Source organism: Gorilla gorilla, chromosome 10 (genome assembly GCF_029281585.2).
Source record: "Gorilla gorilla gorilla isolate KB3781 chromosome 10, NHGRI_mGorGor1-v2.1_pri, whole genome shotgun sequence".
NCBI lineage: Eukaryota > Metazoa > Chordata > Mammalia > Primates > Hominidae > Gorilla > Gorilla gorilla.
In genome coordinates, this window is record NC_073234.2 from 67,364,285 (window position 1) to 67,652,642 (window position 288,358).

The following is a 288,358-nucleotide window of genomic DNA, read 5'->3' on the forward strand; positions in this document are numbered from 1 at the left end:
TATTTGCAAGCACACATACTAAAAGGGAGCTTGTCACTTGACTAAGGGACCAGTGACATTTAAGTTCTCTAGCTTTTAGTGTAATACATACATGAATAAAAGGAATACAAAATAATTTTTAAAAAGTTATTGAGGAAAAAGGAAATGCTCTGTTCTAGGCACCTCTTCGTAGAGGCACCTTTGGTGATGGTGTGGATAATAATGATGATGACGACAACAATGTCATTTGGGAAGATTCTTTCCGCTTCCTGTTTCCTTCCTGCAAATAATGCTCCATTGTTATGACCTAGGGTTCCCCTGCAGTCTTTATTCATTTTGCCTTTGGGGAGGTTGAATGACTTGTCATAAAGGCAAATTTAGGAAGATCTATTTCTTTAGCTACAGTCTCTTCTTCTTGAAAGGGGTTATAGCTGCAGAAGGCAGAGATTCCTTAATCCTCTTTATAATATAAGTTTCTGCAGGTGCCGCCTCATGTGGAAGCTACTTTGAGGTGGGAGTAGTGGCTTGTCAATCAGTTTAACTAGCGTTCAGGATGAGTTACTAAGCCCTCAGGCCAAAAGTTAGTAATAAAAACAATATTGTGTTCTCCATATTTACTTTTTGTTTCATTTACCTTTTTCATAATCTGTGGATAAAGGATTTTGTTTATTGGAAGCCCATTCAGAAATTTCAATACTAATGACATTAATAATAACAAAAAGAGTAGCTAATATGTATTGAATAGTTCTTACATGGCAAACATCACTTTAAAATGTTACAAAATTTAATAAAATATCCATAAATCCCTATTTTATAAAGATTATCCATTTTACACATGACAAAAAGCTCTGAGGCACAGAAAGATACAGTAACTTGTTCAGGGTAACACAGCTAACAAATACCAGAGCCAGGATTTAAATCCAAATAGTTTAGCTCCAGAACCTGTACCATTAATGACTGCATTGTACTTATATGTGTGCAATTTTTATCCTTTTTTTTTTTTTGCCAATGATGAAACAAAGCACAAAGAAGTTAAGTACTTTGATCACATTTGCACAGGAAATAAGAGATGGAGCTAATAATGAAACATAAACTGTTTACTCTGAACCCACTGTGTTCCTGCAGGTGTAGACTTGCGTTTCTGAGACCCAGAACAGACAGAGGGTGAGGTAAACTCTCCAAGGCTATTAATAATGGCTGTGCAGAAAAGGAAAATATGGCTCAGAAGAATTCTGCATGGGTTCACCCAGCTGTGTGAGAACTCTCACCAAGGCACTGATCCTATTTTTGCATTCTTGACATTATGTACAGTTGCTCTGCACATTAGAGGAGTCTATTTTGCCTTCATGTTCTTTCTCCTTAGGCTCACTTTCACATTCTTGAAGAGAATTTTTTATAGATTAAAGACCAGTTTAAATAAGGTTTTGCATTTCTATTTGTAGGAAACCAGGGAGTTATAATATTCAGAAATGATTAAATGTTTTGGTTTATATTTGAAGTTTATGTTTTTGCCTTTGAGAAAGAATAACCCACCACCTGCTTTGGTTGCACCACAGTGGTTAAAGATGCTTAATGGTAGCAGACTCATTGGAGCTACTGGCAAACATGTACCGCCAGCCCAGGAAGATTAACAGCATGCTTGCTAACCAGCTTTGCTTACCACCAGTTATTGAAAAGTAGCCAGCTGTTCTTTTACTTTAACTATTTGTATCTCTTGGCAAAGCTGACCAAACGTCTTCTGCTTTAGAAGGTATAAAAAATATCAAAGTGAAAATATGGAAAGAAAGGCATTATTCAGAGCAAATGTATCTCTTCTTAAAATGTGTATGTTTTTGTATATGAAGATATACAAAATACTGAATGAAGTACAATCAAAGAAATTCTATGGAATGACTGCTATAGAATTTGACAAAGAATTTATTGCTATTTTTGAGGAAGCAAGTGTTATGTGTGTTTCCAAACTTTTATCTGTTGTTTGATAGACACTGTGAAATGGTTCCTTTGGGAGTAGAAAATGTTTAAGAAGATTGATTTTCATCCATTTATTTCAGAGTCACAATATTCTATGGCTTCTCCTCTTTCTTCTTCTGTAGCCATTATAAGCTTCTGACTAGCATGCCCTCTTCCAAATCATAATTTTGAATAATCAAGTCAAAGCAGCATTTCATTTTTGGAAAAATCATGACTTGGTGCTCAAATCAGCAGGGGCTACTCATGTTTTGTTAAGATAATGAAAGAACAGTATTTTTCCTGAAATAACATCTTAGAACATCTTTTCAGCTGTTGCTGTCTTAATATGCCTTTGATTATGCAATCCTTGTTTTTAAGGAACTCAGTGTGCCTTACGATATTTTCATTATTCTTCTCAGGGTTTTGGTATTGAATTATAAATGGTATGCCATAAAACATTTTAAGTTATAGGAATAGCTGTTTCCTCCTATCGATCAACCACATCATATTTCATTTTCATTGTCTTAATTGAGAAACGAGTTATCCACATTCCCAATGGAGTTTCAACCTCTGTGCTAAATCAGCCATCAAATAATCCACTTGTATGTAAGTGGAAAAGGATCACTCATATTTCCACTCTTCAACATTGTAACTTTATGGTTAGTTGTTTTATTCTTTAAATAATGAAATCCCATAAGAAAAGATATTTATTGCGGGAGGCACCTGAGAGATTAGAAGGGGCTATATAGTAGGTGTAAACTTCTCCTGTTCGGTGGAATTCTCGATTTAATTTTTTAAATTAAACCCTACTTAAATAGCAAATGACCAAATTTTAAAACATGGTAAACTTTTATTAGTTACAGTAATTACTAAACAATCATTTTAATAATATGTGATTATTGTATATAGTATTTACTTAGTATATTATTATGTAAGTGTATATAAAAGGTACAACTGATAGATTGTTCACCAAAAACGTCCTGATACATTTGTAAAAAAACTTTTAATATGAAGTGACATAGGAATAATTGATTAAATGGCATAGTAACTAATGAAAAGTTAAGATCAAAGTGCACAATTGCACATATGCATTAACATATAGAAAGATAGAAATATATGGAATAAGTTACACATATAACTTAATAAGTTATAATGATACAACTTATTAAGTTATATTTTAAGTTAATTCTTTATATAAAGTTATATATATATATATGAAATAGATTCAAGAAGACTTCTCTGTACAGATTTAGATGATGTGTGGGACTGATTGCATGTGGAAAATCAAAAGCCTTTTTATTTATTCATATATTCAACTCATGGGCATCTACTCTGTTTCAGCCTTGTACTATATGCTAGGTATAGAATATATTTTTCTTTTTTATAATTTCTACTTTCATTTTAGATTCAGAGAATACACTTATAGACTTGTTACATGAGTATATTGGGTGATGCTGAGAATTTGGAGTATGAATGCCGCTATCACCCAGGTAGTGAACACAGTATCCAACAGTTAGTTTTTTAGTCCTTGTCCCCTGCCCTCTTTCCCCCTTCTGATAGAATGGAAAACCAAATACTGCATGTTCTCACTTATAAATGGGAGTTAAACATTGGATACTCATGAACATAAAGATGGCAACAATAGACACTGGGAATTATCACAGGTATAGATTATTAAAGAAAACACAGTTCCTTATCTGAATTATTATGTGTTGCTGAATGTAGACAAGCAACAAAAAGGTAGGATATGTTGTTATAAGTGCTACTATGGGAATAAGTAGGAAGGTCATTTAGTTCAGCAACCACTTTAGAAAGATCTTTAGTCTGTAGCGTTAAGAATAGTTTGTAGAGCTCATGAAGGTTACGGCAGTTGAGGGTAGATTAGATACAGAGCAATCAATTAGGAGGCCATCACTACTGTTTAGGCAATTGATGAAGATTTTCTGACATAAGGCATTAATAGTAAAAGAACTGGAAGGATTCCAGTGAAGACAAATAGATAGCCTACTAAATGATGCCTACCATAGTACAATGAAGATATTCATAACCAAAGTAAATATCATTGAAAAACAAAAGCTCAGTTTTCTGTCACCATAGAACACAGAGAGTAGACTCATAAACTCAAAAGAGTAACCATTTCTGTGAGTTTCTGTAAGGTGAAGAGAGAAATAATTTGTTTTTTGAATACAAACAGGATCATGTGCAGGCACAGTCTCTGTTTTGGAGGATGAAAATTGTATGTCAGATACAATTCTAGACCTTCATAATCTTTTGAGGGAGTAAGCACATATGAAAAAAAACCTCTTAATAAATAATTAACCTGACAAAATTATGTTAAAAAATCACTACAAGAACACGGAGTTTGAGACAATCAATTCTGATGGGTAAGAGATTTGAGAATAGTCAGATATAACTACAAAGAAGTCGGTATTTGTATTGCTACTTACAGGATGACAAGTTCATCAAATATAACTGCAGTCAAGAAAGAGGCAGGGGGGGAAGATGTAGATAGGTGGATGGTGAGAACAGCTTTCCAATATTCCCGTGAATTCCAGAATATGGTTCTGAAGGCATAGCTGCTTCTCTGTCTAATTTATATTCATATATTTATTATATACATATGTGGCCACTGAAAACAGAACTGGACTTGATATTACAGGTAAATAGTTTTATATTAGTGTTATGTAATTTACTCAAAATATTTTAGCTATAAGTGAACTGCTTGATAATGTTTTATGTATGGATATACATTGGAAATAGTCACCTGTGCTTAGATAAAGAATATTCCCATCACCCAGAAGGTTTTCTCATTCTCACTTTGCAGTCGATACCACTCTCAACCCACCGCAAATATCTATCACCACAAATTACGTCTACCAATTTTTGAACTTCATATTAATTGAATCGACAGGCTTCTTTCAATCAATGTATCTGTGTATTCTTTGTTTTGTAATATTCAAAATATTATATACTGTATTACGGGAATATGACTTAATTTATTCTTCTATTGTTGGATATTTATTTTGTAATAATACTGATATAAACATTTTGTAGCTAATGCTTATAATTTTATGTTGCCTTGGCATCCATTTTGAATAAAAGTTTCACTTTCTCATACCAGAGACAAAGCTTAGTCACCATTCCAGTTCTAACCACAAACAAATGGGCTCAAGCTGGTGGCTAAAGACCAAGAACTTAGACGCATCTCTCTTGCCTTGCATGTTGGGCTCCCCACTTTCCTGCCATTTAAAGGGACCATTCAGGCATTTGCCTGAGAACTTAAAATGATCCACACCCTATTCCCTTACATATACCACTGGTTCGTTCTGTCTCTCTCTGTCCCTCTGGCTCTCTCTCTTTGCTTGACTCTTCATTACTGCCTCACAGGCCCTACGGAGGGAAGACTACTCTCCCAACTTACAGCATCCTCCTTGCTCAGGATCTGTAAGTAAAATCTTTAAACTTGTTTTTATTGGGTTGGTCTATTTAATTTGTGCCTTCCATCTGAAGAATTAGGGGCTTCCCCAGGCCTGGTTTTCTTGAGGATGTGGGGAGAACACAAGGTCAGTCTCCCAGCTGCGGAGTGATGGTCTGACAGACATAAACTAGGCATGGGTCAGACAACCAGGCATTAGGCTGTCCGTCAGATAAAGCAAGTATCCTGAGAAACGCACACTGCAGACACACACATTCAGCCTCACTTGATTTCCCGTTAGGGCAAAGTTACTAGCTGCTCTGGTATTGGAACACCAGTTTAGCTGGAGGCTCTCAAAAAACATCTTCTGAATCATTTGCTTTGAAGTACTACAGCATAGACATTGTGATTTTTATATGTATTGTTAATGTTAGGCTAGCTACACCTTAGGTGTTGCCAATTGCTATAATCAGGGATTCACATTTTAGGGATTGTCACTTGCTCTTTATTCAGAAAAGCCTCATTTCAGGAGAAATACACATATTTCATTATTTTATTAATCATTATTTCTGGTCACATATTTTACAATTCAATTTTAGATACAGTGATTCACTGGTGAAATTAGTGTCTTGCTAATTAACATAATGAATATGGAAGTGAAGTCTCATGGCAAAACCAGCAATAATAAAAATAAGTAGATTAGCTGAAATATTTTAGGCATATTATAATTGTCTAAATGCACCACTGCACCATTAATTGAACAGACTGTATGCATCTAGCAAGTTCTGTAGCTTGCAAACTTGAGAGAACTGCTTTGGCCTTGATTTTTAAACAATCCTTTGTCCATCTATTGGCATGAAGGATTTTGATTGGCCGATGATAATTATATGTCATCTCTAAGGGTACAGACTCCTATATCTAGAATATTACCATACCTGACTCAAGTAAACTGCTCAAGCAACATCAGATCAGTACCAAAAAAAATGAGATAAGGAAATGAGAACTTATCCCACTGAAAGGAGAAGTTACATAAACTTTTCTTCCTTCTTCTAAAGAATATTTATTCACTAACTCTCAGTATGTATGGTAAAATTTGGCCTGATATTTGTTTTCATTACAACCTCTTAGTGTGGTTGTGGGAAATTAGCTTATGTCACCGTTATTTAATTATTGATGACAACCCTTATTTACTGTCTTCATTTGTTTTGTGTTGCCATAACATAATATCTAACACTGGGTAATTTATAAGAAAAGAGGTTTAGTTAACTCACAATTTCGGTGGCTGGAAAGTTCAAGAGTATGGTACAGGCAACGTTTGGCTTCTGGTGAGGGCCATGTGCTGCTTCAAGTTGTGGTAGACAAGTAGAAAGGCAAGCAGGCATGTGCAAAGAGATCAAACATAAGGAGGAACAACACACTCTCATGGTAACTAATCCACTGGAATGAGAACTCCACAAGATGGCATTAATCTATTCATGAAGGATCTGCTCCAATGACTCAAACCCCTTCCACTAGGCCCCACCTTCCAACATTGCCACATTGGGAGTCAAATTTCAACATGAGTTGTGGCAAATTACATCCAAAACATAGAATTCACCATTGGCTCCTTAGAATCATGCATGACCAATTTGGCTTAGGTATTGAATTGCTGGCAGTACTTCTTCACCCTTCCCCGTATCTAGGCCTTTGCTGTGCAATTTTGCATTTTCATGAATTTTATCTCCTATCATTCACTTTAGGCTCTTGAAGTGTTTGCTTTAGCTAGTGAGATGGCAGGAGAACTTATGAAAGCAGGAACTTTAATAATGCCTACCCCAAAATAGGACATATGCCCAAGCTAGCACATTGGTTACGAGTAAATGAACAATAGAAAGCAGAGACTTCTTGGTAATTCAATCTGAAGCAAAATTTCTCCAAATGACCAGCAGATCTGTGAGAATAAATGATTATAAATAAATAAGTTTTGTTTTTGTTGCTTCAAGGGGTCAGGATTACTGAGATACAGTGTTGTAGTAAATAAATTCACCCTTTTTGGGTATAGAGTTTTATGCATTTTGAGAAGTATGTACAGTTACATGATCACCATCACAATAAAGATTTAAAACATTTCTATCAACATTCAACATTCCCTTGTGCCCCATTACATACAGACAATTGCCTCCCCTCACTCTTAGTCCCTGGCAACTACTGATTGGTTTTCTGTACCTGGTAGTTTTCAATTTTCCAAACAATCAAAGTAATGGAATCATATAGTATGAAGGTTTTTTTTTAATTTGGCTTCTTTCATTTAGCATAACACATTTGAGATGTATCTATGTCTTTGCATGTATGTTCTTTTGATCTCTGAGTAGCACTTTATTATATGTATTTAACACAGTTGTGGTTTTATTTTTGTCATTGTTGTTGTTGTTTTTATTTTTTACCATTCACCAGCTGATAGACATTGGGGTTGTTTACATTTGGGGGATATTAAGAGTAAAGCTACTTAGCAATATTTACATGTGTGTTCTGGTGTGGGCATACCATTGTATTTCTTTTAGGTAAATACTGAGGAGTAGGATTGCTGAGTTGTTTGTCAAGTGTATGTTTGTAAGAAACTGCCAAGCTGTTTTATGGAGTGACTGAACCATATTACATTCTACCAACAATGTATGAGTGTTCAAATTACTCCGTACATTCAGTAGCTCTTGGTAATGTCAAATTTAGGGTGTTGGGGCTGTCCTTGTTTTGGTTTAGTAATTGCTGTAGGTGTAAAGTGGCATCTCATTAGGTTTTTCATTCAGATTTCTCTAAAAAGTAACAATGTAAAGCTTCTTTCATAAATTTATTTGCCATCCATATTTAAAGTTTTTAATCTTCTTTGACGAAGTATTTGTTAAAATCTGTTGCCTATTTTTAATTGATTGTTTCCTTATTATTGAGTTTTGTAAGGTTTTTATATATTCTGAATTCCAGCCTTTTATCAGATAAATGTTTTGCAAATATTTCCTCCTAACCTGTGACTTGTCTTTTGATTTTCTCATCAGTATCTTCCAAACAGCAGATGAAAAAAATTTTGATACAATTCAGTTTAATTATTTTCTTTTATGGTCTATAGTTTTGTGTCCCATCTATGAAACATTTTCCTACCCTAAAGTCACAAAGATATTCTATGATTTCTTCTAGATGATTTATAAGTATAGATCATACTTTTAGGTCAAAGACCCATTTCAAGTTAATTTTTATATATGATGTGAGGTAAAGTCAAGGTTATTTTTTTTATAAATCACTGAGTTTTGAGGTGGTTTCTTATATATCATTACTGTAACAGTAAGTTTTCAATATCCTATATTTACATATTACTGTGTCCCCTTATTTATCTTTCTCTCCTTGTATCTATAATTTCTATGTAGGCAGGAAAAGGCTTCCTGATGAAAAACTGTAATGATGATAATCGATTAGCACTTACGCCTCAGAATACATAAGTATGTGAGAACCATCAACTAGTCATCCTCTTTAGGCCATCTAGGGAAAATGGATCTGTAGCATGAGAAAAGGTCCATGTTTTATCTCCTTTCTTTCCATTTCAAAAACCTTATCGGTGCAGAGTGGCATGACACATTTAACTGCAGATGATCATAAGGTTCAGTTTGATATGCATGCTAAATGACACTTAGCAACAGCTCTCTTGTCAGCTATTGTTTCAAAGAGATGGCTTTCTCAAACATCATTTTTTTCCTGTCGCTTAGCAACACTGCTTATTTTGCTAGTGAGGTACCTGTGATGGATATTGACCTGAACAGAAACACACCCTTGCAAAACACAAATAGAAGAAGAGTCTTTGTTGTGGGGTTCCTAGTTTGGGTCCAGGACTAGCACAAGGCCCTTACTGTTGGTGCTATGAAGATACAAATTAATCATCTGGTTTCACTTTTGGTAACATGCTTTCTGTGTTTTGATACTGATTGTTTTGCTCCAGCACTGCAAGCCAGCATAATTTCATATGAAGAATCTCTCTATGCCTTTCCTCAAACTGCCTTTTAGAAAGGAAAATATTCTGTTATATATGTTAAAACACTTGATTCTACTGGAAATTTGGCTCTACTGGAAATATCCTTTTATTACAATCAAAATATTCAAGAGGAGCTGCTTAAAAAATTGTGAGTGTTCATAAACCTATAAAATTGAACATCCTGACTACTTTAGATGATATGACATGTTCAATAATATTCTGGAAAAATGTGCTACACACTGTTTGCTGTACGCTCTGTAGCCATTCTTCCCATCCCCAGGATTTCTTCCTTGCTGACTTAACTCCCATTAAAGAAGCTAAAAATACCATATAATCAGCTTTCTGGCTTTCATTGCACCAGGACGTCAGAATGTGACTCAGTCCTGGCCACAGGGGTCTGAGAGAGAAGTCTGACTCAGTCTCTGGGAAAGAATTTTTTCCCCAATAAAAATAAACACAGGAGGTACACTTCCTCTGCCCCTAAACATTGTCATTGCATACCCTGTTGGGGAATATGGAAACCATCTTGCAACTATAAAGTGATGATTTTCAATGAAAAAAGTAGCCTAAGTGACATATAGAATTACGAGATTTTATTCATCTGAAATAATCAGTGAGTATCTCAAGAATGGGTGACTCCCCAGATCAAAGTAAGATTGTAGCTGTATTGGCTAATGAAGAAGGGGAAAGTACGGGGTACTTTGGTTTGGATCAGGTTGCATTTTTCATCGGATTTGTTGGAGATTATTCTGGTTGTGTTTTTGCTTCTGTTGTTCACACCTCTTGCTCATCATCAGTGAAATCCCAGAAGAGTGTTTGGAGAGCTGTTTTTCTAAGCCTTGGAGTTTGTCTGTTAACAAAGCTTCAGGAGAGAGGAAGGGGGAAAATGGCATGGGAAAAGGGAAAAGAAATGAAGGAAACTGGATTACTCTGTTATCTGTCTTAATTCTTTTATAAGACTAAACCATTATTCCAAAGATGGTATAGTAGGAACATAGGTCCTCATGACATTGCTGAGCAGCTGCACCAGCACTGGAGCCATGAAGAACCTTAAAAGGACTCACCTGAGGCCCACTGAAGATCATCTCCCTATCTGAAAGATTAACTGATTTGGAACACTAACTATACCTTCAAAATTCCATCACAGCAGCAACTAGATTCCTGTTTGATTTGATAACTGATTAGATGATCATTGTATGCCAGAGGTGAGGAATCTTGAGAATATCTTAGAATTCTTCCTATTATATAAAGCAGTAAATTTTAGAAGAAATTATAGTATACTATATAGCAACCTAAGTATTGAGATAGATATATATATATATACATATATATATATTTTTTTTTTTTTTTGAGGCGTGGTCTTATTCTGTCACCAGGCTGGAGTGCAGTGGCGATCTTGGCTCACTGCAACCTCCAACTCCTGGGTTGAAGCAATTCTCCTGCCTCAGCCTCCCGAGTAGCTGGGATTACAGGTGCATGCCACCACGCCCGGCTGATTTTTTTTGTATTTTTAGTAGAGACGGAGTTTCACCGTGTTGGCCAGGATGGTCTTGATCTCCTGGCCTCGTGATCCTCCCGCCTCGGCCTCCCAAAGTGCTGGGATTACAGGCGTGAGCCACCGCACCCAGCCAGTATTGAGAGATATTTTAATTATAAAATTTATTCTCAAAAATTTCAAGCCTATGGCAAGGTTGAAAAAGTTTGCAGCAAACATTTAGATAACCACCACTTAGATCTAACATCAGTAGTTTATTTGTTTTATCAATATCTGTCTGCCTACCCATTCCTTTATCCATCCATCAGTTTATTTTATTTTCCATGCATTTCAAAGTTGACTGAAGAAATCAATAAATCTCATAAATATTCAGTATGCAAATTGTTAACTAGAGGTCAACATTCACTGGATTTTTCTTTTGATATAAAATTTGATATATAAAATTAGCCTTAATTGTACCATTTGCTAAGAGTTTTTTTCTGTTAGTCCCCCCACCCCAGGTTTATGGAGGTAGAATTTACATATAATGAAACCCACCCAATTGAAGCGTATAGTTTGATGGGTTTTGATGAATACATATGTTCATGTAACCCTTATAATAATTAAGATATAGAATATTTCCACCATCCCAAAAGATTTTCTCTTGATCCTCTGCAGCTAATCCTCTCTCCTCTCACCCTTCCCCCAGGCAATCATTAGGAAGATATTTTAACCAAAATATTAAATGTATAAATAATATAGTATGTCAAAAATCTTAAGATAAAAGTTAATAAACAACTTTTTAACATGCAAAAAAACCCACACTAACCAAAAAAAAGACAAACTGGACAGATATGATATTCACAAAAATATATAATCAAATGGGCAGAAGATGTTCAGACTTTTTTCTTTTTTTCTATTATTATTATTACACTTTAAGTTTTAGGGTACATGTGCACAACGTGCAGGTTTGTTACATATGTACACATGTAGTTGTGAAAATACAAATTTAAACGTAATGAAGTATCACTGTTTTCCTATTATACTGTAAACATGTAAAATAAGATGTAGTATTTCTAATGTTGAGAAGATGAAAAAATGGTGAAATGTGAATTATTATAGATCTTTGGTAAAATAATCTGGTCATAGCTGTTAAAATTAAAATTACTGACCAAGACAGGCTAAATATTTCCCTCAGCTTGATTAAACTCTGGATAGGTTTCTTTCTGTCTCTAGACCCCTGACCACCCTCTCACCCCGGCCCTTATGAAATCCAGATGCCATAACCACAGAGGTTCCCTCCCTCCCTTTTCTTAGAGCATTTACTTTTTTTATCTGGTTCTTTAAGCTATAATTTTTTCCCTTTTAAAAAAGATATTTGTTAATTTCTTATGTAATTCTAACAATTAAAAATATTTTCCCCAGCTTTAAGATATAATTAACAAAATTATATATGTTTAAAATGTACATTGTTATATTTTGATATATTTGTACATTATGAAATGAATCAAGCTAATTAACATATCGATCATCTCATATATTTGTCACTTCTGTGGTAAATGGGACAGTTTTGAAGTGAGTGTTAAAAACATGCTTGTATTGCCATAAATGGAGCATTAAGGGTGATTCTGTTGAGGCCTCAGAAGAAGAGAACTGTAGGGAAAGTATGAAACTTCTTAGAGATTACTGAATTGGTCATGACCAGAATGCTCATGGATATATAGACAGTGAAGACTACTCTGATAGTGTTAGAAAGAAATGAGGAAAAAAGTACTGGAAACTGGGGGAAAGGCCATCCTTGTTGTAAAGTGGCAAAGAACTAGGCTGAACTGTGTCCATGCCCAAGGGCTTTATAAAAGACGCAACTTAAGAGCAATAAACTAAGATATCTATTGGTACAAATATGCAAGCAGCAAAGCATTCAGGGTGCTCAGTGGCTTTTTGTAACTGCATATAGTAAAATTTGAGGGGAGAGCAATGATTTAAATACAGAATTTGTAATTAAAAGGGAAGCAGGATGGAAAGATTTACAAACTCTCAGGCTGCCATATAAAAAGCAAAAAAAAAGCATGTTCAGGAAATAATACCAAGGTTGTGACCAAGTGACTCTTTGCTGAAGAGATTAATATTGGGTAGATGGGAGCCAGATTCTATTTACCAAAAAAATGGAAAAAATGACCCAAAAGGCTTATTAGAGATATTTGAGGCAAGCTAAAACCTTGAGGGCAAAGTTTCCAGAGAGGTGTCTATGGGATCTTAGCATTTGCTGCCCAGTGTGGCCTTAAGTGTCTGTCCTTGAATTCTAGTGCAGCAATCCTGGACCATCCAAGCCCAAGGCTCAAGCCAGCCCAGGAGCAGTTCAGGCTACCACTCAGGAGGGCGGCACAATCAGTAAACTTTGACAAAGTTCAGGTGGTGCTAATTCTGCAGGCTCAGAGAGTATGAGTTGCAGAGGCATGGTTTCTTCCACTTAAATTTCAAAGGATGTCATAGACAAACTTGAGGCCCGGGCAGAGACTTGTCAGAGAGGCAGAGCTGCTGCACAGAGTCCCCACTAGAACAATGCCCGAAAGAACTGTGGGGTTAGGGTCACTTGCAGAGAACTCAGAATGGTCAAACTACCAGCATGCAACTCCAGTCTGGGAGAATTGCAGGCATGAGACCCCCAGTGCCTGAGACCAGTTGCATGGGCTAAGTTCAGCAAAACCATAGGGGTGAAACTGATGGAGGTCTTGGAGGGGGGGCGACCCCCACCCCAGTGTGCCCAGAAGTTGAGAGATTGATGCAAAGAAGAATATTCTCCAGCCTTGAAATTTGATGTTGTTTACCCAATTGGGTTTTGGACTTAATTGGGATCAGTTTCCCCTTTCTCCTTGCCTATGTCTCTCTTTTGGAATGAGAATGTCTATTCTACACCTGTCTCATTATTTTGGAAGCATGTAATTGTTTAATTTCACAGTTTGACAGCTAGAGGGAAATTTGCCTCAAGGTGAAATATGTCTTAAGTCTCACCCGTATCTGAGTTAGATGAAACTTTGGACTTTATTTGAGTTGATGCAGGAATTAGTTGACTTTTGGGCTATTGGCATGGAATGAATGTACTTTGCAAGTGAGAATGACATACATTTGGGGGGCTAGGGATGAGATGCTATGGTTTGAGTATGTCCCCCACAAAGCATTAGTTGGAAAATAAATCCTAATGCAACAGTTGTGGGAAGTGGGGCCTAATGGGAGACATTTAGGTCATGAGGGTTACTTGCTCACAAATGGATTAATGCTGATGATAAAAGAGTTTGAGGCTGTGGGTTTGATGTCATGGTCTCTCTGACTCTCTCTCACTCTCTCTTTGCCCTTTTGGCATGGGATGACACAGCAAAAAGGCCCTTGCCATATGTGGCCCCTAGATCTAAAACTTCCCAGCTTCCAGAACTGTAAGTCAATATATTTCTGTTTATTATAAATTATCCAATCTGTGTTATTTGGTTATGGCAGTACAAAACAGACTTAGACAATACTTTAAGTAAAAGACCATGAAATGAGACATAGAAGGTCATTATATATTGGTAAAGGGGTCAATTCATCAAGAGGATATAATAATTATATATATATAATATATATATCCAACATCAGAGCACCTAAATATACAAAGCAAATATTAATATTAATACATCTAAAGAGAGAGATAGATTGCAATATAGTAATAGTAGGGGACTTCAATACCTCACTTCCAGTAATGGACAGATCATCCAGAAAAAACAAATCAATACAGAAACATTAAACTTGGACTACACTTTAGAACAATTGGCCTTAACAAGACATATTCAGAACATTCCATCCAACAGAAGCAGAATATACATTCTTATCAAGTACACATGGAACATTCTCCACGATATTATAGGTTAGAAAACAAAACAAATCTTAAAATATATGAAAAGATTTAACTTATATCTAGCATTGTTTAAGACCATAATGGTATGAAACTAGAAATGAGTAACAGGAGAAATCTTGGAAAATTTTAAAAAACGTGAAATTTATACAACATGCTCATAAACAACTGATGGGCCAAAGAAGAAATTAAAAGGGAACTTCAAAAAATGTTTTGAGACAAAGGGAAATAGAAACACAACATACCAAAATGTATAGGATGCAGCAAAAGCAGTTCTAAGGGAACTTTATAGCAATTAATGCCTACACTGAAAAAATATATATATACCCTAATTAAACAACCTAACATTTTACCTCAAATAACTAGAAAAAGGATAACAAACTAAGTGCAAAGTTAGTAGAAGGAAGGAAATAAGAAATATCAGATGACAAATAAATAACATAGAGACTTAAAAAACAATAGAAAATATAAAAACAGGGTGTTTCTCTGAAAAAAAATATACAAACTTTTAGCTAGACTGAGAAAAAAGAGAGAAGTCTCATATAAGACTCTCATATCAGAAATGAAAAGGAAGACCTTACAACCGATACCATAGAAATACAAAGAATTATAGGACACTTCTCTGAACTTATACACAAACAAAATGGATAACCTATAGGAGATGGATAAATTTCTAAACACATATAATCTGCCAAGACTGATTCATGAAGAAATAGAAAATCTGAAAAAAACAATAATGAGTAAGAAGATGAAATCAGTAATGAAAGGTCTCTCCTCAAAGGAAAGCCTAGGACTGGATGGCTTCATGGCTGAATTCTACTAAACATTTAAAGAACTAGGAGTTTCAGCCAACAGGGCTGACAAGTTGGAGCCAGGAGGAACACCTGTCATTGAGAGACCAGAACATGGAGAAAACCAGCACACTCCAAGCAGATCTTCAGGGGGAAAGTATTGCGAGCAAAAACAGGAAGGGCACAGGCATCGGGCTGAAGCTGGGGGGGAGCTGGGAACTCCTCATGGGGATACCAAGCACCAGGACTCATTCCTGGCCCCTGGTGATTCTTGGGGAAGAGGTGAGTTGAACAAGGAAACATACATCTGTCCACATACGTCTGGAATCCTGGCAGCAAGGGACTCCACAACCCCCATGAACACTTGAGCTGGCAAAGAGACTTGCTTAGAGAGGTGATGGGGCAGGACTTCAGCCTGTGTGGAGTCTAGAGGATTTGGTGTGGGAATGTTTGCAGTGGAGCACAGCCAGGAGTGCCTATCCCCTAGTAGCACTGATATGGTTTCACTGTGTCTCCACCCAAATCTCACCTTGAATTGTAATAATCCCCATGTGTCAAGGGCAGCAGGGCCAGATGTAGATAATTGAATTCTGAGGGTCATTTCCCCCATACTGTTCTCATTGTAGTGAATGAGTCTCACAAGACCTGATGGTTTTATAAATGGGAGTTCCCCTGCACAAGGTCTTTTGCCTGCCACAATGTAAAACATGACTTTGCTCCTCATTTGCCTTCTGCCATGATTGTGAGGCCTTCCAAGCCATGTGGAACTGTAAGTCACTTAAACCTCTTACAAATTACCCTCTTGGGGAAAAGCTGAGTGTTGGGGGAAAAAAAGCTGAGGCAGGGCTTGCTTGTCTGACATAATGTCCAGGGTTCAGGGCACAAAACCCCTCGTGACCTCTGGAATGAGTCTAGATTTGCTGGCTCCTTGCTTCTAGCTTAAACTAGAAGAACATGCTCCCCATTGTCTCAAGTAGCAGAACATGCTCCATATGCCTCAAAGGAAATGCTAAACCGTCACAGCTGTAGATCAAGCACTTGCCCTTTCACCCCCACATTCTCACCACTTGTTTCTTTGTTTGATCAACAGTAGATAGTATCGGCTTCCAGAGCTCAGGACCTTCGCAGCCTCCATACTCGTGTTGGCCCCCTGGACCCACTTTCTCTCTCAAGCTGTCTTTTCTCATTCCTTTGACTCCGGTGGACTTCATTACCCCCACGACATGGTGTTGGGTCTGATCACCCCAACATTACCCGGTCTTGGGTATGTCTTTATTAGCAGAATGAGAACAGACTAATACATTCACCATGCTCCTCTAGAAGACTGCAGCATTGGGGTGACTGTTGGATGTGGACAGAGCAAGCGACTGCCCTCGATTATGAGTTGAGGCCAGTCCGATCTGAGCATTCCTCTGTCTGCTGGCCTCTCCTGGGGTCCTAGTCTGGCTACAGGGCAGCCTCAGATACCCAACCAGGGTGCTTCCCAGGGGCCCTCAGACTGTGTCAGAGAGCTCCATGAGCATTGCTTGCAACAGCCTACCTACACCCTCCCCAACTGTGACCTCTCTCATGCAGCTTTGCAGCATACACTAGCCCAGAAGCCACCCCCACTACTGATTTGCTGGCATGCACATGCTGATGGACCTTGCCTCCCCATCCCTGCTGGCCCACCCCTCGCCACCCACTGCTGCCAGGGTAAGATCGCCCCACCACCCACCTACCCACCTCCACAACCCTCTAACCCCCCATCCACTAGTGACATGCAGGGACCTGACCATGCCACCATTGCTGGCATTAATGTAGGCACAGAGGTCTGAGGCTCTGCATTCAATAATGCTCACCTCTGTTGCCACTGATGCCAGTGACGGTGCAAATACAGACACCATCAACCCTGCCCTTGCCAGCACCCTACCACCACCACGCCACCACCTGAGTGCAACTGCACACAGGAACGCAACAGCCCAACTCCCACCAGTACCCCTCCCCAACTGACACACAGGTACTCCACCACACTGCTGCAGCTGCTGGCACATGTGAGCAAGTACGGATCCCACTGCCACTGCCCCAGTGAAGCACTTTGGCTGGCTCCACCCATCAAAATGTTGTGGCCAGCAGATCAGGAATGCTTCAGCCCTTTAGTGCAGCAGGTTCTACAATAACCAAAACAGCATGGTACTGGTACAAAAACACACAGACAATTGGAACAGAATAGAGAGCCCAGAAATAGTGCCATACACCTATAACCATCTGATCTTTGACAAAGTTAACCAAAACAAGCAACTCGGAAAGGAATCTCTATTGAATAACTGGTCCTGGAATACCTGACTATCCATATGCAGAAGATTGAAACTGGACCTCTTCCTTATGCCATATACATGCATGTGTATGTTCATCGCCACACTATTCACAATAGCACACACATGGAATCAATGTAAATGCCCATCAGTGGTGGACTGGATGAAGAAAATGCAGTATATGTACACCATCGAGTACTACAGAGCCGTTAATAAAAATGAAATCATGTCATTTGCAGCAACGTGGATGGAGCTGGAGACCAATATCCTGAGGAAGCTAATGCAGAAATAGATAATGAAATAACACATGTTCTCACTTATAAGTGGGAGCTAAATGATCAGAAGAAATGGACACAAATAAGGAAAGTTGTTTGTATTTCTGTGGGTTCAGTGGTTATAACCCCCATATCACTTTTGATGGTATCTATTTGATTCTTCTCTTTTTTCTTCTTTATTAGTTTAGCTAGCAGTCTATTTTATTAATTTTTTAAAAAAAGAGCTGCTCCTGGATTCCTTTATTATTTTCTTGAAGAGTTTTTTGTGTCTTTATCTCCTTCAGTTCCACTCTGATCTTGGTTATTTCTGCTAGTTTGGGGTTTGTTTGCTCTTGGTTCTCTAGTTCTTTTAGTTGTGGTGTTAGGATGTCGATTTGAGATCTTTCTAGCTTTTTGAGGTGGGAATTTAGTGTATAAATTTCCCTCTTAACACAGCTTTAGCTGCATCCTAGAGATTCCGGTATATTATCTCTTTGTTCTCATTAGCTTCAAAGAACTTGATTTCTGCCTTAATTTGATGATTTACCCAGGAGTTATTCAGGAGCAGGTTGTTCAACACCATGTAATTGGGTGGTTTGGGTGTGTTTCTTAGTCTTGAGTTCTAATATGATTGCACTGTGTTCTGAGAGGTTGTTATAATTTCAGTCCTTTTCATTTGTTGAGGAAAATTTTACTTCCAATTGTGTAATCAATTTTAGAGTAAGTGCCATGTGGCAATGAGAAGAATGTATATTCTGTGGTTTCTGGGTGAAGAGTTCTATAGATACCTACCAGGTCCACTTGATTCAGAGCTGAATTCAGGTTCTGTTTATCTCTTTCCTTTGAAATTGCCATTCTATGCCAAACACTTAACTTATGGCCAGGAACTAGCAATGATTTGAGGACTACACTTTACAAAACACTGGTCTAGGGTTTAAGTTAGGTTTTATGTTTGTGAATTCCATTGTACAATCAATTTACTTTATTTATTCTTAGATAATGTGTGGTTAACAAATGTTTGTGGCAATTATGAAATTTAAAAACATGGAGCAAACACATCTAATAAAGGACAAAGCAGGCAATTTATTTATCATTTTTCTTATTTACTGGGACTGCAAACTGCCATCTGACACCCATTTGACAACCAAATATACAAAGTAAATTTTTGACTTTTTAAAAATTGACAAATTACATTGTATGGTTTTATCATGTACAACATAATGTTTTGAAGTGTATAGGCATTGTGGAATAGTTAAATCTAACTAATTACCAAATACATTGGATCACATGGCTATAATTTTTGTGGTGAGATCTTCAGCTTACAGTGCAGAGATTTTTTTCTTCAGTGCTTAAAAGATTTAAAATTGAACAACTTTAGATAGGGTCATATTCTTCTGATCTGCTATTTGCTTATTTCTTCCCTAGACCCAGTTTGGCTCTTCCATGAAGTATGTTACCATCTTGTACCTTAAAGTCATGGTTTGGGATCTCTGGTCTCTATTATGTGCATACATTATTTGTGAACATCAAAGTTTTGGATGTATCAGTAATGTGTGTGTATGTGTGTGTGTCTGTGTGTGTAGAGAGATGGAGAGACTAGAAATCATGTCAGCGCCCACATCTAAAATAACAAGCTTCTCTTTTATGCAAGCTGGCAACTACCACACCCTGAAAGAAAATATTTACTTTCTCAGTGATTTTCATCTTTAAAACAAAGTTGCAAAATCTCTGAACTACCTCAAAACAAAGCTTTTGTTGTTGTTTCTTATTTTTACTAAGAGACCGAGAAAGCCAGCTGGTACCATACAAATGCATGTAAATCAGTGAGAACTCGTTGTTTAAGGCTTTGTGGATATAAGTACTATCATATTCCTTTTTATTTCTTCATCTTAATGTCCAGTGAAGCTAGGAGTAACTGATATTTTAGGGCAGGCTGACAAGGCAAGGGAGAGTGTTGAAAGTTTTAGTCAAGCATGAGAATGGCTTCTAGTTTGAAGCCTGCTGGTAGGCAAAGCTGGTGAGCAACTCCAAATTAGAGTCCTAGTGGTGTAATCTAAAATGTAGGGAACAGGCAAGTAATTATTAACATGATACAAAGATTATGGAAAGAGAATCTGGCCACACCAAAGTACTCAGAGAACTAATCTATCTAGCCTTTTGTATAAGGTGCAATGCCATGACCAAAAAGTTTACCCAAAGGCATGCATAAGGGATGGTATAGATGAAGCTCCTTTTTTAATTCCTAACCTCACATGAAGTCATTATTCCTGCACTCTTGTATAAATCATCCTATTCAAGTTCAGATTAAGTCACTTAGTTATGCTCTCCTATATCCTTCAAAATTGCTATCATATAGAGACCCACTACAAAACCATATGCGTATTTGTATATACCAGTATGATTTGAAAGCCTGGGAACAGGAGGGTAGAGGAAGATCTTGAGGCTGGGATTTAGCTAGGAGCAAGGGCCTTCAGGATATTAGCACTAGACTGGTTGGAGTCTCTGGGTTTGAAACCTTGGTTCACAATGTTCATTTCATTTCTTTTTTTTTTTTTTTGAGACGGAAATTCGCTCTGTTACCCACGCTGGAAAGCAGTGGCACGATCTCAGCTCCCTGCAACCTCCGTCTCCTGGGTTCAAGTGATTCTCCTGCCTCAGCCTCCCGAGTAGCTGGGATTACAGGCACATGCCACCATGCCCAGTTAATTTTTGTATTTTTAGTAGAGACAGGGTTTCATTGTGTTAGCCAGGATGGTCTTGATCTCCTGACCTCGTGATCCACCCGCCTCAGCCTCCCAAAGTGCTGGGATTACAGGAGTGAGCCACCATGCCTGGCCCACAATGTTCATTTCTATCCTCAATTCCACCAACAGTTTGGCAGTTTTTTATTTATCTATACTCTAGGCTTATAATTCCATGACTCCTGAAGCATTTACCTCCCTTCTATCATAGCAAATTATGTTCATAGCCACACTCTGAACCTTGTCACTACTAGCAACTATTTTATTTTTTAAAGCAATGAACTAACCTTTTACTCACAGTCATAGTGCTTCCTTATTTCAGTTTTGAACCCAACATTACCTGTGATCCTATGTTTTCATAGCCAGTTGGAAAGGGAGATATTTGGGCATGTAGTGCTTCCTCAGAGGTCCTTCATGCTGGTAAATATGCATTTCTATAAAGATGCACTTTTTGAAAGTAGATGGAGAGTTATTTTTTCCCTCATCTGAGATTTTCCCGGAGAAGACTAACCTGTTTAGTCCTTTCGTATATTAAAGCTTCAGTTCCCTCCTTACTCCAGAGAACTATCTGTTTCTCAGAGTAGCACAATGATCTACCAGACCAGGAATCTTGCAGTAAACAATGTGTTATTGTGTTAGTTTATCTCCTATTCTTTATTTCTTATATATTCACTGTGCAAAGAGTGAGCCAATTTTCATCTTTCATTTCAATAACCACAGTTCATATGTAATCAGAATTAAAAGATAAAATTATCATACTCCTTTTGTTTGTTTGGTATCTAGTTTTGTGGCAAGAAAAGAAACATTTAAGAAAATGAAATAAAGGCGATTTATCTTTTTATTGGGCAAAGATATATTTCAAAGGGCTCAGTGGTTTAGTCAGACATATGGTGAATTGAATTCGTCAAACAATTGCTTCCAAACACAAAGTAGCAATAGTCATTTTGCAAGAACATGACCAAATACAAAGATAAATATTATTAAAATTAGAATCATTTTCTATAGTGGCAACAAGGATAAGCATGAAGAAGGGAGATAGAAGAAAATTAGGCAAGAGAGGGCACTTTCCCAATCTAAAGACAAATATGTGCCATGAACTGAGTATAATGAACTCAATTCTCTGTATTTAATCTTTAAAAAAATGAACAAATTAGAAAAAATAAGAAGTTGAGGTATGATTTAAATACCTTACTAAACTATTTCCAGAACATTCATAGAACATAATACAGTCAGAGACTTGTTTAGAAGTTCTCTATGTTGCATTTATGTGATCTGATTTCCCTACTCCTTTTTCTTTCTCAGATGGAGAGTTCTCTTCTACATTTACCATCTAGCTTCTGTTATTTTTTGCCAATTCAGGAAAGAAAGGTCCTTTCTTTCCCTTGTTTATAAGTTCTATGAAACCCTCTAGCAAGTAGAGCTGTTCTAATGATCAAGTTTGGAATTTGAACTACCCATAAATCTGCAACATTACATGAGCTAAAAAAAAGAAAAAAAGCCTACTCTCCAATGTGAATGCTCCTACTATTCTACATTTAAGTGGCCTCATAGAGAAGGCACTCTGTTACTGCAGCACTAATAAGCCAACAGACATTGCAATGATGCTATAATAAATCTGAAACGAAACTAGAAAATGTGGACTATTTGCTGAAACTAGCCTCCAACAACATATGTTGAATGACCAGTGCAGAGTTTGACAGACATCACAAGTACAAATGTGATTTCAATAAGCATAGATAGGAATGGGTCTGAAACAGGCAGTAAAAAATGTTTTCTGTGTCCACATGGACACAGGGAGGGGAACATCACACACCAGGGCCTGTCAGGGTCGGGGGCTAGGGGAGGGATAGCATTAGGAGAAATACCTAATGTAGATGACAGGTTGATGGGTGCAGCAAACCACCATGGCACATGTATACCTATGTAACAAACCTGCACGTTCTGTACATGTATCTCAGAACTTTAAGTATATGTATATATATGAATGCCTTCAGAAATGCTAGGAAATCAGTGATGCCTGGAGACAGGCAATTGGTGATAACATAGTTTCTAGAGATTTCCTTCTTATTCCTAATTTAACAAATCATTAAAGGTACATAGAACAAAATCCAGCCTCCGTTTTGTCTGCAAAGAGCTATGTAGAATATCAGAGCTCCAAGCAAATAGATCTGCTATTTGTGTAAGTTTTTGACTACTGCAAATAAAGCAGTCATGAACGTTTGTGTACAGACCTTTTTGTAGGCTTGGAATGGTTGGGTTCTATGTTAGGTGCCTGATTGTTCAATTTTTCAGTATTTGAGTTATTTAAAATATATTTTATTACTGATTTCTAATTTTAAAAATTATTTTGTAGTTAGAGAATATACTACTCTGTATGACTTCAATTCCTTTAGGTTTATTGAGATGTATTTTATGTCCTAGAATATGTTATATCTTCTTAAATATACCATATGCACTTGAAAAACATGTTTATTCTGCAGTTGTTGGATGTAGCGTGCTCTAGTGGTCAATTAGACCAAGGTGATTGAAGGTGTGGCTCAGATCTGTATTTACTGTTATATTTCCTATTTTGTCTGGTTTTTTAAATCAATTGATGAGAGGTAGGTGCCAAAATCTCCAACTGTAATTTTACAAATGTCCATTTTCCCCATCAATTTTGTCAACTTCTGCTTTATGTATATTAAGGATATATTATTTTGTGTATCTCATTTATAATTGTTACATTTTCCTGATGAATTATCTCTTTTTAAATTACAGAATATTCCTTTTATCTCTATTAATGCTCTTTTATTTGAAGTCTCTTATAACTAATTTAAAAATAGCCACTTCACCCATTTTATTTAGAAATATATACACTTTGGATATTAACTTTCAACTTAGTTTGATTATGTTCAAAGTTCATGGTTTGAATTATACCTTTTTTTAGAAATTTATTTTAAAATATTACAAGAGCAATATTTGTTTGTTGCATGATTTGGGGAAATATGGGGAAAAAAACAAAAAATTACATATGCACACAAACACAATGGAATCATTTTATATTCTGTTTTGTGGTCTGCTCTGCTCTCTTCAAAAATTGTAAGCCATTTTGCTTTTTATTTCTTTTTTAAAATTTCTTATTTTAATTTTTGTGGATACATAGTAGGTATATATATTTATAAGGTACATGAGATGTTTTGACACAGTCATGCAACGTGTAATGATCACGTCACATAAAATGGAGTATCCATCCCCTCAAACATTTATCCTTTGTGTTACAGACAATCCAATTATACTCTTTTAGTTATTTCAAAATGTACTATTAAATTATTATTGACTGTAGTCACCCTGTTGCACTATCAAATACTATGTCTTATTCATTCTTTCTAACTATTTTTTGTACCTATTAATCATCCCCACCTCTCCCTTATCTCTCCGCTACACTTCCCAGCCTCTGATAACCATATTTCTACCCTTATCTCCATTTTGATTTTTAGATTCCACAAACAAGTGAGAACATGTAATGTCTGTAATTTCTGAGACTTGCTTTATGGCTGATTTCAAGATCATATTGTTAGACACGTTTTTTATGTAATATATTACATTAAGCTTTGAATAGAATAATTCAAAACTTTTATGTATTTATTGAATTGTTGTTTATTGAACTTACTAAAATTAAGATCAATATATTGTAATTTTTCAATAAGATGGTGACTATGTCTGTATTTCCATCAAGTTTTTCTCCACATATTTTGGTACTGTTTTATTAGGGATATATACATTTTTAAACCGATATACATATACACAATCATTACCTATAATTACAAAATAACAAAGGCTCTGAAAATTGAAAGTTTTTTCAAAGGTTTGGCATCAAGACTCATTCAAACAAGACTGACCTGAATAATTTTCAGCCATCAGTATGTCTCATCTCTTCTATCAACACATAGACTTCTGCTGTTTGTGTACATTTTGTTGTTTTTAAAAATTTAGTGATGCTTCACTATAATTCCTCTGTAAAGACATTTTGGAAGTTAAATACTCTTATGGGTAAGAGTAAGTAGAAGATAGAGAAGTAATTGTTATATATAGCATGAAAATTGTAGTTGCTGCAGAATCTTCATGATGTTGTGTTTGTGGCATCTTACAAAAAAAATGCTATGTAAAGTGTGATGGTTAATACTGAGGGTCAACTTGATTGGATTGAAGGATTAACATTTGAGTCAGTGGACTGGGAAAGGCATACCCACCCTTAATTTTGGATATGTGCAATCTAATCAGCTGCCAGCATGGCTAGAATATCAGCAGGCAGAAAAATGTGAAAAGAGAGACTGGCCCAGCCTCCCAGCCTACATCTTTCTCCCATGCTGGTTGCTTCCTGCCCTCAAACACTGGATTCTGAATTATTCAGTTTTGGAACTTGGACTGGCTCTCCTTGCTCCTCAGCCTGCAGATGGCCTATTGTGGGACCTTGTGATCATTTGAGTTAATACTTAATAAACTCCCCTTTATATATATCTATTCCATTAGTTCTGTCCCTCTAGAGAACCCTGACTAATACAGAAAGTACATCAACCATATGTGAATTAAAGAAGAAAATTCATAATGTCCAGGTTTTTATTATCCAATGGAATTGTTTATTATTTCTTTTGTTCAGCCAACAAATTAGACTTTCTAGGAAATATCTGACACATTTCCTGCCTTGAGTTTCTTTTCCAGGAAAATACCAACATTGAAATGAGTACTACCATAAAATATGCTTGGATAAGTGCTATGATTAAAAAGCCTACACAAAGTAATTTCAAGGCTAGGAGTTTAATCTAGAACAACAGAAAAATGTTCTCAAGTAGATAAGTTTATCCTGGGTGCCTCTTCATGTCTCATTCTTATTCATGCTTTTTCCTTGTCATTATTTTTATTTGTTTTATTTGTGAATAGGAATATAATGCTGAATATGAGAGACATGGTCCCTCTCTTTATGGAGTTTATAATTCAAAGACTACGATACAGCTACCTTGTCTCAGAAGCAGTTTGTGTTGTTCTTGCTTTTTAAAAAGGTTTAAATGACAGTAATTAACCAGAACTAACAGAAATTTTTAAAAATATATATATTTCACTAGCCCAAAATGAAAATCGTACCATGTATTGAAAGAATAAATTTAACAAAGAATTAGTGAGTATATCCCTCATGGCAATTTGTTAGTCATGAAACAAGCTAAAATATACCTTATAGAACTGAACATTTTAGAAGAGTATAAATATTTGAAAGTCATGCCATAGAACTTTAGAAGGCATCATAGTGGAAAATATTTGAGAATCTGTGGTAGTAAATATTTTACTAATCATGAAGTATCTGAAAGTTTGACTTATGAATTTTCTAATAAAATATCTGATGAACAAATTGACATACTGATAAAACAGTTCTATATTGCTATAGTCCTGGAGAACAGCTCTATATTGGTGTTACATTGTGGGATGTGGGTGAAGCCAGGGATTAGGGTGGAAAAGTTGATAAAAGTTTGGGAAGCTGAACACACATTTACTGATTGGGTGGGCCAATCAGTACTATTTAAAAAAGAAATGAAGTTGGTAGTTATTGGATAAAACCAACACGTTAGAGCCATATAGTCCATGTATGTGATATCTTGCAAACAGCAAAGCACAGAAAACTAGATGAATATTTGCTTATTGGTTTAATAATCATTTAAGTTTTAGTTTGCCATTACAGGCAACCTGGATTGGAAGAGCAAAATTTTGCAAAATTTTATTGCTCTTGAAAAATTCTCTGATGTCCTTCCTGAACTTTTGTTGGAATATGACATATTCAGAATGTACTTTTTCCCTAGTATGATGTTGACTGCACAGCTTTATCAAAAGGAGTTTTACATTCTTATAAAGAACAAGTGGAAATGCTTCTTAAAAACAAAACAAAACTTTGGTCTGCAATAAAGAGCTCTGAAAAATTGAGGAGGAGAAACTCCTCCCTAACTCATTCAATGGGGCCACCAATTATGCTGATACCAACACCTGGCAGTGATTAAAAAAAAAAAAAAAGAAGAAGAAGAAAAGAAAACTTCAGGCCAATATCCTTGATGAACACTGGTGAAACAAATCCTTAACAAAATACTGGCAAACTAACTCTTGCAGCACATCAAAATGCTAATCCACAAAGATCAAGTAGGCTTTATCCTAGGGATGCAAGGTTGGTTCAACAAACACAAATCAATAAATGTGATTCATAACATAAACAGAAGTAAAGACAAAAACCACATGATTATCTCAATAGATGCAGAAAAGGCTTTTGATAAGTTTTATTACATCTCATGATAAAATTCTCAATAAACTAGGTATTGAAGGAACATAACTCAAAATAATGAGAGCCATCTGCAACAAACCCACAGCCAACATCATACTGACCAAGCATCAGCTGGAAGTATTCCCCTTGAAAATTGTTACAAGACAGGGATGTGCTCTCTCACGACTCCTATTTAACATAGTATTGGAAGTCCTAAACAGAGCAATCACACAAGAAAAAGAAATGAAGGGCATCCAAATAGGAAGAGAGGAAGTCAAATTATCCCTGTTTGCAGACAACATGATTCTATATCTAGAATACCCCATGATCCTGGCCTAAAAGCTCTTAAGCTGATGACCTCAGCAAAGTCTCAAGATACAAAATCAATGTACAAAAATGACTGGCATTCCTATGCACCAACAACCATCAAGCTGAGAGCCAAATCAAGAATGCAATCCCATTGGCAATTGCCATAAAAAGAATAAAATACCTAGGAATACAGCTAACCAGGAAGGTTAAATAACTCTACAATAAGAATTACAAAACACTGCTCAAAAAAACAGAGATGACACACACAAATCCGAAAACATTCCATGCTTATGGATAGGAAGAATCAATATCAGCAAAATGGCCACACTGCCCAAAGCAATTTATAGATTCAATGCTATTCCTATCAAACTACCAATGGTATTCTTCATAGAACTAGGAAAAACTACTTTAAAATTCATATGGAACCAAAAAAGAGCTCAAATAACCCAGACAATCCTAGGCAAAAAGAACAAACCTGGAGGAATCATGTTACCCAAATTCAAACTATCCTACAGGGCTAGAGTAAGCACAATAGCATGGTACTGATATAAAAACAGACACATAAAACGATGGAACAGAATAGAGAGCCCAGAAATAAGGCCACACACCTACAACCATATGATCTTCAACAAAGCTGACAAAAACAAGCAATAAGGGAAGAACGCCCTATTCAGTAAATAGTGCTGAGATAACTGGCTAGTCATATGCAGAAGATTGAAACTGGACTTCTTCCTTACACCATATACAAAAATTAACTCAAGATGGACGAAATACTTTAATGTAAAACCCCGAACCATACAAACTCTATAAGATAACCTGAGCAATACCATTCTGGACAAAGGAACTAGCAAAGATTTGGTGACCCAGAGGCCAAAGGCAAAAACTGACAAATGGGACCTAATTAAACTAAAGAGCATCTGCACAGAAAAAGGAAACTATCAATAAACAGATAATCTACAGAATGGGAGAAAATATTTGCAAACTGTGCATCTGACAAAGGTCTAATATCTAGCATCTATAAGGAACTTAAGCAAATTTACTAAAAAAAAAATTCATTAAGAAGCAGGCAAAGTACATAAACAGATATTTTTCAAAAGAAAACATACATGTGGCCAAGAAGCACATGAAAAAATGCTCAATATCACTGTTCATTAGAGAAATGGAAATCAAATCCACAATGACATACCACCTGATACCAGTCAGAATGCCTATTACTAGAAAGCCAAAAAATAACAGATGCTGGCAAGGTTGTGGTGAAAAAGGAATGCTTATACACTGTAGGTAGGAGTGTAAATTAGTTCAATCACAGTGGAAAGCCATGTGGTGATTTATCACAGGGGTAAACACAAAACTACTTATGATTCGATCCAGCAGTCCTATTAATGAGTATATACCCAAAGGAATATAAATCATTCTGTCACGAAAAACATGCAGGCATATGTTCATTGCAGCACTAGTCACAATAGCATGTTGATCAGCCTAATCAGCCTAAATGTCCATCAATGGTAGACTGAATAAAGAAAATGTGGTACATATACACTACAGAATACTATGCAGTCATTAAAAAAGAATGAGATCATGTCCTTTGCAGGAACATGGATGGAGCCGGAGGCCATTGTCCTTAGCAAACTAATGCAGAAGCAGAAAACTAAATACCATGTGTTCTCACTTATACATGGTAGCTGAATGATGAGAACACATGAACACATAGAGGAGAATAACAGACACTGGAGTCTACCAGAAGGTGGAGGGTGGGAGTAGGGAGAGGATTAGGAGAAATAACTAATGAGCACTAGGCCTAATACTTGGGTGATGAAATAATCAACAGACCCCCAGGACATGGGTTTACCTTTATAACAAAGCTGCACAAGTATCCCTGAACTTAAAAATTAAAAAAAAAAAAAAATTGAAAAATCTATACTTTTCACTAAAAAAAAAAACATTTGTCTGAATTTTGAAAGTATATGGACATGTTACAATCTATTTTCTAAACTAGTTTTATCTTTAAAATTTCACTTATGATTCCTGGGCAAGATGGCTGAATAGGAACAGCTCCGGTCTGGAGCTCCCAGTGACACTAACGCAGAAGGTGGTTGATTTCTGCATTTCCAACTGAGGTACCTGATTCATCTTATTGGGACTGGTTGGACAGTGGGTGTAGCCCAAGGAGGGCCAGCAGAAGCAGGGTAGGGCATCGCCTCACCCAGAAAGCACAAGGGGTCTGGGAACTCCCTCCCCTAGCCAAGGGGAGCCCTGAGGGACAGTGCCATGAGGGACGATGCTATCTGGCCCAGATACTACACTTTTTTCATGATCTTTGCAACCCGTAAACCAGGAGATTCCCTCAGGGGCCTACACAACAAGGGCCCTGTGTTTCAAGCACAAAACTGGGGGGCTCGTTTGGGCAGAAACCCAACTAGCTGCAGTTTCTTTTCATACCCAAGTGGTGCCTGGTATGCCAGTGAGACAGAACCGTTCACTCCCCTGGAAAGGGGGCTGAAGCAAGGGAGCTAAGTGGTCTAGCTCAGCAGATCCCACCCCCATGGAGTCCAGCAAGCTAAGATCCACTGGCTTGAAATTCTCACTGCCAACACAGCAGTCTGAAGTCAACCTGGGATGCTCAAGCTTGGTGGGGGTAGGGGCATCCAACATTACTGAGGCTTGAGTAGGCAGTTTTCCCCTTACAGTGTAAACAAAGCCTCCAAGAAGTTTGAACTTGGGGGAGCCCACTGCAGTGCTGCAAAGCTGCTGTAGACAGGTTGCCTCTCCAGATTCCTCCTCTCCGGGCAGGGCATCTCTGAAGGAAATGCAGCAGCCCCAGTCAGGGACTTAAAGATAAAACTCCCATCTCCCTGGGACAGAGCACCTGGGGGAAGGGGTCACTATTAGCACAGCTTCAGCAGACCTAAACATTCCTGCTGCTGGCTCTGAAGAGTGCAGCAGATCTCCCAGCACAGTGCTCAAGCTCTGCTAAAGAACAGACTGCCTCCTCAAGTGGATCTCTGACCCCTGTGCCTCCTGAAAGGGAGACACCTCCCAGCAGGGGTTGACAGACACTTCATACAGGAGAGCTCTGGCTGGCATCTGGCAGGTGCCCCTCTGGGAGAAAGCTTCCAGTGGAAGGAGCAGGCAGCAATCTTTGCTGTTCTGCAGCCTCTGCTGGTCTGGAGTGGACCCCCAGCAAACTCCAGCAGACCTGCAGAGAAGGGGCCTGTTAGAAGGAAAACTAACAAACAGAAAACAATAGCATCAACATCAAAAAAAGGATGACCGCACAAAGACTCCATCCGAAGGTCACCTAAACCAAAGACCAAAGGTAGATAAATCCACGAAGATGAGGAAAAACCAGTGCAAAAACGCTGAAAATTCCAAAACCCAGAATGCCTCTTCTCCTTCAAAGGATCACAACTCCTTGCCAGCAAGAGAACAAAACTGGATGGAGAAAGTTTGATGAATTGACAGAAGTAGGCTTCAGAAGGAGGGTAATAACAAACTCCTCCGAGCAAAAGAAGCATGTGCTAACCCAATGCAAGGAAGCTGAGAACCTTGATAAAAGGTTAGAGGAATTACTAACTAGAATACCCAGTTTAAAGAAGAATATAAATGACCTGATGGAGCTGAAAAACACAGCACAAGAACTTCATGAAGCATAAGTGGGAGATCTAACTTCATGAAGATCAAGTGGAAGAAAGGATATCAGAGATTAAAGATCAACTCAATGAAATAAAGCATGAAGACAGGATTAGGGAAAAAAAGAATGAAAAGGAATGAACAAAGCCTCCAAGAAATATAGGACTATGTGAAAAGACCAAACCTATGTTCGATTGGTGTACCTGAAAGTGACGGGGAGAATGGAACCCAGTTGGAAAACACACTTCAGGATATTATCGAAGAGAACTTCCCCAACCTAGCAAGACAGGCCAATATTCAAATTCAGGAAACACAGCGAACTCCACAAAGATACTCCTTGAGAATAGCAACCCCAAGACACATAATCATCAGATTCATCAGGGTTGAAATGACGGAAAAAATATCAAGGGCAGCCAGAGAGAATGGTTGGGTTACCCACAAAGGGAAGCCCATCAGACTAACAGCACATCTCTCTGCAGAAACCCTACAAGCCAGAAGAGAGTGGGGGCCAATATTCAACATTCTTAAAGAAAAGAATTTTCAACCCAGAATTTCATATCCAGCCAAACTAAGCTTCATAAGTGAAGGAGAAATAAAATCCTTTACAGACAAACAAATGCTGAAGGATTTTGTCACCAGCATGCCTGCCTTGCAAGAGCTCCTGAAGGAAGCACTAAATATGGAAAGGAAAAACTAACACCAGTCACTGCAAAATCAAACCAAAATATAAAGACCATGGACACTATGAAGAGACACTATCAACTAATGGGCAAAATAACCAGCTAGCATCATAATGACAGGATCAAATTCACACATAACTATTTAACCTTAAATGTAAACAGGCTCAATTCCACAACTAAAAGGCACAGACTGGCAATTTGGATAAAGAATCAAGACCCATCAGTGTGCTGTATTCAGAAGACCCATCTCACATGCAAAGACACATATAGGCTCAAAATAAAGGAATGGAGGAATATTTACCAAGCAAATGCAAAGCAAAAAAAAAAAAAAAAAAAAGCAGGGGATGAAATCCTAGTCTCTGATAAAACAGATTTTAAACCAACAAAGATCAAAAAAGACAAAAAAGGGCATTACATCATGGTAAAGGGATCAATGCAACAAGAAGACCTAACTATCCTAAATATATATGCACCCAATGCAGGAGCATCCAGGTTTGTAAAGCAAGTTCTGAGAGACCTACAAAGAGACTTAGACTCCCACAAAATAATAGTGGGAGACTTTAACACCCCACTGTCAATATTAGATCAATGAAACAGAAAATTAACAAGGATATTCAGGACTTGAACTCAGCTCTGGACCAAGTGAACCTAATAGATGTCTACAGAACTATCCACCCCAAATCAACAGAATATACATTCTTCTCAGTGCCACATAGCACTTATTCTAAAATTGGCCACATAATTGGAAGTAAAAAACTCCTCAGCCAATGCAAAAGAATGGAAATCATAACAGTCTCTCCGACCACAGGGCAATCAAATTACAACTCAGGATTAAGAAACTCACTCAAAACCACACAACTACATGGAAGCCTGCTCCTGAATGACTACTGGGCAAATAACAAAATTAAGGCAAAAATAAATAATTTCCTTGAAACCAATGAGAACAAAGACACAACATACCAGAATCTCTGGGACACAGCTACAGCAGTGTTTAAAGGGAAATTTATAACACTAAATGCCCACAGGAGAAAGGAGAAAAGATCTAAAATCAACATCCTAATATCACAATTAAAGGAACTACAGAAGCAAGAGCAAACAAATTCAAAAGCTAGCAGACGATAGGAAATAACTAAGATCAAAGCAGAACTGAAAGAGATAGGGATACAAAAAACCCTTCCAAAAATTAATGAATCCAGGAGCTGTTGTTTTTTTTTTTTGAAAACATTAACAAAATAGACCGCTAGCCAGGCTAATAAAGAAGAAAATAGAGAAGAATCAAAGGACATAATTAAAAGCGATAAAGGGGAGATGACCACTGATCCCAGAGAAATACAAACTACTATCAGAGAATACTATAAACACCTCTACGCAAATAAACTAGAAAATCTAGAAGAAATGGATAAATTCCTGGACACAAACACCCTTCCAAGACTAAACCAGGAAGAAGTCGAATCTCTGAATAGACCAATAACAAGTTCTGAAATTGAGACAGTAATTAGCCTACCAACGAAAAAAGGCCCAGGACCAGATGGATTCATAGCCGAATTTTACCAGAGGTACAAAGAGGAGCTGGTATCATTCCCTCTGAAACTATTCCAAACAATAGAATAAGAGAGACTCCTTCCTAACTTATTTTAGGCATCATCCTGATATCAAAACCTGGCAGATACACAACAAGAAAAAGAAAATTTCAGGCCAGTATCCCTGAAGAACATCAATGCAAAAATCCTCAATAAAATACTGGCAAACCGAATCCAGCAGCACATCAAAAAGCTTATCCACCATGATCAAGTCAGCTTCACTCCTGGCACGCAAGACTGGTTCAACATATGCAAATCAATAAACGTAATCCATCACATAAACAGAACCAATGACAAAAACCACATGATTATCTCAATAGATGCAGAAAAGTCCTTAAATAAAATTCAACACCCCATCATGTTAAAAACACTCAATAAATTAGGTACTGATGAAACAGATCTCAAAATAATAAGAGCTATTTCCAACAAATCCACAGCCAATCTCATACTGAATGGGCAAAAGTTGGAAGCATTTCTTTTGAAAACCAGCACAAGGCAAGGATGCCCTCTCTCACCACTCCTATTCAACATAGTACTGGAAGTTCTGGCCAGGGCAATTAGTCAAGAGAAAGAAATAAAGCATATTCAGTTAGGAAGAGACGAAGTCAAATTGTCTCTGTTTGCAGATGACATAATTTTATATTTAGAAAACCCCATCATCTCAGTCCAAAAATCCGTAAGCTGATAAGCAACTTCAGCAAAATCGCAGGATACAAAGTCAATGTGCAAAAATCACAAACATTCCTATACACCAATAATAGACAAACAGAGAGCCAAATCATGAGTAAACTCCCATTCACAATTGCTACAAAGAGAATAAAATACGTAGGAGTACAACTTCAAGGGATGTGAAGGACCTCTTCAAAGAGAACTACAAACCACTGCTCAAGAAAATAAGAGAGGACATAAACACATAGAAAAATATTTCATGCTCATTGATAGGAAGAATCGGTATCATGAAAATGGCCATATTGCCCCAAGTAATTCATAGATTCAATGCTATCCACATCAAGCTACCATTGACTTTCTTCACAGAATTAGAAAAAAACTACTTTAAATGTTATATGGAACCAAAAAAGAGCCTGCATATCCAAGACAATCCTAAGCAAAAAGAACAAAGCTGGAGGCATCACGCTACCTGACTTCAAACTAAATTACAAGGCTACAGTAACCAAAACAGCATGGTACTAGTACCAGAAAAGATATATAGACCACTGGAATAGAACAGAGGCCTCAGAAATAACACCACACATCTACAACCATCTGTTCTTTGACAAGCCTGACAAAAACAAGCAATGGGGAAAGGATTCCCTATTTGATAAATGGTCTTGGGAAAACTGGCTAGCCATATGCAGAAAACTGAAATTGTACCCCTTCCTTACACTGTATAAAAAAATTAACTCAAGATGGATTAACGATTTAAACATAAGACCTAAAACCATAAAATCCCTAAAAAAATACCCTTGGCAATATCATTCAGGACATAGGCATGGGCAAAGACTTCATGACTAAAACACCAAAAGCAATGGCAACCAAAAACAAAATTGACAAATGGGATTTCGTTAAACTGAAGACCTTCTGCACAGCAAAAGAAACTATCATCAGAGTGAACAGGCAACCAACAGAATGGAAGAAAATTTTTGCAATCTATCCATCTGAGAAAGGGCTAATATCTAGAATCTGCAAGTAACAAATTTACAAAAAAAAAAAAAACATAAAAAGTGGTGAAGTATACAGACAGACCCTTTTCAAAAGAAGACGTTTATGTGGCCAAAAATCAAATGAAAAAAGCTCATCACTGATCATTAGAGAAATGCAAATCAAAACCACAATGAGTTACCATCTCATGCCAGTTAGAATGACGATCATTAAAAAGTCAGAAAAAAACAGATGCTGGAGAGGATGTGGAGAAATAGGAACACTTTTACACTGTTGGTGGAAGTGTAAATTAGTTCAACCTTTGTGGAAGACAGTGTGGCAATTCCTCAAGGATCTAGAACCAGAAATACCATCTGACCCAGCAATTCCATTATTGGGTACATATCCAAAGGATTATAAATCACTGTACTATAGACTCATGCACACATGTGTTTATTGCAGAACTATTCACAATAGCAAAGCCTTGGAACCAACCTAAATGCCCATTAATCTTAGACTGGATAAAAAATTTGCTACATATACACCATGGAACACTTTGCAGCCATAAAAGAGAATGAGTTCATGTCGTTTGCAGGAACATGGATGAAGCTGGAAACCATCATTCTCAGCACACTAACACAGGAACAAAAAACCAAATACCACGTGTTCTCACTCATAATTGGGAGGTGAACAATGAGAACATATGGGCACAGGAAGGGAAACATCACACACTGGGGCCTGTCAGAGTTTGGGGGGCAAGGAAAGGGATAGCATTAGGAGAAATAGCTAATGTAGATGACGGGTTGATGGGGGGTGCAGCAAACCACCATGGCACATGTATACCTATGTAGCAAACCTGCAAGTTCTGCACATATATCCCAGAACTTAAAGTATAATTTAAAAAAAAAAAAGAAAGAAAAAGAAACGTCTTCTGCCAGATAACCTAAATCATCCCTCTCAAGTTCAAAGTTCCACATAGCTTTAGGGTGGTGGCAAAATGCTACCAGTCTCTTTGCTAAAGCATAAACTGGAACATCTTTGCTCCAGTTCCCAACAAGTTCCTCATCTCCATCTGAGACCACACCAGCCCTGACTCTATTGTCCATATGACTATCAGCATTTTGGTCAAAGCCATTCAACAAGTCTCTAGGAAGTTCCAAACTTTTCTGCATTTTCCTGTCTTCTCTGAGCCCCCCAAACTGTTCCAATCTCTGCCTGTTACCCAGTTCCAAAGTTGCTTCCACATTTTGGGGTGTCTTTACAGCAGCACCGTACTACCTGGTACCAATTTACTGTATTAGTCCATTCTCTTGCTGCTAATAAAGACATACCCAGTACTGGGTAATTTATAAAGGAAAGAGGTTTAATTCACTCACAGCTCTGCATGGCTAGGGAGGTCTCAGGAAACTCACAATCATGGTGGATGGGGAAGCAAACACAACCTTCTTCACATGGTGGCAACAAAGAGAAGTACAGAGAAAAAGAGGGGAAATCCCCCTTATAAAGCCATCAGATCTTGTGAGAAATCACTCACCATCATGACAACTGCATGAGCGTAACAGCCCCCATGATGAAATTATCTCCTACCAGGTCCCTCCTGTGACACATAGGTATTATGGGAACTATAATTTGAGGGGAGATTTGGGTGGGGATACAGAGCCAAACCATATCAACATATAAATGTAATCATACAGTATTTGTCTTTCTACATCTGGCTTATTCACTTAGTTCATCCATGTTGTCATAAATAGCAGGATTTCCTTCTATTTTTAAGGAAGAATAATATTCCATTGTGTGTGTGAGGATCAGTGGTGCCAATGTCAGGGACCCGATGTGTCTGTTGTGTTGGTATGGAAGGCCTGGTCAGTCACTCACAGAGGGGCCACAGTGTTGGGTTCTGGAGCACTGGCCCATGAGGAGCAATCACGGCTCTGTGGTTTAGGAGGTGGGCATAACCACTGCAGTGGTGACTGATGTCTGAGGCACTGGTAGGCGCCAGTTTCTGAGGTGCAGATGCTTGTGGAGTGCTCAGAGTCTAGACCACAGGCATGCACAGAGCATTTGTGGCATCAAGGCTCAAGCATGTATGTGGTTGCAGAGATTGGGGGAGTGGGAGTGGTAGCCCAGCCCAGGAGACACAGTTGCATTTACACCTGCTGCATGGCTAATACTGTTCTTAACCATGTCCAGGCATCTCGGCTACACTGATATCCACAGCAATCTGGATGGGATGAAACTGAAGCCAGTGTTTCAGGCAGTGCCCCCAAAAGTCTGGGGAAGCTGATCACTCACCCTGCCCTCCTTTTCCCTTCAAGGGTAATTCATGGTTCAGAAAGGTTCACCTCAGCCCTGAACTGTGCCTGCATTTTTTGCTCTCCTGTGTTGCTGCAGCCTCTTAACTACACTCCCAAGCTCTCCCAGAGCTATTTGTATTCCTGGAAAGCTATGTAATTGTTTTTATGGAAGGCCTAAGACTGGTATACCCTACTCTGCCATCTTGCTGGCATCACCCCCAACTTAGCTCTTTTTATATTTAAAGTTACCTGCTGGCACATTTGGAGGGGGGGTGCAAACAAAGCCTAGACTCTGTGAGTACATTCTATATTTTACTCTAATTAACATCTCAATTGGTTCTCAATTGGTTCTCAATTGGTTCTCAATTGCAAGTCTGGTTCTTAGACTTGCAGTGACTAAGAAGGTCATAGTCATATCTTCAGTTTGAAGCAAACCATTAGCTCTGTAGGCATTCATGCATGTGCCCCATGCTGTTTCTCTGACTACTTTTCTTATACACCTTTCCAACTTTGAACCCAAGAGGTTAGGACAAACCTCTAATTATACCATTAAGGGCAAGCTTTTTTCAAGGCAAAGACCAGGAGCTTTCGTTTTAGGTCAGTCCCCATGTGGCTACCTTTAAAGTTCATCTGAATTAACATTCAGCGATATTTTTGTCAGATGTGACTGCAAGCAACATTACTACAGTGGAATAATAATGCAAATAACTCTGCATAGCTCCATTAAATGCCACATTGTTCTATAATGGAAGTGACATTTCATTATTTCTCAAACATCAAATGCATCATGGCACTCATTGCCAGTTATACTTTAGGCATATTAATATTTGTGACAGATGTGATAACTCTAGGGAGACTAAAAAGAATAAAGATGACTGATAGGGGCATAACAGTTATCAGATATGCTTATGAGGCCCACTACAAATGAACCATGAATCGAGTATATAATTATCAGTGACCTTATCCACCCTACTGATAGTGCTAGTGAACCCATCATTCTGGCATCCAGAAATATGCACATCCAGATTCCTTTAATTGCCTAAAAGACTGCAAGTGAGTTGTCTTTTGTGTGATGATCTGGGCCTCTTTAAGTACTTTAAGAAACTCTCCTGCACAACATAAAGCAAGCATTCTCATTGTCAAAAACTGCTGGCTTTTAAAATAGAACTTTCAAGCATGAATATTTGAAACCACATGAAAAAAGTTTAAGTGCCACTATAAACTCCTGGAAATGAGGTGTAAAAATGAGATGATAAGCAAAAGAAAGATTTAGAAATGGTGTCATCCAATAGGATGAGGGAGAGACAGGTAGATTTGCCATTGTCTTCGCTTAGGGGAGTTTGACTTGATCATTTCTAATTCGAATAATCAGTTAAATACCTATCATGTAAATATGGGCAAGGTTTAAAAAGCAAATTTTCTTAGACTCATAGGCATAGTAAAAACACACAGCAAACATGGAGATTTACAGAGGTCTGGTCTTTTGACCAGAGATTAATTTTAGAATAAAAAATTATATGCACCAATGATATTGATCCTCTAAGTCCATTCAATTATAATGGATGCTAGGATTCTGCCAAAGGTGATCATCTCTTCCATTGACTCAACAAATTTGTAGTCTAATTTCAGGGAAAGATAAACGGGTTTTAGGTATGATTTCTATTTCACTATATGAGAGAGTGAGTTAGCGTGGAAGAAATAGTTCAGGTGAAAGGCCAGGTGAAAGATTCTCAGGAGGTAAAGAAGACTCAAACTAGCTGAGCACTTTGCAACTGGAAGAATATGACACAGAGGAGAAAGTGTAAAGGACTGTCTCCTTATTGGAGCTGCACAGCTGGTATGAGGTTCTCTCTGCAAGGAAGAAATGGATCTCTCAGAAACAAACCTAGGCATGCCTCACTTAATTATACCAATAATTCATCGGAGTTTGCAGGATCAAGAACTTGAGGTTCAAGAACTTCTTATCAAGTTCTTGATCCTGCAAACTCCCGTGAATTTAATTAGTTAAATTGAAAAAATATTTATTGTTCACTTAAAATTTACTCATTAGAATTACCATATGATTGAGCCATCTCACTTCTGGGTGTATATCCAAAATAATCGAAAACAGTATCTCAAAGGGATATTTGTACACCCATGTTTATTGCAGCATTATTCACAATAGCCAAGAGATCAAAGCAACCTAAATGTTCATCAGCAGATTACTGGATAAAGAAAATGTGATATATACACATGACGAAATACTATTCAGTTTTTCAAGAAGGAAATCCTGTCATATGGTACAATATGGTTGAACTTTGAGAACGTAATGCAATAAACCTGTCACAGAAGGAAAAATGCTGCATGATTCCTCATTTATGAGGTATCTAAAGTGGTCAAATTCATAGAAGCAGAAAGTAAAATGATGACTGCAAGGAGCTTGGCGGGGAGGGAGAAACAGGGAGTTGCTGTTCAGCGGATGTAGAGTTTCAGTCATACAAAATGAAAAATCCCTAGAGATCTGCTGTACGTAAAAGCACATATAATTAATACTGTAATGTATACTTAAAGATATAAGATAGATTTCATGTTATGCTTTAACAAAATTAAAAAGTTGTTAATGATTAAAACTTTATTCATTCTTTTTCATTTATTTATTAGAATTTTAGCATTTACTGTGCCAGCCTTATAATAAGAAATGCAACTAACTAGAAAAATAGCTATTTTTCTTTCTTCCAGTCTAGAATAGAGTTCACATTTCACATGTGTTTGAGGACATTTTAGCACTAAAACACACTGCGTTGGCCATTATGTAAGCTAGGTGGGGCTGTGCACAATGTAACATCATTTTAATTTAAATTGCCAACCAGCAGAGAGAAAGTGATCAACATGATTGTATCTGAAAATGAAAAGGTAGAAGCAAGGTAACTTAAATGGACCAGCAAGATGAACTGCCTCAAGGATGGGCTTTGGTCAAATCACAGATTTCTTGGGGCATAGGCATAGTGGTATGATACAAGATAATTTGACCTATAAGACTGTAAATTATAAGACATAGGCAGGGAGTAGAAGAAAAGGCCTTTAGGAAGCAGAGATAGTTACTCCTAGGAGAACTGCAGAGTAGAATGGTGTCAGATACTGTGAACAATCTATGTTTTTAGCCTGTTTGCAAGGCGACATGTTAGCCTGTCAGTTTCATAGGTCCTAGCAGAAAAATACAAGACTTCTAGGTCAGGGACATAGGCCTTTATTACTCACAGTGCTACAGGAAGCTTGACATTCATGTTTGCATCCATTCTCCTTGTTCCCAAGTCCCATAGGGGTGATACAGAGCAGCCCAGGCAGACATGATACACACTGGGAGTTCATCACAGCTGGGGAATCCCAAGCTTAGAGAACCTGGATCTGTTAAAATGGGCTGCCAGTAAACTTGCCCTACCTTTGTCTCAGAGGGAGACATTGTATTTATTATACTGAACAATAAACAAACCTGCCAACTGCTCCTGAAGGAGACACTATCTCTGTCTTCCAAGTTTGTTAGCTACACAAGTATACAAAATAAAAAATAGTCCAGAACAAAGGCTACCTGATATGGTTTGGCTGTGTCCCCACCCCAATCTCATCTTGAATTCTAGCTCCCATAATTCCCGCGTGCTGTGGGACGGACCCCGGGGGAGGTAATTGAATCACTGGGGTGTGTCTTTTCTGTGCTGTTCTCATGATAGTGAATAATTCTCATGACATCTGATGGTTTTATTAAGGGGAGATTCCCTACAAGAACTCTCTTTTATGCTGCTATGTAAGACGTGACTTTGCTCCTCATTCACCTTCAGCCATTATTGTGAGGCCTCCAAGCCATGTGGATCTGTGAGTCAATTAAACCTCTTTCCTTTATAAGCTACCCAGTCTCAGGTATGTTTTTATTAGCAGCATGAGAACAGATTACTATAGTAAAGTGATACCAGTAGATTGGGGTTCTGCTGCAAAGATACCCAAAAATGTGGAAGCAACTTTAGAACCAGGTAAGAGATGAAGGTTGGACAATTTGGAGGAATCAAAAAAAGATAGGAAAATATGGGAAAGTTTGGAACTTCCTAGATACTTGGAAAGTTCAGAAGACAGGAAGATGTGGGAAAGTTTGGAACTTCCTAGAGACTTGTGGACTGGCTTTGACCAAAACACTGATAGTGATATGAACAATGAAGTCCAAGTTAAGGTGGTCTCAGACGGAGATGAGGAACTTGTTGGGACCTGGAACAGAGGTGACTCTTCTTATGTTTTAGCAAAGAGACTGGCAGCATTTTTCCCCTGCTCTGGAGATTTGTGGAACTTTGAACTTGAGAGAGATAATTTAGGTCATCTGGTGGAAGAAATTTCTAAGCAACAAAGTGTTCAAGAGGAAGCAAAGCATAAAAGTTTAAAAAGTTTGTAGCCTGATGATGTAGTAGAAAATTTCTCCCCATTTTCTGGGGAGAAATTCCAGCTGGCTTCAGAAATTTGCAAAAGTAATGGGGAGCCAAATGTTAATCATCAAGACAATGGGGAAAATGTCTCTTCATCATGTCAGAGGCCTTCAGGGCAGCCCATCCCATCATGAGCCTGTAGGCCTAGGAGGAAAAAATGGCTTCCTGGGCTTGTCTCAGGGCCCCCCTGCTGTGTGCAGCCTTGGGACTTGGTGCCCTGCATCCCAGCCCCTCCAGCCATGGCTAAAAGGGGCCAAGGTACACTTTGGGCCATGGCTTCAGAGGGTGCAAGCCCCAAGACTTAGCAAGTTCCACGTGGTGTTGAGCCTGCAGGTGCACAGAAGTCAAGAATTGAGGTTTGGGAACCTCCACCTAGATTTCAGAGGATGTATGGAAATGCCTGGATGTCTAGGCAGAAGTCTGCTACAGGGGTGGAGTCCTCATGGAGAATCTCTACTAGGGCAATGGAGAAGGGAAATGTGGGGTAAAAGCCCCCAAAGAGAGTCCCCACTGGGGCACTGCCTAGTGGAGCTATGAGAAGAGGGCCACCATCCTCCAGACCCAAGAATGTTAGATCCACTGAGAGCTTGCACTGTGCACCTGGAAAAGCCACAGACACTCAGTGCCAGCCTGTGAAAGCAGCCAGAATGGGGGCTCTACCCTGCAAAGCTACAGGGGCAGTGCTGCCCAATGCTGTGACTGACCCCCTCTTGCAACAGCATGACTTGGATGTGAGACATGGAGTCAAAGGAGATCATTTCAGAGCTTTAAGATTTGACTGCACTGTTGGATTTTGGACTTGAATAGGGCCTGTAGCCCCTTTGTTTTGGCCAATTTCTCCCATTTGAAATGGGTGTATTTACCCAATGCCTATACCCCCATTGCATCTAGGAAGTAACTAGCTTGCTTTTGATTTTATAGGCTCATAGGTGGAAGGGACTTGGCTTATCTCAGATGAAACTTTGGACTGTGGACTTCTGAGTTAATGCTGAAATGAGTTAAGACTTTGGGGGGCTGTTGGGAAGGCATGATTAGTGTTGAAATGTGAGGACATAAGATTTGGGAGGGGCCAGAGGCAAAATGATATAATTTGGCTGTGTTCCACCCAAATCTCATCTTGAATTGTAGCTCCCATAATTCCCATATGTTGTGGGAGGGACCCAGTGGGAGGTAATTGAATCATGGGGGTGGGTCTTTCCCATGCTGTTTTTGTAATAGTGAATAAGTATCATGAGATATCATGGTTTTATGTAGGTGAGTTCGCCTACACAAGCTCTCTTGCCTGCTGCCATGTAAGATGTGATTTTGCTCTTCTTTCACCTTCAGCCATAATTATGAGGCCTCCCCAGCCATGTGAACCTGTGAGTCAATTAAACCTCTTGCTACCAAGCCACTACTCCTGCAGAAATGTGAAGGACCAATGGAGATCATCCCCAATAAGCAGGAGTTCCTTTAGTTTAGAGTGAGCTATTCTAAGCCAGGAGAGAGCGGAGCAGCGGTGGAAGGAGAACTTAATCTAGAATTCAAGACTCTTAATGACATCAGGTTACTAACATTTAAGCCAAGAACCAAGGAAAAGGACCAGTAAGTTAGTCACATAAGCATTAAGTTGGACATCTACAGCAAAATGCTTACAGAGGGAGTCAGGCTCAGGTGCTTCACTTTAGAGGGCAAAGGTTTTCTAAAATACTTCTGGGTCATCTTCTCAGTAGCTCAATAGCTAAGGCTGCAGGATTAGGTCCACTGGCAGTTTGGCATGGCCTGACATGCTCATGCAATGCTAAAGAGTTTTCTCCACTAGAGGCGTACACCACATCAACTAAAGAGCCAACAAGGAAATGGGTTTGCTGGTCATGTCTAACTAATTTGATATCTCTCACTTGCACTTATAAAACACAATTATTTCCATTGTATTCACTCATTCTTTACACCCAAGATAATATTTCCACTTACCATTTAATAACTATTTTTGTGCTATTATATTATATCTTCAATCAGGTTATAAGAAATCAGAGGTGCATATGAAATTTATTTTGCAGCTTGTAAATCATCCTAGCCTTATGAGCACAGTGCTGACTACACAGTACATTCCCCAAAATGCTTCTTGATTCATTTTTTGTGTAGTTTTTGAGAAACTCCAAGTCCCTGTGCCTCTTTAGAACAAGTCTGAAAGAATTTGGGGATTGTATAAACCTTTGAAATTTCTCTGGCCTAAACATTATGCTTGTGTGAATACTGCTTTTAAGTTACAGAAATTAAATATATGAACTGAAAGCAAAGTCAAACTTCATATTAAAGTGCCTGAGTTATCCTCACTTGCTTTGGAATATGTTGTACATTTCTCAAAAAAACGATTAGAGAGATTCTTGAGAAATGTAACTGAGCAAATAATATTTGTTTGATTTGGGATTCTGAGAGAAATTGTACCTGGTAAGCAACACAATATTTTCCTTTCCTCTGATTCTGGTAAGAGATCAGTTAGGGGATCCACAGCTTCAAGGTAACACAAGCACTGAAGGTTATAAAAAGTCAGTGCCAGCCATGGAGGTTATAAAAGGTCACTCTTCCTCCATAGAGGAGAGAATGAAGCCCATTATGTACAAAATGCAAGATAATAAGTAGGATAAAAACAAAATACTAGGCCGGGCATGGTGGCTCACACCTGTAATCCCAGCACTTTGGGAGGCTGAGGTGAATGGATCACCTGAGGTCAGGAGCGTGAGACCAGCCTGGCCAACATGGCGAAACCTCATCTCCACTAAAAATACAAAAATTAGCTGGGCATGGTGGTTTCTGCCTGTAATGCCGGCTACTCAGGAGGCTGAGACAGGAGAATCGCTTGAACCCCAGAGGCAGAGGTTGCAGTGAGCTGAGATCATGCCATTGCACTCCAGCCTGGGCAACAAGAGTGAGACTTCGTCTCAAAAAAGAAACAACAAAATATTAAACACTGGGGAAACGCTTCATGAAATTGGACTGGGCAAGATTTTTTTTTTTTTTAAGAAGACTTCAAAAGCACAAGCAACCAAAGCAGAAATAGACAAATGGGATTATCAAACTAAAAACCTTCAGCAAAGCAAAGGAAACAATCAATAGAGTGAAGAGAGAACTTTAAAAATGGGTGAAAGTGTTAATATTTGCAATCTATGCATCTGACAAGGGGTTAACATTCATAATATGTAAGGAAGTCAAACAACTCGACAGTAAAAACCAAATAGCACAATTAAAAAATAGGCAAAAACCTAAATAGACATTTCTTAAAAGAAGACCTACCAATGGCGAACAGGTATGTCAAAAAATGCCCCATATCTCTAATCATCAGGGAAATGCAAACCAATGCCACACTGAGATATTACCTCACCGCAGGCAAAATGGCTGTAAAGGATACAAAATAAATGCTGGCTAGAATGTGGAGAAAAGAGAATGCTTAATGCACTCTGGTAGGAATGTAAATTAGTAGAGCTGTTATGGAAAATAGTACGGAGGTTACAAAAAATTGAAAGTAGGACTACCACATTGCTCAATATGGTATTGATCCAGCAAACCCATTACTGGGTATATATCCAAAGGACATGAGATCAGTACTTCAAAGAGATATCTGCACTCCCATGTTTATTGCAGTACTGTTCACAATAGCCAAGATAAGTAATAAACCTAAGTACCTATCTACAGATAAATGGATAAAGAGAATGTGGAATAAATACACAATGAAATACTATATGACTATAAAACAGAATGAAAACCTGTCATTGTGGTAACATGGATGAACCTGGAAAACATTATGTTAAGTGAAATAAGCCAGGCACAAATTGACACTAAATGATCTCACTCATATGTGGAATCTAAAAATGTTATTTCATAGAAGTAGAGAGTAGAATAGTGGTTATCAGAAGCTGAATAGAGTAGGGAGGAAGGGAGTACTGGGAGAGGCTGGTTAATGGGTACAAAGTTACATTTAGACAAAAAGAATACGTTCTGATGTTCTGTTACACAGTAGGATGATTATAGCAATCTGCATATTTCAAGATAGCTAGAAGAGATTTTGAATGTTATCACCACAAAAAATGATAAATGTTTAAAGTGATAGGTATGGTAATTACCCTGATTTGATCATTTTACAATGTATACATGCATTGAAACATCACACTGTACCCCATAAATATGTGCAATTATGTGTCAAGTATAAATAAAAATCAATAAGAAAAAATAGAGCTAAATATATTTTTTGAAACAATGAATCTCATTTATTCAATACATATATAAAAGAGAATAAAGGGACATGTTAAAAAATGACAATAAGAAAAGACACTGTCTAACTTCAAGGACATCACAGTCTACTAGATGACATAGAAATTAATCAACTCTTTACACAAATGTAAAATTGCAACTTTGAGAAGAGCTATAAAGAATAGAACTATCATGTTATGAGAGTTTTGATGGGGGCTTTGGCTGAGTTTGACGATAGAATAGACTTAGATGGCTTGCCTCAGATAGTGATATTTGTGTTAACTTTGAAGAATGAGTAGAGATTAACTCAGCTGAGGAGAATGGTAACAGCCTTTCAAACCCCAGGGAACAGCCTTGTGCCAGAGTTTGTGATTGAAGGGATCAAGGTATTTCTGAGAGGCTGAAGGGCTAGTATTTCATGAGCAGGGAGAAGAGGGATTGCACCCAGTACTGGAGAGAATGGCCTTGCATAGTCATTATAACTCATAATAAGGGTTTTAATGTTTGCTATAATATCAATAGGAAGCCTTTGAAGGATTTTAAACAGGAGAGGGAATATTAAACTTGTCTTTCAAAGGATAATTTTACCTGCAGTGTGGATAATTAAAAAAAAATTGGAGTAGATGTGAGTAGAACATGTAGATGGAAGGTAAGCAGCCAGGGTTTCTGGTGTGCTCTGCCAGCAACCAGGAACCTGGAGTTCTGAACCCTTTCTCCCTACAGCCTCAATGATAGCCTATTTTAGAGTATGCTGACAGTTTGCTAAACACTTAACTCTGTTAATGTATAATTCTTATATTAACAGTGATTCGGAATGTACTGTAGATACACAATATCTAAAATTTGGGGCCAGATGTGTCTTGGGATTAAGAGTTTGAGGGATCTTAGAAAAGTAATGCAAGAGCCTGTGCCATATATTATGTAACACTATGTATACCTATGAGCAGGATGTGAAGCACAACCACCTAACAAAATACATTACTAATTCTGCAGTGAAATGTCTGCATATTAACACCAAGTGGCACAGGTAAAGCTTATAAATAGTCTCCCATCAGTTGAGGTTTGATTTTGTCAACAAATATGTTCACATAAATTTATTTTCTAATAACCATATTACAAAATGATTCTATTCTACAGAATATTTAACATTACAATTTCAAGGGGATTGTGTTGTGTGAAGACTCTCCTTTTTACAGAAAGAAAATTGAGACCAAAGTTATTAGATTAAGTGCTAACCCAGACATGTGTGTGGCAGAGAAATAATTTAAACTTAACCTATTTAACCCTAAAACCTTATCAAATATCTTTAATCGAATAAAATGGACTTTTTTGTTGTTGTTGTTAGAAAGAGGAATGTGAATAGGTGACTAAACTGGGCACCAGAGTCAAGACCAGATACAGAGTATTACCTTAGTATTACATTGATATGATGATTCTCTCAAATGGTTATGTTTTACTCAGTTTTCAAGATATATAATAGTCAAAACAAAGTCCTTGAATATACAAACTTGGCTTCTATAAAATAAATATAATTTTGGCCAGGCACAGTGGGTCATGCCTGCAATCCCAGCACTTTGGGAAGCCGAGGCAGGCAGATCACGAGGTCAGAAGATTGAGACCATCATGGCTAACACGGTGAAACCCTGTCTCTACTAAAAATACAAAAAATTAGCTGGGTATGGTGGCACCCACCTGTAGTCCCAACTACCCAAGAGGCTGAGGCAGGAGAATTGCTTGAACTCGGGAGGCAGATGTTGCAGTGAGCTGAGGTTGCACCACTGCACTCCAGCCTGGGTAATAGAGTGAGACTCTGTCTCAAAAAAAAAAAAAAAAAAGAAAACCAAAACACAAACAAAAACTATATAATTTTATCTTTTAAGCTAAACAGAATATTACAACAAAAACTATTTGTGGAAATATGGAACATGATATTTTGAAAAAAAAATTGGCTCCTGAATAAAAATGCTTATTCTTTGGAATTTTATTCATTTTATATAAAAAATTTAAATTTGATAGGAGTTCAGGTTTTAGGCTTTGAAATCTATGTCCCGTCAAACATCCATTTTTCTCTTTGAGCTTCCCAGCTAAGAAACACATACATACACACAATATCACACAAACACATGCATATACCCCAATAGCAAAAGGAAAACAATTTACTAAGTACATAGTAGCTAGTAAAGCATTCTATAATCTCAATGAAGAGCTCAGGTAAAGACTGTTCTAAGGTATAAAACTTAGTTTTAAAGCCTAAATGAGACTTTCAGTTTTATCCATAGATGTAGTGTGGTCAAGTCTACGAACTTTGCCCTGAATCGACTTACCTAGTCAGCCACATGGTTGAGAGTGACTTGTTTGCCTTTAACGGATGAATCTCACTTTCATCTTCTTACCACAAATAAACAAAAAGCGAAAGAGTATGTACACCTCACATAGTGCTTCTATTTTTATGGGCCAAGGTGGAAACATGGGCCAGTATTGCCCTCCTTAACAAAATCTTCACTAGGTTTGAGATAAACAGAACTCAAAGGTTTGACTGATGGGCCTCATGTTGTCAAAATCGTATAGGTAGCTAATCAGTTCTACTACACTGTCTAGATAATGTTTCTGAACAGAAAAATTCTCTGTATTATGTGGACTATAAAGACTAATATATGGACTTGTTCTATGTATTTTATAAAAGCATTGGTATACAAATTAAAGTAATAAATAATAACCAGCTTTACTTGATAAGAATAGTTGGATTCTTTTCATAATTCTACTTTCCAGAAGTTATCAAGAAAAAAGAAGCAAAGGGAGTCAAAGCAACACAATGCTTGAGCTTAACATTAACTGTCTAAAGGCTCTGTCTGAAGATGTGCCTATTGAACTTGAGTATTTCTAAACTACACTATATTATTTGCCCAGAATATTTTATGTTCTCCTAAGGCAAAGTATGATACTAGCCAAACATGACTCAATAACAGCTTATCAGAAATTTTAATGAGTAATAATTCTTGGTATTCTGTAGGCAAACATGACTCAATAACAGCTTTTCAGAAAATTTAATGAATAATCATTCTTGATATTCTATTTAATATGTCATATATGGCCCTTCCACATGATTATTATCTTGATAATACTATATTCTCTATAATATTACATTATAGAGTAGTAGGGATATAACTATATATGTAAAATTATATAATAGTTTACTTGTATAATATTTATAATATGAATTACATGATATATTCAATCTGATCTTTACAACTGTCTAGATTTTGTATGTGTGGTGTGTGTGTGTATATGTTCCATTTGATCATTGCAACTCTCAGAAGTAAGACCAGAATTGCACTGCTATTCTACAGATAACTATAAATTGCAGTTAAATAAGTAATTAGATTTTCTCAAAGATACTCACTGTAGTAAGTAGAGGAGTTGTTAGCAGACATGGCCACCACACCCAGCCTAGACTTAGTAAAAGCTCTCATTCCATAACTTATGTTCTTTGATTCCCAAAATGGAGGGATGAAACCATAAAAGTTGTTCATCTTAATTACAGTTTTTGTAACTTTTTCCTAAGTACCCATATCTGCGAAGACCAGCACTACAAGAATATCTTCTTATGGTTCACATATGCAGTTAGTTGTTTGTTTCCACTGTTGATCTGCTGGTGGGTTACCCAAGATCTTGCATATTTTGCTTATTTATACCATTACTTTACCTTCCTGACAAGTTAATAAAACAATTTTTCATTTAACTTCAGAGATAATTATGTGAATAATATCTCTGAAAATGTTTGCCATTTATCTCAATTCTTTGAGTGAAGATATGATTTTTCAGCCTTCATTTTAATGCTGTTGTATCTATATTGTTATTTTGCTGGTGGCTATCAATCATTTGCAAGTTTAGGAAGCTGGGCCAAGTTCCATTAGGCACTTAGCATTTGGCTGATCTTTTAAATCAAGAGAAAAATGCTTAATAAGTCACTAGAAGAGATTCTTTGCTAGAATTATTCTAATTTTCTCTGTCAGATGAGTTCCTCTCCCTGGATATTTCAATGACCTTACTTTGCTTATTGCAAGGTCATTTTAAAACTTTCATAGACTTGTATAAAATGAATTTCTGTTCCTCTAGCAAAAGTATTCACATTTCTCTTTTGTTAATTAAAACTCCTTTTTATGCAGGTCAGAGGTTGGTTAACCACTATTTAAGCCCATGGTTTTCACCTAATGTGCTTCACGTCAGGACTTAACTACTTTATTGATTAAACAAATATTTACTATCACTTATTATACAATTGTAACAGATATGAAAATCACAGACAACTCTACAGTATAAAAATGTAATGTGCTTTATTTTCTGAACAGAAGATTCACCTGGAGGTTTGATTTCATTTGACCTGAATTCTTAACATCAACAATTTTTGAAAAAAAAATCAATAATTTTGATGGAGGATTTTTCCTGGCCCTTTTACCAGACTCATGGCAGGGGCTCCCTCTCTACTTGGCCAGCTGCACTCAACCCCTGCGGGAGGGAACATGTGACCTCTCAGCAGAAAAGGTAGCTGGAGAGGGGATAAGAAGGGTAGGCCATCTTCCCTGAAGTCAGGTTGTCTCTTTCTTGAAGTCAGATCATCTCTTCCTCTACTGACTGCATCTGGAGTCTTTACAGGCACAGGATGGGGACTACATGCTGATTGACTTGAGAAGATGCAAAAAGTTCAAGCAAAGACACCACTCAAAGTGGGCATGACAGTGTAGAAAACCAATTAGGAATGGATAGGTATATGTAAAATAGGTGAAGGGTGAGAATCAATCAGAGGAAAGCATGCCAAACAAGAAGACAAGTTCTCAATCCAGTCTGAGGATTTAACTTGTAGCTTGGCTTTCAGGCTTTAAACCGTCTTCATCTTGGAGGTGGGGTTTCACTGGGTACCTGGCCCTATCTGCCTAGGCATTTGCCTGCTTCCTCCCACTATCAATTTTTTTTAGGAATTTTCAGTCATTTAAGATGAGATAAATATTTCTTATTAATACATCCTTATTCTTAACTATTATAAAATATTTGTACGTTTGTAATATATGTAATATTATGTAATAACTATTATGTAATATGTAATCTATAGACCAAAGAATATGCACAACACATATGTAAGTTATAAAGCTAACAATTAAACAATCTTTAACCTATATAAGCTATAGACACCTCAACAAAAACCTACAGAGGGCAAATAAGCATATGAAAAGATGCTCCACATCATATTTCAACAGGGAAATGCAAATTAAAATAACAATGAGTGATTAACACACATCAATTAAAGTGGCCAAAATCTGAAACACTGGTAATACCAAATGCTGGCAAGGATGTGAAGCAACGAGTTCTCATTTATTAGTGCTGGGAATGCAAAATGTACCAACCACTTTGAATATGGCTTAGTGGTTTCTTACAAAACTAAACATACTCTTACGGTATGATCCAGCAATCATGCTCCTTGGTATTTACTCAACGAACTTGAAAACTTATGTCCACACAAAAACCTACACATGGTTATTTATGGCAGCTTTATCCATAAATGCCAAAACTGGGAAGCAACCCAGATGTCCTTCAGTAGGTGAATGGATAAATAAACTGTGTTACCTCTGTACAATGGGTTATTATTCAAAACTAAAAGGAAATGAGCTATCGAGCCGTGAAAAGACATGAAGGAACATTAAATATATATTGCTAATGAAATTAGCCAATCTGAAAAGGCTACATACTGTATGATTCTAACTATATGATGTCCCAGAAGAGGCAAAACTGGAGAAACACTAAAAAAAAATCAGTGCTTTCCAGGCATTTTGGGAAGAGGGGGATGAATAGATGGACCATGGAGGTATTATAGGGCAGTGAAAAGACTCCATATGATAACTATAATGACAGATACATGTCATTATACATTTGTTCAAACTCATTGAATGTCCAGCACCAATAGTGAACTGTGTGTAAACTATGGACTTTGGGTAATTATGATATGTCAATATAGATTCATCAATTGTAACAAATTTACCACTCTGGTGGGAAATGTTGACAATGGGGGAAGCTATATATGTGTGGGGGCAGGGGATATATAGAAAATCTCTGTACTTTCCTCTATATTTGGATGTGAACCTAAAATTCTTCTAAAAATGAAGTCTGCAAAAAATATGCATGAGCTGAAGAAATATTTTACCTATGAGTTTTTACTGAGATATCTACTAGGAGCTAAACTTCATTCAACAAATAGACAATTAGAAAAATTACAGTCAAAAAAATGGATGCATTTAATAGCCTTAATTGTAAGAACTAAAACAAAAGCTGTGGTAAGAGTAAGAGAAAATAATATATAAATATTACATGTTCTGAAAAATAAAATAACATAATTTTGTCACATGTATAAGTTTTATCATATACGTAGATTTGCATGTCCATCACCACAGTCAAGACACAGAATGGCTCCATCACTAGAATCCCTTGTTCTGAGCTTTTATAGCCACAGTCACCCTTTTCTCCACACTGGCAAAAAATATTCTATTCGGACATCTTTAAAGCAATAATCAGAAAAAACAGGTATTGCCTTAAATATACATATATATTAGTAAATCTTTTTAATTCAGTTTCATAAGTTGGTACTAAAACCCATACAGGAAAATAAATCTGCAGGAATAGCTAGGAAATTCTAAAAATGAAAAGGAGTAAAGGAAGCAATTCTACTAGATATTTAAAAAGACCATACAGCCTCTATAATTAAAAATGTTTGGTATTAACACATGAATAAATGAACAGTTAAATGGAAAAGGATAGTTCAGAATACGGCAACTGAGTATATGGTAAAACTAGCATTTGAACTCACTACAGTAAAAGTGAACTTTTAAATGCATGCATCTCAGATTTGTCCATTTGAAAAATGAAAATTTAAATTCATACCTCATACCACATACAAAAATATATATGATAACATATAAGAATTGGGGAAGACAATATAAGTGTAAAAGAGGCTGTTTAATTAGATTTCATAATAAGAAAAGTTTGTTTGTTTTTATTATTATTATACTTTAAGTTTTATGGTACATGTGCACAACATGCAGGTTTGTTACATATGTGTGCATGTGCCATGTTGGTGTGCTGCACTCATTAACTCGTCATTTAGCATTAGGTATATCTCCTAATGCTATCCCTCCCCACTACCCCCACCCCTCAACAGTCCCCAGAGTGTGATGTTCCCCTTCCTGTGTCCATGTGTTCTCATTGTTCAATTCCCACCTATGACTGAGAATATGTGGTGTTTGGTTTTTTTAACTTGCGATAGTTTGCTGAGAATGATGGTGTCCAGCTTCATCCATGTCCCTACAAAGGACATGAACTCATCATTTTTTATGGCTGCGTAGTATTCCATGGTGTATATGTGCCACATTTTCTTAATCCAGTCTATCATTGTTGGACATTTGGGTTGGTTCCGAGTCTTTGCTATTGTGAATAGTGCCACAATAAACATACCTGTGCATGTGTCTTTATAGCAGCATGATTTATAATCCTTTGGGTATATACCCAGTAATGGGATGGCTGGGTCAAATGGTATTTCTAGTTCTAGATCCCTGAGGAATCACCACACCGACTTCCACAATGGTTGAACTAGTTTACAGTCCCACCAACAGTGTAAAAGTGTTCCTATTTCTCCACATCCTCTCCAGCACCTGTTGTTTCCTGACTTTTTAATGATTGCCATTCTAACTGGTGTGACATGGTATCTCATTGTGGTTTTGATTTGCATTTCTCTGATGGCCAGTGATGGTGAGCATTTTTTCATGTGTTTTTTGGCTGCATAAATGTCTTCTTTTGAGAAGTGTCTGTTCATATCCTTCGCCCACTTTTTGATGGGGTTGTTTTTTTCTTGTAAATTTGTTTGAGTTCATTGTAGATTCTGGATATTAGCCCTTTGTCAGATGAGTAGGTTGCAAAAATTTTCTCCCATTCTGTAGGTTGCCTGTTCACTCTGACGGTAGTTTCTTTTGCTGTGCAGAAGCTCTTTAGTTTAATTATATCCCATTTGTCAATTTTGGCTTTTGTTGCCATTGCTTTTGGTGTTTTAGACATGAAGTCCTTGCCCATGCCTATGTCCTGAATGGTATTGCCTAGGTTTTCTTCTAGGGTTTTTATGGTTTTAGGTCTCACATTTAAGTCTTTAATCCATCTTGAATTAATTTTTGTATGAGGTGTAAGGAAGGGATGCAGTTTCAGCTTCCTACATATGGCTAACCACTTTTCCCAGCACCATTTATTAAACAGGGAATCATTTCCACATTGCTTGTTTTTGTCAGGCTTGTCAAAGATCAGATGGTTGTAGATAAGCGGCATTATTTCTGAGGGCTCCGTTCTGTTCCATTGGTCTATATCTCTCTTTTGGTACCAGTACCATGCTGTTTTGATTACTGTAGCCTTGTAGTATTGTTTGAAGTCAGGTAGTGTGATGCCTCCAGCTTTGTTCTTTTGGCTTAGGATTGACTTGGTAATGCGGGCTCTTTTTTGGTTCCATATGAACTTTAAAGTAGTTTCTTCCAATTCTGTGAAGAAAGTCATGGGTAGCTTGATGGGGATGGCATTGAATCTATAAATTACCTTTGGCAGTATGGCCATTTTCACAATATTGATTCTTCCTACCCATGAGCACGGAATGTTCTTCCATTTGTTTGTATCCTCTTTTATTTCCTTGAGCAGTGGTTTGTAGTTCTCCTTGAAGAGGTCCTTCACATCCCTTGTAAGTTGGATTCTTAGGTATTTTATTCTCTTTGAAGCAATCGTGAATGGGAGTTCACTCATGATTTGGCTCTCTGTTTGTCTGTTATTGGTGTATAAGAATGCTTGCGATTTTTGCACATTGATTTTGTATCCTGAGACTTTGCTGAAGTTGCTTATCAGCTTAAGGAGATTTTGGGCTGAGATGATGGGGTTTTCTAGATATATAATCATGTCATCTGCAAACAGGGACAATTTGACTTCCTCTTTTCCTAATTGAATACCCTTTATTTCCTTCTCCTGCCTGATTGCCCTGGCCAGAACTTCCAACACTATGTTGAATAGGAGTGGTGAGAGAGGGCATCCCTGTCTTGTGCCAGTTTTCAAAGGGAATGCTTCCAGTTTTTGTCCATTCAGTATGATATTGGCTGTGGGTTTGTCATAGATAGCTCTTATTATTTTGAGATATGTTCCGTCAATACCTAATTTATTGAGAGTTTTTAGCATGAGGGGTTGTTGAATTTTGTCAAAGGCCTTTTCTGCATCTATTGAGACAATCGTGGTTTTTGTCTTTGGTTCTGTTTATATGCTGGATTACATTTATTGATTTGCGTATTTTGAACCAGCCTTGCATCCCAGGGATGAAGCCCACTTGATCATGGTGGATAAGCTTTTTGATGTGTTGCTGGATTTGGTTTGCCAGTATTTTAATGAGGATTTTTGCATCAATGTTCATCAAGGATATTTGTCTAAAATTCTCTTTTTTTGTTGTGTCTCTGCCAGACTTTGGTATCAGGATGATGCTGGCGTCATAAAATGAGTTAGGGAAGATTCCCTCTTTTTCTATTGATTGGAATAATTTCAGAAGGAATGGTATCAGCTCCTCCTTGTACCTCTGGTAGAATTCGGCTATGAATCCATCTGGTCCTGGACTTTTTTTGGTTGGTAAGCTATTAATTATTGCCTCAATTTCAGAGCCTGTTATTGGTCTATTCAGAGATTTGACTTCTTCCTGGTTTAGTCTTGGGAGGGTGTATGTGTCGAGGAATTTATCCATTTCTTCTAGATTTTCTAGTTTATTGGCATAGAGGTGTTTATAGTATTCTCTGATGGTAGTTTGTAATTCTGTGGGATCAGTGGTGATATCCCCTTTGTCATTTTTTATTGCGCCTATTTGATTCTTCTCTCTTTTCTTCTTTATTAGTCTTGCTAGCAGTCAATCAATTTTGTTGATATTCTCAAAAAACCAGCTCCTGGATTCATTGATTTTTTAAAGGGTTTTTTTGTTTCTCTATTTCCTTCAGTTCTGCTCTGATCTTACTTATTTCTTGCCTTCTGCTAGCTTTTGAATGTGTTTGCTCTTGCTTTTCTAGTTCTTTTAATTGTGATGTTAGGGTGTCAATTTTAGATCTTTCCTGCTTTCTCTTGTGGGCATTTAGTGCTATAAATTTCTGTCTACACACTGCTTTGAATGTGTCCCAGAGATTCTGGTATGTTATGTGTTTGTTCTCATTGGTTGCAAAGAACATCTTTATTTCTGCCTGCATTTTGTTATGTACCCAGTAGTCATTCAGGAGCAGGTTGTACAGTTTCCATGTAGTTGAGCGGTTTTGAGTGAGATTCTTAATCCTGAGTTCTAGTTTGATTGCACTGTGGTCTGAGAGACAGTTTGCTATAATTTCTGTTCTTTTACATTTGCTGAGGAGTGCTTTACTTCCAACTATGTGGTCAATTTTGGAATAGGTGTGGTGTGGTGCTGAAAAGAATGTATATTCTGTTGATTTGGGGTGGAGAGTTCTGTAGATGTCTACTAGGTCTGCTTGGTGTAGAGCTGAGTTCAATTCCTGGATATCCTTGTTAACTTTCTGTCTCGTTGATCTGTCTAATGTTGACAGTTGGGTGTTAAAGTCTCCCATTATTATTGTGTGGGAGTCCAAGTCTCTTTGTAGGTCACTAAGGACTTGCTTTATGAATCTGAGTGCTCCTGTATTGGGTGCATATATATTTAGGATAGTTAGCTCTTCTTGTTGAATTGATCCCTTTACCATTATGTAATGGCCTTCTTTGTCTCTTTTGATCTTTGTTGGTTTAAAGTCTGTTTTATCAGAGACTAGGATTGCAACCCCTGCCTTTTTTTGTTTTCCATTTGCTTGGTAGATCTTCCTCCATCCCTTTATTTTGAGCCTATGTGTGTCTCTGCACATGAGATGGGTTTCCTGAATACAGCACACTGATGGGTCTTGACTCTTTCTCCAATTTGCCAGTCTGTGTCTTTTAGTTGGAGCATTTAGCCCATTTACATTTAAAGTTAATATTGTTATGTGTGAATTTGATCCTGTCATTATGATGTTAGGTGGTTATTTTGCTTGTTAGTTGATGCAGTTTCTTCCTAGCCTTGATGGCCTTTACAATTTGGCATGTTTTTGCAGTGGCTGGTACCAGTTGTTCCTTTCCATGTTTACTGCTTCCTTCAGGAGCTCTTTTAGGGCAGGCCTGGTGGTGACAAAATCTCTCAGCATTTGCTTGTCTGTAAAGTATTTTATATCTCCTTCACTTATGAAGCTTAGTTTGGCTGGATATGAAATTTTGGATTGAAAATTCTTTTCTTTAAGAATGTTGAATATTGGCCCCCACTCTCTTCTGGCTTGTAGAGTTTCTGCAGAGAGATCTGCTGTTAGTCTGATGGGCTTCCCTTTGTGGGTAACCCGACCTTTCTCTCTGGCTGCCCTTAACATTTTTTCCTTCATTTCAACTTTGGTGAATCTGACAATTATGTGTCTTGGAGTTGCTCTTCTCAAGGAGTATCTTTGTGGTGTTCTCTGTATTTCCTGAATTTGAATGTTGGCCTGCATTGCTAGGTTGGGGAAGTTCTCCTGGATAATATCCAGCAGAGGGTTTTCCAACTTGGTTCCATTCTCCCCATCACTTTCAGGTACACCAATCAGATATAGATTTGGTCTTTTCACATAGTCCCATATTTCTTGAAGGCTTTGTTTGTTTCTTTTTATTCTTTTTCCTCTAAACTTCTCTTCATTCTTCATTTCATTCATTTCATCTTCCATCGCTGATACTCTTTCTTCCAGTTGATCGCATCATTTACTGAGGCTTGTGCATTCATCACGTAGTTCTCATGCTGTGGTTTTCAGCTCCATCAGGTCCTTTAAGGACTTCTCTGCATTTGTTATTCTAGCTATCCATTCATCTAATTGTTTTTCACAGTTTTTAACTTCTTTGCCATTGGTTCGAACTTCCTCCTTTAGCTTGGAGTAGTTTGATCTTCTGAAGCCTTCTTCTCTCAACTCGTCAAAGTCATTCTCCATCCAGCTTTGTTCCATTACTGGTGAGGAGCTGCATTCCTTTGGAGGAGGAGAGGCACTCTGATTTTTAGAGTTTCTGGTTTTCCTGCTCTGTTTTTTCCTCATCTTTGTGGTTTTATCTACCTTTGGTCTTTGATGATGGTGACGTACAGATGGGTTTTTGGTGTGGGTGTCCTTTCTGTTTGTTTGTTTTCCTTCTACCAGTCAGGACCCTCAGCTGCAGGTCTGTTGGAGTTTGCTGGAGGTCCACTCCTGACCCTGTTTGTCTGGGTATCAGCAGCAGTGGCGGCAGAACAGTTGATATTGGTGAACTGCAAATTCTGCTGCCTGATCGTTCCTCTGGAAGTTTTGTCTCAGAGGAATACCCAGCCGTGTGAGGTGTCAGTCCACCCCTACTGGGGGATGCCTCCTAGTTAGGCTACTCAGGGTTCAGGGCCCCACTTGAGGAGGCAGTCTGCCCATTCTCAGATCTCAAGCTGCATGCTGGGAGAACCACTACTATCTTCAAAGCTGTCAGACAGGGACATTTAAGTCTGCAGAGGTTACTGCTGCCTTTTGTTTGTCTGTGCCCTGCCCCCAAAGGTGGCGCCTACAGAGGCAGGCAGGCCTCCTTGAGCTGTGGTGGGCTCCACCTAGTTCGAGCTTCCTGGCTGCTTTGTTTACCTACTCAAGCCTGGGCAATGGCGGGGGCCCCTCCCCCAGCCTCGCTGCCACCTTGCAGTTTGATCTCAGACTGCTGTGCTAGCAATGAGGGAGGCTCCGTGGGTGTAGGACCCTCCAAGACAGGTGTGGGATATAATGTCCTGGTGTGCCATTTGTTAAACCTGTTGAAAAAGCACAGTATTAGGGTGGGAGTGACCCGATTTTCCAGGTGCCATCTGTCACCCCTTTCTTTGACTAGGAAAGGGAAATCCCTGACCCCTTGCACTTCCCGGGTGAGTCAATGCCTCACCCTGCTTCAGCTCATGCACAATGCGCTGCACCCACTGTTCTGCAACCACTGTCCGGCAGTCCCCAGTGAGATGAACCCACTACCTCAGTTGGAAATGCAGAAATCACCCATCTTCTGCGTCACTCAGGCTGGGAGCTGTAGACTGGAGCTGTTCCTATTCGGCCATCTTGGCTCCACCCCAAAAAGTTTGTTAAATATAATTACATTTATAATGACTTTTGCATAGCAAAAATACCACCATAAGAAAAGTAACAAAGCAAATGACAGACTGGGAGTAAATAATTGCAACATATAAAATGGGTAAAGGGCTGCTAGAACTAAGATGAAAGAACTCATAAAAATTCAGGGTAAGAAGAGTAGAGAATGAATCAAGAAATGGGTAAAAAGCAAAACAAAATCTAAACAATTCACAAAAATATATAAAATGAGACTCCATCTCAAAAAAAATAAAGAAATGCAAAAAAAGATGTTTGTTTATCCCAAATTTTTCAGAGATAAATTCCCTGGGTTTGTTCAATAGAGCTCTAGCTAGCTATAACATTTACTGAGATTAGAGACTCCCTTGAACAATGAAGACTGTTGTTTGTTGGTGTAAGGATTTTTTGTTTGCTGATTTGAAAAAAATATGATTCTAAAATCACCCCCCTAGGAGAATTGAAACATACTGTAATACTATGCAGTTAGAATAATAATGGAAGCAAGTTTTCAAGCTTCTCCTATTCCCTCTATAGGAGTAATTTATAAAGAAAATATATTCTCAATTGACCACAATCTTCACTTTTGAAAATACATTAAGGCAGATCTCAGACATTAACCTTTTAGAGTTAAGGAGAGATTCAATTAAGTCCATGGACTGAAACCGTTGTAGAGTCAGGGGAAGTCAGGAAATAGTTTCATAATTACACATGGTAGAAGAGAGTGAAGAGGATTAATTGGGGTTAAAGCACACGATATGATGTCCTTTTATGGAGTCTTTCCAATTGCCTCACTGTGATTTTTTTTTCTACATTGACTCTGAAACAATCCTTTTAAGAATTCTGATGAAGGCATAGTTCAGAGTCAGTGAGCATTCAGCTTCTTATTATTGAAGTGCACTTTACAAAATAGTAAGACATAACTAACCACAAATAAAAATTACATTAAATGTATTATAATTTGCATAATAGCAACACTATTAAGGATCATAAAATTAATAATCCTGTATTCACAGCAGTTTAAAAATTAGAATATAAATTTTTTTCAAGATAACTGTCATGGCCCAATCAAAATCTTTTTATCAACCCAGGATAAAGGGATATTTTGTTGGCTCCACTATCCTCCCTCCTTGCTAGTACCAAGCTTCAACAGCTTTCCTTCTATACAATCTACTGTTAATGTGGTAAGTGGCTTATTCTCCTTTACACACTGGAGCAGCCTCATATTGGAGCTGGATACAATGTGATTATTATTGTTAATAATAATGCATTTTGTTTTCAGTAGGAAATAAATCCATAACTTCTTTGACCATTAATCTAATTTAAATTTGATTCAGCTCAAACTGGGTTATTCCCTGAATACACAGACACCTGAAAAAAAATTAGAAACTCAGAATTGGTCTAATTCCTATTTCCATAGCAATTGAGAAAATTTGATTGAAGAGTTATGGCTTACACTGTGACCTGAAGGGCAAAGCTCTGGTGAATTTCAAAACACATGATAACATTCGTGCTTCTTCATGCCAATTCCACTACCTTTTGTTAGAAAAATCCCAAAACTATTTTACATATATATACCAAATTATGCATAAACATTTAAACCACCAACCAGATGCAGTGCTTGGCAGGTAGAATCATCACAATAATGATAAACTTCACTTTGAGTTAAAACTCAAATCTTAATAGTTGGAGAAGGAAGAAAAAAGCAGTTTTTCTCTTTTGCTCCTCTACAAATTATGCAAACAGAAGCATATACAAAAGTGATTTTTCTCACCACTGATCACTTTTGACACCTGCGTATCTCACTACGGATCACTTTTGACACCATATTTTAACAAGGATAAAAAAATTTTTGTGTGTGTATGTGTGTTTGTGTGTGCATGTTTCAATCTAACCACTTTTTAACAATTAAGTGACAATGTTTGTTTCTAAGGAATAGGTGAAGGGATTTTTATTAGCAGAAATCCAGTATGACTAACAACATGGCTCACCAAATCCAGCAGTAGCAATTGGTTCAGTGCCCAACTGTCAAGTAATGGGAAATGGTCACTGAACAATCAAGTTTAAAATAGCAAAAGAAAAGAAGAAGGATATAGTGTTTAGATTAATGCAAAATACATCCACCTCACCTTTTTCTCTGTTGCTATTTTAAAGTGTATCTTATTAGTTATATATAATTGTTTTTATCATTTCAATAATGTACTTTTATTTAAGTGTGGCTGGCAGGTATATGTGTGTTTTTTCTTATTTCCGTAGGTTTTTGGGAAACAGGTGGTGTTTGGTTACATGAATAAGTTCTTTAGTGGTGATTTCTGAGATTTTGGTGCACCAATCACCTGAGCAATATACAGTGTACCCAGTTTGTAGTCTTTTATCACTCACCCCTCTCCTATACTTTCCCTTGAGTCCCCAAAGTCCATTGTATCATTATTATGCCTTTGCATCCTCATAGCTTAACTCCTATTTATGAGTGAGAACATACAATGTTTGGTTTTCCATTCCTGCATTACTTCACTTAGAACAAAGGTCTACAATTTCATCCAGGTTGCTGTAAATGCCATTACTGTGTTCCTTTTTATGGCTTAGTAGTATTCCATTACATATATAAATTACATATATACGTGTGTGTGTGTGTATGTGTGTGTGTGTATATATATATATATATATATGTTTCCACTCCTTGATTGATGAGCATTTGAGCTGGTTGCATATTTTTTCAATTGAGAATTGTGCACTATGAACATGCATGTGCAAGTATCTTTTTCACATAACGACTTCTTTTCCTCTGGGTTGATACTCAGTATTGGGATTGCTGGATCAAATGGTAGTTCTACTTTTAGTTCTGTAAGGAATCTACACCCTGTTTTCCATAATGGTTGTAGTAGTCTGCATTCCCACTAGCAATGTAAAAGTGTTCCCTTTTCACCACATCCCTGCCAACATCTGTTATTTTTTGATTTTTTAATTATGGTCATTCTTGTAGGAGCAAGGTGGTATTGCATTGTGGCTTTGATTTTCATTCCCCCGATCATTAGCAATGTTGAGCATGTTTTCATAGGTTTTTTTGGCCATTTGTATATCTTCTTTTGAGAATTGTCTATTCATGTCCTTAGGCCACTTTTTGATGATTTTTTTTCTTATTAATTTGTTTGAGTTCCTTGTAGATTCCAGATATTAGTCTTTGTTGGAGGTAGAGGTTGTGAAGATTTTCTCCCACTCTGTGGGTTGTCTGTTTACTCTGCTGATTGTTTCTTTTGCTGTGAAGAACCTTTTTAGTTTAAGTCCCATCTATTTGTTTTTGTTGCATTTGCTTTGGGTTCTTGGTCATAAAGTCTTTGCCTAAGCCAATGTCTAGAAGGGTTTTTCCAATGTGGTCTTCTAAAATTTTTAGAATTCTAGAAGCTCTGGTGAATTTTGAAACACATTATAACATTCATGCTTCTTCATGCCAATTTTTCTACCTGTAGTTAGAAAAATCCCAAAACTATTTACATATATATATACCAAATGATGCATAAACATTTAAACCACCAACCAGACGGTGGTTTAGAATTTTAGAAATTTTAGAATTCAGGTATTAGACTTAAGACTTTGATGCATCTTGAGTTGTTTTTTGTATAAGGTGAGAGATGAGGATCCAGTTTCATTCTTCTATACGTGGCTTGCCAATTATCCCAGCACCATTTGTTGAATAGGGTGTCCTCTCCCAACTTTATGTTTTTGTTTGCTTTGGCAAAAATCAGTTGACCCTTAGTATTTGGCTTTATTTCTGGGTTCTGTATTCTGCTCCATTGGTCTATGTGCCTATTTTTTTACCAGTACCATGCTGTTTGGGTAATTATGGCCTTATGCTATAGTTTGAAGTCAGGTAATGTGATGCCTTCATATTTGTTCTATTTCCTTAGTCTTGGTTTGGCTATGCAGGCTCTTTTTTGGTTCCTATGAATTTTTGGATTGCTTTTCTAGTTCTATGAAGAGTAATGGTAGTATTTTGATGGCAATTGCATTGAATTTGTAGATTGCTTTCAGCAGTATGGTCATTTTCACAGTATTGATTCTACCCCTTCATGAGCTTGGGCTATGTTTCCATTTGTTTGTATCATCTGTGGTTGCTTTCAGCAGGGTTTTGTTGTTTTCCTTACAGAGGTCTTTCACCTGCTTGGTTAGGTATATTCTTAAGTATTTTATTGTACTTTTTGCAGCTATTGTAAAAAGGTTTGTGTTCTACTTTTCAGATGTGTAATTTACATTCAGTAAAAGTCACTCAAAAATGTATAGAGTTGCATGAAAATTTTAACAGCTTTATTGAATTGTAATTGACAAAAAGTAGCACATGTTTAAAGTAGACAATTTGATGTTTTGACGTATGTGTACATCCATAAAAGCATCACCACAATCAAGATAATGAACATGTATGTTATTCAACTGTCTTCTCATGCCTTTTTGTAATCTCATTCTCTTATCTATCCTTGCCCCCACTCCAGTCCTCAAGCATCCACCACACTATTTTATGTCATTATAATACTTACTTGTTAGAATTTTAGATAAATGGAATCACACAGTATGTAGTATTTCTTTGTATGGCACCTTTCACTTGGCATAATTATTTTGAGATTCATGCATGTTATTGCAGTTATTAATAGTCTTCCCTTCTAACTGCCTAATTGCTGAGTGATATTCCATTGCAAAGAAATATTATAATTAATGTATTCACTTACTGATGAAAAAATGTTTATAGAACTGCTAAGAACATTCATGTGTAAGTCTTTTAATGGACATTTGCTTTTATTTCTCTTAGTTATATATACTTATAAGTAAAATTTGAATTTTTCCTAATGAATAAAATATTGAGTATCATTTTATGTGCTTACTTGCTATTGATATATCTTTCTTCATCAAATATAAGTTCAAATAACTAGCCCTTTGTTGATTATGTTTTTATAACTGAGTTTTAAGTGTTGTCTATATATTTTGGATACAAGCCCTTTATCAAATACGTGAATTGCAAATATTTTCTTCTTGTCTGTGGCTTGTCTTTTAATTTTCCTAACAATGTCTACCAAAGAGCAGAAGTTTTTAATGCTCAATGAAGTCCAATTCATCAATTATTTTTTATGGATATGTTTTAGTTTGTTATCTAAACACTGCCCCCTTCTTTTTTGAGAGCAGCAGTTTTGTATTGATTAGACTACTGTATGTTATGTCATAAGAAATCTCACATATCAGAGGTTTATTAAATAAAAGCTCATTTTTTGACGACAATACAAGTAGAAAATGAAACACCAGAAATCTGCGCTCCCAACAATAGTGCACAGCAATGAAGACTTCATCTCAAAATGCAGTAGGAAGTGATAATGAGGAATTATGCCCCGTCATTCATAAGTGACACGTGTCACATCCACTTATTTTGAGTTGGCCAAAGCAAGTCATAGAGAAATCCATTCTGGCAATTAGAAGTCTTTCACACTTTAATTCTAAGTCAATCCTCAGGCTCTAGAATATACTCAAATATGCATTGCATGCTAAGACTGGACAGACCTCAGCAGAGGAATCTCTTCCAACATTCCTTTTAGGGCCAAACACAAAGGACAATGGATAAAGGAGAACCTACTAGGGGGCAAAACCTATGACCTCTAGGAAGACTGGCATTAATGCAATTGTTTCCTTATATGCCTGTCCAATAGCACAGCAAGCAATTTATTGAAGATATTCTGTACTTTTTTCATCACAAATTGTTGCAGATATCAGGAGTGGATAAATTGATTGTAGTATACTGACTATCCGGATCTTAAATCATGAAAACTCTATCTCCAAGATATCCTGGGTATGCTATGGTGGCTATAGTGGAGAGGAGAGTGGATTGATTTTCGTGTGTGTGTGCATTTTTTCTAATCTAAGGAAAGGTCATTTGTGAAATTCTGTGAATTGAAAGAAGAGTGGGAAACTAATGGGAGGGATGTAATTATAGATGCTTGCTTTTATATTCGTCCTTACTTTTGGTAATAGCCTACACCTTTATTTGGAGAAACTGTCCTTCCTCACTGCAGGCTTTGACTCCTTCATGACAGGGGATCATTTGTGTAATTAACGATTCTTTTCTTCTGCTCCCAGTGACTGAACCAGGAATAGTCCCGTGAATCATATCAAGTCCAACAGAAGCCTTCTGTGGAATTGTCTATGTAGGTGCTGAGAGGGAAATGTTATATTTTCTCTGGGACTGCTAAACCTGGCTGTCACATGTCTCCTGCTATCTGTACCTCCATTTGTCTTCAACAAAACTACATGAAGGAAGCCCATATGATTGTTTTAAAGCATAAAGAGAACACCTAGAAGGAAATATATCTAAGAAATGAAGAAAGAGAAGGAGGAATGGAAGGCAGAAGAAAGAGATAGAAACATCTGATGGTATTATTTGAGTTTATGGAGTCTCTGGGGTCACTTAGTATCTTGAGTTTTCTATTACTTGTTATAAGAGATGAGATCTCCCTCCCCAACACACACAAGCCTCATTTATTCTAGTTTACATATTTTATCACTGAAAGGAATCTGCCTAGCACACTAAGGTTGTCACAAGAAGAATAAAAGTTGTGTGTGTGTGTGTGTATACATGCATATACATGTATATATACACCCAGGTATACACACACACACACACACACAGCCTTTTTTGGTAATCATTATATTTAGTTAAAGCCATTAGCTTCTGTTCAGCTCTTATTCAATAAACAAATAATACATACACAAACCCATTCATGCAACACAATATCTTAAAACATTTTCCAAGTGGCAGAGTTAGAATAGTGCAAATTTAGCATGGTTATAAATGTATAAATGTGTATACACCATATATACTGTGCTAGACCTTCATCCTTCCCATTTGAAGGTGATTTTCAATGAACAAGCACTTGTTTCCGTTTTGATGACTATCAAATGAAGTCATCAAATGGTTGAAGATGGGTTAATTTCCATAAATGATTATCATCAATGCAGGTGGCAGAGCCAGGCTATGCCACAGGCAACGTTGAATTCCTGCCTGAATTGAGATATTCATCACTGTGTTCTGCCTGTTCATGTCTCTGTCAACAAATGAAGGTCATGATAGTCCCTCCAATTTGTACTAACAGAAAATGTGCATACAACAAGCAATCTGAAAGATAAATATGAAATGTGAGGAAACACGTCAGGTGCACTATTGCAGGATCGAAGTCTAATTCTGCCACTATTATCTCTGGTTAATTTATGGAAAAGAGAGTGAAGGGAAGGAAAGTGGTTGGAGACTCTCTTTCATTGAATACTTACTATGGCCAGATTCCTTAAATAATAATTTCACATATATTTTCTTACTAATTCATCACAACATCCCTTAAATAAGGCAATATTTTTTATAATGCAAGTGTTTTTTATTTCAATAGTTTTGGGGGTACAGGTGGTTTTCAGTTACATAGATAAGCTGTTTAGTGGTGATTTAGGAGATTTTAGTGCACCTGTCATGTAAGCAGTGTACCCTGTACCCATTATGTAATGTCTTATCCTCACCCCACTCCCTGCCTTCCTGTCTGAGTCCCCAAAGCCCATTGTATCATTCTTATGCTTTTGCATCCTCATAGCTTAACTCCTGCTTACAAGTGAGAATATACAATATTTGCATTTTCACTCCTGAGTTACTTCACTTAGAATAATGGCCTCTAGCTCCATCCAATTTGTTGCAAAAGACATTATTTCATTCCTTTTTAATAGCTGAGTAGTATTCCATGCAGTATATATACCACATTTTCTCTATCCACTCATTGGTTGATGGGCACTTAAGTTGGTCCATATCTTTGCAATTGTGAACTGCACTGCTATAAACATGCATATACATGTGTCTTTTTCATATAATGATTTCTTTTCCTTTGGAAAGATACCCAGTATTGGGATTGCTGGATCAAGTGGTAGTTCTACTTTTAGTTCTTTAGAAATCTCTATACTGTTTCCATAGTAGTTGTTAATTTACATTCCCACCAACAGTATAAAAGTGTTCCCTTTTCGGCTGCATAAATGTCTTCTTTTGAGAAGTGTCTGTTCATGTCCTTCGCCCACTTTTTGATGGGGTTGTTTGTTTTTTTCTTGTAAATTTGTTTGAGTTCATTGTAGATTCTGGATATTAGCCCTTTGTCAGATGAGTAGGTTGTGAAAATTTTCTCCCATTTTGTAGGTTGCCTGTTCACTCTGATGGTAGTTTCTTTTGCTGTGCAGAAGCTCTTTAGTTTAACTAGATCCCATTTGTCAATTTTGTCTTTTGTTGCCATTGCTTTTGGTGTTTTAGACATGAAGTCCTTGCCCATGCCTATGTCCTGAATGGTAATGCCTAGGTTTTCTTCTAGGGTTTTTATGGTTTTAGGTCTAACGTTTAAGTCTTTAATCCTTCTTGAATTGATTTTTGTATAAGGTGTAAGGAAGGGATCCAGTTTCAGCTTTCTACATATGCCAGTTTTCCCAGCACCATTTATTAAATAGGGAATCCTTTCAAAAAATGCTCATCATCACTGGCCATCAGAGAAATGCAAATCAAAACCACAATGAGATACCATCTCACACCAGTTAGAATGGCAATCATTAAAAAGTCAGGAAACAACAGGTGCTGGAGAGGATGTGGAGAAATAGGAACACTTTTACACTGCTGCTGGGACTGTAAACTAGTTCAACCATTGTGGAAGTCAGTGTGGCGATTCCTCAGGGATCTAGAACTAGAAATACCATTTGACCCAGCCATCCCATTACTGGGTATATACCCAAAGGACTATAAATCATGCTGCTATAAAGACACATGCACACGTATGTTTATTGCGGCATTATTCACAATAGCAAAGACTTGGAACCAACCCAAATGTCCAACAATGATAGACTGGATTAAGAAAATGTGGCACATACACACCATGGAATACTATGCAGCCATAAAAAATGATGAGTTCATGTCCTTTGTAGGGACATGGATGAAATTGGAAATCATCATTCTCAGTAAACTATCACAAGAACAAAAAACCAAACACCGCATATTCTCACTCATAGGTGGGAATTGAACAATGAGATCACATGGACACAGGAAGGGGAGCATCACACTCTGGGGACTGTTGTGCGGTAGGGGGAGGGGGGCGGGATAGCATTGGGAGATATACCTAATGCTAGATGACGAGTTAGTGGGTGCAGCGCACCAGCATGGCACATGTATACATATTTAACAAACCTGCACAATGTGCACATGTACCCTAAAACTTAAAGTATAATAATAAAAAAAAAATTGTTCCCTTTTCACTACATCCACACCAACATCTATTGTTTTTTGACGTTTTAATAATGGCCATTCCTGCAAGAGTAAGGTGGTATCTCACTGTGGTTTTAATTTGCATTTCCCTGATGATTCATGACGTTGAGCATTTTTTCATGTTTGTTGGTTGTTTGTATATCTTCTTTTGAGAAATATCTATTCATGTTCTTTGCCTAATTTTGATGGGATTATTTCTTTCTTGCTCACAGATTTCTTTGAGTTCCTTGTAGATTCTGGATATTAGTCATTTATTGGATGCATAGTTTATGAATATTTTCTCCCACTTTGTGGGTTGTCTGTTTACTCTGCTGATTATTTCTTTAGCTTTTTACTTTAATTAGGTCCTATTAGTTTACTTTTGTTTTGTTGCATTTACTTTTGAGGTAATATTAATGAATTCTTTGCCTAAGCCAATATCCTGAAGAGTTTTTTCCCATGTTATCTTCTAGAATGTGTATAGTGTCAAGTCTTATATTTAAATCTTTGATCTATATTGAGTTGATTTTTGTATAAGGTGAGAGATAGGGATCCAGTTTCATTCTTCTACATCTGGCTTGCCAGTCTTCCCAGCACCATTTGTTGAATAGGGTGTCCTTTTCCCAATTTATGTTTTTGTGTGCTTTGTCAAATGTCTGTTGACTGTAAGTATTTGGCTCTCTATTCTGTTCCATTGGTCTACATGCCCATTTTTATACCAGTACCATGTTGTTTTGGTAATTATAGCCTTGTAGTATAAGTTGAAGTTGGGAAATGCGATGCCTCCAGATTTCTTATTTTGGGTTAGAATTGCTTTAGCTATGTAGGTTCTTTTTTGGTTCCACATGAATTTTAGAATTTTTTCTAGTTCTGTGAAGAATGATGGTGGCATTTTGATGGGAATTGCTTTGAATTTATAGATTGCTTTTGGCAATATGATCATTTTCACAATACTGATTCTTATCATTAATGAGCATGAGATGTGTTTCCATTTGTTTGTGTCATCCATGGTTTCTTTCAGCAATGTTTTACAGTTCTATTTGTAGAGATCCTTCCCTTCCTTGGTTAAGTATATATTCCTAGGTATTTTATTTGATTTTATTTTGCAGCTGTTGTAAAAGGGATTGAGTTCTCAATTTCATTCTCAGCTTGGTCAATGTTGGTGTATAACAATGTTAGCATTTTTTGTACATTGATCTAATAACCTGAAACATTACTGAATTAGTTTATCAGAAAAAGGAGCTTTTTGGATGAATCTTTAGAGTTTTCAGGTATACAATCATCATTGGCAAACAGCGACAGTTTGACTTCCTCTTTTCCAATTTGGTTGCCCTTCCTTTCCTTCTTTTTTTTTTTTTAATTTTACTTTAAGTTTCAGGATATAGTGCAGAATGTGTGGTTTTGTTACACAGGTATACATGTGCCACAGTGGTTTGCTGCACCTATCAACCTGTCATCTAGGTTTTAAGCCCCAAATGCATGAACTGTTTGTCCTACTGCTCTCCCTCCCCTCACTCCTCACCCCCCGACTGGTCCAGGTGTGTGTTGTTCCCCTCCCTGTGTCCCTGTGTTCTCACTGTTCAACTCCCACTTATGAGTGAGAACATGCGGTGTTTGGTTTTCTGTTCCTGTGTAAGTTTGCTGAGGATGATGGCTTCCAGCTTTATCCATGTCCCTGCAAAGGACATGATCTCATTCCTTTTCATGTGGATACTTTTTATTTTTTTTCTCTTATCTAATTGCTCTTGCTAGGACTTCCAAAACTGTATTGATTAGAAGAGGTGGACATGAGCATCCTTGTCTTGTACCAGTTCTTAGGGGGAATGTTTTCAACTTTTCTACATTCAGTATGAGGTTGGCTGTGGGTTCGTCATATATGGCTTTTATTATCTTGAGGTAAGTTCCTTCTATGCCTATGTTGTTGAGGGTTTTATCACAAACGGATGCTGGATTTCATCAAATGCTTTTTCTGTATCTAATGAAATGACCATATGGCTTTTGTTTTTCATTCTGTTTCTGTGATGTATCACATTTATTGACCTGCTTAAGTTGAACCATCCATGCATCCCTGGGATAAAACCAACTTGATCATAATGTATTATCTTTTTGATGTGTTATTGGATTCAGTTGGCATTTTGTTGAGAATTTTTGCATCTATGTTCATCAGGGATATTGGTCTGTAGTTTTCCTTTTTCATATGTCCTTTCCTGGTTTTGTTATTAAGGTGATACTGGCTTCATAGAATTATTTAGGAAGGATCCTCTCTTTTTGGAATAGTTTCAGTGTGACTGGTACCAATTTTTCCTGAATGCCTGGTAGAATTCAGCTGTGAATACATCTGGTCCTAAGCTTTTTTTGTTTACTTTATTATTATTATTATTACTGATTCAATCTTGCTGTTTGTTATTAGTCTGTTCAGGGATGATAATTCTTCCTGTTTTAATCTAGGAGGGTTGTATATTTCCAGAAATTTATCCATTTCCTCTAGATGTTTCAGTTTGTTCATGTAAAGGTGTTACTAGTAGCCTCAAATGATCTGTTGTATTTCTGTGGTGTCAGTTGTAATATCTCCAGTTTTGTTTCTAATTTAGCTTATTTGGATCTTCTCTCTTCTTTTCTTTGTTAATCTCATGAATGGTCTATAAATTTTGTTTGTCTTTTCCAAAGAACCAGCTTTTTGTTTCATTTATCTTTTGTATTTTTTAATTTCAATTTTACTTAGTTCTATTCTGATCTTTGTTATTTCTTTTCTTCTGTTGGGTTTGAGTTTAGTTTGTTCTTCCTTTTCTAGTTTCTTGAGGTGTGACATTAGGTTGTCAATTTGTGCTCTTTCATACTTTTTGATGTCGGCATTTAATGCTATGAACTTTCCTCTTAGTACTGCTTCTTCTGTATCCCAGAGGTTTTGATAAGTTTTGTAACTATATTCCATGCAAATGGAAAAGCAAACAGAAGTAGCTATTCTAAGACAAAACAGACTTTAAAGCAACAAGAGTTTAAAAGATAAAGAAAGACATTGTATAATGATATAAGGATTAGTCCAACAAGAAGATATTACAATCCTAAATTTATATACATCTAACACTGGAGCGCCAAGATTTATAAAATGATTACTACTATACCTAAGAGATGAGGTAGACAGAGACACAATAGTAGTGGATACCTTCAATACTCCACTGACAGCACTAGACAGATAATCAAAACAGGAAGTCAACAAAGAAACAATGGACTTGAACTGTACTCTACAACAAATAGACTTGATAGATATTTACAAACATTCTTTCCAACAACTGCAGAATACACATTCTTCTCATCAGCACATGGAACATTCTCCAAGATAGATCATATAATAGGCCACAAAATCAGTCTCAATAAATTTAAGAAAATCAAAATTATATCAAATATCTCAGACCACAGTGGACTAAAACTGGAAATCAACTCCAAAAGCAACCGTCAATAGTACACGAACACATGAAAATTATATAATGTGCCCTTGAATGATTTTTAGGTTAACAATGAAATCAAGATGGAAATTACCTATTTTTTTGAAGAGAAAATAAGATGCACAGAAACAAGAAGGTATGAGAGAGCATTGCGTTATACCTTGTGCATTTTATTTTCATTTTTAGTTGAGTAATTGCAGGATGACCCATTTCATATAGCTGGTTTTAGCGCTGGGTAGCATGACTCTCTGAGACATCTGAGAAATTTCTTCTGTTCTACTTCCACTGCACTGCATTTATGTATCTATATAAAGTAAGCTGTATTATCCTGAAGAGTCTGAATGTGATATTGGTGCTGGAATGTACTGCGTCCTGCAACCATATTATCGACCTACTAATCAATCTTTGGACCTGATTGTATGTGCTCGACCATAGCCATTAAATTTGAAACATATTAAAGCATCAGACAATAACAAAACCTCAGTCTATAGTCAACATTCCAATTAAAGTATAAAGACAATCCAAGGAATATATTTCCTAAATTATTTGTTTTCTAATCAATGTATTCATTTATGATTCAGCACCTACTTCATATCTTGCCTATATTCTTTTTCTCAATAAATGCACAAACTACAACCAGAGGAAGAAGAAAATCTTTCTTTGATTAAGTATAACTTTATCTCAGGATTAACATTTTTCTGACCTGCTTTGAAGAGAGAGGAAGATGTGTGGCACATGATTTGGGAGATGATTTTTAAATGTCATATTTTCTCAAGTAAGACAGAGGAGGTGCTATGCATTTATCTGTGATTAGAGGTTCTCATTTGACCAAAAAATAATTTTGAAGAACTTAAAAACACTTGAAGCTACACAGCAGCATTGTTCACAGTGGCACATGATGAATAATGCTATGGCTTACTTCAGTCTGTCTTTGGCTTGCTTTGAATGACTAGAGTTGAATCTGCAAAAGAAAGTCAAACTTATGAAATTTCATGACAATGCAAATACCTTACTTTACTAAATCAAATAACTTAACATCCAGGTTTGCATAAACTACAAACAAGCAGATGATGATTACTTACAAAACATTTGTATTAAATATATCTTTAAGACAGTCATTCCCATTTTCCATTCATTCAGTTACAACTGTTCAAAAAGTAATTGTATTTTTTTAATCCTTCTGGACTCCACTCTATTATAAAGGCAGGCAACCATATAATTCAATGTACTAAAGTTTGGTGTTGAAAACAAGTGTATTTACCCTTTAAAGGCAAACTCATTTTGAGAGAGATAATTAGTAATTTTAGGAATAAAATTTCCCCTACTATAGTTACCAATGTGCGTTTAGAAGCACTTTTACAATTTGATAAGAAAAATGATTTACATCATCTTTCCTCAATTTTTCCCACAGAGGTATGTTCAGACAGTTTAGATGACATGTTTGCCTTTATTAAAGTATATTGTAGTAAATCCTAATCATATTATTTGTGTTATATGCAGAATATAATTACTTATTCATCAAGATGGCATGGATCTGACTCTTACAATTAAAAGCCTTTGGAGTCTCTTCAAGTTCTGCAATTTGTTTTCCTCTTTTAGTCTCTGAGAGGAGGTAAAACTTTTTGTGATATCAGAGCCCTGAAAGAGAAATAAGTAAATCATTTAGTCAAATTCCAGGTCCTTTAGAATGATCAAAGTTATTTTGCCATCAGTGGCTATATATTGGGCCTGGCTCTGGTTTTTGCTTCTTGTTTTTAGATGGCCAGAGCAGGAAAGTGGCCAGAGCCTCTTATTGCATGAAGAAAACCAGGATGCAGCTTTCTTGTTCTTTCTCTTCCACCTTGTTATAGGAGTGGCTAGCTGCTTAGGGCCTGTTCCTTGATAAAAGACAGAGAATATTCTCTCTTCTGTCCACAGAGAATGGCAAGATGCCAAGAAAAAACGCTGAACTTAGAAGGGAGGAAAGGGGCTGCTTGAGTCTATAATTGGCAGCATAATCTAGACTAGGTATATTGATTGAATCCTCTGAGAACCGGAGTAAAAAGTGCATAAGATTTATTGGGGGTAGTTTCAGTAACAGATAAAGAGGAAAAGGAACAGTACTGACAAGAAAAGCATTTATATTTGGATGCTGAAAGGAGAAAGGGAAGAAAAGAGAATCAGTTGGAAAAATCTCAGACCATATAGCAGTTCTGGGAAAGGCTCAGCCAGCCCAGTGAGATCTGGCACAAATATTGTCCATAGAAGAATCCTGCAAATAGGCAAAAATGGCCATGCTGGAGTGCCATCACTGTACTTTGTCATTTGTTGGAAGCTTCCTAGGGAAAGAGTGGCCTTCGTTCCAGTGGTGCAGCAGACCCTGAGGCACTGCAGCTGGAAGCTGTGAACCAACTGCATCCCTTGCAGCTAATTATTAAGTTCTTTCTGAAAGGGATATCTGAGCAGTCTGCCTGTATGGCTGACCGATCAACTTACCAGAATTCTCTGCTTTGGACTTGGGCACAATCCTAGTTAACAACAGCATTACTTTTAAAACAAAACAAACAAACAAAAAACCTTGTTTCTCGTTTTTATACTTCTTCAAGGACAGGATTCAGATACCCCTCTGTCTCTTTATCATATCTCAAAGCTCCTAAAACCCATCATGATTTCTAACGATTATGCGTTCTTATTTCTCATATCTCCCATAAGCTCCTTAAAATTTAATTAATAATACCTATCAGTTTACTTCATATGGAACACATTATGTAAAGTAATCAGGAAATTATATTATGCAATAGTGCAGATATTTTATTTTTCAATATTTTATGCCCTTTTGGACCATATTCTACTGAAAATACCCTGTGACCCATGTTATAAACACATGGATGGATGGACAGATAGATTTACCTGTATGTTTTTTTTGTGAAACCGTAATTAACTATTTAATATTTTCTGTTCATTCAGTTATTATTCTATGTTTTTAAAAAAAATCTAGCTATAACTTGGCATTATTTTAACTCATGGTTTGGTAAATAGTAACAATACTATAAAATATTCTTGAATGGGAAAATATTTATGAATACTTTAAAATGCTTTGGAGCTCTCTTTCTTCTACCTCTTTCTCTTTCTATTTTCTTGCTTCCTTTCTCTTTATTTCTCTTCCCTTTCCTAATATTTCATTCCTAAAGGCATCACGGAAGACAGAGCAAGGTAGATATCTACATGGGTAGAGGAGAGAGACAAGAACTGCGATCGCCCAGAGCAGAATGTCTGAGCCCAAGCATGGTGGACACTACTTAGGAATGCTCCCTAATAGAGGCTGTCAAAGGCTGAAAGAAGCAAGCAAAGCCCAAGTAAGGTGAACAAAATGTTTGCATAGGAGGACTCCCCAGTGTGAGGCTTCCAAGAACAAAGTATTGAGGAAGATGTTCACAAATGGGAGTGACCTCACTTGTGGTGTGAGAGCACTAGCAGATCAAAAAGGGAAAAACACAAGGGGACTCCCCAGTGGTATGAGAATGGTGTCACTGTGACAGGGCTGGCTTTGTGTGGTGTGGCAGAGCCCAAGGGGAAAGAGGAGGGCTTTCATAGGTTGGGATGGTTCAGCACGAGGTGTCAGAACTCAAACAGAGTGAGAAAGAAATCCATGCCGACACATAGCTTCCTATGAAGTGTTAAAGTCTGTGGGTTCATGAGGGCATCTCCTTGAAGAGGTAGTTTTCATATGGTGTCAGAGGCTTACAATGGTGCATTTGATATCTGTGCATCATGCAATGGAGTGGTAAAGTCTAAATAGGATGAGGTAAGTGTTCTTACATTGGGGTAGCCAAATACAAAAGGTCAGACTCCAAATGTAGTGAGGTATGGGTCTACACAAGCGAATTCTGGCATGAGTGTTGGAATAAGCAGGGCATTTATATGAAGGAATAGGTGGTAATGAAGATGGAAGATTTGTTCCTTACAAAGGAACTGATAAAATTAGTAAATATGATAAAGAGTTAAAAGAATATTAGTAAATATCATAAGTATAAACCGGGCTTCTCACTGTCAGACAAGAGAATTCAAATATAAAAAGGGAGAGAAACAGAATGAACCCTGTAGTGGTGGATTGTAATTGGAAGAATTAATGTAAAGTCATGGTTTTCACAAATATGAATGACTATAAAAGCCAATATAGATGTAAATATGTGTACACATACATATATTCATATATGTACATACATATTTTCCTAGCTTTATCTACTTGAAGGGCCTAGGAATGACAACACGCAATATCAATGAGCACACCTGGCACCTAGAGCTTGGTTCTGTATAGCATTCTTCACTAAAAGGAAGCAAGAATTCTTAAAGACATGGCCAATTCCAGGAGCGAGGCAGGGAAAGTACAAGATGAGCCAGAAATATCTCGTTATGTCAGACAGCAAGAAAATGCTAAAAGAATTATGACACTACAGCAGAAGGACAGAGAAGCTAGCTTGAATGGACTAGCTCTACTTAAACCAAGGTTAATTTTAGCATCAAAATATATAATGATAGTAATAGATTATAACTCACTGCATACACTAGGAAACCATGAGGTCACATATTTATAAATAAAAAAATAAAAGAAGAAATTTTCCTCTTGATGAGGAACAGGATATTTATTTAGTGTCAAGGTGTTTTACCCACCAGAAATTAATAATTTCAAAAGAAAAAACAGTGTAAAAGATTGGTAGACATTATGTTAATCAAGTGACAAAGTGAACGTCATCATTAATGGGACTAAATTTAAGTCCTATGCACCTGACAGAATTCAATGAGAACAGCATAGCATCACTTCTGTGATATTCCTGCCAGAGGTGAATATCTTAAATCAGATCCTGAAGAAATATCATATATACCCAAATTAAGAAACGTTTTGCAAAACTACTCATGAATATTCCTCAGAAGGATGAGGATCAAGGAAGTCAAGGGAAGAATAACTGCTCTGGACTGAAGGAGACTAAGGGGACATGTTGGGTCAATGCAATGCTTGATTCTGAACTGCAACTTATGCTTATAAAAGATATAATGAGGACAATTGGAGAAACATAAATGGAGTTTGATGATTAGATGGTAATACTCTATTGAGTTAATTTCCTAATTATGATTTCATTTTATTGGTCAAAGCACATCACATAGCCAAGCTATGTGGCATGGGAAAGTATAATCCTGCCACAAGTAGGCACTGAAAGTGTTACAGTGGTAGTGGAGATACATAATTTTTTAAGAAGCAAGACAGAATAATTTTAAAAATGAAAAATCTAGGTTGAGAAGGCACCACGTAGATCAGGATTTTGACCATGTAAAGCTTTGAAATGTCTATTGAATATTCAAAGGATATTTAACAAATTATTACTTGTTTTGTATTATATAATTTGATGAAGCTCTCTACAGTGTCTCTGTAGTGGTTGGCTCTATACCTTAGGGACCAAGCTTCTGTTTTGCAGTCAAAATCCAGAAAATCCCAACTCAGATGTTTAAACTTTGTCTAAAGCAAGCCATTTTGATTTCCTGATTCTGAACCATATGTTGAAAATAATGAACATCAAATAAATTGTTAAATTAACATGCTGTGACCTCTTAGCCATACTACAAGACATCTTTGTAGATGTACCAAAAGATCTACACATCTGGTTTGTGCCTGAATGCTTAGTCTGCTTTCTTCCATTGATGTGCCACCAGTAAGCCTATCAATTTCCTCTCTATTCAGGGCTCTTTAGGGCTCTCAGTCTCTTCAGCTTTTACACTCATCACTATCTAAGCTGGCCCACATAGCTGATCATTTCAGCTACATTCATACGAGCACCTTCATGTTCTTTCACTTGCATGACTCTAATATGTGTCCAGCTTCTTCCACACCAAGTAAGTTTGGATATGTTTCCTTTCACCTAGTCCTTCCAGATAATGATTTTTTTTTTCTTTTAGGAAAAATAAAGCATCGTACTTCCAACTAGGTCTATTAAAAATTTGTGTTATTCAAAATCAGGTAGGGCTAGATAAGATCCAGATTTATTTTTGAATCCTGGCTTGCCTTATAAGTATTCTGAGCCCTATAACTAAGATGGGAAAAAAGTAATCATTATTTGAGTAGAGTATTTTAGATTATTTGACACTTCTGAAAATATTTGAGAATATTGTCATCTGTTTGTTGGCCTTCAAATACACAGATGAATTGTAAATTAAAGGCTTTCTATACTTCAAATCACAAATATATTGCTTCTTGATTTATAAAATTCCTAGAGGTCTGTAGAACATGAGTCCCCACATTGTTCTAGATATTCAAATTTCTATCCCTAGAGTAGCATGGACCAATAGAAATCTGAGTATTTACAAATAGATCATCTTACATAAATTTTATTCACTATTTTTATTGGGCTTTGGCAAACTGTCCTCAGTTCTCATGGGTAAATGCTTTTAAAAACAACTTATGAAGACTACAATAATATATGTTTTAAGGATACATTTGAGGTTATGTTTATTATTTCACTTTTGCATATCTATATAAATCCTTAAGTGAGAAATATCTGTTAGAATGAGCTACCATGAATAGCTTCCCATGAGAAACTTGTATGTTTTCTCTTGATGAAGAGTAAGATCATGGAAATGACCATTTTAAAGCTTTTCATTTAAGTCATCAGGAGCTCATAGCCAAATTCTCAAATAAAATACTGCAATTATATAAGCCATTTTATGATCTTGGTTTTCTAATTTCCATATACAGAATTTATTTTGTGTACAAAATTTTATGTGGAAAGAGGTAAGATCAATTTATTAATTCATTAAATGTAGTTGAACTCTCACTGCTGCCAGATAACCCATTAACTTTCATTCATCCACTCAGCAGTTCTCCCCTTCTCCACTCTGGCGTTCATCTTTCCATCTGCCTTCTAAGGCTTAACAGATGGCTTGCCTCCTCTGCTCCTTCTCTGCAAATGACAGCTATAAACAAAATCTCTCTCAAGGTCATATCCAATTTACCTCTGACTTTCTCTATATGTTTGCCCAATCTATTCAATTATGGTACTAATTCTTAATATCCATAGAGTCTTCTTTTAGTTGAAATGTAACATACACACAGAAAAGGTTAGAAATCTTATACCTGTACAGCTCAAAAGGTTTTCATAAACTAAACACCCCTATATAACTAGCACAAAGAGTAAGAAGCATAACCTTACCAATATTTCAGATATCCTCATGCTCTGTTCCAGTTACTACCCCTCTGCCAAGGGTAATCATTATCTTGGCATCTGATAGTACAGACTTTCTCTGCTTGCTTTTTAATTTTATTCAAATGGCCTCAGATAGTATGTACTCTTGTTTTGTTTATTCTACATACCCAGAACTACTTTGACCCTGAATCTTTCTTGTGCCATTGGAGCACTGATGACTCAATATTCTCTTTCCATTCTATCATATATTTGCATTCTCTGATGGCTTTTCTTTCCCCTTCCCCAAAAGCTAATGCCTATTTTCTTCATCGTCAATTTTTTAAAGAGTTTTTCTCAATTGCCTATGTGTTATTTGGCCATCTGCAAAACTGCCTTTTTTCACCAGTTTCCAATTCTTCTGAAAATCTTGCTAAGCTTACTTGTGACTTTCCATTTGTCAAATCAGAAGGCCAGCTTATTTCTCTACAGCATTTGACACTATAGGACCTCATCTATTTCCTGAAAATTCTACCTGAATGAGAGCCATTTCCTCTTCATTTTCCCTTTTACTCTCTGACTCCCAGTTTTCTTTGCATACTTATACGTTATAAACTGGGATTGCAAAGTCTTTCCTTTTTGGTCTTTATACTTCTCACTTTACAGCCTCATCCATTGTAATCTCATCCATACTACTGCCTTTGTGCTATACATCCCATTTGATGCATAGCAGAGCTATAAATTTTGGTACCAGCACAATTCAGTTATGCAGAGAAATTTAATTTGATACTAATATACACCTCCTTTGTTATGATGCTGATTTTGTCTTTTTTGTAACCTTCAGCATACTGACCAAGAGAAAATATAAATAACACCGAAATTGTCTTTTTTCCTCTGTTTCTTACAATAAAATGACATCCCGGTACACAATAGAGACGTAAGGGCTACTCAAAGTTCTGGCTGAGGTCATGGAGGCCTCTGGTCCATTGTTGGTCCTTAAGTAGCATCTTCTACTTTCTAAGACAGTGTCTTTTTTATCTGCCTGATAGAGAACTTCTCTGCTAGCATATAATGCTATCATTCTCAGTTGACAGGACCAGGGAGCAGTCTGTCAGCTAAGCCAATAGTCATGGAGTATGTGGGTGTCATGTTTCCCCTGCTGACTCACATCCCTACAGATCTCACTGCTAGCTGACTCTTCAGTATCTGCCACGGCTTTAGCTCAGCCCTGTGACCAGATGGTCCTCTGCGTGGGGTTCACCTCTTTTCACTTTATCTTACCACTCTGATCTTCTTGGAAGACTGTTAAACAAATCTTAGTGTTCTTTTTAGGAGGAAGGTTTAGGAGTGTCAATTTGACTCTCTTCTTCTGACCACACTAGCTGGGCTGAGCAGTCTAGTATTGTGATGTCTCCTACACAGTGGGCTCCTCCTCTGCCAGAGGCCAAATGGGAAGTGGGGACAAGGTACTGCCTTCTATCCACAATGCTGTGTATAATTTATTTAACATTTCTGTGGCTGAAGCTCATAGAGGAGATCCCAGCACACACATCTAGAGCCAAACAGATATAGTTGTTCCTTCATTTCCTTTGCTTCATGTCCTCCACTTGCATTATTGAGTGTGCTGGATAAAATGGAAAGTTGGGCTGGGTTATCATCTCTACACTCTGGGGACAACTTTGTGATTCAAACATCTCCACAGTTCCATGATAACTAATGATGTTGAGTATCTTTCCATGGGCTTGTCATTCATGTATTTTCTTTAGTGAAGTGTCTCTTCAGATCCTTTGCCCATTTTTAATTGATATTTTATTTTCTTATTATTGAGTGGTGATGGTTCTTTATACTGTAATTATATATTTAATATGTATGTATTATATATAATATATAGTTATGATGCATTATACATAATTGTATATTTAATAAAATAAATATAAATATCAGACGTATAGATTTGTGTTGTTTAGTAAGAGTTTTCTTGCAAATTTTTATGTAATGAAACAAATGCAGACATTAAAACTTTTTGACAGTTATTTTGTTACTTTTTAAGGTACAAACATTTATTCAACTAAATCCCGTATTTTATCTTTATACCTATTTGATACTATTATGTTCACTTGTACACCACAGATAATATCACTTAAAATTCTTAGGACAACTTTTTCCTTCTTCCTTGATATTTCTGGAAACATTCATTTACTCTCTTGAAAGATACAGAAGGAGGCAGTTAAATCTTTGCTGCCTGAAGGCATTGGAAGTGAAAGACAGTTAATAAGGTATTTCTTGTGGGCTTATTTATTTTGGGAAATAATACTGACAGGAATGCAAGTTCTTTGGAAGGCAGAGAAAGGTAAAAATAATGGGTCCAGTTTCCTGGGTTCTTTCAAAGACCTGTTAAAGTCACTGGCAGTGTTATTATTTGGCAACACTTAAAAAGAAACATTTAATTTTAGAAATATCAGTATACTACAGATGAAATAGGTTCTGTGCAATTGATCTTAGATGGTCAAACATTACTTAGGAAACAGAACAGATGATCTTGTTTGAATGGCATTCTTGAATGTGGAAATTAACCACTCTGATTTTTCAGTTGGTTGGAGTTTTAAAGAGTCAGTCATAGTTACTGAGTTTTGTATATGATTACTTTGGCCACAAAGACTGGCCCATTTGATTTAAGTTTTATTGCCTCTGTGCTAATTTACCTTTAAAAGGCTTCAGTGTAAGTAGGATGACTTATGTGTGTGTAAGTTAATTACGATCTCAACGTACGGGAATGTTTGCTAGCATTTGGATATGTTGTATATTCCAGAGAAAGAAGTTTATTCTCCTAATATAGTCATCTAAATCTATATTTAAGTATTTAAGTATTATCAAAAGACACGGTAGAGGTAATTTTTGACTAGTAGAATGAGGAGTATTAAACACAGGTCATTGAGTATAAACACTAAATAGGCTCTACCTCCCTTGTATAAACAAGATATAGGATATTGAGTAAATATGGCAGCCTAATCCTGAGGAACAACATGAAAGGTATGGAGCTCGCTGGTCATGTGTCCCTCCAATTTACGGAGGGCTCTTTCACTCAAACCTGTTTTATGACTGGCTCTTCTTGCTGCTGCGACATGTTAAGGATAGCTCAGAGTGAACTTTTCATTGAAATTTCTAATTGAAGTGCCTGAGGACAGAAGGGAACATCTTCTAACAATAAGAGTAACTGATATGACCCCCATTTTGTGCCTCTCTGCTGGTAAATAACTGTATGTTTGACAAAATTTGTTCTAAGGCTAACTTCCATAGACACACCTTTGTTAAAGAACTCTTGAAAGAAGAAAGCATGGCCCCCACCTAACATATGGCTGAGGCCAGTTGTACTTACAAATAGTAGACATTTTTGAAAAGCAGGGTGGCTTAGCTCTGTTCACATAAATCCAAATGACCAAAGTATTTGGGTTTTATCCTAAAATTATGTGAGATATATAAAATCTATTAACTGAATGAGTGATCATCTTGAAATATTTAGCTTCTATTTGTCTAAATGTATCCATCCATAAAGAGTGAGCAAATATCCCCAACTCTTAATTTCAAGTTTGTGAAAAACAGCTAAACTAATGAGTGGCTGTGAGATGCCCTCAAGCACTTAGGTATAAGATATTCTATGAATTTGAATTTGCATGATTATCAATCATTATCCACTTAAATGTGTTTTTCTCTTTTTCCCTCCGTTCCCTCTATAACCTGAAAAAATATCTGGCTGATAACAATAGTTACTGAGAAAATATGCATCTTTACCTCCTTCCTTCACTCCTGAGTGCATCAGTTAAAAAACTTTTATTACATATTTGCTAAACTGGGCTCAAATACTCATTATAAAATATTGCAGGAAGCAATAAATGTGTCTCCTGTTTTTAGGTTTCTGTATCTGAAAAATTAAAAAATGAGATATGTGGCCGAGTCCATAAATATTGTTGTCTAGACGTATAAATAATCAATTTCAAAAAGCTAGAGCATAGGCTAAATTACTAGTGCAGTAATCAATTATGAATACTTTAGTAATTATAGTAATGAGAGAAATATTTTTTTAGAAGTGGACCAGTATTTTAGTAGGATAAATAAGATGTGGCCTTGTTTAAAAGAGGGAGATCTCATAGGCAAGATCTCAATATCAAAGCTTTATGTTTTCCTTGAAATTTTTAGTTTCTGACATGCTTTTTTACCTTAAAGCAAACAAACAAAACTCCCCAAATTTTTTTAAACATGACTCAATTAATGTCTAAGTACTTTTTTTTTTTTTGAGACCGCTCTGTCGCCAAGCTGGAGTGCAGTGGTGCAATCTCCGCTCACTGCAACCTCCGAATCCCTGCCTCAGCCTTTTACAGGCACGCGCCACCACGCCAAGCTAATTTTTGTATTTTTAGTAGAGACGGGGTTTCACCATGGGCCAGAATGGTCTTGATCTCCTGACCTTGTGATACGCCCTCCTTGTCCTCTCAAAGTGCTGGGATAACAGGTGTGAACCACTGCACCTGGCCATGTCTAAGTACTTTTTAAAACTCTAAAATCTTAATGGCTGAATATCTAAATATAGTATAAGCAGTAACAGGTAGGTGTGGACTGGAGATTATGTACTTATATGCTTCATAGGAATGTTGGTAAATAGGACTTGCTCTTCATGTCTATGGGCCAAACTGACCAAAAATCTCTTCAACTCTGACTTTACCAGATAACTATTTGAAAAAAAATACAGAACTTTTGTTCTCTATCCTAGTGGGACAATTTTGGCTTCTCTCCTGATTATACATGCATTCCCAGTTCTGCCATTCAGATATTCTAGATATTGTTTTTACTTTTTATTTGCATCTGTCAACTATTTCTCACTTATCTGTGTAGATACCCTCCATGCTATTTATTCCTCCATCTGCCCACTACTTTCTTACCCATCTGTGTAGATATTCCCCATGCTATTATGCTGGTTTATTTCTATTTGTATTGGCCGTCCATCACTCATCACTCAAGGCAGTAATGGAACACCTTCCACAACCTGATTTTTGTTTGTTGTTTGTTTGTTTAATAATGGAAGAGGTATTCCTCACTAGATGGCAGAAAGCAATGCTCATTGCTAACTCAGGTATTTTAGTTTTACTGCTCAAGTTATAGTGAATTGCTAATACAGAAAACAGAATAGAGTTTAAGTAAAGTATTTTATATGTATATTGGTATGTTGAAATCATTTTTTCATTCTTTCTTATTGATTGTAAACAGAGGCTCTCTCATTCTCTGAGCTTATAGATCCCCACAAGGGCTGAATTAGCATGTTCTGAAATACATTCTTACTCTGTACCTACAGCCGCTCCATCTATAGGCCCTTTTCCTCCCAATGAGAGTAGCTCACTCTGTTAGACAAATTTCTATGGCTGGAGACCCAACGTCATATTGATTAAGGTATGATCTCTATAGTCAGTAAAAATTACATGTTATATTTCATCTCTCACAATTTCAGTTTCTTCTTTTGAAGTCTCTAGAATATACTCCTTCAATTCAAATAAGGTAAAATAAAATAAAATGTAATCTCTAGAATATATAGAGTTTATATATAAACCTTGTTTCCAGAGTTGTGGGGAAGTTTTAAAAGACGCATACAAGATTAATTTTATTCTGGGAATTCTAGTTGCAAAGGCGAATAAGTACCGTGTTATTTCATTGAAATGATGTGTTTACCACACTCTGGTGCATAGACTACACTATGTAAAGTAATATGGATATAAAAAGTGAATTAGACACAGCCTCGTACAAAACAAGCACTCACTACATGTGAACTCTCATTCTGGTGATTGTCTCTCAAGGTATTTTGTCGTACCTTTTGTCAATCTGCCTTTCGTACAGTCACTTCATATTCCCCACCATTTGTCAGATATGCCTGTACATATATGTCGTCTCACTACAGGCAAACTTTCTTTCTTTTCTTTATGATATCTGGACCTCAGGAAAATCATCATAACAGTAGACAATGGCTTAGAAGAAAATAAAAATGTTTTCTAAAATAAATTCCAGTTGTTTTAATAATCTATAAGTGGAACAAAATTATGACTGAACTAGGAGATAATTTAGATTATTTGTAGAATCACAGGTCTTTCTTTAGAAAGAAACAAAACTCAGAGATCATAGAAAAAAAGATAGACATTTGGCTATTCAAGCACACACACAATGCACACACACAAAGACGAAGAGAGAGAAAGCCAGAGACAACTACAGCAAAGAGAGTAAGAACAAGAGAGAGAGAGTCTATATAATGTTATCCACTACAAAGTGAAAGGAAAATAACAGAAGGGAACTGCCAGTCCACTAGACACAGCTTTCAGCCATTATACGAAATAACTCTCCTGTTTAATAATAGGTAATTCGTCATTATGCATCAAAAATTCTTTTATAAATTAAAAAATAGACAACCTGTTAAAAAAAACATGGAAATAAAAAAATTACAATTCATATGGCCAATAAAATTCAAAAAGATGATCAAGCTGACCATCTTTTCTTTCATAAAAGAAGAGCCAATTTCAACAAAGCATAAAAGAAATACAGTGTTGATTAGAATATGAGGAAATTGGCATTTTATATAGTGATTATGGAAGGAGCAATTTGGTAGTATTATTCTACATCTAAAGAAGAATCTAGAGAATTCTACTTCTAGAGAAGTGGTCTAGAGAAATTATAGCATGAGTACATTAAAATAAGTAACAAAATGATAATTTGCAACATTATCAATATAAAAGGAATATATTAAAATAATAAAAATGCCTAGAAGATCAGTTTTAAATTTAAACTGGCATATAAAATATATTGGAATACTTAGAAGTGATTTAGAAGAATGAGATAAACACACACACACACTGACTCAGATACATGTTTTCAATAAGCTGTTAAATAAGAACAAGCAAGCTGAAGATTAATGGTTCAATTTTGGTAAAAGATAATACTTAACATTTGTGTTTACATGTGCATAGATATCAATATTTAAACAAAAAAATTGGGGAAAATATGCACTTTTTTTACATTTAATACACTTTAGAAGGGCACATGTATGAATGATGTTTCTGGGAATTCTAGTTGCATGGGTGAATAAGTACAGGGTTATTTTATTGAAAGGATACATTCACCACACTCTGGTACATAGACTGCACTACGTAAAGTCATATGGATATGAATGTTTCTAAAAGTCATAGTATTTGTTTGCATCAAGGTAATGTTATTTCACTAAAAGAATGTGTTCACTGCCCTGTTACATTTACTAAAGTTTCGTATTAATCTGTTCTCATGTTGCTATGAAGAACTACCTGAGACTGAGTAGTTTATGAAGAAAAGAGGTTTAATTGATTCACAGTTTCACAGGCTCTATAGGAGGCATGGCTGGGAGATGAAGGGGAATCAAGCACATCTTCACATAGCAACAGGAGAGAGAGAAAAGGGGGAAGTGCTACGCACATTTAAACAACTAGTTCTTGTGATAGCTTACTCACTATCATGAGAACAGCAAGGGAAAATCTGCCCCCATGATCCAATCACCTCCCACCAGGTCCCTTCCCCAACATTGGGAATTCCAATTCAACATGAGATTTGGGTGGGGTCAGAGAGTGAAATCATATTATTCTGCCCCTGGCCCTTCCAAGGTCTCATATCCTTCAATTCTGAAACAAATTCATGCATTTGCAACAGTCCCCAAAAGCCTTAACTCATTACAACATTAATTCAAACATCCAAGTCCAAAGTCTCACCTAAGACAAGGCAAGCCCCTTTCACCTATAAAATAAAAAACAAGTTAGTTACTTCCAAGATACAGTGGAGGTACAGGGTAAATACATTCCAAAAGGGAGAAATTGGCCAAAACAAAGGGGATACAGACCTCATGCAAGTCCGAAACCCAGTAGGGCAGTCATTAAATCTTGTAGTTCCAAAATAATCTCCTTTGACTCCATGTCTCATATCCAGGGCACACTGATGCAAGGAAGGGGCCCTGAATGCCTTGGGCAGCTCTGCCTCTGTGGCTCCGCAGGGTATAGCCCCCATGGCTGCTTTCACTCGTTGGCATTAAGTGTCTGCAGCTTTTCCAGGTGCATGATGCAAACTATAGGTGGATCTACCATTCTGGGGTCTGTATGATGGTGCCCCTCTTCTCACAGCTCCACTAGGCAGTGCCCCAATGGGGACTCTGTGTGAGGGTTGCAACCCCACATTTCTCTCCACACTGCCCTAGTAGAGGTTCTTCATGAGGGTTCCAAACCTTCAGGAGACTTCTGCCTCGACATCCAGGCATTTCCATACATCCTCTGAAATCTAGGTGGAGGCTGACAAGCCTCGACTCTTGCCTTCTGCACACCAGCAGGCCTAACACCATGTGGAAGCTGCCAAGGCTTAGGGCTTACACCCTCTGAACCAATGGCTGGAGCTGTACCTTGGCCCCTTTTAGCCACAGCTGGAGCTGGAGCAGCTGGGACACAGGGTGCCATGTCCTGAGGCTTCATAGAGCAGCAGAGCCCTAGGCCTGGCCCACAGAATCATTTTTCCCTCCTAGGCCTCCAGGTCTGTGATGGCAGGGGCTTCCGTGAGGGTCTCTGAAATGCCCTGGAGGCATTTTTTCCATTGTCTTGGCTATTAACATTTGGTGACTTTTTACTTATGCAAATTTCTGCACCCTGAATTTCTCCCCAGAAAATCAGTTTTTCTTTTCTACCACATGGTCAGGCTGCAAATTTTCCAAACTTACACTCTGCTTCCCTCTTATATATAAGTTCTCCTTCCTTAGGAAAATGAGCATAGGCTTTTTAGAAGCAGCCAGACCACATCTTGAACACTTTGCTGCTTAGACATTTCTTCTGCCAGATACCCTAAATCATCTATTTCAAGTTTAAGTTCCACAGATCTCTAGAGCAGGGGCACAAAGCCACCAGTCTCTTTGCTAAAGCATATCAAGAGGGACCTTTACTCCAGTTCCCAATAAATTTCTCATCTCCATTTGAGACCTCCTCAGCCTGGACTGTCCATATCACTATCAGCATTTTAGTCACAACCATTCAACAAGTCTCTAGGGACTTCCAAACTTTTCGCATCTTCCTGTCTTCTTCTGAGCCCTCCAAACTGTTCCAACCTCTGCCTTTTATCCAGTTTCAAAGTCACTTCTACATTTTCAGGTATTTTTATAGCAATGCTCCACTTCTCTGGTACCACTTTTCTGTATTAGTTTGTTCTCACATTGCTGTAAAGAGCTAACTGAGACTGGGTAGTTTATAAAGAAAAGAGGCTTAATTGACTCACAGTTCTGCAGGCTCTACAGAAGGCATAACTGGAGAGGCCTCAGGAAACTTACAATCATGGCAGAAGGTGAAGGGGAAGCAAGCATGTCTTCACATGGTGACAGGAGAAAGAGCAAAGGGAAAATGCTATACACTTTTAAACAACTCCATCTCATGAGAATTCACTCACTATCACAAGAATGGCAAAGGGGAAATCTGCCCTAACGATTCAATCACCTCCCACCGGGTCACTTCCCCAAAATTGGGAATTATAACTCAACATGAGATTTGAGTGGGGAAACAAAGCAAAACCATATCAACTTTAAAAAGGCACATGTGTAAAAGATGTTTCTAAGAATGGTGGTTGTATATGTGAATGAGTATAGTTCTATTTCAATGAATGAATGTGTTCACCTAACATTGCTGCATTTAATTCACTCTGTAGAGACACATGTATAAACGACAAGGTTTTATTTTTAAGTAGATCTTCAGATCTTATTTAACTGAAACGTTCTACCCTTTGACCAACATCTCCTCATTTCTACTTCCCTCAACTCCTGGAAACCACCATTCTATTCTCCGCTTCTATACGTTTGATGGAAACCACCTTTCTATTCTCTGCTTCTATACGTTTGATAGTATATTAACATATATTCTATATGTTTGATACCATATTTTAGATCTCACATGTAAGTAAAATCATGAGGAACTTATCTTTACAGAAGGACAAATAGAAAGACAAAGAGAAATATATTTTCAGAATCTGTCTATTTTTAAACTGAATTGTCACTTTTGTTTTTGTTTTTTGCTATTGAGTTCTAGGATTTCCTTATATAGTTGGATATTAATACCTTATCAGATGTATGATTTGTAAATATTCTCTCCCATTTCATAGGTTACCTTTTCATTTAGTTAATTGTTTCCTTGCTATGTAGAAGCATTTCAGTTTGATTTGTTCCCGCTTGTCTATTTTTGATTTTGTTGCCTGTGCTTTTGGTGTTATATCCAAGAAATCATTGCCCAGTCCTATGTCTAGAGGTCTTCCTATATGTTTTCTTCTAAGGGTTTTATTATTTCATGTTTTATATTTAATTCTTTAATCCTTTTTGAGTCTATTTTTCCATATGGTGTGAGATGAAAGTCCAATTTTATGTTATGTTATGTTATTTATTTATTTTTGAGACAGAGTCTCACTCTGTTGCCCAGGCTGGAGTGCAGTGGCACGATCTCGAGTCACTGCCACCTTCACCTCCTGGGCTTGAGCGATTCTCATGCCTCAGCCTCCAAAGTAGCTAGGATTCCAGGCATGCACCACCACACCCAGATAATTTCTTCTATTTTTAGTAGAGATGAGGTTTCACTGTGTTAGCCATGCTAGTCTCAAACTCCTGACCTCAAGTGATCAGCCCACTTTCAGCCTCCCAAAGTGCTGGACTTACAGGTGTGAGCCACCACATCTGGCCCAATTTTATTCTTTATCACGTAGACATGTAATTTTCGTAGACATGTAATTTTCTTAACACCATTTACTGAACAGACTATCTTTTCCCCATCTGTGGCTCCTTTGTCAAAGAACAGTTGACCATACATGTGTGAGTTTGTTCCTGGGCTCTTTATTTGATTCAATTCATCTGTATATTTGCTTTTATGCCAGGACAAGTCTTTTGATTAGTGTACCTTTGTAATATGTTTTAAAATCATAGAGTATAGAGTGTCATACTTTAAACTTTGCTCTTCTTGCTTAAAATTGCTTTGTCTATTCAGGGTATTTTGTAGTTCCTTATGAATTTTAGATTTTTTTCTATTTAAAGAATGTCATGGGTATTTTTATAGGAATTGTAATAAATCTACAAGTAGCTTTCAGTAGTGTTGACATCTTGCCAATATTAATTCTTCCAATCTGTTAACATGAGATGTCTTCCCATTTATTTGTATCTTTTTAAATTTTACCAGTGTTTTGTAGTTTTCAGTGTACATGTCTTTTACCACCTTGGTTAAGTTTGTTCCTAAGTGTTTTATTCTGTTTGATGCTTTTGTAAATCAAATTGCTTTCTCTAATTCTTATCAATTAGGCTATGGTTAATGAATACAAAAGCTACTGATTTTGTATGTTGATTTAGTATTTTGCAACTTTATTAAAGTTTTTTATTAATTCTTACTTTCGGGGTAGAGTCTTAAGTGTTTTCAGCATATAAGATCATGTCAACTGCACACAGAGATAGTTTGACTTCTTCCTTTCTAATTTATATGCTCTTCATTTATTTTTCTTCTTTAATTGCTCTGGCTAGCACCTTCAACACTATGTTTAATAGGAGAGGTGACAGTGAGCATTCTTGCCTTGCTTCAGATCATAGAAACTGTTCAGCTTTTCACCATTGAGTATAATCTAAGTTGTGAGCTTATCATATATGGCCTTTATTTTGTTGAGATAAGTTCCTTCTATGCCTAAATTGTTGAGAGTTTGTTATTATTAGGGGTGGTCGCAATTTGTCAAATGCCTTTTCTGTATCTATTGAAATGATTACATGATTTTTTTGTCCTTCATTCTATTAATGTGGCATATCACATTGATTGATTTTCATATGTTGAGCCATGCTTGCATTCGAAGGGTAAATCTTACCTACTTGGTCATGGTGTATGATTCTTTTATTTTCACATTGTATTTGACTTGCCAGTGTTTTGCTGAAAATTTTTGCATCTATGTTGATCAGAGATGTTGGCCTGTCATTTTCTTTTCTGGCAGTGCCTTTGTCTAGCTTTGGTAGCAGGCTGATACTGACCTCATAAAAGGAGTTTGGATGTGTTCCCTCTTTTTATGTGTTTTTGAAAAAGTTTTCAAATTTTGGTATTAATTATTATTTAAATGTTTGATGGATTCAGCAGTGAAGCCATCTAGTTCTTGGCTTTTCTTTATTATAATTATTACTTCTTCAATCACCTTACTGATTATTGTTCATTATTGCTTTTCTTTCTTTTTGATTCAGTCTTGGTAGGTTGTAAGTTTCTAAAAATTTGTTTTTTCTAGGTTGTCCAATTCACTCATGTAGTCCCTTATGATCCTTTGTATTTCTGTTGTTAAGTCCCCTCTTTCATATCTAATTTTATTTGACTCTTTCCCTTTTTTTTTAGTCTAGCTAATATTCTGTCAGTAAGATTTTGTGTATCTTTTTGAAAAATAAACTTAGGTTTGTTGGTTTTTCTTATTTGTTTTTCTAGCCTCTATTTCATTTATTTCTTCTAATATTTATTATTTCATTCTTTCTATTAACTTTGGGTTGAGTTTCTTCATCTTTTCTATTCCCTTGAAATGTAGTTATTTATTTGAACTCTCTCTTCCTTTTAACATAGGCATTCATTACTATAAACTAAACTTTACTCTTAGTACTGCTTTTGCTGCATTCAATATGTTTTGGTGCATTGTGTATTCATTTTGTTTGTTTCAACATATTTTCTAACTTCCTTTTTTATTTCTTCTTTGACCCAATAGTTGTTTAAAAGTTTGTTGTTTAATTTCTTTGAATTTGTTAATTTTCCCATTTTCTTTCTATTGTTATCTTTCAGTTTAATTCCATTATGATCAGAAAAGATACTGGTAATAATTTCAGTCTTCTAAATTATAAAGACTTGTTTTGTGATGTAGCATGTGATCTATCCTGGATGATGTTCTGAATGCACTTGAGTAGAATGAGTAATCTGTTGCTGTTGATTGGAATGTTCTGCATTTGGCTGTTAGATCCATTTGGTCTAGAGTGATATTCAAGTCAGCAGTTGAATTGTTTAGATGATCTATCTGTTATAGAGAGTGAGTATTGAAGTATCCTACTATTATTGTATTTTTGTCTGTTTCTACCTTCAGTTTGTCAATGTTTGCTTTATATATTTAGGTGCTTTGATGTTGGGTACATATATATTTAAAATTGTAACATGTTTTTGTTGAATTTATCCTTTCATTATGTAATGTCCTTCTTAATCTCTCGTAACAGTTTTTGACTTAATTTCTATTTTATCTAATATAAGTATAGCCATCCCTGTTCTCTTTTGATTGCCATTTGCATGGAATATCTTTCTTTACCTCCTCACCATTAGCCTAAGTGTGTCCTTAAATGTAAGGTGACACTTCTAGACAGCATATAGTTGGGTCATGCTTTTTAATCTATTCATCCACTCCAGGTCTTTTGATTGATTGATTGATTGATTTAGTCCATTTACATTTAAAGTAATTATTGATAGGTAAGAACTTACTATTGACATTTTGTTTTCTGTTTTGTAGGATTTTTTTCCTCTTTTCTCTTGTTATCTTTCTTTGTGGTTTGATTTTTTTGTTTTTTAATGGCATTCTTTACCCTTTTCTTCATCTTTTGTGTATCCATTGTACATTTGTATGTTTGTGTTGGTGTGTGGTTACCATGGGGGCTCAGATCAAACATGTTATATCAGTCTATTATAATATTGTAGTGACAATTTCAATTGCATACCGAAATTCTGTACTTACTCCCCAACATACTTAGTGTAATTTATGTCATATTTAACTTGTTTCTATGTTGTTTCCATTAAAATATTTTTATAGTTATAGTTATTGTTACTACTTTTGTCTTTTAATTTGTACACTAGTATTAAATGTGACTTACATGTCACCTTTACAGCATAACAATATTTTGTGGTTTGTGTTTATAGTTACTCTTTAAAAATGAGATTTATATTTTCACATGGTTTCATGTTGTTTAGCATCTTTTCATTTCAACTTGAATAACTCCCTTTAGCACATCACAGCTGGGGGAAGGGAAAAGAAACGCACAAAAACCATCACTACCCCTCATGGAAGTGCAGGGTCGTGTTTTGGGCCCAGCAGCTGGAGAGGAGCACTTGTGAAGGCTGCGCTTCCAAGAACCCAGAGCCAACGGAAAGTCTGTCTGAGGATAGGGTTCATCAGAACATCAGATAATTCCATCCCCCTCGTTCCTTTCTGTGACCAAGCTAATATCTTTAGAGTGAAAATAACAGCACAATATACCTGGGACGATAACAAGAGAGAGATTATTTCTGGGGCATTGTATAAAGGGCAGAATCAAATAAGTGGAGAGTAGAAATTGAGAAAATGCTCTCTGGCAAGCTACTACCCACAATAAAAACAAAATACCACCAGAGAAGTTTAAAACCTACGGTCAACTGGGGAACAGCAACAACAAACCCCAAACCACTACTACTTCTGACTTGATTAAAACAAACCCCATATTAAAGCTCTAGGAGAAGAAAAGGGCACATCACCCAGCATTAAAATATAATGCTTTGCAAAAATAATCCAAATTTCCATTGACAGATGAATGGATAAACAAAATGTTATATATATATATATATATATATATATATTTGTTTATATATAGTATATATATTTGTTATATATTGTTGTATATTTATTTGTTATATATTTGTTGTATATATATTTGTTATATATTGTTATATATATATATATATAAAATTCTGCCTTAAAAATGAAGGAAATTCTGCTGCATGCTATAACATGGATAAAAGCATTATACTAAGTGAAATAAGCCAGATATAAAAAAACAAACATTATGTAATCCAACTGACAGGACCTACCTAAAATCAGCAAATTCATAGAGTCAGAAAGTAGAGTAGAGGGCATCAGGCATTGGGGAAGGGGGGAATGGGGAGTTATTGTTTAATGAGTATAGAGTTTCAGTTTGGGATGATTAAAAGTTTCTAGAGATGGATGTTGGCATTGGTTGCACAAAAATTTGAATATGCTTAATGTCTCTGAATTGTACACTTAAAATGGCTTAAATGGAAAAGTTAATTTTGTGTATATTTTATCACAATAAAAAATATATCGGAATATACTGTTCTGACCAAGAAGTTTGATTTCCAGAAGGAAAAAATTAAGGCATACAAAAAATGACAAAAGATCACCACCAGGCTCAGATACAAAACAGCTTTTGGTATATCAGACTAGGAATTTGACATAACTATAATTAATCTGCTAAAGGTTCTAGTAGGTAAGTCAGAAAATATGCATGATCAGATGGGTAATTTCAGCAGAAAGCTATAAGAAAGAATCTAGAAATGCTAAAAATAAAAAAATATATAGCATGAAGATAAATAGTACCTTTGATAGGCTGATAGGCACATCAGTAGATTCAGAGAGATTCAGTGATCTTGAAGATAAGACAAGAGCAACTACAAACTGAAGCACACACACAGAAAAGAGAAAACTGTTAAGAACAGAGTATGCAAAATATATGGTACAATATTAATCATCTAATATATATATAATTGGAATCCCCTAAATGAGAATGGGACAGAAGAAATACTTAAGTAAGCAATAACAGAGAAATTCCCAATAGAGAAATTCTCAGATCCAAGAAGGTAACATAATATTTTCTGTAAACCTACCATTTTCTCTCGTCTATTCTGTCCTCTGTGAGATTCAGCTTTGCTGCAATCCTACCAAACATGTTAAAGATAGTTGCTTCTCAAAGCCTTTATGTAGCAAGAACTTGTAAGACCATTAACTCTAAATCTTTCTAGTAATGTGTACCTACGTGTCTGTTCCCTTCTATGCTTCTATGCCTTCAGTTTAATGTTGTATTATCATATTAACAACCATATATCACAGTGGCACTATATGTAATGATACCAAAATACAAATTGCTTTAAACATTTATTAAAATCTTAAATTCCATTTGTTAATCAGTCTACTGATAGATGAAGACATTTAAAAGAGACAGAAATATATTATAGAATAAAGTTAGATCAATAATAAAAATTTATGCTAAAGTGATTTATATATAGTTAGGGAAGGCTAGATGCTCAAGAAAAGACAAAGAATAAAGGGAAAAATACTTAACACCTTCTAAAATATATGTAAAGTGTTGATATTCTAATACAAATAAATCTTTGCAGTAAAAATTACAAAGTTTATTTCAGCTGAATATGCTTATTTTGAAAAAATTAAAACTGACTAAAAAGTTGTAAATATTTCCAACTGTTATTAAAATTTTGAGTCTTCATCTGTAGATTTTTTTATAAGGTGGATTGCCTAACCTTTGTAAATATATTGCTCATTGCAGCCAGGGGAATATGTTAGATTCATCCAATAAACATTTACTTAATGACTTTTCAAGGTTTTACAAGTCTTGTGATTCCAAAGTACCTTAGCATTTACTTTATGTGAACATTTTACAAGTGATGCACTCCAAATTTTCCAAGAAATTCTTCAGAGATATAAAAACATTCCTTGTCTCTTAAGTGAACAATAACTAAAATGTATGCCGTGGTGGTATGAGTATTTATAAAGTCCACCTAATTTCTCTGGTTATGGCAGATCTGTAGTTTTATTATTAAAATAATAAATGGTGTTCTAAAATAATATTCAGCAGTATCTCTAGGTCCTAGTACATAGTAGGTGCTTAATAAAACATGCAGCGGGAAGGAACCAAAAAAAAAAAAAAAAGAAGGTGAAGAAGAGGGGAGAGGGTAGTGAGAGAGGGAGAAACAAGGGGAGGAATCGATTTGCTTTCATTAACTTTATCGCTTAACCCGTGTGATCCAGTATTTTAGAGAGTTAACGTACCATATGTCCAAATTAAAATTGAATAACCTGAGGTTCTCTTGCAAATTTAGAGGTTAGAATTTATTTATTTATTTATTTAAAACATTATTTGTCTGCCTACTTTGTGTTAGGCCCTGTGCTTGGTGCTGGGATGTAAAGATGTGATGTATTTCTGCTCCAAGTAGCTTGTATTTTTATAAGAAAGTCACATATGAATAAATCATTGCAATACAGTGAAGGAACAAGTTCCTGGTAATACACAAAGTGAGATGTAATTACCTCAGGTCATTAATTTAAAGAGGGCTAAAAAGTGGATAATAATTTTCTGGTTAAAAAAGAAAAGAAAAGAAAAAAATAGCATGCCAGGCAGAAGGATTCAAATGCATGAAGGCTTAAATGTGTGACATAGCAAGACCCATTGAAGGAGCTGAAAGTAGTCTAATGTAGCAGAAGAATAATCTATCGATGGAAAAATCCTTCTAGAGTTAGTATGAGATTGGAGGCAGGGACATAGTAAGAGACTATGCCAGTGGTCCAAGCAGGAAATGGTGGACAATGAAAAGAAGGTTGGGGAGGAGAGGGTTGATTTTAGAGACATTTAAAAGGAAGAATAGTCAGGAACTTATTTGCATTAATTAGGAGGAATTGCAGAAATATCCCTAACAGTATAGCTGAAAATAACTAGTATATTTAAATGATAAAGAAAAGAGAAAGAATACATAGGAAAAACAGTGATTCGTATGTTCTATTTGCTCTTTGTGAAGTGTCTCTATGTATGTCATTCAAGAGGATATTCATTGTCTGTTAGATATAAATCTCCGAAGGTCAAGAAGATATATAAATAGGACATGATTTTGTGCAAGGATAGCTTCCTAGAGAAATATATAAGGTTTCTTTATCTTTTCTTTGACTTTTGTGGGGGTAACTGAAAATAAATATCCTGCATTTGTGGCAAGACTGTAACAAAGTTTTTAAATAGAGGAAATATGAATTACGTAATGAAAAGTTTAAGGCATATCAGTTTTAAACTGTATTTATATTATTTTCAAACCACATGAAGCTAGGTTGAAGGCTCACATTTAACCGAAAGAGTACAAGCAATAATTTCCTGGTAACAAGAATAAGTTTCTTAGCAAGAGGTGTCTGCTACCTTACATTAGGAATAGCTTCCTATCAAAATGTCACTTGGCATAAACGACAGATACCAAAAATAAACCTGTGTTCCATAGTTGCTGGGTTATATACAAGGCAAATTAAATAACTGCACACTGATTAAATCATTGATGCACAATTATTTTTAAATAGTTACTTAGGCTCCAAGGAACATCTAACCAATTGACACCAATCATGTGTATGTTTTCAATCTGGTACTGGTAAGTACCTTACACCAAGAAGCCTAAGACAGTTTCTACTCTTGTAAATCTGACACCTAATAGGATATAGAAGGCTGATGCTCTGACCCAATAGTTAAGAAAGTAATAGTAAGTAAGAATGTATAACATTGGCGGGTAAAGGCATTTGCCAGAGCCTGGTGTAGAAAGGAATTCTGAGTAAATAATTGCTTTATTGTAAGGGGATAGAGGGAAGAGAGGGTCATATTGACACTGGTGGTGTAGGTTGGCTCGGGATATTGAAGGAGTTCCATTTTGACACTGCTAGTTTCTTTGTGAAATAATAAGAAAAGAAAAAGGTAGAGAGCCCTCAGAAATTAGGAAGATTAAAAAAGGAATCATTTTACTTGTTTTATGTTGTAATTTCAAACAGGGGAAAGTTCTATCTGAGGATTATTTTCCACCTCTTTTGTTACATTTTCTTAATCAGCAAATTATTAAAATTTAGGATAAGAAAAGTTCTCTGCCCTTTGATAAATATAACAAAAGTGATCCATTTACAATATTAGGTTTATAGACAGCTTTCAATGTATCCAAAGGAAATCCTGAATCAAAGGTAACTTTGTTCTTATTTGGCATAATTTCTCTTCCAAATCAGTAAGGAGAGGAAAAAATGCTTAATAAAAGTGATACTCATTCTTTAAAAAAATCAATTTGTATTCATCTAAACTTATTTTGGTATAAAAAATACAGTAAAGACTAGAGCTGATTCTCTTTTTCTTTTTAAATAGCTAATCAATATTCCCATACTTTGATATTTCATAGTCCATGTTTCTCTCTATTCAATTAAATAACACCTTTATCTTATTTTATATGCCATTATAAGCATAGCTCTATTTCTTAATGCTATTCTGTTATTTAACTTCGTGCCTATTCTTGCACTAGCACATTGTAAACAATTATAGTGTTTGTTAGACTTAGATTCCATAAACATATCAGTGTAAATAAACTAAACACTTCATTAACAGGTTTTTAAAGGTATAAACACCAATGCTTGTTAGCATCTTTTACATTTAGCTGTTTCTAAATTCCATTTAAAAACTTTGTAAAAATAAATTTTAAATACCCTTCAGATACAGTTTTACTAATGTAAATCAACACACAAATGAATTTACATTTTGTCTTTGTACCCCTAAAGTGCCCAACTGGGTGAGAGCCTCCAACAGGGGTTGTCAGACACCTTATACAGGAGAGATCCTACTGGCATCAGGTTGGTACTCCTCGAGGTCTGAGGTCCCAGAAGAAGGAGCAGGCACCCATCTTTGCTGCTGTCCAGCCTCCTTGAGTGACATCTTCAGGCCGGGAGCGAATCTGATTACTGGAGCCTAATAAGTTCACCATGAAGTGAACACCCAGCAAACTACAGCAGCCATACAGAAGAAGGACCTGACTCTTGAAAGAAAAACAAACAAGCAGAAAGCAACAACAACAGCATCAACAACAACAAAAGGCCCCTGCAAAAACCCCATCCAAGGGTTAGCAACCTCAAAGACTGAAACTAGACAAAGTCACGAAGATGAGAAAGAATCAGTGAAAAAATGCTGAAAACCCGAAAGGCCAGAGTGCCTCTTCTCCTCCAAATGATTGCAACATCTCTCCATCAGGGCTCAGAACTGGGCAGATGATCAGGTGAACAAGTTGACAGAAGTAGGCTTCGGAAGACGGGTAATAAAAAACTACGATAAGCTAAAGGAGCATGTTCTAACCCAATGCAAAGACGCTAAGAACCTTGATAAAGGTTAGAATTGCTAACTAGAATAAGCAGTTTAGAGAACAACATGAATGACCTGATGGAGCTTAAAAACACTGCACAAGAACTTTGTGAAGCATACACAAGTATCCACAGCCAAATCAACCAAGCAGAAGAGAGCATATCAGAGTTTGAAGACCGCCTTACTGAAATAAGACATGCAGACAAGAATAGAGAAAAAAGAATGAAAAAGAATAAACAAAGCCTCCAATAAATAGGGGACTTCATAAAAAGACCAAACCTATGATTGATTGGAGTACCAGAAAGAGACAAGGGGAATGGAAACAAGGTGGAAAACACACTTCGGGATATTACCCAGGAGAACTTCCCCAACTTGGCAAGACACACCAACATGCAAATTCAGGAAATACAGAGAACACCATTAAGATACTCCATGAGAAGATCAACTCCAAGACACATAATCATCAGAGTCTCCAAGGTCAAAATGAAGGAAAAACTGTTAAGGGCAGCCAGAGGGAAAGGTCAGGTCACCAAAGAGAAGCCAATCAGACAACCAGCAGACCTCTCAGCTGAAATTCTACAAGCCAGAAGAGATTGGGGGCCAATGTTCAACATTCTTAAAGAAAAGAGTTTCCAACCCAGAATTTTATATCCAGCCAAACTAAGCTTCATAAGTGAAGGAGAAATAAAATCCTTTCCAACAAGCAAATGCTGAGGGATTTTGTTACCACCAGGCCTGCTCTGCAAGAGCTCCTGAAAGAAATGCTAAATATGGAAAGGAAAAACCAGTACCAGCCACTGCAAAAACACAGCAAAATATAAAACCAATGACACTACAAAGAAACCGCATCAATTAGTGTGCAAAATAACCAAACAGCAGCATAGTGACGGGATCAAATTTACACATAATAATGCTAACCTTAAATGTAAATGGGCTAAATGTCCCAGTTGAAAGACACATACTGGGAAATTGGATAAGGAGTCAAGACCCATGTGTGTGTTATATTCAGGAGACCTATCTTATGTGCAAAGACACACATAGGCTCAAAATAAAGGGATGGAGGAAAATTTGCCAAGCAAATGGAAAGCAAAAAAAAAAAAAAAAAACCAGGGCATGCAATCGTAGTCTCTGACAAAACAGATATTAAACTAACAAAGATCAAAAAGACAAAGAGGGGCATTACATAATGGTAAAGAGAAGAATTCAACAAGAAGAGCTAACTATTCTAAATATATGTACACCCAATACAGGAGCACCCAGATTCATAAAACAAGTTCTTAGATACCTACAAAGAAACCAAAACTCCTACACAATAATAGTGGGAGACGTTAACACCCCACTGTCAGTATTAGACAGATCAACAAGAGAGAAAATTAACAAGGATATTCAAGACTTGAACTCAGCTGTGGACCAAGCAGACCTAGTGAGAGGTGAAGCCATCTGGACTTCCTGGGTCTAGTGGGGATTTGGAGAACTTTTCTGTTTTACAAGAGAATTGCAAAATGCACCAATCAGCACTCTGTAGCTATGAAGAAGATTGTAAAATGTACCAATCAGCACTCTGTAAAAATGCACCAATCAGTGCTCTGTAAAACGCACCAATCAGCAGGAGTCTAAAAGTAGCCAATCACAGGGAGGATTGAAAAAAGGTCACTCTGATAGGACTCAAATGGAACATGGGAGGGGACAAATAGGGTAATAAAAGCTGGCCACCCCAGCCAGCAGTGGCAACCTGCTCACTTCCACACTGTGGAAGCTTTGTTCTTTTGCTCTTCACAATAAATCTCGCTGCTGCTCACATTTTGGGTCCATTCCATCTTTAAGAGCTGTAACACTCACCACGAAGGTCCGTGGCTCCATTCTTGAAGTCAACAAGACCATAAACCCACCAGAAGGAACCAACTCTGGACACACTACCAGACGTCTGAAGAACTCTCTACCCCAAATCAACAGAATATACATTCTTCTCATTGCCACATGGCATTTATTCTAAAATTGACCACGTAATTGAAAGTAAAACACTCCTCAGCAAATGCAAAAGAACTGAAATCATAACAAACAGTCTTGCAAACCATACTGCAGTCAAATTAGAAATCAGGATTAGGAAACTCACTCAAAACCACAAAATTTCATGGAAACTGAACAATCTGCTCCTGAATGACTCCTGAGTAAATAATGAAATTAAGGCAAAAATCAAGAAATTCTTTGAAACCAATGAGAACAAAGAGACCACATATCAGAATCTCTGGGACACAGCTAAAGCAGTGTTAAGCAGCTATAGCACTAAATGCTCACATCTAAAAGCTACGAATGTCTCAAATTGACACCCTAACATAACAATTAGAAGAACTAGGGAGGCAAGAGCAAACTAATCCAAAAGCTAGCAGAAGATAAGAAATAACTAAGATCAGAGAAGAATTGAAGGAGATAGAGACATGAAAAATCCTCCAAAAAATGAAGAATCCAGGAGCTGGCTTTTTGAAAAAATTAACAAAATAGATACACTGCTAGCTAGACTAATAAAGAAGAAGAGAGAGAAGAATCAAATAGACACAATAAAAAATGATAAAGGAGATATCACCACTGATCTCACAGAAATACAAACTACCCCCAGAGAATACTTCAAACACCTCTATGCAAATAAACTAGAAAATCTAGAAGAAATGGATACATTCCTGGATGCATACTCCCTACCAAGACTAAACCAGGAAGAAGTTGCATCCTTGAGTAGACCAATAACAAACTCTGAAATTCAGATGGTAATTAATAGCATACCAAACAAAAAAAAAAAAAAACTCCCAGGACCAGATGGATTCATAGCTGAATTCTACCAGAAATACAAAGAGGAGCTGGTACCATTCCTTCTAAAACTATTCCAAATAATTGAAAAGGAGGGACTCCTCCCTAAGTCATTTTATAAAGCCAGCATCATCTTGATACCAAAACTGGGAAGAGACACAGCAAAAAAGGAAAACTTCAGGCCAATATCACTGATGAACATTGATGCAAAAATCCTCAATAAAATAAAGACAAACTGAATCCAGCAGCACATCAAAAAACTTACCACAATCAAGTCGGTTTCATCCCGGGGAAGCAAGTCTGGTTCAAAATATGCAAATCAATAAATGTAATCCATCACATAAACAGGACCAAAGACAAAAACCACATGATTATCTCAATTGATGCAGAAAAGGCCTTTGATAAAATTCAACATGCTTTCATGCTAAAAACTCTCAATAAAATAGATATTGAGGGAATATATCTCAAAATAATAAGAGCTATTTATGGCAGACCCACAGTCAATATCATGTTGAATGGGCAAAAGCTGGAATCACTCCCTTTGAAAACTGGTACAAGACATAGATGCCCTCTCTCACCACTCCTATTCAACATACTATTGGAAGTTCTGGCCAGGGCAATCAGGCAAGAGACAGAAATAAAGTGTATTCAAATAGGAAGACAGGAAGTCAAGTTGTCTCTGTTTGCAGACAACATGATTTTATATTTGGAAAACCCCATTATCTCAGCCCAAAAGCTTCTTGAACTGATAAGCAACTTCAACAAAATCTCAGGATACAAAATCAATGTGCATAAATCACAAACATTCCTTTATACTAACAATAGGCAAGCAGAGAGCCAAATCTAGAATGAATTCCCATTCACAATCACTACAAAGAGAATAAAATACCTAGGAATACAGCTAACAAGGGATGTGAAGGACCTATTCAAAGAGAACTACAAACCACTGCTCAAGGAGATAAAGAAGACATAAGCAAATGGAAAAAGACTCCATCCTCATGAATAGGAAGAATCAATATCATGAAAATGGCCATACTGCCTAACGTAATTTATAGATTCAATGCTATTCACATCAAACTACCATTGACATTCTTCACAGAATTAGAAAAAAGTATTTTAAATTACATATGGAATCAAAGAATACCCCGTGTACCCAAGAAAATCCTAAGCAAATGGAACAAAGCTGAAGGCATCATGCTACCTGACTTCAAACTATACTACAAGATTGCAGTAACCAAAACAGCCTGGTACTGGTACCTAAACAGACATAGAACAATGGAGCAGAACAGAGACCTCAGAAATAACACCACACATCTACAACCATCTGATCTTTGACAAACCTGACAAAAACAAGCAATGGATTTCCTGTTCAGCAAATGGTGCTGGGAAAACTGGCTAGCCATATGCAGAAAACTGAAACTGGACCCCTTCCTTACACCTTATACAAAAATTAACTCAAAATGGGTTAAAGACTTAAATGTAAAACCCAAAACAATGAAAACCCTAGAAGAAAACCTAGGCAATACCATTCAGGGTATAGGCACAGGCAAAGAGTTCATGACAAAAATGCCAAAAGCAATTGCAACAAAAGCCAAAATTGACAAATGGGATCTAATTAAACTAAAGAGATTCTGCACAGCAAAAGAAACTATCATCAGAAAGAACAGGCAACGTATAGAATGGGAGAAAATTTTTGCAATCTACCCCTCTGACAAAGGTCTAATATCCAGAATTTACAAGGAACTTAAACATATTTACAAGAAAAAAAAAACAACCCCATCAAAAAGTTGGCAAAGGATGTGAACAGACACTTCTCAAAGGAAGACATTTACACAGCCAACAAACACATAAAAAAAAGCTCATCATCACTGAGCAGCAGAGAAATGCAAATCAAAACCACAATGAGATACCGTCTCACGCCAGTCAGAATGCTGATTATTGAAAATCAGGAAACAATAGATGCTGGCAAGTATGTGGAGAAATAGTAACACTTTTACACTGTTGAAGGGACTGTAAATTAGTTCAACCATTGTGGAAGATAGTATGGAGATTCCTCAAGGATCTAGAACCAGAAATACCACCTGACCCAGCAATCCTATCACTGAGAGTATATACCCAAAGGAATGTAAATCATTCTACTGTAAAGACACATGTACACATATATTTATTGCAGCACTATTTACAATGACAAAGACATGAAACCAACCCATATACCCATCAGTGATAGACTGGATAAATAAAATGAGATACATATACTCTATGGAATACTATGCAGCCATAAAAAGAAATAAGATCATGTCCTTTGTAGGGCATGGATGAAGCTGGAAGCCATCATCTTCAGCAAGCTAACACAGGAACAGAAAACCAAACACTGTATGTTCTCACTCATAAGTGGGAGTTGAACTTTGAGAACACATGGACACAGAGAGGGGAACAACACACACCAGGGCCTGATGGGGGGTGGGGGTGAGGGGAGGGAACTTAGAGGACCAGTCAATAGGTGCTGTGAACCATCACAGCACACGTATACCTGTGTAAAAAACCTGCACGTTCTGCACGTGAGTTCCATTTTTTATTTTAGAAGAAAGAAAAATGAAAAATTAAAAAAATAAGATGAAAATAGTCCCTTGTAGTTAAGATATGTATCATCTATTGAAATAATGGTATATTAGAAAATATTATAGGACTAGAATTTTTCTCACTTTGCTTAAATATAATTTTATATTGTTCTGCTCTAAGGGAAAATGCTTAGAGAGAAATCAAATGAAAGAAGGACTATTTTCTGCTTCACTATACAGCATGAATGAGGCTAGAGTATATATTCAGAAGAAATCTGCATTCAGCTATTCAGGGGACTTCAGAGATTCCAGTGATTGTGTGTGTGTATATGTGCGTGTGTGTGTATGTGAAACAACGATTCTTTGTTTTCTTTAGCTACAAATGGCATTATAAAACTATAGCTCAATGTAGGACTTTTTGTTGTTTTTATAATTATGCCTCATTCTGTAGAAATACACTTACCACTATACGTACCATCAATTTTGAAGGTTAACCAATGGTGAATAAATTCATAGTAAGACTAAATTTTCCCTTCAGTGATACATTCTTAAATATAGTTTCTATTATTCCCATGCATCACTGGCTTGAAGCAGTTCACAGCACTGTTTTTTTCTAGCCAAGTTTCATTCATTGGCTAGATTCACCCATCCTGGCAACAGAATACATAGAGCTGTCCTTTCTTCCAACTCTTGACTTTCTTTATCCCCACTCACCTCCCTGCTTTTACCTTCTCCGCCTACCATCTCCTGTCTGAATCTTATGTCTGCAAGCTCCTCCTGTGTTACCTTTAATAGTTAGGGAGCTATGCTTGAAGTTCCTCTTTGATTTCCTTGAGGTAAATATTTACTGAAATATTCGGTAAATATCTCCTATGTTTTATTTAATTGGTTGGCTTTGTTTTTGCTTAAGTTAGGCGAAGACAATTTATGTCACTTACAAGGAAAGAACCTTAACTACTATGAAAATCAATTTGTAACCCTCTTATAATATGGGAAAACAAAGCTTCCTTAGTTGCTCAGTGAATAAGGAATTGAAATTGTTTTGCTGAAAACGATGACATTCTCAGAATAATTAGATTCGAGCCAGAAATACTGCTGGGACAGCTGCTAAATTAACTGAACAAATCAGAGGGTAAACAAATCACCCTAGGACCACTTCCTTCCAAATGTCTGCCTTTGGAAATTTATTTCCTAAGTCTATCGGTTAGAAATTCCAGGTTGATTTTACCACAATGAACAAATATATCCCCAGTTTTCTCTGCTGTTGTTTTTTTCTTGTTTTTCTTTTTTGGTAACATTTATTATAATTACACCTTACTTTTCAATATAGTCTTTTTTAAAATAAAAACTCCTCAAGTATCTAGTTCTTATTATAATCTTCCAGTATACTTAGTACCTGATACAGTCCCTGAGAACATAGTAGACACTCAAGATAATTCTGTGAAATGAATAAATGAGAAAATGAATGGGTTATTTTAAAAAGATAACATCAATTTTCTCCTAATAGTGATTACTGTTCTCTTTGCATTCACCCTTTATATAATAACCGTGGCCCCTTCAGTTCAGAGAGAATCCATTTAATAATTCCACAAATATACAGCAAGTGTCTTTATGAGGCTCTGTAGGGACTCGGCTAGTAATAAATTCTATATTCCTCAAGAATCTTTTATCGTAGCTCAGTTTTTTCTCAGCCTTGACCCCTGGAAGGTCCATGGAGGGGCACTAGGAATTCACACATCTTTTCTACATGCCTAAGTACATTATTTTTCTGGGGAAAAATTTCAGAGCTTTCACCAGATTCTCACTAGGGGACAAAATTCAAGAAATATTGGACACAGTAATACCAACAAATACACTCACCAAATAGTTAATGGTTAAAGAAGCATTATATGTTACATAGCCAATGAATCAAGGAGACATTAGTGTTGCTAGAGTTGAAAGAAAGGAGTGATTGAAAGAGATAGCCTGAGGGTTGGGTGCTGTGGCTCATGCCTGTAATCCCAGCACTTTGGGAGGCCAAGGCAGGTGGATCACTTGAGGTCAGGAGTTCAAGACCAGCCTGGCCAACATGGTGAAACCTCGTCTCTACTAAAAATACAAAAATTGTCCAGACATGGTGGCACACACCTGTAATCCCAGCTACTAGGGAGGCTGAGGCAGGAAAATTGCTTGAACCCGGGAGGTGGAGGTTGCAGTGAGCCGAGTTCACACCACTGCTCTCCAGACTGGAAGGCAGAGTGAGATTCCATTGCAAAAAAATAAAAAATAAAAAATATCCTGTACTGGAGAGAATTTCACAGAAGTAGTAAAAGTTCGTAAGTGGGTTGGATTTAGACAGTTAAAGTGAAGGGAAGAGGGGATGTTTCCAGAAAATGAGACCTCTTAGGATGGAAAGAATATGTGTCTGAAGTAGGTACAGTTTGGATAGCTTCATTTCTATATTTAGCCAAGACTAAGGTATAAAGAGCTTCTCACTGCTCTTATTAGGAATACTTACTAAATAAAAAATACAAGAAAATACACAACACATTGGCTAGATGCTAAGGATGTTAGGATAGGAATATCTATAAAAGCATATTGGAGCTTAAGCTAATTGGTCAGAAATACTTTGTCACAAGATTAATCAGAAATGTCTCTGATCAATAAAATTTACACAAAAGGTGAGAGGTGAGATGTATAAAGAAAGTGAAAAGGTATTTTAGACACAAGAACTGAATGAAAGAAACTCTGAAAATGTAAAGCTGCCATTAGTGGAGTGTCTTGGCGGACAGATATGTGGAGGCAACAGACAAGGGAGAGAAATATCTTGAGTATAATGCTAAGGAGCTCTGATTTTATCTGGAAAGTCCACATTATGATGAGACATTAGTGGTCTCATTAGTGGACTTTGGAATGCCCTTCCTTTTTAAATCTTAATCAATTGGTTATTTTAGTTTAAAAACAAAAATCAGAAAACCTGCTTTTGTGTCAAAATTTAACAGAGTTTTTATTTAAATAACTGAAAAAGTTATTTGTGGATTGCCTATTTGGCTTCTGTGCTTAACTCTAAGATGAGAAAGAGTGTTTGAAACACAATATTGGCTTTAAGCCTTAGAAAGAATTAAGTGATCCCCATTAAAGGCCATCCTGAAAGGCTGATGAAGGATTTACAGAAGCTTGGTTTGACTGTGGGCCTAACTGGACATATTACCCTAACGGGGCATTTAACGTCTCTGGGCATCAGTTTAATCATCAGTAAAATTAAGGATTTCAGTAAGAACAATGATTTCAAGTGGTGTAGTTTGAACATAGCCCCCAAATTTCATGTGTTGGAAACATAATGCCAAATTTATATGTTAATGGTAACAAGAGGTGGGGCCTTTGGGAGGTAATTAGGATTAAATATGTCATCAGGATGAGACTGCTATAATGGGATTGTAGCTTTTAAGAACAGGAAGAGAGACCTGAGCTAGCACCCTTACTCTGCCTTGCCACGTGGTGCTTCCTGCCATGTCATGACACAGCAGGAAGACCCTCACCAGATGCTGTCACCATGCTCTTGGACTTCTCAGCCTCCAGAATTGTGAGCTAAGTAAACCTCTATTCTTTATAAATTACCCAGTCTACGGTGTACTTTTATTGCAACAGAAAACAAACTAAAACACAAAGTATTGTGGAATTCACAAACTTGTTCTTCAAAAAGAGAAACAACAGTTGGAAAGATTATGTAACATTTATAAATATTTTTATTTTATATAACAAAGAAATAAACAAGAAAATGGGCAAACAAAGCAGCATTAACAAATAAATGTTATTTATTATTATCAATATCTTCTGAAAGAAAGAATAATGTGACACCCACAATATGAATAAAATGTGTTTTATTGAAAAAGCCACTCCATTATCCTTATTTTTCTCAACATGTGGTATAGTGTCGAAACTTGATCTTTCACAGGCACCAGTCTGTTGACAGGTTTGAGAATCTCTGCCTTTCCCCATCCAAGCTGCTCATTAACATCACCTGGAGAGCTTTATAAACAAAACTAGCAATGTTCAGTGCTAGTCTTGACCAATAACAATGACTTTCTGTATACAAAACACAGACATCTGCATTTTTTCTTTCCCCTATATGATTCCAAGCCGCTCATTAACATCACCTGGGGAGCTTTATAAACAAAAGTACCAGTGCACACGCCTAGTCCAGTCTAATAACATTGACTTTCTGTATGTGAGACCCAAACATCTACATTTTTTCTTTCCCCTGTATGATAGCCAGAGTTGAGGAAACATTGTTCCTAACACTTCTAAAGTACCTTCAGGCAATAAGATTATGTAACATTTAACTTGTCCCAATCTTAGAACATTACACAATAGGAATTTTCTCTCCTTCATGGGAAACCTCAGAATTACTTTCACTGGTTTATTTAATCTCTGCTTATGGATAGGGAAATGAAATATTTTGGGTTCTAAATAACACTGAGTGTAAGTATTTCTCAGAACAAGATTTACATATTAAATCACAGTTCTTAATTTTCTGTAAGTGTCCAAATTCTTTGTTTCTGTTTGGTTAATAGCTTTGCCAAGATCTCCAAGAGTTGTAATTTATTTCATTAAAGTAATTTTGGCCAGTAAACACCTCATCCCAACAATCAAAGTTAATTACTATCATAAAGAGACTGCTGGAGGAAAAAGTCCAGGCTAGAATTCAAATATTGACTTCTTTTTCTAATTTAAACTGTGTAAAGTGAGGTCATAGGTGAGAGAAAAATCATTTTGCCCTATTGAATAAACCAGACAGCAATACATATTTCAAAGCCAGGTTTCTTTGTTCGGAATGACATGCTCTGTTTTCTTCAGACAGAAGTTTAGGGGATTCATAAGACAATTTTAATTAATGGGCTCACTCAACCATAAAATAAGTACATTTGTCTTGTAGTATAATAAAGTATATCAGGAATCTAAGAATTATGCCAATGCTTATTTTTATTAAAAGAAAATACCACTGTTATAGGAAAACTACTTTTAAAAAGGTGTGTTATTAATAGCAAAAATGTTGGCTAATATACATGATGGCTTTGAAATTTTCAGGGAGAAAAAAAGTGTAACTGTATTGACAACCGAAATTTAATCTAAATAAATCTATGCTTCTAATTTTCTTGTGATTAAAATGATCTATTGTACTACTTTCAAAGTCTAAATCACAGATTTATAAATTTTATCAGGGTTGACATTTCAATCATATATATACATTTCTCTCTCTCTCTGTCTCCATGTGTATAGGTACACATACAAATCTGAAATTTAAAAATCAATATTACAGCAGTATTTTTTAAAAGGTTTATACAGCCTCTCTACAACACCCAAAATTTGAGGGAATAAAAAAATAAAACTTTACTTCAGCTTATGAGCCCCAAAGTCTCAAAATCCTAAAGTCTTTTTGTTCATTAGATTTATAAACCAGTAAGAAAATACCTATTAGTTGTACCAAATCACAACTAATCAGCCCAATTAAATCTTTTGGTCTGGTGGAGAAGGCAGTATAAGGGAAATTCATTAGCTGGTATTTTAAATCTGTGATACTCAGATTTGTATGGCTAAGGTTCACAGGCATATGTTTTACTTCATGACTCCATATTCACAAACTATATTTCTGCGTATATATGTATATAGAAAATTTTTAAAGCTCATATTTTTTATTGTAATCTAATTTTTTAAACATTAGATTAACTACATCAGTTTTAATACCTACTAAGAAATGTCTGTAGTCTACAATGCATTACATTTTTTTTCTCCCCTTGGGTTCCAGAAAGTTTACATCCATTTTGTGATCAATTGCATCAGGCTTTTTAACTTATATGCTACAGTAATTCCGCCTATCACAAGAGTCATGACCAATATTTCCAAACAAAGACAGGTTAACAAGAGAAAAACACAACAAATTCATTTAATCAAAGCTTTACCTGATCCAAAGAAGTGAAGCCAAAGACCCAAGGAAAATTATGTATTTTTATGCCAAGTGTAAACGAAAAAAGTGGATAGTTGTGAAGAAACATGATTGGACAAAAGGGTGTCAGCTAATGGTAACATACTGAAGGGGTCTTGGCAAAGCCTGTTTGTTCAGATCCTTCTTGGCCTGTCTGTGTAGCATTTCTCCCCCCTGGGTATGAGGCAGAACCCCTCTGGAAAGAGGGTCTTATGACTGACTTTCAGGGAAGGTAGGTCAGAAAGGGACCTTTCTAGATTTTATGGCTTGCTATGGGGGAGAGGAGTTCTAGTTGCTATGATCTGCTTCAGGGGAGAGAATCCTGGTTTCTATTACATGACTTAGGGGAGAAATGCGAGCCGGGGAGAAATGGGAGCTGGAGAAAAGAGCATAGGAGAAGATTAAAGAGACCTTGCTTCCGAGGGCCTCCCAATTGCCTTTAGTTCAAAGGACTCAGCATGCCAATATGCCATCCTTTGGGGCATCCTTCCCCCACTTGGTTTCCAGAAAGCAGCCCTGACATATATTTAACTACCTCTCCAAAACATTATTTAGAGCTTATTTTAGTTTATTGCAAGTGATTTCAAATATGATTGAGAAATAGCCAATTTATAATGACAAATTAAAAGAATAAACAGGACACATTTTCTTTTTTATTTTATTTTAGTTTATTATTATTATACTTTAACTTTTAGGGTACATATACACAACGTGCAGGTTTGTTACATATGTATACATGTGCCATGTTGGTGTGCTGCACCCATTAACTCGTCATTTAGCATTAGGTATATCTCCTAATGCTATCCCTCCCCGCTTCCCCACCCCACAACAGTCCCCCGGGGTGTGATGTTCCCCTTAAACAATCTGTTTTCAAGATTTTCTCTTATTTCCATAGGTTGGATAAACTCTATACTAGGATTGATTCTTCACATTAGTACTGCAGAAACAAAGTATTCGACCAAATTTTTCAAAAGATAATTTAAAAGTTTCACCTAAAACTGCGTGTTTCCACAATTATATTTTAATTAGATATTGGGAGATCCAAGCTTACCAAAATCTAATTCCCAAAAAAGCTCAGAAAAGCAAAGGAATAGCTAAGATTCAATATGTACGCTTAAGGTTTTACACAAAATTGTTTTTACATATCAACAAATGGGCTTGAATATTTCTTTCTCACAACATGGTATTACTGCTTAAACTGGAAGCAGCACACATTTCCCAAGACTGGCTTTCTATGAAGAATGAAACTGACATGCCTTTCAGATCTCTGTGGATACACAGATGTAGATGCCCACTGGCAGCTGTGCAACTTGACCAGCCCTAGACACTCAGCTCAGCTCAGTACAAACTTTGAAGTCCAAATACCCACATCTACTACACTTGAAGATCTTTGGCTCTTCAAAACTGGCTATTGAGATTTTGTGTATGCCAAGTACACCAGACACTGTTCTGTTTGTGTGCTGACTATCCCTTACTCTCCCAATATTTCTTTATGAGGTACCAAGGAGTTCCCTTCCTCTGCAGGGCTTGAGTTTCTCCTCATCACAAGCTTGAATCCTCTGTTCTGTTTGGTATTTGCTTAAGACATCTTGGAGGTGTGACCCATGCTATCATGGCTTACTCTGACCAGGGGACTCTTGGAAGCCACATCGCCTATATGTCTTCCAAGTTGGCAGCCACATCGCCTATGTGTCTTCCAAGTTGGTAGCTCCCTTCTAAGCCCACATTAGGATAATTCCAAAGAACTGCAGACAAGCATGAAGACAGAAAATTATCTTTTTTCTATATCTAGTCAGTCCTTGCCTTGATTGCTTTCTTTATTTCTTTATTTAACATGTACTTCTGCATATATACAGAGATCTGAAAGATTCCATCTATCTGACAACTTATGGAAACATCTCCTGATTTTATGAATTATACCTTTCATTGAGTGATGTTAAAACAACAGATTGATCTCTGCCTTCAGATATGTCTTCCCACTACTTGGCTTCCAACTATTTGTTCTCTCAGGCTTCTTGCATTTTCTTGAGCTCTACTTCCAGCTCTGTTTCATTTACTTACTTTGAACCCCAAGAACACTGATAACTAGCCTTCGGACTAGGGTTACTGAAGCCTCAGGATGTTCCTTTGTTGGCTGGAGGAAATAGCATAAGCTCTGGCTTTGGTCTTGGCTAGTCTTGTGGCCTGTGGCAAGGACCAGATTGTCAGCACGGTACATTGACTGCCCAGAGCATCATGAGCTGTAATCGGAGTGGAGAATACTCAGTTCACGCACATCATCCACTTATTTAATATCAAATCCTTTCTATTTAAGTTATTAGTAGCCTGAAAAGCAAAGGTCACTGATGACCTTTAGAAAATATTAATTTCCAAAGAATAAAGTTTAAAACATTCCTTTAAGAAACACTTGATTCTGAATAAAATGGGGGTAAGATGACAATAAAATAGCTCCTTGAGCTACATAATAAAAAATGCAAAGATATTTACTTATAATTTTCCTTCTACCTCATTTATGTAATTTGTCTCTAAATCCTTGCAATTCATCTTTACTTATACTTCTTATACCCATCCTTACCCCACAGACCTACTGTCACATCCTTAATTAATTTCCTTATCGTCTGATACCTTGACTATTGCAATTATTTTTAAGGCAGCCTTTCTAATTTGTTTTACTTGCCTGTCTCATCATACATCACACTGATTCCAAGCTGATAATTTACAATTTGCCAGCCTATTTTCATATTCTGCACGGATTAGGTGTCAAAAAGAGAATCTAGAAAGGAAGAACCATATCATCAATGTCATGTGACCTGATCCATCTCCCTTGTGGCTCCTGAGAATGGCAGGCACTGAATGCCAACAGCACATCCAGTCACAAAGCTCCAGGCGGTGCAACCTCAAAAATAATTCCTCAGATGGGATAATGCACACGCAAAAGGCAAGGAAAAAAAACAGACATATCTGATAAAATTGATATCTTCTGATAGTTATAAGTGATTATTTTTAAAATTGAATGGTGGGTAAAATTTTGGACTGGGAGACTATTTAAACTAAAACTTAGGGACAAATCTAAGAACATCAAATTACCCATTTCCTTCCTACGTTGCAATTCAAGTTGAAAAACTAAAGTGGCACATAACCTTTGGTAAAGATAATTCACTTATTTTCATGCTCTGATAGGATACTCTTAGGAAGAATGAAGAGATGATTCAACATGCAAAATATTAATTTCATCTCATATATTCACTGCTATAGGAGAATGTGATGAAAGTTCTTTGAGGAACTAGAATTAGAGTGGCAAACAATAACCAAGGAACCAAAGATATAAGATGGTGATTGCAAAGAGCAGAGATGAGACTAAAGAAGGGAAAAAGAAGCAGAAAACCCAAGAAGCATTCTGTAGAAAGGAAAGACTCAGAAAGAGCCTTTGCTCAGCTCTAGAGGCTGCTTCCTTTTCAAAATGGAAGAGAGTAAACTATGAATCGTAAGTTACCCTATCAAAATTTAAAAAGCACATAGGTTATGATGTGGCTATTTCACTCCTAGAAAATATTTCTGAATATGAAAATATATAAACAAAGATGTTTATTGCAGCATTTCTTAATGTGAGGGACACTCTGCACATTGAAATATCAGGTAAAATGAAGTAAAAACTATATCCACACAGGGAAGGATATGATTGTGCAGAACAAAGTGATTCTGCAGAAGAAAAAAATAGGTTGTGAATGGTTCCATTATTCTGCAAATTTTAATTTTATTTATTAAATATTCTCAAACATTAGATACCTTCTATGGGTAAATTATTGGACATACACTACAAACCTTCCTTCACAAGGTTAATTTAGCTACTAAAGCATTGCAACAAAAATCTCTCTTAGTTTAGGGTGGTTGATTTATTTAAATTCCAGTTTCCTCCACTAGGTTGTAAGATCTTAATGACCTCTATGTATCCACTAAGCATAGCCCAGTATCTGTCTCGTTAAGACTAAAAATAATTACGTGATTTATTATTTATTCAAAGAATTCAGTGTGTCAAAACATATATTCAGGCTAACTTACCTCTCTTGACTCCTGTTTTCTATTACAGGGTGAAAACCTTTCAAATCTTCTTGTACTTTCCCACTGACAGTTGAACTGAACATATTGAAAGAAGAGCAGTTTCATTTTGTTCCAGCCAGTTTTATAGGAAAATAACAAAGCAATATAGGAACTGTCAACTCAGTACTTTAAACTCTCAACCTGTGAGGTTCTAAGGGCAAACTACTGTCAAATAATGAATAAAATACCACAATGGCCTTAGACGAGATGTAACAAATTTTAGATTTGTGATTGTATATTCATACTTAAGGTAAACACACATGCAAAAAAACTATTGAAAGTATTGTAACATACTGATATTTTCTCCCTATTTATAATCTACTATTCAAGTCACTGAACCTGAAACAATTTGTCTCTTTCATTACACATCTTGACTTAAATGCTGCTGAAAATCAGATTGAGAAAACAGTCTCAACTGACTTTTCTAAAGTATTTCAGGGAATAAAAAAATTAAGTGACACAATATTTTCTAAATCATATATATTTTGTTTTTTTCCTTTCCTTGATGTAGCTAGGCTAAGACATCCAGGACACTGTTGAATCTAAGTCATGATATGGAAGACATTTATGTTGTCTTCTTATTCTTCAAGTTAAATGCATAAAAATTTTACCATTAAACCTAAGGTTTAGAGTCAATTTTCTGTATGTGTGTGTATATGCATGTATGTATGCATTCATATACAATTATATAGGTAATTTAGGGAAGAAGTATAAAATCATATACACACGAATTATCAGAATTAGAGAACATGGAAAGTTGTTGGATACAAAATCAATATATATAAGCAATCATTTTTATGTATAATTGTATCAAGTAATCAGTGAACTTTTAAATGTTACCATTTACAATGGTATCAAGAATATTTAGTATTTAGTAATAATCTATCAAAAGAGCTATAGAATTTTTGTAGCAAAAATCATAAAACTTTAATAAAGGACATTATTAAAGATATAGATACATAAACGTCATTCTCATGGATTGAAAGATAATATTTCAAAAATAGAAAAACAACACAAATTCACTAAGATATTCAATGTAATCCAATCAGAATCATACAGTATTTTGATTGGGAAAAGGGGAAGTGGAATGGAAGACATCCAAAAATACATATGAAATTCTTAATGGGAAAAAGCAAGTTTGAAGGATTTGCCTTAAGGGATATCAAAATTTATATTAACAGTATAAACTTAAGTGAATTTAGTATTGGTACAGAATTAGGAAAGGAATTTAATGGAACATAATCGAGAGCACATAAATGGACCCAAACCTCTAACAAAGGTGGGAAAAGGTAGATGTTTCAATAATTGCTATGGGGACAATTGCATAACCATGTTAAAAAGAAAAAGTGAAATTGAATCCTCTTCTCAGATTAAAGAAGACTGGCCCATGAAGTTTAAGTCAGGTGCTGCTCCTAAGGTGCTCCTGGGAGAGCATGGAGAGGCTGACTGTATTTGGGTCCATGCTAATATTTCTGACCTGGCCTCTCCATTCAGCTGCAATTTCCTGTTCATAATCATGGACACTGCAAACACTTGAAGTCCCCAGTGAGAGTAGCTAGCATATTCTGCTGATGATGAACAAGTCAGACCATCTGCCTCCAGTGGGACCTGTTCCTATTGCTAGCTTCATCCCCACCTCTACCACCCTGCTATTTGCTTCTGTCCTGCCTGGCCAGGAAAGTGGACAGCCTTCTGAATTTACTGAGGAAAACTCTGATTACACTGTGTGGGGCTTGTCCATGGCTCTCCACACAGTTATAACTAATAAACCAGTAAAATATAATAAGAAATATTCAATGCAAAAGGAGGCAAAGAAAGGGAAAAAGCATCAAAGAATGAATGAAACAAATAATTAAGGAAACATAAAGATGGTAGGTTTAAACCCAAACATAAAAATGACATTAAATATTAATTGTCAAAATACCCTAAATAAATGGCAGAAATTTTCAGTTTAAATTACAAAATAAAAATGGACAACAACGAAAATCCCAAATGCCTAATTCTGTGCTGTGAAAAAGAAACACATTTAAATATAAATACATAAATAGGCTAAAACTTAAAATACGGAAGAAGATATAGCATGCTAATTTCAAAAGAAATCTGGGGGTGCAATATTAATATCAGAATGGAAGTCCAAGGAATTCCATACAGAATAAACCAAAGAAAACACACCAAGGCACATCATCATCAAATTGCTGAACCATAAAGAAAAAGTCTTACACTGAGACAGGAAAAAAGAAAAAAGCCACATTGCCTGTAGGCTAATAGCGGTAAGGCTGACTGCTCTTCATCAGAAACAATGCAAGCCAGAAGACACTTTTTTTAAGCGATTAAAATACCAGGGGCACTAAAAGGAGTCCTGGAATTTTATATCAGGAAAAATATATGTCTAAAATCAGGTGAAATGAAGGCATTTTAAACAATGAAGAACTAAAATAATTTGTCACCAGCAGACTTGCACTTCAGGCAATATTAAAAGAAGTTCTTCTGGCTGAAGAAATATAATACCAGATACAATTTCAGATGTATATAAAAGAAAACAGAATACTGGAAATGGTAAATATGTAGATAAATAGATTGATCCCTATGAACACAATTGTTTAGGGCAAAAATAATTGCTTATTTTTAAATAATAATCAGTAGAAAGAAGGGATAAGAATATTCTGTTGGCCAGGTGCCATGGCTCACTCCTGTAATCCCATCACTTTAGGAGGCCAAGGTGGGTAGAGCATGAGATCAGGAGTTTGAGACCAGCCTGGCCAATATGGTGACACCTTGTCTCTACTGAAAATACAAAAATTAGGCGGACGTGGTGGAGCATACCTGTAGTCCCAGCTACTCGAGAGGCTGAGGCAGAAGAATCTCTTGAACCCGGGAGGCAGAGGTTGCAGCAAGCTGAGATTGTGCCACTGCACTCCAGCCTGGGCAACAGAGCGAGACTATGTCTCAAAAAAAAAAAAAAAAAAGTCACAGTAATTTTCTCATTTCAAGAAGATAATTTAGCTGTCTATGTCCAAAATTGTAATATATCTGCTCCTCTTGATCACCAAGATTCTTAATTGCTTCATCAAAGCATATTTTCAGATGGTATCTGACATGAACTCTCAGTTTTATTTTACATACCAACCACACTCTTTTCGAAAAACACGTCTGCTTCCTTTCTGTAGTTTTCCAAAATACAACCTTCTAGTTAACTTTTTTTTTTTTCATTTTCTTTGTTGTTTCTGCTTTTTTGCTAAATGTTCTTTTGTGGGCTTCTCTTTCTTGGCACATATCTTCAATGTTGGTAATGTGTGTGTATCTATTTGCTTGTATTAGCTCTCTTTCTTTCCAAACAATACACTGATTTGGGCACTTTCTCACAGTGACATTAAACATTGGTTATATATCTGATGATTTCAAAATTAAAAGCCCCTAGAAAGAATACAGTCTTGAATATGTCAAAGATTCTTAAACATGAACCAACTGCAATCAATTAAACAATGTCATCTGTTCTTGAATTTTCCAGAGAAGATGGTCTATACCTTATATTAGAATCCCAAGATATTTGTAATCCTAAAATTTAAAGGCAATGACTTTAAAATATGTCATTTTTAGATAAAAATTATTTATATGCCATTTAAAATATGTTTTGTTTCCATGTACCTTTTTTATATCACAGTATTCTTAACATCATATTTCAGCAGCTGACTGTTGCCATTGCTAAATTCTACAAATGGGGGTCCCACATGTTTGGGAAAACTTGAAACTGATGAACAATACCATAATTCTCCCATGTGTACCTATCTCAAATCACCAAGTTACCAGAACAGCCAGATGTTTCTGCACTTAAGCATAAAATATACACATACAACCAACAATATGTTTGAAATGTCAGGATTTTGTTACTCTGTGCACAATCAAATTAGAGTAGGGCAATGACATTTTAGTCAAAAGTATCCGTAACCCTGTCTGCTTAGGCAAAATTATCTGGCATGTATTTCTTTCAATTGCCTAATACATGTCCTTCAAATATATTTCAAGGGGGTCCTTCCATGGTCCTTTGTTTTGCCATTTTAAGTTGAAAATTAAAATTTGCGCTGGTACTTGCAGCCTACATCTGTTTCTTACTTGTACAGCTGTGAAAAGCAAGTTTAATTTCTGTTTAGGAGTCATGAGCTTTTTATCTGCCATTCTTCAGTTTCTATTGAGCGCCTTGCATTCATTAAATCCATAGAACCAGGAAGCTATATTTCAATATTGGCTGATTTTTTAATCATTAGGCATGTCTAAAGATAGTAGATAGTGTTCCATAATGGATGGCACATATGTATGCTAATATATTCTTACTGAACCTACATGGAGAGAGTTATGCAATCCATTAGTGTCAATTAAATTTTGCCATTGAACACAAGCTAATCTATATGAATACTTAGGAAACAAAGGTAAACAACTTTTGAAAATAAGATAACGGCTTTTTCTCCTCACAATTTTTTCAGCTCTGGCAATAAGTAAACCACAATTGAACTTGGTTATTAGATGCTTGAAAGAAACTGGCAAAAAAAATTATATTCTTTCTCATATTATTTACTGTTTCTAGAATTTCTAAGACCCATGGGTATTCCATACTTTCATCAGGAGAACATTTGATGAGTAATACATGCTTTGCATTTGTAGAGGACAAATCATTCTGCTAGGTTAAATGGTTCAAGATCATGACAACTTGATAATTTACCTTTAGCATTATCATGGTGGAAAGCATTACTGTCAATAGTAAAAGTGGGTGGCTACTACAGACATAAGGTTTACTCTGTGCTGGCATAAATAATTTCATAGACATTAAAATCTAGAAAGTGGGAAGGGTTTGTGACTGTGCCACAGTAGTAATAAATTACGAAATAGATTAGTAGGAGACATACAGAAAGAAATAACCAAAACCTATCTCTAAAAGGTGCCAAGATCTAATTAAAGATAGAAAAATACTTTTTTTCACTTTTTACACCAAGTTCTGCTTTTCTTAATGTCAAAAACCACTTTTTATACAATTGGCACAGATGAGTCCTTTGGAAGTGGGCAAACATCAATATAAATGTGATGATAAACAGCAAAAAAAGCACTGAACAAAATAAGCTGCTCTCAGCCTATCCTTTAAAACTTCATAGAAAACATGCAAAGGACTAGAGAAATTATGTCAACAGGCTCGTTAAAATGTAGAACATTTCTAGGCAAACTGCCCCCGACACACGCACATCAAACAAATCACCAAAGCCTACCTCTAAAATTATAGCTCAGGAATATTTCCCAGTATAGTCCTCCTTCTCTCCACCCACCACCACTGCCTTAGTTCAGGTGCGGTTCTACTGTTCTACTGCAATTGATTTTCTTAGTAGGCTCCTCTTGTCTCCTTGGCACCAGTTGCTTCCTTTTTCAATCCATTCTCTACAAAGCTAGAAGTTTGTATTTTGAATTGAGTCCTGATTTGTTGTTTTCCCCCTTAATTAGATTTCTAGTGGCTCAAAGCTGCTTAAAGGATAAAATTTAAAATTCTTAACATGATTTACAAGGCACTTCACACTTTGCAATTGCGATCTGCAAATCATCCACTGTAACCTTCATCTACATGTCTGGTTACAACCCTAGATTTTGGTGAAGAGAAAATCATATTTTATGCATCCCTTCACCCCTATTACCTTGTGTAGTTCCTAAGACATTATTCATGTCGCATAATTACAGGACTCAATTATTTTTTAATAAAATAATGGATTTCAGGACATAAAAGTTTAAATTGATATCTAAATAAATATAAAAACATAAAATTAAACATTTTTCTAATAAAAAAATCTCAACCATAGATTTTAAATCTGTTGGAAACAACATAGCATAAACGAGAGCACATTAGAGAATGAGTTAGTCTGGGAAAATAGCATTTTCAGTTTCTATCTGGCTGAGAATTGCTGCATAAAGATTTAACTTCCCTGTGCCTAATTATGTTCACCCACAAAAAAGAAATACAATTTTTCAGCCTATCTAATTCTTAGGTTCTTATGAGACTCAGATGAGCTAGTCTATTTAAAAGTACTTAGTAGAAAGTTTATCTAAATTATCATTTTGCATTTCATGATTTAGGCAATGAGTGATTCCAACTACCATCTGCTAAACATAACAAGCCTGAACATTCCAGAAATGATCATTTGGCAATTGTTGGTATACTTCAATGCTTAAGTAAAAACTAATAATATGTTCCATAAATAGACTCAAAAAAAATTCCAGAGCATAAATTAATCAGCATTTTTAGAAAGACTGAAAATAGTCTCACCTTTGTGTTTGTGTAGGAAAGTTTAGCAAGAATGTTTTCTTATTTAACTGCTTTCATAGAAAACTGTTGTTTCTCTTGTAATACTATAATATTGCACCAAAAGATAAATGATAATAATAATATTGCAGCTGTGGCTCCTGTATTTACTCTGAAAACTATTTAATTAATCTCTTTTCACTACTGAATCTATAATAATTATATGCTAATTCCTTTGGTTATTTGATGAGTATCCTTTACAGATTCAAATGTTGCTATGGGGAAGGTAAGGTGCAAAGTGATTTTGGATAAACCTAACGCAAATATCATAATGGATTTATTCATTGAGATGGCAATTATAATAACCTTAAATTAATCCCTCTTTCCTTCCTCCTCCCATCTTATTTTAGGTTATATCTATCAGGCCAGTTCAGTTAATCATCAGGAAAAGTAGTCTATATGGATTGAGTACTAAATACGACGATATTTTTAGATGAAGTGACGGGATATTTTGGCATCCTTCAGTATGTCATGATTCATACTCATAATTCTGTTCATTTAAAGAGGTAGTCAAGAAAGTGCCACTGGCAGTATCACTACTGCCCTATAAATGCAGTGTTTCTTGAATTCCCTAAGGAGCACATGTCTTCAACAGTAAAAGGCAACTGTGTAAAACTGGTGACATTTCCTTTTCAATGTTGTCCGGATAGACCCCCAGAGCCCAACATGTTTGCTTCTTCACTTTCTGTGGCATCCTGTCAAGATCCTGTAGGCAGTAAAATTTATTAGAAAGAAAATGTTAAGGTGGCCCAACTTTGAGCCATCTTACTAGGTATCAGTGACTGTCACTAATTCAGAGGTGACTTGGAGTTTTAAACCTTTCTGGTGATTCTAAATAAAGGAAGAAGGTGGAAACATCTCTATATTCAATTAACTATATCTACTAAAGGATATTAAAATAATGTTTTTTAAATTATTTATAAATATTTCAAGCCATATAAATACACCATATATATTCAATATCCATATATATGCTATGTTAGTATGTTGTCCATTTCCTGCCACACTGTAGAATTTCTTCATTCGTGAATACCTTCATTTCTAAATACCTGTAAGAACACATAGAAAAACATCTTTAAATATTGCCTTCAATGATCTCCGTACCCTCCCTCATCCTCATTCTATTTTTCAGCTGCTAATCAATTAGTGCTTATTCCTATCCTATTTCCACCCAGACTCAGTTGCTCATTTTACAATGGCCTCTGTCCTAAAACCATTGAAAAAGGAGAGGTCCGAAATACTAACAATTGTAATGCTCCTGAGTAAATGACGCTCTGAACTAGTCAAGATTGCTGTCATATGGCACAGGTGCTGCTCATATGAGCAGGTAGCTGTTCCCTCTCTCATCTACAGCAAGAGTTCAAATTTTTGGCTTGGTTCTTGACACATGCTTAATTACCATTTTATCCTTTGCCTTTAAGTCTCACTCAGTTCATTCAGAACTAGTCTTCTGATGCACATGAGCCCAGACCCAGGTCTAGCCTTATATAGAGAGAAAAAACCTAAGAAGATCTGGCCACATTTCTCTTCTTATCCTTATTGTCTACCATCATCCTGGGAATATGAACTCTGAGCTTTGCTCTGCTCTGTTACCAGTTACATTTTCTCCACTGTGTTATTTTCTTTTTTCTTGCATCAAAACCCTATTTTACAGGAAAGTGCTGATTTAACATGTTATTTCGCCTAATTGCCCTGCCTTATATCTTGGTTAGGGCCAAGGTCATGGTGTACTATGCCATTTTTAAAGATGTGCTATAAAAGAGTTAGGTGAAAGGTATTAGGCTAAAATTAACTGGGATATAGAAAAGACTATATATTTTATTATTCCCTTTGAATACATTATCCAGAAAAGGCAAATCTATACAGATAGAAAGCAGATCCATGTTTTCCTAGGTCTGAGGTTTGATTGTGCTTATGTACAAAGGAACTTTTGGGGTAACAGATGTTTTTAAACTGGATTGTTGTAATGGTTGCACAACTCTATAAATTCACTAAAATAATAAATGAAATGAGTTAATTTGATGTTATGCAAATTATTCCTCAATAAACCTAAAAATAAACACAAATAGCTATAAACAGGTAGATATTGAGAGGTATGGGCAACACAAGATTGTCAATATATTGATAATTTTGAAATTGGTTGATGGATAATAGAGTTCACTATACCATTTTTCCTAATTTTATGTATGTACAAATTTTCAGAACAAAAATTTAAAAGAAATGGTTTGTTATGTTTATCTAGCAAACCAATGCAATATATTTAGTATTGTGCATAGCTCTCTGCAAAGCAGGTGCTGTGAGATAGACATAGACTCATGAAGTACTCAGATTGGATGGAACCTTAGAAAATCTTCAGGGCAAACACTTGATTTTAGATAAGGCAACTGTGGATAAGAGACAAGTGATTTATTCAAAGTTTTACCATTGATGACATTTTGCTTATAAAGATCCAACAGTTTATGGGTTCATGATCATAGGATTTAATATAAAAGAGCTTAAAATCCATTGGAATATACCTACTTATTACTATTATTATTTTTATTTTTTCATTTTTTTCACATTTAAATGTGAAGAAAGGTAAAACTATTAACACAAGATATTATGTAATCACGGCAAAGACATTTAATATAAATCTAGATTTTTAAACTATTTTCTCCCTAGTGTGCTTTATATAGATTTGATATTAAGGGTAACTTTCAAGTAATCTCCTATCTCCCCTCATTATTCATGGAGGGTTATTAGTATCTGCTTCTAATAAAATCTCAGGACTTTTCTACTTTCAGTCTCATCAATGGACTCCTTCCTCCACCTTAATTCCTTTGTGTTCCATTTCTATGCTTTTCTTTGGTCTGACATCTTATTGCACTCTTTTGACTTTAAGTTGGCAGCACATGAGTATCAAAACTTGCACTTTGTCCATCAGCTTTTAATGTTGTTATGCTTATGCTTCCCAGAGATCCAAGTAATGGAACTAAGATTCATAAGGGAAAAGAGAGTTATAAGCAAAGCAAAACATGTTAATGCACAATTATTGTTTCAAAGTATATGTAATTCAAATTTTGGCATGCTGAGAAAATAAAACTTAGTCAAAACAATCTGGAAAATGATAGTGATGTTTCTAGCCCAATCTTTCTATATTTTATGAGCAAAAAAATATTGAAAGTTTGTGTAATAGGGTTATGGACTGAAGTAGATGAGTCAACTCAGTAGCTTTCTCCTGCTCTTGGACATGAATTTTGCATTTTATTTGTCATTCCTAGTTGTTCTCATAGACGGCCGTAATATCCCACTAGCTGCTTTGAAACTCTTTTCATCCCCTCAGATATTCCCAGGGATATTAGTATGTGCACTTGTAGAGCTACTCCTTTCCTGAGCAACTTACAAGCTGCTTTTTTCTTTCTTCTGAGTAGGTACTGATGAAGACACACAAAGTTGAGAATAGCAAATATTTGAACACAATTCAATAATCAAATGATGAATAGAAACCACCTTATTAAATGTTTTAACTTTTAAAGTTACCCCAGTATTCTTTCTTTGGTGTTACTTTATTTTTTCCACTTACCTAATTTAATGATGTATTAGAGATCAAATTATCTTTTAGTAATAGTTTTTAAGAGGTAATATAATGACATGGTAAACAAACACTTAAATAGTACAAAGGTATACAATAAAAATTAAATGTTCTTCCTAGTCTAAATCTCAAGTCCTATTTCCCAGAGACAACAACTATTGCTAGTTTGTGTGTGTATTTGAAAAAACTAATAATAGTAGTAATTACGTATATTACAATGGATTTCAAGCTCTTTTCATTAGAATATTCAGATCGAAAGTTATTTTCAACAGTTGCATCTATTATATAAAAGTAACAATAAGTTTTTTAAACAATTATTCTCTTGTGATGGGCAACTAGGTCTGTCCTTCCTTCCTTCCTTCTCTCCCTCCCTCCCTTTGTTTGATGTTATTTTTATTATTGCAACAATATTGCAATAAATAATAGATGCGAATATATCCCCAGGGTAAATTCTAAACAATTGAGTTGATAAGTAAAGGATTTGTAAATTCGTTGAATTCTGTATCTAACGCAAAATTGTCTTCCAAAAAGGCTATGCATATTTATATTTCACTCCTGTTAGTAGTGTGTAAGAGATCTATTTTTCCTAAACACTTAACAATATTAATAAACATGACATTTAAATTTTACATTCAAATTTAATGACGAATTTAAGATTTTAAGGATTTGGGTTTTTTTGTCTTGCAAAAATCATCAATTTCTCTTTCAATTAAGTGAGGTTTTGTTTGTTTGTTTTTAAAAGGTTATACCAGAACTTCTGCTCCTGTCTTGACTGGAGGCACTAATGGCAGACTAAAGCTGCCTCTGAGAACAAATAGGAAAGCCAAATAAAATACAAAAACCATCATTCCAATATAAGTAATCACTACTGAGACAAGAGGACTGGAAAGGCAAAGGTTCCAGAGAAGGAAGAAGCTCAGAGAGGGGACATGTCTCCTCAGCCACTCTCACCCTGGGACATTTGATGATTCTGGGCATGAGCAGCACAGGGAAAACCCACATATTACATGTTTTGAAAAACCAAGACAGCTTTGACAGAGACATAGGAGACTTCAAGTACACGACCCATTCTCCTCTTAGGAAATTTCATGATTCTGGGCCTGAAAAGGAAAGGAAATTAAATCATAAATGGAAAACCTCTGAAAAACAGGGCAAATATCACAAGACAAAGATCAGCATTTGAGACCAGTTAGGGAGAGGTGGTGGAAAATATGCAGGCTTTTAGCTGAAAAACCTAAAGGGCCAGGAATGAACCAGAGTCGGATTGAACTGCCATGTAGGAATGACATAGTGGTTTTTGTACAGAGACTGTATTGTATTTATATTTTGATTATAGGATAATTGAATACTTTGCAATATTTAAATCTTTCTGAACTTCTGTTATATCTTTCAACATAACTTGAAAATTCCTCCACATATGTACATACCGTAGTTTATTTCTGGGTACTTTCTAGTGTTTATTGCTTATAATTATAAATAGGACTTTTATTTCACTATATTCACTGATTTATTTATATTTAATTTTCTATTGAGGTACAACATACATGCAGAAAAGTCAAAAACTCTTAAGTTTATGTATTTTAACATATAGTACTGGAACAATGAGATAATCTATATCCAAAAAAAAATGAACCAAGATCCATATCTCATACCATATACAAAATTTAACTCAAAATTGACCATAGACTTGAAAATGTAAAGCATAAAACTGTAAGACTTCTAGAAGAAAGCCTTGAGTTAGGCAAAGATCTCTAAGATATGACAATAGCACAATGCAGTAAAGAACAAATGTATAAGCTAGACTTAATTAAAATTTAAAACGTCTTCGAAAAACATTGTGAGAAGAATAGGAAGACAAGCCACAACTGAGAGAAAAATATTTGCAAAGTATGTCTGATACAGGTCTTTATCCAGAATATATAAGAACTCTCAAAATTCAGCAATAGGAAAACAACCCAATTTTTTTAAATGGGCAAAAGATGTGAACAGAAGCTTCACCAAAGAAGATATAGGGATGGTATATAAGCACATGAAAAGATGCTCATCATTAGTAATTAGAAAAATGAAAATTAAAACCAGAACAATACCATTATATGCTATTAAAATGGTTAAAATTTAAAAGGCTGATGATACCCAGTGTTGGCAAAGCTGTGGAGGAACTGAAAATCTCATGCACTGCTAGTGATATACAACAAACTATAAATATTTCAAGGTTATAATTTGATAAGTTTTGACATATGTACATGCCCATCTGATACATAATACAGACAGACATATACATATGTCAATAAACTGATATACAATAAACTATAAATATTTCAAGATTATAATTTGACAAGTTTTGACATATGTATATGCCCGTCTGAAACTATCACCACAACCAAGATAATGAACAAGCTAATCATCTCGAGAAGTTTTCTAATGCCCCTTGGCAATCCTTTCTAAAAACTCTTCCTCCTGCACGTATCTGGGCAACCACTGATCTTTCTATCAGTGTAGATTACTTTGCAATTTCTAGCGTTTTATAAAATAGAATCATATAATACATACTTTTTCTTGCCTGGCTTCTTTTACCCAGCATAATTATTTTTAGATTCATTGACATTTTTGCATATACCTATGATTCATTTCTTTTTATTCCTAAGTAGTATTTCACTGCGGCTGTACCACAATTTGCTCATGATTTATCTGTTGATGGACATTTGGGTGTTTCCAGTTTTAGGCTATGACAAATAAAGCTGGTATGAATCTTCCTGTACCAGTCTTTATATGAATACACATTTTCATTTATCTGGAGCAAGTACTTACAGTGGAATGGATAGATCATACACCTGATATATGATTCATCCATTCCATTATAATTTTGAAATATTTGCAGTTTATTGTATAAGAGTTATGTCTCAAGAGCTGCTAAAATATTAAAATAATGAATCCTGCCCCTCAAAATCTTAAATTAATAGATTGACATATTTTTACACATATGAAAATCTGTGTAACACCACCTGGATACAAATATAGAGTTTGAGGTGCCCCAGAAACTTGCTCATGCTTTTTTCTAGTCAATTCATATGCTGCAGTCAGTAATCATTCCTACTTTTCCAGTTCTTGAGCTTTATATAAAGGGAATTACATGATATGTGCTCATCTTCCTTTTATATGTGTATCAGCAGTTTGCTGTTTTCCATTGTATTTTATTATATTTATTCATTTTACTGTAGATGGGCATTTGAGTTGTTTTCAGGTTTTTGGCTATTTTGAGTAAGGCTGCTATGAATATTCTTGTATATATCATTTGGTACACAATAGCACTCCTTTCCTTGAAGTTCGACCACTGGGTCATAGAGCAGGAATTTGTTTAGCCTTAGCAGATATTAACATGTAACATTTGGAAGTGTAACTATTTACATGCCCAGTAATTCTTCTTGCTGTATATCATTTCCAATTCTTGGAGTTTTAAAATTTATCTTTTTATCTTAGCAATTATTACAGTGCCGTCAAAAGGTGTTTTTAATTTTTGTTTCTCTATTAGGTAATGATGCCAAACATCTATTAATATGCTTATTGGCAATTGTGGATATCTTCTTTTGTGTTCAAGTATATCAACATTTTAAAATTTGGGCTGTATATATTCTTCTTCATAATGTAAAAGAGTTTTATGGCATGTATCAGCAGTTTGTTCATTTGTATAGCTGAATAATAATTCCACTGAAATAGTGTATCAAAACTTATCCAACAATATATTTTTACTATTCAGTAAAATCTATTCCATACGGATTAATACAACATTAATCTTATCATTTTGTATCTATGATTATTTCCCTGTCACACATCTAATGCTGTGTATTTGCGCTTTTTCCTTTTATTCTTGATATTAGCTAATAATCTGTTTTTGGCTTCCTTGATTTTAAGAATTGATCTTTGATATGTATTTTAATGTTATTATTTTTCTTTTATTTATTGTTTTCTATCCTTATCCCATAAATTTCGTACATTTATTTTTCTTGGTTGTACTGTATTTTGTTTTTCATCTCTTAATTTCATTCATTCATTCATCCGGTACCACATGTTGATGCCTACTATATGTAAAATGCTTCTGGAAACTAGAAATACAGCACTGAACAAATAGACAGAAATCCCTGCTCTCATTAAGCTGACATTGGAGTGAAATATTTTTAAATTAAATGCTTAAATAATTTTAATTGGGTTTTAAAATCTTGATCAGAACCTTTGGGTTTCAGTTAATTCATGCTTAGAGGAAAATTAATACCATTGGTTTTAAAATATGTTACAAATTTCATTTTTATTTTTCTCAGTTACCTTAGACTCATTTAGGACAGAGTCATGTGTTGTTTACCTTTCAAGAGCCATAAGATTTTGTTTATATGTTTATTGTTAATATTGATGTTTAATTCAATGTGATCAGAACATAAGTCCATACTTTTCCTACTTTTTTAAATAAGGATTTAAACCTAAGTTTTTTATAATTTTGCAAATATTCTATGGAGACATAAAAGAGAAAGGCATTCTTCATTTCCAAGAATATATGCTTAATATATATCTGTTAGATGCTCATAATAATTACATTTTTGTAGATTCTTAATATTATTTACTTATTTTTGTCTATTAAACCTGACTTTGACCAAACATATGTTCCACTTATTTATCGTTTTTCTACTATTATTTTCCCATAAAGATATTTATGGTACACTAATTTCTTATAAAGACTAACTTTCATTGTTCAATGTAACATTTTCTTTGTAAAATGGTCTTCTTTGTATCCTTAATGCTTTAAGACTTGAATTAAAATTGGTCTTATATTAATTATGCATTTCATTAAAAGTAATTATTTATTTTTACCTTCTTTTTTTTGCCTATTCATTTATTTTCAACCTGAGTCACTTGCTTTATGCATACTTCATTATTTGTTTAAATACAATTAAATTCTGTTGTAACATGATATTTAATTTAATTACATATATTGAGTTGACAGATATATTTAAGTCTTGCTTCTGTTATTTAATGTTATACTTTCATGTTATGTCTTTATTTTTAATGTTCTTTTCTTTTTAATGTTTCTTTGTATGGTTTATGGTATCTTTATATTGTTTTATGTTATCTGTGCTTTCTTTCAGAAATAATCAATTGTTTTTATAATTTGTTTTTATTTTTATGGATCTTCCACTACGACTTTATTAAATTAGCTCATAAATTGATTCATTTATTTTAAAACAGGGTTTATTGTCCTCTCATTTCCCACTCTGAGAATATGGAAATAGTATTCATGAACTTCTTACAACTTCTTGTCCCCATCCTCTTTATCCCAAGTTTTTATCTCTATATTGTAAGTCCTACAATATGAAGATTTACAGATATTCTGGCCAATCATTAAAATATTTTCAGTAATTTTTCCTTAGTTTTACAAGAAACTTTGTTCTTATAAACTTAGTTTAACAGATTGTGTTGGCCATTTTCTCTACCACGATTTCTTCATTCATCTGTTTGTCAGAATAATTTCCTCTTGAGGTTGCTTTTCAAAAAGAAACTGTGTCACAGACCCTATTTCTTTTCTATTTGAAAATATCTGTGCATTGCCACTTTCTGAGCCATCTCTTTGCAGGAGAATATATGGAGTAAAGTTAGGGGAAACACACCTGGCAACTGGTATGTTGGATCCAGCTGTCATAAACCACTTCTCAAATTTTGTGCTGCTTACATTGCCTTACTGCATCTTTACTCACAATGACAAGGAGGCTGTGGGGGTTACCAAAAAATCTCTGCATTTCACTGCCTTCTGTGAGCTGATCTAACAGTTATTTATCTTTCTTTACTGAGATTGGCAGATGCAGAGCTTCCTGCAAAGATGTCAAATCATGTCTTCTCTTATTCTGCCCTGCCTTCCTGCTATTGTGTTTTAGTTCAAGCCAGAAGTCACATACTTGTGACTTCCAAGTGTGTCACCAATTTCTGAGAACTACAAATGCAGCTTGATTGTCTCTGGGCCCTGTTGCTTCATATCCTCTTGATATTTGATCTGGATTTTATTTTTTAAATTGACTATTGGAATTGTAGCGGTTGCCTAATTTCATTGAAAATTCAGTAGTCTTAGTAGTTTTCAGCTGGTTTCAGAAGAGAGTCGGGTAGAAATGGCCTTAATTTACCATTTTTGTATGGAAGTCTCCAAATTATTTCTTAACTGAGTCATATCACAGAAAGATAGTTGCTTGGGAACAATTTAATTACATACTTTATATAAACTAGTAACTGAATTTTCTTTGGAGTTAAGTTAAACATTATAATTAATTGAAAGCACAACATACCAATTTCAGTGTAGTTTTGATAACTTGAGCCTTTTCAGAGAGGGTAAGTGGTATTTAGCCTAAGAAAACAAGGTCTGTTCAGTTTGGCTGTCTTGATCTGTTTTCAGTCTACTCTGTCTTCTTAAAGACCCAACCATCCTCTTGTGCATTTCAGAGGACTCAGAGATTCTGTACTTTCAGTAAATCGGTGTCCAACCCAGGGGTCAAAAACAAAGTGCCTATAAGGGCCAGAAAGAAAATGTAAATGTGAAGTGGAAGAAGCCTGGGGAGAGAAAGAGACATGCAGTGATAAACTGCACGCCCGCCGACCACAGCTAAATGAGGTGGCTGTGCTGCATTCAGCCCCACCTGATTGCTGGCAGGCACACAACGACCAGATTTCCAGCTTTCCCCACTGCACATGAAAATGTGAATTCTGCCAGTTTTAAAATGTTGGCCAAATGTGTTTTTCAAACACTATGTAGGAGACAAAACGCATTTGTGAACCAGAAAATTGGCCTGAAGGGTACTTGTGCCCCTTCCAGTTGTTGCTATTTCTGTCAGGGTTTTGGTCCCTCCTCTGCAAACCCTTATACACCTTTGCCATACTCTTTCTTACTGCTTTCCTCTATGCTCTCTGCTTAGACTCAGGCCTTGGGACCCACTTCTTACTCTAACATCTTTTTTGCAGATGCATTCTCTCATGCTTTCATAATAGTTCCCGTGATAAATAACTTTTTCCTCTAAGCATTCAAAGAGATCTTGCACTATGCACACTCTAGAGATGTTTTTGTAATTGCTGCTCTTTCCTGAACACTTTCAGATTCCCTAGGGCTCCCATCTGCTATCACAATAAAACTTATATCCAAGCGAGATTCCTTCCTTCATCACTCTGGTCATGAAGAAGTGAGCTAGGCATTTATAACTGTAACACCATCGTTTTGTACGAATCTTAACTACTGGTCTTGACATGCAGACAATAGCAGCAGGGAGGACCACCAAAAAGTTCTGTCAATAATTCTTTGAGTTTCTCCTACTACTTTCTTTAAAAACAAAACAAAACAAAACAAAACAAAACAAAACAAATATTTGTTTCTTGAGCTCCGAATATGTATACATAGCATTTTAACCTCTAATGCTTACTATATGTATTAAGATACATGTCAATTTAATTAATTATTTATATAGTAGAAGCCTTCTTGATTTGAGAGCAAAGTTTACATTTTTCTCAGCAATCCTGATTTTATATGCTTAACTTTGAGAATTATAATAAAAAGTCATATGACATTCAGAAAAATATAAGGCATATAAAATTAGAAATTCCGTTACTTAGAGAGAAGAGATTTCAATTTGTAGATTATTTGAACCTTTTGATATTTCTTCATGTCAGTGTGGTTCATTTTCCAGTTCTTTAGTTAATTGCTAATATTTTCACCAGAAAAAGTGGAACAAAATGAGGCACCATATTTCCCATTGAAAGCCTAGAAATAGACAGTGAAGACTTTTTATAAAAATACAGTCTCCATTTCCCTGACAAAAATTGAGTATACAGGGAGTTTGGATATATTTTGTTTACCCAAGGGCTATTGAAGAGAAAAGAATAACTTGAGGACTATCTCACTTCTAATCGATAGTGGTAGTGCTAGCGGTACTTTTTCTATGACGAAAACACCCTATTGCCAGACTATAAAGATTACCCTTAACATCTTTCCTCTTTGCTTTTCTTCTCACTGATTTTCTGGCATTTAGACTGGGATACACTATATATGCAATATATATATTAATCACTGTGGTACTAATATTTTCATTCTGACTTTTCATTTATTATATGTGACTTGCATAAAAAACAAATGCTACCTAATTTTGTTTCGTTTTAGTCCACGTGGACAAAAGGATTGATTGAAAACAGTTGACAGACATAAGGGAAAAAATGTTTCAGCTACCGTTCAAATTAACAGTTGCAACAATATATGGGTGATTATAGCATACAATAAGTGAAATAAAGAACAGCAATATTATAAAGGACAGGTGAGAAAAATTAGAATTACTCTATTACAAGGTACCTGCATTACCCACAAAACCAGGACAGTATTATTTGAAAGCAGACTTAGGCTGGGTGCAGTGGCTCATGCCTGTAATACCAGCACTTTGGGAGGCCAACATGGGCAGATCACGAGGTCAGCAGATTGAGACCATCCGTGGGCCTGGTCCCTCCAGTAGGAGTCATGAGCCAGCTGAATTTGAATGCAAAAATGGAGCAAGGGCCAACCACAGTCACACTGACATCCACCCCCATAACATGGGGACAGATCAAGAAAACAAAGCAGGAAGCTGAGAAAATGCTGGAGCATCAGGGTCAGGCAAAAACCCCTGACTCCATGTGCTTGGCCCTGTTAGAAGTAGTGTCCCGTGAGTCTATAAGATTGGGTGGACCACCAACCAGCAATTGAAAGCTGCACAGCCTGGAATTACCTTTATTCAATTAATGCAAAAACATAAACGAGGAGATGTTGGACGCCGAAGGAACTAGGGTCGTGACCAACTCAGTATACCATTGGAGGCTGTATGAGCAAACAGCAAACTGTTCTCGTGAAAGCAGTTGGCAAGCTGACAACTGAATCTGCCCCCAGAAGGAATGTTGAGGGCAGTCACGTCCCAGGTACCATGTTCCTTGAAGTTATCTACAGAAACATATGGAGACTGTTGAACAAAAAAAGCAATCATGTACACCTGTGTTAAATTAAATAGTTGACTGACAGTTACCCCTTCCTCTCTGTTTACTCTACCCAATAAATATGAAGGGCTGTAGAAGCTCAGGGCTCTTGTTCTCTAGAAGCAAGGAGCCCCCAATCCCTTCTTTCAAAAAAAAAAAAAAAAAAAACTCCACAGGAAAACTATTAGAACTAAAAAAACAAATTCAGTAAAGTGGAAGGGTACAAAATCAACACAAAAAAATTAGTAGCATTTCTATATGCCAATAGCCAACAATATGAAAAAGAAATTTAAAAAGTAATCTCATTTATAATAGCCACACATAAAACTAAATATCTAGGTATTAACTTAATCAATAAGTAAAAGATTTCTGTAATGAATATTACAAGACGCTGATGAAAGAAATTGAAAAGGACACAAAAAATGGAAAGATATTCTATGTTCATGGATTGAAATAACCAACATCATTAAAATGTCCATGCTACCCAAAGCAATCTACAGATTCAATGCAATCCCTATCAAAATACCAATGACATTCTTCACAGAAATAGTAGAAAAAATCCTAAAATTTATATGGAATCAGAAAAGACCCAGAACAGACAAAGCTATCCTGAGCAAAAAGAACAAAACTAAAGGAATCATTATCTAACTTCAAACTATACTATAGAGTTATAGTAACCCAAAGAGCATGGTACCAGCATAAAAACAGACATATAGACCAATGGAACAAAATAAGAACTCAGAACTGAATCCACACACCTACAGTGAACTCATTTTTGACAAAGGTGCCAAGAACATACACTGGGGAAAGGATGGTCTCTTCAATAAATAGTGCAGAGAAAATTGGATATTCATACACAGAAGAATGAAACTAGATCCCTATCTCACACCATATACAAAAATCAAATAAAAATGGATTACAGACTTAAATCTAATACCATAAACTATGAAACTACTGTAAGAAAACATTGGAGAAAGCCTCCAGGACATTGGTCTGGGCAAAAATTTCTTGAGTAATACCTCACAAGCACAGGCAACCAAAGCAAAAAATGGACAAATGGGATTACATCAAGTTAAAAAGCTTCTGCACAGTAAAGGTTACAATCAACAAAGTGAAGAGACAATCCACAGAATGGGAGAAGATATTTGCAAACTACCCATCTGACAAGGGATTATTAACCAAAACATATAGTGAGTTAAAACAATTCTATAAGAAAAAAAATCTAATAATCCAATCAAAATAATGGGCAAAAGCTTTAAACAGACATCTCTCAAAAGAAGACATACAAATTGCAAACAGGCATATGAAAAGGTGCTCAACATCATTGATCATCAGAGAAATGCAAATCAAAGCTACAATGAGATGTCATCTCACCCCAGTTAAAATGACTTATATCCAAGAGACAGGCAATAACAAATACTAGTGAGAATGTGGAGAAAAAGGAACCCTTTACACTATTGGTGGGAATGTAAATTAGTACAACCACTATGGAGAACAGTTTAGAGGTTCTTCAAAAAACTAAAAATGAGCCACCACATTATCCAGCAATCCTATTGTTCAGTTATACCCAAGAGAGAAGAAATCAGTATATCAAAGAAATATACTCATTCATACATTTATTGCAAAACTATTCACAACTTTGCAAGTCAAGATTTGGAAGCAACCTAAATGTCCATTAACAGATGAATGGATAAAGAAAATGTGGTACATATACACAATGGAGTACTATTCAGCTATAAAAAAGAATGAGATACTGTCATTTGCAACAACAATGATGGAACTGAAGATCATTACATTGAGTTAAATAAGCCATGCACAAAAAGGCATACCTCACATGTTATCACTTATTCTTGGGATCTAAAAATGAAAACAATTGAACTCAGAGATAGGGAGTAAAAGGATGATTACCAGAGGCTGGGAAGGATAGTGGGGGGCTAGGAAAGGGAAGGGGAGAGGGTTAATGGGTACAGAAAAACAGAAAGAATGAATAAGACCGAATACTTGGTATCACAACAGAGTGACTCTAGTCAATAATAATTTAATTGTACATTTTGAAATTAGTAAAGGCCAGTTGCGGTGGCTCACGCCTGTAATCCCAGCACTTTGAGAGGCCAAGGTGGGCAGATCACCTGAGGTCAGGAGTTCGAAACCAACCTGACCAACATGGAGAAACCTTGTCTCTACTAAAAATACAAAAAATTAGCTGGGCATGGTAGTGTATGCCTGTAATCCCTGCTACTTGGGAGGCTGTGATAGGAGAATCACTTGATCCCAGGAGGCAGAGGTTGTGGTGAGCTGAGATTGTGCCATTGCACTCCAGCTTGGGCAACAAGAGCGAAATTCCATCTTAAAAAAAAAAAAGAAAGAAAAAAGAAAAAGAAATGTGTAAAAGAGTATAACTGGATTGTTTGTAACACAAAGGATAAATGCTAGAGGAAATGGATATCCCATTCTCTATGATGTCATTATTACACATTGCATGCCTGTATCAGAACATCTCATGTACCTCATAAATTTATATGCCTAATGTACACCCACAAAAACTAAAAGTTACAAATTTAAAAAATCAATATATATTTTATTGAATGAATAAAATAACAAGTAAATGAAGGACTGAGTTTCAATGTGTTCTGTGAAACAATCATACTATTGGCAAAAGGCAGAAGGGTAGACCTCAAGACAGGAGATCTAGGAACACATTTTACCAATAAGAAGAGCCTCTGTTTATTATTTTCCTATAGAAAACTGACTAGTCATATTTAGGTAACAGACACGTCTTTTTTCCTTGTAAGCTGTGATTTCTATCAAGTTATTGTTGCCATTCAATTAAGTCAGCTACAGCGATTCAGTCTTTTGTTGTAGTGTGCTAAATTAAAAGAGAGTGTGGGCAATGACTACTACAGAGCAAGGTGGCTGTTATAGCCAAGCAAGGAGGAGACAGTGTTCAAGTTCTTGTTTGTAAACAGGGAAACAATAAAGGGCCTGAGAAGGGTAAGGATGATTGTGTGATACAGGCGAGTAGCTCACAAGGGAACAATTAAGAAATAGTCCCCAGATGAGACCCTTTTATCCCTAAAATACTAAGGGAAGGTGAAAGACATGAGAATGGTTAAATTTGGGTAACATGACATAGTGAGCAAATTTTGCTGAAAATAAGTACCTCCCTTTTCTCCTCACTCTCAGTTAATAACCTTCCCTCTTAGCTTACCCAGAAAAGTAAAATACATTTACATGGGCTTTGAGATACCTGAAGTCTCTAGTCAATCAGGTCAGTGGGTAACATGGGAAATTATAGGTCAGGTGGATGTAAAATGTGAGAGGAAAGGAAAGCTAAGCTGTCCTGCAAGGGTGTCTAGAGAGTTGTCTGGACACCGCTTATGCTGTGTCACTGCCATTTATTGTATGTTGCAAATCTACAACACTTTCTCTAGCACTTAAAAAAATACGCAGTAAGCCCTTATAGCTGCATGATCTTAAAGAAAGCTATGCTTTTAATAAATAATTACTGAATTTCTGTGCATGAAGAAAGTGAATGATAAATGTGTAATTTACACTAAGTAGTTGTCTTTACCACTCACCCTGAAGACCACGGTTATACCATGTTAAAAGCAGAATGCACAATTCTGCTAACAAAACAACCACATTTACTTCAAATGTTATTTGTGTATTAAACAGACATTAAACATTTAATTCCTGGAGCTGCAGAAATTGTGTTTATATATTGCTCTATGAAGCAAGACATTTTGTTCCAAACAAATGAAAACAACTGTTTTCTATGTTAATTTCACTCATTTTCTATTTAAAATTATTTTTTGTGCATGCAAGAGAAATGAAATGACAGTTCTTACGGTGACGGCTCCATTTACCGAACTTCTCAAATAATTAAAAACATTAGTTTTATATCAATCAAGAAATGTTTTCAACAGTAAACCCGCTAAGGTGATTCTAACAATGGTTAAATTTATTTCACCCAATTTGAAAGCTCACTTTGTCAAAGATGAAATACTTAACATTAACATTATTATAAATGTGTAAGTCCTGTTAGAAAAAAAATAACTGGAAATATTTTACTTTTTGACGAAAGTAAGTAAAATGGGATTACAAAACCGACAGAGATTCATGCAAATGAACATACATACTGCCATGGCCTGATTGTTTGTGTTCTCCCAAAATTCACCTGTTGAAAACTTAATCACCAAAGTGATGGTATTAAGAGGAAGGACCTTCAGAAGGTGATGAGATTTTTAGAGAGGAGGCTTCATGAGTGGGATTAGTGCCCTTATTAAAGGGACCCCAGAGAGCTGCTTTGCCCCTTCCACCATATGACTACACATTAGAAGGTGCCAAAAAGCAGCCTTCACCAAATAACCAAATCTACTGGTGCCTTTATCATGGACTTCTTAGCCTTCAGAACTTCGTGAAATAAATATCTATCTGTTGTTTATAAGCTACCAAGTCTAAGGAATTTTGTCATAGCAGTTCCAACGGATTAAGACACACACACACACACACACACACCACACACACACACCACACACACACATAGAGGATAAAAATATGTACAAAAATAAAATAGAGTAAGGAGATTTCAAGCAAGTATTGGTTGTTGAGCTTCTGTCACAAATAATTTAAAAACCAGTCTAGAAGTAAAATGGCAAGTAATTAAGAAACGATGTAAAATGCTACAATGTCTGATGGAAAAACAGCAGGATTCTTATTAAATAGAGTAGACCAGGAAATTGAACCAAGTAAAAAGAATGGGATTCACAGATGTTGAAAAATCTATTGATTTCTTTCCTACTTTCCCTAAATAATTCTTGACAAAGCCTGGCTACATAAGCAAAAGAAAGATACTGTCTGTTTGGTTCAATTCCATATACGACAATAGTCAATGTCTATATATAATAATTTATCTTCTGTCTACATCTGTTTAACCATCTGACATCACTGTTTCAATGATCAAAATATCCCATAACTTCAAAGTACTTTTTTTCGGTGTAACTCTTAATTCTTAAAATGACTTGCTTACAAAAGCTGAAACAATATTCTTTCTAAAACACAGCCTTAATACACTTGGGCCTTTCCTAAATTAGTACTGAGAAACAATACTATGTCACATAAGATAGATTATACTGTGAGCATAATTAAATTTGAGAAAGAATAACCAAAATACAGCAAAGAATATCTAATAAGTAGCTTTGAATTCAATGGCTTTAAATATTCTATATATGCATATTTACTTAGGACATTAAATATTCTCTTAACCAATCAGAAATGAATTGTGATATCAGGTAAAAAAATTGCATAAGTTGAAGTGGGCAAGTTTATTCTACATTGCACAAAATGCCCAAGTTTCAAAGCCATAACACAACAGAAGTTCATTTTTTCTTCTGTTCCTTGTCTACATCAGGTGAACAGTGGGGGACTGTGCTCTTCACAATCTTTCAGTTCCTCAGATGGAGACTCCTCAATTCATGCGTCCACTCTCATACCTGTGAGGGAAGAAAAATGCCAAATCAGATATTGACTCTTAAAGATACCAGAGTTTAAGCTTTCATCACTTCCAGTCACATTTTTTGGCAAAGAAAAAAAAGTCAAATGGGTGTACCTAAATTCAAAGGGATAGCAAAGGATGATTTTATCATGTGTTCAGAAAGGAGAACTGATCAACTGTGGTAATATTTCAGATTTCTAGTCACCAAATATTCACTTTACTACTTTCTGATTGCAAAATACACTCATCACCTTCCAAGGAGGGTAAACCAAAATTTCATTCAGTTATGGCATCAATCTCAAAGTTCAAGATTCTGGATGACAGATGTTTGGTAGTCTCTACATCAGGTCAGCTGTGGCTCTTAATCTTCTATAGATGGATAAACTGCAATAGTAAATTATACGTGCTTCCGAACAGACAATTCACTCATAGACTAGGGATGAGACTTTTTGTTTTAATAGAGAAAGGGTCTCACTTTGTTGCCCAGTCTGGTCTCAAACTTCTGGCTTTAAGCAATCCTCCCACCTCAGCCTCCCAAAGTGCTGGGATTAGAGGTATGAGCCACCATGCCCAGCCAAGATAAATGCAATAAAAACACTTGTATTCAGAAAAGAGAAGATGAGAGATATGGACGACACAGACTTGGTGAAACTGACTTGGGCAAGTAGAACCTATTCTTTGATGAAGTTCCTCTTCTGTAGGTGGGCACTGTGTCCATTATTCCCCCTGGCCCTTGACTACATCCTAAATGAGCTTCTTGCATAATGATTGGGAGGGCCCAAAATGGACAAATTTTCCATAGAAGATCTCAGGCATAAATCTCAGACTGACTCTTCCTTAAAATCTTCCTTTAAACTCAGTAAGCTTCTTATCTTTTTCATCCCAGTCAGTTCTACATATTAGTTATCCTTCTTAGGTTTCATATCTCCTACCACCACCACTCCCACCTAATCTCACTCTTTGTATGTTAACTTACTTGTATTTGGAACTTATCAGGCATCAGGAAAAATTTTACCTTAAATCCAGCTGGAAAGACTCAAACTACTAGAGTCTGGAAGAAGTGGGGCTGAAGAATCCACTTCCAAGATAACTTCTTAAGAAAGCTCATGACAGACAGTTGAATGGTGGTTGCCAAGGGCTAGGGCAAAAAGACGAGTATAAAATTAGTGTTTACTGGGTACAGAGTTTCAGTTTGGGATGATGAAAAAATTCTTGGGATGGTGTTGATAGTTGCACAACAACGTGAATTCACTGCTTACTGCCACAGGACTATACACTTAAAAATGTTTTAAAAGGTAAATGTTATGTTGTATATATTTTATCACAATTGAAAAGAAGCCTGTGCCTCAGGAGAGATGATTTAAAAACTGGCTCAATTGGAACTGTTTACTGGAGAATCTAGCACCTGGATCCTCTCTGTGGACTGGGCTTCTTACACTATAGTGGCTGGGATCTGCAGAAGTCATCTCAAAAAGAGGCCTCCAGATCATGGCCTTCTGACCTACTTTTTTTGTTTTGTTTTGTTTTTTAACCTTAAAATTCAGAGGTACACGTGTAGGTTGGTTACATAGGTAAATTTATGTCATGGGGGTGTTGTACAGATTCTTTCATCACCCACATATTAAACCTAGTACCCATTAGTTATTTTTCCTAATCCTCTCCCTTCTCCCACCCTTTACCCTCCGATAGGCCCCAGCATGTGTTGTTCCCCTCTATGCGTACATGGGTTCTCATCATTTAGCTCCCACTTTAAGTGAGAACATGTGGTATTTGGTTTTCTGTTCCTGCATTAGTTTGCTAAGGATAATGGCCTCCAGCTCTATCCATGACCCTACAAATGTTCTTTTTTTATGGACCCTATGTTCTTTTTTATGGACCCTATGTTCTTTTTTATGGATGCATACTAGTCCATGGTGTATATGTACCACATTTTCTTTATCCAGTTCATCATTGGTGGGCATTTAGGTTGATTCCATGCCTTTGCTATTGTGAACAGTGCTGCAATGAACATACACCTAATTGTGTCTTTATGATAGGATGATTTGCATTCCTTTGGGTATATACCAGTAGTGGGATTTCTGGGCCATGTTTTTAAAAGGCTGCAAATTCTCTTGACTTAATCCTTATGACAAAGCTCAGTTTAACTCAGCCTTTTTTCATTAAAGGCCTTCTCCATTTGATTTTCTATTTATTAGGTTAGAGAAGGCACATTCCAACATTGTAATTCACCAAATTTCTGGACTTTCCCTTTTTCTACTTTGCTTGCAAATCAGTCATTCTTTTTATTCTGAGCTCTTATCTCTCATGATCCTTCTCCCAAATGCTACCAACGTCAACCAAAGCATACTAGCAACATATATTTTTACAGCCACTTCTCATAGAAACTTGGGCTCTGCTTTCTAAATAATTTCCCTTTCATCTATTGTCACTACATCATGGATTGTAATTTTTTTTCTAGATTCCAATATTGGTTTCCTTCCTGGTTCTTCCACTAATTTATTAAGCCAGTTCCCCATATTTTAAGCCATCTTGTGCATTAGTGAGTGTAGATAGGTTACACTATTATAGGAAATATTCCAAACATTAATAGATTCACTATATGAAATTTTATTTTACACTCATATCTCTTGTCTAACTCAGGTCATCAGGGAGGCTCTGCTTACAATAATCACTTAGCACCTAGGCTGATAGAGACCTTATCTCAATACATGTGTTAAATCAAGATCTTCCTATTAAAACTTCTTCCAGAAAGGATATATCCTTCACTTCTGCTCCAATTTAATTGACAAGTTACGTAGGTACACCTAACTACAGAAAACAATGACATTCCATGTTACCGCGTACCCCATAAAGAGGAGAACCAGAAATATTTAGTGTACAGCACTAATAACTACTATCGAGTTCTAAATGATAAGCCTATAATATCTAGTTTGGTAATTTGAATTTTCATGCCTTGCTAAGTAGATTCAATGGCAATTGTAGCAGTGGGAATAATTTCAATTTTAATTTTATTCAAATGTAATACACTATACATGTTCTTAACTGTGGATATATAGTTTTTAAAAGAAAGTCAGGAAATAAAAATGAGAATTTCTTTTGACAAACTAAAAAAGAACTTTCTGAAAATTAGGATTCTCAAATATCAGAAACTTTTCATAAAGAAAATTTAATATTTTTCTCCAAAGGATCTGCTTTGACACAATTGGATGATTATGCACATTGAGATTTCTAAAATAGTTTGGATGTAACATTAAAACTGAGATGGTATAGATGACTATTTAGCCCTCTCAAACACTGCTACTTAGATAGTAAGTTGGTACAATGTTCCTTGAAAGTAATTTGGCAACATGTGTCAATAGACTTAAAAATATTTCTCTTGGTTGGGCGTGGTGGCTCATGCCTGTAATCCCAGCACTTTGGGAGGCCTAAGTGGGCAGATTACCTGAGGTCAGTAGTTTAAGACCAGCCTGGCCAACATGGCGAAACCTCGTCTCTACTAAAAGTACAAAAATTAGCCAGGCATGGTGGAGGACGCCTGTAATCCCAGCTGCTCAGGAGGCTGAGGCAGGAGAATCGCTTGAACCCAGGAGGCGGAGGTTGCAGTGAGCCAAGATCGCACCACTGCACTCCAACTGGGGCAACAAGAGTGAGACTCCATCCCAAAAAAAAAAAAAAATTCTCTTATTTGACATGATTTATTTCATTTAAAGAATCTGTAAGAAAGAATAATGAGGAATAATGAGGTTAAAAAACCATGATTTTGAAGATTGCTTAAAGACTTAAGAAAATCCTCATGCTGCACTGATATATTATTAAGAAGAAGTGAAATATGTTCTACACAAAACTGTGTGTGTATATATATATATATATGCACAGAAACACATATATTTATGATTGTGTATATTTGTATATGATTTTATTTTTGTATAATGTACATATATTTTACAGACACATAACTGGTATGCAGAAAAATAACTTGAGGAAATTATATAAAAATGTCACCAGTATTTATATCTGTGTTTTAGAGTCATAAGAATTTTTATCTTCTTTTTACACTCCTATAATGAACATTTTCTATAAATGCAATTATTTCTTTTATAATTAAAAAATTATAGAATAGTTCCTTTGAACAACCTATAACTTTTAATCTATTTTTAATGGATTTTTAATATAATTTCAGCATTAAGTATGCAAATCAACTGTTTACCTTTAAGTTATCTGCCCAGGATCCAGGAAACAATCAAATAAATTATTTCTTATTATACAATATTTTCTATCAAGAATATGTGTCAACACATATATTAGAACTAATAATAAGATAAATGAACCAATCTATTATTTTTGTTCCTTTATTAGAGGAGGAAACATGTATAAGAATAATCAAGTCTTAAGCAACTTAACAGTTTTTTTTCCCTCATAAGTGAGAATTTCAGGGGTTTTTACTTCAGTTTTGTCTGTATAGAGTCCTCCCTGCCACGTTAATACTTCCAATTATCTTTTCTATTTCACAGCAGAAACCTATTTTCCAATAGAATTAGTTACACACACAAAAAAAACCCTTTTTCTTTTGTCAGATTTTAGTCATCTGGTACTAAAAGTTGCTATGATTATATAAATAGAGAAAAAGTTGGTGGTTTCTGATAATCAGTAACAAAACAGAAAAATAAGCATTAAATTTTTAATTTCAATTATAAGGATATTTTCTCATTAATAAATAACATATATAGGAGCTGAGAATGCCATATATATTTCTCAATAGCATAAGATATAACTTAAATTAGTAAAAATTATATTAATTTTGACTATAATTAGAATTGCCCACTTCATAATGTGTCATCTTTTATACAAAGAATTTTCAAATCAGTTGCAATTATGCACATTAAGAGTGAATTAAGTCCTTTTGCCATTTGGCTTCCTTAAAAAATATGTTACAGTAAATAATACTTTCTAGTATGCACACAATAAAGTAGGGAAAATTTGGACTGTCTATCCCTTTATACTAAAGATGGCTATAAACCTGCATATTAATTCTATTTTGTCCAGCATCAATTATAATTTGAGTGTTATAACATAATTGCACAATAATGATATAAAAATATCATTATGATGTTTTTCTGAAAGCATCATTACTTATCTAATTTCTTGCTTCTGTTTTTTTTTTTAATTTTATCCTGTATTGAAAATGTGTACCTAGAAGCATTCCTCAGCTATCTCTTTAGTAGGCCAATTTTTGGCATCTGCCATCTGCACGTTTAGTTCTACCATACCATCTGCTTCAGCTTGTCTTCATTTCTGCTTGGGCTCAGAACACAATACCCCAAAATATGGTTCCTTGGCATGTTAATCTGTCTTTGTAAGTTTTATTTTCAGGCCCAGTCAGGAACCCTAAGGAGGTTGAGGAAAGCTTCCTTCCCTACTCCTCCATTTATGACTCACACTGTCTACTTTCTGTGGGTACCCTTTGCCTTTACACTAAATTTCCCAACAATCTCATTCATAAAATTGTATCCCTTTACAAAATCTATTCTTTAAATATGAGACTGAAAATCAGTGCAATACAGATTTTTAACTGTAATCAGTAATAAGAATTACTGGAGTGACAAAAGCAAATACTTACAAAGGATAAAGTAGATATCTTCTAAAGGAGTGAAGTGTCCTGGTAGGGTCAATACAGTAACAGAATTTTGGCCAAAGAGAAAAATCAGTGGTCCAGAGAGGGAGGATGCAGAATCTTATGAAACAATAAAGAGATTAGTAGAAAATTAGCCATTTCAGAACTAAGGAAAATTTAATTCCACATATTCAAAATCAAGAAATAAAATGTAAGAAAAGTTAGGATAAAAACTGAGTAATGGTAAAACTTTTTTAAAAAAAAAGCCCAAGGGATACATAATACACTGATATTATGATGTAAGAAATTTATTTAAAAACATTTCAGTGGGGAGGCTGTGACTAAAAGCTATATTAGTTTCAATTTGCACCCTAGGGGCAGCAGTTGCCCTAATCAAGAATTCACATTCTGGAGGTGGTCTGCTGTCCTTTAATCTAAAAGGCCACCCCCAAAGGCAGCTTCTACTGGTGTTTCAGCTATCTTTCTCTTCCATCAACACTTGAAGCTACACTAATTTATACAGTGAAAGTTAAAATGCTTATCCATTGGTAAAATTAATAGTTTGTCAACTAGCACAGAGAATTTTGGACAGGAGATTTCTTTGATAAAATCGAAAAAATTGTGTGTGTTTTTATTTAAATAAATTCATGCACCCACCTCTAACTGGGAAGATCAGACTCCAATAAATGGTCAGCAGGATCTGGACCTTATTCAGCTGGTTGCAAGACACAGTCTGTAACTCTTTTGCAAATCTAAAATTTTCTGAGAGAGGTCTCAATCAAATTTAGAAAATTTATTTTGCTAAAGTTAAAGGATGCATCTGTGACAAAGCCTCAGGAGGTCCTGATGACATATGCCCAAGGTGATTGGAATACAGCTTGCTTTTATACATTTTAGGGAGACATGAGACACCAATTGCTATGTGTGCAATGTACACGGGTTTGGTTCAGAAAGGCAGGGCAACTGAAAGGGGCAGGGGTCATGGCTTCCAGGTCATAGATACGAGATAAAAGGTTGCATTCATGTCTTTGATCACCACTTCACTGAATACATAATTCACATGTGTGGGGGTAGAGTAATAGTCACTTACGCCTTAGTCTGATTCAGTGAATCTGCATTTTTACATAAACAATAGGGCAGAAGAAGCAATAAGATATGCCTTTGTCTCAGGTGAGCAGAGGGATAACTATGAGTTCTGTCCTTTGCTCTGCACCTGTGAAGATAAGCGATTAATGTACATCACCGGGGTGAAATTCAACAGAACTGTTTTAGGGTAAAGATCTTGAGGCCCACAAGGAATTTCCCTGTGGGAAAATTGTGAGGGTGATATGTAGCTTTTTTGTCTTTGTAGCTATCTCATTCTGAAATAAAACGGGAGGCAGGTCTGCTAGATGCAGTTCCCAGTTTGACTTTTCCCTTTGGCTTAGTGATTTGGGGGTCCCAAGGTTTATTTTCATTTCACAGATTTTTTGTTTCCTGAATAACAAATGTCTACTTGTGTGTCAGAGCTTATTCTGAAGCTTCTTGTCAGTAGAATCTGGTAGTGAGAGAAAGAAATATGAAGAAGGAAGAAGGAAGAGGGAGAAAGGGAAGGGGGAGGGGAGGAAATAACTAAACAGTTTTCTAATTCCTAACTAAATTAGGCTGGTTCCAGAAAAATCAGTTTGCAAAATTAGGAGCACGATAGGCATGAACTGAAGATCCCCTGTGAACAAGGCAGGATGTTCAATATTGACAAAGGTCTCAACAAACATCTCACATTTTTATGATGGAAGATAGTTTCAGAGGAAGGCTTCTACCAAAGTTAGGCTTCTAGCCTCCTGCAGAAACTGGGAGACGGGAGAGTTACCTTCCTTGATGATTTTGTGTCAGAATTGTCTCCCAGGTCCTTCAAAGAGGCATTCTGGATCTTAAAGTTGGTAAGAGTCTTGTTTAGCTTTTTAAAAGATTTACACATCTTTTAAAGACAGAAATAATTTACAAGTTTTCTAAAGCAAATGTTCTCAGAAAAGGGAGAAAAGGCTCTTAGTCTCAACAGGGAGAATTGAGAATCTGATTTTATATATGTATTTGTATATTTCTGATTTTGTATTTGTATTTGTATTAAGGCAATTGAATTTCTATAGGACAGGACAGAATTTACATATGTAAAAAAAGAATTGTATTTGTTGCCATCAGTTAGCTACAATGTACAGACTTGCAAAATAGCTCAAAGACAATGAAAGACTAGATTCAGATCATCTGGAAGAGTTTACTCTAGGCCGGGCGCGGTGGCTCACGCCTGTAATCCCAGCACTTTGGGAGGCAGAGGCAGGCAGATCACGAGGTCAGGAGATCGAGGCCATCCTGGCTAACACGATGAAACCCCGTCTCTACTAAAAATACAAAAACTTAGCCAGGCGTGGTGGCGGGCACCTGTAGTCCCAGCTACTCGGGGGAGCTGAGGCAGGAGAATGGCATGAACCCGGGAGGCAGAGCTTGCAGTGAGCTGAGATTGCGCCACTGCACTCCAGCCTGGGTGACAGAGCGAGACTCCGTCTCAAAAAAAAAAAAAAAAAAAAAAAAGAGTGTACTCTAGAGGTACATAATTGAAGTACAATTTTTTTCTCCACAGTATTAGTGATTTCAATTTGAAATATGTAATGATTTAAGATATATTTTAATTTGTAATGATTTAAGATATATTTTAATTTGCAAGGTATTTGATAATTTGGTTATTGATATGCAGTAGTTGAGTGCTTAAGACAAGCTAATCTGTTTCATTTATAAATTTGACTTATTAGATCTGTCAGAATTGCTCTGAGAGCTTCAATAATTCTCCAATTCCACATATATCTTATAATTCTCAGAGCAGGAATTATAACTGAATCTCCTTTCCGCATTACCATTCTGATCCTCCAAAATTAGGCACAACAAATTGAATGGTAGGTACTCAGATTTTCTCAGTTTCTAAAGAGATATGTTGGAGAATAAACAGAAATTATAGAACTTTCAGTAGCCCAGCATGTAGAATAAGTATTTCTCAATCTTTATTTTCTTACAAATTTTATAATTTTTCTGTCATAAATGAATACAACTATTACTTATGTTATGTCATATTTATCATAACTAATAACTTATTATTTATGTAGTTTAATTCAGTACTAAGTTAACTCTTTTTCTAATTTATTCTATTCCTATACAGTGATATCTTTGGAATTATGAATTCAATGTACATATGCTTTTAAAAAAATTTAATAGATGTAAGTTTAAATGTTTGTCAGTGAACTGCCTACAATTATCTGATATAGCATTATATGTGTACATAACACATTCTTCAAAACACTAAGTTGAAGGAAAAAGGAAAGTTCTTCCTCAGTGGACAAAAATACATCTAGAAGAGCAGAGAGGTTTCACACAGTTGTCAGGTTTTGGATCATGACTTTTCATTCCATTTTTATTAAGTGTGTGATGCAAGAAGGTTACAGCTCTAATGACCCCTGAAATTGAACAACCAACATGTAAAGAGCACTATCAAAATGAATTAGTTTATTTGAATGCACTTCATAAATTACAAAACAGCTTAGAACACTGAAAAGCTTCAGAGCTTCACAGCAAGCCATAATTATGGGATGAGCCAAAACTTCCATAAATTTATAAATTATTCAGGAAGAATATACAATTTTTAAAAGTTTAGATAAAGAGGGAAGATAAGGCCAGGGGTGGTGGCTCATGCCTGTAATCCCAGCACTTTGGGAGACCAAGGCGGGCAGATCGCTTGAGCCCAGGAGTTCGAGATGGTGAAACCCCATCTCTACTAAAAAATATGAAAATTAGTGGGGTGTGTTGGCACACGCCTGGAGTCCCAGCTACTTGGGAGGCTGAGGAAGGAGAATCACTTGTGCCTGGGAGGTGGAGGTTGCAGTGAGCCAAGATCTCACCACTGCACTCCAGCTTGGGTGACAGAGTGAGACCCTGTCTCAAAAAGAAAAAAACAGGGATGATAAGTCCTAAATTTGTTTTCTTTCATCCATGTTTTAATTAATTATTTATGTCCTTAATCTTTGAATGCAATGTTAATTGAGACTCACAAATGTAAAAATTATAGCTCTCTTCTAAAATGCATCAGTGTTAGGCTGTGTCTCACTTCACTTCTGATGAGGCTGTTAATCACTAGGTCTATGAAAATCAATGATAGTCCATTAACTCATTGTAGTCAAAGACCCAGGATTATTCCTCTCCATTCATAGAGTAAGTCCGGTTAATTCATCCATAACTTAGGACTGGCATTTTTCTCAAAAGAAAATTGAAAGAAGACATTTAAGTGTTGCCCTCTTACAATCTTCAATATTTGAGATTCTTTGCCTAAGCAATTTCCTTTGCATAAGATCTTGTAAGTTTAGGATTTCATTGTTTTAAGTTTCAAAATTCAAATATTGTGCCAAGTAGCCAAGATTGAAAATATTAATCTATCTAGATATTGTCCCAATTGAGATCTTGAAACAATGGCCACATGTTGAAATTCTGCCTACGCTCATCCATTTTATGCAAAATGGTGGAAACTTGAATAGGTAAGGGCAAAAATAGGCTAACAAAACAGTAAGACTGAGAAGGAACACATTCTAAAATAAGTAGTCCTATGATTACATGAGTAAATTTTATGACAAAAGAAACAACTATAAATAATTAAAAACTTAAACATCTATTTTCCAATTCAGTTTTGAATTACCATCAAAAATTATAGATACCTTTACTTTTGGGGTTTGGAGTCTTGGCCTTTTCCTAGTTTGCTTCCTTCCCTTGCTTTTGGGAATACTTATTCTGTTTTTAGACTTTTCTCCTGTGATATTTCCATTTACTGATTCCTAATTCTATTACTTCTGTAAAATTCAATTTCCAAAAAATACTCAACCTCTAGAGATAGTAAAAGTTGATAGTTCACTTCTTTCCTCATAAAATGGACTTTGTGTAGTTTCATTTAGAGTTGACTTGCTTCCCAACCCCATACATATTACATAAAGAAGTGGATTATTCAAAATTAAAAACCGAGTTCCTGCTAAAATTCCATAAATTTGTATTGTGAGCCTATTTAATGTAGAGAGGATTGTTTTAACTCTGTATTTAAAGAATAAAAATAGGATAAGGAAACCTTTTAATTTTTCAAAACAAATAATTTTTATTGCACAGGCAGGCATTCTATATACCTGTATATTTATGTGCTATGCCATCAATACATTATATACCATATCATTTTATAATTTCCTACTTTATGATTATTTTTTGCAGTATAGACACATTTTAAAGTATAATTAGTGCTTACAGTTTCCCAAAGCATTAAAACAATCCCTTGATTCATATATTTGTATTGGGTTTTTCCTGTTTTTATGTTATTCCATATGAGATTTAAATAGTCAGACTGTAATTACAGCAAATTGCCCAGCGTAAGTATATGCCTATATTAATGGAGCATCAGAACACTTTGTATCAGAAAAGTGTTATTCATTGTTCTTATTGGATGCTAAGGCTGGGGGCAAATCCTTTCTGTGGAAATAAAACCAATATTAAAGTTACTTCAGAAGAGAATAAAAATAATAGTATAACTTGTTTAAGTAATGGTCAAAATGCAGAACTAGATAGAATGTGTTCCTAATACTTATGAAATAATTTAACCTGTGGATTTGACATGGGTACTTTTGGAAAAAAAAATTAGGATATGCAGTTACTTTAAGATATAAAATGAAATATTATTAGGAGCTTCCAGTTTTAGGTGACTCTGATGTGGCTGGCATTGAACTAAGCTCTATTCCAAAGCTATTCTATTTGTTATTTTAACATTATTCCAATTGTTAGTACTTTTCTTTTTACATTTTGCACAAGATCTCACAGTTGGGAACCAATGGAGATTTATTTGATTGAAGTATTTTTGAATCTAAAGTCTATGTACTTTTCAAGATGTTACACTTTTTCTCTCCATATCACATTAGAAGGAAAATGTTATTTTAATCCACTATTATACTCCTAGAATATTTCAATTCTTCATTTACTCATTAGTTCAGAACACTTAAATCAGAACCTCCTCAAATAACATCATTGTCATGGTAAAATAAATTATCCAACTAATAATTAAAGACCACATATGTTGAGCATGCTCTGTTGCTCAACATGCTCTGTTGCTGATGTTGAGAAATAACATCAAAAATGTTATTTCTTACCTTCTCAATAAACATTTAAGATGGGCATCATTCTCTCGGTTCTGTAGATGAGACATTAAGTTACAGAAGGCCAAGTTTCTAAGTAACTCAGTGGAATTGGAATCCAACCCTCTTACTGTTGAAACTCAAATGACTTGCACAGCATTATTTCCCCATGCTGCAATTAACACATTTTCCTACCAAAAGTTCTGTCTTTCTATAACTCTAGTAAAGCTAATGAAGTAACTTCAGTGAAGTAGAAATGAATTACTGATCTAAACAGATTAAGAGTGTTACACTTCTAAGCCTTAACTAATTTTGATATAATTTTGCCCTTAATTTTGCCTTCAAAAAATTTTTATTGTGAGTGCTTTGGGATGATATCCGCCATAGGTCTTGGGGATCCATGTTTCTAATGTGTTGAAGAAATGTTCCTTAATTCAGAATATACTTTAAGAGTATTTAAAAATCAACAGTTTTTTTTTCAGTAAATGCCATAGTCATGTAATTTAATGCAAAATAATTAGTAGTAAATTTATTCTCTTAGTTTGTTCTATATTTCTCTTTATTCTATCATCATCAATATTTCTTTTTTATTTAACTTTTAAATTCAAGGGTACATGTGCAGGTTTGAGCCATGGTCTCTCAGCATGTGGGCAATATATAGAATAATTTAGTCCATCATCCCAATATAGCAAACTTTTATCATTTTCCTGATCCTTTATGGCTATAAATTAATCTGAACTGTCCTATGGAATAGCATATCCAATTCATTAACTAAGGAACCAGAGTATTTGATGTAAATACTTGTTGGTCATCTTCTTCGTGCATAAACCAATCTGCACACTTTAAACAACACACATTATTCAAAGGACTTTATACTCTTTTTCAATTTCTCTGTAATAAATTACCACAAACTTAGTGGCTTAAACAAACATACAATTATTATCTCACAGTTTCTGTAGACCAAAAGTCCAAGCACAGCACAGCTGGATTCTCTGTTCAAGGTCTCACATGGCTGAAATCAGTTGAGATATGTTCTCATTTAGAGTGCGAGTTTCTCTTCCAAGCACATTCAGGTTGTTGGCAGAATTCAGTGTCTTGCAGTTGGAGGGCTGCAGTCCTCATTTTCTTGCTGGCTGTTGGCCAAGGTGGTTTACAGCTCCTAGAGGCTACCTTCAGGTTTTGTCCATGTGGGCCTCTCACTACCCGGCAGCTTGCTTTCTAATTAAAGGCCAGCTGGAGAATCCCTCCTAATGTGTTAGAGTGGAGTCCCATATAATGCATTATAATCACAGAAGTGACTATCTGATCACATTCACATGTTCTACCTACATTCACTGGGAAGGGATCTTACAGGGTATGTACAACGGGAGGTTGAAATCTTGAAGGCCATCTTAGAATTTCAGGGCCAATTCAGAAACTGGGCTGGCTATTCAGGAAATATTTATTAAGATTGCTATATGCGCTAGATGCTGTGCTCTGCTCTGAGTTATAGAGATAAATGACACAGGTCTTTCACATATGTTGTGCTCTACTCTGCATTATAGAGATAAACAACATTGGTCTTTGACACAGAGGAGTGCTTGCGGGAACATTGGACTATTACAATGTGATTAAAGGGAATTGGGGACACTGGAAGAAGTACTATCAAAACATAGTGAGGAAAGTGATTAAAATTTTTGACTTTTTCGAAGTGGTACTGTGTCTGACATCTCTTGCTGAACACGATGCTTTTGATTGAGATTTCTTAAGTTTTTGCTTGCATTAGCAATTGGTTCATTTATATTGCTAGGTAGTATGCCATTGTATGATCACACCACAATTTTTGTATCTTTTAGCCCACTGATGGACAATGAGTTATTTACAGCTGTTGGCTATTATGAATGAAGCTGCTATAAATATCTATGTACATGAGCTGTGGGGTTTTCCTTTTATTTTTAGTTAAATAGCTCAGAGTGAAATTGCTGTATTATAGCTAGCTATTCTAGATATGGATAAGGCAGGCTATAATTCCACTTACAGTAAAAGTTTTAAGGAGGGTTATTATTCCCATGGAGTGAGAACACACCGGCTTTCCATCTTTCTCTCTCATTCTGTCTCTATAGATAATGATTTGGTCTCTTTTACTTTTATAATTATAATTGGGAGAAAACTGCAATACACTTAATTAATATGCAGACACTGCAGTATTTCCGTATTAGTTAATTGAAAGTCAAAACATCAAAAGAATCAAAAAAGAAATAGCTTGAATGATCAAATGTGATTAATTAGTGTGACTGAATATTAGGAAATCAAATTAGTGTTTTAACTGCACATTTTCTTTTTTCAGTGTTAAAACAAGATTTCTTAAACTTTATAGCAGCCCGCATCTCTATTTAGTGGCCTTTCTTTATTTTCAAGAGTGGAGTGTGGCTAATAGGCTGAACTCTTAGAGCATTCATAGTTTATTTAAAGAAAATAGTAATACATTTCTGGCATAAATTGATACCATATACAAGCTACAATACCTCACATTATTAGAATCAAAAGGCAGTATCTTCTCTAGGGAAAACATTTACTGAATGGCTGATTAAAATACTTAAATGAGGGGGAAAGCCCCAAAACATGCTACTCTAATATTGAAAAAATGTGAGAAATCCCAAATATTTAGAAAATCATTGTCAACTGAAATATTTAAAAATTGAAAGCTTTGCTCAAAATACTCTGTTTCTTGCAGTCAAAAATCATAATTTTTTTGAAAAACCGTAAGATTTAGCATTGAAAACAAGATTTCTAATGTATCATTCTTTCAACACATGACAGAAGCTGAATTCCAAGGACATCTGAATTTAGATGCACAGAGGAGTAGCTATAAATATTTTTGGCCCATGAGTCATATTGCAGGGGCAGAAAATTGTCCCATTTATATTTCTCCCTTGACTATTGTTGTAGAGGAAAAACTATCTCCACCAGCCTGGTTCATTTTGAATGACTGAGAAAGTCTGTATGAACTTTCTTAGCTAGCTGAGTATAAGTCTTCTTCTTTAGTTATAAGAAAAAGAAAAAATAATAAGAATATGAATAAATATAATAAGAAATTAGAGAACTAATAGGAAGAAGATATAATAGCTTTAAGACTATGAAATATATTTACCCCCACCAAAGAAAATTTTAAAATGAGGAAAAAAAGAAGACAAATTTAAATATTTAATTCATTTACTTAAAATTCAAGAGAATATATTGCATTAACAAATCAAAATAAGTGATAATAAAGAGGAAAAAATGCAAAATTCAAAAGGAAACTCCATGGTAATGAAAAGTTTGAATTTAGTAACAAATACCATTATGGACTCTATAAATAATAGACGTATATAGGGGATAACTGATTTAGTAACAAAGAGCATAAGCCTCAGCAGTTTTTATGGAACTCAAAGAAGAAATAAAGAGAAAAAATAAATGAACCATAAAACCAAGTCTTAAGAGAATCTATTTGGAATAGGAGTTGTAGAAGGAGAGAGAGAAAAACAAAGAGCATGAGCGCAAATGAAGGATAAATATATAATTTCATTGATAACAGTTATTCAAGAAATGCATATATTTGTATTTTGAATAGATATTGGACATTGTAAGTAAAATAATTATTTTAAAAAGCCCATGGCCATTGTCTTCATTAAACTTAAAGAGTATGGAGAGAAAAAGACATTGATGTAATAATCTTGCAAAAAGAAGGTAAAATGTCATCTGTTGTCGGTGCTATAAACGTTTCATCTGTGGTACAGTTCTACCATGTCATGGGGGATTCACCAAGACTGTCATGGAGGAGCTAGGAAATCTCCCCTCCTATTTGAATGGTCCTCATCAGTGGGATTTTCTTAGTAGGAACAGTGGAGGATGAAAGGAATAGAGAATAAGTGTGACAGGCAGAGGAAAGGGCTGGGGCTACAGGCACATGCCACCACGCCTGTCTAATTTTTTTGTATTTTTAGTAGAGACAGGTTGGCCAGGCTGGTCTCAAACTCCTGGCCTCAAGTGATTTGCCTGTCTCAGCCTCCCAAAGTGCTGGGATCAACTCCTTGCCATTTGACCAGAAATAATAATATTCCTGGATTGTATTTTCTAAACTTTCTCCTGGGTTTCTTTGTTTTATTCACAATATAGTTGATGCTGAGCAAATGTTACTTACTCCATTCAGCCTTTTCAACGAAAAGATACAGACGCTTTTTGCCAAAAGGTTTCCTGGGTTTTTGCCTGGGCTAGAGCTTTTGGAACCATTACATTTCTTATCATTCATGTAATTTTGTGTACAATATTTTATGCAACTTGTTAGAATGTTTCCATTCTCTCCACCTCCCCCACCCCAGGGCAATATCTTTCATAGCATAATGTAGTACATTGCTCAAAATTTTCTTGAGATGAATTTAACATCTAAAAGTGTGTTTTGTATTTTAAGATTAAGTCATTTTAGCTTGAAAATTTTTGCTTTCCTAGTAGGGGCAAAAGAGATAGCTATGTTGCTTTTTAATTGTTTTCTATGAATTTTCAACATCCTGCTTTGGACAATAAGTCCCTTTGTCTAAGGAATCCATTTGGAGGAATGTTTTTTTTACCAGACTCGGCATCATTAATATTAATACAAAGCCACCTCATTCATTGAAGATGCATTATTTCAGAGATGAAGAAGAAATACAGCTCAAGGTCCTGGGTTGTTTTTCTTTTTCTTTTGATGACTTTGGTACCAAAGGCTTCTGTTTTTAATAATCATATTTAATGTAGCAAATAATTTGTAACATTTTCCTTATTTTTAGCATGATTCTTCACTATGTTTTCCTCTTGAGTATCAAGAAGATTTCTGCTTCCAATGCCTACTCAAAATGGAAACCTGCATACTTGCCTAAGAGAAAATATAGTCTAGTCCTTCTCTTTCTATATGGATTTAAGGGGTATTAATATGTATTTTTATATTTATGAGAGCCCAGAAAAAATCCAACACACTGCTCTAGGATAATTCTTGGATAGATTTATGATCCTTGTCTTAAAAGATTATAGATGCTCAGGGGTCACCTGCGAACTCTTGTCTCAATACTTCTCTGGAAGCTTTCCCAGTGCATTGTGTTACATCTTCTCATCCTTTGAAATACATATTGAGCCATTAAAAGACTCAGTTTTAATATCTGTTTTCTTAACATGTAAAGTGAAACTCAGTTGAGAACTATGTGGTATCTTAATTACATTACTTTGCCTAAGACTCATCTACACAAATTCATGCTCTAGTTAACAAAATATTTAGCCAATTTTTCATTATTTTGCCTAACCAAAAAAAAATAAAATAAGAATGACTCAATATTTTTTCAAATTGTCAATTGACAAAAAAAAAAGAGTCTAAGATACAAAGAAGGTAAAGTTATACAGGTAGATAATGATAGACTGAGAACTAGAAGATTACCTTTCACCTCACTGATCTCACTGATTTTTCCATTGGAAAATAATTTCATCCTTGATTTGAAATCAGCTGAACAACACAGACACACACACACCATACACATACACACCCACCCACACACACACTGATACTCTCATCATTGTCACGGACTTAATTGAAACAATGTTTTCAATTAAATTTTGGCCTGAATTTCTTGGGTGCCCAATAATGAACTTTCCAGTACAGAATAGTTCTAGGAGAATTTTAGATTGCTTATAATTTATATTGAGCTATTAGTAATCTAAATTGCACAGAATGTTGGTTGCGCATGGAGTTTAAAACAGAATTTTTAGATTGGTAAGATAAATGTCAGGCACAAACATTTAAAATATGAATAAAAGATAAGGGCTTCAGAATTGCATTTCATTTTGTCTTCTTTGTGTTAAGCATATTTAAACATACTTGTATTCTTATCCAAATGCCCAGAATTATTTGGGATGCCTTTATTTGCACAATCCAATAGCTCTCCTAATGTAGCATATGATCATTTTCAGTCTATACCAAGCTACTATACTATTTGGTGGTCATGTTTTTAAATATCGCTTTTCCTGGTTAAATTGCACCTAATGTAGCGAAGTGTTTGCAACTAAGCTCTAATGTATGAACACTTTACCTTGACATTTGAGATTGTAGAGTACTGGAAGTCATTGAATGTAGAGCTCATGAATAAAAGTGATTATGGATTCAGAGGATTTAGCTTTTCTGACAAAATACCTAATAACATGACTTCAATTCTCAATTTCTTATGGCACTTTTTGAAAAGGTCAGCTTGTTTCCAGTTTAAAAAAATCAATTGATCTTCAAAAAAATGTTTACATTCTGTTTTGTTGTCTTATTTCAGGAAGAGAGTCAAAATTACGGTGATCATCATTGAAATATATGCCAGTGTAGTGAGGAAACAGTTTCAATTGCTTCTACTTGCTTTGAATAACGCTTTTGCAAGCAGCAATCAGGAAGCAGTGCTATCACCTTGCTGCTGCCTAATGGCCCTGAAAGGCAGTTGTAACATCCTTGGAAGCCCCATTAGAGCAATTCCTGAGTTTATAATAAAGAGGGCTGGGGCTTTTATCCTAAATGTAGCAAGGAATAAAATTTATTTCTGAAAGAGATAGTGCTTCTGCCTTTTTGTCCCCTAAGTCTTATATATCTTGCTGGAGGATAAACAAGGACTGAATCCCAAGGGGAGTATAAAGCACCAAGAGAAAGCAAAATGCAACTTATGGCAATATTTTCCTTATGCCTGGTCCAATTTATGAGGGACGCATTTGGAAAACGCTCTGAAAAGCCAGAGTCCCTACAGAGATACATTAGGATTTCAAACATCAGACAAATTAACTGTCAGCTGAATGCAGTTTTTGTTGGGCTGCAGCTGTATGCCATCAACAACCAACATTTTCTGTAGCCGGTAAATGAGTGTTTAAGACCTGATGTGGGGCAGGTCACAGTGGCTCACGCCAGTAATCCCAGCACTTTGGGTGGCCAAGGCGGGTGGCTCACCTGAGGTCAGGAGTTCAAGCCAGCCTGGCCAACACAGCAAAACCCCATCCCTACCGAAGAATACAAAAATTAGCCAGGCATGGTGGTGCACGCCTGTAATCCTAGCTACTCAGGAGGCTGAGGCAGGAGAATCACTTGAACCTGGGCCACGGAGATTGCAATGAGCCAAGACTGTGCCATTGTGCTCCAGCCTGGGTGACAGACAGAGAGAGACTCTGTCTCAATTCAAAAAATAAAAATAAAAATAAAAGACCTGATGAGGGGAATCTGAGGAGTCCAATGCAGCACCTACTCACTCTAAAACTTCTTTAAAAACTCCTTTTTTTCTACTCCAAAAAATACAGACCTGACAACAAACAAAACTCATGTGATAATTTGAAAGTACTGTCTTATTTTTCTCTTGCTGTATAACAAATTGCTACGAAATTCAAAAGCTTTAAAAAAAAAACTCTCAAAGATTTATCATCTCACAGTTTCTGTAGGTCATTAATGCCAGTAGTGATGCTTCTGGCTCAAGTTTACTCATGAGATTACAGTCAGGCCTTTGGCCAGGTCTTTGATCTCATCTGAAGGCTATCTTAGAGGAGAATCTGCTTCCAAGCTCACTCACATGGCTGCTTACTGGATTCAGTTTCCCACAGGCTATTGGACTGAGGCCGCCATTCCTTGGCATGGGGGTATTGTTATGGGCTAAAAATTCATATGTTAATGTCTTAACTGCTAATACCTTAAGACCTGACTATATTTGGAGATAGTGCCTTTATAGAGGTGATTAAATGAAGATTTATTTTTTAGGGTAGGAAAAAATACAAGCTGACTAATGTCCCTATAAAAAGAGGGTTAAACATTGAAGAGTACTGGTGCACAAAGGGGCAGTGAAGAGGCAGCAAGAGGGCTGGATCTGCATGCCAAGGAGAGTGGCTTCAGGAGGCACCAACCATGCTTGCACCTTGATCTTTGACTTGTGGGAAATAGACTTCTGTTGCTTAAGCCACACAGTCTGTGGTGTTTTGATGTGGTGGCCCTAGCAAATAAATGCAGGCCTCCACATCAGGCAGCACACAAGATGGCAGCTGGCTTCCCTCAGAGTGACAGAGCAAGAGCATACATCCACAATGAAAGCCAGTCTTTTTGTAACCGAAGAAGCAACACCCGAGTACTTCTGTTGTAGCCTATTCATTGGGAGTCAAATAGTCCAGCTCCATCTCCAAGAAAGGGGGTGACTTGAGGGCATAAATGTCATTAGACAGCCCGGGTGCAGTGGCTCACGCCTGTAATTCCAGCACTTTGGGAGGCTGAGGCAGGCGGATCACAAGGTCAAGAGTTCGAGACCAGCCTGACCAACATGGTGAAACCCCGTCTCTACTAAAAATACAAAAATTAGCTGGGCGTGGTAGTGCATGCCTGTAATCCCAGCTACTCAGGAGGCTGAGGCAGGAGAATCGCTTGAACCTGGGAGGCAGAGGTTGCAGTGAGCTGAGATCGCACCACTGCACTCCAGCCCGGGTGACAGAGTGAGACTCCATCTCAAAAAAAAAAAAAAAAAATCAAAATCACGAGACAGGGATTATTAGGGGCCATTTCAGAGGCTGCCTGCCAGACACTAACATAACATCTGTAATAATGTAGGAAATATGAGATAAAGGAAGGAAAAAAACAGAGAATAACATACAATGAATGGATTATAAAGGATCTGGAATAAACAACCTTTAAGAGTGTCTGGATGGGGTTTAAACTGGAGAAGAGATGTTAAACACAGGACAGCTACAGCAAGTTTTCACCACATGGTGTTACAGAAAAATAACTATAGCAGATCCCTAGCAGTCATCATCCTGGCAACGAGGGCTAAATTCAATTTTCTTTTCAACACCACTACCTATAGCTGCTATCTTTTCTTAGAAGCAAAAATAAAAAATAGCCAGTTTACAATAAGTGAGCGTCATCAGTTGCCCTTGTACTTCTGCTCTGCATTCACTTTTACCTCCTCCAGCCCTTGCCAGTTTTCATGCTTGGCTTAGTAACACCTCTTCGTGAGTAAAGTTTGTAGTCAATTACTGTGACAATAGCAACTATTCCCCTAAATATACATTCAAATTAAGGGTTACATAGCGGACATTTCTAAAGCAGAACATTCCCATAAAACAAACAAAACTGAAACCAGCTGGAATGTTATTTTCGGTGCATCATCCTGCCTCAGGACCATTATTAGTTTTTCAGGACTCATTTCCAAAGATTCTCTTAGGGGAAAAAAAAAGCAGATTTTGTTATAATTAAACGTAAGTTAAATATATGCTTCTGAAGTTGAGAAAGAGGTGCTGAGAACTCCAAACTTTCTTTCTTTTACAAAAAAAATCGTTCTATATATTTTAGGTAGTAAAAAGACCACCAGAGGCATATTTATGATTATCTTTGTCTATAATTATAACAAAACAAAGAGGAAGAAGATAATTTTGGAAATATTTGAAGGTCATAATTTCTTGTTCGAGTACTATATTTTAAAGTCAGTAGAACACATTCATAAGCTTAAGTTCTGAATTACTTGGTCACTTAAAAATATGCTCACAAGAAGAAAAAGGTATTTATACATTTGGAATAGGGCGCACTGGGAATTACAGTCTCTGGTTTTGAAAGTTGGCACTGGGGATGTTTACAGCTCCATTACCAAAGCACCCACGCTCATTCATCCTCCGTCTCCACCTTTTCTGTCCCATCTAAGTGGCATAGTAGTTAAGAGAATGGAGCCTGGGTTTGGATTGGCTGAGTTTGAATCCTAACTCTATTTTTTTATTAACTACAAAATACTTCAGAAACTCACTTTCTTAATCTGTAGTGTGAGAATAATAATGGTAATTATATTGATGAGGAATAAGAGCATTTTTTTATCCAGCTTGGCAGATGGTAAGCATTCAAACCGTATCTGTTATTAAGTTATTAAGTTATTACCCTGTCTGAAATGTCTTTTTTCAATCTGTCAGCTTGTCAAGTTGTTCAAGATACAACTTAAATGTCTCCTGTTCTAGGGTTTTCCTGTAAATCCTCCAAAGTCCTCCTGGGCTTTCCTGTCATTTCACACTTATCTTTCTGTATGTACTTTTCACTTTTAGTAGTCTTGTCTACAACTTCTTCCTTGGGTCCCACGTTGTGGGTGCTTAACAAATGTGTATGAAATAAATGAATGACCACTCAGACCTTAATATGACATCTCCTTGAACAAGTGTATGTCAGAGTAGAGCGACTTATGTTAACTAGCATGTTTCAATGGAGGATAAAGAAAAATATCTTACCCTAAAAATATCTTGAATCAATATATGCTATACAAAACAAAAGTTACTCATCACTAATGTTTTAGCATGATTGAACATTTTGAACAGGAATATTTTAAAAAATATATGAGGCTCCTACTACCAACATCACTTACCAAAAAAAATGTGGCATATGGGCTTGTGATTTGTCAGACAGACATTTGCATCTAATATTTTAAATCATTTATTGAAATATATAGCATGGATCCAGTTAAAAGTAGCATTAAGTTAAGAATGTTAGTCAGTAATAAAGATTTCAAAAACTGATATTAAAATATAAGAGTAGTCAAGGCAACTATTTCAGTCTCTAATCTCCAGCATTTGACATTATAGTTATTGATATCCATCCTGATGTCCTATGGGATAGCATATCCATTCAATCATATATTAGTTCAAATAAATCATTATTCTGTGCTTCCATACCTTTCATTTAAATATAAAAATGTCAAAATTTTACCTTCTAAACTGACCTATAATGATATGTTGTCTAATTAAGTTTGCACTTGTAGATCATTATCAGTGCTTCATTACGTGGTTTGAAACCCTAAGTAATTAGCACTTGCCCCAATCAGCATTATTTCACAATGTAAATTGGATCTACATTTGAATGAAAGATTTCACACTTTAATGTAATTTAGCTATCCAGAACTGTTTTTGTTAGTAAAATTGTTGCAAGTATCAGTATATATCACAGTATAAATATTAAACTTTCATTTACTAGTGTATCTACAGCAAATTTTAGTGACTTCTATTGTCACAAAATGGTGCTATTATATATGGCAGTCATATAATTAGTTACTAAAGAATTTGGGGTAGTATTATGCAGAATATAATGAATTTCAAAAAGCACACTGAAGTCAAAGAGATCCTAAATTTTTAAAGTCCAAGCTGCAAATTAGGATTCATTCTTTATTTCTCATGTTCCTCAACCTTAGCCTCAACCTTAGCCTCTGCTTCTAATTTATTATCAAATGCTTTCCATTTCATCTCCAAATTATAAGTACAATCTTTCTATTTCTTTTTTCACTGCCACCATAATAGACTAAGTAACTATCCTTTTTTGACTGGCCTACTGGCAATCACTTCTAACAGGTAACAAAGATACTTCCCTCTTATATAGTGTTTTCTGTAGTCAATATATATTGACAATTAATATTCTCATCAGATTTATTTTTGAAATATTCTAAAAACAGCACTAACATTCCTTAGTTTGAGGGAATAGTGCTGGGTATCAGCATGCTGGTATCTGAGCACGCTGCAGAATAAAGAGATTTTTATCTCGTGCCTCTCTTTCTGTCTTAGATCAATAGGCCACTAAGGCCATAGGGATGAAGCCAAGAAGACTTGATCTTAGCCTGACGTCTATGTTGTTTTATATATATATATAAATATATATATGTGTGTATATATATATGTGTGTGTGTGTATATATATACACACACACACACAAATATCTATATAATCTTTGATGGAGAAAAATATTGACAGAAATAAAAAGAGTAATAGACAAATCTTCAGCTATAGTTGGATACTTTATCTTAGCTCTCTCAGACACAACAATAAAGCACAAGTAAAAATCAGTAAATATATAAAGATTTGTATAGCATGATGTTGCCAACTTAATGTAATTTATACTAACAACTGCAGAAGACATAATTTTTCAAGTTCTACTATCACCACATTTATTCAGTATTGTACTAGAAGTTCTAAATGGTTCAATAAGGCAAAAAAGAAGAAAAGCAATACAATTATGAAGATTGGAAAGGAAGAGCACATAATTTTGCATTTTAAAAATGAATCTTTAAATATGATCTAGGATTAATAAGTATAACAAGATTATAGAATAGAATATCATTATATAAAATTTAATTGTATTTTTATATAAAAGAAAAAGATCAAATAGAAAATGAAACTGAAAGGAGCCGGGCACATTCCTCAGCCCCGGGCTCAAAACAAACAAGCCCAGTACAAACACATCCCATCTTCCCATCTCACCACATATCGCCATATATCTCTCAAACTTCCTGAGCCCAGTACAAACACATCCCATCTTCCCATCTCACCACATATCGCCATATATCTCTCAAACTTCCTGAGCCCAGTACAAACACATCCCATCTTCCCATCTCACCACATATCGCCATATATCTCTCAAACTTCCTGAGCCCAGTACAAACACCACCAGGAAAGTCTCCGATAAGGGGACAGCCGTTCAAAGTTTTACTGAGAAAGCGTGAACCAAAAGAATTCCTTTGTTCCCCTGTAACTCTCAGGCTATAAAAAGCAAACACTCACATTGTTCAGGGCCCTCTTGTATGCTGTGGAATGGAGGGACCAGGTTCGAACTTGTAGTAAAGATCCTTGCCGCTTGGCTTTGACTCTGGACTCTGGTGGTCTTCTTTGAGGAACTAATGGTCTGGGCATAACAAAACAAAATATAAACATTTACAATAAAATGTTTGACTTTTGATGTTTATATGTAAAAGTTTAAACATTTACAGTAGTATAAAAATTCTATATCTAATACCAAATCTAGCAAAGATGTGCAATACTTCTGCATTTAAAACTAAAAAAAATTGAGAAAAGAATTTTTAAACGCAAATAAATTGAGAAATATATGATGTGCATGGATTGGAAAATTCAATAATGTTAAAATTTCAATTTTCCCCAAGTTAATCTGTAGACTCACTGTAACTCCCCTCAAATCCAAGTTTGATTTTATTTTATGATCTCATTTATTTGTTATTTTTAAATTAAAGACTTATTATTGTGGAAACTCCCAAGCCAATACAAAAATATATATGGAAATAGTCAAGAATAGTCAAGAAAATCTTGAGGAACAAGTTGGAGAGCCATACTATCAAATAACAAAACTTACTATAAAGTTGCAGTCATTGAGCCAGTGTGGTATTTGTGTAACATTATCATAACAAACAAATGAAACAGAATAATATCAAAGTAGATGAATGCATATATGCTCACCTTATTTACAAGATGCCACTACAAATCAGGGTAGAAAAGTTAATCTTTTTAAATAAATGATGCGGGAACAATTAGATAACCACATAGAAGCTGACCCTTGACTTCCCTCTCACACCATACACAATTCAAGGCATGAAAGACTTAAACGTAGACGGTGAAATATTAAAACTTAAATAAAAAAATATAGAAATACATCTTCACAAACACAAAGTAGTCGATAGGATATGAAAAGCACTAACCACAAAAGAAAATGGTGATAAACTGCATTTCATAAAATTAAGACAGTAAAAAGTCAAGCAACAAAATGGGAGAAGAAATTCACAACACAGACCAACCTAATTGAAATTTGCCAAAGGATCTTCAACAGGCATTTAATGAAAAACTATACAAAAATAGCTAGTTAACATATAAATGGATGCTCAACTTTAGTCATCAGAAAATGCAAACTAAGCCATAATGTAATACCACTGTATTCCCATCAGAATTGCTAAAATTAGAAAGACTGATAATATCAAGTGCTGACAAAGATTTTGAGCAACTGGAGGTCTATATCAATAGAGGTGCAAATTGGTTCAACTGATTTTGAAAAATCTTTGCTATTATATACAACTAAACCTATAAATGCCCTCTAATCAGCAATTGCACTCATGAGTATATACTCCATAAGGTAAGTTTCAACTGAAAGGCGTAGTCAGTAATGTTCACAGTGGCTTTGTAATAGCATCATAATGGAATTAACCTATGTTCTCCTCATCATAGAGTGGGCAAACATATTTTAGAATAATGTTCATACAGTGGAATACTACATAGAAATAAAAAAGAATAAACTATTATGCCAACACAATAAAAGAATGAACTCAGCAACATTTTTGAATCTCAAAGACAAAGCTCAGTGAAAGGCATCAGACACAAAAGAGTACATACTGTATGATTCATTTATATAAATTTCAAAAATAGGCAAAATTAATTTTTAGTGATCGTATTCAGAATAGTCCTTATGCTTGCTAGTTTGGGTGCTGACAGGTTGGAGCACAGCAAAAGAAAGCCTTCCTGGGTAATGAAATTTTCTTTATTTTGATAGAGAAAATGTATTTTATATGTAAAATTACATTTAATGTAATTCTATGTAAGTTATACCTCAATAAAATATCACTGAAGACAAGAGCAACAATAAAAAGGTTTGAATAATACTACTCTATGGGACTATTTTGAGGACTGAATGGAATGCATTTTTTTGTATACAAATGGATTCTGTTGGTATTTTGTATACAAATAAGGGTGTATTTTGTATAATACCTAGCACATGGTAAGTGCCCAGTAAATATTAGATGTTGTGGGAAAAAGTAAACATAGACAATATCGAGTTTTGTTGATGATGTTCAGAAACTCGAGATCTAATATACTGCTGCCAAAGCATATATTGGTACAACCACTTTGAGGAACAGTTTGACAGTATTGACTAAAATCAAATATATTTCTAACCTATGATAGAAGTTTCTCTCAGGTATAAAACTAAGAAATATGAGTATATATGACCCGCTCAAAAATATGCATAGGAATATCCAAAGCTTTATTCATAATAGCCAAACACTGAGATGACTCAAATGCCCATCTGTTTTATTGGACTATCCATTGCTATAACTGAATACTTGAGACTGAATAATTTATAAAGAAAATAAATTTATTTATTACAGTTCTGGAAGCTGGGAAACACAAGGTCAAGGGGCAACATCCCTTGAGGACCTTCTGCTGGTGAGGATTCTGCAGAGTCCCAAAGTGGCACAAGACATCACATGGCAAGGGGGCCACAGCATGAGCCAAACTGGCTTTTATAACAAACTTAACTCTTGTAATAACTATCCCACTACCATGATAACCTATTAATCCATTAATTTATTAATCCATGAATGGCTTAATCCATTCATGAAGACTCTGTCCTCATGACCCAATCAGCTATTAAAGGCCCCAACTCTCATAATGGGGATTAAGTTTCAACATTACTTTCAAAGAAGAAAAACATTTGAAGCATATCACCATCAACTATTGAATGGATAAATAAGTTGTAGTAGTTCTTATAATGGAATATCACAGAATGATATAATGGAACAAACTACTACTACAGGCAATAACAGGGGTAAATGTTGAAGAAAAGAAGCAAGGCCAAAAAAAGAAGGAGAGTTTACAATTTGGGTCAAGGAAAGAAGCTCAAGACTAGGCTAAATTAATCCATAATGATAGAAGTCAGAGGGGCTACATCTTTGTGGGAATGGTAGTTGCTGACTGGAAAGGAATATTGAAGAGGCTTTGGGATACTGAAAATTTTCTCTAGGTTGATGAGGGGTGGTTACACAGTTGTATACATATTTAAAAATGTCATGAATCTGTATTCATGATTTGTGTACTTTACTGTAGGTATATTATACTTTAATATAAAAATTTTTAATTATTAAAAACAGGATGTAGAATAACTAAATAAAGTAAAGCGTTTACTTAGGTCCACCATGATTTTAAAACATCAGCAGTAGGACTGCTGACACATTTTATAAACACACTGCAATAACAATTGGATTATATAACAACAGTAGGGGTCATTCTTGGATAAAAAAAGAATAGTAACATTAATATTTTCACAATATTTGAGACATAAGTCCATGAACATATTACATTTCATAAATTATGAGATTTAGGGATTACTGAAATGAGAAAGATAAAAATTTTATCACTTAATTGCTATATAAAAACAAATAAGCTAAAGTAAAAAACGTATACAATTGTAAATATGAAGTAAAAAGCTTACACAGTCGTAAAAAAACATACCTTTCTTTTCTTCCAAGCCACCCAAATAACAAAAACATACAGGAAGTAGAAGAAATATGTTAAACTGAAAAGTTCATAAACTAGAAAAATATGAAAAATAAATTTCAAAAAAATCTAAGAATTAGTTCTTTGAGTATATCAATAAAAGAGATAGTTGACTTGCTAGCTTAATCTAGAGAAAAGAGAAAACGATGATAATATAATTATTGTATATTTGTTGAAAAAATAATGTATTATCAAAGACAGATAAGGACAAAAGATTAATATAAATCAGTTCTTTTTATGCTAACCAATTCAAAACAGATTAAATGACTGATTTGTAAGGAATATATAAATTAACAAAATTGATTAAGAGAAGATGGTTCATCAAAAAGCCAAAGAGAACAATTTTTTAAATTAAGGATGTTGTGAAGTAAATACTCCTCAAAAAAGAAAACACCATTCTCTGTCAATTTTCTTCTTTTGTTTTAGCAACGATTCCATATCTGCATGGAATGTGCATAAGTCAGCATATTTTTGATACATTAATTTGGAGACTAAAGATGAAATACAACCTCACTATTCTATTACAACAATTGTATATATTGATAATAAAACCTGAAAAAAATTCTAAAATTATGCACAAATATTACTGCTAAATATAAATTAAAAATTTTAAAGGAAATATTTGTATATGTATTTTTAAGCTAACTGAAGTGTTTTGGTTTTGTATTGCTAATTTACTTAAACTGGAACTACATTTCCCAGGATTCCACCCCCGCCCCGCCCCCTTATCTTTCTGGTCCAAGATTGACCACAAGAGAAATCTTCATGAGATTTGGGAGGCAGAAGAGAAGCAGCAGTCGTTACTCTCTGAAAATCATTGTCGGGATTCAGGTGCTGCTGTTTCACCCACTGGCTCATTTTCTGCAGATCCTCCAGCTCCAACTGATCTCCTCCTTCAGACTCTGAGTCCTGGACCAAATGCAGATTTTTCCACAGATCTCCCCATAATCCATTTTAAAGATGGCGAATGACAGATGTAGATTTATATTCATGGGTTGCTGATCCTAATCCTAGGTTTCAATTTTCCCAACTCTTGCCTGATTTTCTTCCACAGTCAGCCCTGCCAACCTACAGTGGATTGCAGCCCATCCCCAGACACAAGACAGTAGCCTTCCCTAGACTCCTTTACCTGCTTCCCTCTGGATTCACTGGTTAATGACTTATCTAAAATGTCTCCTTCCAGACCTTACTTGCTCAGCTTCTCCCTTATGTACTCCTTGTAATACATCCCTTAGTACTTATCAGTCATAATTGTTCCACTTCCCTGATCAAATGCTGATTGGTCAGTGGTGTTAAATCCAACAATGTAAGGATGTTTGCATAAGGAAATCTACCAGTATAGTTTATCATTTTACATGTCAAATTATCATCTTACAAAAAAACCAAAAAACTTCTATCCCAGAGAGTTTCCAGCAAGTCCTATAACATTCAGTGAGGAAATAATGCCAACCTTACATCATTTCAGATAATGAAAAAGCAAGAAACAGCCCCTAACTCAATTTTATCATGTAGCTAAAACAAAATATAAAAATATAACAAGGACAATATGAGAATGTAAATTTATAGATTCATCTTATTACCATAGGTACAAAAGCCTTAAACAGAATTTTAGTATAACAAATCCATTAATATGTGTTTCCGTGTGTGTAAATATATTCAAGTTAAATTTTATCCCAGAAAAACAATGTTGGTATAACTCAGAAAGTCAAATAATATAATTCTCCACATTAATAACAAAATATTTTCTAACTTCAATAGGTATAGGAAAATTATGCGATAAAATGTGGAAGTATTCATTTTTTAAAACTGTAAGTATTCGTTTTTTAAAAGTAAGAAAACAAAACCCACTATCACCAGCACTATTCAATAGCTGACAACAATGAAGTAAGAAAAATTATAAGTAGTATAAGGATAGGAAAGGAATAAATAAAACCACCATTATCTGAAGATGAAATAATTATATATGTAGAATATCTTGAAGGGTCTCCAGGCAGAAACTGGCAGAATTTAAAAAGGATGATCATATCAAATCTTGGTAAGGATGTGCAGCTAAGGAAACTCACATACACTTCAGGTTGAAATATACATTTAATTACAAGACAGTTTGGCCAAAAATAACATTATTATGTCCACTTTAAATGCCCTTCAAAACTGGCAATCCAACTTTTCCCTTTCTTCTTGTTTACCTTACAAAATAATGGTTTTCCTGCCATCTCCCATTCTTTAGGTATTCTCTCTCCTCCATCTTCAAAATACATTCAAAACTCAATTTCACTTTCTTCTTTTCTTTTTACTTGTTGGATTCTTGTTTAACGGAAAATATTCCACCTTGCTGTCAACTTCATGAGAGATATCCAAGGCAGGTCACATTTTCAGTTTAAATTTGTTTGGTTACACATTGCAGCACTGTTTATCATCTCATTTCTTCCTGTAACTCCTGCTGCTAATACTAGAATCTGTTTTCATTTACACACAGTTTGTGCCAGGTACACAGTGAGCATTAAACTAATCTGTATTGATGATAATAAATGGAGAAAAAAAATTCAACATTGGGAAAGAAACCAAGTTGCTCCTCTGCTATCTTGACTTGCTGTCTTCAAGGATCTGGGATTGATACTTGGAACTTTCACTAGCTCGGAACTTTCACCCAATTAACTTAATTTGGGTCAATATATTTCGTTAGCAATAGAATATTGTAAAATGGTGATGTAGCTATAGATGATCTTATAAATGCAAAGAAAACCTAATTTCTTTCCTGTTAATTGTTTTTCTTAGTTTACAGTAAATTAAAATGAAGATCAGGCTTGAAGAATCTCTGAGCAAACAATTAGGCCTCACAGGGGAGCTAAACCTTGCTTGATTTGCAAACATAAGTGAAACTTAACGAGCTTTTTCTTGTAAATGCCTATATTAAGGAAAAGCAGAACTTTTAAGAACTAGTCAACAAGCTCATAGTTAGAGAACTACGAGCATTTTTTATTTATTTATTTTTATTTTTTTGAGACAGAATTTTACTCGTTGCCCAGGCTGGAGTGCAATGGCACGATCTCGTCTCACTGCAACCTCTGCCTCTCGGTTCAAGCGATTCTCCTGCCTCAGCCTCCAGAGTAGCTGGGATTACTGGCATGCGCCACCACGCCCAGCTAATTTTGTATTTTTAGTAGAGACAGGGTTTCTCCATGTTGGTCAGGCTGGTCTCAAACTCCCGACCTCAGGTGATCTGCCCGCCTCAGCCTCCCAAAGTGCTGGGATTACAGGCGTGAGCCACCTCGCCCAACCGATAACTAGGAGCTTTCTAACTGGAGATACTAAAGGAGACAACTGTATAATTGCAACTAATCAAATACTTTATTTTCTTTCTGCATTTACTCCATACTTTCCTCCGACAATCTGTCATCAGCCCATTAAGCCTCTCTTGGTTTGGTGTTACCCAATTCATAAATTACTTCTTACTCAAATTAACTCTTAAAAAATGTATTGTGCCTCAGTTTACCTTTTTAAGAGTTTGGTGTCAGAAAAGTGGGATCTGAAGGAGACCGTCATCAACTCCCAGAAGCAATAAGTAACCAGGAGTAGCACTGAGCCCATGGTGCTCAGTGTTTTCTTTCTTTTTTTTTTTTTTTTTTTTTTTTGAGACTGAGTCTCACTTTGTCGCACAGGCTGGAGTGCAGTGGCGCGATCTCGGCTCACTGCAAGCTCCGCCTCCTGGGTTCACGCCATTCTCCTGCCTCAGCCTCCCGAGTAGCTGGGACTACAGGCGCCACCACCACGCCCGGCTAATTTTTTGTGTTTTTAGTAGAGACGGGGTTTCACCATGTTAGCCAGGATGGTCTCGATATCCTGACCTCGTGATCCACCCACCTCGGCCTCCCAAAGTGCTGGGATTACAGGCGTGAGCCAACGCGCCTGGCCTAAAATAATATTTTAAAATATATATAGCCTTACTATTCTTCTTTCACTTATGTAAATAATCAGGTGAAGTTTACTTATTTTGTAAAAGAGAAATTAATCATACTGTGATTATTCTGGCATAATGGAAGTGACTATATAAAAGGAGAAAGCCATAGTACACCCATTAGCAGATTCTACTTCTGTTTATTTTTCTTTAAGGTTTTGTTATGCATCTGTTAACAGGATTGAATTTCAAAATTTTCTAGTTTCACTAAAATCTAAAACTGCCCTTCTCCCAAGGGCATTCAAGTTTCCTGAATGCTGAAACTTGATGACTTTCAGCTTCAGAAAATCACTTCAATAGATCATGCATGGATGACCTTCAGACCTGCTGCTACACAGGATGCTTAAGAGAGTTTACCAGAACACCCCCCGATGACATAACCAAAGACATCCAACTGCCATCCTCATTCCAACATCTAAGGATGGTTCAAACTCGAATCTAGATGTCTTGACTCACTACCCTACGGCCTCAAAAACCAAGAACATAATTTGCTCCAAATATAAACCTTTGTTTTTATTTTGTTTTCATAGAACAATACTTTGAATTACTTTCAAGCAATACAGTCTGAAACAAACAATTTAACTGCAATAGTACTTCAAAATAGAAGTTCTTGCTACCTTAACAGCCCAATAAGGAGGAGTGTATGCTGTTATTGATAAAAAAAAAAAGTTGCTTCTGTGTTAATAAATTAGAAATGGTTGCTCAAAATTTAAAGACTCTTAAGAAACAAATATAAGTCTCTTGCTAGATAGGTGCTGCCTCCTCCATTGATTTATTTAGTTGGTTAATTCTTGGTTCCTGGGAATATCTGCCTCAGGAATTTTTTTAATCCTTGGCTATTTTTATCACTCTTTTCATTATATTCACCTCCCTAGTGTGTTGTATCCTCTCAAAGGTTTTGAATGCTTTCCAGCAGCTACTCACACATCAAATGATTGCCATCAGGATTAGACAACATGCAGAACTCAACAACCCAACCACCAATGCCTACAGTGACTTTGCAGTTTCTGATAACAATGACTATGTGACCTCTCATCCCAATGCAATTATTGATGATGATTGTATCTACATGACTCTTTGTTCCAGTGAGTACATCAATAGTGACAACCATAAGTAATGCTATAGCATTTGGTCACACTCTCAGATTGCCGAAAGGCTGACCAAAAGAGGGAAACTGTTAAACTAAAATGAATATCAGACCTAAAGAACCTGGGGAAACAAAGCCAGTTAGGTCTCATAAGTGACCTAAATCTTGCTTGATTTGTAAACATGGGTAAAACTTAACTTGAGCTATTTCTTGTAAGTGCCTGCTATTAAGGAAAAACAGAACTTAAGCTCAATCAATCAGAAGTAGCCAAGAAACTTATAACTATATAACTAGAAATTTTCCAACCGGATAGACCAAAGAAAGCAACTGTATAATTGCAATCAAATAATTTTTTTATTTGCTTCCACATAAACCCAGTAAATACTTGCCCTGATGATATGTCATGGGAACATTAAACCTCTCATGGTTTGGTGTCTCCCAATTTATCAATTACTCAAACTTCTTACTCAGTCTTTAAAAAAGAAATGTTATTGTGCCTCAGTTTACCTTTTTTCCTTCAGAAAACCATAGATTCACCACACCCCCCCCCCCCTTTTTTTTTTTTTTTTTGAAACAGAGTCTCACTCTGTCACCCAGGCTGGAGTGCAGCAGTGTGATCTCAGCCCACTGCAACCTCCACCTCCCGGGTTCAAGCGATTCTCATGCCTCAGCCTCTTGAGAAGCTCGAATTACAGGTGCACGCCACCACACCTGGCCAATTTTTGTATTTTTAGTAGAGATGAGGTTTTGCCATGTTGTCCAAGCTGGTCTTGAATTTTTTGCCTCAAATGATCTACCCACAAAAGTGCTGGGATTACAGGCATGAGTCACCGTGCCTGGCCCAGTTTATCTTTTTAATACAGATACTGAATGAAGCTCAGCAGGAAAGTCATTTTCAACTTTTGACACAGTCACCTGCAATGGTTGTTAAAGCAGCAGATTTTCCAGCCCTATACAGAAAGATTCCCATTTAGAAATTTTGAGATGAGGCTTACTGATCAATATTTTTAGCAAAGAACATATTCATTCAACAAATATTTTTGAGTGCTAGTCAATATTTTATTTTATATATAGCTGGGAACAAAACATCAAAATTCTTGCTTTTGTGGAGCTTACAACTCAGTGAGAAGTTCTAACGTAAGTGTTTGCAGTATTTAACGGCAGTCTTTAACTCTCCCATACTTTCTAAATATTGTTGTTTATAGTAGTATCTACTGTGTTTGGTGTGACCTTTGGATGAGGAACTATTTTGGGAAGGTACAATATTAATGTTAATGATACAATGACCACATATCTATATGCTGTATCTTGATTTTCTTTCTAATTTTCAAAGCCATGTATCTGATTGAAACTGCCATTGCAACATATACACCATGGAATACTATGCAGCCATAAAAAAGGATGAGTTCATGTCCTTTGTAGGGACAGGGATGAAGCTGGAAACCATCATTCTCAGCAAACCATTGCAAGGATAAAAAACCAAACACCACATGTTCTCACTCATAGGTGGGAACTGAACAATGAGAATACTTGGACACAGGAAGGGGGACATCACACACCGGGGCCTGTCATGGGGTGGGGGAAGGGGGGAGGGATAGCATTAGGGGATATACCTAATGTAAATGATGAGTTAATGGGTGCAGCACACCAACATGGCACATGTATACATATGTAACAAACCTGCATGTTGTGCACATGTACCCTAGAACTTAAAGTATAATAACAACAATAAAAAAGAAATTGCCATTGCAAAATTATAACTGAAAAAATGAAAGAGAAGTGGCCATGTGGCCTAACCAACTCCTTTTTACTTCTAACCTCCAAGCTGTCCTTGTTCATTCCCGAGCATAGGCCAAACTAACTTTGGGAGGAACTTAGTTTATAGTTTAGCTTTGAAACAAAAATGATAATAGCACATTCCTGAACAAAACCCCTTCTTTCCTGTGAACCAGTTTGCCTTTGTAGTATTAACAAATTAGCTACAAGTTTAGAAAGTAAGATTTAGGGGCCATGCAGCTTCTGGCTTCAAGAGGCTGAACCTTCCCAAATTGCTTCTGGGAATAACATTGCTGTTCTGAAATCAACGATCAGTGCTTGAGATATTTTGCAGACCCTGTGTTCTGACACACCAGCTAACACCACCCAAACTGGTAATCTGGCTCAACCAATTCTATGATTCCATCCAAGGAACAGAAGACAGCAAGAAAACTCACTGAGACACCCTATTATTTTATCTCCAATCCAACCAATCAGCACTCTATACTTCCCAATCCCCTACTTGCCAAATTATCCTTAAAAACTCCAGTTCCCAAGTTTTTGGGGGGACTGATTTGAGTAATAATAAAACCATGGTCTCTTACAAAGCCAGCTCTGCGTGAATTGCTCTTTCTCTATTGCAATTCCCTTATCTTGATAAATTGGCTCTGTCTAGGCAGCAGGCAAGGTGAACCCATTGGGAGGCTCATGATCTGTAGCTTTTTGATTATAAAATATGCTCTTTCAGGTAAAACAGTAAGATCCATGATGATGTAAAATAGGAGAGGCTTTCAAATCTACCTATTTTTGAAAGAGCATTGAAAACTCTCAACTGTAACACTATAATTTTAAAAATGAAGCAATGGATACTGATATTAATTGGGAAAAAGAACATTCAAATTTTCCTTAATATCAGTTTATTTAAGAGAGGAATGTTTCTTTCCACTTTTAAGGACTTTCATAAGACCCTTTTCCCTCCTACCCCCAACAAAAAGACCTGTTACACAAGCTGTAGAATTTCAGCAAATGTAAAAACACTGTTAGTCACATCAGGCTCAACAGCTAAAAATCAAAGCCAAGTTCTGACCCATAATCATTTCTTCCCAAGAAAATATACTCTCTTAAGCAGAAAGAGTGAGATAGTGCTCTCTGCAACAAAGAATTGTCCAAAAAGCCAAGAAACTATGGTTGACCCAAACAAATATGCCAGAATAAAGTGAGGGTATATGCTCTTTGAGATGTTTCATTCAGATACAGCCACAGTGTCCTGTCAGTATTTTTAGTTATTACTAACAGAAGCTTTCTCAGGCTGATCAAAAGGAAAAAAAAATGGGGAAAGCTGGCAAACAGATTTGAGACTAATGTTCCACATATAACAAATGACCCAAACTATCTTCTAGCACCATGTCAGAAGAAAACCTCTGCCAATGCTACTGAGCGTAGACAGTGAGTTTTCATTGCTCTTGTTTTTGTGCCAGAAACTCAAATCTAAAAATTTTCTGCCCTTTTGTGCCACCAACTCCTGAACTTTGACGAAGTTGCAGTGAATTGGCAGAATTTGTGTTACAATCCTGTGCCTTAGCTGCAAGGGAGCCTAGGAAAGAATTTGACATTTCCAGCTTCAAAGTGAGATCCTTTGTGTCCTCCACCAAGATTCATAAAAATGGTTAACTCCTTAGCCACAAGCTTAAATGATGTACAAACTGAATGATAAAGAACAGTTGCAGCCTTGTCTGGCTAATTATTTTTATTTTTATTTTTTTACTTTCCACTTTTGGGAAATGCTAAACCTAAAAACTTTGCTATGGAGATAAGGACTCCATGCTCTTAAAAAAAAATCTAAAATAGATTAATGTGAGTATCTTTTCCTTTCAAGGGCATAAGAAAGTTGATTTCTTTCCCAGTGAATCACTCACAGAATGGAAAATGATCCTTAGTTATATATGAACATAATGAAATGTAAGCACTGTAATTATTTCTGCAAGATGAACACAAATAGTTTAGATGACTTTAAATTTGGTAGAAGAAAAAGAATATTTTCAGTGTGTTCTAATACTCTTCTAATGTTACTGACACGATGATCACATATCTTCCAGTGGCAAATGCTAGTTTTAAAATAATTCTCTTAGAATGGAAACCATGCCTCTTCAGCCTTTCTATATCTTCAACCAGAGTAGAAAATTTTTAATAATTTAATTTTAAAAATCAGGTCATAGCTCCTCTAATAAATTTAAATTTAAATAGATTAAAATATATCCCTGGGTGGAGAGCAAATTGAAATCAAAGACTACACGCTGTGCTTCTCAACCTTTACGGTGCATATCAATAGTCTGGGTTTTTTAAAAATAAACGCATATTCTGCTTCCAAATAAGTGGGATGGGGACAGATATTTGCATCTGCAACAAGCTCCCATGTGTTGCCAGCTGTTAGTACACACAGGCTACATTTTGAATAACAATGGCTTTGAGTTTAGCAAAGGTTAATGAAGAATCTTGAGCACCTGTTGCCACAGGTGCTTTGAAAACGGGAAGGCCCTGAGCTTGCCTTTTTTATCAAATTATATTGGAATAACAGCTGAGGGACTTTTTTGAAGAAAATTGCTTTAAAACAACTAAGAATAGGAATCTTAGTTTCTGTTGGGGTGAAAGTCCCTTACTACTCAATTTATACTTATTTTGTATCTTGTGGCAATGAAAGGATCATGATCAGTTCGCTGGTAGTTCTCCTAGATTTATGTTCTGTAAAACACAACCCACTGTCTTTGAACTACATGGGCTTTATTCTAAAATATCTCTGGGAAATGAGTGGCTGAACTTCATATATTAAGAAGGTTTAAGTACTTTTGCCTTGATTTTCTATTCAGGAATGAGTATAATAACAGTTATGACCAGCGGGTAATTTTTTTAAGTAATATAAATGTTCAGTTTTCCTCTGGCAAATGATTTACTAAGTCACAATGTGACTAAAATACAGCTAATATACAAAACAATTATACCAGATGTCTTAGTCTGTTTGGGCTGCTATAACAAAATACCTTAAACTGAGTAATTTATAAACAATAAAAATATCTTGCTTACACTCCAGAGGCTGGAAAGTCCAACAGGAATGCGCTAGGAGATCTGATGTCTGATAAGGGCTCACTCTCTGCTTCCAAGATGGCACTTTCTGTGTGTCCTCACATGGTGGAATGACAAGCAAGCTTCCTTGCACCTCTTTTATGAGGGCATGAATTCCATTCACGAGAGTCTGACCTCATGGACTCATAACCTCCTAACCCTATCTCTCAATATTAAAACAAGTAAGATTAGATTTCAACATATAAATTTTGGAGGGACACAGACATTCAGACCATAGCACCAGGGAAAAAGAGACACAGTGACCTGACATAAGTTTACTACTGAGTAGCTGGCTTTCGAAAATTAGAGTGGCAGCATAATACAATAGTGAGAACTCAGGCTCTAGAACAGGCAAAACAAAACTCATCTCCAGATCTGATTTTCCCTAGCTCTGTGATCTTGAAAGAGTCATTTGACTTCTCTGAACCTGTTTCCTCATGTATAAAATGAGGTTATTCAGAATTACCATTCAATCTAGCGTCTCATTATTGAGTATACATGTAAAGGAATATAAATTATTCTATTATAAAGACACATGCATCTGTACATGTGCATGTTTATTGCAGCACTATTCACAATAACAAAGAGATCAAATAAACCCAAATGCCAATCAGTGGTAGACTGGAGAAAGAAAATGTGGTACATATACACCATGGAATACTACACAGCCATAAAAAAGAATGAGATCATGCCTTTTGCAGCAACATGGATGGAGCTGGAGGACATTATCCTAAGCAAAGTAACACAAGAACAGAAAACCAAATACTGCGTGTTCTCCCTTAAAAATGGGAGCTAAACAACAAGAATATATGGACATAAAGAAGACACCAGGGCTTACGTAAGGGTAGAGGGTGGGATGAGGGAGAAGATTTAAAAAACTACCTATTGGGTATTATGCTTATTACCTGGGTGATGAAATGATCTGTACACTAAATCCCCATGATACACAGTTTTCCTATGTAACAAACCTGCACATGTACCCCGAACCTAAAGTGAAAGGTAAAAAGATAAATAAATAAAAATAAAATGAGGTTGTTAACAGCAAGCGTGGCATAATGCCTGTAAAATGTTTATTATTTTCTATTATATAAGCTATAATTTTCTTTTTAAAGAAAGGAAAGTGATTATATTAAAGTAATGAATAATTGAAAAAGTTTCGTTAAACAGACTAAAGGAAGAACGGTGATCTTTGTAAAACTGTGAGACTCATCCTCTCCTAAAGCATTGTAAAAACAGATGATTGTGAAGTGAGGGTGGTATATTGTTAGGAAAGTAACATAGATACATCTTGGTCCTGTTTTTTATAGGCATGAGAATTTGGTATTTTTTTCTATTCATATTTCTTAGGCATGAACTAAATTAGCCAATTACATAAAGGTCATATTCCTGGAGTTCGGTCATGAACTAAATAATTGAAAGGTCATTATTTAGTCTATTATAGAGGAAAAATGAATTTCTAAGTTCTTAGAGCACAGTCATTTAATGGCTTTATTAATCTATTGTTTATATAAACTGAAGAAAAATAAGTTAAAGAAGTTGAGCAGGTTGTTTTTCTATTGAGAACTTTATAGTAAAATTTAACTTCTCATAAAAAGAATAATACATAAGAAAAGGCATTTAAGAATAAAATTATGTTACGTTACACAAGAACAGAAAACCAAACTACATGTTCTCACTCATAAGTGGGAGTTGAACAACGGGAACACATGGACACAGGGAGGGGAACATCACACTCTGGAGCCTGTCATGGAGTGGGGGCTAGGGGAGGGATAGTGTCAGGAGAAATACTTAATGTAGATGATGGGTTGATGGGTACAGCAAACCACCATGGCACGTGTATACTTATGTAACAAACCTTCACGTCCTGCACATGTATCCCAGAACTTAAAGTATAATTTTAAAAAAGAATAAAATTATGAAGAGATTATGGAATCTATAGTATGAGTAATGTACTAATTTTGAATCTTCAGAGGATACTGTGCTGTACCATTTGATTACACAACCTTGTATGATAGTATTTTCACTGTGATATAATAACAAATAAAATGCAAGAATGTTATAAAATATTTACTAGATTAATGATTTTTCTGAGAACTGCAATGACAAAACCACAAACCTAAATACCTTATCTAAGAGAATAGGCAATTCTCTCCCATTAATAAGTTATACTAGAACTCTGAAAAATTTTAATAATTTATATGAATCACATATTTTTCATACTTAGGTGTTTCAATTGATTATTGAAATTCATTAGGTTAAATCTTGGCATCTGCCAGAGCTCCTGCATTGTTTTAAAACCACTGAGGTTTTGGTCTATTCTTTTACCCTCAATGTAGATGGTCTTGAGATTCTGCTGGAGCAGAAAAATTATTCTAATAGTTCATCTAACTGATTTCTGAAATGGCCACAAAATTAGGCTTATCTAAATATTTTTAAAATATTGACTCAGAAAGGAAAACAAAAGCGATTTGAGTTGAATGAGGCCACTGAACATCTTTCAATTTTATTGATATTTTTAGATTTTGTTCTTACTTTAATTTTACCATTTCCCAAAGAATTCAAAATGCTTACTAAAGTTTAACTCTAAATATTCCACTCCTTACGGTATTTTCATATATATTATTCTTATACATGTTACATAAAGCCTACATGTTATTGTTTTAAATATTAGGTATTATTTTATATTTATCTTTTTTTGTGCTTTCATTTCTTTCTGCAGTTTTTTGTTTCCATCTGAGATTACTTTGCTTCAGCGTAAAGAAATTTAGTGTTTCTTTCAGTGCTGATTGCTTGTATTGAATTAAATCAGAGGAATCAGAAGGTTGTTTTGTGCAGTGTGTTTTGTTTTGTTTTTGGTGTAAAGAGACTGTTTTCTTACCTTCATATTTGAAAAATACCTTCACTGGATATGGACTTCTTGGATGGCAGGTGGGCAGGTTTTCTTTTAGCAGTTACAAAATGCTATTCTATTGTTTTCTGCCTGTCATCATTGCCATTTAAAAGTTTGCTGTAAGCCTGTTGATATTTCATACAAAGGTATGAATTACCTCGATTGTTTTGAAGCTTGATTTTTATGGTGGGCATATTTTATTTGATCTTTCTGTGATCTCAACTAAAACCCTAGGATATTTACCAAGATATAACCCTCAAACTAAATTTTTACTCTGATATTTTCATAGCATTGTGCAGGATCTTACATCTCACTTCAGCTTTCCAACATCATCTAGGCTGCCTGGAGTCTTGACCTGTGCACCTACAGAATAAAAGGCATCCAAAGACATTTGTTACTATCTCAGAACTCCAATTTCTGTTGACTACATTCAGCAAGATCTTTGTTTTCTATTTGGACTTTATTTCAATATGCTACAATTTGGAAAATATCCTCAGAAAGAAAACCAGAATGAACATAGAGCTCATCTTTTTGCAGCCTGTTTTTCATAAATTATAACCTTGAATTGGTTTCTGTCTAATGACAGGAAACAAATGTTTTATAAATTTTGTTAGTTCAATGACAGTCACTCAATCATGATTTGAATGGGAAGTCCTACTGCAAAACTCATTTTAATTATATAGACCAGTATCAGTGGTTTGATCACTCAATAAACCTTATTTTTCTGTCTAAATCATCAAAGTCTCCAGAAGTAGGAGATACACGATCCTACTTCATACATTTTTAGAAGATAAAGTCTTTTCTCCTATTCCCATGTAAGGAATATGTTCACATTTCAATAACATGAAGAACAAATACTTTTATGTACACACACATACAAATATATATTCATAATACACCTTTACTTGAATATTTTACATACAACAAATTACTTTCATCCTATATTTTTTACTGCTATTGTAAGATAAAGTCCTTTCTTTCATTCTTATGTAAGGAATATGTTTGCATTTCAATAACATGAAGAATAAATACTTTTATATACACACACATATATACAAATAAATATTCATATATACCTTTACATATTTTATATACAGCAATTTAATTTTATCCCTTATTTTTTCAAAGAAACTAAGTAATTGGTTAGTTTCTTTGTAATCAGTATCCATTTAAAAGCAGTTTTATGAAATTGCTACTAAAAAATCTGAACAGATGTTTAATTTTCATTTTTAAAGGAGGATGGTGGCAGATATAGACATAATTGTCCTTTCAATTCAAATTAGGATTTCGACCAACCTCCTTTCATGTGCACGAATAGCACATGTCCTCAGAGATAACAGATTATTTTTCCACCTAAAATTGTGACTGCATATCTTTGCTTTGGCTCTGGTAGTCTGGGAATCTGTCAATTAGAACAACATCTCACAAAATGATCAACAGAATGCTGTGTGCCAAACGTTGGGATCTGAAATTATGCTTTCCATTCCCACTCATTAATGTAACTAAAATCAAATTGTTTCCACAGTGGAGATTGGAAGAACATAGCCACCTATCTCTGAGCTGATTTTGTTTGTGTTATCAAATCGTGACCAAAACACAAAACATTATTTCCAGTCGGACTCACTGTCATGGCTTTTTATTACTTTATTATTATTTAATAGTAGTTTTAAATAATACATTGGTTTTTTTATTGGCTTACCTTATCCATAGTCTCAAATTAACTAAAAATCATTAGTTTGAAAACTATTATTTTGTTCATTACATAATTTAAATTGAAAAAATGTTATAATGATGAATTTCAATATCTTTTGAGTAGAAATGAAAAAGGTTCACACTTAAAATATTAAATTTTGAAAGAAGAGCTGATAAACCAGATTTCTTGGGAAGGTACTGCTTTAATATCAGAAAGTAGCACAGCTAAAATAGTAGTTCAAAAATGAAAGAAAAGTCACTTTCATTGGGTATTTGGTATGTGCTACAACCTTTGACACAAATGGCATCATTTTATCTTGATAACAATCCTACAGTAAACATTTTCGGAATTCTTTTGTAGATGAGGAAATAAGCTCAGAGAAGCTCCTCAACATGCCTAAGATCATATAGTTTTTGAGTGGCAGAGTTGGAATACAAATAAAAGTCAGTCAGACTTCAAAACTTGTGTCTTTTGCAAACCAGTAGGACAATGTGAACCTTTACTTTGGAGCAGAAGAAGGCAGAGAACAATCATTTCTTGCTTGTAGACTACGGCTTACATTGTTTCTGCGTCTCCTGATTGACAGCCGAAGTAAACAATATGGTTTACCTTTGCCAGCACTTTGTTCTCCACTCAATACTCATTCAGGCTAGATGAACTCCTGATTGGGTTCTCTGCTTCCATTTTTTCCCTCTGGCTACTATGCATCAGCTTAAATTTTCATCTTTATAATGTCAAATGTACCAGGTTTAGTGTGTCTTTATACTGACTCCTTAGCTAAAGATGTGCCAGTAACCCAATCAAATAATGTTTCATTTCACATTTTCTCACTGTGTGTGTAATCAGTTTTATAATTAGAAAATGAGTATACTTGATTCCTTTTTAGAAGTGGTTCATATCTTGGAATACTCATTTTTAACAGTTTGATTCATCATCCTTACTTTGAATAATTATTAAAATATAAAATAGACAGAAGTATCTATTTTCAGGAGAATTTCCCCACCTTCCATTGTATATTAAGTATGCTTTTGTTATCATAGTCTCAACGAACTTCATTCTTAATGGTTTGAAATTCCACTGAGCCAGTGTACCATAGTTTACATAGCATTTCCTTATTACTGGCTATTAGGTTTTGCAAAAATATTCCCTATCAAAAATCAAGATAATGTGAATTAATTGTTATAAGGCCTTTCTACATTTATAATAATGTTGATAGGCTACAATAACAGATAAATTCCTGGTCAAACACACCTATATTTTTAAATTATCTAATAAATATCAGCTGCTCTTTGGAAATCCTTCTGAAAATCATTGCCTATATATTTCTTAAAATATTTTTCATCTCCTAAAGTTGGCAGATATTAAGTCTCTAGGGATTACACACACTGATAACACTTACTCTGCACCTTTTCCCATTGCAGATACAATTTTCCACCACTCCTCTAATTTATGGAAGTAAGAGGAAAGTTACTCATTCTCTTGCTCTTAGACCATTTTCTTGCCGTTGACATTCAATGATCTTTTACTTACTACTCTTCTGGAAGCTCCAATCTTTGCTTATTTGTCTATTCTCCCCTTAATATCTCTGTCTCTCTTACTACTGACCCTTTCTTTTATATCAATTTCTAGGCGCTCTGGTTCCCTACTCCCTGATTTTAGCATCTTTTTACTTTATCCTTTGATATCGCATTGGGTAACTTCTTTGTCTAAATGAAGAAATAGACAAACTCACAGTCACAATTTGAGATTTCATAATTCTTCTCTCAGTAACTGATAGGACAAAGAAGGATAAAGAAGATTTGAACCACATTACTAGCCAACTTAACCTAACATAGAAAACTCTAGGACCAACCCCAGCAGAATACATATTCTTTTTAGTGCACATTGAAAAATCACCAAGATACACCACATTCAACAAGACTCAATAAATTTAAAAGAATTGAACTCATACAAAATATTTTTTCTGACCACAATGATATTAAACTATAAATCAATATCAGAAAGATATCTAGAAAATATGAAAAATATTTGACAATAAGCATCATATTCTAAATAACTCATAGATTAAAAGAGAAAATACAAGTTAAATATTTTAAACTGAATGAACACGGAAACATGAGGTATCAAATTTTGTAGGAAGTTGCCAAAACAGAGCTTAGAAGGAAATTTATAGCATTCAAAGCTTATATTAGGAAAAAAGTGCTCTCAAATTAGTAATCAAGTTTCCACAATTTGATACTAAAAAAAGAAGTGTGAACTAAACCTAGTGTAAAAAATAGAAACAAAATAATCAAGTTAAGCATAGAAACTAATGGAATAGAAAATTAACAGATAATAAAAGTCAATAAAACAAAACTAGTTTTGTGGAAAAATAAAATTAATAAATTCCTAGACATCCTTATAAAGTAAAACAAACCAAAAAATGGGGTAGGGAGAGAAGACACAAATGTATCTAAAACATGCCCATATAGTTTTATAGTAGGCTATAAAACATGTTAATTTATGAATGCTATAAACAACCATCCTAAGGATACAAGATGCCAGAAAAAACACATATGAAAAACAAACATTAATTTGCTTCATCTTTGACTACCTTTTTGGCACCATCTTCACTCAGCTTATCCAAGTGAAATTTCACATGACATACCAAGCTTTACCCAGTTTGAACAGACTGAATTCTGTTAGAAACTTGCAAAGCGCCTATGGCATTTCTATACCTTTGCTAACCTCCTTCAAAAAAATAGTATTAAATATGTGTCAATGCTCAAGCCCAGAAAGTTCTGGTAACATTAATTTGATTAAATACTTTTTTCAAGAATATTGAGGAACTTTTCATGCTGAGAAGTTAACTTTTGAAAGAGGATGCTTGAATGAAGGTAAATACCAACTACCACTTCCTTTATTCTTTTTTAAATAAGAAGTAAACTAAAGCAACTACGAATCTTTTCAAAATCAAGGTCTATCTGGATTTACAAGAAAAGGGACAGATTATCTATCTGGAAAAAAAGAACCAGGAAAACATTTGTACCTGGGGCAAAAATCTAAGTAAATGACATCTATCTATTCTTTGCTACTATGAAGAATTTCCCTTATTACTTCCTCCCAGGGCTGGCCCATGTTATTAAGGGAGCAGTGATAGTTCAAATTCTCAACAGAACAATTGATATAGCGATTACAATGAAACATAGAGAAAAAGCATAGTACTATGCTTGAATAAAAGATCTCTAGTTATTATTACAATTATTACATTAATTTTAGCACATGTATGTAAAATCAGAGAAAAAATGTCCAAGCACATTTATTTATGTTTATTAGTGTCTTGCTCACAATTGATCTTCAATTAATAAAAGTCAAATGACTGTTATATAGAAAGATGTTGATCTTTTCTTCCATTTTATATTCCTGTATATTTCTATGATATCTGGTATTAATTTTTAATATCAGTTATTAGAAAAATTATACCATAAGCTTTGAGAGACAGTTAAATAAGGTAAGACCTTTACAAATATTCATTAATATGAATACTTACAGTGTGACAAATAAAAAATATTCAACCAGTAAAAATCTTTTTTAAAAAGTATAATTAGTAGAATCCAGATTATTCGAATTTGGAAAATAAACTTTTAAATGGAAAATATTTCAACATATATGTAAATCGCTACTAAAAAAAGACTAAATACAACTCATAAAGGTACACATATACGATGAACTGAATCAAATGATTATTAAATTGCATACCATCATGTTTTGATTTGATATACAATGGCACTTTTCACTTTAAGCATAAAGTCTCAACAAATCAAGTATGTTGAACACACCTATCTGATGGAAGACACAAGAAAAAAGTCCTCCTTTTCCTAGAAGCAGATAAGTGAACGCGGAAAAGACAGACTAATTTTTTAACTACATATTGTGGAGTCATAAAGGCTATGAGAGACGGCCTAAAATGGTATGACCTTCACTGAGTCAAATTAAGCTCCTGGGAGATTTGCTCGGAGGGCAGAGATAGAAGACTTTTGGTTTACTCCGGTCCATTAGGACTGCAGGTTTTCAAAATTGCTACTCTGACCTGGGTCATTCCTCTCATCAAAATTTCTGGGAGCTTCTGAATTAACAAATCATTTTGAAGTAGAAGAGAAAAATAATAAAGGAAAAATAAGGCCACTAAGTTATGTTCTTTGAACAATGGTTTTTTAAAACCTGGATAGTCACAAAATGAAAAATGTTTTAATAAATGAATTACAGTGACCCAGCTCTTAAAGCCTGATATTCAACTTCCACAACTGCCATTAACCCAAAGAGGAAGAGAATGTAATAGCATAACTTCATTGCAATTCAATGGACTTGAGCAAGTTATTTCCTCAAATGATAGCTCTTTCATGATGTTTATTCTTTTTTCTTTCTTATGTTCACTTAGTTACTGAATGGGAAAACCACACAGCTTCCTTTTGAAAACATCCTTGAAAGGAAGAGATCTACATTTCTCAAAAGAATCAATTTTAAAAATTAACATTGTATTTTTTCTTGATATAAAGAAATAAATCTTTTTTAATGTTATTTTTATTTATAAAAGAAATGAAGATAAATTTATAACCTATTCATTCTTGGATATTCTGACTTTTAGAAGTATAATTACTTGAAAATCCTACTCCTTAAACTTTCACTTAAAAATATACAACACATTTATTGAAACTTTGTGCCAGGCACTATGGAGAACAGATAAATGTAGCTGGTAATAGTAAGAAATAGAGTAAAATATTTACTCAAAAAACATTCATTCAAAATCAGAAAAGCTTTACAAAACTTTCCATGATTATTAACTAATGTAAACATCTAAGAAGTCATTGCATATAATAGGCACTCTAAATCCCTGTTGCATAAAATCTTGGAAAGTTTTGGTAAGCAAGATCACTCTTTTTTTCTTACCTTTCAAAGGCTGATTTACACTTGTAATTTACCATTTCTCTTAAGTAGATTTGGGCTTTCTATATGACTGCTGTTTCATCTTTTAAAATTCTGTATATTTGTATAAACTTATATGGACTGTGTTTCTATAAAACTTGGCACAGATTCAGATTTCAATGCTTACTCACCAACTGCCATCTGGAGTAATTGCTAACCCCTAACTTCCCTATGTCTTCATGGGGTTTATCCTTATTTACTCCCAAGGAATTGAGAATTAAATAATATAATGTTAGTGAGGATGTTCTGTGCAAAAGAAAGTGATATGTATCTTAGCTAAAATCGATATATTTCAATAACACGTTTTATACTTTGTGCAAGTATTTTTAATGCATTCATTGTGCCTTATCCTACAGAGGTTATATATCTTTCAAACTAACAAAATCCCCAGGAAATTAACTTAGCAAATAATGATATATATGAGTTATTTCACTGCTCATTACTTCATTATTTAATAAAGCAGAAGTTTTACCAAATGATTTAAATTGCATGGGCTGTATTTCAATGAATACTTTCTTTAGAGGATTTATGTCATTTAGTTCATCTACTTTCAGAGCAAAGTGAAAGGACCATGACTATGATTTCAAGTACAAAGTTTGAAGTCCATATAAGGAGGGAAAAAAAAGTAACACTTACTTAGCATTTACTATGTCAGGTATTATTCCAAACATCTCACAAGTATTATTTTGTTGACTCTGGTCAATTTCCTGAAGAAGGTGTGGGGTGGAAATGTGTGATACCTTTCCTCACCCATCATGAGTGTCATGGCTAACACTCCTATAGGAAAAGACAGGTGAACAAAAAAATAGCATAACAAATTTACTTAATCAAAATTTTGCATGACACAGGAAACTTCAGCAATGAAAATCTAAAAACCCAGGTAATGCTGTCTATTTTCATGCTTAGGTTTGATGAAGAATGGACAGCCATGTAGAAATGGATTGGACCAAAAGGTCTGATCTAATGATAACAAACAAGGGGGTACCCAGCAAGGCCTCTCTGTTTGAATTCTTCTTGACCTCTAGGTATAGCATTCCTTTTTCCCAGATATGGGGCAGGATTCCTTTAGAATGAGGGTCTTCATGGGAGAAGAGACAGAGTGACCTTTCTAGGTTTTATGACTTGTTTTGGGGGAGAGGGGTTCTAGTTTCTATGCCCTGCCTCGGGGAAGGGGAATTCTGGTTTCTGTGATTAACTTTAGGTGAGAAAGAGGAGCAAGAGACAAGAAGATGAGAGAAGGTCAGAACGACCTTGTTTCTGAGGCTTTTTCCATTTTCTTTAGATCAAAGTACTCAGCATGCCAAGGTGCCATTCTTTGGGGTATCACATTTGAGCCCTAGCAAAGGTATTATTATCACCATATTGAAGATGAGGAAATTCAGGCTTATAGAGGTTAAATAATGTGGCTAAGTATTTAGTAAGTAGGAATAGGAACAGGAATAAGAAGAAAAATCTGTTTCTACTTTATCACTTAATATTTTAGAGTTTCTCAAATATCATTTCTCATCACTTTCTTGAAAAAAATTCCATTTTGAACAAGACAATTGTACATTTAAGCTGGATCTAATTTTAATAACTTTTGTTTGTCTTCAGATAACCAAAAGTAACTGAATTTTAATGACTCTTTTTATTTCTGCAATCCACATCATTCTTAGGACATGAACATATGCAACATCTATTAAAATAAGGGCTTATTTAAATAAGATAATAAAAATATCATTATTAAGATTAATTCAATAACACATTGTAAATGGTAGCCACCATCACACTACCCCACTCTAGAAAACCACACATTTGACTCTTAACTTTTTAATAGCGTTTTATTTTTCCAGGCTTAATTGCATTCTTAGATTAGTTGCGTCTAAATGTCTTACCTTGATCTATAAGGTCCTACTTGATACGTCCCCTTGCAACCTCTCTGACCCCATTTCCTCCCTCTCTTCCCCTACACACTGGGCTCAGCTTACTTTCCTCAAATACACCCAGCAGGCTTCCTCATGGGCTGTCATACTGCTCTTACCTCTGCCTGGAGCATGGTTCCTCTTGATAGTCACAAGCTCCCTCCCTGACTTCACTGGGGGCTTGCTCAAATGGTACCTTCTCCATGAGGCCTTCTTTGACTACCATGTCTATAATAACACCTCCATCTCCCTCTATACCTTTACCCTGTGTTGTGTATTTATTTATTTAGCACTTAATACTGTTGGACACATTCATTTCTCCATCCTCCCCTTCATACTATTGGACACATTCATTTTGCCATCATCCCCATAGATCCTGGTGTTCGCAAGAGCAGGGACTTTATCCTCTCTTGTCCACTGGTGCTTTCCTAGTGCCTAGAACAGTGACCTCTCAATAAATATTTGTTGAAGAAGTGAAAATTATGTGTTAATAGCCTCTGACAAGGGAGTAGCATTTAGATTAGATTATAACATGTAATAAATACCTAAAGGCATTTATATGTAAATAATTATTTAACTGCCTATCTTTTGATCATTGGCAGACTGGATGCCAGGTGTAGGAGGCCATGAGGTAGGGAAGTAAATAGCAGGAATTAAGAAACTGAATTATCATACTATCTATGTTTATGGATTTAAGTAAGTCATCTTTCTTTCTGGATACAAGTTTCATTGGCAACAAAATTCAGTCTCAAAGAATTAAAGATCATGTCCAAGATCACAAATAGATCATGGAGGAGTTTGGTTTGTAACCCAGGTTTGTTCATCTCTAAAGAGCCTAACCTCAATAGCCTTTCTCCCATATTAAAACTGAATAGGAGGGGTTCTGTCTCTCGGCTTTGGAGCCACCCTCCCTCTGTCTCTGTACGGGGGAGCTTCTTCTTTCTTTCTTCCCCCTTCTTTCTTGCCTATTAAACTCCCTGCTCCTTAAAACTAAAAAAAAAAAAAAAAAAAAAAAAAAAACCTGAATAGGAGAGTAGACATTTATTCGATGATTTTAATCTGTGAAAATAGATCAAATATTTTTTTATAATAGTCAATCACTCGGATAGTTATTTCTTGGGCTAAATTTCTGGATAATTTCCAATATTTTTTTCATTTGTTTTGAAGATCTTAGCAACAAATACTGATTACAGAAAAAAACTGCTAATATAACATGTTCAATGAGAAAAGAAAACTTTAAAAATTTCCAAACTGAAATAACCAGTATTTATTTATTTATTTATTTATTTATTTATTTATTTATTTTTGAGACAGAGTCTTGCTCTGTCGCCCAGGTTTGAGTGCAGTGGCATGATCTCTGCTCACTGCAAGCTCCATCTCCCGGGTTCACGCCATTCTCCTGCCTCAGCTCCCCGAGTAGCTGGGACTACAGGTGCCTACCACCACACCCGGCTAAGTTTTTGTATTTTTAGTAGAGACGGGATTTCATCGTGTTAGCCAGGATGGTCTCTATCTCCTAACCTCGTAATCCGCCCGCCTCGGCCTCCCAAAGTGCTGGGATTACAGGCGTGAGCCTCCGCACCCGGCCGAAATAACCAGTTTTAATCACACTGCGGGAAAAAAATAACCAGAATACAGTTAAACATAAGCTTTTCTTTAGCATTCTGAAACATAAGAATGCCCCAAAGGAGTGTGGCGTCTTAAGGAAGAAGGGATGCTTTTTTTATAGACCTTTGGTAATAGGGGTTAGTTGTTCATCTGTTTCTGCAATAGCAGTCAAAAAAGTAATTGGAAAATAGTGAAATGGTTTTTGTAGTTTAATAAAGAGATGGCCGGGCAATTTGTTTATCAAGTGGTGTAGGAGAGAAATAGATGCACGATCCAATGACATGTGAGAGTCACAGCAAAAATTTTCAGTCCTTCAGGGTCTCCCATAATCTTTTGGTCAAGGAGGAGACCAAGTTTCATTGCTTGACTATAACTTCGTACAATCAGTCAGATCTATAACAGTCTGTCAGTTATAATCCCAGACTCCTTGGTGACTTCCAAAAGTATTTCTTATAACTTTTGTCTTCGTCATTGGTTTTTTTGTTTGTTTGTTTGTTTTTGAGACAGAGTCTTGTGGCTAGAAATCAGTGGTGTGATTCTAGCTCATTGCTGCAGCCTCAACCTCCAACACTCAAGTGATCCTCCTATCTCAGCCTCCCAAGTAGTGAGGACCCCAGATGCATGCCACCACATCTGGCTATTTTTTTTAATTATTATGTTTTGTAGAGATGGCCTCACCAAGTTGCCTAGGCTGGTCTTGAACTCCTGGGCTCACATGATCCTCCCACCTTGGCCTCCCAAAGTGCTGGGATTACAGGCATGAGCCACGACACCCAACCTGCAGTTGAATTTCAGTCTCTTGTCAAATGAGTACTTACATGGAATATTTAAAATTCTGGACATAATATAGCAAACAAATGTTGAAATAAAAGTGATCAAAGGAAGCCTTGGATGGTATCTCTCAGCCAAGTCCTGCTTCCTGTGGGATCAGCCAGGATAATAAATCTCATCCCACCTAGAGTTTGTGGAGAAGAGAGGTGCTTTGATATCAATAGGTTTGTATAATTTTTTCTACTCCTGACTTTTTTTTTTTTTTTTTTTTTTTGAGATGGAGTCTTGCTCTGTCGCCCAGGCTGGAGTGCAGTGGCACAATCTCGGCTCACTGCAAGCTCCACCTCCCGGGTTCACACTGTTCTCCTGCCTCAGCATCCCGAGTAGCTGGGACTACAGGTGCCCGCCACCGCGCCTGGCTAATTTTTTGTATTTTTAGTAGAGACGGGGTTTCACCGTGTTAGCCAGGAAGGTCTCGATCTCCTGACCTCGTGATCTGCCTGCCTCAGCCTCCCAAAGTGCTGAGATTACAGGCGTGAGCCACCGCGCCCGGCTCTACTCCTGACTTTGACAGAATAATAAGATGTTCTGAATTTTAAGAATCTCATTTTAGTAATCAGAATAAGAGGGGGGAAAATTTTAAGAATCTCCTTGTAGTAATCAGAAGCAGAAGGAGGAAAACTCCAAGAGGGTAAAAGCAACTAAGAAGGGAGTGTTGCTCAGTGATTCCAGGCATTTGAGAATCTTGACCTTTTGGTCTTGGATGGAATCTATCCATGTTTAGTAATCTGTTGCTTGATCCGAGGTTCTTTGGAAAGATGTCTATGTTCTGATGCTGGCTGCTTTTGGACAATCCTGAGATAGTCCCAGTTTAAGATCTTCCATTATCATGGAAGTCCAGGAAGTGGTTATATACTGTCTTTTTAACAAGAAAATGTGAAGAAAAGGGTTGATTCCCTAGAGTTTTACTGCACTGTGTGTGTTTAACAATGACTGATAAAGTATCTTCTAATGAGATTCAAGAGCAACTTTTAATGGTGTCAATTCCAGTAAACCAGATACCTAGCTGAAAGTTATGCAGTCATTCCTACAGTTTGTCCCGGGGAAAAGATAGCTGATAATAGACTGAGCATCTTAAATTAAGCCTATATACTATTTGACCATGTATACCTACAAAAGTGGGAGAGTGAGGGATTAGTGGTGAAATCGCCAGATGGCTGTACATTTCTGTCAGCATCGACCTATAGCTAAGGGAAAATACTTTAGTCATGATGACTGAAATTTCTTAGAGACATTTTCAAGTTTCAGTTTTAAAATGCCATTCATTTATTTTATTTTCGTCCAGGAAGTGGTAGGGGCAGTGAAGTTTCTTGGTGACATGCAGAGCTTCACATAGTTCCTAAATTACTTCCCTAGCAAAATGTATACCTGTATCAGTAGGCAAAGAGTTTAGGCTTCCTCAATCGAGAAGTACAAAGTCTAAAAGCTGTTTTGCTGCTTTACATCAAGAAAAGGCTTCTAGCCAACCAAAACCAGGCAGACAATATTAATATATTCAAAAGCACACAAGGGGTAAATAAAGAAAATCCATTTGTTGTTCTTCAAAAGAGCCTAAAAGTTTAACTCATGTACACGTTTCACCTTTGCAGTTTTGCCGGGATTGTGCATTTGACAGATGAGGCATCACAGGAGTCATCTGTTATGTTTTTGAAGTTTTCCTATTTGAGCATCCCGGGGTGGACTAAACAGACATCTTGGCAACTTTAGAGACTGAGTGAAGCAAATCCTATATTTCCTAACTTGTTTCTTTAGAATCAGGTGCTTGAGGCTAGAGTTGACTAAAAGACCTGATGCCAATAGTCAGAAATTAGTTATGGCTCTGATTTTTAGACTTGTTAGCCTAGGAGTGTGTAAAAACAGCCTGGGTAGTATTATAATTTGATCAAGCATTACACTTTGCTTCTAGAGTCTTTTTGGGGGGGGGGGTGTTTCTTCACTTTACTGATAGTTAATTCCTTTGGAAAAGGCAAGGCATTTAATAGGGCTTTCAGGTGATTGCCCTGTTTAATTGGAGAATCAGCAGCAGCAATAAAGCCGCACTACTACCAAAACATAGCAAAACCATGAGCCTTGCAAAAACTGTAACAATAGCTGCTATCTGTAAGAACATTTGTTCTACTACCGCTAGCTAACTGGTAATCACAGAATTTCAGGAGTGTGAGAAATTATAAATGCTATCTACACCATTTCTAAATGTATTGAGAGATTGTAAAACTAAAGCAAGAAATGTAGAAAATAATTATAGCTATAAATAGAAAATTGATCATAATTCTGAGGGCCACTATTCAGAAATTATCAATTCTCACATTTTGATGTATGTTTCATCCTTAATTCTATAAATATTTCTGTATAGTCACAATAACTCTGTGTATAAAAGCTAGTTATCTGCCTTATACACTGCATATTTTAAATAATTTCTATGTCATTATACTTTCTTTTTTTTTTTTTTCTTTTTGAGACAGAGTCTCGCTCTGTCACCCAGGCTGGAGTGCAATGGTGCAATCTCCGCTCACTGCAACCTCAGCCTCCCGGGTTCAAGCGATTCTCCTGCCTCAGCCTCCTGAGTAGCTGGGATTACAGGCGCCCACCACCACGCCTGGTAATTTTTGTATTTTTAGTAGAGACGGGGTTTCACCATATTGGTCAGGCTGGTCTCAAACTCCTGCCCTTGTGATCTGTCCCCCTTGGCTTCCCAAAGTGCTGGGATTACAGGAAGGAGCCACTGTGCCCAGCCTATACTTTCATAAATATTACTTTAATGAAATAATATTATATCAAATACAGATTCTACAAATTTCTAAATTATTGCCCTTTTTAGGCACTTGAGTTATTTCAATTTTTTCAGTCATAGATAACATAAAAGATTACTCTATAGGTATAATTATTTCATTAAAGTATACGTCCAGTAATAAAATTATTAACTGAAGGCAACGGATATGCTGCAGTCTTCCGATTCAGTTGCTAAGTTGTCTGCAGCATTACTTTCCTTCTTAGAAACATAAAATATATCAAAGTGTCCATTATGTCACTTTGCATCAGAATTAAATAATTGTTTAACATTGATGTCAATTTGATAATGAATATGGGGAGGAAAACAATGATAGGGAAGTCAAAGAGAAGAAGGAATCCAAGAGAGTGTTGCATTCTGAAAATCAAAAGAGAAGAAGGATTGAATATGTGATTCGTGATCTTTAAGACGCAGAGCTGCAAAGAAGCAATTCCCTGCATTACCTAAATATCTTCGGTGAATTTAAGAGAGTAATTAAAGTGGAGTGTGAGTGCAGAATTAGACGATGAGAGGTTAAGAAGGTAATCTGTGATTAGTAATTGGAGGAAATATATGTGTGTAAAATACTATTTCTTTTTTTTTTTTTTTTTTTTTTTTTGAGATGGAGTCTCGCTGTCTCCCAGGCTGGAGTTCAGTGGCACAATCTCGGCTCACTGCAAGCTCCGCCTCCCGGGTTCTCGCCATTCTCCTGCCTCAGCCTCCCCAGTAGCTGGGACTACAGGCGCCCGCCACCACGCCCAGATAATTTTTTTGTATTTTTAGTGGAGACGGGGTTTCACCATGTTTGCCAGGATGGTCTTGATCTCCTGACCACCCACCTCGTGATCCACCCACCTCGGCCTCCCAAAGTGTAAAATACTATTTCAAGATTTGAGAGGATAGTCAGTGGAAGCTTAGGAAGATAGCAAGAGAGAATATTTTAGAGATTTTGTACTTGAGCTTACTTTTAAGTGAAGGCACAAGGGACAGACCAGAAGACCATGGGTGTGAGAAAGAGCAAACTTTAACAAAAGGGTCTGTGAATAGCTAAGTAGACTACAAATACAGTTAAATTATTCATTTATCTTAAAAATATTTTGGAAGTGTCTATGTATACATAAATGTTTTGAACAAAACACTCATTTGGTTTCTTCTGTGCTTTCATTTTTCTTTGTATCTTCAGTGTTCTCGATTTAGCACATCTGTGTTTCCACAATTAATTGCACTGTCATCTTTGAATAAATTACATTTTCAACTAAATATACTTTTGGTAAGATACTGAGCTATTCACCATGTATTACCAACCTTAAGAGATGGACTTTCTAAAGCATTGTGTTTTAATAAGTGTTCTATTTGTGTTTAATAAATGTTAATAAATATTTTGTTGCTGACATATTAGATAGCATTATTTGATATTGGAAAATCAAAAATCATTTCCCAATATATATTGAAAGGAAATATGAAATGAAATTTTGAATTTTATCTAGGGATTTAAATCAATGAGGGCAACAAATATGATCATTCTGGCCAATCTTATTTTGTCTTCAATAACAATTTGTTTGAAGCTGCTTATGTGAACAACTGTTTAAATTTATCATCTAATTTTTCTAGTGAACAACACAAACTTTGGCAATTTCTAAATTAGTCAGTGAAGAACTATATATTGAGTCTGATTCTTCCCTATGTCCTAAAGCGAAAATAAACACCACTATGTCTGAATGAAATGTAAAGCACAATTCAGCCAGCCTCTACTGTGTTTTTCTACATAATATCATATACATGACTATAGAAAGCATCTAGTTTGGTTATAGAACAAACTCTTTCCCAATTAATTCATTGCTTGACTTATAAGAAAAAATGTACACCATTATCGCATATAATCATGAGACATAGCTTTACATACAATTATTAATGAAAGATGCCAAAACGGGACAGAGCCATCTATATAATTTAAGTTATATGAAATATTTTATGATAGCCAAACACCATGCGTTAACATAGGTTCTATAACAAAGCCATAGCTACTGATTATAAATTATTTTACATTGGTCACTAAAAGAAAACATTACTCTAATTGATGCGTTTACTAGTATCTTTCAGAAAATTCATTTAGATCTTTGGGGGAAAAAAAAGCTTGCTCAGATGTTTGGAAGTAAACGAAGCACCTGGATGACTATGTCTTCTCTCCTCCAAGTCATGAAGGAGTCAAGCATGGCCATACTGCTTTCCTACTCACTGGACAGCTACACTTTGCTTTGCATAACAGATGTGTCCCCAGTAAGCCTTTTGCAAATTTAATTCCATTTTCAAGAAATGTGTGCAATTTCCTATTTAGAAGTTGCCATTACTGAACCATTTTTCAATAAAGTAAATTCCAAAGCCATTTTCTAATCTGTTCATATTGTTGAAGCAAATCTAGATTTTCACAAGCTCCTTTTAGGACAAAAACATATGCACGTTATTACAGCTTTCCCTACTCTTGTGCACCAATGTGAAACATCATGCTATTTCCTGCAAACAGAAATAGCACACACATACATATATACACATATATTACTGGATTTCTTTTTATATTCGTATAGGTACATATATATTTCATATACATATATGAATTTACATATGTAATGCATACATTACTGCATTTTTTACATATAATACATGTATACTTTAAAGGTAATATCTTTCTGATAGCACCCTCTGTCAAGATAGGTTCTCAAAATATACATATTGGTTGATGGATATAAGTAAATGACAGACTGGCTTTCTAGTCCCTTAGCTCTTTGGCATAAAGTACTACAGTTCCTTCAATGCCTAAACAGAAGTGAAGCTCCAAGAACAAATATGGGTGCACCAAACAAACTAATATCACTTAAACATTGTTTAACAATAGTTCCACTTGCATGGGTGAATATTTTTTGGCCAAGAAAATGTTTCTACTAGATTTACAGGAAATTTCTATTTTTATTAAGTTGGCTGATTGAACAAGCTGAACACTGCAAAATACAATCAACAAAAAACATTTTTCTATTTCCCACCTCTGCTTTCAAATATGTTTTTTGGACTCTTCATTTTTTGCTTCTAGATATCTCTTGCAGATACTTATCTTTCTGATCATTTTCACATATTAGAACCATTACATTTTCAGGTATTGAAAAGTCAAGTCCAATTTAAATCATAACTTCAATGTCTTTGCGTGTCAAACATTTTCCACAGCCCCCTTTTCCTAGTTAACTCCTGCTAACCTTCACATCTTGGCTCAATCATTGCTGAGACAGAAGGAATTTCTTGACATATCTGATAACATCACATCAAAAGAAAATTCAGAAACTTATAGGAATATTAATAAAAGTATTTTTACTTGTAGTGCTTAAAAGAGTCCAACCTTTGGAAGAACTGGACTTTTACATAAATGATGTAGCAAGTATTTACAAAACAAAATTTTGTTTGTCAAATTTTGTGCTCAAATATTACAGTTGTCCCTTGTTAACTGCATTGGTTCCAGGACCCTTGATGTTACCAAAATCTGCCAATACTCAAGTCCCTTATATAAAATGTTGTTTTGGTACATAACCTATGCATATCCTCCTGTATACTTTCCATCATCTCCAGGTTATTATATCTAATACAATGTAAATACCATTTACATCATTGTTATATTGCATTGTTTTTTATTTGTATTATTTTTATTGATGTGTTATTAAATTTTATTATTTAATTATTTTTAAAAATATTTTTGATCTATGATTGATTGAATCTCTGGATGCAGACCCCTCAAATATGAAGGGTTGGCTGTATATGCCAAATACTTTTTCATATGAAAAGATTCCTGTCCTCAGAGAGACTCATCTTCAAAACTTTCTTCCAAACTTTATCATATACCCAAATACTACTTGATTTCTCCACTCAGGTGTCACTTAGAGACTTCAAATTAATCTGTCCAAGACTAAACCTATGAGCTTTATTCAGTCTTTTATCTTGATAATCAGCATCACCACCTGTCAAATTGTACAAGATAAAAATCTAGTTATCCCACCATATTTCTCTTTGTTCTCCCTCAACACCAAATTCAATCATTCACCAAAAGTTATCATTTCCAAATCAGTCCTTACATCTATCTGATCTGGCCATTTTACCCATCCTTGGTGTAGCTACTTCGAGGTGACCGTCGTCTCTCTCCTAGTTCACTGCAATGGCCTCCCAACAGGCCTCCTTCACTCTAATCTGGAGTGCTCCCCAAACAAACCATTCCCAGTCCTTTCCTTAGAACCATTTTTCTAAGGTGCAAATGTCATCATGCCATTCCTACACACAAGTCTTCTACTTTCTTCATAGCCTCATTTATGACAACTTCCCACCTTACAGTTTATACTTCAATCATACTTACCTACTAGTACATCCACAAAACTCCATGCTTGGTCTCACTGCCCAGCGTTTAGACAAGTAACACGGCTGCCTGATACGTCCTATCACCTCATTTTTCCAGTGGCCAGCTTTCTCCTACACATTCCTCAAAATTCAGTTTAGGTTAAATAGTATTCCATTGGGTATATTACACCACATTTTCTTTTACCATTCGTTGATGAACACACGGTATCTTTAGTTAATAACTGTATTGTGTTCTTGAAAATTGCTAGGAGAGCAGATTTAAATATTCTCACCACAAAGATGAAAAGTATGTGAGGTAATGCGTATATTAGTTAGCTTGATCTAGCCATTCCACAATGTATACATATTTCAGAACAACTTCTAACACGATAAACATATACAATTTTATTTGTCAATTCAATACATAAAATATTTTTTAAAACCACTCAATCTTGGCATGACTTTTGTCAGGAAACCTTACCTGACTCTCAGCACAGTGCTCCTTCTGATTGCCTCGACAGTCTGGATTTATTTCTACCATAGCACTCCCCCTACTGCCTGTTCTTCATAGCTTCTTCCCTCACTACTTTGTGAGTTAAATGAGCACAGGGGTTTTGCTTTATTTTTCTCTTTATCTCCAGTGCTTGGCACAGCGGCACATTTAGTAACCAAATGGATAAATAAAAGGTTCACAGTATAATTAGGGTGAAAGCTGGATGTAAAAAAAGAATGACATATTTTACTTAAAAAGACATATAGGAGGTAACACCACGTAGCGATTAAGAGCATGGACTCTAGGACCAGACTGCTCATGCCAGGGGCACCACTAAAAATTCAAGCCAGTGACAATTTATCTGTAGCTTAGCTCCCTTGTGAAATGAGGCTAACAATATTGTCTCCCTGCAGGGCTGTTAGCATTAAAAAAGGTAAAGCATGCAAAATTCTAAGCAATTAAAACAAACAATTAAAAGTGTCAAAAAAAAAAGCATGGTTTATATGCTTAAGAGAAGAAAACGTTTGGGAGCATGAGTAATAAAGGAACTAGATTAAAAAGTGCTAGTAAGTAAAGACGTGGTGAATGAAGAGATTTTTGAACAAACTCTTTGCGTATTTTGAATCAGAGTAGAATCTTACCAAGTGGAGAATGTAGCAATCCCAAGCAATTGTGTCTAATTTGTAAAGTATTCCTTTGTTTTTAAGAATGATTGAGTTGGTTAATGTTTTTAAGTGACATATTTTTCATCAGTACAAATGTATTTCTTTGTTTGAAACAAAGTTTTATAAAATTGTATTGTTTTTCGCTTTCACTCTATTTAATTTTAGAGCATGCGCACCACTTCCTAAATAACACATAATGCAAGGCAGGTTGCATTTTAGTTTAGAATTCTATGAAGACCAAGAATAATGGTTTAAGTTTTTAATTATTTTCTCCACGAACTGCGTAGAAATGAAATTAAGTGAAGAGTGCAAGGAAGTTACATTAAGTGAAATTGTAGAGAGGTGACATTAAGTGATGGCTTAAGATACACCACAGTTGCCTAGAATTACACCTGATAACAATCGTTCTCTCCTTTAGTTTCTCTTTCCCCATGCAAGTCATGTTAGTAAAAACCAATGTAAGCAAGCAAACTCTTGCTTATCAATCCAATCCAAATTTTTATTTCTCTTCTTTTTTTAAAGACAGAGTAGGTCGGGCGCTGTGGCTCGCACCTGTAATCCCAGCACTTTGGGAGGCCGAGGTGGGCAGATCACCTGAGATTGGGAGTTCGAGACCAACCTGACCAACACAGAGAAACCCTGTCTCTACTAAAAATACAACAAAATTAGCCAGGCGTGGTGGCACATGCCTGTAATCCCAGCTACTCGGGAGGCTGAGGCAGGAAAATCCCTTGAACCCAGGAGACCGAGGTTGCGGTGAGCCGAGATCGCACCATTGCACTCTAGCCTGGGTAACAAGAGCAAAACTCTGTCTCAAAACAAACAACAACAACAGCAACAACAAAAAACCCAGGGTCTCACTCTGTCACCCAGGCTGGAGTGCAGTAGTGCAATCATGGCTCACTTCAACCTCAACCTCACAGACTCAAAAGATCCTCCCACCTCAGCCTCCCAAGTAGCTGGGACTATAGGCCACCACACTTGGCTAATCTTTTGTGTTTTTCACAGAGAGGGGGTCTCACTATGGTGCTCAGGCTGGTCTCAAACTCCTGGGCTCAAGTGATTCTCCCACCTTGGCCTTCCAAAGTGCTGGGATTACAGGTATAAGCCATCATACCTGGCCAATCCAGTTTTTTTCCTTGACTTTTTATTTATTTAATTTTAACTTTTCATTTTAAATTCATGGTGTATGTGATGGTTTGTTGTACAGGTAAACTCATGTCATGGGGTTTGTTGTACAGATTATTTCCTCACCCAGGTATTAAGCCTAGTATTCAATAGTGATTTTTTTAATTTATTTTTTATTTTTTTATTATGCTTTAAGTTCTAGGGTACATGTGCACAATGTGCAGGTGATTTTTTCTGTTGCAGTAGAAGTTGGAAATAAAATGTAGACATGTATTTTCTTGGAATGCCTTATTAAACTTTGCAATGCTTCAGCTGAAAGGTCTATAAAATTGAAGTTAGCCTTAAAATGCAGAAGAGTCTTCAGAATAAAATCATTTTGATTTCTTTCGGCTCCTAAAATATTTCTTTTTGAAACTTAATGTATAAATTTGTGTTTTAAATAGAAATATATTAAAAGGCTAAGAATATATATTGGAAAATTCAAAAGCATTATTGCTTAGGGCTATAAATTGTATCCAGTATTCATGATCTGCTAATATTGCAGCCCTTTGGTTTTCATCATCAGGGAACAAATGAAAGGGAAAACTTAAGAGAGCACTTATTTAGAATCATTCATCTCATTTTTTAATTCATGGTTTCATAGCCTTATTTGATCTGACCATAATTGTGTCTGTTACATGGGAGACAACTCAGGTGAGTTTTCATTGATCATATAGCAACAAAATATACTTCTTATTAAGTTTCTAAAATAATTAGAAAATATAGCAAAGCTAATCTACCTATACTTATATTGCAGTATTCTATTTCTCTTTATTGACTTTTTTCTGTACTAAAAATGTGGCAAAAAGTACTATTTAAGTCTCTGTAAAGGCTAGTCCTACCTCTCACCCCTCCATACACCAAAACAGCAAATCTGTCACAAATGTAGTAGGTTGAAACATGGGATATGAGTGTATCACCCAGGGGGTTCAAATTCTTGTCTCTGTCTTCCCCCGGAACAACTTTTCTGTCCTTGCCACCTCACTCAGCTGCAGGCACATACATTAATTTCCAACCATACTAAATGGTTTCCACCTATTCTGTGTAATTTTGTGCCTTGGAATATTTGCACAAACCATTAGCCTCATCTGGGATAGATTTTCCATGTCGTCACTTAGTAGGCTCAGTCTTTAAAACAAGCTATATATTATAATACCATTGTGAAACGTTCACTGACTGCCCTCAAGAAGCTTGATTTTCTTTCTCATTTTTGTTTCCCATAGTGCTGTTTATATCTTTCTTTACCACTTCTAATATTGCATTGTAGTTTTTTTGTGAAATGTTAGTTTTGCTTACCAGATTAAAAACAGGGATTGTGTTTTGTTCATCTCTTTATCCTCACCACTTAGAACAGTGTCTGAGACATTGCCAGCATCTAATAAGCATTTAAATGTTCTAAGAATTAACACATCTATCATGTGAAGTATAGCTATTTTCATATATATCCCAACTACATAGCCTGGCAAAAGACATACCTAGAATCACACACACACACACACACACACATACACACACACACACACACACACACACACATACACACACGGTCTAAGCCAATGGTAGGCCCTAGAATTTTCCTAATGCTTTCTATCATTTGAATCATCCATTCTTTCAAGATGGTTTTTTACTTGACATTTGGAGCTATCTAAAACCACTCTACAATGATAGCCTTCATACACGTAAAAACCAGTATCATATTACTATTAATTCTTCTGCCCTTCTGCTCAACATTTCCATTTCTTTCAATCAACTAATCCCCATTATGTGATTTTCAGTCACCTCACTGTTATTTTGCTGTCTTCCAAAATAAACTTTAGTTTAGCTTACTTAGAGTAGAGCAGCAAGGACTTACTGCAATATTTATGTATAGACTGACAGTAAAATGTAACATATTTTCTAATCTTGACCTAGAGCAAAGGGTTACAAACTCCCAGGAAGAGTTAGGATTCCATGGAACGGCTTCGGGGACAATTTTGGAGTCGGTGCAGGAAAGCAGAAAGAAGGAGCACCAGGACACTTCACTTTAATAGTAAGATAGTTTCCTTTTTATTGTTTCTATGCTTGGAATCTGTGTAATTTGGTTTGAAAAATATTTCTTTGGTCAAACTTTTGAAAATATATGTTCCACCTAATTTGCTTATTGTAATATAGTCAAAAATTGCATTTTCTTTTTTTAATTTTTAATTTAAAAAAATTTTTGTAATAACAACATATTTTTTAACTTGAAAAAAAATTGTTTCCCAATTTTGGTATTTTCTAATCACCTTGCCCAAAGTTTATTTTTAGAAATGAAATTCAGAATATGGCATTTAATGCTTCAAAATTTCAACGTGTTAAGTTCTGTATTTTCACATCTTAACTTTATTCCAAAATTTGATATTTTTCCTTTTTATAGCTAGATAAAATAACTTACAAAAGTATTAAAAATAGACAACACACATTGACACACCACCGGAGCCCAATGGGGCAAGAATTTTTTTTTTTTTTAAGACAGAGTCTCATTCTATTGTCCAGGCTGGCAGTCTCGGCTCACTGCAACCTCTACCTCCTGTGTTCAAGCCTCAGCCTCCCAAGTAGCTGGGATTACAGGCGCCAGGTACCATGCCCAGCTAATTTTTGTATTTTTAGTAGAGACGTGGTTTCACCATGTTGGCCAGGCTGGTCTCGAACTCCTGAGATCAAGTGACCTGCTCGCCTCAGTCTCTCAAAGTGCTGGGATTACAGGTGTGAGCCACCATGCCTGGCTGGGGCAAGATTATTGAGGGAACTTAAATATAAATCCAAAAAAATTAGATTTATAGGCAAGAGGGGAAGATATTTAAAGATTTTGAGACAGGATGTGATGTGTTTAAAGAGGTACCTTAGAAATATTGCTCTATTAAGGCAAGGATTTGATCTGAGAAGGTGGTCAGTTAAGAAACTCTAGGTGTAGTTAAAGTGTGACAAGATGAGGACTGGAATGGGAATGATGATAAAATGGAAGGCTTACGTGTGAAGAGCATTATGAAAAAATGTTTAAGATCTGTCGATTCATAGTATATGAGACGAAAAGAAGAAAAGGAGAAAAAATTAGAGATAATTCAAAGGATTTAAGCCTGACTGTCTGATGATATTACTGGTAATAAAGGAGAAGTCGAATTGTGGAAAAGACTAAAAATTCAAAATTAGATTTACTGGGTTTTATATGGCAGGCAAATGCCTAAGCAATGTGGGTGTGCATATACACACATGTAATATATATATATAATGTGCATATAATTTTAATTAAGACGCATTATATTTAAAACTCTAGGAGAGATTTCAGAGATGTAGAAAATAGATGATATCCACAGGGGCAAAGGATTTGGTTGGAATAATGGCCATCTATAGTCTATCCAGCACCTCACCTCTTCAGTGTTTTCTTCTCATACTAGACTCCAAGCCCAACCTACTTCCAAGCATAAATAAGGTAGGTAAACCAGGTTCAGAGAAATATTGTACCCCTATCACCTATACTAAATAGTCCTGAGTTAGGCAGGCTACGGAGGATGCTCTTGGTGCCTCACCCAGAGCTCCTTATGTAATGATCTGTGAGTAATCGCAACTAACAGTTTACAGCTATACCCAATCCAGAAAATTGCCCTTGGACAGTAGAAACCACCTTCCCCAGAGATGTCTGGTAGGTACATAGCAGTCCCCTCGAGAGATGGCTCTCATCCCATGACGGAGTGGTGAAGGAGACAGAAAAGCCAAGACCAATTGCCTCAAGTGGGAAACTACAGTATCATTAAACCTCCCCAGGGATTAAGCTGAGGCTAGTCTGCTGAAGCCACACCTTGAGTAGCTTCTTCCCTTGCCCTGTTCTGACAGTCTCCTTTATAGGTTTCATCTGCAAGTATTTCCTCACTATATCACTTGCACAAAAAAATTCTCATCTCGGGTTCTCTTTCTAGGAGCCTGACCTAGACTACATTTGAATTGTTCCAGGATAATGGGAGTCATTAACCAGGGTTCACCTGCTCGGATTGGACAAAAAGGCTCCTTTCTCTCTGGTTAGGAACTAAAATTGTCTGCATTCCTATCCGCTGACATTAAACAAAACAAAAAATGGTGTACACATTCAAAGAGAAGGAAAGAAGAGGGGAAAGTAGGTAATGAGGTAGGAGGGAGCATATGAATCCTCTATGATCAGACACTGAGGCTCCAGTCCTGATTCTTATATCTTGTCTTTTATTACCACGGTAAGGCTCAATTCCCCCAGAATTTCATTTTGGCAAATTTATCACACTTGATTTATTTAAAAATAGGATTCCAGTACTTGAAACTGGAATCTAAATAATAAAGTAGCTTTACTAGATCTAGAAACTTCTGATAAACTCATGTCTTCCAATCCATCTACAATGAATCTCTTGTAAAGTGCCATAAATGTGGCCACAAATGCTTCCAAATGATAAGTTACTGGAAATACTTCAGAAATAAAATACTCCTAGTTACCTTGCTCTGCCATTAATTATTAATTAATAAGCTTTGGTAAATCACTTAAACTTTCAGAGTTTGAGTTTTGTACTGAATAAAATAGGAATAAAAGTACAATGACTTTACGTAGTTCTTTCAAGGATTAAGTCATATGAAGAAGGTCAAATGCACAGTAAGTGCCTATTCATTATTTTAATTCTCTTTACTACCTGAGTTTTTGTTTTTGTGGGATATTTTTCTTTTACTTTTTTAATTTTGAAATGAGGTCTCACTACGCTGCCAAGGCTGGTCTCAAACTCCTGGGCTCAAGGGATCCTCCCACCTCAGCCTCCCAAAGTGCTGGAATTATAGGTGTGAGCCACCACGCCTGGCCTGCCTGAGTTTTTGAAACAGAATTCTTTTCTCTCTTTGGGACATGTCAACTGGTTTTATGTTATTTTTCACCCTTTTTGTTAAACAAGTTCTTTGTGCTAACTTCATGTTACTTTTAGGTTTCAAAGTCCATTATTTTTTATTTCAATGATTACATTTCAATTTCTAGAAGTTTTGCTTTTTAATCTAAACTTATTTCTCATAATCTCTTGTTCTGTCATTAAAATGTTGATTTCTTCTTTTATCTCTTTAATCATGCAGTAATATTTTATAGCCTCTTCGAAATTATTTTATCATTTTAAGTTATTCAAGTGCAGAAATCCTTATTTATTTTCTCTCTGGGTTCCCATTTATAATATTTATTCCTTCATCTGGCTTGTAATTGTCTTACTGGGAACTCATTTTTAGCAGAGATTTCACCTCATGCTCCTGCATCCCCCATGGAACAGTGCTGTTCACTTTCAAATGTGAAAATATCCACATAGACTAATTTTATGTTTACTTCTCCTGGGTCTCATTGCTCCAGAATTAGATTTTAATTTTTCAGTCTGGAAAGCTGGCAATATGTGGGCAGTATGAATTAATATCCCTCACCATTACATACTAAAGGCTTGGAGTTTCCATGTCTGGGGGGGTAATTTTTTTTAACTAAGAACCCGAGGAGAAATGTTATCTTGCCACATTCCCTTGCTATTAAACCAAGTTTTTGTAACTCCTTTTACACGAAGGGAACAGCCTCTCTATGGTAGCAGTATATACACAGGACCCAGTTTCAGCCATGCTTCATGCAAGCTAAGATCATTTGACCCTATGAGCCCTAGGAACACAATCCTCAGCCACTTCATCCAAATTTTATAGTCCCCCAGGGCATGTTCCTGTTAGAGTGTATGCTTACTAGTCCACCTTCCACTTTCTGGCTCTGGCACTAGGGATTCCTGTCTCACTTCGAGCTTAAGTATTTACTTTTCAACCATTTTAACTATTATTATCATATTTTATGTGCCATTCCTGTGTTTGGCAAGTGCAGCGACGTCACTTTTATCTAGGTTGTCCATGAATTCAAGGCAAAGTCTCCATGGAACAGCCAACCTGCCCCTTTTAGCACTTTTGTTCAATAATTTTGATTACTCTTCTTTTTAAAAATTTTTATTTGTTCAGTGTCCACATGATGCTCAGTATCCCTCCCCAAGCTCCCTCCACCAGATTAATACTTGACCTGGATTTCATCCTGACATCTGAAACTTTTTCTATCTTCTTCCTTATAAAACTCTGTCTATACCCTATACCATTTTTTATGAGATTAGTTTTGGTTTTGATGAGAATAGTTTTTGGCTAATTTATGAATTCAGAAAACAGCTCAGCTGGTGCTCTCCTGAAAGCAGTTATCCAGATTTTCATGTGCTTTCCTCTATATTCTACACAAGTGAGGAGATCAAGAACTCAATACTATGTGCAAAAATCCAGCACAATATATAAGTTCTGGGTGTCATTTGAATCAATCCCACAATCTCCATATGCATAATCAAAACTGACTGTCACTTTCCACAGTAATAACTAAAATAGCTGACCATATGGGAGAATAAATGGAAAAATCTGCAAAACATTACCTCAAAGTTACACAATTGAGTTTCACACAGTTCTGACTCACCTCTACCATACCCAATCCTAGCACTAAAACCTGGAGATAATGGGTTCTTGTGTTTCTCTTATTGGACCATATCTTTGAAAATTTTTCTGTCTTCATTACAATTATATTTTTTCACTGAGGGGAAAATAAAATGTTCCTTATATTTCTGCACCCCAAACACACAAAACTTTCCCATCATAGACATTTATTATTTAGGTATCTATATTAGTCCATTCTCACACTGCTAAAAAAGACATACCCAAGACTGAGTAATTTACAAAGCAAAAGAAGTTTAATGGACTCACAGTTCCACGCGGCTGAGGAAGCGTCACAATCATGGCAGTAGGTGAATGAGGAGCAAAGGCGTGTGAGAGAGCATGTGCAGGGAAACTGCCCTTTATAAAACCATCAGATCTTGTGAGACTTATTCACTATCATGAGAAGAGCAGAGAAAAAAAACCCACCCCCATGATTCAATTACCTCCCACTCGGTCCCTCCCACAACATGTGGGCATTATGGGAGCTACAATTCAAGATGAGATTTGGGTGGGGACACAGCCAAACCATATAATTTCACCCCGACCCATCCTAAATCTCATGTCTTCACATTTCAAAATGAATCATGCCTTCCCAACAGTCCCCAAAAGTCTTAATTCATTTCAGCATTAACTCAAAAGTCCACAGTCCAAAGTCTCATCTGAGACAAGGCAAGTTCCTTCTACCTATGAGCCTGTAAAATTAAAGGCAAGTTAGTTACTTCCTAGATACAATGGAGGTACAGGCATTGGGTAAATACACACATTGCAAATGGGAGGAATTGACCAAAATGAAGGGGATACAGGCTCCATGCAAGTCTGAAATCCAGTGGTGCAGTCAAATTGTAAACCTCCAAAATGATCTCCTTTGACTGCATGTCTCACATTTAGCTTACCATGATGCAAGAGGTGGATTCTCATGGTCTTAGGCACCTCCATCCCTATGGCTTTGCTGGATACAGCCCCCATCCTAGCTGCTTCATGGGCTAGCATTGAGTATCTGTGGCTTTTCCAGACACATGGTGTAAGCTGTGGGTGGATCTACCATTCCGTAGTCTAGAATATGGTGGCCCTCTTCTCACAGCTCCACTAGGCAGTGCCTCAGTGGGACTCTGTGTGGGGGATCCACGCCAAATTTCCCTTCTGCACTACCCTAAGTAGAGGTTCTCTACTCTGCCTGGACAACTATGTGTTTCCCTACATCCTCTGAAATCTAGGTGGAGGTTCCCAAACCTCAATTTTTTACTTCCGTGCACCCACATGCCCAAAACCACGTGTAAGCCACTAAGGCTTGGGGCTTTCACGCTCTGAAGCAATGGCCTGAATGCTACGTCCACCCCTTTCAGCCACTGCTGAGATGCAGGGCACCAACTTTTTTTTTTTTTTTTTTGAGACGGAGTCTTGCTCTGTTGCTCTGTTGCTCTGTCACACTCCAGGCTGGAGTGCAGTGGTGTGATCTCGGCTCACTGCAAGCTCCACCTCCCGGGTTCATGCCATTCTCCTGCCTCAGCCTCCCGAGTAGCTGGGACTACAGGCGCCTGCCGCTATGTCTAGCTGATTTTTTTTTTTGTATTTTTAGTAGAGACAGGGTTTCACCATGTTAGCCAGGATGGTCTTCATCTCCTGACATCGTGATCCACCTGCCTTGGCCTCCCAAAGTGTTGGGATTGCAGGCGTGAGCCATTGCACCCGGCCAAGGGCACCAACTTTTGAGACTGCACAAAGCAACAAATCCCTGGGCATGGCACAGGAAACCTTTTCTCTCCTAGGCCTCTGAGCCTGTGATGAGAGGAGCTGATGTGAAGACCTCTGACATGCCTGGGAGACATTTTCTCCATTATCTTGGCAATTAACATTTGGCTCCTCATTACTTATGCAAATTCCTGAAACCTGCTTGAATTTCTCCTCAGAAAATGGGTGTTTCTTTCCTAGCACATCATCAGGGCTGCAAATTTTCTGAACTTTTATGTTCTGCTTCCCTTTAAAACATAAGTTCCAATTCCAAACCATATCCTTGTGAATGAATAAAACTGAATGCTTTTAAGAGCACCCAAGTCACCTCTTGAACACTTTGTTGCTTAGAAATGTCTTCAGCCAGATACTCTAAATCATCCCCCTCAAGTTCGAAGTTTCACAGATCTCTAGGGAAGGGGCAAAATGCCACCAGTCTTTTTGCTAAAGCATAGCAAGAATCACCTTTGCTCCAGTTTCCAATAAGTTCCTCATCTCCATCTGAGACCATCTCAGCCTGGACTTTATTGTCCATATCATTATCAGCACATTGGTCAAAGCCAGTCAACAAGTCTCTAGGAAGTTCCAAACCTTCCCACATTTTCCTGTATTCTTCTGAGCACTCCAAACTGTTCCAAGCTCTGTCTGTTACCCAATTCCAAGGCTGCTTCCACATTTTTGGGTATCTTTACAGCAGCGCCCCACTACCTGGTACCAGTGTACTGTATTAGTCCATTCTCACACTGCTAATAAAAACACACCAAGACTGGATAATTTATAAAGGAAAAAGAGGTTTAATGTACTCACAGTTCCACATGGCTAGGGAGGTGTCACAATCATGGAGGAAGGCAAAGGAGGAGCAAAGGCACATATTCTCTTGGCAGCAGGCAAGAGAACATAGCAGGGGAACTGCCCTTTATAAAACCATAAGATCTTGTGAGACTTATTCACTATCACAAGAACAGCACAGGCAAAACCTGCCCCCATGATTCGATTACCTCCCACCAGGTCCCTCCAATGACGTGGGGATTATGTGAGTTACACTTCAAGATGAGATTTGGGTGGGAACATAGCCAAACCATATCAGTACCAGTTAAGTCCAGTTGAGGCAGGGTGTAACTCTGGGTGGAAATGATTCTATAAGAGCTTTTGAATTTTCTATCTCCAGTGTAGGTTAGCTTTATTAATGAAGGAATATTCATTCAAGTTGCAGGAAGTATAACTTAAGAAACAAGTGATAAATTCAGTTCAGGTATGAGACACCTAGAGGAAATTGGGAGGCAGTTGGAAGTGAAGGAGTGTGCATGAAATTTCAGAAGAGAAGATTAAGCTCAACATTCTGGTTAGAAAATCATCAGTGTATACGTGGTAATTGAGGTCATGGATGAAAATAACTTATTTTCCCCATGGTAGCTTTTTACCAATAAGTCATTAATATGTACCTTTCTTTTAAGACATTAATATTTTTATTGGAAACATAATTATCCATAGAAAAATATAATTAATGTTTAAAATGCAGAAAACAGCAGTGGGAAATATATGGAGAACCAGATTTTTATCTCTTTAAAAATAAGATTCTATCATAAAGACAGTTGTATTCTCAGCCAATTTTTAAAGATAGACATCTGCAAGTATGACATTGATTAAATATATTTTCATAAACTAAGCCACCATAATGATATTTATAAACCTGTTTCTTATTCATGATATAAGTAGAAAATAAAAAATTGTTTGGACAAGATTTACTATAACAGAAATTTAGAAATGTATACATTTTTTAAGACTCCCCTTTTAAAAATACTTCAATTATATTTTGAAATATCAAAAATATATGCTGGGTCATGTAACACAAGATGTGGGGTTTTTACCATTTCGTTTAATATTCACAAACAATCTAGTTGTCAATGTGGATATTGTCATTCAGGTATAAAATTAGTTTCAGTAATCAATTTTTGGAAATTTAGAGATGCTTTTAGGAAAGTATAATAAAAAATAGTAAATGGCCCACACAGCCTTTTAGAAGTGGCACATAAATGCTTACTTTGGCTTCAACATTGCATTTAAGATAGTTTAAAAAGTGGAGAAATAAAAAACATTTAGACATTACATTCATTTTCTTTTGAACACATCAGGGCACATTTCCTAAAACCAAAGATTTTCTCTTACAAACCACAGTACAATAGTTTAAATAATGCAATTAACCTTAATATGATGTCTAATCTTCAGACCTTTTTGCATTTTTGCCAATTGCCTAACTAATGTTTCACATACCATTATTGTACAATTCTTACTGTTTTGTTTTGTTTTTGTTTATCAAGGATTGCATATTGCATTTCATTGTTATATCTTTTTAGTCTCTTTTCATTTAGAATATTCCTCAGTCCCTCTTAATTCATGAACTTGGCGTATTTTAAGAGTATAGGCCAGTTGTTTTATAGGATGTGTCTTTCTGACGTTTATACATTTTCAGACTTATGTTATGCATAATTTTTTCAGGGATACCACAAAAGTGATACTGTCTTCTTCTTAGTGCATGGTATCAGATAACAACTGACATTATTGGTCCTATTACTGGTGATGTTAACTGTGATCACTTGGTTAAGGTGGTAACTTTACTGTAGTCATTGTATTAACCTTTTTAAGTAATAAGCATCATATGGGAAATATTTGGATACTGTGTAAGATCCTGTTTTTCATCAAACTTGAGCATCCATTTGTTGTTTTTCTTGAAACAATTATTGCTATATTTTATATTTTATTTATTTAAATTGACAAGTAAAACGATATCTATTTATAATGTACATGATGTTTTAAAATATGTAGACATGGTGGAATGACTAGATCAACCTATTTAGCATATGTATTGTCTCACGTGCTTATTTTTTTGTGGTGAGAATACCTAAAATCTAGTCTTTTAGCAATTTTTGAGTATACAATACATTGTTTTTAAGTATAGGCATCATGTTGTACAATAAAAATGTGTTAGCACCTTGGAGCCAAAATACAACTGTGATTTCCATTTAGAACCATCACAGCGAGTAATTATTTTTACATGAAATGTGAGTGATTTTATTCATTGTACACATTTTTTGGTGAAGAAATAAAGTATGGAATAACTTCTGTCTTATTTTTTGGAAACTCATATTTGGAGTATTCTAGAGGTTTCAAAGTTGTTGTTGAACTACAAATCAAGTAAAATCATTGTTCTACATAGAGAAAAATTGTTAAACCTACAAAGGCCCTATTTTGTCCTTTCAAACTATTCTCATAACTTTAAGCACAATGATTTCTGTTAATGGTGTGAGAGAAAGATTACCGAGAGGGTGCTCTAAAGGCTGGGCGATCATAAGGATATTAAAATTGTCACAATATGACCTGAATTTAACCAGTAGAAGTGCAGATATAAAAAAGCAGATGGCCTTGAGAGATTTTTAAGGAGGGAGAGTACATAGAACCACGTGACTGATTGTGTGCAGGAAGTGTGAGAGAGAAGTGACTAGGTTTTGGCTCTGGGAACTTGATAGAAGGTGACCCAATGAGGGGGTGGTTGGGAAAGATTTCATTTTGAATATGTGTTTAGATTGTCTAGGAAACAACTAAAAATATCCATAAAAAAAAAAGAATGTAGGTATGGAACTCACACGAGTCTTTTATTTGTAGCTAAGTAGCAGTGTAGAACTGTGGAAATGTGGGGAAGACAGTGTCATAACAGCAGCCAAGAAGGAAAGAGAATTCCTGCGTTCTTCATGATGATAAAGTTAAATGCATTATATATTGTTTTGTCAAATAAATTACAGGTTAATTGGGATTGTGTGGTTTTCTTGGAACCAATCATTGGGCTTAATATTGCGCTAATGAACAAATTACCAACTAAGTTACAAACTTACGGAACAAAATCTTTCTGTAAACTGTAGGGGCCTTCTGAGCATGAGGACATATTTGGATACACAAGTACCTAAGTGTACATTTTATGTAAGATTTTATATTTAGTGGAAAAGTTCCCAAGGAACAATATTCTTAATTCTAAAAAAGTATAACTGGAATTTGATAATTTGCAAAGCCTAAAAAATCTTACTATTTCATTTTACTGATTTGAATGTATACTTTTGTGAGAAAGTTAAAGCAAGATAAGTAATGCATACAATTTTTATTATTGCCAAAAACAGTGTATTAAGAAAAATAAATTTGTGGAACTATAAAAAGAAACAAAATTAAGGTTAAGTGTATCATCAAATAATTTCACATTTTATTTAAAGCTATCACAGTTTGTATATTTTTTCTCTTTTTCTCATTGCAAATGTCATTTGAAAACAAGTGTACAAAAATAAAATAAACAGAAAAGGAAGTAGAAAGGAAGCTTACTACAAGAATTTTCCCAATTCATGTACTCACCTAGCAGCACTGTTTATGCATCAAAGAAAGGTCATGGCTTGTCATATTTTTATCTTAGCTGACAAGCTGTAAAGAATCTCTTAAAAAATAAAAGTATTATAAATGTCAAACTGTCTTCTCACCAACTTACATAGGAGGCAGTGCACTTAGTGGTGAAATTCTGTCCAGAAATGATGAAGAGATTATTCTGGGAATAATGTACAAGTCTCATTCCTACTAACCTGCTTTGCTTAGAAATTTTATAGGGCTGCATACATATTTAATAATAGCATTATAAGTCACAGGAGAGTTGAATGACCTTTTACTAACTTGAGGTGAACATTTCACAAAAGAACAGTATTCCACCAACAGGCCAATGTTTCAGATGTGTAATATCACATACGAATTTTACCCCTTTGTAAAATGCATAGTGTAAATGTTTACATAAAAGGCGGTCATTTTTCTTTTTCTTTTTTATTATACTTTAAGTTCTGGGATACATGTGCAGAATGTGCAGGTTTTTTACATAGATATACACGTGCCACAGCAGTTCACTGCACCTATCAACCCGTCATCTACATTAGGTATTTCTCCTAATGCTATCTCTCCCCTAGCCACCCACCCCCTGGCAGGCCCTGGTGTGTGATGGTCCCCTCCCTGTGCCCATGTGTCCTCATTGTTCAACTCCCCTTTATGAATGAGAACATGCGGTGTTTGGTTTTCTGTTCTTGTGTTAGTTTGCTGAGAATGATGCTTTCCAGCTTCATCCAGGTCCCTCCAAAGGATATGAACTCATTCTTTTTATGTCTGCATGGTATTCCATGGTGTATATGTGCCACCTTTTCTTTATCCAGTCTATCATTGATGGGCATTTGGGTTGGGTCCAAGTCTTTGCTATTGTGAGCAATAGCAATACAATCAACACACATCTGCATGTGTCTTTATAGTAGAATGATTTATAATCCTTTGGGTATATACCCAGTAATGGGATTGTTGGGTCAAATGGTATTTCTGGTTCTAGATCCTTGAGGAATTGCCATGCTGTCTTCCACAATGGTTGAACTAATTTACACTCCCACCAACAGTGTAAAAACATTCCTATTTCTCCACATCCTCTCCAGCATGTTTTGTTTCCTGACTTTTTAATGATCACCATTCTAACTGGTGTGAGATGGTATCTCATTGTGGTTTTGATTTCCATTTCTCTAATGACCAGTGATGATAAGCCTCTTTTCATGTGTTTGTTGGCTGCATCAATGTCTTCTTTTGAGAAGTGTCTGTTCATATCCTTCGTCCATTTTTTGATGGGGTTGTTTGTTTTTTTTCTTTTGAATTTAAGTTCTTTGTAGATTCTGGACATTAGCTCTTTGTCAGATGGATAGATTGCAAAAATTTTCTCCCATTCTGTTGGAAGTGTGGACATTTGATATTGAGCATAAGGATCTACCTTTACTGAACATCAAAAACACCTGTATAAGACTTAACACTTCTCCCACTGACACAACAGCAGAGCCATTGGCCTGATCTCCTGAGAACTTTCCCTCTCAAAAAGCAAAGGAAGACGGGTGCTTCTTGATCTTCTCCCTACCTGCCACCTGCTACTGCCACCCACGCACTGCTGTTGAGAGGCTGGAGGACTGAAGGTCTGTTTGCTACTCGTTGCTCTTGGCAGGTCCAGGTTTCCTTTTGTGACTATCATGTGGAGCACTTCGGTGCTCAGAGGGCAAATGTAATGTTCTTAAAATTCAACATAACATACAAATATCAGCCAAAATATTACATATAATGAGCCAGGGACTAGGAATATAATCTCTCTATAAAAATGTAACAGGGCAGTTCGGAGATAGCTGTGCAAATGTTTAAAACAACAAGAAGATATAACGAGAGCTCTAATAAAGGTATTTCTAAATCATTGTGGGAATATGAGGAAGGGCTTCACCTAGCACTCACTTTAGCAAAACTTCAGTAGGCTCTAAGTACTCTATTTTGTTGGAAGCCCCAATTCAAATCATATCAAACATGTTAAAAATGTAACCACGTTCCACTAAACTTTCGATGACCCTTTGCAAGTCTGTGTACCTTTGGCATTGCACCTATAGAGCTTAATCAAAAAAACAAGCCAGTCTAATGGAGAATGAGAAAGTTGCCCATAGAAAAAAATACTTGAGTCAATATTTTAAGATGGCATAGATTTTTGTAGAGCTTAAAGAAGATAAAGATACAGTTTAAAAAATGGGGACAGCATTTGCAAAGGCCTGGAGGCAAGACAAAACAAGTGTTGCATATAGGAAATACGGCAGAAAAGCAAGATTTGGGAAAGTTATCAGACAATTACTGAGGGTCTTGATGTTATCCTGTGATTGACAAGGCATTATTAAAGTATTTGTAAATAGCTAAAGGATATAAACATTTTTTTCCATTAGCAGGTCCAATCTGGAGCAATGAGGAGAATAATTTGAATTGGGATATGGGGAAAGACTGAAGATAGGGAATCCAGTGACACATAAGAAATGTTGTCCCTAACAATATCTTCAGTCCTTAGGGTCTGACACACCATTATTGGAACTAGCTGGGGGTTCCAAGTCTGGCTCAGGGCAGGTGGTAGAGCACTTTCTACAGGATTCTGTGAATGGAAATGATTTCTGGGATGTGCTTAATGCAGTAGTGAATTGGTACATGCATTGTCTGCTAAGAATCCATCTCACACCAGCTCTGATTCTGAACAGACTCCATTTGACCATGGTCTTGAAGACCACAAAATTCCAGTGTCTCTTCTTTATGAAACAATTCTTCTTCCACTTTTACTCATGCAACTATGGTTTAAGTGGAAAATTTTCCTCTGCGTTATTTCACAAAACCAGCAAAAAGCCCATGTGGCTGATTTTCAGTAGAAAGATAATTCTCATATCACTCCCCTCCTCTCCAAGGTACAGCTATGTCTCTATCACCTGAGATTGTGGCATTTGCAATTTGTGCTGATTAGCTTGTGCCTATGTGAAATGCATGTAGAGTACTTCACAATTCGACCAGGAGCAGCAATCAGTATTTCTAATCAAAACAGCTCTCTCCAGGGCTTCCCACTGCTCGTTACCTTGAGCTTGCTGAATTATTCTGGTTCTGTAGTCAAAGTGGGAAAAGCTAAAAATCGTTGGCTTGAAATTCAGCCTTGGATTCGAGTGCGGCCTTTGACATTAAATGAATGTGTGAACTACTGTTTTTTGGGCCTCAGTTCTTTCTCCTAAAAAAAGTCACAAAAATTGTTTAAATGATGCCCAGGATTTTCCTTTCTACCCTTCTTATTATTTTATAACAGAAACTTTTTTTAACCTGACAGGCATACCCATTGTAAAGAGCACCTCCGTCATTAAGACCACTTGTGGAAAATGGACATTTTAAATGTGTGTGTTTAACCATAACCATTTTGTGCTTAATTAAAATGCTAAAGATGGGATTCTTGCTTTTAAACAATGAGAACACATGGACATAGGGAGGGGACCATCACATACCAGGGTCTGTTGGGGGTTGGGGGCGCTAGAGGAGGGATAGCATTAGGAGAAATACCTAGTGTAGGTAATGGGTTGATGGGTGCAGCAAACCACCATGGGACGTGTATTCCTATGTAACGAAACTGCACATTCTGCGCATGTACCCCAGAACTTAAAGTATAATGAAAAATAAAATAATAGCTCTCTCCCGAAAGATGTGCAAGTGCTTTGTATTTTATTAGCCATAGCTCTAATTCTTGCCTTGTATATGAATGATGTTCCTTACTAACTAGTCTTGCTGATATAACTGAGAGAAACTGTCTCCCTTCACCTGTTTTTCTTTCACTTTTCAATGCTATAAGCCTTTACTTAGCTACCCAAATAATGACTTTAGCTTCTGGTTTTCCCATGACTGGTAAAAAAGACCAAAGAAGTTGAAGCAGCATGAGCTTTCAGAACCTTTTACTTTATTTTCTTTCCATATTAATCCAATTATTTTGTTTATAAGAAATTATTTAAATGTTATCCTAAGAAGAAATACAAATAAATTTGGTAGTTCACTGTTTTTATGCTAATACAAACATCACTTATTTGTAATGGCAATCTTAGGGTGTTTTGTCTTGGGTGACATAGAATCCACTTCCCAAACACTGTCAATTCTTAATCTTATAGTGCAGGTCAGAACAACCTTTAAAAGTTCAAACATGTACTAATGAAATATAAGACAGAGGAAGTGAGTCAAAGCAAATATGTAGATTTTATACCAATTTGCTATGCAAACCATCTTTAGAAACTTGAAAACAACTGAAGATCTGTGATGTCAGCTAATTCCCAAACTATCTCCATGTCACTGCTTTTGCTTGAAACTGACATTTTAAGTGATGGACTTTTGTACTATATTAATAATTTCACAATAATGCAACTGCTGGAGGTGTACCCTTTTCACTTTTTTCACTTTCCATATCTACCTCTGTGAGAACTTTGTTACTAAAGATTTGAAGGCAAGTATTTATTCAGGAGATTGCTAAGCTGTTCCTAAGAGCAGGTAGAGCAGGCTGTTGGAAAGCTTTCTTTCATGTCCCGTGGTATGAGTGCCACCATAAACAGACCTACATTAGTCAGTTTTCATGCTGCTATAAAGACATACCCGAGACTGGGTAATTTATTAAGAAAAAGAGGTTTAATGGAATCACAGTGCCACATGGCTGGGGAGGCCTCACAATCATGGCGGAAGGCAAAAGGCATGTCTTACATGGTGGCAGACAAAAGAGAATGAGAGCCAAGTGAAAGGGAAAACCCCTTATAAAACCATCAGATCTCATGAGACATATTCACTACCCTGAGAACAGTATGAGGTAACCCACCCCCATGATTCAATTATCTCCCACTGGGTCCCTCCCACAACATATGAGAATTATGGGAGCTACAATTCAAGATGAGATTTGGGTGGGGACACAGCTGAACCATATAAACACCCTTCTCAGTTCCCTTTATGCCAATCATCAGCGATTTCTTCATTTCCGCTCTTCATTGTCCTGGCCTTAAGATCATTTTGTAATGTATATAAATGTCTGGCTTATTCTATTCTAAATGTGAGTGAATCTTTTACAATTGAAAATTTATATGGAAAAGAGGGCCAAGATTGCAGATAATGGAGCAGAGATGGAATGTAGAGCAGCATTAAAGACACATAAGACAGAGATGGGGACAAACATATTAAGATATGTTTTCAAAGGAGGAAGAGGCCCTCATTACTCTGGCAGCCACAGGACCTGGGCTTTTATTGAGTGGTTGTGGAAAGTAAAGCTCTAACCAAGGAAGGTAAAACTCTTCTTCCCCCATTGAATTCAATGATTTAAGAGGCATAAGGTAGAATGAAGGAGAATTTCTAAGACATTTTAAAGAGAAAAATGTGGAGAAAGATAAGGGAGTAGCTGCTATGAAGAGTTTGTGGAAATAAATTATAGATAAGATTTTTACAATACTTTCTGCCTGTAATAATACAGACTTTTTAATTTGCTTCTTTCAGAGGCTCTAGTAAATACTGTTTCTTTGAATGAGAACAGCCATGATATACTCTAGCTTTTATTGGATTAAAGCTATTTTACCAGCTTTAGTTTTTTTAGTTTTAGTTTTTAGTATTTTTAGTTTTAGTTTTTCCAGTGGCCATTCCCATTACTGAATGAAGTATAGTTGTGGTTTTCTTTCATAGGACAGAATGAAGTTCATATCTACAAATAGAGATGCAACTTTTAAATTTTTTATCTTTTGGAATGAGGGTAGAGAAACCTTCTATTTCGGTGAAAATCAATTACCAAGATTTAAACTATAGTGGGTAAAAGATATTAAGAAATTTTTATGGAGGAGGAAAAGAAGAAGGAAAAGAAGATGAAGATGAGGAAGAAAAAAGAAAAAGAAAGGACAAGAAGAAGGATATGGGGGAAGATAAATAATTATAAAGAGAAATATATATAAATATTTAAATATATCTACATTTATACATAAATATAAGTATTTATATATTTTAATATTTAATATATATTTTAAAGCTTGTGAACATCTCAGTCTAAATGTTACCACCAAACTAGAGGCTTATTTATATTTTCACAAAATAGAGACAAGATTTTTATCAAAACCAAAAGATGAAACAACGGAATCAAGAAGATACTATTTACGTGCAATGGTGAAATCAAAATTAAGAGAATGTTAAAGTACGTGGGTGACATTTTAAGTTACATGCTAACTAGTTCACAAAATGAACCCCACAAAATGAAACTCAACTATGCCCACACCATACTATCACATAAAAAACTTTTATCCTGGTCTTAATATCTTTTATGTCTAAGGTAGAACAGATAATGGCTAAGTTCGTTGGCATTTATGTCAACATAAATAGCTGAAAAAAAAAGTCCAGGTATATTTCAAGTTGTCACAGATTCCAAGGTATGGTGGCTTTCCCATTTTAGTTTTAAAGTTACAGAAAGTGAAAGCTAAACTGAACAATCTAGGCGTGTGCGTGTGTGTGTATATATATATATATATGTATGTATTTTAAATCTTAAATTCAATTTGGGATAAAAGCAAAGAATCCCATAAAATACCAAAAAGAATATTCCAATTAAGGCAATTAAGAATTGCAGGCCGGGCGCGGTGGCTCATGCCTGTAATCCCAGCACTTTAGGAGGCCGAGGCGGGTGGATCAGGAGGTCAGGAGATCGAGACCATCCTGGCTAACACGGTGAAACCCTGTCTCTACTAAAAATACAAAAAATTAGCCGGGCGTAGTGGCGGGCGCCTGTAGTCCCAGCTACTGCTGAGGCAGGAGAATGGCTGAACCCCGAAGGCGGAGCTTGCAGTGAGCCAGGATCGCGCCGCTGCACTCCAGCCTGAGCGCAGAGCGAGACTCCGTCTCAAAAAAAACAGAATTGCAGAAGTCCCGTGACTGGAATGCACTTAGCAGATTCTGTGAGTGATGAGAAGGCAGGTGTGATAAATAATAGCAGGGAAAGTGAAACCGATGGTGAGAATTGAGGTTGGTAGATATCCACAGCCACGACCTATACAGCCTTGTAGGTAGAACATAATAAAGTCACTGGAGTTCAACTTTAATGTGAGGGGAAATCATCGAGACTATTCTTAACAACTCACTGATGCTACCACCTTTGGATCAACTATTTCACTAAGAGAAACTCCTCCAGAAAATATCAGTGACAGACCACCCTATTAACCGTAGAAAGTATGAGGTCTAGCATCAACATGTGACCCTGAGACATCTTTCCATCCTTGGAAAAACAAATTAAATTACTTAATCTTATGTAAATTTTTGTGCCATGGGTATAGAAGGTGTTTTGTTGCTGCTGCTGCTGCTGCTGCTGCTGCTGCTGCTGCTGCTGTTTTTCCTATCAATGCAAACGATATTTCCACTCCAAACTCTGCAGTCCCACTTGTGATGCATTCAGCTATTCAAAAAGCATTTGCTGAGCCTTCACTTAGTGACAGATGCTGTGCTAAGCTCTGGGTATACAGCACTGACCAAAATAAGCTTGGCAGCTGATGTCAGTAAACTACTCTAGTGGCCCTTAAAATCCAGGAATCATTTACAAGCTTCACGATGGTTGATATCTGCCACCACCTAATTAGAGACAAAGTATCTATATCTACTTACTTAGCTTACTGAGTTTCGTATAAACGCATTTTAAAGACTCATCGTATCAAGGTTATTTCAGTATTCATTGTTTTAATTAACAAGATAATCACATCTTCAGATATTAAAGTACAGCATTACAAATGGGAAAATGCTAAGCTCAGTTAAAATAGAAACTACATGATAGCTGGAAGATTTTCTGTAAGCTTTGAGGAACAGAATGTATAATGCATCAGTGGCAAACCAACCTATATTTGAATTGCTAACTTGTTTCCTCAGGAATATTTCTTCACTCCACCAGGAGAGGGAGGTTTACTAGGGTGAGATTTTTACAACCGGAAGTCTTGTGCAGTGTCTCCTCTCTCAGGATTTATGTAGAAATAGGCCATGCTATTTTATTTCATTACCATCACCACTTATTGCCATTATTTATTTTTAACAGGTGTGTTAGATATATATTTGATATACAATAAATTGCAAATATTCAAAATATACAAACTGACATTTTGACATACATGTGCATATAAGAAGCCATCAACTTAATCAAGGTAATAATAATAAATGTGTTTTTACACTACCTCCCCAAGTGTGTCCGATTCTGCTATGTAATTCTGCTTTCTGCCCATTTCTGCCCCTTACCCCTCGCCACATGAAAACCAGCGATGATCTGCTTTATATTACTATAGATAATTTGGATTTTTAGAAATGTATATGAATGGAATAATAGAACATATACTTATTTTTGTCTGGCTTGTTTTATTCAGCATAATTATTTTAATATTTCCTTATGTTATACATTTCAAAAGTCCATTCCTACTTATTTCTGAGTCATATTTCAAATTATGAATAGTTTACAGCTTATTTATTCATTTATCTTCTAAGTGCTTCTTAGCTGCACCCCACAATTTTTTGTTTGTATTTGTATTTTATTCAGTTTTTCTTATGTAAAGAATAACTTTATACAAAATTATTGAACATAACATAATTTAAAGTTAAACTACCTTTAAATTTTAAATTTACCTTTTGACTTATTATTTGGCCCATGGGTTATTTAAAAGTATACTATTCAGTTTTCAAATATTTGGGGATTTTTTTCATGTATCTTTCTCTTGTTAATTTTAAATTTAATTTCATGGTGATAAGAGAACAGACATTGCATGGCGTGAATCCACTCAAATTTTTGAGACTTGTTTTATGGTTCAGATATGGTCTATACTGGTAAATGTTCATGTCCTTGAAAGGAATGTACATTCTGCTGTGTCAGGTGAAGGGTTTTTAAATGTCAACTAGACAATTTGGTTGCTATGCTGTTCATGTCTTCAGTGTCCTTACTGACATTTTTGTCTACTTATTCTGTTGGATATTTAGGATTTGTCTATTTTCCTTACAGTTCTATGCATTTTTGTTTCATGTACTATGATGCTCTGGTTTTAGGCATACAAACTTTTAATATTAATATGTTTTCTTGGTGAATATATCCCTTTGTCATTATAAAGTTATGCTTTATATATCTGCTAACATTTTTGCTTTGAAATCCACTGTGTCTGATTTTAACACAACCACTATAGATTCTTTTTGGTTAGTGTCAGCATGGTATACCTTTCCCCTTCATTTTATTTCTAATCTATTTGTGTCTTTGCACTTAAAATGTATGTTTTGTGAGCAGCATGTAGTTGGGTCTCACTATTTTATCCAATATGTGAATCTCTTCCTTCTAATGTGATTACTGATAAGGTAGGGTTAAAGACTACCATCTTTCTGTTTTCTACTTGCCCCACTTATATTTTATTCACTTTGAGCAATATGATTATGATGTGCCTGGATGTAGTTTTCTTCATGTTCTATGCCTGCTTTTTAGTTTGGTTTTCCACTTCTTGAACCTGTGAGTTTATAGTTTTCATCAAATTTGGGGGTAAAATGGGCATTATTTCTTCTAATTTTTTTATATTCCTCTGTGGCCTCTCCTTTTGGTCTCCATGTCCTTCACGCTACTCTCCAAAATGTGTCCAATTCTGATTCAGACACATTTTAAGAAGAATGTTCATCTGCTTGAAATTGCCCCAGATTTCACTGATGCTCTGTTCATTCTATCTCTTCAAGTTCATATTTTTTTCTGCAATGTCTGTTCTGCCATTAATGACATACACTGTAGTTTTCATCTTAGGCATTATGGTTTTTATATCTAGAAGTTCGATTTTAATTTTTAAGATATTTTCCATGTCTCTACTCAACATTTTAATCTTTCCTCTAGATCCTTCAATATATAAAATAGTTATAATAACTGCTTTAATGTTATTCTTTACTAACTCTATCATACTGTGCTGATTTTAATTTAATAATTTTTTCTCCTAATCATAAATAAAATTTTCTTATTTGTGAGTTTTGTAATTTTTGATTGGATGCCAGACACTGTAATGTATCTTGTTGTATGTTAAATATTTTTGTATTACTGTAAGTAGGCTTATTCTGGAAATGGTGAAGCTACTGTTAAATATTTTCATCCATTTAGACTTCATTTAAGTATTTTTAGGCATTACCAGAGGAGCATTAAGTTTACAGGTAATTTTGATTCACCATTGGGACAATATCCTTCTGATTAACCAGTACCCATAAATTATAGTCCACCTTTTGCCCCTCCTCAACCATGGTTAGTGGGTACAGATGCTATTTCCAGCCCTGTGAAAGATCCAGGGACTGTTCCCTCTAAGTCTTTTGAGTGGTTCTTTCCCCAGCTTCAGGTAATTTATCCAAAAACGTCTTTGATCAGCCCTCAGCTGAATATTCAAGGGGGACCTTCTGCGATTTTCTGGAGGTAAAGCTTTCTTCTCTCCACTACACTAAACTCCTTGGTTTTTCCTAACTCTCAGCTCTATTTCCCCAACTGAGAAAGACCAATAGACTTGATCTGAGTTCTTCTCCCTGCTCTGTTATAGAAACTTACTCCAGGAAGTAATTGCAGGGCTCACACCATTTGTTTCCTCTCTCTCAGTAATTATTTTCCATCATTGTTTAACATCCAGTGTCTAGAAAATTATCATTTCATTTGTTTTGTCTAGTTTTTAAACTCTTTCAACTGGGAGGACAAATATGACCCCTCTTGCTCCATTTTAGTAATAAACAGAAGTTCGGGGTCTGCTATTTTTAGTAAATACTATTTATGGTATTTAAATATCTATGTTATTACATATAAAACTGCTTTTGTATAAAATAAATAACTGAGAATAGACCACAAAATCAGATTTTAACAAAAAATAATAAATGATAATGATTTGTAATTTTTCAACAATTGAAATTATGAACCAAAAGGACATTTTATTATGTACTTCTTAATTTTTAATTCTATGAAAATATTTTTCTCTTTCTTTAATATTTTATTGATGAACTCATGATTGAATAATAATGACATTTCATTTTGAGGAAAGTTTGAAGTGTGACTTTGAAAATCTTATTATGTAAGTTAAATATTTCTTCTAGGTGTAAAACTTCATGGCCCCCAAGATAGCATGTGGGTTTAGATGCTTTCCTGAAGTGTTCATTGTTTGGTTGAAGGGCTAGCTGCTGAAAATTACCAGAAGGGCTAGCTGCTGAAAATTACCAGAAGAATTGCTAGATGCCTGTTGCCTGGCAACAGGTATTGGGAGGACAGAAAGTTCCAGTTCTGTCTCCTCAGAAATCCTTCTTTGGAGAGGAAAAGCTCGCCTAGCAAAAGAAAAACTTTATACAAAATTATTAGTGAACATAACATAATTTATATACTCCTGTACAGTGCTGCTGCATGCATACATTCCAGGAATTGTCAAGAAATGTTGTGTCTATGTGTATTAGATGCCATTCTATGCATTAGAGAAAGAAAAAGTAGAGCAGATACCTTCTCCTTGAGGAGTTTGCCATCTGACATAAAGTTCGTGCAATCCTGTGATAGTATCTTCATGAAGATGTTTTCATTTTTTAATTACAGATGCTTTTCAAAATGGGTTATGTATTTTACCTATAGATTTTTATTTTTTCACACAATAAATCACTGGTAGATGCCCCCACCCTTAAAACTAGATTGTCTGCATGAATATCAGAAGGACGTTTAAAAAATATGATTATTAAGTTTATTAGAATACTAAGGTTAAATCTTTCCAAATTTTTCCCCAAAAGCATTTTTCCTTTCCTATATGGCATTTCCATTTTTCACTTGATTTTGATCTGCACAGATATAGTATAGAAACATGTATAATTCCATGGCAAAAGTTATACTGAATCATTTAGCGAGTTTCATTTACCATACCTCAATCAATTAATAATTGTGAATCACAAGGCATCAGAGAGTTTTTCTCATGAGTTCAGGATCTTTGCAACATTTGTACTCGGATATCTCAAAGTCAACTCAAACCCAGTATTATAGGAACTAAACATGTAGTATCAATCCTTAAACTTGACCCTATCAAAAGATAGGCAGTTCCATCTATTCTGTTCTAGAAGCCTGTAAACTGAGAGTTCTTTCTGACCTAACATTCTCCTTCAACCCCCAAATGTAATTTATACACCAAGTCATCAGATTGGCCTTAGCAGTATCTGCTACCACTCTTTATTATAACACTACCCTAGCTCATGTTATCACCATCCCTGTTTCTTCAAACACGGTTTTTACCTCCTCCAATCTGTTCTGCACATTTCAGAGCAATCTTTTCAAAAGAAATCTAATCATGTGTTATAGCCCCACATACACCAGATGGTTAAAACAATTCTGCTTCTTCTGATGTTAGGTTAAAAAAACAAAATCCTTGCCATGGCCTACAAGTGCTGTCAAAAATGCTACCTCTACCATTCTATCCTTATTCTTATGCTGAAGCCACACTGAACTTCTTTAATTTCTCAAATTGGCCTTAATTCATAGGCCTTTGAAGATGTTCTATTTTCTGTTCATAGCTTGTTTTTTCACAACTAGCCTCCACTCCGTATAATTTTTTAATCACTACTCATCCTCAGACCTCAGTTCAATGGTCATTTCTTCAAGAAAATATTTACTTCTCCCCTAAACTCATCTAAGCCTTGCTATTATGTTTTTTCATAGCACTTTGTACTTATTTCCATAGTACTTGCCATAGTTGTAAGTTTTATGACTTCCCTTTTCCAATAGACTAATAGTTTGTAAATTAGAAAAAGTACCAGTAAAGCCACATATTTCTATGGCATTGTACATCTTAAAGCATACCCTTCTACATCATCTTTTCTCATATGAGTCTCTTGAAGACAGCAGATTCTTGATTCACTCACTTGTATTCTCCATTTTGGTGATAATAGTAACACAATTACTTGTGTTACTATTTAAGGTTTCTTATTTCCCAAATGAGCATGTAAGCTTCGAGGGGAAGGAGACGACATGACAGTGGGAATGAGACAACCCAGCAGCAATTTACACAGAATGATAAGTGAGGACCAGGGGCAATGAAGGACTCTGATTGGATGCTTCCATCATAGATGCAGTAAGGAAGAGATACTCCACTGCCAGCACTCAGTGGCTTGCTGCTACTAAGGCTGCTCCCCAAGTACAAACACCGTCCTGGGGATTTGGCAAGAAAGCCCTGAATTGACTGGGATTACATTTCTGTACCTGGTTAAATGGGGCTTCTAAAGATAAATAAAGTTGATTTATGAAAAAAATTGGAAAGAGAGATTTCTTACAAACTGATATCTACATATTCTGAAATTCATGTCTATTGTGTCTTAATTATAGACAACAACACAAATAATAAAGTTCCCAATCATTCAAGAAACAAAAGAAAAATAAAGTAAGGTATCAAATTTTATACTTTTTCTCCTTCTACCCCTTTTCACTTCTTCCTTTCTAAATACTAGAGGAAAGCAGAAAACCCGGCAGTCTCTGTAGTCATGAAAACTTGCTAGAGTTGGCATATAATGCTTTATCATCTTGTAACTGGAGGTTCACTAATTCCTGGTTAGGGAAATGGCAAATGCAGACTTTCAGCTCTGATTCCCTCTTACGCCATTTAATGACGTCCCTGCTGTGTTTAGTTATGTAAATACTGTTATTATAAAGTCAATTGTGGCTGTGTTTTCATAAATGCAAACACAATGTCTTTATCACAGCAAACATCTTTAGAGTATTTCAGTTTTTTCTTTGTTGGTATTACTGTTATTTATGTAAAACAAACAAATTGTATGGGGCCCTAGGGGAAGACAGACGGAATCTTCTAAAATATCAAGTTCACTGTAATTATTTAGTACTTCCAGGCTAAAGAAAAAGTAAGTAAATAAGTTCAGAATTGCTTTCAGATAAAGATCTATTAGACACAGGGAAGTTTCATTGAGGTCATTTATTTCTCCTATAACACTTATTGCTCTAAATTTCCCCCCTACTTCTTTATATTTTGCCAATTATTATTATAGAAAACTTGTAGCTGCCTTATTTAGATTAGCTTTAATCTTAGCATTCATTAGTTTAACAAATATTTATAGAACACCTATGCTGTATTAGGCATTGGTTACATCCTGAGGATACAATGGTAAGAAGATAGAAACTCAGAACAGAAAAAAAGGGTTCTATAAAAGTCATATGTTTTGCATGTCTGTGTTATTGGCCTGTGATTCTTATCTCCTGCAAAGTTGATGTGAGTTTGAGATTGCTCTCTCTGTCTGCAATATTAACTGATTAAAACTAGACAGCCTCGTGATCTTTAGGGAACAGCTGAAATCTGTGGAATAAATGGTCTACAAATATGATAAGGAGCTCATTTCGTGTTTCACAGTATAAGGGTGCAAAATAACCTTTCATTGGGGCTTTTTTTATGAGGAAATGACATCTCTGCAAAGAGAACCTACAGCTAGTCATGCTAAAGTTAAGAGAAGTTTGGGGTGTTTTTGGCAGCCAGAAAAGGGCTCAAGAGTTGATTCATGATAGTCATAAAACTAAATGTCTTATTTGCATCTATTTCTCTTTTTGCTAGAAGTTACAAGAACTATTAAATAATTGTGCATAGGAAGAAGTCATAACAAGATTTAGGATGAAGGGCCATCATTTGCTGCCTTTAAGCAAAGACACTTCTATAAACATAAAGGCATCTGTACTTTTATTCAGGGTCTACTAGAAGTTTATCTCAGTGTAAGCGAAGTTCTCCCTGATCCTTAGGTCCAGGGAAGGAGAACAGAGGGAAGGGTATGAATGAAACCTTTTTGGAGAAAATTTAAAAATGATTTCTTAACTTGCCTATTGTCTACATTTAGTGACCAAACTGCAAGCTATCCATCAAATCCTTTTTTGCCTTCTTCATGAATACATAGCTTCCCAGTTTATATATTCAACCTGTCTTTCAGCTAGTTCTTGTCATGTGCCAGTTTTCTCCAATAGCATATGAGTTAAGTGGCATGTGAAAAACTTCTTCACTTCTTATTAGAAAATTGTTGCCTGTAATTTCTTTCCACTTCCCTTTCCCATGAGCTAGAATGTAAATTAACCCATTATCCCCTTTAATCAGGAAAGCAAGCAACTGCGAAGAATGGTGCCCAATAAAGAGAAAGGCACCTGAATCTTTGGATGATCATTTGGAACAAGGCAACCCCTGACCCCAGAAAACTGAAATTTTCAATCTGAGACTATTACATGGAAGAAAAATAAATTTCTATCATCTTTAATATATAATAAGGGTATGTTTAACTGTTTCATGTTTACTGTAACTAATTCATTTAAGTGTATCTGATCTTTAGGGGCCTAAGAAATGAACTATTTGCTCAGCAGTTGATGGGGAGCGTGCAGATGACACGTATAGCTTTGTTGTTTCTGCTGCTGTTTGTGAGAACAAAAGATTTGCTAATATATTAGTTATTAAGTTATTATTTCTCAGCTTCAAGCCCACCTTTCTCTACCCTGCTTTTGCTTGCTGGCTGTCTGCAAGGCACATTTCTCTTTTGACAGTTGGCTTAATGTTAGGTTCTGGCAAGAGTTGCTTAGAACATTAGAAGGCTAGAGAAAGAACGAGACATTGCTTTTTCCCTTCTCTGTTTGACTTTCTGCTATTGTCGGTGTCACTCCAGCAAGGCTTCTTTTTCACTAGGAAGTGTCTCTTTGTTCCATTGACAACTTCTGAATTTAGTATGCAGTTTTCCAACACTTGCAACCAAAATTACCACTCCCCAATCAGAGATACCAGCACCAGAGAGCTAGCACCCACCTCAGAGGTCTCATCCCAGCCCCATAGTACCCCCTCCTCTGAGCTCATAGACAGCACCTCCTCCTCAGAGGTCTGGGCTCAAGGATTTTCTTCTAAGCTTCTAAATATTAATAATTCCAAACAATTCCAACCCCTTTCTCTCTTTCTTTCTTTCTTTCTTTCTTGATTGCTTGCTTGCTGGCTTGCTTCTTCTTTCTTTCTTTTGAGGACTTTTTTCTAAGCTTCTAAATATTAATAATTCCAAATAATTCAAACCCCTTTCTCTCTCTCTCTCTCTCTCTCTCTCTCTCTCTCTCTCTCTCTGACAGGGTTTCACTCTATCACCCAGGCTGGAGTGCAGTGGTGTGATTTCAGCTCACTGCAACCTCTGCCTCCTGGGTTCAAGCAATTCTCCTGCCTCAGCCTCCTGAGTAGTTGGGATTACAGGCACCTACCACCACGACCGGCTAATTTTTGTGTTTTTTAATGGAGATGGGGTTTCGCCATGATGACCAGGCTGGTCTCAAACTCCTGACCTCAAGTAATCCACCCGCCTCAGCCTCCCAAAGTGCTGGGATTACAGGCATAAGCCACAGCGTCTGGCCCTTAGACATGGGAGCAATTAACTACTTCCTGCAGCTGCTAACTTCATGATATTTTTGTGACCAATCTTTGCCTTTGCAATTCTCTAATAGCTGATTAAGAACTTCTTCTATGAAATTCACTGTTAAAATAAATGGTGTGATTGCTGTTTACTGTTTATATATAGTGTAACTGATATCACTAAAAAAAGAATAAACACATTGTAACATTACTGATATCTTATGCCATCATTTTACCCTTTAGTTCCTCCTTCACCCCTGCCCCCGACCCTTCCTTCAATTCAGTATTTTAGTTTATACAATAATTATTGGCTCAGAAAATAGATTTCATAACAGAAAGCAGAGAAAATGAAAGTAAATAATTGGCACTTATGGGACAAATGGAAAAGCATATATTAACATACTACAAAAAATACCTTATGAGTAACAGTTAATCTGCTGGTCAAAACTAAACGAAAGAGTAAAATTCAATCACAAACACAAATGCCTACACAGGTCAAGCAGTTACGGTAGATGAGTGAAGCAGACCAGATGTGTGGGGAAAAGCAGCAGAAAAGTGACAGCAGATGACAAATGACACATATCCTCAGCCTCGGGGACCAATACAAATGGAAGTGTCAAAGTCAAAATAAAAACGTAAAGCTAAATCTCTACAATGAACGTTTTATTTGAAAAGCAAGAACTGCAATTCAGGGTTTACACACAGGCCCACTGGTCTTCTATACGTCTGAAGGACAAAGAGAAGGTTGTTGGGGGTGGCTATAAAAAAGAGAAATGTTACATGTTGTCTTAAAAGAAAGTTCATTGGTATTAGTAAAATCTTGAGGAGCTGCTCTGATTGGTGAGTAATTGACAGTAGGTATAATTAGTCTAAAGAGTCGCAGCAGGTTGTTTCAGAGCTATTAGACGTAACTGGTCTCAGATTACAACAAGAAGTTTCAGCATCTTGGCTTGCAGAGAATTACATTTTTGGAGCAATGTTATGTGTCCTGAGCACTTTCTCCTCCCCAACCGCAGCATCTCTACTCTATTTTAGCTGGGTATGACAAGAATGACCCAATTTGTATAATCAACCTTCACAGAAGCAACTATGAATAACTGGACAGTGTCAACCCATTAAAAGACAAGACACCATTTATGTCCAGGCACTTACTGCCACATGGAAACAAAGATCTATTGGTTCCAAAATGCTGAAGACTGCAAAAGAAGCAAGAACTTTGAATTCTCCTGAAGTTTTCTCGTTTGTAAATGTCACTCATTCAACTTTTGAAACAGCACTGTGAGGGCCAGATAAAACATGGCTTTAGGTCTGATCTGACTCATAGGTACCAACTTGCAACTAATGGGGAAGAAATTGTGTAAATCCCTGGAAATTGAGATCTCATCAAGCCCTAGGAGTGGATAGCAACAGAAATTCTTGGGAAGTTTGTGGACTTGGAGAATAGAGTCTTATCCCTCACTTCCTGAGTAGATTCAAGGGAGGCTTCAACACTCCAGAGTAAAAATGTCTGGATAGTGTGTTTAGGTAAAATACATTTAGGAAGGGTCTGAGAGGTTCCTACAGGAAAGTACAGTGACTTGTGTGCCCCTGGAATGTCACTCAAATGACGAAGGACTTGAGACAGTTCCACAGATTTTTGGGTCAAAGCGTGGCAGGAACCAGCAGAGTCATCTGTACACAAGTTAAGAATCTGAGGGAAACTCAGAAAATTTAACAGACTGTAATAGCAAAAATGATGAACAATGCAACAATAAACTAAGTGGACAAAAAAAAATTTAAAAAGCACAGAAATTAAGAAATATTATTGGATGCCACCATGGATTACAACACCAAAATCTGAATGCTTCTCACCCATGACAGCTTGGTTATATAAGACCCTAGAAAATGAGCTGCAACTCCGTGCAAAACAGGGTCTCTGAATTAAATGAGATTACACTTCTGCCACCTTGCAGGAAGGCAGCTAATTGTTAAAAATGCAATGGCATTAGGAAAATAAAGAGAGTTATTATATTGCATACCTAAGTTTGCATTTTGAGATTTGCATCTGTGACAAACTGATTGGAGGTAAAAACTTGGCTTCCTTATTTGTTCTGAAAAGAGTAAAGATTCATTTTTAAAAGATTTTCTGCTGTTTACTTTCACATTTATATCGCTATCCCTGACCTCTCCTGTGGGCTCTAGATTCTTAGCTCTAATTACCTTATTTGACATCTTGATTTTGTCTAATACGTCAGTCCTTATGTGACTGAAGTCAAACTTCATCCTGGAAGTAACTTCTCCCAAAACCTACTCCCTCTCTCAGTAGGAATAGAACTGATGGATTTCAGGAATAGAACTGATGCAGGACATGTGAGCCCCAAACTGGCACTTAGCCCTCAAGGGTTCACGGCATCATTCACGAAAGAATTCAAGGGTTAGCCCATAGCAGTGTAGAAGAAAACAGCTGTATTGAAGCTGCAGTGTTACAGCTTTGCAATTGCTCCTGCAGAGCAGGGTTACCTAGGCAGTGTGCTGAGAGTAGCAGCTCAGGGCAGTTCTGCAGTCATATCTATACCTACTTCTAATTGCCTACAGATTAAGGGATGGTTTATGCAGGAATTTCCAGGGAAAGGGTAATAACTTTGGGGTCATCACGTCATTGCAATGGAAAGGGGCAGTACCTCCCAAGTATTGCCACGTGATGGTAAGCTAACATGTCCCACTGGTGGTCATGCCTTATGGAAAGCTGCTTCCGCTCCATCCCTGTTTTAGCTAGTCCTCAATTTGGTCCAGTGTCTGAGCCCCACTTCTGGAGTCGAGTCCACCTCCTACTTCAAAACATTCATACATAATTGCTCAGGTCAAATTTATTGTTTTCTTTTTCTTCCAATCAACCCCCACCAATTCAGTCCAATAATGATTCCTGTGGGTTTTACCTCCAAAATGTATCTAGTATCTGTCCACATCCCTCTATTTTTTAGTATGACCACCCTCCATAAACCTCCTCATTGGACTACTGCACTAGCTCCCTTATCAGTAGAGTGCTGTAAGCAGCCCATATCAACTCATGAAAACAAATTATTAAATTTTCAAGAGTTTGCCAAGCCAATATATGTCACATTGGTAGTTTGAAATTGGCCATGATTTGACATATTAACACCATGGAAATCTGTAATCAAACCAGTGATCTTTCTCCCCTCCAGAAAGAATGTTTTAAAACATTACCAGCATTATCACTGCTCCTGTTTCTACATTTGCACCACTACAGTCCATTTACCTCACAACAGCCTGTGTAATCATTTATAACAAATGAAACCTTTCTTGTCTCAGCCCCATTTAAAATCCTCTAATGGTTTCCCATTGGGCCTACACATAACCCAAATTCTTACCAAGGCCCAAGAAACTCTGTATGACCTATTTTCTCCCTACCTCTCTGATCCCCAACTCATACCACTCCCTGCCTCACTTCCTACACTTTGGATAGGCTGACCTTCACTTTGTTTCTCCAGAGCACCAAACTATTTCTGATTTGGAGTCTTTACATTTGCTGTTCTCCCTTCTTGGAATGGGCTTCACTTATATCTTCATGTGGCTTGTTCCTTCTTGTCACTCACATCTGTTAACATGTCACTTATTCATCCAGGACTCTCTGAACTGTCTCATCCGCCTTCATCTACAGCATGCCTTATCACATCTTTCTATTAGTTCCTCATAACCCTTATCACTATTCAAACTTGATTTTTTTTGCTATTTGTCTGTCTCATTAGACTATGTCTTATAAGAGTAGGTAGCTGTTTTCCTCACTGCCCTTTCCTCATACCTAACAAATGATTGACAGTTAAACATAACTTTGAACACTGTAAAAATCTTCTATTTTTACCCAGGATCCCATTATTGATCAAAAATTGTTGTTTTGGATTCACTGTATGTGTGTTTATAATCCCATCAAACTTAATTTAGGAAAATCAAGGCATCCTGAGTAATTAACCATGTTTTTCCTCCACAAGCATAAAAACTCATTGAACAGTAGTAATCTTTTAGTAAAATACCAAGTTCTACAAAATCAGAGCCTTGCCATACTAAGCCCTTCCACAAATCCAACATAGGATAAAAGGCTCATAGAAGCTTTGAAACATGAATGTGGCATTTACCACTCTGAACTATAATTTATCTCTTGTTGTATTACGTACAACTTCCCCCAGGGCGGGGTTCATGCTTTTAATCATTCTGTATTCCCATTCCTGACTCAATCCCTCCACATAGTAGTGTTCCATAAATGTTTGTGGAAATAAGTTTTGTTTGATGATTAGGGTTGTTTGTGGAATTTATCGGAACCCAAATTTATAGAGCACTTTGTCTTATTTTGGAAATGATTCTATAACTGAGAAGCAGAGCAATGTATCAAATCAAATAGACAGAAGAGGAATGATTCTGGCTGTTAACAAAGAGCTACATTACACAAACTGAATGTATGTTTATTAGAAGTGAAATGGAAAATTAAATTTATGTAATCCTTATTTAGAGGTTATTCTGCTTTTTACTGAAATTAGAAGCCTAAAATCATAATCAGCAATAGAAGATGATCATAAAAATGTCATCTAAGGTGGCTGGATCGACAGGAAAACTTTCTCATTTGCGGAGTATTGCTATGGGGCTGGAGGCTGGGGCTGATTTGAAGGGTACAAGAGGTAGCCAGGTTTAGTGTTTTGTGTAGGGAAAAAAGAAAAGAAAAGAAAGATCTTGGAAGGAAGGAGACTGAAGAGGGACAGGTGAAAGGTTCAAGGAGGATTTTCTAAGTTGTTTTCCATACAATAGGAGATGAAAATCTTGCATTTCAGCAATCCATGTAGAATTTTCCTTACACATCAATTTGCTCACTAATGCTTTTCAGATAGTAGATTACTTGGGGGAGGGTAATATTAATATATATATAGGTTTTATTACTCTATATAGATTCAGTAACTAGAAATAGTTTTCTTTACTCAAAACCTAGACAATAACTGGTAACACTTCCCCCACCCTCCCATTTCCTTCTCTGTTCTCCCGGATGACACCACTGATGTGGCTCTGTGAAGAAGGGCAATAATCTCATGTCTCCAAATCCACAGATGACTTCCAGGGCTTTTCCATTTGATATTGTTGATTGCTGTCTTCATTCCTATACTCCCTCCTTTTGATTTTTATTCACCATACTCGTGTGTGTGTGTGTTTGTGTGTGTGTGTGTGTGTGTGTGTGTGTGTGTGTGTGTGTGTGTGTGTGTTTTCTCTCCTATAATACTAGCCTCTATTTTTCAGGTTCTTTTGCTGACAGCTGCTGGTTTACAGAGCATACACGGTCTCCCATTACTCTTTAAATAAAGGCCAGAACCTCTAACACGGCCAAGGAAGCCCTCACATCTGGCCCATAACTATCTCTGAAGGCCAACCGTCCTTGACTTTCCACCTTGCTCTCTGTCCTTCTGCCATTCTGGCCTTTTAAACCCTTTAAATATCTTCACATTTCTTCTTGGCACAATGGTCTTTACCTGTACAGTTTCTTCTACCTGGAATGCTCCTTCCTTTACCCTTCACCTTCACCTATTTGCCCTCTATTTATTCTTAAACCTCAGCTCAAAAATTGATTCAGCAGGAAATTCTTCTCTGTCCCTACAGTCTAAAGCAGCTTCTTGTGTTATATGTTTATATATTTCGGAGCACGTGCCTCAGTTTATAACGGCATATTTATTAGCATGACAATTTGCTTATAGGGCTGACTGCCCCACTATGTTAAAAGCTTCTTGAGAGAGACCGTGTCAGTTTGGGATCATCATTTTATCTTATCACCTAGTTAAGTGATTGACACATAGTAGGTGCTCAATAAAAAGTTGAATTGATTCAGTGCCTGTAGTCTTAATCTTACTGGATTTTTAAGAAGCATACCTTTTGGCTTCAAAAACATAAAACACCCAGTTCTTCCCCCAGCACCCTGACCTCTTATTCTGAGTCTCTAGCATGTTCATTTTCTTTTTCCCTGATCTTTAAATGTTTTAGCTTCTCATGATTAGGTCCTTAGTCCTTTTCTTTTCTCATTCATTACTCTTTCTAAGATGATTTAATTTAATTTAATGGATTCAATTCCCACCCTTAGAAAGATCACCCTCAAATATATCTTTCTCACCTAGCCAAGCCTCTTCTATAAGCTCCAGATCAATTTACTTAACTACTGACTTCACCTTCCTAACTGAATATTACAACAATAAATCAAACGTAACATGTCTAAGATTGGCCTCATGGTTTTACGGCTTTAAACCTAGTGTTTCTCCAGAAATCCACCTAACTGTACTAGCCAAAAGCATGTAAGATATGCTTATGGAAATAACTGCAAATATCTTTAGTTCTGCCTTGATTTAAATTATAATTGACAACAGAGGCCAGACAATGGGATGAAAATTATTATTGACACAATTGCTTCTGAGTGTGGAAAGCACTGGCTAGCTATTATCCCTGACTTAGCTAGAAAAGCAAGGTAGTAAATACTTATGCTTCCTTTGTAGTCCTTATAGATCTGCACATTTAAAAAATATATTTTGATACTAATCATTTGTCAGTTGTGTGTAGTACATGACTTGATATTTGTCAGATTTATTGAATGATGATTTGTGAGTTTATGAGAAAGCTTATGAGAGTTCCATATAAATTAAATAGTAATAAATAAGAATGATTACAGTCAGGAGTAAGTATATATAGAGAGAGATATATACAGATATTTATATATATTCCTTAGGTAGTTTTACAGGTGGGTTAGGAAAAGTACAGTCACCCTCAACTTCTCTGGATAACAAAGAATTAGATTATTAAAAATAGTCACTTACCCAAGATGAATATTTATGACAGCAAGATCACATGGTTTTATTTCATATACAACTCAGGTTCCTCTTAGAAAAAAGTGGATGGGAAAGGCCCCACTCCCTTTGAAAGAATGAGATCATTGTATTTAATAAGATCTTTCAAAGAGAGCAAGGAAAATGAAAAGCAGGAAAACATTGCAGGGCAGAAACACCTGGCTATCTTGGCCGCACTCCACTTCATTCTTTACTCCAATGCACATGCCTATGTGTTTGTCCTGCCCTTTTCGATAAATGAAGAAGAATAGGTCCACTTGGTTACAAACCCATGAACTCTTCAGCTTTCACCTGCTCTGATTGTTTCTGTGCTTTGGGGAAAGGGGCGTGTTCTGCCCTTTTCCAGGTCCATGTAAGTGTCACAGAGTTCTTGTTAATCATCATTACAAAGTTTGCCCTGTCTTGTGAGGAAAAAAATCAAATTGAAAAACCTTAAAAGTGTCAAAAATAAATTGTAAATGTGATCATGGTTGTTTCAAAATTTCTGAACATTTTCAGAGCTTTAATATAAAAGCACCCTAAGGCCATCAAATTCAAATTAATCAAAGCCTTTGCAAAGTTTAGTGTTCTATGGTCGAAGGAGTAGCAGATTCTAACATTAATCCACAGGCTTCTAGGAAGCTGATGGAAAAGAATGAAGCCCCATGTAGCTAGGTCTGCTTCCTGCCATTATTCTGTGGTGGAGAGGAAGCAGGGGTTCTCTGTGTGGATCCTTTGCAGGGAGGACCCATTAATGAAGGCAAAAATGAACATGGCTGGTGTGAGGTGGCATATGAAAAAGAGGAACTACAGAAATTTTCACACTTCCAAATGTGTTCCATGTAAAGGGCTACCTTATCTGCAGGTTCATTTTATAGTATGGTGTCATTAGTTATCACTCACTCGGCTCTCCTGCTGCTTCACACATTGTTCCTTACCCATTTCCTTTGGTGTTTCATCCTCCTCTCCCTGACTGTATAATGCTGGAGTAGGCCAGAGCTCTGTCTTTGCTTTTCTTCTCTTCTTTATGCTCACTCTCTGGGTGGCCTCCTTCAGGCTCATGGGTTTAAGTGCCATCTATTGTGAATCTCCAGTCGAAAATGCTCCCCAACAATAGGGATTTGTTTATTTAACTGCCTACTGGAATCTCTACTTGGGTGTCTAAATACATCTCAAACTCAGAAAAATCCAAACTGAGCCTCTGATGCCCATGCCTCTGTCCCCTGAGGTGTCTCATACAGCCTTTTCCATCACTATTGATGGTCACTTCATCTTTCCATTTATTCAGGACAAAAAAAAATTGAGTCGTCTTTTTCTTATGCTCTATATCCAATCTGTTAGAAAACCCTGTTTGCTTTCTATTTAAAATATATTCAGAGTCTAATTGTTTTCCATTGTTTCCACTATTACTGCTCTGCTCCAACCCACTGTCATTTCTTATATGAATGATTTCAATAGTTTCCTAATAGAACTTCTTGTTTTTATAAGCCCAACCCCACTAAGTGAAGCCAGAGCTTAGCAGACAGAGTGGTCCTTTCACCATGTATGTCAGATTACAACACTCAAATCTTGTCTCTGTTTTACTCAAAACTCTCCAATGCCTCTTCACACAATGGCCTACTAGGATCTACATCATCTGCCTGAACTACTCCTCTCTTGACATTATCTCTAACCAATTTCCCCTTGTTTACTCTACTCCAGCCACAATGCTGTTCTCAAATACTTAAGCAAATTTCCACCATATGGCTTCTGCACTGTTTGTTCACTCTGCTTGATTATTCTTCCGCTATATATCCACATAGCTAACTCCTCACCTGTTTCTCAAATGTCACTTTCTCAATAAGCTGTACCATGCCCCTATTTAAGAGAGTGGTCCACCCCCACCAGTCCACCACTCCTGCTCATTCTCCATTCCTTTCACCCTACTTTAGTGCCACACACACACACCTGCTGCACTATAGCATTCCCAGCTTCCAGCAGATAGTACTTCTTTTTTTAATTTTCTAACTTCATTCCCATAATAGAAATAAAAGCTTCATGAAGAGAATGATCTTCGTCTTTTTTTTTTTTTTTTGGTAAATTTCTGATGTACTCTAACTGTTACCAGGGGGTCCCAGTTACCCCCCAGAATGGGCCTTTTCCTGTTCAGTGTCACAAGCAAGTATACAAAACTGAAAGTGAGCATTAGGCAGTACAGACTTTATCTGATGGCCATAAAATGCAGAAGTGGGATTGTGGCTCTCAAATCAACTTATCACCTCCTGAGAGAGAACCAGGGAGTTACAGATATAGGGTATCTTCGGTGAAGGGGCCGGGCGTTAAAAGCAAGCAGAGGCATATTTATGCTTTTCTTGGTAAGGAATGGAGATTTCCTAGGAGTCGCCTCTTTTCTGTCATTTTTTCATTTCTTCTGGTCATTGTCATGGTGATTATCAACTGTCAAGGCATCCAGGGGTGAGTCATTTATCATGAAAATTGGATTACAATGAAGCTAGAGATTCATCAGAGGTCAAGCAAACTGCCAACGTGGATTTCGCAAGTTTCAACTGGTTTAGTTCTAAGAATAAACTTTTGATCACAGACATGCTGTTTCCTAACAAAGTTAAGGCTGAGTAGGAATTCAGCTATGTCATGTAGACATTGCCTTGGGCAACAAAAGCGGGGTAGGGGTCCAGCTAAGTCACATAGGCCCTGCAGCCAGTAACATAACCACAGACTCAGAGCAGGTGCTTAGTAAATATTTGCTGAATTACTGAATTGGAATTTTACATATTTATAAAAATTATTTAGAGTCAGTGTTACCACTTAATGTCTAATTTTTCCCAGGCTTTATACTTAATAAAAGCAAGTATTATGTCCATCTTGTTCACTATTATACCTGTAAACTAGGCATACTGACCAATATACAATAGGTACTCAAAGAATATTTGCTGAATGTGTAATCACCAAGGACAACAATGACAGATCTCTTAAAAATTACTCAAAAACCATATATAGAAAAAAAATCGACAATGTGATTTAATCATGACTAATTCTGGATTTTGAATCCTCTCACCAAAGCACTCCTTTTCCTAGGGCAGATCATGTTACTCCACAAAGGAGCATAAAAGTGGCCAAGTTGTATGCCTTTCCCATAGTTCACACATTAGTCAATCTCAGTCGATCCATTAGTAAATCTTACTGAGAACTTGGGCAGACCTTGTTAACTTTCAGAGACCCTGGCCTTGATTCATAGAAATAGTCAAATGCCTGATCTATGGGTCTAATGCCTATATTCCTCATTTGGCAATTAACCTGGAACAATATTGTATTAATTCTAATAATCTTTTAATTTTGTGTTGTTATTCAACTCATGTTTTCTTTTCTTATGTATGTGCACATGCATTTGTTGCATTTCCTCTGAGTAGTTCACAAACTGCTTGAGATCAGGAACTACATCATATTTCTTTGAATCTTAATTACATCATTTTTTGTTTCTTGGGTTTGGATTGCATGGTCATAGGTTCAGCCGTAACTTGAATGTCTATAATTCCTAAATCAAGCTAACGTTAAAAATACAGATGTCGCCACTAATGTTAATAAATATTTTCCAAACATTCCGATTACCCAGAAGGGACCTAGAAAAAAGGTTAACAAAATTGATCTACGTCAATATTACCAGAATTATGAAACACCCCAAAAGTAGAAAAAGGATTTATGTGTAGGGTCCTAGCATTGGGTAAGCATAGAAGGAGACAAGGCTACATATATATAAACCAAAGCAAACAAAAGTCTGACAAAAACCCTGTGGTTTTAGGAAAACATAAAATATACAGCAATTAGACAAGAACAAGGGGTCATAACAGGCCTTAGCTACGCCAGCCTAACAAATCCCTTGAAAAAACTGAGCTTGAAATGGTGAAATTCTAAGGATGTACTCCTAAAATAGTCTGCTTTAAATTCAAATCTCCAAGAATACTTGACAATAAGGCTCAAATACTTTTAAAAAGTAATATAAAGATATTCATAAAATTCAACCAATAGCATTATTCATTCTCATTTTTTCTTTCTGAAGGAAATAAAAAGAAACATTAACTTTGCTAGAAAACCAAAGCCTTGAAGGGATATTAGATGGAAGACTCATTTCACAAAGATCTGAATTGCCTGCAGGTTACTGCTGATCTAATTTGAAGTAATAATTTAAGAGAGAAAAGCTATCTATCTCATTATCTGCAACTTTTCATCAAATTATTCTTGAGGGTGCTACAATTATTTTCCATTATGTACTTTGTAAATTAATGTTTAAGTACCACAAAGAAAAGGGTGGTATTTCAGAGTAAAATTTTATTGGATTTTGTTCATCTTCAATTATTGAACCTGCATGATAGAAATCATAATAGAATGTTCTCTTCTTCCAACACTGAAGTGGTATTAATGAACCATTAATATCATCTTTCAAACAAAGAGCTGTCTACTTCTGTGCTCCTGCTCAGTTTGCGTCGAATTTTTCTGCTGTTCTAGCATAGAACAGCTCTTCCAGAGCCTAGAGAGAAAAAACTTCAGGGTAAGCCTGCTGTATGTTTCAGAAATATTCCATAACACTTAAGATGGCAACTCCTGTCCCTCACCTCTTCTAGGTCATTATCTAGGGCGTAATGTAATATAAGATCAAACAGCTATACATTAAAGAGACTATTTAGCTAGAAAGATGTCATTTCTATTTGTCATGGAGGGAAATCGCATTGTTATTTCAGAAAATGTTTTATTCCAGAGGAGCAAAAGGTTTTCCACAGAGGTCTAGGCAGTTGTATTTGTACTACAGGAAGCCTCTTACCTTCTACAGACATGAGTCTTTGTCACACATAGCCTTTTAAATATTATGACAGTTTTATTCATAACATACGAAAACCACAAACCATGGGTTGATTGATTAAATCATAAAGGCGTCTGTTGTGATAAAAAGGAATTCTTCAGCCGGGCGCGGTGGCTCACGCCTGTAATCCCAGCACTTTGGGAGACCGAGGCGGGCGGATCACGAGATCAGGAGATCGAGACCATCCTGGCTAACAGGGTGAAACCCCGTCTCCACTAAAAATACAAAAAATTAGCCGGGCATGGTGGCGGGGGCCTCAGCTACTCGGGAGGCTGAGGCAGGAGAATGGTGTGAACCCGGGAGGCGGAGCTTACAGTGAGCGAAGATCGCGCCACTACACTCCAGCCTGGGGGACAGAGGGAGACTCCGTCTCAAAAAAAAAAAAAAAGAATTATTCGTATCTTTCTAAAACTAAGTTCACATTAAGGTTATTTTTTTTTTCATTTTGAAACGGTAGGTAAAATAAATGACAATTTACACAGTCACAGGTTCAGTCATTTTCAAGAGAATCATCCTGTGTCAGCCTTACCCAAAATTACGTTACTAGCTTAAGTCAATGGAGCTTGCAATGTCCGCAAAAGTCACTTACTGAAGACCCATATTAAAATTAATGTAATTCTAGAAAAAGGTAAACCATGAAACTATTATCAATATATTTTCATAAGATATATTAAATCAACTAACCAGTCACTTTACAATACCTTGTGGAAATGGGAAAATGAACCGACGAGTGAGTTTTTCATGAGAGAGTCGACTCAAAATGTGCCCACTGGTTAGTCCACAATCTGAGAAGACAAGGGCAGCATTACAGAGGGGCCTTGCTCAATCAGGAATCACATGAAGGCAGTGGGATATATCATGCTGGAAGGAGAAGACACCAAGAAAACAAGAATAGTCCCAAACAGGTGATGGAACCATATGTAGGATAAACTTCATTTAGCTTTATTCAACATTTGAGTAATATTCTAAAGTTTACAATGTGTTCTTACATACAATGTACTTTATTACATTCATAGTCACCTTGTAGGAAATGGAGGCAAATCATCACCCCAAACAGGAGAGGCCATTATCCCAAATTATTAATGAAGAAATTGAAATTCAAAGCATTTTTCCTGTCTATAACTTATTTGTTTATTAAAATATCCTTTTTGAGCACATGGTACTGTCACAGCTATGAGCATAAAGTACTGAAAAATATAGATATGCAATTCTTTCTCCCATGTAAATAACATTCTCATGGAAGTTTCATTTAATAAGTAGACACTTCAAAACAATTATTCTCAACTGCAATGTGTTTAAAAATATATGATAATTGCAAAACAATATATGATAGCAAGTAACTTTGGATATGATTATGAGGAAAAACTTCTTTAAACAGATGACATATGACTGAGACCTGAAGGATGACAAAACATTTGCCACTCCGACTATGGGAGGAGGTTGTTAAAGGAAGCTGGAAAAGCATGTGCATAGACCCTGTGACATAATGGGGGTTATGAGGTCAAACCAGGAGATAGAAACTAGGAGTCATCAAGGTCAAACGGAGGCCTTCTCCAAATATGGCTCCCAGATTTATGATGCTTTTAATTCACCTCTAACCCATTTTGAAACAAATGAAATATCCAAAAATCTCCCAATGGGGAGATTACAAGAGGCCTTCCTTATGCATGCAGGTCACCAGTGGTGTCCATGGATCATGTTGGTGGTCAATTTCTGACCTAATTAGCAAGTAATGTAGCCAAACTAATTTTACTGAAAATCCCAAAATCAGATTTTGTAGTCACAGAGCTACAGTTAATGGGATTTCCGGGAACCCAACAAAAAATAAGATAGCATAGTAACCAAGAGCACAGTCCTTGAAGACAAAGACCAAGATTTGAATACAAGTTCTGCTACTTACTGGCAATATAATCTTAGAAAAGTCATGTCATCTCACTGAGCCTCAGTTTTATTTTTCATAAAATAGATCTATACTACCACTATGCAGGACTGAAGTATGGATTCAATGAGAGACAGTATATAATTCACCTAAATCCAGAACTTTGGCAGAGGAAATATCTGATCTGATCTAACATAGACTTTTCCTCTTGTATTGAATGAGTCTTACCATCATCTAAATTTCCCAGACCATTTTTGCCCCCAGTATAGCTATTTCTGAGACATCATACTTTTCTAACCAAAATCTTATTCTCAGTCTTTGAATATGTATTTGTGCATCTGTTATATACGGAACCACAAAGGAGATTGGACTATTAAGTAGCTGCCTAGAGAAGCAATTTTAATTACACTCTTATCCTTGGGAGTATGCACTTTGACCAATTTTGTTTATTAATATATCAAAGTTTATGTTTTGATACTATTTTAAGTACAGCTTCTTAAAGAGAAATGTTCTTGTTGAGAATGCATCATAAACAAAGTAAAATATGTCACTGCCATTCTTCAGGTTTGTGTATACAATGCACATTTTAAATTGTGAAAGGTAATTTTAATAAATTTAATAGCAAAGAAGGAAATCTAAGTTTGAGAGATGAAAGAGAAAATGATAAAAGGGAAAACACAATGAATAGAATTCTATGTTACACAGCACATGGTGTAGAAGCAGGTATCTGTGACTTCAGTAAAGAGCTTGCTTTTATTTTGCTGGGCCACATAGTAGTTCTCAAATTTGGTAATATATATGATTCCTCATTAAATATTAGATTTCACTAAATTAGTTCAAAATGATATGAAATACACTGAAAAGTTTGTGTAATCCTTAAAGCCACTACGCCTACATTTTAAGTGGCTTTCAGCAACTGAACTATGACAGTATGTAAACCAAGTTTATATTGCTGAGAAAGAAGGTACGTAGCCCATGATTGCTATGTAGCCCTGAGAAAGAAGGTATGTAGCCCGTGACACTATGTAAACCAAGTTTATATTGCTGAGAAAGAAGGTATGTAGCCCATGATCCATAGTTCTTATATACTTTCAAACATAGTCACAAGTGTATCAGTGAACACATTATGTTTAAAGTTGTTTCTTTAATGATGTAATGTAGAAATTAGCACTGCTTAAAAAGCTGTGCAATATAATTGATTGCATAGGGAATCTATAAATTTTGTTAACTTTGAACTCCAGTTCCTTAGGATGCAATAGGTCACCACTGTCTGTTTTATTTTCCATATTGGTAAGTTTAGTTTAATAATATAAAAGCTACCCTCACTTTGCAATGTGTGGAAACTTTCAGTGGCATATGCCATAAAGCATTTGCATAATACCTTTGATCCACCTTTGGAGCTAGAGGAAGGTTTTTTAACAATGTGACATAGAAAATATTTTGGTGTCCATATTTCTGCTCAGTCAGAAAAGAAACTTCATGCTTAAGAAAGTAGCAAAAAACACATCTGTCACCACACAGGCACAGAAATCAACACACCAACATAGCATCCAGAATGCTCAGACTGAATGAAAGACTCAAGCACAGTCATTCTGGAAATAATAACTAAAGTAGCTAATCAAGTTTTCAGAAAGTTGTAGAATGTTTTCTTAGCTAGACAGAGACAAGTAATTGCCCTGCGTGTCTAAGCATTTGGTCCTCCTTTAAACCAACACTACTTACATATACAAGATTTTTTTCCAACGTTTTTTAGCTAGGTGGGGAGAAAATAAGTTTCTATTAATAAAAAGTTTGTGCTTCTTAATATTCAAAATTAGAACTGATATCAATGTTATAAAACATTTTCACTTGAACTTTGCCTTCAGATTTTAATTACTATATTATTCACGATGGAATAGTTTGCATCACTCACATCCAATAAAAGTAAAAATGAGTAAAATTTAAAAGTTCAGGTCTAAATAACTACAATTTCTTCTTTTGGCTGACATTCTGGGCAGCAAATCTTACCTCACGTTTCTGCATTCCTGTTTTCAATTCAGTGTTCTTTTGTATTTGCTTTCGACCCATGACTGAAGTTGTCACATTGATGCTGCCAATTCTCTGTGCCTTTGTAAGTGAGAAAAACCTTTCCTTCTCCTCATATGGGGAAAGTAATAAGTCATTTACAAAGACCTGTTTGTAATTGTGGCCTTTAGCGTCTGTGGACTGCGTTTTAGGTGCATTATGAGAGATTAATTGACCACAGAACTCTCTTTTGTTAGGACTGTAGAAACATCTGATTCAAATAACTCTATCACCAAAAGGAAAGAAGAGTAATGCAAAGGAACATTAAGCTAACAATTAATAAACAAAAATATAGAATAAAATAACTGTGGAGCACATTAAAATATTTGGTAAATAAATGCAGGATTATATCTGGATCCAGGTTTATGTAATGTTTCTAATCAAAGTAAATCATTGAATAAATCAGACTGGCTTGATTATTTTGGTTTAAAAACACAATTAAATGTCTTCCTTCTGATTTTATCAAAGTATAGAACATTACCAACACGGCATTTCATTTTATATAAAATTTTATTTGTTTTCTCATGGAATAATTAATTAATTTGAATCATTTAAATTTTCTATACTGGCTTCATGAGTCAAATTTATTTTCATTATTTTCAGAAGTATTTAAAGTATAAAAATACAAATATATGTATTTAATTATATTAAAATATAATACTTTTATTTTTTTAAAAAAAGAACTATTAGTATTTGTGAACTTCAAACATCGTTGCAAATTATTTGACCTGAACACTATTCTTACATTTCTCTACATCCTCACCAACATTTGTTATTTTCCAGGTTTTTGTTTGTTATTATTTTTCATTACTTGGTGAGTTTGAAGTGGTATCTCTTTGTGGTTTTGATTTGCATTTACCTAATGAATAGTAATGTTGAGCATCTTTTCATGTGTTTGTTGGACATTTTTATAATCATTTTGAAGAAATGTTTATTCAAACCCGTTGCCCATTTTTAATTGGTTCATTTTTTATTTTTCTTATTTAGTTTCATGAGTTCTTTATACATTCTGAATACAAGATCCTTATGAGACATTTGAATCTTGCAAATATTTTCCCCCATTATGTAGATGCCTTTTCACATCCTTGATAGTAAACTTTGAAGCACAGAAGTTTTTAATTTTAATAAAATTAAAAAGGTATCCATTTTTTCATATGTTGCTCATACTTTAAGTGTCATATCTGCGTCTTAATCTAAAGCCATAAATATGTACATCTAAGTTTTCTGCTAAGAATTTTATAATTTTACCTCTTACATTTAGTATTTGATCCATTTTTGTAAGGGATGTTGGATGTTGTCAAATGGTTTATCTGTCTCTACTGAGATGATGTGCTTTCTGTCCTTTATTCTACTAATATAGTGTATTATATTAATTGATTTTCATATGTTAAATGAGCCTTGAATTCCTAAAATCAATTCCACTTGGTCATGGTTTATAATCCTTTTTATATGTTGCTGGATTTGGTGCTAATATTTTTTAAGGGTTGTTGCATAGCTATTGATAAAAATATTTTGATCTGTAACTTTTTGCCCCCCCCCCCCATGTCTTTGTCTAGGTTTTGTAGCAAGGTAATACTGGCCTCCTGGAATAAGCTGGGAAGTGTTACCTCCTCTTCTATTATTTGGAAGAGTTTGTAAAATATTGCTGCTAATTCCTTTTTAAACATTTGGTAGAATTTATGACTGGGATCATTCAGTCTTGGCTTTTCTTTGTTAGAAGAGTTTTAGTTACAAATTGAATCTCCTTACTTCTTATAGGTCTATTGAAATTTTCTATTTCTTCTTGACTCAGCTTTGGTAGTTTGTATCTTACTACAATTTTCCATTTAATCTGTGTTATCTCATTCGTTGGCCTAAAATTGTTCATATAATTCCCTTGTAATCTATTCTTTCTTTTTTGTTTTTTAACTCTTATTTTAGGGTCAGGGGCACACGTGCAGGTTTGTTATATAGGTAAACTCATGTCACACGGGCTTATGTACAGATTATTTCATCACCCAAGTACTAAGACTAATACCCAATAGTTATTTTTCCTGCTCCTCTCTCTCTTCTCACCCTCTAACGTTAGGTAGGCCTCAGTGGCTGTTGTTCCCCTCTATGTGTCCATGTGTTATCATCATTTAGTTCCCACTTATAAGTTACAAGATATGGTATTTCATTTTCTGTTCCTGCATTAGTTTGCTAAGGATAATGGCCTAGCTCCATTCATGTTCCTGAAAAGGACATAACCTCATTCTTTCTTCTGGCTGCATAGACTTCCATGGTGTACAAGTACCATATTTCCTTTATCCAATCTTCCATTCACAGGTAATTGGGTTGATTCCATGTCTTTGGCATTGTGAATAGTGCTGTAATGAACATATGTGTGGATGTCTACAAACTAGAACAATTTATATTCCTTCAGGTACATACCCAGTAATGGGATTGCTGGGTCAAACGGTAGATCTCTTTTCAGCTTTTTGAGGAATTGCCACACTTCTTTCCACATTGGTTGAACTAGTTTACACTCTCACCAACAGTGTATAAACATTCCCTTTTCTCTGCAACCTCGCCAGCATCAGTTGTTTTTTGACATTTTAATAATAGCCATTCTGACTGGTTAGAGATAGTATCTCATTGTGATATTTATTTGCATTTCTTTAATGATCAGTGATGTTGAGCTTTTTTTTAATATGCTTGTTTGCTGCATATATGTCTTCTTTTGAAAACTGTTCATGTCCTTCACCCACTTTTTAATAGGCTTGTTTTTTTTCTTGTAAATTTGTTTAAACTCCTTATAGATACTGGATATTAGATCTTTGTCAGACGCATAGTTTGCAAACATCTTCCCCCATTCTGTAGATTGTCTGTGTACTCTGTTGATAGTTTCCTTTTCTGTGCAGAAACTCCTTAGTTTCACTAGATCCCATTTGTCAATTTCTGCTTTTGTTGCAATTGCTTTTGGGAGTCTTCATCATGAAAATTTTGCAATTTCTTATGTCCAGAATGGTATTGTGTAGGTTGTTTTCCAGGGTTTTTATAGTTTTTGGTTTTACATTTAAGTCCTTAATCCATCTTAAGCTGATTTTTGTCTATGGTGCAAAGACATTTTGTCTATGGTGCAAGGACTTTTTGTCTACGGTGAAAAGACTTTTAAGTTGATTTTTGTCTGTGGTGCAAAGAAGGAGCCCAGTTTCAGTCTTCTGCAGTATGGCTAGCCAGTTGTCTCAGCATCATCTATTAAATAGGGATTTTTTCCCCATTGCTTATTTTTGTCAGATTCATCAAAGATCAGATGGTTGTATGTGTGCAGCCATATTTATGGGCTCTCTATTCTGTTCCACTGGTCTAAATGTCTGTTTTCGTATCAGTATCATGCTGTTTCGATTACTGTAGCCGTGTGATAGCATGATGCCGCCTGCTTTGTTCTTTTTGCTTAGGATTGCCTTGGCTATTTGGACTCTTTTGTGGTTCCATTAGAATTTTTAAATAGTTTTTTCTAGTTCTGTTAACATGTAATTGGTAGTTTGATAAAAATAGCACTGAATCTATAAATTGCTTTAGGCCATATGGCCATTTTAATGATATTGACTCTTCCTATTCATGAGCGTGGATTTTTTATCCATTTGTTTGTGTCATTTCTGATTTCTTTGAGCAGTGTTTTGTAATTCTCATTACAGAAATCTTTCACCTCCCCGCTTAGCCATATTCCTAGGTATTTTATTCTTTTTGTAGGAATTGTAAATGGAATTGTTCTTAATTCAGCTCTCAACTTTGCGGCTATTGGTGTACAGGAATGGTCGTGAGTTTTGAATGTTGATTCTGTATTCTGAAACTTTGCTGAAGTTATCAGCTTAAGGAGTATTTGGGCCAAGACTAAGGGGTTTTCTAGATACAGGATCACTTCATCTTCAAACAAGGGTTGTTTGGTTTTCTCTATTGTTATTTGGAGGCTCTTTGTTTCTTTTTCTAGCCTGACTGCCCTGGCCAGGACTTCCAACACTATGTTGCATAGGAGTGGTGAGAGAGGGCATCCTTGTCTTGTGCCTGTTTTCAAGGGGAATGCTTCCAGCTTTTGGCCATTCAGTATGATGTTGATTGTTGGTTTGTCATATATTTGGTCATATTATTTTGAGATATGTTCCTTGAATACCTAGTTTTTTTGAGTTTTTAACATGAAGGGATGTTGAATTTTATCAAAAGCCTTGTCTGCATCTATTGAGATAATCATGTGGTTTTTGTCTTTAGTTCTGTTTATGTGATGAATCATGTTTATTGATTTGCATATGTTAAGCCAACCTTGCATCCCAGGGAAAAAGCCTACATGATTGTGGTGGATTAGCTTTTTGATATGCTGCTAGATTTGGTTTGCTCATATTTTGTTGAAGATTTTTGTATTGATGTTCATCAAGGATATTGGCCTGAAGCTTTCATTTTTTTGATGTATCTCTGCAAGGTTTTGGTATCAGGGTGATGCTGGCCAAATTGAATGAGTTGAAAAGGAGTCTCTCCTCATTTTTTCGGAATATTCTCCATAGGAATGGTACCAGCTTTTCTTAGTACATCTGGTAAAATTCAGCCCTGAATCTGTCTGGTCCTGGGCTTTTTTTTTTTTTTTTTCTGGTTGGTGGGCTATTTATTACTGATTCATATTGGAGCACGTTATTCATCTGTTAAGGTATTCAATTTGTTCCTGCTTCAGTCTTGGGAGGGCGTATGTGTCCAGGAATTTATACATTTCTTCTAGGTTTTCTAGTTTCTGTGCATAAAGGTGTTCATCATAGTTTCCAATTGTTATTTTTATTTCTGTGGGGTCAGTGATAATTTCCCCTTTGTATTTCTGATTGTGTTTATTTGGATATCTCTTTTATTCTTCATTAGTCTAGCTAGTGGTCTATCTTATTAATTATTTTAAAAGCTCAGCTCCTGGATTCATTGATCTTTTGAATAGATTTTCACACCTCAATCTCCTTCAGTTCGGCTCTGATTTTGGTTATATCTTGTTCTGCTAATTTTGGGATTCGTTTGCCTTGCTTCTCTAGTTTTTTCAGTTGTGATGTTAGGGTGTTAATTTGAGATCTTTCTTACTGTTTGATGTGGACAGTTAGTGCTATAAATTTCCCTCTTGACACTGCCTTAGCTGTGTCCCAGAGATTCTGGTATGTTGTATTTTTGTTCTTATTAGTTTCAAAGAACTTCTTGATTTCCACCTTAATTTCATTATTTACCCAAATGACATTCAGGAGTAGTTGTCTAACTTTCATGTAATTGTATGCTTTTGAGCAATTTTCTTAGTCTTAAATTCTATCTTTATTGTGCTGTGGTCCTAGAAAGTAGTTGGTGTGATTTCGGTTCTTTTGCATTTGCTGAGGATTGTTTTATGTCCAATTCTGTAGTCAATTTTAGAGTATGTGCCATGTGGCAATGAGGAGAATGTATATTCTGCTGTTTTGGGGTGGTGAGTTCTGTAGATGTCTATCAGGTCCATTTAGTCCAGTGTTGAATTCAGGTCTTCAACATTTTTGTTAATTTTCTGACTCGATCATCTGTCTAATACCGTCAGCAGGGTGTTGAAGTCTCCCACTATTATTGTGTGGGAGTCTAAGTCTCTTTGAAGATCTTTAAGAACTTGCTTCATGAATCTGGGTACTCCTTTGTTAGGCCCATATATATTTAGGATAGTGAGGTCTTCTTATGGAATTGAACCCTTTACCATTATGTAACTATATGGAATGGTCAAGAATTTGCATGTCATCCTTGTGCATGGGCCATGCTAACCTTCTCTGTATCATTCCAGCTTTAGTACATGTACTGCCACCATTATTTCTCTAAGGTCAATAGTTATGTACCTTCTTTCTTTCCTGATTTTAGTAATGTCAGTCTGCTTTATTTGATCAACCTAAATAAAGTTTTGTCAATTTTGTAGATATTTTAAAGAATTCACTTTCGGGTTTTTAAATATCTGTTTTTTCAGTCTCTATTTCATCAATTTCCACTCTCATCTTTGTTATATCCTTCCTTCTATTCTTTCTATTTGCTTTGGCAGTTGGGGTCATCCTCTGGTGTGAATGACCCCACAGGGTCTGCCCCAACAGAAATCTACCCCAACTCCACAAAGCAAATAGAAGGAAAGAGGGAGTTTAAGGTAGGAGTTTAGGTTATTGATTTGAGATCTTTTTCCTTTTTTAATACAGGCATTAACAGATATAAACTTCCCTATCAGTACTACTGTCTCTACATCCAATAAGTTTGGAATGTTGTGTTTTCATTTTCTTTGACCTTAAAGTATTTTCTAATTTCCCTTGCAACTTCCTCTTTAACACATTTGTCTCCTAATGAGAGATGTCACGCTGCATGGGGTGTTACTCCCATCTACTGCTAGCAGATTGAATTTAACAAACCTTTGATTCTCTCTCGGAGCTATTGGTGATGCCTCATTGCAAACTGACACTTTGTCTTGTTATGTTTTGCCCTTCTCAACTAATCACTTAACTCTGGCCACACAGTTATGACCTTTGAAACTAATCTGTGTCATATGTTTGGCTCTCCAGATGATTAGGACTGATAGTGGTACATTTTTTATTACAAAATAAAAACTTGACAAGTGGCTAAAAGTCAAAGCATTCAATGGGCCCTCAACTCACTGCCATCAGTAGGCATCTGATGTTGTTGAGCGTGTATACAGGCTTATCAAAAATTGACTCTAAAAGATTTATGATTTTATCTCCCTCAATGTCTCCTGGTCCACACATCCTAACAAGACACTTTAATCACTAATTACAGCTGTCCCTAGAAAAGAATCACCTCTTCTTAGAGACTTTCTGGGTAATGAATGGGATGAAAGTATTGGAGAATTATATAGACCTATTTTGAAATTTTAGGATTGTGTCTTGATTATTTTTGAGCGTGATACTTTTTTTCTCTCTAATTACAAGCTGAAGCTGGTCTTATTTTCATACACTTTAAGGGGGCCCAGAGGATTCCAATTTAATTCTAGTTCAGCCACCTGCATTCTCTTGTTGGACTGACATGATCCCACATCATAAAAATAATCACTACTATATTGAATACAGTGCTCACTGAGTCTCCCTATATTGGCTCAGACAAAATAAGATAAATGATATAGTGGGTCTCCATAAATTTTATAAAAGTGTCCTTTACCTCTCACACACATTCCCTCCATATCTGGTTGCAAACTGGACATGACTGGAAGAAGAAGTAAAATTATAGCTATTGGATTGGGACATACTTGCTTGTTTGTTTGTTTAGTAATAGTGAAGGAAACAAACAACCCAGGCATATGAGAAAAAAAATATTTTACATCTTGAAGGTATGGAGTAAGTGAAGTATTAATGATCTTTGATCAAAACCTCTTGTAGCCACTCTCATTACTAAAAACACGATGTTTCTCTCCTAAACCATTGTAAGTGTCTAGAATTTAATGGATTCATGGGGTCTGTCTAATCACAACCCTCAACCCCACTGACTCTATTTTATGATAGCCATTTCCCTTAATCCTTCCAAGAAATCTGCCAAAAACACCAGAGGATGACCCCAACTCCTGAACCTCTCAGGCAAAACCTATCAGTATCTCCAGATGTCTTCCCTATTCTCATTCCCATAGCCACTACTCAACCACTCATGGGTTGGACAAATGCCACCCAGTTGGTGGCATGAATAAATAGGACAGTTTGGGCTGAGTGCCCTCAGGAAATCCCTCCAAAAATCAGGTCTAGACTCAATTATTCAAATTGAATTAAGAATCTGACAGTTTATCAGCTGGCCAGGAGGTCATGTTGAAGACACTATAAAATTCTGCCCCTACTGATGTAGGTTCTACTTGGAGGTTCCCAACAATTGTTAGCAAACCTTTGTTTCCAGTGGTACCACATGCACCCTTGGGACTGTACTTCTTGTATGGAAGCCAGACATTAACTTCCCTCCCTCCCCAAAACACTGTGACTTGCACCTTAGTGGTGGTCATAAGAGATTTTCCAGTGTTAAAGGAAACCCCAGCAGTGGATTATAATGTAGTCCTTAGATGACCATGACTACCTCTCTAAAATGAAACTATACGTGATTACTTGGAGGAGCTACCTGGATAATTGGAGCTACCTGGAGGGATAATTGACTTGTTATTTTTGCGCTCTGTAAGCAGTTGTCCCTACAGTGTGGTCATTCAATTAGAAAAGTTGGTATGAAATTTGTTTCTCACTTTAGCTGAAGTGGTCAATGACACCACTTTAGTCCTAGAAGTCATCAGGTCAGCTCAGTTTACTGGCCAGGGTTGTTATGGATAGATAGGTGCAAACCAATATGAGGTCTGTGCAATTGCTTTTGTAACTGTATTAATGTCCCAGGTCAACTGGAGCCATCAATACAGAAACTTAAAAAGAAAGCCACATGGCTTCTAAGATAGACTGTAATGGTTTATGACTTTTATTTCTGTTGGTTAAATCTTGGACCCTGGGAAGCACAGTTAAGCTCAACACAGAAGGTCAACAGCCACTGATTTGAATCCTATTGGTAGTAGCCTTAACTAAATGCTTGTATAAGACCAATTAGATACACTAATTCCCAGCCTCTGTCAGATTAATCACAGTCACCAACAGAGTGGCATCCTCAGGGGAAAATTTGCCAGAAGCCAAGACAGTTTAGAAAAGAATAAACCTCTATTTCTCTTTTACTTTTCTACATAGATTGCGAGTGAGGTATTGCTCCTCCTTTTTCAGGATTATCTTTTCAAGAATACAACATGAACAGCCTTGGAAGATTGTACCACTCTCCAAAGGAAAGAATAGGTTTGCTTATGCTTACCCTCTAGTGTAATAAAGATAATTGTTCCCTCTGTGGTAAAATGATAGGCCTTCTTACCACCCATTATAAAAGATTTGGGTTTCCTAAGTTCAGTATTTTCCTTTAACATAATCCACTATTTGTCTAGCATCTCTCTGGGTCCTATAAAACTTGGGGGCATAAGGGAATTGATGAAAATATGCTGATACTTATATTGCCCATTGTTCCATAGTAATAAACTCCTTTCTCTTTGACCCAGGACTCTTATATCTTCTGCCAGCATAATACGACAGGCTAATATGATAGTGTAAATGTAGGGTAATATATTAGACACTTCACAGTTCTTGACTGCAGGAGAGAAAACACTCAAAAAAAAAAAAACTTTTATCATACTACAGGGTGTAATTCACTTTTGTATCTAATTTAGAAATTTTATTTCAGCATTTTTTTCATTAGTTTTATCATCCTAGTTTTTAAAATCCATTTCAATCCTCTGTTTTTCTGTTAGTTATCATCTTAATGATTAAAGTAAAAATGTGATGTGCTCACAATGCGTAGAATTTTGTCTGTAACAATTTAAGGATTTTGCCTTTATAATAGCATAATCTCACTAACAATGGGCTCTATGACTCCTCCCTCTTTTCTATCTCTTCCAGCATACTTTATGAAATTGAATTAATGAATATGAAATTTTATACTTTTATACTTTGCTCTGCTTTTTTCATGTCCTGCATGTTTCCAACGAGATTTGACAAGTTTTGAACCAAAGAATACATTTATATACATATAAAATAACAAGGACATGAAAAGAAAAAGAAATCCAGAAAGTGTATATAGTTATTACTATCATTCTCCAAATGGATAAATGACTGACTAATATATGAGTGAATGATTTAGCTATGTGTATAAGTAGCTGGAATTAGAGATTTAATCACTCTTTATTAACCATTGTTTTCATATACCCAATTTTTTTTATTTTTGCATTTTTTTGAAGTAGAGCTAACCAACTCTGAAATATATTGTTTGTACAATAAAATATTGTTTTAAATATAACTAATATTTTCCAGGAGATCATAGATTATAATTGGATATGTGTTACATCAGAGCATATCAAAGAATAATATGCTTTTTAAAATATAGAAATATACATATGCAGATGCACCTTGACTTATGATTGGGTTACATCCCTGTAAGCCCATTGTAAGTTCAAAATATCATAAATCAAAAATGTATTTAATACCCCAATAAACCCACCAGAAGCAAAAAAAAAATCATAAGTTAAACCATCATAAGTTGGACTATCATCAGGAACACAGGGTTGTCTGTATTTCTTTCTAAATATTAGAATACATACACCATGTGTATATGTATCATATATACATATTATATATATGTGTATATATATATATATATATAATGCAAAGAAAGAAAAGTGTGCAGGATTTTATTCTTCCTTTATCTACTAAAAGCCCATAGACATTCCACTTATATATCACAAGATTTCAGCATTTCAGTATTATTCTCAATTCATTTGAGAAAACATCACTGAAATTCTGTATGCAGACAAGCAAACATGCTATGTTCTTCTAAATCTAATTACTCAAATCTTCATTAATACGAGTAAAGTAGCACAAAGGGAGCAGCAGTATTCAATTAAAATAATTATGAAGCCGACAGCTCCCCTTGATAGAGCACAAACAATTATATATACAGGTTTTCTGTGCAATTAATACGTATATCCCCATGGTAAACCTGAAAACCATAATACAAACTGCACAGAGCTGAACAACTCTATGCACAAAATCTAACAACCTCTGATGTAAATAGGGCTTTTAAAATTTATTTTTATTTCAACAGGTTTTTGAGGACCAGGTAGTGTTTGGTTACATGAATTTCTCTAGCGGTGATTTCCAAGATTTTGGTGCATCCATCACCCAAGCAGTGTACACTGTACCCAGTGTGTAGTCTTTTATCCCTCACCCCACTCCCACCCTTTCCTCCCAGTCCCCAAAGTTCATTTTATCATTCTTATGCCTTTGCATCCTCAAAGTTTTTCTCCCACTTATGAGTGAGAACATACGATGTTTGTTTCCCCATTCCTGGGTTACTTCACTTAGAATAATAGTCTCCAGTTCCAGCCAGGTTGAAGTGAATGCCATTATTTCGTTTCTTTTTATGGCTGGGTAGTATTTTATGCTATTTATATACCACATGTTCATTATCTACTCATTGCTTGATGGGCATTTGGGCTGGTTCCATATTTTTGCAATTGCAAACTGTGCTACTATAAACATGCTTATGCATGAATCTTTTCATATAATGACTTATTTTCCTCTGGGTAGATACCCAGTAGTGGGAATGCTGGATCAAATGGTAGATCTACTTTTAGTTCTTTAAGGAATCTCCACACTGTTTTCCATAGTGGTTGTACTAGTTTACATTCCCACCAACTTTGTAAAAGTGTTCTCATTTCATTACATCCATGTCATCTATTATTTTATGATGCTTTGATTATGATCATTCTTGCAGAACTGAGGTGGTATCACATTGTGGTTTTGATTTGCATTTCCCTGGTAATTAGTGATGTTGAGCATTTTTTCCATATGCTTCTTGGCCATGTGTATACCTTCTTTAGAGAATTGTCTATTCAAGTCCTTAGCCCACTTTTTGATGGGATTGTTAATTTTTTTCTCACTGATTTGTTTGAGTTATTTGTAGATTCTGCATATTAGTCCTTTGTTGGATGTATACATTGTGAAGATTTTCTCGCACTCTGTGGGGTGTCTGTTAATTCTGCTGATTATTTCTTTTGCTGTGCAGAAGCTTTTTAGTTTAATTAAGTCTCATCGATTTATCTTTGTTTTTGTTGAATTTGCATTTGAGTTCTTGGCTATAAAGTCTTTGCCTAAGCCAATGTCTAAAAGGATTTTCCCAATGTATCTTCTAGTATGTTTATGGTTTCAGGTCTTAGATTTAAGTTTTTAACTCATCTTGAGTTAATTTTTGTGTAAAGTGCGATATGAGAATCCAGTTTCTTTCTTCTACATGTGGCTTGCCAATTATCCCAGCACCGTTTATTGAATATGGTGTCCTTTCCCCACTTAGTGTTTTTGTTTGCTTTGTCAAAGACTAGTTGGCTGTATTTGGGTTTATTTCTGGGTTCTCTGTGCTGTTCCAGTGGTGTATGTGCCTATTTTTACACCAGTGTCATGCTGTTTTGGTGACTATGGCCTTTTAATATAGTTTGAAGTCAGATAATGTGATGCCTCCGGATTTGTTCTTTTTGCTTAGTCTTGCTTTGGCTGTGAGTCTCTTCTTTGGTTCCATATGAATTTTAGGATTGTTTTTCCTAATTTTGTGAAAAATGATGGTGGTATTTTGATAGGAATTGCATGAATTTGTAGATTGCTTTTGGCAGTATGGTCATTTTCACAATATGGATACCACCCATCTGTGAGCATGTGACGTGTTTCCATTTCTTTGTGTCATCTATGATTTCTTTCAGTAATGTTTTGTAGTTTTCCTCGTAGAGGTCTTTCACCTCCTTGGTTAGGTATATTCCTAAGTATTTTTTTTTTTTTTTTGCAGCTATTGGAAAAGGGATTGAGTTCTTGATTTTATTTTCAGCTGGTCACTGTTGTTGTATAGCAGAGCTACTGATTTGTGTAAGTTAATTTTGTATCCTGAAACTTTGCTGAAATTCATTTATCAGTTCTAGGAGCTTTCTGGGTGTCTTTAGGGTTTTCTAGGTAAGTGATCATATCATCAGTAAACAGCACCTGTTTGACTTCCTCTTTACCGATTTGGATGCCCTTGTTTCCTTCTCTTTTCTGACTGCTCTGGCTTGGACTTCCAGCACCATGTTGAATAGAAGTGTGAGAGTGGACATTCTTCTGTTGTTCCAGTTCTCAAGGGAAATGTTTTCAACTTTTCCCCATTCGGTATTATGTTGGCTGTGGGTCTGTCACAGATGGCTTTTATTACATTAAGGTAATAATTCCACTTATATGAAGACTCTTTTTTAAAAAAATCAAACTCATAGAAACAGAGAGTAGAATGAGGTTGTCAGTGGCTGAGGGGTTAGGTAATGGGGAGATGTTGTTAAAGGGTACAAACTTTCAGTTATAACATGAAAGTACAAACTTTCAGTTGTAAGTTCTGAGGGTCTAACGTACAGCATCGTGACTATAGTTAATAATATTATATTCTATACTTGAAATTTGTTAAGGTAAAAGAGTAGATCTTCAGTGTTTTCACCAAAGGAAACAAAACATAACTATGAGAAGTGATGGATGTGTGGTCATCATTTCACAATGTATAGGTACATAAAATTATCACATTGTAAACTTTAAATATATGCAATTCAATTTATCAGTTATACTTCAATGAAGGTAAAAAAATTAAAATTTTTAATTACAAAAACACTGAGTAACTAGAAGAAGCAATAAAGACTGGAAATCAAAAATAGAGAAAATTAATAAAGCCTAATGTAAGTTTGAAAAAATAAAATTAATTGATCAAAAAAAGGAAAAGAAAAGTAGATTCCTAACATTAAGAATGAGTGTGTTCCTACATATATCACAGATACCAAACTGTAACAAGAAAATACTATAAATGCCAATAAATTTAACAACTTAGAAATATTGGACAAATTTCTTGAAAAATGCTAATTAGCAAAACTGATACAAAATGAAATAAAAAATATCGGTTGCCCTAATAATTTTCAAAAAAGTTTCTATTTGTTATCAGAAACCTTCCCACAAAAAATTACCAGGTATATATGTGCTTATTAGTAAATTCTACCAAAAATTATAGAAGAAAAATTACAAAATGTATGCATTCATTCAGAATATAAAAAATAAACATTGCTTATTCATTACATGATGCTAGCAGGGTCCTGACATCAACCTCTGGCAGAGACATTGCATGAAATAAAAATTACAGCTAAAAATCTTAGGAAATGCCAGCAATATATGAAATAGATAATGTATCATGAGCAAATAGGGCACAAATTTCAAAGGCAGGGAAAATTTTTTACATCAGTACTTGTAAGCAAGTATCGATTGAAAATGGCAAAAATAAGCTAAGTAACAAAAAAAATCTTAATATTTAGGGCTGGATATAATAATCTAAGATCATAGAGTATAAGGATCTTAATCCTTCTCACTTGCTAAGTGCTTAACACAGTCCTGAACATATAGAGGGAGTCAGTAAATATCTATGATTTGGTGGACTGGTTAAAAGCTTTTCTTTTTCTAATCAATTCTAAAGAATTTCATGCTTCAAATTTGACAGCCATCTGGACAAAGTTTGGAAATTTGGAAAAAAATGATGAGTAACTCCTCCTATGAGTCACTTAAATTTAACGAATAATAGATATATTATTGCAGGAAAGGAACACTGAGTTATACATCTTAAAAATCAAATGCAACTTTCTGATAAGGTGTATTGAGTATAAATGTAACTTAACTGTAATATCAAATGCATCATTTTGACAGAGAAAAGGAAACTTGTTTGAAAACAAAATATTTTAACAGGGTTATGCTAAATCTTTTAATTACTAAGGTAATACAAATACATTTAAAATTTTTTAAAATTTTTGATTAGAGAACTACAGTATTCTCACTATTCTAAAAAACGTGTAGATGGCTTACTGATATATTTTCTTCCAGTATTTTTACATTATAATTATTTACATATTGGATACTACATTGTGCATACAAATATGTTTCATATTTTTAAAACATTACATTATAAATGCAAAGAAATTATTTAAAGGATATGAAAATAAAGTGCTAAATTTTACAAAACATTTCCAAAAAAATATATACCTGTACTAACTTGCTCACTGGTTCATTTCAGCAATCATAGTGCAATTTGAAAGGGAACATTTCAAATGAGAAATGAAGAGCATGCTATGAATATTAACTAAATACATAAACTATTTTAAAATCTAGTAGGTGTTGTAGCTTAATCAGAGATTTAACTTAACCAGAGGTTGTCTTTTATTTTCTATCTTGAATTTCAGTTAATATCATCCGGGCTACTTTTGTTACCTGCTCAGCTACAGAATTAGTGTTGAAACAGCTTTCAGATTTATTAAATTTAGTTTAAAATCCTTAATTACTTCAATAGAAAAAAAGTGATTTCTTTATATTTTGTTTATTTTTATTTTTATTTTTATTTACAATCAAGAGCCATATTTGCTCTCTAGAAGTTTGAAAACTTGAATGATCACTACTGGAAACCTGATTCTAAATACAGGCCCTATAGTAGAATTTTGAGATGGGGCTCAAATTTCTCTGCCCCTAGTGTACACACACTTTCTCTCGGTTGTTGAAACAAACACTAATATAAGTACTGCTGTGAAGGTGTTTTGCAGATAAGAGTTGTGAGCCAGCTAATGACATTTAGATCACTGATGGACTGAATACATAATGGCGGTCCCATAAAGTTATAACGGAGCTGAAAAATTCCTAATAATGTCCTAAAAAAATTCCTAGTGACATCCTAAAAATTCCTAGTGACGTCATGATGTCATAGGACAACACATTACTCACATTTGTGTTGATGATGGTGTAAGCACATCCATTGTGCTGCCAGTGCTATAAATGTATAGAACGTACAATTACATATAGTCCATAATACTTGATAATGATAATAAATGATTATGTAACTGGTTTATGTGTTTCCAATATTAAACTTTTTATTGTTTTTAGAATGTACCCCTTCTACTTAAAAAAAACAACAAAAAAAGTTAGCTGTAAAACATCCTCAGGCAAGTCCTTCAGTGGGACAGGATGTGGAGGTGAAAGACGTTGATACTGATGATCCAGAATTTGTGTAGGACTAAGCTAGTGTGTGTGTTTGTGTTTTACTTTTTGACATAAAGCTTAAAAAGAGGAAAAGATAAATAGAATTAGAATATTAAAAAAGAAAATATTTTTGTACAGCTGTACAATGTGCTTGTGTTTTAAGCTAAGTGTTATTACAAAAGAGTCAAAAATTTAAAAAAAACTAAAAAGTTTACAAAGCAAAACTCATAGACTAGCAAATCTTCAGAGACTAAAATGGTGCCTGGTAGGTAGTATTACATTGGCTCAGTTTGTGTTTCATGCATTACTTTTCTTTTAAGAAACAAGAGAATAGGGTTTACTAGAAATACAAAAGAAAGACTGTGTATTATAGCAAACCAAATAGACAACATACCCATTATAATAATTTCTGCTAACATTTGCCTTAGTACAATGTTAATTAATATAAACAATAATAGCCTAGACACTGTACAAGTGTTCAAAGTGCCTTCCATATCCTCACAGATTCAGTCTCTTTGGCTAAGCTCTGATGTTGTACAGGTTTTTATGTATTTTTTTAACTGGCACATAATATACATACTTATTTATGTGGTACACTGTAATATTTTAATACATATATAAAATGTGTAATAATCACATCGAGGTTTAACATATTCATCACCTCAAATATTTATCATTTGTGTTGGGAACATTCAAAATCCCCTCTTCTAGCTATTTGAAAATATGCAATAAATTATTGTTCATTATAGCCACCCCACAGGGCTATAGAACAACAGAACTTATTCATTCTATTCAGCTATAATTTTGTATTTGTTAGCCAACCTCTCCCTATTCCCCCACCCTTCCCAGCCTCTAGTAATCACTATTCTAGTCTCTCCTGCTATGAGATCAACTTTTTTACATTCCATATATGAGTGAGAACATGCAATATTTGTCTTTCTGTGCCTGGTTTATTTCATTTAACATAATCACCTCTGGTTCCATCAATGCTGCTGTAAATTACGGGATTTCATTCTTTTTTATGGCTGAATAGTATTCCATTGTACATATAAACCATATTTTCTTTATCCATTCATCTGCTGATAGACACAGGTTGATTCCATAACTTTGCTATTTTGAATAATGCTGTAATAAACATGGGAATACTGATATTTCTTTGATATACTGATTTCCTTTCCTTTGGATATATACCCAGTAGTGGGATTACTAGATCATAAGGTTGTTGTATTTTTATTTCTTTGAGGAACCTCCATACTGTTTTCTATAATGAGTGGCTTAATTTACATTCCCAACAGTATGTAAAAGTTCCCCTTTCTCTGCATCTTCACCAGCATTTGTTATTTTTTGTCTTTTTGATAATAACCATTCTAACTGGGATGAGATAGTATCTCATTGTGATTTTGATTTGCATTTCATTGATGACTAGTGATGTCGAGCACTGTTTCATTTACTTGCTGGCCTTTTGCTTGTCTTGTTTTGAGAAATGTCTGTTCAGATCACTTGCTTATTTTTTACTTGGAATATTTGGGGTTTTTTTTCTGTTGAGTTGTCTAAGTTCCTTGTTTATTCTGCATATTAACCCCTTGTCAAGTGAATAGTTGGCAAATATTTTCTCCCATTCTACAGGTTGTCTTTTCACTCTTTTGATTGTTTTTTGTTTGTTGCTCAGAATCTTTTTAGTTTGATAATATTCCATTTGTCTATTTTTACTTTTGTTGCCTGTACTTCTGAGTTCTTATCCATAAAATCTTTGCCCAGACCAATGTTCAGAAGCATTTCTCCTATGTTTTCTTCTAGAGTTTCACAGTTTCTCATCTTATTTTTAAGTCCTTAAGTGATTCTGAGTTGATTTTTGTATATGGTGTGAGATGAGTCTATTTTTATTATTCTGCATATGGATATCCATTATCCTTCCTGTATAATGACAACAAATTAGTTTTAGTAGACTTTTCCCCAGCATCACTTATTGAAGAAACTCTCCTTTCCCAGGGTATGTTCTTGGCATCCTTGTCAAAAACCAGTTGGCTGTAAAATCCACTGGTTTGTCAATTTTATATTTTCCAAAAACCAACTTTTTGTTTCCTTGATCTTTTGTATTGCTTTTAGTCTTAATTTTGTTTATTTCTGCTCTAAACTTTATTACTTCTTTTCATGTACTAATTTGGGGTTTGGTTTGTTCTTGGTTTTCTAGTTCCTTGACATGCATCAATGTTTATGTAAAATATTTTTACTTTTTTGATCTAGGCATTTACTGCTATAAACTTCACGGTTACTGCTGCTTTTGCTGTATTCCACAGGTTTAGGTTTGTTCCTATTTCAACTGTATTTGTACAGTTTCCAAAATCCCTCTTGTTTATTGATTCCTAGTTCTGTTCCATTATTGTCTTAAAACATAGTTGATATGATTTTGATTTTGATAAAATTTTTTGAGACTTGTTTTGTAGCCTAACACATGATCTAACCTTAATAATGTTTCATGTGCTGGTGAGAAGAATTTATATTCTGCAGCAATTGGATGAAATGTTTGCAATATCTACTCGGTCTATTTAATCTAAAGTACAGTTTAAACCTGGTGTATTTTTGTTGAATTTCTGTCTAGATGATCTGTCCAGTGAGGGTATAGTGTTTAAGTCTTCAATTATTTTATTGGAGTCTATCTCTCCCTTTAGATCTAATAATATTCAACTTATATATCTGGGTGCTTCATTGTTGGGTATATATATATACACACACAATTGTTATATCCTCTTGCTGAATTGATTTATCATTTTATAATGATGTTCTTTATCTGTTTTACATTTTTTGATTTAAAGTATATTTTCTCTCACATAAATATAGTTACTCCTGCTTGCTTTTGGTTTCCATTTGCATGACCTATATTTTTCTATCCCTTCACTTTTAGTCTATATGTGTCTTCATAGGGGAAGTGAGTTTATTGTAGGCAGCATATTGCTCCTTTTATTCTCTCTTATTGTTTATCTTTGTGGTTCGGTGGTCTTCTGCAGTGATAAGGTTCGATTCCTTTCCCCTTCTCATTTGCATATCTGCTCTATCATTGAGTTTTGTACATTCGTTTGTTGTCATAATAGTAACTATCATTCTTGTACTTCCAATGTAGAACCCCTTAATCATTTATTGTAAGACTAGTATAGTCGTGATGAATTCCTTCATTTTTTGTTTGTCTGGAATAGGCTTTATTTATCCTTCAGTTCTGTGAGATACTTTTGCTGGGTATAGTATTTTTTGGCTGGCGGGTTTTTTCCCTTCAGTACTTTGAATATATCATCCCCTTTTCTTCTAGCCTGTAATGTTTCTTTTTGGGAAATAAAAAAATCTGGTATTAGTCCAATGTGGATTCCCTTATATTTAACTTGATGCTTTTCTCTTACTCTTTTTAGAATTCTCTTTGTCTTTGACTTTTGATACTTCGACTATAATGTGCCTCAGAGAGAAACATTTTGTTTTGCATCTATTTGGGAACCAATGAGCTTCCTGGATCTAAATGTCCATATATTTTCCAAGACTTGGTAAGTGTTAAGCATTTACTTCGTTAAATACGTTTTTTATGCCTATTCCCATCTTTTCTCCTCTGAAGTTCCCCTAACACAAATATTTGTTCATGTAATGGTGTCCCATATGTCTTACAGGCATTTTAAATTTTATTATTTTTTTCTTTTTTTGGTATGTCACTGAGTTATTTCAAAAGACTTGTCTTCAAGTCCAGAAAATTTTTCTTCTGCTTAATCTAGTCTGTTGATGCTATCAGTTGTAATTTTTACTTCATTCATTAAATTCTTCAGCTTCAAGATTTCTGTTTGGATTTTTCTATGATATCTACAATATCTTCTTGAATTTCTCATTCACATCATGAATTGTTTTTCTGATTCAGTACAATTATCTGTGTTCTCTTGTATCTCATGGAGTTTCCTTAAGACCATTATTTTGCATTTATTTTCATGTATTGCATAGATTTGTTTTGGATGTATAACTGGGGAATTATAGTGTTCTTTGGAGCTGTTATGCTTTCTTGTGTTTTCATGTTTCTTGTGTCCCTACATTGATATCTGCAAATCTGGTAGAACATATGTCTCTTCCAATTTTATAGAGTAACTTTTGAAGGGAAAGACTCTTCCCTATAGATGTACCCTATATTGTTGATTGAGTAGGGTGCTTTGGCTTTGGTTTGGGGTTGGTACAATAGTGCAGTTTCCATGTGATTCATTTTTCTATAATCGATGACACTGGTGTCTGCAAGTGCCTCAGTGGCCTAAACTATATGTTTTTGTGGAGATGGTAATATGGCTTTTCTGTGGGTGGGGGCCACTGAGTGAGCAGGTTCTCAGGAACTGGTGGGGGCACACACCAGTCACATTGGCTCTGTTGGTCATGGAGGCGGCATTGCTGGCAATGATGAGTGCTGGATGGGATGGTCCTTGGGCCCTGGGGTCTGTGTGCATCAATTCTCCTACCTTAGGGTCTGTCTCACCACTGTGCTGTACTGCCTGCTTCTTAGAGTGCAGGGAGCTGCATAGGCTTAAGTGCTGGTGTCATGGTTGTACTGCTGGGGCTAGCTGGGGTCATGGCACCACTTGATTGTACACCATGCCTTTTGTGTGGGCATGGTGGGATGATGGTAAGGCCTCAGAAATGTGGAGATTCAAGGGCTATTGGCCCCCAAGGCAAGATGCACTCTAACAGTGGCCCTGTTCACAAAATGGCATCTGCCATAGTAGCTTAGGTCCCTGGGAGTGGAGAGAACCCAGAAAGGGCTCCTTTTCTTAGGCAATGCAACCATATGGACTCCAGGCAGCTTCCTATATTGGGCTCAGGGCCTGGAAGAACTGTGGGGGCTCTCCTTTAGCTAGGATTTCAGGTTTCTGTTCTAGTAATAGGAGCTGTTGGGAATCTCCTGCTTACCTTTTCCCCCACAAAGGGAAGATGCTTTGGGTTCTGAACTGATCTTGGCCAGGTGCTTCACTGCCTTCTTTATTCTGCCATCCCAAGTTTTCATGCTTTAGGTCTTCATCACTTCCTAATTCCAGTATTCCTCCTTAGACACTCTACTCACAGTTTACTTATTGTTTGTGTCCTGCTTTATAGAGAAGATGAGCACTGGGCACCTCTAGACAGCCATCTTGATGATGTCTGCCTAGCTAGGTTACTGTCACTAAACTTGTTTAACAACTAGTAGCGCCTATTTTTCAAAGAGACCATTTATTTTTTCTCTCTCTCTCTTCTCTTTCCTGCTTTTCCCCACTTCCTACTTAGTCCTTTAGAAATGCAAATATAGCCTTTTACCTCCCTTTCACCAGTCACTTGCTACAGGGCAAGTTCATCTAACTATGTGCTTAGCAGCTTCAGAAATGAACTCTCACCTACCACGAGGTTGCCTCAAGAGATAACAGTCAATTTACATCCAAAATATGCCTGCCCACAAAGATGCCAGCAGGCACCGGCTTGACTGGCTGGTAGACAAGGCACCAAGCTGATACACAGATCCCCTGCCAGCTCACCTACCGCCCCCCCAACCGTGCTTCTCATGTTCAGTCCAGTTTAAAAGTGCTTGCTTTCTGCTCCAAAAGTGAAGCAGCACCCTTAAGCAGGAAGCCTGTACTTCCACTAAGCTAGCTTTGGAATAAAAAATCACTTTCTTTATGCCAGACCTCACTATTGTTAATTGGACTCTACAAGTGTCCAATTAGCAACAAGTGGCAAGTGCCAAGTGGCTTAAGTTGCATTTCAAATACAGTTTCTTGGTCTGTAAAATGGGCATAATGATAATATATACCTCATCATATGGTTATAAAAATGCTGAGGCTTAGAGATGGGTAGTGACTGGGTATGTTAAATAACTAATAGGTAAATGTGGTGCTAATATTCTGGTTATACTTAAATTTGAAATCCAATATCTTTTCTTCCTGTGTAATGAATAATCAATGATATTTTTATATTTATAATAAGTGTTTATTAATGCCTGTCAATGTCATATAGAATCTAGGGTAATAACTGAAGGATTTTAAGAGTTTTCATAATTTCTTCTATGGGTGGGCAGTCATCTGGCCACTTAAGAAATATAGTAAGGTAGAGGTAATCTTGTTCCTTGGTCCTATGATCAAGTGTTTAAGTAAAGACAAGGACAGAGAAATTATATGTACATATGTTTCTGGTGATGAAGAGATATGGGGCTCCGAAAATTGCAGAGCTTTCAAAATGCAACCCACAAAGATAACTTCAATAAATTGAGTTTTCAGGCAATAAATTAATTTTAGGAGACTTTTTAAATATTCTTGAATCAGAAGAGATTACCTAAACATTTTACAAAATGGCTCTGAAAGTCATGTATGCTACAAATGAAGTAAAAAACAACAATATTTAAATTAACACTGGATAAGATTTTAATATTGTTGGGATCAAAAGTCCCTATAGAGATGCTTTTAAAAGTTTTCCATGAAGGGAAACAGTACCTGAGGAAAGAAAACTAAATTTATTAATTGCTTATGATATTCAAGGCATTTTACATATATTTTTCTATTTAGTAGTCACAGTGACCACAAAGACTTGCATCTTCCCCAAATTAAAATGGAATAAATTGTGAAATGTTTCACACCTGGTAAGTGTCAGAGTAAGGATTCAATCCAGTTTAATCTGACACCAAAGTCCAGACTCTTTCCACTTCACAGAGTTTCCAGAATAACCATATGCCCTTTTAGGGAATGATGCAACCCTGAAAATAAACCAAACCTCTGAAAACTAAAGCATCAGACTTCTGAGGAATGCTTTAAATAGAAGAACTTCTAAGAGGAAAACTCAATTTCAATAAGACATAGTGTATTTCTCATGAATTTCCTTTCCACTTCCCAACTTTGATCTCCAACATGCACGTTTTAAAGTACAAAACAAGAGAGTTTCTGATAGTCAAATAACAGGAAAAAAACATAGTAAGAATTAACATTTGATTCAGCTATAAGAGTAAAATATGTATGCTATTTTTTCAAAACAATGTTGAAGTAACATCATCTGTGAATTTATATTTGACACATAAAAGTCAGCAAACAATTTACTGGCCTCAATTTTGCCAATTAAAAGCCAAACGTTCTACTCACTTATTCTAAAATTTTTCCTTTCTTTCTGCTATGGATTAGAGAAAATGAGTCTTTGTTTAGATTCTCTCTATGGATCAGTACACCTTCACTCTGTTAAGTACCGATTCCTTAAATGGACTATAAATTTCTGCAATATTTCAGCATTTCACAAAGAGTAAATTTACTAACTTCTTTCATTCACACCTGATAAAAACTTAACAAGGAGTTATTCCCAACTTCTTTGTTTAACTATGGGTACATGTAGCATCTAATTCATCCTGGCAGGCTCCTCAGGAGAAATTGAAATATAGAATCAAACAATCCACGGGGGCACTCTGAGTTTTATAATTTTGTAGTGATGACAGGTTACATGCAGCACCTGCCTTGATGATTTTTCTAAAGTATCACAATATCTGATACATTCTAAGGGGTGTAATTTTAAGGTCTCCATCAATCACTTGTCCAGATATTGAACAGGCTCTGGAGCTCCCTTGTGAGAAGAATCTCATTTTGCCTACATGATCAAATAAATTCTCATGCAAGTGAAATCCATCAGAAAAAAATGATCTCAGCTGTTCAGCTATCATATTGGACAACCAACACTGTCCATGGTTGTGTAGTCTTGCAACATAATAATCTTTCCTAAATCAGCAATATAAGATGTAAGCAATCAGAAAATAAGATCTCATGTCTAATTTTTAATGCTTAACAAAAGCCTAGGTGAAAGAATATTTAGGGATGAAATTTAGGGAAACAATAGTTCCAAATTGAATTAACTGTCAGCTCCATCTAGAAGGCTTATTTTAAAAAAGCATATTCCTAGGCCTATTCACAATCCACAAAAATCACAATCTGTAATGAGCCTAGGAATCCGTACTTCTTAAAGTTTCCCAGATGATGCTAATAATCTTCCAGATTTGAGAGCAAGCCTTTGGGAATCCTGGTGGATATCCTTCTGTAGGCATAATTCATGCTAACCCTAGGCTGAGTTAGTCCTGGTACTTGAAACACAATAGCCTAGCTCTTCACAGCATCACCACCTCTGTAATATCATGTCTTCAACTTTAAAGAAACCATGCCACAAGAATGATCTAATAACTCTACTTCTATGTTCATAATAAAACAACCCATTATGCCACTCAATGTCCATAATATGAAATCTTGAGTGAAATTTTTTTCAGAATATATCAAAAGTAATTACCTTTCTTCTGACAAACTGGCATGCTTCCCCCTTTCGTATAATGAAGATGATCATAAATTTGTCTTGGCTCCTTTTTGTCTGCATTGTCAGGGATCTCAGAGTAAATTTTTATTCTCAGACATAGCAACTTTGTTATCCTTTAGGACTGATATTTTGTTTCCTCCATTTTCTTTTTTCTTGAATTCTTGGTTTACATCATCATCCATTAACTTCATTCTACAAATCATCTGCAGAACAGCTTGAATCTTTGGAGTGCCTATTATATATCAATAACTATGCTAAGTGCTTTATATAAAATATTTCATTCTCAATAGAAATCCAAAAGAGAGACATTGTTATCAAACCACTTCCCACATGAGAAAACTGTTGCTTAAATAAATTAGATATTTTTCCCAATGTTAAATAATTACATATTTTGCCAGAGTACTCTTAGTAAGTGGCACATATACAATTTAAATATAGAACCAAGAACAGATGAGCCAATTACCAGTCTGGGTGGAACCAGCTGGTTAATCAGAAGGCAGGGTCAGAAAAATGCTTCAAACTAATCTTAGGTTTTACAATAGTGATGTTAATCTATAGGAGCAATTGGGAAGGTTAGGAATCTTATGGCCTCCAGTTGCATGACTCCTGAGCCATAATTTCTAACCTGGTGGCTGGTTTGTCAATTTTACAAAGGTGGTCTGATCTCTAAGCAAGGAGAGGGTTTGTTTTGGAAAGGGGCTGTTATCATCCTTGTTTCAAAGTTAAGCTATAAACCAAATTCCTCCCATAGTTAGCTTGGCCATGAATGAGCAAGAGCAGCTTGGAGGCTAGAAGTAAGATGGAATTGATAAGGTCAGATTTCTTCCACTTTCCTAATTTTTGCAAAGGTGGTTTTAATATTTCTAAGTGCGATGTCATTTTTATATAGCTTTATTTGTTTTATAACCTGTCAAAGATTATCTTTTACACCAAACTCTGTCAGACTCCTCTGAACTTTTTTTTCAACTATGCCCTACCTTTTGGGCTTTCATATTTGTCTCTGTATTGTACAATTTTAGCAAGGCTCCTACTACGTCAGTTTAACCAGAATCCCTCACCCTTGATATCTGATCATCCTCAATATCGAATCAAGTTCTTCTTCCTCCCCCACCCTCCAAGTGATGTCTGATCACCCTGTTGCCTGCAGCAAGAATCTTGTTAGGCCAGTTTAGCCAGAATCCCCCTTACTCCTGACATGTCCTCTGTATTAGTTAGGGTTCTCTAGAGGGACATAACTAATAGGATATACATATATATATAAAGGGGAGTTTATTAAGTAGTATTAACTCACATGATCACAAGGTCCCACAATAGGCCATCTGCAGGCTGACGAGCGAGGAAGCCAGTGTGAGTCCCAAAGCTGAAGAACTTGGAGTCTGATGTTCAAGGACAGGAAGCATCCAGCATGGGAGAAAAATGTAGGCTGGGAGGCTAAGCCACTCTAGCCTTTTCACATTTTTCTGCCTGCTTTATATCCTGGCCGTGCTGGCAGTTGATTAGATGGTGCCAACCCAGATTAAGGGTGGGTCGAACTTTACCAGCCCACTGATTCAAATGTTACTCTCCTTCGGCAACACCCTCACAGGCACACCCAGGATCAATACTTTGCATCCTTCAATCCAATCAAGTTGACACTCAGTATTAACCATCACATCCTCTTAGTAATGTTCTGTCCACTGACCTCCCTACCCACCCTACTCCTTCACTATACATTCCCACTTTTCTTCCTTTTATTTGGAGTGGAGCTCAATGTCTTTCCCCTCTGTAAAACTCCATTGTGACTTTCTCTACCTATCTTGATAGTCCCCCCGAATTGGCTATCTTATCAAACTTTAACAAATGTCATGAATAAGTCTTCTCTTTAATAAATCCAAATATCCAACTATCACTACTTAAACATTTATACTTAATATATTGTTATATTTGTTGAATTCTGATTAAATTATTTCTCAACAAATCTTAGAGGTAATCAAAATTGCCTAAGTCTTGTTCCAAGTATGGACTAATTATATAACTCTATGAGCAATATGATGGCTGAAAATTAATATGGTAGGCCAGAGGATAAGCATTCCACAATGCCCTTAGAGATTTCTGGTTTTGGCACTGTGGAGTTTCAAACATCATCTGTACCTAGTAGTAAACATGAAGCTGCAAAAGGAAATGCATCTAGCATCACTGTAGAAATCAGGCCAAAAGAGAAAATGTTTCAATAATAAAAGCTATTCTCATTTTTAAACTTTTGCTGTTTTCATTCTTTGACTTGAAACATAATCAAAGAAGACTCCTATCGTCTCGTTTTGTGCTCTATTCTTCATTTCTAGGACAAATTCACTTTGTGTCTCTAATTTCTGAGGGGAATTCCCTAGTGAGGCATGTACCACTTTTGTGTTTCATATTGCTTTATCCAATGATTTGACTTGGCATCTTTTTGTCTTTAGGTAGTGTTTCATGCAGTACTCCATATTTGAATGTGAAAGAGGAGCAAAATTAAATTAAGGAAAATGAAATCAAGGAAATTAAACAATCATAGACATTAAGGCTGAACCATCTATTGAGTAACAATCTGTTTCCTTAATAAAGCAATATTGGTTCTGACTATATAAACTTAAATTGCAAAAGGCCAGTGAATAAACATCTAGCATATACACAATTCCATGCAAAATTACTCTTATTAAAAAAAATCATGAAAATGATGATGCAATAGAACAATTCCTTTATAATCATTATCTAATTACCATCTATTTCATGTAGCAAGACATTGGAGTTTCTATTACATTAACATAGGATTTAGTTGCTCTTTTCACTAACTCATGGCATTACAGGTCTTTGAACTATAAGTAACCTTAAGGTATCATCTACTTCAACTTGAGACTTGCATTCATGTCTTTATGAGCATTTAAATGATGGCATTATTTAGATATTTAAATTGTGCCTATAATATTGCCTGAGATTTGTTATCCTGTATTGTAACATTCCATAAAATACAGTCTGTCTGATTTTAAATCAGTTTGTTAATACTCACTATTCTATTTATCTAGATATTGATATGTATCTAGATATTGAATCTTCAAAATTTAATAAGAATGCAAACAATAAAAACAATAAATTCAATAAAAACAAAACAGCCAATCAATTTGAACTGACATTTCACCATAGAAGATGCACAAACAGTAAATAGGCACATGCAAAAATGCTCAACATGATTACTCATTAGGGAAATACAAATGAAAGCCACAATAAGATACCACTGCACACCTATAAAGATATAAATAAATATTTTACTTATCTTTTAATAAATGTTCTTAAACTTTTCATCATTTCTCCTTTGAATATGGCATACTAAAATAAAATAGTTTCTCTATGCTTAGATAGCCCATACAGTTAGAAACAATAAATTGTATCTGAACTTGTTAGCAGCTTAGCAATTCAAGCACTGGTCCAGAATAAAATAAGAGCATTGCTTAAAATATGCAAACAAATACAAACTTGACCCTCAAAACAAGCAAATCAGATTGTCTCTTCCTTATCACCGATTACACACAATATTATATTACATTATAACACAATTTTTAAAATTATGCACATAGAGGGGAAGGGAGGGGGAGAAAAAAAATGACAGTTTACCAAACCAATATACTTTAGCAAATCAAATACAAAGTTATATTATGACTAATGCACTGTATCCTAGAAAGACAAGGTTGGTTAAACATTCAAAATTAATTGAAATTGTTCATTGTTTTAAATGACTCAAACATTTAAAAAACACATAATCATGTAAATAAATGAAGAAAAAACATTTGCAAAAATTCAACATTCATTTCTAATAAAACCTTCAGTAAACTAGGAATAGAAGGGACTAAAAGGGGACAGAAACTTCCTATGTCTGACAAAACGCATCTATGAAAAAATCCGTAGCTAACATCATACTTCACAATGAAAAACTAACTGCTTTCCCTTTATGTTTAACAACATGTTTAACTAATTGCTTTCCCCTTATGTTAAAGATGTCTAATCTCAACACTTCTATTCAACATTATGCTACAAGTTCTAGCCAGGAAACAGGAAATAAAATACATCAGAATTGGAAAGTAAGAAATAAAACTATCTTTATTTGTATTCTAGATATGATTATGCAAAAAGTTCTTTGGAATCTACAAAAATCTATTAAGACTAATAGGTAAGTTTAGCAGGGTTGCTTAATACAGGTTATATAGTAGGAAAAAAGGTAGTAATTCTATGTACCTATAATGAAGAATTGGAATTTGCAACTAGTAAAAAAGTATTTTTTTCAAAATCATAAAATATATTAAATTTTATTGATAAATTTGACCCAAAAATGTATAAGACCTATACACAGAAAACTATAAACCATTGCTGAGAGGAATTAAACAAGGCTAACCAAATGGAGAAATGTACCACATCCATGGATAGGGGACTTAACTTGTTAAGATTGTCAGTTATCTTCGAGTTTTTCTACTGATTCAGTGCAATCTAAACGGAAATCCAATGAGCTTAGTTTTCTAATTGACATACTGATTTTTCAGTGTAAATGAAAATACAAAGTACCTAGAATAGCTAACACAATTTTGGAGAAAATGTAATTTTGGAGGATTTTGACTACCTAACTTCAAGAATTAAAATGTGTCAGTAATACAGATAACATGGCATTGATCTTAAAGTAGGAAAATAGATAACTGGAGTAGAATAGGCAGTCCAGAAATATATCCTAATATATCTGATCAACTGTTTTTTTAAAAATGCAAATACAATTCAATGGTAAAAGAATAGTTGTTTTTAACAAATCATGCTGGAAAAAATTGGGTTTCTATATGCTAATAAAAAAGAACCTCTCTACATCAAACACCATATTACAAAAGTTTAAAAATATGGATCATAGACCTAAATGTAAAATCTAAATTTACAAAAACTTCTAGAAGAAAATTGACAAGTAATATTTGTGACATTGTTTTAGAAAAATATTTCTTAGATATGAAACCAAAGCTAAACTATACAAGAATAATTAATGATTTGAACTTCTTCAAAATTAAGCACTGTACTCTACCAGACACAGTTAAGAGAATGAAATAAAAGGTAAAGATTCATAGAACATATTTTCTAGTCATATCTCTGATAAACAACTTGTATCCAGTATAAATATACAAATAATCTTCAAAAGTCAATAACAAGAATGCAAACAATTCAATAAAAACAAACAAAAAAGCCAATCAATTTGAACTGACATTTCACCATAGAAGATGTGAAAATAGTAAATAGGCAAATGCAAAAATGCTCAACATTACACATTAGGGAAATAGAAATGAAAACCCTAATCAGACACCACTGCACACCTATTAGAATAGCTAAAATGTCAAAGAATGATTATACCACATCTTGGTAAGGATGCAGAGCCACTGTTACACTCATTCACTGCTGTTTGGAATGTAAAATTGCATAGCAAATTTGGAAAACAAGGTTTCATTTTCTTAAAATTTAAACATACATCATTCCACTTCTAAATATTTACCTGAGAGAAATGAAAACAGAGCATATGTACACAAAGAATACTTGAATATTGTATTAGTTCGTATTCATGCTGCTGATAAAGACATACCCAAGACTGGGAAATTTACAAAAGAAAGAGATTTAATGGACCTCTTCCACGTGGCTGGGGAGGCCTCACAATCATCACAGAAGGCAAGGAGGAGCAAGTCACATCTTACATGGATGGCAGTGGGCAAAGAGAGAGAGCTTGTGTAGGGGAGCTCCCCTTTTTAAAACCATGATATCTCATGAGACTTATTCACTATCACAGAACAGCATGGGAAAGACCTGCCCCCATGATTCAGTTACCTCCCACTGGGACCCTCCCATAACACATGGGAATTCAAAATGAGATATGGGTGGGGATACAGCCAAAACACATTATTCTGCCCAGGCCCCTCCCAAATCTCATGTCCTCACATTTCAAAACCAATCATGCCTTCACAACAGTCCCCCAAAGTCCTAACTCATTTCAGCATTAACTAAAATGTCCACAATCCAAAGTCTCATCCCAGACAAGGCAAGTCCCTCGTGCCCATGAGCCTGTAAAATCAAAAGCAGATTGTTACTTCCCAGATACAATGGGGGTACAGGCATTGGGTAAATACAGCCATTCCAAATGGGAGAAATTGACCAAAACAAAGGGGCTACAGGCCCCATGGAAATCCAAAATCCGGCAGGGCAGTCAAATCTTAAAGCTCCAAAATGATCTCCTTAGACTGCATGTCTCACATCTAGGTCATGCTGATGCAAGAGGTGGGCTCCCACAGCCCCAGGCAGCTCTGCCCCTGTGGCTTTGGTTTCACAGGCTGGTGTTGAGCATCTGCAGTTTTTCCAGGTACATGGTGCAAGCTGTTGGTGGATCTACCATTCTGGGGTCTGGAGGACAGTGGCCCTCTTCTCACAGCTCCACCAGGCAGTGCCCCAGTGAGGACTCTGTGTGGGGGCTCTGACCCCAAACTTTCCTTCTGCACTACCCTAGCAGAGGTTCTCCATGAGAGACCCACCCCTGCAGCAAACTTCTGCCTGGGCTTCCAGTAGTTTTCATACATCTTCTGAAATCTAGGCAGAGGTTCCCAAACCTCAATTCTTGACTTCTGTGCACTGGCAGGCTCAACACCATGTAGAAGCTGCCAAGGCTTAGGGTTTCCACTCTCTGAAGCAACAGCCTGAGCTGTACATTGGCCTCTTTTAGTCATGGCTGGGGTGACTGAGATGAAAGACACCAAGTCCCTAGAGTGCACACAGCTGAGGGACCCTGTGCCTGGCCCACAAAACCATTTTTTCCTCCTAAGCCTCTGGGTCTGTGATGAGAGGGTCTACCACAAATGTCTCCAACATGCCCTGGAGACATTTTCCCCATTATCTCAGTGATTAACATTCAGCTCCTTGTTATTTACTCAAATTTCTGCAGCTGGCTTGAATTTCTCCTTAGAAAATGGGATTTTTCTTTTCTATCACATTGTCATGCTGCAAATTTTCCAAACTTTTATGCTCTATTTCACTTTTAAAACTGGATGCCTTTAAGAGCACCTGTTTAAGTTTTGCTGCTTAAAAATTTCTTCTGCCAGATGCCCTAAATCATCTCTCTCAAGTTCAAGGTTCCACAAATCTCTAGGGCAGGGGCAAGAAGCCACCAGTCTGTTTGCTAAAACATAACAAGAGTCCCCTCTGCTCCGCTTCCCAACAAGTTCCTCATTTCCATCTGAGACCACCTCACCTGGCTTTATTGTCAATATTGCTATCAGCATTTTGGGCAAAGCCAATCAACAAGTCTCTAGGAAGTTCCAAACTTTCCCACATTTTCCTGTCTTCTTCTGAGCCCTCCAAACTGTTCCAAGCTCTGCATGTTACCCAGTTTCAAAATTGCTTTCACATTGTTGGGTATCTTTTCAGCAGTGCCCCACTCTACTGGTACCAATTTACTGTATTACTCTGTTTTCATGCTGCTGATAAAGACATACCCAAGGCTGGGCAATTTACAAAAGAAAGAGGTTTAAAGGACTTGCAGTTCCACATGGCTGAGGAAGCCTCACAATCATGGTGGAAGGCAAGGAGGAGCGAGTCATGTCTTACATGGATGGCAGCAGGCAAAGAGAGAGAGAGCTCATGCAGGAGAGCTCCTCTTTTGTAAAACCATCATATCTCATGAGACTTATTCACTATCACATGAACAGCATGGGAAAGATTTGCCCCCATGATTCAATTAACTCCCACCAGCTCCCTCCCACAACACATGAGAATTAAAGATGAGATTTAGGAGCGGGCACAGCCAAACCATATCAAATGTGAATGTTTATAGCACTATTGGATTAGCCAAAACTACCCAAATACCCATCAACAAATGTTGGTGCATCCATACAATGGAATACTATTCAGCAATAAAATGGAACAATCTATTGATACACACACAATATAGATGAATCTCTACATAATTATACTGCATTAAAGAAGCCAGACAGTAAGAATTCATATTCCGTATAAATAAAATTCTATAAAACGCAAACTAATCCATAGTGACTACGAACATATCACTTTCAGCCTGGGTTTAGGTGACAAGGATGAAGGGTGGGGCATAACAGGAATATAAAGAAACTTTTGGGAATGGCAGATATGTTCATCATGTTCATAGGTTCATTATGATAATTTCACAGATCTATACAGATGTTATAACATAAAAACTGAACACTTAAAAATGAGAAGTCTATTGTATGTCATTTATACTTCAGTAAATCTGTTTAAAAATACTTACTGTAATATATAAAATACGTTGGTCTGTACCACACATGAAAATGTAAAAACATGAAATGATAAATGTTAATTAATTTAATTACTCTACAATGTAAATATATCAAAACTTCATATTGTGCCCCATAGACAATTGACAATTATTCGTCAAGAGTAAAATTTTAAAAATATAAAAATTTCTTAAAATAGTAAAATGTTGGATTCCAATCTTCTAGAAAATTATAAGCAACTGTCAAAATATAGATGTTGCAAAGATAGTATAGAAAAATCATAATACTTGCTAGGCCGAACCTTATTAGCCAATGTAAAAGCATACTTCAGCCACTTTTTTTTTTATTATTTTGGAAGAAACATGATTAAAGACATGAGGTTCAAATAATATTTTTTGTTACAAATATGGACTGGGATTGAGAATGAAAGTTGAAGAAAGAGACGGGTTGAGAAAAGAAAATTAATTGGGGACCAGTTAAGACATTAAAATGAGGCCAACACGTCCCTAAAATAGGAAATTCAGGGCAGTAATTTTCTGGGCAGTTAAGGGGCTAGTAGAAACTGTATACCAAAGATGATTCGGAGAAAAAAGGGACTGGAAATACATGAGCAGAAGGGAAGAAAACTCATTTAATCCAGATGTGAAAACTGGTATTTCTATTAGGGCTATCCCAGGATGAATTGACTTACTATTGTTAAACTGTTACCTGATAGAAATCTAATTTAAGATTTATGTTCCAGAAAATCTTTGAAAACTGAAGGAAGATTATGTGTGTGTGACTTTGCGTTTAGGTAAAAACTTCTACCTTGACATGTCTATCCACAGACAAAAGCATAATTTTGTAGAAATTTGGCATTTTATTTTACATTCAACAGAAACAGATATAGTACACAGACTTGTAGGCCAGAATTTGACATGACAATTGTTTTGTATGTGCTGTAAGAGTTCTGAACTTTACTCCAGTATATACACTACATAGATACCCAGTAACACATACCTATCATTTATACCCTGCTAATTTCCAAAATGAAGCACCAGCAACTCACCCTAAAATATATAATTTTAGTTACATGAACTAGAAAGAAATGAATAAAGAAAACATCACTAGATTGAATTTTTCAATGTAAAATTTACCTCTGTCTTCTGACACATCTGTAAACATCAAATTTAAGTGAAAAAATATTTTATCACTACAAATATCTAATCACATGAGATAGAGCTTCCTATAAGTGGCATTGGTAGTGCCATGAATCTATTTCTCATAATGGTTTTATGGGATATAAATTTTAGAATTCTGTCTCTTTTTAAGGGCCTACAACCTAATTGGAGTGTGTAGCCTTTCAAATAATTTTGTAAGGTTCTTGGTAAACACTGCCTGTCTTGCTTCTTTTTGGTAAAGGCCTTGGGAAATGGCCAGGACAATCATATGGATATTCCCAATATTTCACTCTCAAGAGTACATCAGTTACGATGATAATTTATGTGGCCATTCTATGAATGGCTCACGTGTAAGATTCAGTGGCAAATGTCACCATACCTATAGAAGCCTCAAAGCTCCATAGTTCTTAGAAATGGTAGGCCCCTTTTAAAAATTCAGTTTAATTTCTTTCTATTGATAAAAGTCAAAAAGAAAGAAAAATATTGATATGTACTAAAAAAGGCATATGAAAAGTCTAGAAAATCCTAATTATGTTATTTGTATTTCTCTTTGGGAAGTTCTTTTCTCTGATACTTCTTTTCCTCTCCTGGCACCATCACTGTTCTTTAGAACACCTGTTATTATTATAAGCAAATTTCCTCGTATTTAAATATATAACCACAGTCCTGGCACAATGCCTACTGATAGCAAGATAAAGTTGCCCATGTTGAAAATTCATTCATAAGAATGTTAGAAATATGCATTTCTTTCCACATATCAAGGTTATTATTTCATTGCCTCATTTGAAGTTTTATTTTTTGGTGGCTAAGAAAACTCCACATCAGAGCCCTAGTGAGAGAGAAATAATTGGGGCCCAGGCACAGGGCAGGAAGCTCATGTGGCACAGTAAGAGGCTGGTTGGCAACAGAAGAGAGCAGGAACAGCAGAATTCTTATATCCATCACATTTCATGAGGTCAGCAAACAACAGGACTGTGTTTGCGGACCTGACTTTTTATTTCTGTGTGTGTTAGTAAAAAGGTAAAAATGTTGGTTCCTTTTCAGAACCCTTAATTATTAATATGCACAAAATTTAAATTTTTCAGAAATGCAGAGTCTATCTACATACTAAGGTATGCTTTAAAAGAATCCTTCAATTTCCTGGTCCAAGACACATGGATGCACAAATACTAAACTGTTTCCCTATGCATGGGCCATGCTGTGAGGCAGCACCAGGGCGCAGGCTGTGGAGGCGAGATATTTATTCTGGGGCACTGTTGATGGCATGACCAGCGGAGGCCAAGAAGGATTGTTGGTGTTGGATGCCAGAGCCAAGTATGATTTGAAGTTCTAAGTGGAAAGTGTGCCTGAGACAGAAAAATCAATAAGAACTAGAAAAGTACTGTGTAAAGTAGGTCAAATATGATTAAGAGTAGAAACTAGGAGCAATTTGTGGGCATTACAGTTCAATTTTTATGCAGTTGGGGAAGATTTCATGACTTTAAAATGCTGAGTAGGGGCATATATTTAAGGCAACAAATGCTTTCTTTCTAAGCATTGGTTGTTTTTTTTTAAAATCATAATTCGATTTATGCAGCACCCAAGTGGTTAAACAATAGTAATCATTTGGTCTGCTTAATAAGGAAAATAAACTGTTTTGTTTTTCTTCCTTTGCTACATTACACACATGAAAAGTCAGTTGAGTTTTTGTCCACCTACTACAACCAGAGCTTATTCTAAAACAACTTTCCTTTTTTAAATATATAATTTTAACTTTTAGTTTAGATTCAGGGGGTACATGTGCAGGTTTGTTACATGGGTATATTGCATGATGCTGAGGTTTGAGGTACAAATGATCTTGTCACCCAGGTAGTGATCCAATAGTTTTTCAACCCTTGCCCCCTTCCCTCCCCACCCCAGTAGTCCCCAGTGTCTATTACTGCCATCTTTATGTCTATGAATACCCAGTGTTTAGCTTCCACTTGTAAGTGAGAACATGTGGTATTTGGTTTTCTGTTCCTTAATTTGCTTAGGATAATGGCCTCCAGCCGCATCCATGTTGCTGCAAAGGAAATGATTTCATTCTTAAAACCACTTTCATTAATTATTGAATATTTATTATGTTCTAGGCAATGGTGATACAGAAAAACAAAATAGAAAAGGCACATCTTTTATGGAGCATAGGTTCTAGACAAAAGTGCAGACAATACACAAAGTAAATAAGTAAAGATATACATGCTAGAAAATTATGATCATCAAGAGAAAAATATAAAACAGAAAGCGATGGGCATTGACATTTTCAATTGGTTGAGGAAAGCGTCACTGAAAATGTGGCATACGAGTGAAGACAGGAAGGAAAGGAGGCAGCAAAAACATGTGGATATCTGAGCAAAGAGCATTCCAGCCTAAGGGCACAGCTGGTGCAAAGGGACCAGGTGGGAGGCTGCTTGACCTATTATTAGAGGCATATTTGTGTTGAAAACAAAGTGAATAGGATAAGAAGTCAGAGAAGTGACTGGGTAAGATCCTATTAGAGATTATGAAAACCCTTGTAAGGTTAACAAAATTAATTTGGCCTTCACTGAGTGAGGTGAATGGCAATTACAGCATTTTGAACAGAGGAGTGATATGCCTTGTATTTTAAAATGTACTAGACATGTTTTAATAAGATGGCTCAGGCTACTCTATTGACATAGACACAGGAAAAGAATGGAAGCAGAGAAACCTGTGAAGAGGCCATTATAAAACCAAAGCAAGAGTTGAGAGTGACTTGGACCAGGATGGTAGCATAGGAGGTGGTAAGAAATGATCAGAGTCTGGATCTATTTTAAAGCAGAAATGGTTGAATTTGCCAATGTGGGTGAGTGTAAGATAAACAGAAGAGTCAAGATAAAGTTATAGCTTCTGGCCTGAAAGATAGAATTTCTATTAAGTAAGATGAGGAAGACTCATAAGAAGGAAAAAAAAAGGAGGGAATAAGGAACTCAGTTTTGTACATATTACATTTGGTGCACTGTTTTAACATCTGAATAATCTCTTCCAGTTTGTTATCCTTTTAGAGCTAAAGAACTCTTACTCCATCTACACCAGGCCTCAACTGCTAGATTCACACTTTGCATGGCCCACATCTGACTATCCTGTGTGTATACAATGCTCCAAGATACCCATAAGCCAGGAGTGGGAACATGGTTGGGAAGCTCCTCAATTTGTGCTGGACACAGTTGTGTTCTGGGATGAAAGATCATTGGACTAATGGTTGGTGACACTATACACTGCAGTCTCCTGTGAAAGTATGTACGTTTTATTGGTAATATAAAAGAAAAAGACATCACTATCTAGTTAGTATTTTATTATTTTGTTTATCCCATTTTCCAAGGCCCCTAGAATACAGACCCTCAGAAAGCATAGTCCTTGTCTGTCTTGTATGAGTAGCCTAGAACAGTGCCAATGACAATAAAATCCTATGAAAAACTAATCAATTATGTGTTCATGTTAACTAAAAATCTGCTCAGTACTTTAGAGAATTACTGTTTTGCATAAAATAACATGATATGGTTTGGATATTTGTCCCCTCCAAATCTCATGTTTAAATGCAATCCCCAGTGTTGAAGTGGAGCCTGGTGGGAGTTTTTGGATCATGGGAACGGATCCCTCATGAATGGCTTAGCACCATCTCCTTGGTGATGAGTGAGTTCTTGCTCACTTAGTTCACCAAAGAACTGGTTGTTTAAAAGAGTTAGGGACCTTCCCCTTCTCTTTCTCTTGCTCTCGTTCATCCACGTGACATGCTGTCTCCCCTTCACCTCTGCCATGATTGGAAGCTTCCGGATGCTTCACCAGAAGCAGATGCCAGCACCATGCTTCCTATAAAGCCCACAGAACCATGAGCCAATCAAATTTCTTTTCCTTATAAATCACCCAGATTTAGGTACTTCTTTGCAACAATGCAAGAATGGACTAACACATAACAATTTTCTACAAAATGAAAGATTGAACTGCAAAGTAATAGAGGGTGTAATTACAGTATATCAAAATTATACTTTTTTCAGAATTTAATTTTGTATACTATTTAGCACAAGTCTTTTAGGCAGAGATACGACATGGTCAAGTTTGTATTTTAGACCTTTCTGGAGGCAGAAGTTCTAAACCATAGAATCAAGGAAAAATATACACAAATTTTAAAGTTTCAGTTCAAATAACTGTCCTAGAAGTAAAAATTAAGCAATTTGGACATTTAATATTCCATTTCTAATTCTAATGTTATAATTTTCTTTATCTCAGATTACCATAATACGATTACTCTGCCCAGGATCATTTTGCCATTATATGCTGATAATATGAATCGTCTCTTGTTTTTGAAGTGAACAGGATTATTTTACTTTTTCTTAGTTTGTTTTAGGAAGCAATGAAAACTCAAATTTGGCAAACAGTTTCAACAACTCTGTTTTGATCACTTGCTTTACAATTTTTAATTATTATCAATGAAAATAATATTGTAAGTTAATAAACTTTAAAAATGTAGCACTATATAACAACTCAAATTTTCACATTTTTTTTGGTATTCCGTCCTCAGACAAACATGGAGAACATGAAGAAGAATAAAATTGGAGCTTTACTCTTCCTTGGCTTGTACTCTGGGTCTTTGTGCCCCCCTTGTGGCTCACAGAACCCTTAGAAGAGAAATGAAACTAGGTCTTGTTGTCCATTTTGGCAATATTTCTGCTGGCACATCTCTCCTTCCTTCAAAACTATTGCTTAAGTTGTCCTCTCCAGGATTTTTTTTAATTGTAGTAAAAAACACATAACATAAAATTTACCATCATAACCATTTTTGAGTATACAATAGACTCGTGCTAACTATATGCACCCTGTGCAATAGATCTCTAGAACATTTTCATCTTGCAAAATTGAAACTCACTGAACAACTGCCCTTTCCTCTCATCCCCAGCCCAAGAAACTGCCGTTCTACTTTTGGTTTCAAAGAGTTTGATTATATACCTCATATAAGTGGAATCATGAAGCATATGTTTTGGGGGGACTGGATTATTTCACTTTGCATAATGCCCTCAAGGTTCATCCATATTGTAGCATGGGACAGGTTTTACTTCCTTTTAAGGTTGAATCATATTGCATTGAATGTATTTACTGTGTGTTCCTCAGCCATTCATCCATCGATGGGCGTTTAGATTGTGTCTACCTCTTAGCTATTGTGAATAATACTGAAGTGAATCTCTTTGAGATCCTGCTTTCAATTCTGGGACATATACCCAGAAGTGGGATTGCTCGATCATATGGTAGAGCGTCACTTAATGACAGGTATACATTCGGAGAAATCCATCATTAGGGGATTTTGTCATTGTGGGAACATCATAAGAGTGTGTTTTCACAAACTTAGATAGTGTAGCCTACCATCTAGGTTATATGGTAAAGCCTATTGCTCCTAGACTACAAGCCGGTACAGCATGTTACTATACTGAGTACCGTAGGCAATTGTAACACAATGGTAAGTACTTGTCTGTCTAAAAATATCTAAAAACAGAAAGGATACAGTAAAAAAATGTATTATAATCTTATGGGACAAATGTAGTATATGTGTTCTGTTGTTAACCAAAACGTTATGTGACGTATGACCTTAGTTCTAGTTTTAATTTTTTGAGAGACCTCTATACTGCTTTTCATAGTGGCTACACCATTTTACATTTCTACTAACAGTGCACAAGGGTTGAATTTCTCCAAATCCTCACCAACCCTTGTTATTTTCTGTTTTTGTTTTGTTTTTTTGACAGTGGCCATCCTAAAGGATATGAGGTGATGTCTCATTGTGGTTTTGATTTGCATTTTCCTGACGATTAGTGATGTTGAGTACCCTTTCATATGCTTGTTGCCCAGTTATACAACTTCTTTAGAGAAATGTCTATGCAAGTTCTTTGCCCATTTTCTAATTCGATATTTGTTTTATTTTGCCATTAACTTGTAGGAGCTTGTTATATTCTGGATATAAATCCCTTATAAGGTATATGATTTGCAAATACTTTCTCCCATTCCATAGGTTGCCTTTGCACTCTGTTGATTTTTTCCTTTACTGAGAAGAACTTTTTTAGTTTGATGTAGTCCCATTTGTCTGTTTTCACTTCTGTTGCCTGAGCTTTGGTGTGATATCCAAAAAATCATTGCCAAGGCCAATGTCAAGAGACTTTTTTCCTATGTATTTTCCTAAGATTTTTTATTGTTTCAGGCTATATGTTTAGGTCACTGTTCTATTTTGAATTAATTTTCATATAAGATGTAAGGTAAGGATCCAATTTCATTTCTATGCACACGAATAACCAGTTTTCCCAGCACCATTTTTTAAAGAAACTGTCCTTTGCCCATTGTGTAGTCCTGGTACCCTTGTTGATGATCATTTACTATATATGTAAGGGATTTTTCTGGGCTCTCTGTTCCATCGATCTATATGTCTGCTTTATGCCAGTACTATACTGTTTTGAATATTATAACTTTGTAATATGTTTTTAAGTCAGGAAATGTGAGGCTGCCAGCTTTATTTTTCTTTCTGAAGATTGTTTTGGCTATTCAGAGCTCTTTGAGATTTTATATGAATTTTAGGATTGGATTTGCTACCTCTGCAAAAAAATGTTATTGAGATTTTGATAAAGATTGCATTTAATCTGAGAATTGCTTTGATAAAGATTGCATTTAATCTGAGAATTGCTTTGCACATTTTAACAATATTGTCTTTAATGAACATGAGTTTTTTTCTGTTTAAATTTCTTTCATAAATGATTTGTTATTTTAGTGTAAAAGTCTTTTGCCACCTTTATTTCTAAGTATTTTATTCTTTTTGGTGTTGTTGCAAATGGAGTTGCTTTCCTAGTTTCCTTTTCATAAAGTTTATTTTTAGTGTATATCAACACATCTGGTTTTTGTAACATTGGTTTTACGTCCTGCAAGTTTGCTGTGTTTGTTAGTTCTAACAGATTTTATTGTGTGTGAAATCATTAGAGTTTTCTATGTAAATACTCATGTCATCTGAGAACACAGATAACTTTACTTTTTCCCTTTACAATTTGGATGCCTTTTACTTCTTTTTTCTTTTTATGCCTAATTTTCTCACTTTCAGTTACAACATGTTCAAGCTCCTTAGGATGACATTTGAAGTTCTGATCTGATCTCTATTGGCCTAATTTTCTTATACTCCCTGCCTCACATTTTATTCCCTGGAAAAACAAGACATGTTTTCTTGATTTATGCCTTAGTTTCAAACCAGCTCGCTCCCCACTGCCACTCTTCTCCTACTAAAGTTCACTCTTTCTAGGTACATGAAGTGGCTACTTTAGGGACCCCCCTACATCATTTCACCAGGCTAAGCACCTGCCTTTAAGTTCCCAAATCTATATACAGAGAAAAGATATGAAACTGGTGAAGCACTGAGACTCTAGTATATCGAAGCAGTGTGGGTTTTTCTTAGTTTTACCTCTAGGAACTCAGATAAGTCACTCCTTTACCCCCATAACCTTCAGTGTCCTCATTTGTATTATGGGGATAAAAATAGTATCTACTTCATGAAGTTAAAAAGAATAAGTAAGATTAAGCCTCAAAGTTGCCATAATTATTATCATCACTAGTATGTGCCTGTTTTTCCACTCTCAGGTCCCATTTAGTTGAGCATTTATTAGGTTTTCAATAAATAGTTCTTGACTGAAGTTCCTCTTTTTTGCATATCTGACATTATTTTTAAAGAGAATATAAGAGACTAGATGTTGTCAAATAGTAGATGCTACAAAAATAAGAAATCATTATAATTATATTGATCCCACTCAAGGTTTAATTTTCTTCAGGTAGTTATCTAGATATGTTATCTAGATATTATTTTAATTTTCTGAAATAAAAAGTTTTAGAGGCAGGTAACGGAAAATTATTATTGATGAAATATTACTCCTCTGCAGCATAATTAAGCTGCAAAATCTGTTTAGCTCTACTGGGAAAAAATAGATTTGTTTTAAATCTTTAAAAATTATCATGTTTTTATTTTATGTAATCAAGAAGAAAAAATAAGTATCTGAGTTCACTTTACCTGTAAACAAAAATGGAGGCAAAACAGATACATTCAGTGATTTTCCACTAACAGCCATTAGCAACTGATCTCAAACTTCCTCTCTAACCTTTTCATTCACCACCAGCTTTCTTCCTATTCTGTCCGGGTCATTTATCACCCTTCCCACACCACTAAGTCCAACCCATTCCTACCTGCCTCACTTTCAGTAGATGATTTCACTTTACGCTTACATAAGGAAATAAATACCATAAGACTCCCCCAACTTTCCATCCCTCCTTGACACTTTTTCTTTCTTTTCTTTCTTTCTTTTTCTTTCTTTCTTGGTGTTTTTTGTTTTGTTTTTTACTTTAAGTTCTGGGTTACATGTGCAGAATGTGCAGTTTTGTTACATGTGCCCAGGTGGTTTGCTGCACCCATCAACCCGTCACCTACATTAGGTATTTCTCCTAATGTTATCACTCCCCTAGCCCCCCACCCACCGACAGGCCCCGGTGTGTGATGTTCCCCTCCCTGTGTCCATGTGTTCTTGCCTGCTAAGATGGCTCTCCTCCTCTCTCCTTGATTACATTCCCTGCCTCCTGACTCTATTCTCTACCTCCTCCTCAAGGATTTTGCTCCATCCATTGTCCCTTCTTTTAGATTTTCAATCTTTAACATTCTGATTCCTTGAATCCCATCTATAAACAAGTTCAAGTCCTCCTAGTCCTTAAGTACCTTTCATCTGATCCTTTTTCCTCCAGCTCCTGGCCCACCTCACTCCATTCATTTTTCATAAGATGTTTGAAGGGTAAACCTACATTCTGTTTGACTTTTTAAACTCCCACTCCTTTCTGAGTCTTAATGCATATCTGATTCCTGCTCTCATTGTGCCACTGAAATTATTCATCCTGTTAACCATAGTATCCTAATTTCCAATTGCTATTTATAATGGCCTCTTCTCATCTCATAGCTGTAAAAAAATAAATTTTGGCACACTGAAATTTTTAAAAAGTTGGGGCCAGGTGCAGTGGCACATGCTTATAATGGGAAGCCAAGGCCAGAGGATTGCTTGAGCCCAGGAGTTCGAGACCTTTTGAGACCAGCCTGGACAATGTAGAGAGACTACATCTCTGCAAAAATAGAAATAAAAATAAAAATAAAAGTAATTATCCAGGCATGGTGGCATGTGCCTGTAGTCCAGGAGGCTGAGGTGGGAGGATTGCTTGAGCCAGGAGGTCAAGGTGCAGTAAGCTGTGATCGTACCACTGCACTCCATCCTGGGCAACAGAGCAAGACCCTGTCTCAAAAAAGAAAAAAAGACAGAAAGAAAAGCAAGTCTCAGAAGACTACTTGCAATACAAAGCAGTTTTATAAAATTTGAAAATAATCAAACTTGAAAATATAGTATTCAAATGTATACACAGATATTCTAAAACTAATTTTTATGTTTGTGTATTACAAACATAAAATTCATGAGATTCTTTGTTGGAAGGCAGGGGAAGATTCACAAAGAAAAGACAGCAGAATTGATAATGACCTAGTTCAAATGGAGTATATGTATGTTATATACAGTGTTTTGTAACTACCAATTGAAAAATTAAAAAGAAATGAAAGATGTTATGTTGCTTTCAATGGGTTCTCAATTTATTAAGATGTGAATAGCAGCATTAATATTTTTAAATGGCAGCCTGAATTCTCATCTCCATTTTTCCTTTAGATGATATGAAATATATATCCTACAATTTGAGTTTTTTCTCATCATTTGTGTTACGTGTCAATTAAAAAAAGCAATTTCAATTAATTTGTAAATGAGATTTAGAAAGAAATAAGCAGTAAATTTTAATCATGTCTAAAAAGGCACAGCACACAATAACTAGTTCTATTTGAATATTTTAAATAAAGTACGAGAGGACAGAATCCTTACTTTTGTGGTTGCTCTAAAATATTGTCTATTTCTACCTTTGGAAGTAGGACATACTACTTTCATTGAACATGGAGGCTCTGGAGCTATATTGTGTTTGTTCAAATCCTGGCTTCCTTAAACCAATACAGAAAGGCTTTGAGTGAGGAAAGATTAACATTTTATTTTCTGGTAGGACACTCACTTCACTTTGCTACTAAGCTTGCTCACCTGCATCTGGACCAATGGGACAGAAGATAGGACACTGGAGATGTGGCCAAGAGATAGGGGTCAGAATCTGCTCTTCTAGGTTCCATACCAAGTAATTCAGAAAATGAGCCCATATTTGCCCGAGAAAGTTGGAATCTTGCTTGTTTCCATGTGGGTCAGGTGTGGGCCAATGGATATTCTAACAGTGCCCCTGGACAAGGGGGCCAAGCTGGATCAAACGATCCAAAGACTCAACAGCAACTTCACTGCAGGAAATCCTATAGGAAACATGTGTCTTGCTTTCTCTATTCTTTGCCCCAACAGTAAGTCAGAACCCATACCATGGAGCCATGTAGTCAAAGCATAGCCACGGTGTCACGTGTCTAACTTATGCTTGGGGAAAATAAAAAATTTAAATAAACTGGAAAGTGACGTTTTAAATGTACAGAATT

The 288,358-nt window shown here is 35.8% G+C and overlaps 1 non-coding gene across 1 annotated transcript; it reads right to left on the bottom strand.

The window, feature by feature from the left end:
* Positions 1-250,146: 250,146 nt before the first annotated feature.
* Positions 250,147-250,249, bottom strand: LOC115930277 (U6 spliceosomal RNA). Its single transcript, XR_004066929.2, has one exon. It is a non-coding gene; the product is annotated as a U6 spliceosomal RNA (small nuclear RNA).
* Between the last annotated feature and the right edge of the window lie 38,109 nt (positions 250,250-288,358).